The 228,398-nt window shown below is 40.5% G+C and overlaps 8 protein-coding genes across 18 annotated transcripts; 5 read left to right on the top strand and 3 right to left on the bottom strand.

Annotated features, from left to right (window-relative positions):
* The first annotated feature begins 1,341 nt into the window (after nucleotides 1-1,341).
* On the top strand, nucleotides 1,342-23,335 carry prkar2aa (protein kinase, cAMP-dependent, regulatory, type II, alpha A). The gene is made up of 11 exons (XM_058084783.1): nucleotides 1,342-1,890; nucleotides 3,798-4,099; nucleotides 17,346-17,381; nucleotides 18,535-18,671; nucleotides 19,132-19,238; nucleotides 19,659-19,800; nucleotides 20,065-20,166; nucleotides 20,249-20,323; nucleotides 20,605-20,670; nucleotides 20,998-21,136; nucleotides 22,147-23,335. Exons 2-11 carry the CDS (start codon nucleotides 3,853-3,855, stop codon nucleotides 22,269-22,271), a joined length of 1,176 nt encoding a protein of 391 aa, XP_057940766.1. The 5' UTR covers nucleotides 1,342-1,890; nucleotides 3,798-3,852; the 3' UTR covers nucleotides 22,272-23,335.
* A 1,612-nt stretch (nucleotides 23,336-24,947) lies between these two features.
* On the bottom strand, nucleotides 24,948-55,398 carry lamb2 (laminin, beta 2 (laminin S)). 2 transcript variants are annotated; one of them, XM_058084771.1, is made up of 36 exons: nucleotides 55,155-55,398; nucleotides 54,971-55,022; nucleotides 45,809-45,978; nucleotides 44,803-44,938; nucleotides 43,958-44,031; nucleotides 43,698-43,886; nucleotides 42,967-43,030; nucleotides 41,694-41,896; nucleotides 41,487-41,607; nucleotides 40,489-40,677; nucleotides 40,223-40,402; nucleotides 39,669-39,781; nucleotides 38,137-38,216; nucleotides 37,776-37,911; nucleotides 37,546-37,704; nucleotides 37,343-37,470; nucleotides 36,869-37,001; nucleotides 36,599-36,791; nucleotides 36,370-36,513; nucleotides 35,554-35,785; nucleotides 34,828-35,003; nucleotides 34,663-34,698; nucleotides 33,756-33,980; nucleotides 33,475-33,692; nucleotides 32,070-32,166; nucleotides 31,771-31,952; nucleotides 31,504-31,694; nucleotides 31,240-31,424; nucleotides 30,931-31,172; nucleotides 29,122-29,325; nucleotides 28,907-29,051; nucleotides 28,590-28,797; nucleotides 28,375-28,516; nucleotides 26,495-26,671; nucleotides 26,256-26,415; nucleotides 24,948-26,182 (listed from the first exon to the last, which is right to left on the bottom strand). In XM_058084771.1, the coding sequence occupies exons 2-36, from the start codon at nucleotides 54,999-55,001 to the stop codon at nucleotides 26,046-26,048; spliced, it is 5,400 nt and encodes a 1,799-aa protein (XP_057940754.1). In that variant the 5' UTR covers nucleotides 55,002-55,022; nucleotides 55,155-55,398; the 3' UTR covers nucleotides 24,948-26,045. The 2 variants fall into 2 exon arrangements, with proteins under 2 accessions (XP_057940754.1, XP_057940755.1); XM_058084772.1 differs by lacking the exon at nucleotides 34,663-34,698 and having other exon boundaries at nucleotides 55,155-55,397.
* Nucleotides 55,399-56,355: 957 nt separating this feature from the next.
* LOC131137179 (N-alpha-acetyltransferase 80) lies at nucleotides 56,356-58,458 on the bottom strand. Its single transcript, XM_058084818.1, has 2 exons — nucleotides 58,160-58,458; nucleotides 56,356-57,739 (listed from the first exon to the last, which is right to left on the bottom strand). Coding segments are annotated over exons 1-2 (828 nt in total). The 5' UTR covers nucleotides 58,162-58,458; the 3' UTR covers nucleotides 56,356-56,913.
* A 237-nt stretch (nucleotides 58,459-58,695) lies between these two features.
* usp19 (ubiquitin specific peptidase 19) lies at nucleotides 58,696-73,967 on the top strand. Of its 8 annotated transcripts, none has more exons than XM_058084810.1 (27): nucleotides 58,696-58,765; nucleotides 58,840-59,050; nucleotides 60,617-61,003; nucleotides 62,378-62,506; nucleotides 62,583-62,719; nucleotides 62,810-63,367; nucleotides 63,626-63,995; nucleotides 64,067-64,223; nucleotides 64,298-64,369; nucleotides 64,497-64,612; nucleotides 64,771-65,009; nucleotides 65,085-65,277; nucleotides 65,391-65,524; nucleotides 65,605-65,763; nucleotides 65,825-65,935; nucleotides 66,015-66,125; nucleotides 66,204-66,305; nucleotides 66,455-66,595; nucleotides 66,679-66,797; nucleotides 66,885-67,028; nucleotides 67,250-67,632; nucleotides 67,714-67,824; nucleotides 67,899-68,115; nucleotides 68,224-68,376; nucleotides 68,681-68,847; nucleotides 68,921-69,096; nucleotides 70,530-72,873. In XM_058084810.1, the coding sequence occupies exons 3-27, from the start codon at nucleotides 60,790-60,792 to the stop codon at nucleotides 70,803-70,805; spliced, it is 4,689 nt and encodes a 1,562-aa protein (XP_057940793.1). In that variant the 5' UTR covers nucleotides 58,696-58,765; nucleotides 58,840-59,050; nucleotides 60,617-60,789; the 3' UTR covers nucleotides 70,806-72,873. The 8 variants fall into 8 exon arrangements, with proteins under 8 accessions (XP_057940793.1, XP_057940795.1, XP_057940794.1 ...); XM_058084812.1 differs by having other exon boundaries at nucleotides 58,699-59,050; nucleotides 63,626-63,662; nucleotides 63,759-63,995; nucleotides 70,530-72,874; XM_058084811.1 differs by having other exon boundaries at nucleotides 58,699-59,050; nucleotides 64,777-65,009; nucleotides 70,530-72,874.
* Nucleotides 73,968-74,366: 399 nt separating this feature from the next.
* Nucleotides 74,367-83,165, top strand: si:dkey-32e6.3 (uncharacterized). The gene is made up of 6 exons (XM_058084409.1): nucleotides 74,367-75,014; nucleotides 76,326-76,498; nucleotides 77,129-77,347; nucleotides 79,507-79,667; nucleotides 79,748-79,880; nucleotides 81,435-83,165. Exons 1-6 carry the CDS (start codon nucleotides 74,759-74,761, stop codon nucleotides 81,609-81,611), a joined length of 1,119 nt encoding a protein of 372 aa, XP_057940392.1. The 5' UTR covers nucleotides 74,367-74,758; the 3' UTR covers nucleotides 81,612-83,165.
* An 844-nt stretch (nucleotides 83,166-84,009) lies between these two features.
* On the top strand, nucleotides 84,010-149,461 carry LOC131137131 (kelch domain-containing protein 8B-like). Its single transcript, XM_058084711.1, has 7 exons — nucleotides 84,010-84,313; nucleotides 100,061-100,378; nucleotides 101,167-101,600; nucleotides 130,144-130,308; nucleotides 131,992-132,216; nucleotides 142,486-142,587; nucleotides 145,484-149,461. Exons 3-7 carry the CDS (start codon nucleotides 101,210-101,212, stop codon nucleotides 145,678-145,680), a joined length of 1,080 nt encoding a protein of 359 aa, XP_057940694.1. The 5' UTR covers nucleotides 84,010-84,313; nucleotides 100,061-100,378; nucleotides 101,167-101,209; the 3' UTR covers nucleotides 145,681-149,461.
* A 6,393-nt stretch (nucleotides 149,462-155,854) lies between these two features.
* si:dkey-8e10.3 (serine/threonine-protein kinase SBK1) lies at nucleotides 155,855-161,552 on the bottom strand. Of its 3 annotated transcripts, none has more exons than XM_058084343.1 (4): nucleotides 158,899-161,552; nucleotides 157,656-157,829; nucleotides 157,387-157,589; nucleotides 155,855-156,637 (listed from the first exon to the last, which is right to left on the bottom strand). In XM_058084343.1, the coding sequence occupies exons 2-4, from the start codon at nucleotides 157,816-157,818 to the stop codon at nucleotides 156,026-156,028; spliced, it is 978 nt and encodes a 325-aa protein (XP_057940326.1). In that variant the 5' UTR covers nucleotides 157,819-157,829; nucleotides 158,899-161,552; the 3' UTR covers nucleotides 155,855-156,025. The 3 variants fall into 3 exon arrangements, with proteins under 3 accessions (XP_057940326.1, XP_057940328.1, XP_057940325.1); XM_058084345.1 differs by having other exon boundaries at nucleotides 158,917-161,552; XM_058084342.1 differs by having other exon boundaries at nucleotides 157,656-161,552.
* Nucleotides 161,553-206,006: 44,454 nt separating this feature from the next.
* LOC131136964 (putative nuclease HARBI1) lies at nucleotides 206,007-207,636 on the top strand. Its single transcript, XM_058084346.1, has 4 exons — nucleotides 206,007-206,482; nucleotides 206,586-206,698; nucleotides 207,239-207,261; nucleotides 207,311-207,636. Coding segments are annotated over exons 1-4 (576 nt in total). The 5' UTR covers nucleotides 206,007-206,043; the 3' UTR covers nucleotides 207,312-207,636.
* The last annotated feature ends 20,762 nt before the right edge of the window (nucleotides 207,637-228,398 follow it).

Genomic DNA, 228,398 nt, shown 5'->3' with positions numbered 1-228,398 from the left:
AAGGAACAGGAAACAGCTCGCTTTTCAATTTAAAGGTTTTAATTACATTCGCTAAACATCCATTTAAGACACTGGGGGGCATATTAGTGCGGTATGATGTATGAAAAGGCATTACTTTGTCATTATGTTCATAGTTTGACAATGCAGTTGTTTTAAATAAAAGTCAATACTGTCTTCACAAGACATATATTCAAACATCTTGAGCTGTTTGAATAAAAAGATCAACACAAAAAACCTGTTATAAGAATTACATCCGGGCCTGTGTGTGTGTGCGTGAGCGCGCGCGCGTGTGGCCATGGCAACAGCTTTCTCTCATTGAGTGCTGTAGAATGGGAGGATGCAACACTGACCGTGTTGGTTCTTATATAAAAGAGAGAAGCATTCACAGACTCATCAGGCACCAATAGATGCTACGGTGTCTGTCTGTCTTGTCTGTAGCTAGCTAGCTAGCGCTGCATTACATATAATTGAATTAGCAGTGCAGTTAATACATGTTGAATTGTAATAAACAAAATAGGTTCAGTTTTTTGCATAGAATAAAATTAAAACATTCATGATTTCTCTATAATGACAAATAGGTTGAGATATTAAACAAAAACAATTAAATTAAATTGAATCATCATATTAGGTAACTTAAGTCAAATGTATTTATCACTGCCAATAAATAAATAAAATGGAAGAATATTTAGCAAAAGTTACAGAAGTTTAATTTTAAGTACGGTTCTACAATGATTTGTGTGCCAGTTATTTTTAAAGAACATTTTTTAATTTTTTTTGCATGACATTCCCATTCAAATTGACAGCCATTTTTCTGCGGGTGGGTCTTTTGCTCTCTGCTCCGCCTTTTGTTATATACTTGTCATGTGATTGGCCCAACTGTGTGTCAGTCAATGTAGTAACGCTTCCTAGACCACGCCTACCATGCGCCCTGATGGTCTTTGTAAGTAGTGGTGTGCGATACCGCTAGATTTGGTATCGATTTGATACCAACTAAGTCAGGAAGTATCGCCCACACTTTTTAAAAAATTAATGTGGCATCATAAATCTGAATCAATCAATACATTTGTATGACTTTGCCTTTATTGTCATTAATCGGTTAAAATTCAGGAAATAATTTGGCCAGAGTTTACAAGTCTATGTAATGCAATAGGACAATAATTACTTTGTCAGAAACAGCAAAAAACACAAAATCACTTGAGAACATTTAACTTCTTTGTGGGGTTTTTTTTCTGAAAACAAAACCTACAAAACGATCCCTCGTTTTACTTTGGTATTGACCAAAATTGATACCAACGTTGATCCATATAATCGATATTTGGATCTATCCGCCCACTACTACTGGGATGGTTCATTCGTGCATTGACAAGCTGTGGAGAGTATCTTCTCTTAGGGAAGCATCTTCCCATTAGAAGCGACACTTTATTTTCGCTCTAAAGCGATTGGTTTTGTGGGTTTTTTTGTTTTATTCTGAAAGCTCACCACTTTGTGTCGGGTTCAATACATGTAGTAACTAACAGGCTGTTAGCAAATTAGCCTGATAGCTTGTTGGCTAGCCAGCGCTCTCCCAAGTCCCACCCTCCAACAGAGTGCGTGGTCGTCGTGCGCTCGTGCGAAACTGCCGCCGACAAGCAGTACTTTTCTTTCTTTTTCCCTTTCTCCTTCCCCTCAACTCTATCAGCATCGTCGCACATTTGCTGTAAAGCTAAACTAATACGTTAGCAAAGGTGACGCTAGCGACATTGTGGGCGCTACGTGGGGAGACGTGTCTTCTGACAGGAGGGATACGTTCGTTTTTCGCCCCCTCTGACTGAAAGCTTGGGCTTGGAGAAGGAAGACGACGCGGTGAAGGAGGGGACTGGCTACTTTATAGCCAGTGAGCTTGATTTGCACGTAAGTTTTCTTGCAGTAGCCCCTTTTTTAACCACTAATGTTTGCTTAAACTTCTATGACCGGCGCTCGAGTGTTAAGCTAACGGTAAACCCTTGAAGGACTAGTTAGCATAGAGCTAATGCCTTGATGGATGGAACCACCACACAAACAATACACCCGCTTTCTCACTAAATCACCTCCATGATTTCTCCATCACTATAACAAACTTTAGATAACTCTTGCCTTTTTTCTGAAAGATACCGTCGCCTTAAACGAATTGTCACGAGTATTAGCCTCTTTGCTAGCCAACCAGCCACCCTTCCAAATGGAAAGCTCAGGTGTCAACTGACGGTCCGGGGGCCTAATGCGGCCGGTGAATAACTTCAAATCGACCGTCTTGCATTTTGGGGAATGTAAATCTTTGTGATAGACAATTCGATTCGAATCTGAATACACATACAATTGCTTCTGTCGCCAAACTGGTACATGTCTCCACAGTCGATTAATCTAAAGATTTATGGCTGGTTCTAATCAATACAGGATGCTGCCACCGGTAGCAGCCAAATCGTTTGCTCGTCAAACCAAATATCCGGTTGCATTAGTTTGGTTTGTCATTCACAATCTTAGTTTTTACATATAGCATGGTGCTCCTGTCACATGCAGGTCCATCTCTTATGAATATTGTGCAGAAATTGATAGATTTCAGAGTTTAATTGAGACAAATTAAAGGCTCAGACAGTTTTGGCAGTTCATTTGCTGATTAGAGCATGGGCCAGCAGTTTACAATATTGAACTATTTGACAAATGTGTAAAATTGTGTTAAGTTCATTAAATGTAACCTATAAACATTAAAAAATATATATATATATTTGAAATATTTCACTTATAGAATATATGTTTCACTTTAAATTGAACTTCTAATTCATTGAGTTGCACCTGTTGAAGGACTTTGACTAGTGTTTTTGTAGAAGGTCCTTAAAAAACCCAATGTACTCTCATTGGGATGGTTGTGTCTTACAGCACACCTGTGTTCCAGTCCTCAGGTAAAAATGCTGACCAGAAACGTGCATCTTGTTGAGTCTTTGCAGCAAAATTGACCGCTAGGTATCCACCATTCCATCTGTTCTGTCTGTGAGTGACTCTTGAGATGAGCAGCTGGCAGAATATACTTTTTTGTGTTAGCTGCTACAATAACAATATTGCTGAAGCTTGGTTAATAAAGTCATTTATGTGAATGGAATACTGCTGTTTTTTTTGTTAGGGCTTGAGTGTCAAAATAGGTACAGTTGCATTTAAAATGATCGTAGTTTAACATGAGTAACAGGTTTTTTGGTGAGGAAATTTTGGGTGGAAATAATATTACTACATTGCAAATAAATTACCCGTTGAAAAACCAACACAGCCAACATTCATAATTTGCATGCTCCTGAATCTTTGTCATTGACTAACTGATTGAAAGGGGTGTGTTCAAAATAATAGCGTGGAGTTCAATTAATGAGGTCGCTCATTCTGTGAAAAAAGATAGACCAGTGTAATACACAACAAAGATGCAGAACACAGTGCGTGTTCATAAAAAAAAAAAATGCAAAATTGCACTGGCAATATTTGCGAAACCGAAAAATAACCACTGACCCTAGTTATCTGATGTACCACCCCTGTCCTTCAATAGCAAACGTATATCTAGCCAATGCAGCTTTGAGAACCCTGATCCCTCGCTCAAGTTCTAGATAAAGCGGCCGCTCCATCAATGTCATGGCATTGCACTCGCCATCTTGCATTCTTAACTGTTCAGTTGCTGATTACTCCTGTCGTTAACTGACACTTACAGTATACATCCTGTCATCATCCACTCAAGAGTCCATAAGCCCAGGGTGGCCTCAGCATTGCAAACCATGTAACTTATCACCTCTGTCCTTTTCCTCCTGCAGATTGACAACAAGCTCTGCCACTGAGCCACACACACACACACACGTACACACAACCATGAGTATTGAGATACCGGTGGGATTGACAGAACTGCTGCAAGGGTACACTGTGGAGGTGCTGCGGCAACGGCCGTCGGATCTGGTGGACTTCGCCATACAATACTTCACCCGCTTGCGGGACACTAGGAGTCAAGATGGCGCCAGTGAAGGCGGCAAGACTGGGAAGGGGGTGATGTTTGACGGGGAGCCGATGCAGACAGAGTCCAACGGAGATGAAGATGAAGATGATGACTCTGACTTTGAGCGTAAGTTTTTGATTTGTTTCTGCCGTCATTTTTCTATTTAATTATAAATAAAATTTGTCCTATTCTATTTGCATTAATATAATTTTTATTCAAATAGTAGTCCAGTCATGGGCGTTTATTTACTCTGCAGAAGCGACCAGATGTCTATTTAAAGAAAGACACACAAAAGATTGGAAGCCTTCATTACATGAGGCATGGATGTTGAGTGGCGTGGGAACATTATCTCAGCCATGGGAATGATGTAAACTTCGGGACACATCAGTAGTATAACTTTTTAATCAGTTGGTATTTCGGCCTTTCAACACTAGACACACTCATCAAAGGCGGCCAACTACAGTGTGATGAAGCCTATGCCTGTGTCCCATTCCCAATCATGAGTTGGGGTACATGCATTTCATTAATGGACATTTTATTCACTAACCCAAAAAGCACGCACTCTCTGCTGCAAAATAAGCTGAAATGGTAATAAAACTGGATTCTAAAAAAATAAAATTGGGGAAAAATGATAGGGCCCTAGTTTCTATCACATATCGTTTCTGTCCTTCATTACTAAGTCAAAGCTACACACGCTGCATTACCTCTTTACTTCTGTGAGTGTTTTGCAGACTTGCAGAAGATGCAAGCCGTGTTGCAAGGCAGCATGACCTACATCACATCAGTGCACCGTATAGCCAGAGGATGTTTTGTCAATGGGGCTCCTGCACTGTGTTTTCTCAATGGGTTGATACTCTGTAATGGGCTGTGAAGTTTTTGTTTTTTGTTTTTTTGGTTAAGCGTTGAATTTCCAAGTGCTGCAAAGTGCGAATATAAAATGCAGTAACTGAATTGATGATTCCAAATTGGTTTAAAGGAGACCTATTTTGCTTTTCCCACTTTTCTGACCTATACATAGTGTTAGTTGTATTGTAGTGTTAAACTATGCTACATTTAGCTTTTTGGGCGAAAAATGCTCGTTTCCAGAGGGCGTTGCAAAACTGTTCCTTTGTACTGTCACAGATGAGCGGAAGTCCTTCTAAGCACTCGGGAGTGTGACCAACCACAGCGGAGTAGGCCTTCCAGGAGGCCGGCCGTGGTTGGAATACATTAAAACAGACCTTTTTTGCCGGAAGCACGAAATCCAAAGAAATACAGCTGAATAGGTAATTCTGAAAGAACCACAACGCTTTCTGTGCTGGTTATGTAGCTGCTCTATAGGAGTCCACAATTCAATATGAAGGGCTGAAAAATGAACATAATCCCCTTTAAATGTATTTTAGTTTTTTTGATGACTCAGTTGTAATTTAGAATTTGAGTCTGTTTGCTTAATATGTGAGGACATGCATTATGCCCCTTATGTAAGCGAATATTGGTCATCTCTAGATTTGTACAAAAAGGTTCGGGGATGGGTAAAAGCGGGATTACACTTTTCCTCTCTGCTCACACAAGTTGGATTTGGTTGCTGTCAGACAGCTGTGAGTGCCTCACGTGTGTGTGTGTGTCATTGTTGGTGGATGTGCAGCATGTGCCAACAGACCTGTTACTATTTCCCACCATTCCCAGTCCAACCAAGTCTACCGCATACTCATTAGAATCATTTTCTACATTTGAGGCTTTTCCAATCCAATGTATCAATACTCGGGTACACAGAGCTTGAAAGTGTTGTGCTTTTGCACGAATGCTGTTGGGTCACACGTACAGTATGACATTCATGGCATGACTTATTCAGCCACACAGCCCCAGGGCACATTTCAGAGGCCAGGGTAACAACACAGGCCTGTACAGTGAAACACTTCATGTGCTCTTTCCTGCTGCTGTTATAGCCTGTAGATAAAACGCAACACATGCTCGTTCAGTAATGTGCTGCACCAAATTAACTTTAAAATTAGCTCTAAAGTCACAACTACTAGTCCCCCAAAATAGGTTAAATTGAAAGGTCAATGTAAAGCAATGATTTAATGGATTTGCACCTATGCACCCAGCCTCGAGGGCTGCACTATATGAAAGATCTGCTGTGATGTTTTAGTCCTCAATTAGTTTCTTTGCTATGCTAAAAGGACTGTGCTTATTTATATAAAGACATGTATTGTATGGACCCCCCTGCATGTGTGCTGTGGATTAATATGCTACTTGCATGTTAGCGTGTTCCAAGCCTCAGGTTAAGGGTATGACCTCTTTCTGTCTACTCCCCTGACTTGTCATCTCATGCATTTCCTCCTATGTAGATACCATACTTGGTCTTGTCACACAGACTCAATCACCACCTGCGTCTTGTTTTAATGTTGCACTAATACAGTGTTTCACTATATGCACGTGTGCCAAGGGTTGAATGCCAGAGTGGAAGAGTGTTAGTTTGCCCTTAAGTCCATCTGTTTTCTACCGCTTATCTTGTTCGTCTTAGCTAACGAAAGGCAGACAGGCGTGCATGAAAATTCAGAACGACTTGAAGTTTTGCCACTGGTTGTCATTAATGATTATTATATTATTTATTTATATTATTTATTATTTCCAATTTTTGAGCTGTTTCCTCCACCACCAACCCTTGCCCCGCATACTTTAGCTTTCTGGAAAAAAGATGGCCAGGACAACATAGTTGAGTAGCCCTGCACTTCACTTTCAGTGACACTATCACAATGGATGTAGCCATCAAATGTACATTATACAGTGTGTCTATAGACCACTCCTATTTAGTACAGTTGTCATGGATGAGATAGCCTTATTCAGTATCCTGTGGGAGCTCCATGTGTAATTAGAAATGAGAGCCAAATACCTATCTCTGCAGAGTGGACATTGTTAGGTCCTTTTATCAGCGTGTGCAACAGGTGACCTCATTAGCAGGCAGCATTTGTGTATCATATGCTTTTCAGCCGCCAGGCATGTCTTACACAGTATTGTCTCCCTTCAGGGACTTGTCAGCCTGTCTTAACTGACACCGCTAAGTGGAAGAGCCCTCAGAAAGCTCATACTACTCAGTCTGGCTGCCTGAGCTTATGCACACCTCAGTGACTGTACCTGTCTGCCTGTCACCATTTGTCTTTGGGATTTTCTTGGCAATGTAGGCATTGCCTGGAAATACGTTTTAAATGCAAGTCTCATATTGCTTATTGCAGCTCCCTGTCTAGAAAGAAGTCATTGACTACAGCAGTGTTTATCATTGTTTTGGTGTGGTGCTTTGTGATATGACATAAGTTGGACTTTTCCCTTCTATTGTTTTTACTCATTTTAATGTCAGAACACCATTTTTCTTAAACTATGTGTCTTTCCTGGTGTGCTACATCTTTTGTTTGGTGGAAGAAAATCAGAAAAATCCACTTTCAATTTCAGACAACCCGGTTTACTTGCATTTACAGATTACATAGTTTGACCTTTAGCACTTCCTCATTCTCTTTCCCACTCAGTTATCTTCAGTGGCACGGTAGACACATGAGGAAGCGGCTGGTTTAGCTTTTTTGGTACTTTTTTTTTTTTTTGGTACATCCTCCCTTGTTTGGAATTCACACGGCCCCTTGCTCCCAACACATGTACACAAACACTCGATTGTGACATTTGAAAATTACCTTTCACCTCAGTTGACATTGACAGCGTCTTTGTTTTTCTCACTGTATATCAGTTCAAGTCATCTGCTTTGGAAGGTCAAATAATGTGATGCAGGAATATAATTCAAATAACTTGCTATAACTAGTTTGTATGGACTTCTGTGGAGCAAAAAAAGACCCCTTTTCTTTAGTTTGATGCCGTGGAATTGAATTTGAAGAAATTATGTCTGCATTGAAGTGCTCTGTTTTTGCATGCAGAATATACCAAGTAGGGTGGGGAGGTATTTTATTTTATGTCCCGGGATAGATTAGGATAGACACCTAGCCTTTTATGGCAGCGCTAATAAACACATAACAGGCTTGTGAAGGTCTGCTCCCACGGTGAATACTTTGCTGTTCGTGACCACTTGTATTCGCTTGTACCTAACAGGTACCACCAAACCCATTCGTGGCGGCTCCAAGTCATTAGTGGCAAGCCACCACAAATACATGAATGTCTGGGAAACACTGATCTTTAATTGGCAATAATTTCCTAACCAGCCAGCTCGACTTAATAGCGAGCTGGTTATATTATATTCATTAAGTCTAATTTTCAAATGTTCTATTTTTTTAGTTTTTTTTGCCAACTGACATTAAACAAATCATCTTATTGTGTGAAAGATGTGATATTTTTCCCATCTTCCCACCTGTGCTTCGTTCTCTTAACTGTTTGCTCTTCCTGATTCATTTACAATCACGCTCTCGCCGTGTCTGCTTTAGTCTGCATGTGTTGACCTGGATATACAAGACCAATCTCATTAGATGAGTTGGCTTACAGAGAGAAGGGGTTGTTAGAGGGTTTAGCACAACTGTCTTTGCCATGCTAAGAAAGAGACGTAACATCGGGGTTGGAGGTAGGAGACTGCAGGGACAAGGACGAACATGAATGGGAGGAAGCTACTCAATGAAATTATATATATTTGTTCAAAAATAAACAATACTATAAAACGTTCTTTACAAAGAAAGCCGAACACAACGTGGTGAAAATATACTCACCGAGCCCAAGTCGCGCACACACACACACACACAACTACATGAGCATGCAAACTATACTTATCCCTGCTAGCTTCCATTCAGCCAACGTTCGCCTGCGTTTATCGCCATTTCAACCTGTGTTTATAACGATTTTGTGCCACGATTGAGCTGTCAGTTGAGTACATACTTCCACACAGAATATTCCCTCACAATAGCATTTGATTCATCTTATGTCTGCCGTAGCTTGTTAACGTTTATGGTTTATAATTTTCTTATCGTTGGAAGAATCTATTCCGGTAAAAAAGCTGCAAAAGTACATATTTTTTTCTTTGAGGGAGACTCTACCATTGTCTACCATCCTTTATATACAGTGAAGAAAATAAGTATTTGAACACCCTGCTATTTTGCTATTTCTCCCACTTAGAAATCATGGAGGGGTCTGAAATTTTCATCGTAGGTGCATGTCCACTGTGAGAGAGATAAACTAAAAAGAAAAATCCAGAAATCACAATGCATGATTTTTTTAACAATTTATTTGTGTGATACAGCTGCTAATAAGTATTTGAACACCTGAGAAAATGAATGTTAATATTTGGTACAGTAGCCTTTGTTTGCTATTACAGAGGTCAAACGTTTCCTGTAGTTTTTCACCAGGTTTGCACACACTGCAGGAGGGATCTTGGCCCACTCCTCCACACAGATCTTCTCTAGATCAGTCAGGTTTCTGGGCTGTCGCTGAGAAACACGGAGTTTGAGCTCCCTCCAAAGATTTTCGATTGGGTTCAGGTCTGGAGACTGGCTGGGCCATGCTAGAACCTTGATATGCTTCTTACGGAGCCACTCCTTGGTTTTCCTGGCTGTGTGCTTCGGGTCGTTGTCGTGTTGGAAGACCCAGCCACGACCCATCTTCAATGCTCTGACAGAGGGAAGGAGGTTGTTCCCCAAAATCTCACAATACACGGCCCCAGTCATCCTCTCTTTAATGCAGTGCACTCGTCCTGTCCCATGTGCAGAAAAACACCCCCAAAGCATGATGCTACCACCCCCATGCTTCACAGTAGGGATGGTGTTCTTCGGATTGTACTCTTCATTCTTCTTCCTCCAAACACGCTTATTGGAATTATGACCAAAAAGTTCTATTTTGGTCTCATCTGACCATAAAACTTTCTCCCATGACTCCTCTGTATCATCCAAATGGTCATATGCAAACTTAAGACGGGCCTTGACATGTGCTGGTTTAAGCAGGGGAACCTTTCGTGCCATGCATGATTTCACATCATGACGTCTTAGTGTATTACCTACAGTAACCTTGGAAACGGTGGTCCCAGCTCTTTTCAGGTCATTGACCAAGTCCTGTCGTGTAGTTCTGGGCTGATTCCTCACCTTTCTTAGAATCATTGAGACCCCACGAGGTGATATCTTGCATGGGGCTCCACTCCGATTGAGATTGACCGTCATGTTTAGCTTCTTCCATTTTCTAATGATAGCTCCAACAGTGGACCTTTTTTCACCAAGCTGCTTGGTAATTGCTCCGTAGCCCTTTCCAGCCTTGTGGAGGTGTACAATTTTGTCTCTGGTGTCTTTGGACAGCTCTTTGGTCTTCGCCATGTTACAAGTTAAAGTCTTACTGATTGTATGGGGTGGACAGGTGTCTTTATGCAGCTAACGACCTCAAACAGGTGCATCTGATTCAGGATGATACATGGAGTGCAGGTGGACTTCTAATGGGCAGACTAACAGGTCTTTCAGGGTCAGAATTCTAGATGATACACAGGTGTTCAAATACTTATTTGCAGCTGTATCACACAAATAAATTGTTAAAAAATCATGCATTGTGATTTCTGGATTTTTCTTTTTAGTTTATCTCTCTCACAGTGGACATGCACCTACGATGAAAATTTCAGACCCCTCCATGATTTCTAAGTGGGAGAAATAGCAAAATAGCAGGGTGTTCAAATACTTATTTTCTTCACTGTAAGTCTCATTTGCACATTGTGAACGAATGTGCTATGACTCCCGTACATTTCCCATGCTGGGCGCTACAGTTTTCAGAGCACATGATGATAAGCGGTGTAGAAATGGATGGATGGATTTATTTACTGGTAACAAACTGGCGAACTTTTCTAATGGGATGTCAGCTTCTGCCGTGGCCCCCAGGCTGCACTTTGGACACCCATGGTCTCAATAATTCACCTCTCCTTATTTAGAGTTAATTTGAGACCTGTAGATTGTGTGTTTGGCACAGTCCTCGTAACTGGTAGAGCCACAGTTGCCATAGAAACTACTGGCCTCGTGCAGCTCAGAGCCAGTCACTCCCCGTATATGACAGCGATAGGCAGCGGTCTTGTTTTGTATTGAGTCAGGAGGTCATGGCTACTCCCCCTCTTAAAATAAATAAATCATTAAGAATGAAAGGAAAACCACACTTTTTTATTTTTCCCATCACCCTTATGTAACAATTAACACGTGTTTTCTCCTTCCTGCGAGTTATAAAAATATTTTAAAAAACTGCTAAAAAGATACAGCCCATTACAGCACATAATAGGATACATTTATGCCACTTAAAAGACCGCTATTAAAATATTAAAACACCTCTAAAGACCTCCAAGTTGTTATGTCCATGCTGTGACCAAAGGCCTGCAACGATTATTCTATTATTATTATGAAGTATCCATGAGTTTTTCAATGTAATAAAGTATGCAGCCAGAGAGAAAGCAATTTCATTTAATGACTCAACTGTAAACATCAACATCAGTATGAGGTTGAGGAGGTTTGGACTTCTTTTGTGACTGTAAATGGTCATGTAATTGGAGACCAGCCTCGCCTTGTTTATGTTTCATCCCGGTGGTTTGGTGAGAGCTTGTTGCAATTTCCTACCCACTGACGGTTCACTCATGTTTTTCCTGCAGTCACACATGACTTCTATTGGTCAGGTCTTGTGCTGTGCTGATATATGTGTAGTGGTTTCCTCTTGAAGAACAATACATTTGTTTTTATTGCCTGGTAATGACAGAACTTTTTTTATGTCATGCTAAATACTGATCAGTGTACGGGTGGATTATCATTTTACCTATGAATTCACTGAGGTCTTTGTTTGAGCGAGTGTGTCGTAGATTTTGACTTTGCAGATTATTTTGGAGTCCTCCAATTGATATAGTATATTTTATAAATGGGAACGGTTATCATATACTATTTTCTAGTGATGCTAGAAAAATAACTATGCTATACCTGGTGTTGGTGTGTCAAAATTGCCCCCTTTCTTTCCATTACCTGCCCCCACAAAGTTGTAAATCAGCGCTTCCCATTTATTTTCTGTCATCCACCCTCCAGGGGACAGACATTTTTCCACCCCCTCGTTGATTTGAAATAATACTGAGAACCTTATTATTGCTCATTTTAAAAGGCTTAAAAAGACAAATCTTTATTATTAGTAGTATCAACATTTCAGTCTTATGGTTTTTGCTCTTTTTCTATTTTTGCTAATATGTGAGGGCCTGTTGGCCCTATGAACAAGTCATATATGCACAGGAAAATTATGTTCTACATGCCGACCAACCGCAGCCTTTATGGCCCACACTCTACAAGAAATGATGGTACACTGGTGCCTCAACACAGGAGCATTGTTCGGGTTTCATAGGCTCCAGCAAAATGAAACAAAATGTGTTCCTGGAGAGTAGCTAACGGTACAACTAGAAATGCGGTCTCGTTGTATCATGATACATCCCCAAAATATTGTGATATATGCTAAGGTCCATATCGCCCCAACCCTACTTGGCTGTTTCACAGAGAGCACAGTAAAGTGGGAATATTGCACCAACTGTCATACAGAGATCTCGCAAAAGCACCACATCAGAGCTATTGGAGTAAATTTAGCATATACGGTATTTATTTGTGCCTTTTATACAACAAGTGAGGATATTTTGTGCATTTTCACACATCAACATTCCAACCTACAATCAGGCTGAGAACATCTTATGTGACATATAAAATACTTACATTTATATTTATTATAGTGGAAGAAGTGACTGTTACAGTTTCTGCCTGAGTATGAATATTGCATTCTATTCCTTGCTATTCCTTGTGCCTTACATACAGTACAATGACACAGGAAAAAAGGGAGCCCAACCAATGATATCAGATCTAAAATACTCATTGTGTTTGCTTAGGTCAAAGGTCACATCTAGTTGTGTCCATTTCCTGAGTGCGGTGATGGTTGTGGTGAGACGATGGGAAAGCAAATGAATGTGATATGTGAATCAGTGGAAAAAAGAATCAGAGAGGGCAGAAGAACCAATGTGTAGATGGGAAAGTAAAGTGAAGAAGAGTAAACAGGAGGGAATGTCTCCCACTATTATTCATCCCTGGAACCCTCAGTTCCATAGTGGCAACCATATAAATCTTGTTTAAGACGCCTGTGCTATACCATTACATCCCTTCACTGCTTTGTATAATTCCCAGAAAAAAGAGCTTGGGACCAGAATGAGTGCGTCCTAAAGGCCCTAAGAAAGTGTTATGTGGTGTCATGTTATGGTGTGACGTCACATTAGTCTGTTTTGTGTTGTTTTTTTTTCTCATGTGGTTTGTGAACAGCTGATGCAGAGCTTGGCAACAGTCTTTCAAAGTAACTCCTCTGTACTGCGTATTTAGCTTTAGGCCACCCTGCCATATTCTCTCCAGTCTGTTTTATGATTTTAACTGTTAAAAATGTCTGCAACCTCTGTCCTATTGCCTCCCACACCACCATGCAGTATTTCCTGACAGTCGGCTCGTTCTTATTTGGCTGTCTCATATGATACAAACAGCTGCCCAAAAGAGTTGCTTATTGTGCTGCAGAAATTGTCTCAATGATGTAAAAGAAAAATTATTAACGTGTTGTGTCCATTAGGCAGGCTTGAATTTGCTGGGGTTATAAATGACACACAGCCTGTACAGTATACTAGCTGAACTAGCTCTTATTTGTTTCTCCTGTAGATTATTATGTCAGGGTTTCCGCTACATATAATTTTTTTCAGTATTTTTTTCTATTTCTTCAAAAAGAAACCAAAAAAAGAGTTACAGTGCATATTCATGAACACTTGCGTGTAAATATTCCAGAATTAGCCCCAAAGCTATTAAGGTCAAATAAAAACATACAACAGTAAAATGAAGCATCATAATAAAATGAATGGTCACAGATCTGGCTCCTCTGAAGCCTGATGGTGGCGTCTTTAGGAATTGCAAACAAATGTGGCTAATATGGCGCAACATAAACACAGAAGCAGAGCTTGGGGGAGGGCAGACCCTACAGCCACACTCATAAGGAAACCCACTCCTCTGTGACATCACAAAGAAACAGTTTTGCAACACCCTCCGAATCCGAGTGTTTTGAGCCATTCCACATTTCTTTCAGGGCTCACTTCCAAATTTGCAAACCTCATTATCTGAAACTTTGGCGTGGTTTAACATGAGAATACAACATTTTAACTGCATTTATAGGTCGGAAAAGTGGAAAAAGCATAATAGGTCCTCTTTAAATCAATTATTATTCCCATACCGAGTCACCACTAATGTTTGTTTTGATTCTCCAAGGGTGGGAAAAAACGTTGAGGCTTTTAGTATCTGAAAGATGTCTAATTGCATTCACAAGCAAAACAGATCTTCATGCATAGGGGAGAAATATGAAGAGGGGGTATGGGTTGTAATGAGAGTACAGAGACGAGATGATTGTTTGCCATTAAACTAGCTCCATATAAAGTGTATTACAAGTTAAGCCTGGTATGAGTGTTCTTACACTGTTCTCCCTTGTTCCCATTATTCACACATTCTTTGCCCCCCCCCCCCCCCCCCCCCCCCCCATCCAAGTTTACATTACCATGCTGTGCAACTCTTTATCCCCTCTCTTTTCTGCCGGCTTACTACAGTTCATGTCTACCATTTTACTGCTTACTGCTCTCATGTCCATTTGCCATATTTACAGAGACTCCCCACACGCAGACACACATCCTTACTCTTTATCATTTTTCCCCTCCCTCCTTTCCTTTCCATCCAACAGTTTCGTTATGGCACTGTGTGGGTGTAGATGGAGGGAAGGGTAGCGATAGCGAAAGCCTGTGAGAGGGTTGTTGGTGGTGGTGGTGTTGGGGGGGGGGGGCTGCCACTTGTTACCAGCTAGATAGAGGAGAAGGGAGGTGAGTGTGGTTGTGGAAGGGACAGGGTAGAGGGGGTGTATAGGGTGGTGTTGTTATGGCAATGAGAACCTCTTTGTGTTAGGTTGCCAGGGCAACTTCAGGCTTACACTTAATACAGTCACCAGCACCACCCAAACACACGACTAAGGGGAGAGCACACACTTCACGATTTGGACAAACAGACTCCTGCACCGACACGACTGATAACACACTCAAGCACGTGATCATGCATATTTTCTGGATGCTATCTGCGTGAGATAGCACACGATGTCAGTTCAACACAAGGCCTGGACATAGTGGTGTGTCAGGTGACTTATCTGGAAGGCGCACTAATTCCTACTTTCATCTGTCCGTGTATCGTTCCTGATTGCTTTCACTGGAATCTTTGAGAATGCTAATGGTACGGTCTCACTGACATGCTACAATACTAAGTGTGTATTCACACTAGGCCATCATACCATACTTGGGCCCACTTCACACCTAGTCCGGCACATTTGGCTGACGTTAGTGCTCTGATCCGTGCTCAAGTTTGCCTTCCGATTGAAAGAGGTGAGCCAAGGAAGGGCGCAATCACACACTCGCACATGCAACACAGTCAAGTCATATGACTGGAATGTCATTGCTGCTTGCCGGTTACTACATATAACTGCCACTTTTTTAAGTATAATTAAATAGACTTGAAATAAACCAAGTCAGGAAAACATCAATAATAAAGATTTATAAAAGTCATAAAAGACTATCATGAATGCTCAGTGTGTACGAACACTAGAATAATGAGACAGAATTTAAAAAAAATCCACCGAGGTTAGTGTTGAAGTAGTTTGTAGTAATTCACTCAGTTTTCCACTTGTAAGGTAAAAAATGATGCCACCATGGCTATATGACATTCTAATTATGGTGAATCTTGTTACTGTCATACATGTTGAGTGATAAGTGTGAACATTGTGAAGAATTGTCGAGGGGAGCGTGTGTCTACACAGGAGACGGGAACGTAACGTGTATGTGAGATTATCTATCAGTCCCTCAGCTTCACAGTCCAGATCTAATGGGTTCTGACAGGCTGGTAATAAGGTGGCAGGACACTCTTAATATGTGTCTGTGTGTTGTGTGTAGTAATACCCCACACTGGCTTGCAACAGTCTCAGCCTTATCAACTAGGTGTTCGTTTACCTTGGATGTGTGTAAATTACCAGCCCTACACATACATAAACAAGCCAATTTAAACACGCAAAAAGAGAGCACTGAAATATACTGTAAATGCAAGACAAATCTGTACATATCTACATGTAAGCTTGCTACACACACTCACTAGACTAGCCTCTTTATTATTCCTGATGCATATTCATTTCCAACAGTGTCCGCTCCAGGCATCTGTGTGCTATCAAGAGTGCATCAATTAAAGGGGACCTATTATGCTCATTTTCGTCTCTTTGTATTGATTGTGGACTCATGGAGCAGCTACACACGATAATGCACAGAAAGCTGTCTACATCTTCCAGAATCTGCACCTATTCCAGCTGTGTTTTCTTGGCTTTCCAAAATGGTCTGTTTTAATTTATTCCACCCACGGCCCGCCTCCGGGCATGCCATTCCTCTGTGATTGGTAACACTCTCAAGTGCTCCCGAAGACTTCCAGACTACTGCCGAACCCCACTTTCTAATTGTGTTGATATATGAGTTGATAATGAATGAACAAACCCTTTGGTGAGCTACTTGTAAAGTGGCTAGGAGCTACTGGCAGCTCATGAGCTACTGGCTGGAGACCCCTGACTAACCGTGTATGAACTCAAAGAGCGGTAATGTAGGCACCACCTCTGCTGTGAAGCTCAGAGTACACTGGGTCCACCTCACCTGCCCGAGGAGGAGCACTCATTGTACGACACACTTTGTCAGAGGCCCTGCTGGTGCTGTGGAGCTCAGAAGCCAGGCGTGAGGGCACCGTGTCTGAATCTGAAACTCCAACCACTTCTGCTCGCCTCTTTTTGTCAAGTTAGCTGTTCTTCAAACCTGAAGAAATATTTCCTGAAGTTCCTGTTACCTTGCTCCATGGTAACACTGAAATCAGAGCAGCAAAAAAGTGCAGAAGAGCAGGTGGAGGGCAAATCTGCAGCTTGTACCTGGGCACATCCATATATTGTAAGAAAGTTCGGAGCTTTGTGACAAATATTTTTTGATAACTGATTCCAGAGTGGCAAAACAACAGCTGGTCGTTTTATTGTAGACAGCCGACATACCCACAGCCGAGTGGGCGTGCCTGGAGGCGGGCCGTGGGTGGAATACATCGAAACAGACCGCTTTCGCTGGAAGCACGAAATCCAAAAAAACACAGCTGAATTGGTGAACTAGAAAGCTTTCTTTGCTGGTTATTGTGTGTAGCTGCTCTATAGGAGTCCACAACTCAACACAAACAGCCGAAAAATTATCATAATAGGCCCGCTTTAAAAAGAGACCGCCAAGAGCAACACAAATGTTACAAATCAATTGCATTGTTCTTTCATTGTGTACACTCAATAATGCTAATTTCGCCTCTCTTTCTTGTTTGTCTCTTTGCAGCCCCACCGCCAAGCCGATTCAACAGAAGAGTGTCAGGTGAGAGTCGTGTGCTTGTGTTTGTGTGCGCGTGCATTTGCTACTGTGCGTTTGACGTCAAGGCCTTTAAGTGCAATCGCGCACTGACGACTGTATTGCACACGTCATTGCGTAAGAGGCTCCATTGTGGCGTGAGAGCGCCATTGTGTTAACCATGCATGTCAAACACAATAGCTGATACTTCACTGACTATCTCCATCACCCGTTACTGTTGTGATGCAATACGTCTCCATGGGTAGGACTAAGTCTGTATGAACAGCATTAATAAGTGCCAGTACATTGAGTTCAGGGTTTTATGTGTCTTTGCTCTCTATTTCAGTCTGTGTCGGTTGCTGCGTGTTTTCTTGCATTTTATTTAACCTGTCTGGTGTTTACATATGAGTAATTGACTGTTGTCAGCCTTCATGGAGAGCTGCACTTTAATTATGCTGTCATCTGATGTTTATCTTTATGGCTGGCTCACGATCACTGTTGACCCTGCTGTCTATTCGTCAGCATTATAGAGGCTCATTGTGTGTGGTTTTAATTAGACTATTAAACCTTCTGTTGACCACACTTGATAGACACAACGGAAAGTCAAACGTGCTAGAAGGGATGTCACAAGTAAAAATAACTAAAAAAATTCCCACAGAAATTTTGTTGGGCATGCCACCTGTGCCGTGAACCTCGGGGCCGGTGTCTGCTGTGCCACGCCCCCAAGCAATGTCATGTGTTGATTGTAGACATGAGCAAAAAGCTAACATGCTAACTGGTAGAATGCTAGCACCCAGCAAGATGGCACTGTATGGCGAAAGTGCCAAGGCTTTGCGATAATGTTGTGCCGTGTGATCCGAATGCTAATATACTAACAATTAGCATGGTAGCACTTAGCAAGACAACACTAAGCAGCCTGACTTAGAGGTTTGTTTAACATAAACGAACAATATTGTTGGTCATGCTGTGTAGTTTAAAAAAAAAAACAAAAACTAAGCAATACCCTGTAATTTTGTAGCATTATTTTTAATGCTTTGACTATTCAATTCCACATTTTTTTGTTTGTATTGGTATTGGATCAGCAACACGAGGCCTAGATCCTGTTATCTTTTCTCTTGGAGCAAATGATATTGTGTATTCCAGTGACACCTCATCGAATGTTTTTATTTCCTGCCCTCAGTGTGTGCGGAGGCGTTCAACCCAGATGAGGATGACGAGGACACAGAGCCGAGAGTAGTTCATCCAAAAACAGATGAACAGCGCTGTAGACTGCAGGAGGCCTGTCGGGACATCCTTCTCTTCAAAACACTGGATCAGGTAAAATAATGCAAAGGACGCTGAGAAACTGATAGCCCTTCTTAGCCTATGAACACGGGCTCTCATTGTGTGCTCCATCATCGATGCCAGAGTGAATCCTTTGGGATTTGACTATGTGTGGGATTTTCCACAAATCCCAGAAAAGCCACTGCCCTTGATTTATTCACCAATGAGATTTCCTTTTCCCAATTTGAACCGCAGTGGCATCACAATGATACATTTCTGACATGTTGAACTTGCACCCAAGGGGCAGCACGGTTCTCTTGAGATGAGATATTCTTATGAAACATCAAGTGGTTTATATCTGTTCCCTTACACACTTCCCTCTCTGGGATCAGCTAGTTTTAGCTCGCCTACTTTCAGGAACCTTCCTTTCATGATGCCATTTTCAGCTTCTTCTTCAACTCCACCGTTGCTGCTTGTTCTTTGACATTCTACCTTCTTCCGTGCCCCGATCCAGGAGCAGTTCTCCGAGGTGCTGGACGCAATGTTTGAATTATTGGTGCAGCCCCAAGAGCATGTGATCGACCAGGGAGACGATGGGGACAACTTCTATGTCATTGAGCGGTAAAGTGCATGTTTTTCCATTAATATCCTTAGTAGGGATGCCCTGTTACCATTGTTACTTTTGATACGATACTGATATTGTATTGTCCGATACCGAAATCAATCCGATCAGATACAGGCGCAAATCAGAGCAGGGGAAACCTTCCTAAAATAGAAATAAAATGTTCAAAAAAGGACTCGGTAGTGAGTAGCTGCACCTACAAAAAAATGTGTTAGTTGAGATATTTCAAGCCTGAGCCATTCAGTTATATTTAGAAGTTCTGGTATCCAATTCAATGATTATGCTAATGTACCGTGGTCTTGTTAGCTCTCAGGCCAAATAAGGTTAATAGTGTTCACTTGAGCTTTTGGCCTAATTAGATGAATGACAATTCCTTTTTAATGTGCATGAATTGATTTGATGATTCGTTCACTCTGCAGAGGCATCTATGACATCGTGGTGTCGGGGACGTGCGTGGGTCAATATGATAATAAGGGCAGCTTCGGCGAACTGGCACTCATGTACAACACACCTCGTGCCGCTACTATCATCGCCACCCAGGAGGGGGCTCTGTGGGGGCTGGTAAGAACATCTTAATACACAAGCATCCTATCTAAACACCCATTGGAGTCTTAGGATTATGTTGTCAGCACATTAGCTGCTGTTAGTGCTATTAGCATCAAAACAGAATTCTGACTGAAATGCCTGAAATGAAGAATGAACTCCCAATTCTCCATGAATGGAGGTCCTGCTCTGCTCGACTGCTCCCTCCAGTGGCCAAACAACGGAAGATACTTTCATAATCCACTTCTGGAAATGTAAGTTTTTTTTTGTCTTTGTTTTTAGGATCGTGCCACATTCCGTAGACTCATTGTGAAGAACAATGCAAAGAAGAGGAGGATGTACGAGTCATTCATTGAGTCTGTGCCCTTGCTCAAATCCCTGGAGGTTTGTTGAATGTTTGCAAGAGACGGGACCAAAAAATTGCCACATCTCTTTATTTGTCCACTCGCACTTAATTTCTGTGCAGGCAACAGAGAGGATGAAGATAGTGGATGTATTAGGAGCAAAGCAGTTCTCAGATGGGGAACGCATCATCACACAGGTAAGCCTTTCAATAAACACTAAGCAACTGACCCCACTATAGCATAAAGATGACAGCCACGTGGTGCTTGGTAAATTATGTACTTTAGCGTATGAAGTATTATTTTATTCTGTATTTCAAAACTCAGACATTTTGAATTGTCACATCTGTTGGAAAACTGTAATGAAATATTTCCAGAAATGTGACGGGTGTACTCACTTTTGTGACATACTGTACCACATACAACATCGCTGCAGTATTACCGATATTGCAGTACATGAATGCTGTTTTTTTCCTGACAGGGAGACAGTGCTGACTGCTTCTACATCGTTGAATCCGGGGAGGTGAAGATCATGATGAAGAGTAAAGTAAGTGAATGATGCTCTTATGATGATCCTCTATGTAACATACATAGCATTTTTTTTGTATCAACATGTGTCAATTCAATGCATTTGTGCATACTTGAGTGCATGAAGATACAATGTGGATTTGAGCACTTTAGCTCATTATTAGCATGTAGTTTTGACAACCCACACTCCCCATTAAAAGGTTTTGCCTAGCAACAGAGTTAATCACGGCAGTCGGCTCAGCTTCCTAGTGGCTGTTTCGCTGTGTGTGTGGGGGGGGGGGGGGGGGGGTGGAAATGATGCGCTCACTGGCTGCTAACCTTTCATCCTCTCCTGAACACCCTGCAGACGAAGGCAGACCATGCAGACAATGCAGAGGTGGAGATAGCACGCTGTAGCAGGGGTCAGTACTTCGGGGAGCTGGCCTTGGTCACTAACAAGCCCCGGGCCGCTTCAGCCTACGCGGTGGGGAATGTGAAATGTTTGGGTAAGATCAAATACACTCCTCCTCCTGACTTTTTGTTTGTCCGTGGGGGGGGGGGGTCCCCTTCAAGTGTTTCTGTTAATGGACTCGTTTCTTTCTGCATACTATATCTATTATCTATATAGTGGGCCAAAAGTAGGGTTAGTTACTTTTTCTGTTTCAGTTTAACAATCACGTTTGGGACTAGATTAGATTAGATTAGATTCAACTTTGTTATTGCTCATGTCACTGGTACAGGGCAACAAAATGCAGTTAGCATTTAACCAGAAGTGCAATTTTGTAAGTATCTTAGTAGTAAGTAAATGTAGAAAAAATAGACAGATCTATGTAAAAAAAAAAACTATAACAGGCTATGACTATAATACATGTTCACATTTCAGGTCAATTCCGATTTCTTTGCTCATATTCGACCTGACCTCTGTGTGAACAAAGACAATTACCGTTATTATGGTTATTATTACCATTTTGTGTATGAGTTGCACCAAACAGTCTGTTTTGAGGGAAATAAACATTGAGGTTCAACACATTAAATCTTATCAGTCACGTGAAATCATCATCGCTGCGTCGCCTAGGGCTTGTTCCTATCGCTGCGGCGTATGAAAAGTGCAAAAAAGTTTACCAGAATCGACCCGAAGGATAAAGCGGCTCTGATTTCATCGTGAAAAATAGTGACGATACTAGCATACTAGTAGTCTTTGGCTGCACAGTTGGTCCTTAAAAGCAGTATAGCGCTGTTGGTAGATGTATTATCTTTGACTCGTAACATTTTGGGCCTTGGTCAAGATTTTGACTTGGCACAAACAGTCAATCAAATTACAGTCCTTGGCAAAAGGCAGCACAATATGGCCCCCAGTGTCCTATGAATGAAAGACAAACAAACAGAAAGTTACCAAAAATAAATGGCCAACATGAGCTCTTGTGTATGTGCTTGTAGTGTTACGGTACCATGTGATGTGTCCAAGCAACATGAGTCGATGATACCCCGCTGACACGTGACGTAACCTATCTTACAGTAATAGACGTGCAAGCGTTTGAGCGCCTCCTGGGCTCCTGTAAAGAGATCATGAAGAGGAACATCGCCCACTATGAAGAGCAGCTGGTGGCCCTGTTCGGCTCGAGCATGGACTTGAGAGACTGAGCCTCCAACTCCACCCTCTGTGCCTTCAATTACACACACACACACACACACATACAGGGGCAACTCATCATAAGCTTTACCCAGATCGTCCAAACATTATGAGAAATTGTTTGTTCCACATTTAATTATTTTCTTATGCATACACACACAGACATGCACACACACACTGTTAGCTTTAGGCCGTAAACCTTATTTTTCCATGCCATCATGAAGCTTTCAGTAAGAACCGCATTGACCTGTATACAATTAGGCACACACACACACCGATAATGGTGTTTTATAGACACATGGTCATGCTTGGTAAGACAGTCTTCACATTCACATGAGCGCTTCATAGCTCATATGTTGCCTCAGCCAAGGACACTTCCTCACACACACACACACACATACACACAGTGGGTACACAACATGAACACAAACTGCATTTGCAAAAAGTCATTCTTGTAAAATGGAGCTGACAAACAAACAAACAAAAAACTCTTGAGGAAAATGCAAAAAAAACAAAAAAAGTTTAACAAAGACAAAAGTTTTAGAAACATTTTATGAAGATACACAACAGAAGCTTTGATAAAATATTATTTAAATAAGAAAAAAAAAGTGTCTCCTCCTGGGGGAGGCCCGAGGTGAGGACACTCGATTTCTTCCTCGACTGTTGTTGAGTTGAGTTAGTGCTGGTGATTATTGCCGTACCACAGAAGAAGCAGCAGTCAAAACATCATCCTTCATTTCCCGGGACTTTGTTATGCTGTTGTTGTACACTTCATTGTATTGAAATAATTATTAATGTACTGCTATCATATATTCATTTATTATTTCATTCTATTTTATTTTGACCAAATTGATAATTTCACCTTCCACCTCCCAACACGAAATGTAAAAACAGAAACAGTTAATAAACAAAAAAAATATTAGTGCTTATTTCTGATTGATTAACCAACAATGATTTGTCCTGGATTAAAAAAACAAAACAAAAAAACTAAAAAAAAAAAGTAACAAAAAATAAAGCAAACACTTTGTTAAAACATGACTCGTTGATATCTTTGAATAAAGTGATTGTTAGTTGTTCTTAGTTGTGTGTTCATATATGAAGAGGAAAAAAACTAACATTGCATGGTTTGATATAGATACTATTACTATTTTTTATTTTTATAATATATAATATGTATTAATTATATTAGATATTAACACGTACACTGATGATAACATGTAATAGTTGTAGTATCTTAGCCTTAGCCTTATTTTGGTCATTTAAAACACTACCAATACTTCTGCATTTATGCTAAGTAATACGACACATCGCTAACAGTCATTGACAGATGCAAGAATGGATACCTAGCTCTCCGTTTCGCTACAAGGACTCTGCAAGATGCACGTTTGCCGTCATAATTATTTACCTAAGGACTGGAACACAAGTCATGTGCTGGAAGACACAGCCATGCCAGTAAGAGTAGAAATTGTTTCTATGCTGCTGTTGCGCCGCAAAAAAATAAGTTTTGGTATTGTTTTAAATGAAAACATGGCAACATATTGAAACTATTACTTACATGTTATCATCAGTGTGATCTTTATGAATTGGTATGAATGTGAGTGTGAATGTTTGTCTATATGTCCCCTTCAGGGAAGCCGAAGAGCTGGAAGTTGGAGTACCACTTTAGTGTATTATGAATGACTGAAGTAAATCCCAAACCATAGTGCAAGTAGACAATTTATAAGCCCTATTTTCTTGGTTCCACCAAGGATTTTACATTTTATTCGCAACTGAAAAAAAATATTTACAAAAAGCACTGGCAAAGTATGCAGCTATGTTTAGATGAATAGTATTTCTCCTTTACAATAAACTCGAGCTGACTCCTAAAGCATAGACTATGCACTTTGCTTATGGTTGTTTTAAATTCAAATATAATTGCATTCAAAAAGTGTTTTTTCTAATTTATGTTTGTTAGACTTAACCGGATATGAGATTTACGTCTGTGTTACGTACATTGTGTAACTTTTTTACGATAGAAACATCCTCACGCTAACAAATAGCCACTAAAAAACGCCCCCCAATAAAGTACGGTTATTTACTTTGTGTTCATAAATAAAAAAAAACATTACCACAGCACGTGACGTCGAAGTAGCGAACGTTTCCTTAAGGAAGTGACGTAGTCCTCGCGCATGCGTGGCATCGTTTAAGCTTCCGGACTAAACAGGTTGAAATGGAGATAAACACCGTGGAAAGTTGGCGGAACGTTGGAACATGAATGGGACCTAGCGCGTTAGCTTAGTTCAGCATGCTAGTGTGGTTGCGTGGTTGAAATGTTTATATCTTAGGGGAGGGCGGGTGAAGCTTTATGAAGTTTTCATTCAAATTGTACCGGAGCTTTGATGCATCAGTGAAAAGCAACATTGACGACATCTTGTGGAACAATGAAGTCAAAGCAATCTATGTCACATTGTACAGATTCGGAGCTTTGAAAAGCAACATTGGCGACATCTTGTGGAAGAGTCAAAGTAGTGCAACACAGGCCGCCATTACAATATGCAAACTCGCCAAAGTTCCCTTTACAAGCCAACGTAGTTCAATTGATTGGTGATATTATATACACAAATTAGCCAGTTTGTTATTGATAAAGATATGTTCTGAAGCACCAAAAAACGGGAGTCTGAGACGGAGTGTTGAATGCGGGAGCAAACTTTTATTTTCTTCATCAACATGAACTTAAGCTCAAGGAGAATTACAATCAATGATGATGATTAAATTATATGTCCTTTTAAATTGTCATTATACGATATATTATATGATATATGCTAAGGTCCATATCGGCCAACCCAACAAAATAAGGCACTGTAATATAATAAGCAGTACAGTATTGTATGGGCACTTTTATTTTCTTTGTCATTTTGTAAAAACAAAAGGTCACACAGACAAGGAAAAAATATACAAATTCTGCGAATATAAAGTAATAGTATAAGAATATTTGTTTTTTTTAGAAAAACATTATTTAAATAACTTTTATTAGTATTTAGTATTTTCATTAAAAACAAATATTGTAAAATTATATAATTTATATTAATAGTAATTCATCCTATTACAGCCATCCCTCATTTATCGTGGTTAATTGGTTCCAGAACTTTTAACATTATTAGAGCCCTGAAGACATGAAATAACACCTCTACAATCACTTTTTCACACTGTTATTATTCTTTGTTTACATCGATATTGCTCATGTTACGGGATCGCTGCTCCTAGCATAGCCTCTCCTTTCAAATGGAGTGAGGAAGAAGGACAAAGTAGCCAAAAATACTTAACTTCTCCTCTCATTATGTGTGGAAGTGGTATTTCATGAAGCGTAATTTTTTTTTTTAACAAAAACCGCAATGTAGTGAGGGACGACTATTTATTTCTTTTCAATGCGGCCATAACATTCCTTCATATTGTAAAACTCCAGCTAGGTGAAAATGTTTGGTTATTCTTAGCTTCTTTGGCATAGCTTTGTTAGGAAATTGAAAAAATGAACCTGGTCTCTTTTGTTTCCTTTAAATACGTAAAATAAAATAAAAAAAAACTATTATTATAGTGTAACAGTGGTTTCTTTGCACGAATATATTTGGACATGTTGACGTCTGTAAATTAAATTATACATATATTTTTGATAGTACAGTACACACATTTACAATTCCACTGATAAGCAATACAACTTGCATACATTCACCTTTTATCAGTATGTTCCTCTTATGAAATGTTCTTCATGCAGTACAGTAGTAGTGCAGTAGTAGTACTTCACTGTACTACTACTGGCATGTGTTGTAGATCTGGATCTGTTTGTTAATGTCATTGAGGATGGCTTTCATCTTGTCTTCCAAGCCATCCAGCTGACGTGCTTTCCCTTCCAGCCTTCTCTGGTTCTCCTCATAGTTCTTTTCCAGCTCTGTGGAAACAAAACACGCCATGTCAATTACCACACTAGTTGGATATTAGCGTTTAAAGTCAAGTAGCAGTACCTGCTAGTCTCTTTAGCTTATTCTGGGCGTCCTGCAGGAGCTGTTTTGCTTCATCCCGAAGCATCTCTGCTTTAGTCTTTGCATCTTGTACAGCTTTGGCCTTGGTGCTGACTCGCTGCTTCACCTCATGATACTTATCTGTCAGCTGCCCGTCTAGAATCTGGACATCCAATGATGATTTGAGTCAATATGGAGGCAAGGTCAATACATGACCTTGACTTGTAAACAAACAATATGACCTGCTTGGCTTCGTTTGCTTTGTCTCTGGCCATGGTGGCCGTCTCTTCGGCCCGGGCTGCTGCCATGCTGTTGTTGGCACGCTTGGTCTTCAGCACACTGATCTCTCGGCCCAACGTGCCCAGACGCACCATGGCCTCGCTAAGTTCCCTCTCACCGTTCGATGTCTCTGATTCAATCTGAGGAAATTACATGAACTTTAGTGGAGTGAAAAATGCTAATTATGTAAAGTGTGTTGCAGTTTATGAGCAGGGCATGGGACGGTGGAAGCTCCAAAACTACTAGAGTGAGCTTAAAGATGCTAATAGGAGAGCTATACAAGGTTACCGCCTCACAAGAAGTACAATTTTGGGAGTTCAAAACTTCATTATTAGTATAGTGGGCATATAATAGATACAAATGTATTTTATTTAGTGTTTTGGGGGCATGCCACCTCTTTGCTAACAATATCAATGACAACTAGAAAAGCACTTGCAGAGCTCCGCCAAGCACCAAAACTAGCATGCTAACATTAGCATGCTAACACCTTACATGGGAAGGTTAAATATCCAGTAGTTTGAGATTTTTTGTGCTGTGGCTAATAGCATAAATGTCCTGACTTTGTTGAGTGAGGTGAATCGGTTGAGAAATGTGGAAGTAGTGGTCGGTATGGAAAATTTTGAATTTGGAGAAAATTTTCAATTCCCGAACATTTCATTCGTGAACACACCCACATACATACATATAATTATTTATTTAATTAATTCATTCATTTTCTACCTCACGAGGGTCGCGGGGGTGCTGGAGCCTATCCCAGCTGTCCTCGGGCGAGAGGCGGGGCTTAATTAAGTTTATTAATTTATTAAAATTATTTAAATAATTTATAATTAATAAAAATTCCCAAATATTTAATCCAAATCCATGAACACACCCACATACATACATATACAGGGTCAGGCAAAATTATCAGACAAATTTGTAGGTTAAATAAAAGGCAAATAAAGTAAAGAAACAAAGTGTGGAAGTAGTGGTAGGTATGGACAATTTTGAATTTTGGGGAAAATTATTTAATTAATTTATTTAATTAAAATTATTTAAATAATTTTAAATTCCCGAACATTTAATCCAAATCAGTGAACACATCCACATACATACATATACAGGGTTAGGCAAAATGATTTGTAGGTTAAATAAAAGGCAAATAAAGTAAAACCTAAAAGTGTTTTTGTTTTCGAAAAGTACATATAATGCAATTTATTTTCCCTATAATGCCATTTTGCTTTGTTTCCTTATAATTCTAAAATTTAGAATGTGTTTAGAAAAATGTATCAAATTATTAAATTAATTATATTATTTATTAAAATTATTTCATGAATAATTTTAAAGTCCCAAACATTTCATTCAAATTCGTGATCACACCCCCATACATACATATGCAGGGTCAGGCAAAATGACACATTTGTAGGTTAAATAAAAGGCAAATAAAGTAAAACAAAAAAGTGTTTTTGTTTTCGAAAAGTACATATAATGCCATTTTTTTCATATAATGCAATTTTGCTTTGTTTCCTTATAATGCCATTGTTTTGCGTTTCTTTGTCAGTTTCTGCCATGAATTGGACTGGTGAGAATTGTGCTTTTATTGTGAAAAGGTTTATCAAAACGAATCACAACCAGCGTTCCGTTTGCACTTCAATCTTGGTAGACATGATCCCATAATGATCTCAAAACACCATCTTTTTCAAAGCTACTTAATCTGCATTAAAACCAAAATTTTAGTTTCTTTACTTTATTTGCGTTTTATTTAACCTACAACTATTTCATATCATTTTGCCTGACGCTGTATATATAGTATGTATAAAGTATACACTATAAGTACAAGGTTCGGGCGCTTGTATTTCGTCACCTGTGCCAAGCGAGTCTCTGTGTCATCGATGTCAACTCTGGCTCTGGCGATTGCCTTTTCTGCAGATGTCTGAGCAGTCTTGGCATCCACCAAGGCCTGCTTCACCGTCTCTGCTGTGGTCTTCACGCCTTCAGCATGATGCCTTCACGACACACATACAGTATGGGAGAGAGTTATCCAACAGTCTCCTAATCCTCCCAGAATGATTATAATACCTCGCCCTCTTGGCATCCAGCAGCAGTTTTTCCGCCTTGCGCACATCATCTTGCGTCTGCGCCAAGATGGCGTCCACATTGGAGAGGCTTTGAACGCGTTCCTTGATCTCGTCTGCCAGCTGTCTGATTTGGAGCGGAGAAGCTGGGATGGACAGCTCCAACACGCGGTTTGCCACCGCCTCGATGTGGTCAGGGTCCGCCCCATCCTCTGAAACAAAAAAAACAAAACGTGTGATTAACATCACGTTCTGTTGTACCGCTTGAGGCTACGTAGGATTAAATAAGCTCTGCTTCATTCTACTCCCGTTCGGACTCACGCATGAGGAAGTCCCTGATCTGCTTGATGAGGTCTCTTAAGTCGTTGTTGGAGCGTTCTACTTTGTTTTTAGTGACTTTCGCTTTGTCCAGAGCTGCTTGAGCTTTACCCTTGGCCTCCTCCGCTTTGGTCTTTGCCTCCGCCACCTGAGCGAGGTACCGCAATGAAATCGCTGTAAATATATAATACCAGAGGAGCTATAGATGGCGTCCGTACCTTGATGAAGAGCCCCTCCACTTCTCCCATGGCTTTGTTCAGCTGCTTATCGGCATGTTTGGCTCTCTCCAGGGCGTTATCGGCCGCCGCTACAGCGCCGTTACAGTTCAGGCCGCCGCAGTGACGCTTTCCCTCATCGTCACGGCAACCTATGCCACCGCAGGGGCTCTCTTCACAGGGAGCGTCACCGGTAGCACCGCACACCTTTTTGTGGGACAGATACAGTCGTATGACAAAGTTTGGTAATCTAGTTATTTTCCTTTTATAAATTACTGGTTGTTTGGATCAGCAATCATTCGTTCATTTTCTACCGCTTTTCCTTACGAAGGTCGCAGGGGGTGCTGGAGCCTATCCCAGCTGTCTTCGGGCGAGAGGTGGGGTACACCCTGGACTGGTCGCCAGCCAATCACAGGGCACATATAGACATGTTTGGATCAGCCATTCCAGTTAAATATATCATACAGCCAATCACCAGAAAGGGTATTTATGGTGGACGATTGCAAGTTGAAACATGGTAGCCTCAAAAGATTGTTCAACATCATGGTCTAGGGCAGTGTTTCCCAACGTGTGGTCCGCGGTCCCCTGGTGGGCCGTGGTGGTACTGCCGGTGGGCCATGAGAGGTCATTAAAAATATGATTCATTCATTCATTCATTCATTCATTTTCTACCGCTTATCCTCACAAGGTTCACGGGGGTGCTGGAGCCTGTCCCAAATATTATTTTTTAAATTATTTTTTATTGTAAAATATTTAAAAAATAATTTTAAAAATAATATTTGGGATAGGCTCCAAATATTATTTTAAAAATATAATTAAAAATATTATTTTTAAAATTATTTTTTATTGTAAAATATCTAAAAAATAATTAAAAAAATAATATTTGGGATAGGCTCCAGCACCCTCGCGACCCTTGTGAGGATAAGCGGTAGAAAATGAATGAATCAATGAATGTAAAATATTTATTGCACGATTTAAAAAATATATATATTTATAGGCCTAAGTAATAACCTATTGAGTGTTATTGACCTGTCATAATATTTTAGAAACCTTATACAGTTTATGATTGGAACGTAGCTCTCTGGTCATCATGTCAGTCTTGAATGCAGTTATGAAAAGTATGAGAATTAATTAGATTGAAAGTTTGGGCTTCCTTTATCCCCCTGCTTTCATTTCAATCCTGAATCTTAATAATAATAATAATATTAATAATAATTCCACCCTCGGCCATCTCTGTGTGGAGTTTGCATGTTCTCCCGGTGCATGCGTGGGTTTTCTCCGGGTACTCCGGTTTCCTCCCACATTCCAAAAACATGCTAGGTTAATTGGCGACTCCAAATTGTCCATAGGTATGAATGTGAGTGTGAGTGGTTGTTTGTCTATATGTGCCCTGTGATTGGCTGGCTGGTGAGCAGTCCAGGGTGTACCCTGCCTCCAGCACCCCCGCGACCCTTGTGAGGATAAGCGGTAGAAAATGAATGAATGAATAATAATAATAATAATAATAATTTAAGTGTTCCGAGAATGCAGCATTTCGTCTATGTACTGTTTATAGGACAATCTAGGGCAAGGATACAAAAAGCTAGCTTAGAGATTTCCGCTGCAGGTTCCACTCTGAGGAACATAGTGAGGAAATGGAAGATCACAGGAACAGTTGTAGTTACATCATATTTTTGTAATTATCATAATATTATCATAGATAAATCATACCTATAACCAAGGAAATATTAATCTATGATAACAATAATCTATATTATAACAATAATTATTATTAATGATGTGGTATGCATTATGTTCTATACAAAATCTGACCTTCTCGTTGATCTTCTGCATGTCCAGACCGTTCACTTTGGTCTTGAGCTCGCTCAGCGAACGCTTGTTGCCACCATTTTTGCGATTAAAGTCATCCTTCTTGGAAGCAATGATGCGCTCAGCGCGACGGCGGGTGTCCGCCGAGAGGCTGACTGTGCTGGGCCTGGTCACCGTCGACTCGTTGGCGCGCCGCTCCGCATGCCGAGACGTGTTGTAAGACGTACGAATGCTGTCATACGCACCTTTGGACGAAAGGGAGGAGATCAATGGATATTTAGGGTGAAAGCAAATAAAAGAAGGACGACTCACCAAGGAAATTAGAGTTCTTGAGAATATCCAGCTGGTGATGCAGCTGCTCTGAAGTCAGGTTCAATTCTTTGGCTTCTCGCTCTAATGAACTCAGATCCTTGCTTGCTTCCGAGTTGCTGTCCTGGACGGCGGTCAGATCTCCTTCCAGACGGTTCAGTGTGTCAGTGGTGTCGCCCACCTGAGTTCTGTGGAGATCTTATTCGGTTTTTAATCTGTTCTGTAACTTATTAATGCTGAATACTACAAGTAATAAGTAGTATGTACCTGAGCTCTTCAATAAGCTCCATCAGAGTAGTAATGGCAGCAGCAGTTGCATTCCGTGAGTTGACGATTCCTTGAGCTTGGGCCAGTTTCTCCTCCAGATCCCTGAAAGCTTTTTCATAGACTCCAGTCAGCCCGGTGGTTTGAATCTCATGGGCGCGCTCGGCCAGAGATCTTGTTCGCACCGCCAAGTCCTGGTGGAGAAGAAACCGAGATTAGGAACTGAGGATCAGACCTCGATATGTCCTCATAGTAGATTAGATCCTGCACCTGGACGATGCGATCCCAGTCCCCAAAGCACTGATGGCAGGGCTGGCAGTTGGGGAAGATGCCGGAGAACCCTCGGGCACACTGGTCACAGCGGACCCCTGACACCCCCTGCTGGCAGACGCAGTGACCTGTCACGCGGTTGCACTGAGACGTCTCGATGCCTCGCCAGTCGCAGTCACAAGCTGGAATGAGGAGGAAGGAAGTCAACATGGAGGTAATCTATACTTATTCTAAACAGTAATAATATGAGAAATGTATCGAATCTCGGGTCTGTTGCTGTGTTTGCCCGTGTTGCTGACCTCTGCACTGTGTCCTGGGGTCTCCCCAGTAGTTCTCTTGACAGTCCGTGCACGTCTTCCCACCGAATCCATCACGGCATTGACACTTGCCACTAAACTGCATCAACACATGTAGAAAAGTTTTAATGTCATCTAAAGGAAAAAGGTACCCTTGTTTATGATGTACATTAATACAAAAACAGTGGAAGTTCAACGTCCCTAAGATTGCGCAATATGTAATGCCGCAAAAATGTTACTTTTAAAGTGTGCATAGAACTTTTTTCGGTTGTTTGTCCCAGTTTAGGTAGTGACAAATAGCTTTTATCAGACCTTTTACTTCTCATACACTTGTGACCTATCGGCATCAAGCATTCATTCATTCATTTTCTACTGCTTATCCTCACAAGGGTCGCGGGGGATGCTGGAGCCTATCCCAGCTATCTTCAGGCGAAAGGCAGAGTATACTCTGGACTGGTGGCCAGCCAGCCAATCACAGGGCACATATAGACAAACAACCATTCACACTCACATTCATACCTATGGACAATTTGGTGTCGCCAATTAACCTAGCATGTTTTTGGAATGTGGGATGGCCGAGGCTGGAATTGAACTCGGGTCTCCGCCGTGCATCAAGCAAATATGGCAAAAATATGACACTCCTCTCAATACTTTGCAGTATGCACCTTGCACTTTTTCGTTTCATAACGTAAACGGTGCATATTTTTATTCAAGACAGCGGGAACGATCGTGCATCAGTCACTGACTGAAAAAATTCAACACAATCCCTCATTGCGTATAATAACGTTCATTTGGAGCTCTTAATACATACAAATATATATCATAATTTATCTTTCTATTCACCCGAGTTCAATTCCACCCTCGGTTAATTGCCGACTCCAAATTGTCCATAGGTATGAATGTGAGTGTGAATGGTTGTTTGTCTATATGTGCCCTGTGATTGGCTGGCCACCAGTCCAGGGTGTACCCCGCCTCTTGCCCGAAGACAGCTGGAATAGGCTCCAGCACCCCCCGCGACCCTCGTGAGGATAAGCAGTAGAAAATTAAATACAGTAAAAGTGGCGATTAACCATGATTAATTAGTTAAAAATCTGTGATTAATCAGATTTTAATCAGAATTTTTTTGATCATTTGCCAGCCCTAATTAATACTCATTTTACACTTGAGTGCCACTTCGGAAAATTCATATAACACTTTCCTCCACAAAAAAAAGCTTTTTGATGGTGACAGTTTGACCTTGGAACAGATAATTTTATCAATTTCCAATGGTGCATATAAAATCCAGAGTCTGACCTTAGTGGTTCTACTGTACAAATATACAATAAATACTGTAAGACAAACAGGAAGTTATGTATGCATTTGAGAGTCCAATCAAATCATGCTAACAATCAGGGTTTGGTTATGCTACCTCGTTACACAACGATGTGAGTGAGTTGTGGGGGTCACAGCCACATTGATCACAGCCTTTGCCGCTAGCCAGGTTCCAGTGTCCAGGGGCGCAGTGGTCACATGTCAGCCCAATTACGTTTGGGAGACACTGGCATTGGCCTGTGGATCGCTGGCACACACAGTCTTCCCGATCCATACACTGGCTCCGGTCCGTGCCAAGGAAATTACAGATGCATTCTAAAGGGATGGGAACACCAGCATGTCAACATTGTACTTTTACCAAGTCAAGAAGGTACTCACTTCTGCAGTTGCGCCTGGAAGCGTCTCCAAAATAGCCGCTTCTACAGATGCCGCAATCGGGTCCTTCTGTGTTGTAAAGGCACTTCCTGCAGTCTCCGGTGCGCCTGTCGCACGAGTCCGCATCTGACATGTCTATGTTGTTGTTGCACTGGCACGGCTGACAGCGCCCACCGGGCTGGGAGGGGTTGCCATAGTGACCGGGGGCACATTCCTCACACCGGGCACCTGAAGTGAGAGATCGGTCAGTATTCCACGACTACCTTTATTGTTAAAACCAAAATGTTGACTGTATATAGTACCTAAAAAAACATAGGAAACAACCTTAAAAATATTTTTTTTTTATAGTTTCCTAAAAAGTTTTACTTCACTTCCAATCTAATATCTCCCCCCACTCCAAGAGTTGCAACACAATTGCATGCCACACAGTGCTGCGTTTTGTGTGTGTGTGTGTGCAACCAGTGCCAAATACTTGACATATTTGAGTCTGGTAGAAAAGGAGTACAGGAGGAAATTAGAGAAGGTGGGGAAAGATGACAGACCTTGTGTTTGGACCAAGTTGGACCAAGGACAAGGAACTAGGTCGATTCTTCAATGGAAAACGGACAGGTTCAAATGTGAGTGTAGAGAACTACAATATATCCCACTGGACATCATGTGGATTTTTTTTTTCTTAAAACTTTCCAATACAAAAATGTCTCTCCCTTGTGGTAGAGTTTTATTTACCATCCAACCATCTCAGTGGGGTACAATAGCATGAATATGTTGTGCTGAGGTTCAGAATGTGGTCTGGAGATCCTTAAAGGGACAGTCCATGATACTACGTAGTGCTTAACACGGCCAATCATAGATGAGAGAAGCTGACTTTGCCATGCATGATATAAACTGGTGATAGTGGTGATCCACTTACGCTTACAAATGGTCAACCTGGAGCGTTTAACAATCCCTGTACCGATAATATAAGGGAGGGAACGATGACAGGTTACCACCAGCTTAGTGAAGTTTAGTTACAATCCTGTATTCCCACGTCACAAAACTGCCCACATTGTCAGAAATCATCATAAAAAAAGTTTACCTGTGTATCCCTGCTTACAGTTGCAGACAATTTGCCGGTTGCGGTTGTCTTGGTAACAAGAAGCAGCAAAATGGCGCCCGCTGGTGGGGCTGTCCGGACAGGGGCACGGGCGACACGAGCTACTGCCACCAGGTGCTACTCCCAGAATTGGGTTACCATAGTAACCGTTAGCACACCTACGGACACAACAAAATCGATATAAGAAGACTCAACTTTCCAACATTCCATTAACAGCTCTTGGAATCAAAACGCTTCATTCATTCATTCATTTTCTACCGCTTTTTCCTCACGAGGGTTGCAGGAGGTGCTGGAGCCTATCCCAGCTGTCTTTGGGCAAGAGGCGGTGTACACCCTGGACTGGTGGCCAGCCAATCACAGGGCACATATAGACAAACAACCATTCACACTCACATTCATACCTATGGACAATTTGGAGTCGCCAATTAACCTAGCATGTTTTTGGAATGTGGGAGGAAACCGGAGTACCCGGAGAAAACCCACGCATGCACGGGGAGAACATGCAAACTCCACACAGAGATGGCCGAGGGTGGAATTGAACCCTGGTCTCCTAGCTGTGAGGTCTAACCACACGACCGCCGTGCCGCCCTTCAAAACGCTTCAACAACAAAAAAAATGAAATTTCCTGTGACCTCCAATCCGGATCACGGTAGCTCCCGGTTAATCGATTCGCATACTGTATATTCCCGATTTCCAGTAAGAGATCACCTGTCACATTTGTCTCCTCCAGTGTTGTCCCTGCAGTTAACGCAAGCGCCGCTCCTCTGGTCGCACTCATCAGCGTGGCCGTTGCACTGGCAAGGTCGGCAGTTAGGGAAGCCCCAGTGACCCGCTTGGCATCTGTCACACTGTTGCCCAAACGCTCCGGGGCGACACTGGCACTGTCCCGTGTACGTGTCACACAGTCTGGTCACCGAACCTTCCAGGCTGCAACCACAGGCTGCATAACGGGAGGAGGAGGCGGGCTTAATGGTAATGGTAATGGTTTAATTTCATTTGAACATGCATCAGATTACAATTGAATGCATCACATAATCAGTTCACAGTTCCACATGTCCAAAAGGAGTAGGAAGAAGCAAAGCTTATTAAATCCTACCCCTCCATCTGGTACTTTTACAATCAGTAACTGTTACATGTGTTCACTTCCTGCTTTCCTAATATAATAAAAAATATTTTATACATTTTTATAATTTTTATTTTATTTCATTTTTTATTTTTTGTCACGTTCCGAAGTACGAGGTGATATGACCATCCAATGACATAATGGGTACCATAGTAAGTGTCAATATAGTGATATATATAGCACATCATGACTGGTTCAAGACTCTTCATCCTTGTATTTAGCAAACATCAACTGCTTGCATTGTTTCTTGAATTGGCTCATCGTTGTGCATTGTTTGACTTCCTTACTCAATCCATTCCATAGTTTGATTCCACATACTGAAATGCTATGGCTTTTTAACGTAGTCTTAGCAAATGAGTGAGTATAGGATGCATGATGGAGAAATGTTTGCTTTGACTCACCAATGCAGCCTGAGGGTCCAAAACCGTACGTCCCAAAGGCACACTGCTCGCAGCGTAAACCGATGACATTGGGTCTGCAGCGACACTGACCTCCGCGGACATCGCACACAGAGCTAATGGATCCCTGTGGGTGGCAGTTACAGGCTGTAGGGAAGAAAAGCGGTGACATCAGCTAACTAGACAACAGTGCAATATACAAAATAAGTCAAATAAGCGATTTTTCACTTACGCAAAGCTCCGTCGTTAATAACAGCCGACATGCTAGTGATCAACTTAGCGCAGGTGTCGCTCATGGAGGGGCGAGTCACACTCTTGGCCCCCTCGTGACAGCGATACCGCTCGTACATCTGCTTTCTTGTGTTAGATGCCAGATCCCCGGCGTTGAACATCTCCAAAGAGGAATGGCGAGGCATCAAGGCAATCTGGAGAGCCAAGAGAAGCGTAATTAGCACAAAGGACTGACTGGAAGGAAAGGGAGGGGGGGTGGAATTGTCCTCACAGAGTCCACCAGGAGGACAGCGTTGGCCGCTCCGTTAAGGACATTGTTGGCGTCCTGATAACGTCTGAAGTCAAAACGGATGGTATAGGTCACGCCTCTCTCCAGACAGACAGTCTGAGAAGGGACCACGAATCTGGAGGACAAAAATAGGACAACAACTAATTCCCTGATATTTCTGATCTGATTTTTTGTCACAGTTATACCATTCATAGATACATTATTACTACTATAATCATAGCTGTTATGCACCGTAATCTCCAGCGCGGGGACCTCAGTATTATTCTCATTTTTCATCCCTTTCTGTGTTTAATAAATGCGTTTTTTTTTGTTTTTTTTTTAAAACCTGATGCGGCCCAGCCTTGCCCAGACCCTAGCTCCAGTGGCCCCCAAGTAAATTGAGTTTGAGACCCGTGGCGTAAGGCTTCAGCTAGTTTGTCGGCTAGTCCAGCTGCACAGTGGCCCATGTTCACAAACCTTGCTCCAGCCGGCAGGGACACAACAAGTTTGTCGTCATCGGGAATAGTGTTCCCACAAGGGCTGCTGGTGGGGATTGGTCCCGGTCGAATTACGGTTATCCGTACCTCTTCCCAGTCTCTTGGCATCTGGAATGTGGATGAATGTGAAAAGAGGGCATGGTTGGCATTTGGAACTTTCTACAAGGAGTGAAGCATGCATACCTGTGATTCATAGCGGATGAGTAGGTCGTATTCCATGGAATAAGCAATGTTATTAATGAGGAAATCCAAAGTGCCTCCTTCTGGTACTCGAGCAAACCCAGAAGCTGTCCATGTAGCTGGGCGGCCTGCCTGATGCTCCCTGGTCTCCAGTGTGCAGCCCTGATGCGTACATCAAATCTAAATACTGTATCTTCTGTCATAAATATCGTTATATTTGTCGGAAAACTCACCTGACCCATTTTGGCCAACTCAGCTTCATATAAAAAGTGGTCAAGAGCCATGAAAAAATACCCAGACTCCACCTGTGTGCATTGGCGTCCTGTCATGTGACTACGGCAGCGACACTGGCCACTCTCCATGAAGCATCTATGGTGAACACAACGTTTTACATGACGTTTTTACATTGACTTTCCAAAACCACTGTTCACTTATTTTCCAACAATCACTCTACCAATAATGTCACTTTAGATTAGAAACATCTGGAGATTACGAAACAAAAAATGCCAAAATGTTCCACCAGACAATTTTATTACGCATTCCAATACCCATCCATTCATTTTCATTTTCTTCCAATGTATAAACATCACTCACTGATTATCCAAAGCTGCTCCGATGTCACATTCACAGCCTCTGCAGCCATTCAGGTCCAGGCTCAGACCCCAGTGTTCTGGCTAGGATGGATAGACAGATAAATAAACAGATGGTAATGGTTATGGTTTAATTTCATTTGAACATGCATCAGATTACAATTGAATGCATCACATAATCAGTTACAGTTCCACATGTCCAAAAGGAGTAGGAAGAAGCAAAGCTTATTAAATCCTACCCCTCCATCTGGTACTTTTACAATCAGTAACTGTTACATTTGTTCACTTCCTGCTTTCCATAATACAGTTTAAGGTTTTTTTTATTTTATTTTATTTTTTAATAATATTCCTCGTACCGAAGTACAAGTTGATATGACCATCCAATGACATAATGGGTACCATAGTAAGTGTCAATATAGTGATATATATAGCACACCATGACTGGTTCAAGACTCTTCATCCTTGTATTTAGCAAACATCAACTGCTTGTATTGTTTCTTGAATTGGCTCATCGTTGTGCATTGTTTGAGTTCCTTACTCAATCCATTCCATAGTTTGATTCCACATACTGAAATGCTATGGCTTTTTAACGTAGTCCTAGCATATAAGTGTTTCAAATGTAGTTCTTCCCTGAGATCATATTTCTCCTCTCTTGTAGAGAAGTATTGGATGACATTTTTAGGGAATTGGTTATTTTTAGCCTTATGTATTATTTTAGCTGTTTGAAGATGAACTATATCAGCAAGTTGAAGTATTTGTGATTTTAGAAATAAGGAGTTAGTATGTTCTGTGTAGGCGGCATTATGAATTATCCTTACTGACCTTTCTTGCAGTACATTTAGCGAGTGAAGATTGCTTTTATAGTTACTACCCCATATTTCCACACAATAAGTAAGATATGGTAGAACCAGAGAGTCTATTTGTATTTGCTGGCGCGTGTCCTTTCTGCAAACAGCATGATTTTAGTTTTACTTAGGTTCAAGTAAAATCTATTATCATCAAACCATCTTTTTAGTGTGACCATTTCTTCTCTGACCTTTCTAATGATTTCATCTGTACTCCCTCCAGAACACATAGAAAACAGATAAAAAAGAAGAGAAAGCATGAGCACCATGACGACATGAAGCCTCATCTCTTAATAAAAGACGAAAACATGAGTCACACCACTGAAGTCAACCCTGTAATCTGAAAAGCTAACATTGACAGCATTGTGGTCTATCATCACTGTCTGCTTCCTGTTATTTGACACCGTCATGGTGCATGATGCAGTAACAACACTTTATTGTGTGTGTGCAACTACTTTAACTTTTGCACAAGATTTCATACATTCTACTTTTCCGACTCGGGTCGGGGCCTGCCCATTTTTAGACCGGCAGTAACCCACACCAAGCAGAAAAGCTTCAAATCCCTGCACTAAATTTAGACCCAGGCAGAAGCTCACATTCCTGCCTGGACTATTCCTGGTTAAGTGGGACGAGACGGACAGCGAGACAATCAGGACTGTGTGTTGTCCGTCAGTAAGGATGAGATTCTCACCAGACATTGGTCACAGCTGCGTCCGGTAACAAGACGCTTGCAGAAGCAGTCTCCACTGACGGGGTCGCACTGGGTGTTGCCTGACACCGTTCCTCTGTGGTCACAGTGGCAAGCTGGGGGAGGGAAAAATAAGGCAATTATTTCACAAAATGAATGAAAGATGTAACCACCAATAAAAAAACAAATATGCTCATATTCCCATTTTAAAAAACCCAAATATTACCCCTGGGTTACTCTTTTTCTATCCAGAATATTCAAAAGTAATTGTGGGTCTTTGACAGGCAGGGCTCTAATTTTGGCAGGCGTGGCGCCAATGGAGTGTGGCCGGCACACTTTGCAATTTTCCTGAGCAGCGCAGTTTGGCGCACCCATGCCTCTATCACTCCCACCAAGTGGCAAAGAAGGAGAAGAGAAGGCATAACAACCAGATGACCATTGATCTCATGGTTACGTTCATGGTAATTCCAGTTGTTAAATGAAGTCAAATATAAACCACAGAACATGTACTGTAAATCAGTGCTGCATTTGTGTGTGTTATTTATGTATATACTCACGTTGGCAGCCCTGAGGGTTGTCGGCACTCAGGCCAAAATATCCTGTCTTACATTTGTCACAGCGTTGGCCCTCAACGTTGGCCTTGCAGCGACACTGACCGGCCACCATGCCCAGTGACGGCTCTGTGTGGCTATCGCACATGCCTCCATTCTCCGAACCGTCTGGGTCACAATCACAAGCTGCGGGATACACAACCAATGCATTTAATAAAACACAGAAGAGGGTTTTAGACATATGTACAGTACATAGTACTGTATACACTCACATATGCAGACTCGAGGGTCACGGATGTCTTTGAAGGGGTCTTTGTAGTGAAATGGTTTACATGTTTCACAGTTTCTTCCCATTGTGTTGTGTTGACAGTCATCGCACACTCCTCCGCTGATGCTGCCAGTGGCCAAATACACCGCCATGTCAAAATGGCACACTGAAGAGTGGCTATTGCAGTTACACTCTATGGAGAAAAAAAAGACATAAAAGGCAACTGCTTGTATTGTTTTTTGAAATTTCTCAATTTAGCGCAATGTTTACCGTATTTTTTTTTTTTTCAGTTTGTAGCAACTTTTTCCCCCACTTTTTAATGTTTCAGCATTTGTTTTGAGCTATTTGCTGGAGCCTATCCCAGCTGTCTTCGGGCGAGAGGCGGGGTACACCCTGGACTGGTGGCCAGCCAATCACAGGGCACATATAGACAAACAACCATTCACACTCACATTCATACCTATGGACAATTTGGAGTCGCCAATTAACCTAGCATGTTTTTGGAATGTGGGAGGCACAGGGAGAACAGCAAACTCCACACAGAGATTGCCTAGGGTGGGATTGAACCCAGGTCTCCGAGCTGTGAGGTCTGCGCGCTAACCACTCGTCCGCCGTGCAGCCCTGGGTGTTTTCAATAGCTAGCAAATATGACTAAACACACACACAAAATAGTCGAAAATAATACAAATAATATGAATTTGTAGCGGCACGGCGTTCGAGTGGTTAACGTACAGACCTCACAGCGAGGAGACCAGGGTTCAATTCCACCCTCGGCCATCTCTGGGTGGAGTTTGCATGTTCTCCCCGTGCATGTGTGGGTTTTCTCCGGGTACTCCGGTTTCCTCCCACATTCCAAAAACATGCTAGGTTAATTGGCGACTCCAAATTGTCCATAGGTATGAATGTGAGTGTGAATGGTTGTTTGTTTATGAATGAATGAATGAATGAATTTGTTCAGTACAAATAAACAATGTAACAGTTCCGTATGTTGAGTACACTGACTTTTGCAAGCATTGGTGTTGCGTCCCTCAGCAGGTCTCCACGGCATCTCATTGTAGAAGTCGTCACAGCGCTCACAGTTTAAACCCTTGGTGTTGTGGTTGCACACACACTTGCCATGAACCTGAAAAACAGATGGATTGACTTAGGTTAAAGCCTACACAATGAATGTATGTACACCTTGAGAAGAAAACATGAATCGTGCCTGACCATGCCTTCTATATCACCCCTGATGCCGTCGATGGGGGCGCACTCGGAGGCGTGGCCGTAGCAGAAGCAGTTTCCACGTACTACCAGCTCATAGATGGCGTAGTAGTACTTCTCTTTGATTTCAGGTCTGGGGTCCAGCAGGTTATCTCCCAGTGTGTGAAGCTTGGTGAAGTTCACCCTTAAATTGGTTATTTTCAACTGGTCTGTTCAAGACAAAAAAACGACCATTATAATAAGGCCCCTATATGGCAGACAATGTAAACACATGAATGCTCAATAACCCCCATTGTGGCCGAGGGGGGGGGGGGGTTCAGGGCCAACAGAGCATGACGGAGCTGAGTGTGTGGCATTGGGACAACAAGTTAATCATCTGCTGAGGCCTTTAAAGTTAAACTAGAGTTCAAATCCCAAATTAGATGGCAAATTGTTTCCACATTGCCAGCAACAAGCCCAGCCCAAGACATTGTTTTACAATATTTCATAAATAAAGTAAACCCTTGAAAGAAAATTGTACCTTGACTAGGGATGTCCGATATTGGCTCTTTTTTTTGCCAAAAACTCTCAATTTCCGATACCGATATCAGCTGATACGCCTAACATGACATATCTCCTGCGGTAGAATGAACACATATGTGTTGTATACAGGATTTTTTTAATATCGTTTTTTATGATCATGAAAAATCAGATCCCGATATGAACCGATATTGCATTTTTATGCTGATATCGGGCTGATAATTATCGGTACCGATATTTATACCTTTTGACTTGAACTCATCACACTTAGAAACTATATGGACAAATTATTGGGATGGACACGGGCCGTCCATAATTGGCAGCAATATTGATCAAAATGTCTTGCTAAGACTAAATAATTTTAGGAATAATTGTTTTTTTTTTTATGTTCCCAGTTATGCAAAATGTCCTGTTTAATGATCATCAAACAGTGATGTATGTCCTTAGGTATGAGTATGAGTATGTATGAGTATGTATGTAGTGCGAAACATAAGAGTAGAAAAAGTAACATTTTAAGCGGGGACTAAAGGGTCAGGGGTCACTTGTTGCCACTTATTTGCCAAGGAGACAGATGCAGCTCATGTGCAGGATATGAGTGTTAAGTTAACAACACATCTTTGTGGGAGTCAAACAGCTGCTTTTACCATCTGTGCACAGAGGATGGTGTGTGTGTGTGTGTGTCTTATTGATGTGTACTAATAATGTGACATTATGTTTCATAGCTGGATAGACGGACAGACAGATGAAGCCGATGACCTACTCTGGATGTTTGGACTATATGGATCTTCAATCCTGATAGCTGGATCCAACACTCTGTAGATGACCTAGACATGCAGAAACCAAATATATAAGGTTTGGATCAATAATCACCTTAACCCTTAGATGCACGAGTGACTGGACCCCACATAAGTGGGTCAAAAATGACCCATACTAGAATCAATGTGTTTTTAAGCCAATTTTGCCATTTTGGTTAGGAATAATAACTTGCATAGTATTTAGTATTATATTTAGGACCACACAAGAATGATTTCATGTTCGAAACATCTTAATTTTTCACTTTTTTCCAACTTTGAAAAAGAAAATGACCCCGTACAACAATAGAAAATGTGAGGATCCATTGTGTGTTACATAAAGGTAAGTTAAAAATGTGAATGGCGTGATATCAAAAACATGTTTTTTGAGGAATACCTGGAATATGAAATGATAACAATTTTTCATTACAAAGATATTTCAAGAAAACAACCTGACCGGGTCAATTTTTGACCCACTTATGGAAGGTTGGGGTAGTAACACAAAAACAAAAAATTCTTAAAATGTACAAAAGATAAGTTAAAAATGTGAACGGCATGATATCAAAAACATGTTTTTTGAGGAATACCTGGAATATGAAATGATAAAAAAAATGCAATTACGTACATATTTCGAGAAAACAACCTGACCCGGTCATTTTTGAACCACTTATGCATCTAAGGGTTAATGTAACGTACTGACCTCTCCCTCTGTGGACGGCTCAATGTCGGAGTAACGCGTCTCACAGATGACATCGTTGATGCTATGCAAAGGACCCTGTGGTACGTCGGGAAAGTTGGCGGCGCAGTCGTGGGAAAAGTAGCGGTAGATCTGCCAGGTCCGCCCAAAGTCGGCAGACCGCTCGATCAACATGGCTGCTGGACGGAACGTCTGAAAAAAAACAATTATTCGAGCAATTTGTTGGCGTGGTTCAATACAATTTTAAATAGTTTTGAAGCTACCTTGAAGGTCATGATGAGGTGAGTGAAATGAAACTCCGCCTCCAGGTCCAGCTGGAGATACACGTTTGACTTTCCTGTAACACAGTGGGTAGCGGGACGGCTGTTACAAAACACGCTGCCGTTGACCGTTGCTAAAATGCTAAAAACAACAATGCTACGTGAGTTGTTATAAAACACGCTGCCGTTGACCGTTGCTAAAATGCTAAAAACAACAATGCTACGTGAGTTGTTACAAAACACGCTGCCGTTGACCGTTGCTAAAATGCTAAAAACAACAATGCTACGTGAGTTGTTACAAAACACGCTGCCGTTGACCGTTGCAAAAATGCTAAAAACAACAATGCTACGTGAGTTGTTACAAAACACGCTGCCGTTGACCGTTGCTAAAATGCTAAAAACAACAATGCTACGTGAGTTGTTACAAAACACGCTGCCGTTGACCGTTGCTAAAATGCTAAAAACAACAATGCTACGTGAGTTGTTACAAAACACGCTGCCGTTGACCGTTGCAAAAATGCTAAAAACAACAATGCTACGTGAGTTGTTACAAAACACGCTGCCGTTGACCGTTGCTAAAATGCTAAAAACAACAATGCTACGTGAGTTGTTACAAAACACGCTGCCGTTGACCGTTGCTAAAATGCTAAAAACAACAATGCTACGTGAATTGGTATTCTCCTTATTATTAGCCTACATGCTAACACAGTCAGTGACCTTTCCACTCAATACATTTCAAAGTCGGACACAACTGTGACTAAAAATAACCACAATTGCTCTTCTCTACTTTCTTCCAGTGCGTGCCAGTGATGAAGACAACACAATGATGTTCTTCATGTCCGTCTTACCATTCTCCGACTGCCACCACGACTTCTTGCGGTGAGGTTTGAAGGTGGTGATCACGTTCTCCATGCGGTGATTGATGGTGTTGTAGACAGGGTCGTAAGGCCGCCGTGAATCACAGTCGAAACACTTCTTTTCGTCCTGTTTAGCAAGACGACATGTTAAGGTCTTCTGGGGTCAATGAGGAGGCAAGAAAAACAAAATGTGGCAAACAGGACACTGGTCCTAATTCAGTAATTTGTCTAGTAAGAAAGTTCTTCCAGGTAGTAGTAATTATTGTAATACATTATATGTATATACTATACATTATAGTATATAGACAAGCTAATATTAGCATGCTAGCAATGCAAACATGCTAACATTAGCATACAAACACATACCATAAACACTTATGGTATGTGTTTGTATGCTAGTGTTAGCATATAGTCGACATATACAGTATGTCTCACTTTGAAAATGTCTAAAAATGCTACTATGCTAATATTAGCAATCATTTAAAATGCCTTTTTAAATTTGTAGTACTTCATTTTGACATTTTTGACAGTTTCTTAAATGGGACCTATTATGGTAATTTTCAGTCCTTTGTATTAAGTCCTGGACTAGCAGCTACACACAATAACGCGCACAGAAAACTTTCTAGATGTTCCAGAATCTGCACCTATTCCAGCTATATTTCCTTGGATTTCCAAAATGGTCTCTTTTAATTTATTTCACCCCACGCCCACTCCACTGTGATTGGTCCCTGGGTACAGCTTGTACCCGGGCACGCCCAATAAGGAAGTCACCAGCTGGATGAAGCCGGTTGACTTCTCAGAAGGCTCACTGTGACATCACAGTGGCCACCACAAACTTCTTTCAGAGCTCCCCTCCGATTGTACAAACCTCATTATCTGAAACTTTGGCATACTTTAACACAATAATACAACATTCTAACAACATTTGTAGGTCAAAAAGTATAACAAGCATAATAATAATAATAATAACTGTGCATCAGAATGCTCTTGACCTGACCTGCAAGTGACTGACGATGCAGTAGGGCTCCTTCCTCCTCATCCCACATGTGGACGAGGCCTTCAGGTTCTTCTCTCGTCCGACCAGAAGGTCCCCCGTTGCTGGGTAACAGCTGCCATGGGCACAGCCGTGGCTGTGGTCAGGTTCCTGGCTGGTGGCCACAGCCAAGACTGGAGGTGGAAGGGAGACAGGAAGTGAATCAGAGTGAACAGGAAGCAGCGGTGCAAAACCTGATTAGCTGATAACAACCAATATACCTCTATAGTAAACACCCTTTCCAGTTAAGGAAGAGAAAAGAAACACTAAACATTCTGAGAAAGTTAAAAAACATCAATAAAATATTGTGGCAAAAAGAAAAGGTCTTGACAAAAAATGGATTGTCTTGTATTAGTGTCAATACGGTAATAATACGGTATTATATTCCTTTAGTTATGGAAAAGCAAGCTGTTGCGATGTGTTTCCTCGTCGAGAATCACAGTAACATTTTTGCGTCTAGAGTGAACACGTAATGTCGACAGGATTAGAAACACCTGCTGTGGACTTGACAGAAGCACCCGTGGGTCTGCACTTTCCTCACAGCACATTTCCTCATAAAAACATCATGCAGACATACTTGACACAGCTGGACTGTGTCGCGCCTGCTGCCGGTTGTCATGAACGTTTTATTTTAGAAGTTTTATTTTACTGCAACACATAGAATTAAACTGTAAAAAGAACCTAAATGTTTGCCACATCAAATATCAATGATTGAAGGTTTTTTTCGGAATAGAACAACATAAAACCTACAATGCAAACCCATAAAGTCCAACACAATACGCGCCGTGATTATGGTTCACGTCCCAATTCTTCTAATTTCATATAAATTTTCCCACAGGAAGTAATGTAAAGTCAATTACATGAATTGAACTGTACAGGAAAGGGTTAAATTTCAAAATAAAACGCTTGTATCACGTTTTGACATAGAGCGATCATATTTTGAGCTGCATGTGACTTAACATTTGATCCAATTTAAGTACATTTGATGAAGTGTAGAATTACTGCAGCTTATTGGACATTGTACCGCCATAGATGTTGGAACTTTGATAAAAAAAAAAAAAAACGCCTGGAACACCAAGGTACATTGGATTGCAAGGTGTACAGTGCGCGTAGAGCACTTAATATGTCCTTTCGAGAAGACAAAGGTTGTCACGTTTTCGCATTAATGATCTCGTCACACGAAAAAGAGTAAACCAGCACACGACTGTGACTTTGTGGCCAACATGCTAACCACTTGTCCACCGTCTCAATAGTTTTTTTCCACATATTGGACTTTCAGTGTTGCTCCATGTCAGATTTCACTATGTTTTGGAAATAGATGAATGATGTCACGTTTTTTTTTTTTTTTATAGAACAAGCCAGCCGTCACCGAAAATCAGAACCGAAATCATCTCTGGTGTGTATTTAAAAGTAGCCCGCAGATAAGTGCTGCATGCAGTGTGAAAAGGTTGTGCAAAGTGTACGTGTGATGGCCTGATTGACAGATGTGATCTAAGGAGATCCTCTCATACAGACACAGCGGCTCCTCTCTTTCTCAGCTGTCATCAAACATTCCTCCTTGCCTTCACGCCATTTATGGTGGCAGAGAGTACCTAATCCAAAATACTTTCATTATTAATGTTCACACAGTGGCACTGAGTTCGGATTAACCTTACTAAACTTGATTAAACTCCACAACTCCATCAATCCAGTAAAGGCCTTAAATATATTTTTAATTAATTTTAATTTAGCAAATTAATTTATAGGGTTTATTTTGCTTCATATTGTTGCTTAATTCCTTTATAATTGTTTAACTTAATACATTTTAGTCCACTTTCCTGCCTGAACAGAAAAAAAAATCATTAAAATTAACCATGTAACATTAGGAAGGTCTTTCCATAATTACAGACAGGAGTGTTTTGAGATAAAAGTGACAAGATACACTATACACAACATCTGCTTCATTCCCCAGTCTCCCTCCTCACACACACACACACACACACACACTCTTGAATGGATATCAGTAGATAGCAGAACAGATGTCAAGTCACTTCCTTACAAGAGCCTTGTCTGCTCAGTTCCAACGCACTAGTATCACCGTGTAATGCACCATCTGCGTCTATACCTTTAAAACCAGCGCACTGACCAGCCAGTGTCACTTTACAAATGTCAGCTTTAAATAGATTTGAAATCTCACTACCAGGCAACAGGAAGGATTGGTGTCAGAAAGGCTTTTCTACTTTTTATTATTACTTCCATCAAGTATCTCATATTTCCATTGCCGTCAGTTTTTGGTTTATTTACCTACTACACTCTATCACAGTTTTGTGGCATTTTTAATTAAGCTAATGTTACTTTTTTAAATTTAATTTAGCTTTTTTTCTAAAATAACTAAAATACAATTATAAGGCATTCCAAAGATGCATTCAAAGATATCGATGTAGTATTTGACACTCGACACTAGGTGTCAGTAATGTTAATGTTACTTTTTTTTTAATTTAATTTAGCTTTTTTTCCCCCAAAAGAACTAAAATACAAATATAAGGCATTCCAAAGATGCATTCAAAGATGCTAATGTAGTATTTGACACTCGACACTAGGGGTCAGTAATGTCACTGTAATGTTTGTAAAAACACACAGGTATAACTGTGAAAATACTACATTTTGAAATAAGTAATCCTGGCTGCACGGTGCCGGGTGGTTAGCATGTTGGCTACACAATCAGGAGATCAGGAAGATCTGGGTTTGAATCTCCGTTTGGGCATCCCTGTGTGTTCTCCCCATGTGTGCGCAGGTTTTCTCCGTGTACTCCGGTTTCCTCCCACATTCCAAAAACGTGTGTCCATGGGTTGAAGGAGAGAGGATGTGGCGTCAACATGACACATTCCACTATTACCAGCCAAGCAAAAGACAAGGAAGCAATCAGTCAGCCCAACTAATGAAGGTAAATAAAGTGACTATTTATCTCTTGAATATAAAGCCCTCGCCATCAAGTAGCTACTTTTCAAGCCAAGCATGGAAGAGTCAACATCCCCCTGCTGTTCCCTAATTAACGTACATGCCTCTTTGCTCAGATGGACAACCGCCCATGTGAGCAAAACAAACAACCAGCCATGCTCTCCTCCCACCTCATTGTCTTCATTATACTACCGGTTTCTCTTCCATTTCTGGCCCGTTTTTCACCATTTTCATTTCTGTCGTCCTCCTCACTTATAAAAATTATCATCTATTGTACTGAACAACACAGACATGCATCATTTTTTTAAAGCTTTTCAACAATCTTGCAGATGCAGGAACCTGTTGCTAGGCAGAATTCATAGGGCTCAGTCATAATCATCCCAATAGTAAATTGTAATACAACAAACCAAGATATTAACAGGAAGTAATAGAAATACACACACTAAGGATCCAAAAACTCCAAAAACAGCACTACAAGATTACATCATCATATTCTAAACAACAAAAATGTGTACAAATGTATAAGACAAACTTAGGACTGTAAACACAACAGGATCATTGCGTCCCGAAGACCACAATCTGGCACCAAATGGACACCATTTTGTTGTTTTGTCATTTCTTTAATTCAATCAAATTTCTCACCTTCTCTATGTGCCACTTGCAATTTTTTTTGGTCTCCATTGAGTTCATCTGGGTTGCAGTATTAAGGTGAGCAACACTATTGAATTTAAGAAAAAACTCATGTCAAAACAGGAAGGTGGTCGTGGTTGATGCTGCAATAATTGAGTTTGGGGACAGTCACACTTATCCCTTTAATTCGTCATTTATGTACATTTATTACAATTGTAATACTAGATAAATGTATTTTATGTATTTTAGCATGTTTTTGGAATGTGGGAGGAAACTGGAGTACCCGGAGAAAACCCACGCATGCACGGGGAGAACATGCAAACTCCACACAGAGGTGGCCGAGGGTCGAATTGAACTCAGGTCTCCTAGCTGTTAGGTCTGCGTGCTAACCACTCGCTCACCGTGCAGCCCTGATCATTAATTTAACAAGATAAAATGTATGTATGTAGTTTTTTTTTAAGTAAAATATTACAGAAATTACAGAAATGTCAAAAAGTGTTGGTACTGAAGCAAAAAACTGCAAAAAAAAAAACATTGTGGTCAACTGTGGCTGTAAGCAACCTCTTGATGTCTCTTTTGAAACAGCCTGCTAAAGCACTTTTTCCTCCAGGTGACTATTCCTGGTTAATGTCACTGACCCAGAATGGGGAGACAAAATTGTTCGCTAATGTTTTGCCGTAGGAGAAGTGGTAAAATGCACAGCAAGGTGCCAGCAATGGCACACTGGTTCTCAGAAATTAGTGAGTCATTTTACATTACCGGTTTAGTCAGAGTTACTAATCACTAGTATGTATTTTAGGTCCAAAGTGAGCAGGATAAACAGTCAAGATGTTTAGTTTATCAGAGCTCTACTCCGCTCTGTCCACCTGTTGCATGATCCCATGTTTCCTCTCAGACGTCTCCACCGTGACACAGGAATGCGGCTCTCATTCAGCTGTCTATCTCGTGCCTCGTCTTGTTAATGTAACACAGCATGTAACTGGGCAGACTCACTGACATGCTCTGTTAGACAGATGGACGCCGTCAAACTCACTAACAGCTGAGAGGAGCCAGAGTCCATGTCAGACCGGAACTTCATGTCTGATAAATGACATTCAAAACCAGCTTTTGATTAGGGTGGAACTTCTATTATGGAGCAGGACACTGCGCAGCAATGTTGTAATGACGCTAACGAGCAGACTGCTCAGCCAGCCTTAATAGCCCAGATTAATTCATTGTAAACAACAGTACGGCAAGTGTAGTTAATTGTAGTTAAATGTATCAAATGTTCCACTTGAACTGATTTATAATCACAACCTTGCTGTGCATTTTACCGCTTCTCTTTTGGCAAAACATTAGCCAACAATTTTGTCTCCCATTCTGGGTCAGTGACATTAATCAGGAATAGTCACCTGGAGGAAAAAGTGGTTTAGCAGGCTGTTTAAAAGGTATTTCAAACTAGACATCAAGAGGTTGCCTACAGCCACATTTGACACCAATGTTTGTTTGTTTTTTGCAGTTATTTGCTTTTGTAACAGGACACATTTCTGTAATGTTTCACTTAAAAAAAAATACATAAATACATTTTATCTTGTTAAATTACTGATCAGCGCTGCACAACGGTCGAGTGGTTAGCACGCAGACCTCACAGCTAGAACCAAGTTCAATTCCACCGTCGGCCATCTCTGTGTGGGGTTTGCATGTTTTCCCCATGCATGCGTGGGTTTTCTCCGGGTACTCCGGTTTCCTCCCACATTCCAAAAACATGCTAGGTTAATTGGCGACTCCAAATTGTCCATAGGTATGAATGTGAGTGTGAATGGTTGTTTGTCTATATGTGCCCTGTGATTGGCTGGCCAATCAGTCTGGGATAGAATCCAGCATCCCCCGCGACCCTCGTGAGGATAGGCGGTAGAAAATGAATTAATTCATTAATTAATGATCAACTGTCCAAGCAATCTTAAATATTGTTCCCCTCCAGTCCTGAGGGAGGCAGTAATGAGTATTACAAACAGTTTGCCACCTACAGTATCAATTTCCCTGAGGACAAGCTGACCACTGTCTTGAAATGTGACATTATGACTGTTATCATGCTAACAATAACCTTTGCGTGGCAATCAATGGAAATGAAGCATGCTACTTCAAGTACACACTACACTCCACTGTAGAATAAATGACACAAAGGCTTTTGGGAATTCTCATGTCAACATCATTCAAATATAGATGACCTTACACACAACTGACAGCTGGCCAGTGTTTATAAGCCAAGACTTTATTAGACCTAGTGTGTGTGAGTGTGTGTGTGTGTGTGTGTGTGTGTGTGATTTCATTCCCATGTCAGTATCACACTGTAATTGCTGCCACTCTGTGATTAGATAATTGCAAGTCTCCAGGTGTTTAAAGGCAGCCTGTCATTAGCTTTGACCTCTGGCTGACAGCAGTAAAAAAAGTCGGAAAACAAAATGTCAGCGACAGAGAGCTGGAAAGAGTTTTTCAATGAGATCAGATCCATTTTTCATCCCCCCCCCCCCCCACACACACACACACTTTAAACTCCTTCTTTTCAGCCACAAAAGCTCCTGCTAACAAAATCCCAACTCACCGTCCCTTTTCATACAAACCAACCTGTTCTGTTCCCTCCCTCTTGCACCCCCCATGCCTAAAGCATCCCCCCCTCCACTTATTCTTTATCCCACAGCCTTTCTTGCCTCTCTCTCTCTCTCTCTGCCCATAGACACTGCTTTAGTGGGCTTTGCTGCACCATTGTTCTGCTAGCTACACATTTCCGGAGGCTGCCGCTTTACAAAGGGCCTCTGGGACACACTCACCTGATAACACCCCTTGCTAAATGCCAACCTTCACCTGCACACACACACACACAAACCTGCAGGAAATATGAATTAGCGAGGATTTGCTTTGCCTCAAATAGACTTGGATCTGCACATCCCAGAGAAAAGAGAAGTGAAAATAAAAAGAGCCGCATTGTGCCACTAACACACACACACACACAATCAGACCGACACACACCAATGAACCATCTCTGACCCCCAGGGTTTGGGAATGACCTGTGACCTTTTAGCTTGTCCTCTAGACGCATCTGAAGTCTGAAAGTGCATCTAATAGCAGTGTGGGAGGTTTAGACTTTTCATCTCAGTCTTACTCTAGAGCAGGGGTGCTCACACTTTTTCAGCATGCGAGCTACTTTTAAAATGACCGAGTCAAAATGATCTACCCACTACAAAAATGCAAAACATCTATTTATTTTCAAATGTATTGAGGATTATTTGTACGTACTGCTGATAGCCAGCCTCAAGCACACTTCCAAATGTTTATCAGTCATGGATAATATCCGTATCATAATATCCGTATAATATTCCATATCCGTATGGAAGTGATATGTTTTTTGCCTTTTTACTTGGTCCAGCTCCTTCACTCATTTTAGTGACCATAAACTTTAGCGAGGGCTTAAAATCTCGCAATTCGCCGACTAGCTTAGCACTTTGCATCGTTGTTTACGCATGGGCGGTGACCTAAAGGTCAAAATTCAGTTGTCATCTGACTGGTTGTCCTGTATGTCAATCAAGTAACGGGGATGGATGATAGGCTGACAGGCTGACATCGTAAGTTCTGCTGCACTTAGAGACGTTGTTTGATTTGATTGGTCGCCCGAAGGGCAACATTCAGTTGTCATCTGAATGTCTGCCCTGTATATCAATCAAGTGACGGCATTGATGCTGGGATGATATTTTTTTAATGTCACGCCGCGATCGACCAGCGATCGACCAGTACCACCTCCGCGATCGACCGGTAGCTCGCGATCGACTTAATGAGCACCCCTGCTCTAGAGCAAGGGTGGGCAAACTACGGCCCGGGGGCCACTTGCGGCCCACCAAGTGTTTGAATCCGGCCCACCAGTTGCTTTCTAAGTATTTCAACTTTTATCATACAAACTGGCAACATGACTTGCAAGTCTTATTTAGTAAAAAAAAAAAAAAAATTTTTCTCAGCCTTACTCTAGAGCAGCGGTGGGCAAACTACGGCCCGGGGGCCACATGCGGCCCACCAAGCGTTTGAATCCGGCCCACCAGTTGCTTTCTCAGTATTTAAACTTTTAACATACAAACTGGCAACATGACTTGCAAGTCTTATTTAGTAAAAAAAAATGTTCAACGAAAATTATAAGCATCAAAATAGTGTGTGTGTGTTAAATATATGTTGGCCCCCCGGGACAATTTTGTTAACTCAATGCGGCCCACGAGTCAAAATATTTGCCCACCACTGCTCTAGAGCATCACAGCAGCGGTAGGCATACATTTTCTGTTATTTCCAAAACTATTCTAAAAAGTACTAATAAAGCTAATAATGACCAGAATGCTTTATAAAAATTCAGCAGGGAACCCATCCGGTCCTGGTACTTTCTTATTGGGCATCTGCTGTAGAGCATCATGAAGATCCGTTAAACAAATGGGTAAGTCTATGTTTGTTACCTCTTCTTCTTTTAGTTTGAGGTGTACATAATTTTTATAATAGTCCCTAAAGACAGAATTAATTCCTCCAGGAGTTTTAAACTGCTTTGAAATTAATTGTAATTTTTTTTACTGACTGCAGTAGAATTTTTGTGGAAAATCCTACTAAATATCTGCACATTTATTTGATTACTGTCTATATTTAAATGAGACGACTAACTACTAAAACTACTTATTGTAATACAGTTTATGTATATTACCACAGTTTATATTACCAGCATACACACACACACACACAAACAGCAGCATTGTAGGTAATGCGTACAGTGAGTGTCTCTATTTGTGGACCCAGCTGAGCTCTTTTTAGAGGCCCATAAACAGAAGGTAACGCCACCCACAGAGAGCGAGGGGCGACCCTCAGACCTGCAGGCTACCAAAGGCCCTAAAAAAGAAACATGGGCCATCTTATCTTCATCTTTGCAAGGTCAATGAAGCGTAAATGTTGCTGGATATCCTTAAGGAGCAATATGACTCTAAAATAACCTTGAACTCTTTTGATTCTAATTTGTTGACTTTTGGGGAGTCACAGCAGCTTGAAAAAAGTAAAGATTTTTTTTTTCGACTTTCAAAACTGCGAAGTTAACTTCAGATACAATTACAATTTCAAATTTTAATGTGATTCCTTAAAGTAGCCAACCACAGGCAAAAAAATGATGTATATTTACAGGCATAGCTTCATGTTATTAATTCTTTTTCGCTGTGTTTGTTTAATTATGGGCCCGCCAGTGTTAGCCTGTTTGATGTGTTCTAAACCTAGTTTTGATAAGTATTTGGCATCACTGTACTGTTGAATAAACATATTAATTCATGCTGCCAGGATAAACCACCTGCTGCAGTCAATGAAGTCGATGTGTTAAAAATTCCAAAATACATTCAACACTGTTGGCTTGTTTTTGTACAGACAACGTAAAGAGACTTGCCTCAAAGCAAAGTCAGTGACCTGGAGACAATCATTAATGCCTCCACTGAATGGACGACTTCTAAGCATTTCTTAAGGACCAGTAAATATGGATGAACTTCAAAAGGGTGTGCGTACACACTACAGTGAACTCACCGCACAGCAACACGAAGAATGACGCTTGCATCCTTGTAGCGGCACACAAAACCTGTTAGAAAGTTAGAAAACTTACTAATCCACGTTTAGCACCAAAAATTATTATACATTAATGATTACAATTCAAACTTAGCTTCTTGTGCTCTTTTAATGCGCAACTAGTGTTCAAAGTGGCGGCACTCACCGCTTGGTTCCCCTCCTCAGATGGTAGCTCCCGTATCCGAGCTTGCTGCTCCTTGTCGGGATCCACTTGCCGAGTTGCGGGCGGACACAACAACAGGAACCGGGTAGTGTATTTCCAAGCAAGTCTAAGCCGAGTGTACGTAACCCGGACCGGGCTTCTACGAGAACGAGGGAGGGAGGAGACACGGGCAGTTCTGCTGTGGGGGAGTTCATGTGTCGAGCCCCCCTTCGAGCAAAGACTGGCTCTAATGTTTTAGCATGGGAACCATATGAAGTAACATCATCAACACGTGACACTTTTCCACTTTACCATAAAAAACTCAACACATTTCAGGAGCATAAACTGTACAGTCGGGGTTCGATTGTATTTATTCATGTGAGTCCATTTGCATTTTAACCAGAACTACAGTGGATTAAAAGTACCGCAACCTTAGTGAGGAAGTGGTCCAGAAGATGGATGGATTAATAGTAAATAGCAATTCTTAACCACTTGTGAATTTAAGTAAAACTATTTTTAAATGTATCACAAACATCTTTAGAACATCTTCAAGGGAAAATGTAAGTTACTTAAAATATCTTAAACTCAAAAACACATTCTAGGGCCTCCCTTGAAGTCCTCTGGACACACTACTCATGGGGCCTTATTGTTGATCTTACATAAATAATCTAGCACATAACTTTTTTATGCAACTTTTCCATTGAGGGCTGTGTACAGAAAATTGAAGGACTGCAGAGGGCACTTTTATATTTGTTTATATTCTTATTATTAAAGCACACAGTCCTATAGGGTAAAAAATATAGGGTAAAAACAAGTTGCTGACCCCACTGATTTAGGAATAAGTCACAAAAGCATCAATTTTGTTGTTGCGGTTTTATTGCCATATTAAATATTGTGAAAAGATGCATGTTATATTGGAATAACATACTTTTATTGCATGTTTGAATTAAAAATTGGCACAAATATTTCCAACCCAAAAAAAGGCTGGAAAAGCACATGGTTACAGCTCACATAGCCTTTGGTAATATTCTGCATTATACGCTAATAGTGTATTGTGTTTTTATCCACTTATTGCATTGCTGTGTGTAGTTCTATTGACACCACAATTGTGTTTCTTCTTATTAAAGTGCACAAAAATCAATCCTACAAAGTAAAAACAAGCCGCTAACGCCACTGATTTAGGAATAAGTGACAAAAGCATCAATTTTGTTGTTGCGGTTTTATTGCCATACTAAATATTGTGAAACGATACATGTTATGCTGGAACAACATACTTTTATTGCATGTTTGAATTATATTTTTTAAAAATTGGCACAAATATGTCCAACAACAAAAAGGCTGAAAAGCACATGGTTACAGCTCACATAGCCTTTGGTAATATTCTGCGTTATACGTTGGTAGTGTATTGTGTTTTTATCCACTTATTGCATTGCTGTATGTGTAGTTCTTTTGACACCACAATTGTGTGCGACGCCATCGCTAATATAGTGTGTCCCCCACAGGAACACTACAATTGAGTGCCATCTAGTAGCTCAAACGTGACATGATACAATGGCGACTCAAAGGATAATTAATAGCAAAATTTGTTATCGTGACAGGCCAAGTATAAACTTCAACCACACTCTGAAGCCAGGCACATAATGTTATGGATAGTAAGTGTACACAGTACAAGATGAATGTAGTTTGTTTAAAAAAAATACACTTTTGTATTATTTCTTTTCTTCTTTTTTAAAAACAATTTCCTTTCCCCCAGAGGTGTCATTCATAGGTCTTTGTGCATCCAGAAGATGGACACTCCCTTGGCGTCTCTGTAAGGCGTTTCTGTGAGAGACTGAACCACAGGTGATATGCCTAATGGAGGAGGGTTGAAGGAGAGTGGAGGTGGTGGAGGAGGTATAGCAGATGTAAGAGGTGGTGGAGGAGGAGGACACGGAATCATCCCTTTTTCGACTTCAGTATCCCTTTGTTTCTGCAGAGTAGGCCCTCCATTTGGTACACTGGAGAACCTGAGAAGCATCTCCATGGGAATGAATGACGCCATGGCACCCGCACTCTGCACCGGCGTGGACAACTTGTACCCCAGGTGGGTGTAGAAGTGCTGCTTATCATGGGTAGTCAAGCACAAGCGTTTGAACCCTCGGCTTTTGGCATAGCGCTCAGTGTCCTCCATCAGAGTTCGTCCGTAGCCTTTCCCTCTCTCCTCCTTGGACACCACCACCGACTCCACAAACAGGCTCCCACTATGACCTACGACCCTTGAGAGGCGGGCGTGTCCAAGCAGCCTCTCCACCTGTCCAGGAACCTGCAGGAGCAACACTAGGTGGATGGGGAAATCCGGACAGGATTTTTGCAGGGAGTGAACACGGGCGGACTGGCTCCTCTGCCACTCGGCATTGACCAGGTCTGCACAAGGAATCAGCAGATCTGGACGCAGGTGGATGGGAGTAACGCAGATCTTCTCTGCTGGTTTAGAGTCTGTTTGTGTCTTTGCTATATGCTCATCTTGGACCAGTGAGGTTTCAGAGACTGTCTGCAAAAGTAGGTTCACGTTGAGGCCATCTCCAGTCACCAGCAATCCAGACTTGGGCCTGCAGTGATCAGAGTCCATTTAATGTGACAAAATTACTTTCATAAACCAGATATTCAAAGGAAAACACATGCATTCTGACTTTAAAGTGCATACTTGTAATATAAGTGGAGCAATAATAATGCACAGCATCCTGCAATATACCGTGACAAGATGCATGGCGCCACCTGGCGGTCTAGAACTGCATTACAACTGAAGAGTGCTGCGGATTTGAGGGGAAATAATACGTTTAAAGGACAAAATGTTTAATCTTGGAACTATGTATCAATAATAACTCACTAAACCAGCGGTTACGCTTTAATGGTACATGTTCACATGCCGTAGAGCCGTTGAGTAAAAGTACCTGCTACATTACCATGCTAACTTTGAGTAAGCAGCTTAATATAACAAATGTACGTTTGTTAGCAACGAAATTACATACATTGTTCTGTCTCCCACTCGTTAGCCGGTAGCTTTCTCACCCTCCTCTTGACAGCTGATCTACAGTTGATTTTACTTGATCATATAGTTTTAACTGTACAACTGGTCTAGGATCGGCCGATCCATCACCTGGCACTGCCACTCATTGTCATTGGCTAAACTGAAGCTCTTCCAGGCACCGTGATTCGCGTCTGCCACCACGCGTATAGGAGTAGTATTGCACCTATATGTTGCTAACTGGGACACTACTACTATTGTACAGTGTTTTTCTATTATGAAGTTTGTTCTATTTTGCAAATATTACATTAAAATATATATTTACATCAGCCTTCACTTTTATGTAATTTGTATGTATCTACGGTACAAATGCACGCAACAAGACACGAGCAGCAAAGACTTTTAAGCGTAACCGTTGGCGGGAAAGAAAGATACGTGTATTAACTTAACGTCACGGCTAAAGTTGAAAGGGTTTATAGAGATCGTCTTTGTTTCGTCCAAATGTAAAACACAAAGCGGAAGTGATGCAGGTCACATGACCGCTCCATCGCGGAAGTAGCCCGTCGTTTTGTGGCTCGTCCCCGGCAGCAGGATGTTGCCCTAAACAAAAGTGAGACATATATTCCGCAGAGGCTGACTTTGAAACAGATGCGCTAAACTGCTTTCACTTGTCTCTTTACATAGAAACACACACACACATATATTAGAAATTACTGCTCTGTCGAAATGGGACCGGGATAAAAGAGAGAACATTCCAGAAGCACCGTGGACTGCGGGGTTTCGAGTGCGGCCTGCTGTCGCCAAGAAGCTCAAATAGCCGGCCGGAGGACGCACAACAAGTCACCGGCCATTGTGGACAAAGAAAACATTGGAGCTTTTCTACATTTCTCATCCCGTAAGTACAATATTTATATTTCAACATGACATTAGCCTCTTGTCCTTGGCGTTAGCTTTTTGCTGTTGCTCAAGATGGTTGGTTAGCTTTAGCTTAGCGTAGGCTAATGATAATAATAATGCGTTCGCAGTGATTAATTGCTCTGCTATGTTGACTAATTCAGATATTTGCAATATAGTTATATTGCTACGTAAAATCCAATGCGACCAAACTACACATATAATTTAATGCGGCGAATGTTGTAAGGACGGTACGGTTATCTCCCCGGTTACAACCGTTCAAATAAATTACTGTTTGTATTTATTATGTCATTCTACGCTACAGCAAAGATAATAACACAAGCACGCATTTTGGCCTTAAACTAATTGTTTTTCTAACTTGCTAACAACAACCTAGGCGACAACATTTGGAATATTCTTGGCAAGTGAAATGAACACCGCCCATGCATTTAGACACATTATCTAACATTATCTAGCAATTGTTAAGATTTTGTTTACTGCTTCCGCATGTTCCCCATGCACCTTGGTTGGCGTCATCAAACCGAGTTGTACTCTAACCGATTCAAGGAATAAACCGTTTTACAATGACAGTTTCACATACAGAAGTCACATAAATACAGTTAAATGAGTTTAAATTTAACGTCACTTCTGCAAAATATATAATTGACAAAGACTACTGTGAGACAGCGAGATCCATATGGACACCACCTTCATTTTTGCATTATGAGTTTTTTCTTGAATTGAATAGTGTTTCTTACCTTCTTTATCAAAATGCCAGCATTTGCAACGTTCTGTAGTTTAATAAGGACCTATTATGCAGCTGTGATCAATAAGAAAAGCAGAGATTTGTGTAACTCTAGTCAACTGCTCATGATGTCATTATGCGCAACAAAGCTGGGGGACGATGGCTTCTGGATTCCATGCTAACGCTCTGGTAACAGGGATGTTTTGTGATTTTCTATGAAAACTGAAAAATACGCTATATCGGGTGTTCACTAACCAAGGTTTGAGTGTATATTTAGTTTTTGTTTAGTCAAGGACGGTTGCTTTAAATATATATAAAACGTTCATACTGTTTCACCTCTGGATTGGGATTACGGAGTAATTTGTGATCGCTTCAACATAAAATTGTTTGTTATTGTTTTTCTATTATTTTGTTCACTTGTATACAATAAACAATGTTAATTCCAACGTGATCATCTGTCTGGACATTATTAGAGCGCATAATTGCTTGGATTCCCCGCAACAGAAGTTATTTGATGGTCTTTTGGTAGAATACTCGATTACCAAAATATCCGATAGCTGCAGCCATAACTGTATTAGGTCCGCTTTAAAAAACAAACAAAAAACGAATTTTTAAGGTGTGGCGGCTTTTGTTTTGTCGTGGCAGTGCGCCCGATCAATTACATGTAGAGGAAGCCTTGTATCACATTACAACAGTATTGATATATGATACTGCGGTATTGGACTAGCTAAAATATAGCCACATTGGTATTATTGAGACACAGAGACAGTGCACACTTGCTGGTCATTGCATTATTGTGTATCTCTTTACCCTGTGTCTTAGGTTCCCTGTCTCCCCATCATCATTCCTGATTCTGTTCTGGGAGATTTCAGACCAGTATCATCGCCAAGATAGCTGGGCCAGGCAGGAAGCGGCACACCTCAGATCCAGACCCCAGCAGCGGCAGCGGTAGTGATTCCAGCGACGGACGGCCTCTTAGTGCCAAGTGTCTGAAAATGTCCTCCAGCGGTGGTGGTTCTGGGACGGTGGGCCGACGTGGTGGGGCTCAACAGCAGCATAGGGGAGGCGGTGGCCATGGAGCAGAGCTGTCCTCCTCCAGTACCAGTAAAAAGAAGCAGAAGGACAGAGCTAACCAGGAGTCCAGAGAGGCAAAGAGAGCTGCTGCTGCTGCTGCAGGAGTGGATGGAATTCTTGCAGAGGTCAAAAAAGGTAAGGAGTGCAAATTATCTTAAAAAAATAAAAAGCGCACAGCTTAAAGTTGCAACGTGTCCCACAGGCTTAGCAGCTGTCTAACTTCCTTATATATATTTGTGGTAGAGCTTGTTCTAAATAATTTCGACTTCAAAACTTCGCTGGGCATGGTGAATCCATCATTTGTAGCAGGTTTTTAAAGCTGTTTTTTCTGTTTTTTTTCAATGTGATAAGGTTGCTTTTCCTTTCACGAGGAACGCAACAGGAGCGCGGCAGACATCATACACGTTCCTCATATTGGAGTCTGTCTCGAGTGTTGTGATGAAAATGATTTTGTAATACCCTGGATTCAAAATTCCTGCCAGTTACTGCTTATTCCTTGCTGGCTTCTTCCACTGCAGGCGCGCTAGCCTGTTAGCTTCAACCGAGCCTGCGGGCTACTGCTCCGCCCCTCCTCCCTCTTCCCTCCCTCAGCTCAAGATACAGCTCAAATCCAATCTATATCGATATCAACAATATGGTTGATTTTGATGTCGTGCTTCAAACAAATATACTGGCGCATGCTTAGAAAGTTTGCTCCGTTGTGTGCACTGGGATTTAAGACTGTACAGCAAGAGAGCTAATGTGACACTATGAATTACAACCAGCTAGAAAGGATTGAGTGTTGTTCCTGACATTTAGAGGGGGGTGAGAGAGGGCTGAGTGAAACTAGAGGCTCCACAGTTGTGTTGCAGACTAAATACGTACAGCAGCACGCTTAAGTTCTCAAAGTTGAGGCGCTGCATATCGGGGGGAATATTTCACTTGGAATGACTTCCATTGCTTTGGACTCGCTGTGAAAAATGGTATTTTTGTTTGTTGTTTATCTCCATGCTAATTTTTCTGTGCACAACTTGAGCATGTGAGTGCAGTGGCATGGCCTGAATGAGAGCGAGCAGGTGCACCGCATTCGCTGCCTGCCTTGGAGCGTAGTTTATTTATTTTAGTTTATTTGTATTCAGTCGGGCAACTTTATGGGCAAGGAATGTATGCATTGAGCTTAATATAATTGTTGTTTCACTTGTAAATCATAATTGCAATACTGCCATGATTTTCACGCTTTCAGTGTTCAATCTGAATCATAATTGTAAGATGGATCCTATTCCTATAACATAATTCCTGTCAATAAGGTTTATTGTGTGTCTTGAAGCAATGGACCCATGGATTTCGCTATACGTCAGCACCAGCAGAGGGCATAAGTAATTTGGAACCGGCTAGTTAGCCGCCTAAAAGAGCTGCAAATCAAATGAAAACAAGAAATGGTAGCATGTAATGCCACTGTTAAACAGCGAGATAGTTCAATGTGACGCTACTTTAAACTGGAAATATTTGTTGTTAATATTCTTGTTGCAGATGTATTTGTGGACTGGAAACAAAACGCCAGTGAAGTGATCATCAGGCTACGTTGCGGCGAAAGTGTGCAGAGGATTGAGGATGTCAACACAACCTTCACTGATACTCACTGCCATGTGCACTTCCCAGGTAAAGCCGTCTTCTAAGTCACACAAACAACAACTAGAGTAGGAATGGAACGTTAGTCAAAGTGATTTATTTTCAGATGAGCGTCAGTGGTCCTGCTACTTACAAGAGGAAATAGAAGCCTCTTGTAGTAGAGTCCAGTACAAGGAGAAGGGAGGTTTCCTGTTGCTCATCCTGCACAAAAAGATTCCTTTTCACACTTGGCCTTCACTAAAAGTAAGCCGACTAAATATTTGACTAAGATTGACAGCCCTTCATAAGGGGGAAACTTCATGATACAATCTTTTATCTTCATCCTGTTTATAGTCCAACAAGAAGGAGAAAGAGGTTGCACCCATCGAGACCAAAAATATCACTGGGGCAGAGACGAGTCCTATTGCTTTGGCGTCAACAGAGCATCTCAAGACCACCTCACCGTCTCAACCTCAGGCTTCCTTCTCCCCTGTACACAGTGCATCACGCTCCAAAGCTCAACGCGCCGTCAAACGGCACCTGAAAAACAAACAGCCGTGTGACAAAACCTCCATGGACTTTGCAGAGGCACCGACAACAGGATCATCTGGAGATGGCACATGTTCTTCACATAAAATCGCCTCTGTTAAGAAAGGCAGCCAGCAGTCTCGAGAACCCAGTGCTAAGCGTGCCACTGCACATCCTCCTCAGATCAGCAAGGAGGACAAGTCTACTACTGAAAGGGACACGCACTCAGCCCAGACCAGAACCTCACATGCACACCCGCCTGCTATGGAGCAGTCACAAACAACACACAGAGGTGGAGACAACAGTGAGGATAGATTAAGTAGCGAGCAAGAGCATAAACAGGGATGTGATGTTGCTGCTGCCAGCCATTCCAACAAGACTCAGGTGGGTAAAGACGCCTGTTGAAGCATCACACCTGGAAACGTATTTGTAATATTGCTTTGGAGCAAAGGTTCTTTACATTGGCGGAAATTAGATCAACAATGACTCTTTATTGGTTAAATTTTGAACTTAACGGCCTGTGTATGCGTATTTTGAAACCATGCAGATGTGCGTTTTTGCAAATATATGTATTCATATGGACATTGCCTAAGGTATGCAAGCTGTAGTTGACTATTGCACCCAATGTGTTTTTCTATTTAGGTGACAGGGAAACAACAAGACTCACCAATCACAGGGGGTAAGTTCAGAACTGGGGATAGTGAAAAGCAGCCAACAGCACCTCCTGTAAGCACAAGTGACTCCCTCAAAACTTTGGCCTCAAACAACCCCGCAGACTCTCCAGAAAGGAGAATGGACACAAGTGTCTCTGAGCCACAGACAATGTCTGTAGAGGAAGAATCACTGCAGGATACTCAAACCCACCAGCAGCTGGATTTAAGTGGAACAGAGTCAGGACCATCCAAACGAGAGCCATCCGAAGCAGGTCTGACCCAGATGCAAGGCAGTTGTGATGGAGAGGAGAAGCGCGACCAGTCCAAAGAGGAGCCACCACTCTTAAAGCCACAGGAAGGTAAGTCTTGGCAATGTCTCTATAACCCTCCTGAAAATGAGTGTGATGATATAAATATTAACTCGCCACAGCGCCAGAGCCGTTGGTAAACGTGAAATTTGTAAAGAACGACTCATACGAGAAAGGCACAGACTTGATGGTGGTTAACGTGTACATGAAAGGCATCTGCAGGAGCACAGCTAGGGTCATTTTCAGGGAGCAGGACTTCACTCTCATATTCCAGACAAGGTACTGCATTGAAACTTTCAAAGAAAATCATAACGCAGCCAGCGACAAAGCTTCTTTTGTCTTCCTTTTTCTAGCGATGCTAATTTTCTTCGGCTTCATCCAGACTACGCACCAAACACAGTCTTCAAGTGGCAGGTCAAACTCAGGTAAATGTGTAATTTGCACAAAACCCCCTGATAATGAAAGCATGTTTTATTTGCTGGAGGTAAGAGACTGTTTGATGCTTCTGCTTGTCAATGTGACCTGTCTTTGTGTGTCCTGTGCTTGCTGTAGGAACCTGATACAGCCTGAGCTGTGCAGCTACTCCTTTACTGCGTCCCGAGTGGACATCACTTTAAAGAAGAGACACAGCCAACGCTGGGAAGGTCTAGAGGCCCCTGCCACACAAGGTCTGCTGCCAGGCTTCTACTTGTAGAAATGATTTTTTTTTTTTTTACAAAAGTGACATGAACAGCAATCTCACATTGCGGCTTTATGTGGTTTACATGTAAAAAAAAAAAATATCCTCTCCTCCTCTAACCACAAGGTCCATTGTCCTCTGTTTAAGGTGCAGTGGGTGGCGCCAAGGTGGCTGTGCCCTCGAGCCCCACCTGCATGGAAAAGAGCCAACCAGGCAGCAGCCAGCACAACCTACCAACCAAGGAGGAGCCTCCCAGGGTTGGTGAGGAGAAACCGAAAGCCCCCAAAGCGCCACCCAGAGTAGAGGAGAGTGGTCTGGAAACTGTGGCTCCTCGTACTGTCTCTGAGCATGTCGCCATCACCAAGCCAGAGCCTACTGTAACGGCGGTGAGTCGGCAAATGTACAAACTCACGCTGTGACTAAACTCTATTTTAATTTTCTGGTTTATTTTTGTAAATCAGCCTAAGCCGACTTGCATGGTGCAGCCTATGACCCATGCACCTCCCGCTAGCAATGAGCACCATGAGGAAGAGGAGGAAAAGAAGGTGTGCTTACCCGGGTTCACAGGATTGGTCAACCTCGGAAACACTTGCTTCATGAACAGCGTCATCCAATCTCTGTCCAACACCAGAGAGCTCAGAGATTATTTTCACGGTACTTTGATGACACTTGTTTTAACTGAAGTGGATGCATTCGTCAATATTTACAGTAATCTCATCACGTTTAGTCCAAAAGAAAGTGTTTTATTCCGTTTGGTCTCCATGTAGATCGAGGATTTGAGGCAGAAATCAACTGCAGTAATCCACTTGGAACAGGAGGCAGGCTAGCCATTGGCTTTGCTGTGTTGCTTCGGGCACTGTGGAAAGGCACGCACCATGCCTTCCAACCCTCAAAGCTGAAGGTACCATATCATCAGTAGTAAATTCACAAGTGACAAATCATCATTGTTGTCATCCTCTGCTTTGGCCATGCCCAACATAGGCAATTGTGGCCAGTAAAGCCAGTCAGTTCACTGGCTATGCCCAGCATGACGCCCAGGAGTTCATGGCCTTTTTGCTTGATGGCCTCCACGAGGACTTGAACCGCATTCAGAATAAACCGTACACTGAGACGGTGGACTCTGATGGTCGCTTAGATGAGGTAATGATTTAGGAATCGTCCAAAGTTGTGGCCTTTTTGCTCCAACTTGTGTTCCTTGCAGGTGGTGGCGGAGGAGGCCTGGCAGAGGCACAAGATGAGAAATGACTCGTTCATCGTAGACCTCTTCCAAGGCCAATTCAAATCCAAGCTTGTTTGCCCCACATGTTCCAAGGTAAGGTCATAGTACATTTTACGTTCATACTTCAAAGAAAGCAATCACTATTCAGTAATTGTTTTTTCTCATTCTTTAGGTGTCTATAACCTTTGACCCCTTCCTATACCTGCCAGTCCCGTTGCCACAGAAACAAAAAGTGCTCTCCGTTTTCTACTTTGCCAAGGAGCCGCATAAGAAACCCATTAAGGTGAGAATAAAAAATAACTATGCCAAACTATTCCAGCAAAGGACCTTTTCTTGAATAAATTTCGTGTGACTGTGTCAGTTCTTGGTGAGTGTGAGCAAGGAGAACTCCAGCACTGCAGAAGTCCTTGAATCCATCTCCAGGAGTGTTAGAGTCAAGCCTGAGAACCTCCGACTGGCAGAGGTTAGAACTTTTGCATCAGAGGTGTACACCATTGAATTGACCTACATTTGGTTGGTTTTTAGCATCTTTTAGTGCTTTCATATTACAACTTTAACACTGTGTGATAAGTTTGTAGTGGGATTGGACTAAGCTTGTTTTCTTTGACTCAGGTGGCAAAAAACAGCTTCCAGCGCATGTTTCTGCCCTCCCATTCACTAGACACTGTGTCGTCCTCGGACATGTTGTTCTGCTTCGAGGTGCTTTCCAAAGATATGGCCAAGGAGAGAGTGTTTTTGCTTCGAGTGCAGCAGGTAACAAAAACACATTTTGATTAAAAGAGGATTTTCTGTGTCAAAAGGTAAAAGGATCTTTGTTTGCCCCACCCTCAACACAGAGACTCCAAGTCCCAAATATCCCCATTTCAAAGTGTGCCTCCTGCCTTAAGCCCCCGGTGTCTGACGAAGATAAGCTGAAGCGATGCACTCGCTGCTATCGCGCGGGCTACTGCAATCAGTGAGTTGTATGCCACATCACGCCATAAATGTCCTCTGAGAGTTCCATTCTCTAATCCCATTATCCTATCCTATCCTATCATCCCAGACAGTGTCAGAGGACCCATTGGCCCAATCACAAAGGTGTGTGTCGACCCAACACTGAAAATGTGGGTCTACCTTTCCTGGTTAGCGTACCAGAATCCCGACTGTCCTACAGCCGCCTCACTCAACTATTGCATGGTTACTCCAGGTACAAAAAAGCTGCAATTTCCCAATACTGAATAATAGAGTAATAATAATAACAATAATAATATTGGAAAATTGGAATTTAATTTGCAAGAGAAACTGTAGATGTCTGATGGGGTATATTAGTCATCTAAAATTGTGCTTTACAATTTGCTTCTTATTTAGCAGTTAAGGGTTGCGGCCTAATTTTACTGACTCTACTATTATGCCATTCACCTCGGACAGGTTTTCCGTCAATGTATTCCAGCCTCCTTTCCAGTCTGGAAGGACATCCCCCGAGCCATCTCCTATTCTCCCGATGCCACCGACAGGCTCTCTAGGTTCAGGAGATGAAGCCATGGGTGGTGGTGGTAGTAGTACTACGGTAGAAGCAAGTGACTGTGGACCCGAGTGTGGCACTCCATTGCTGGACTCCCCGACGGAGCACACCCGGACCTCACCCCTCACCTCTGGGGACACGGCTTCCCTCGCTTCCTCCAAGACGTCTCTCTCAACAACACAGACGTCAGACTCTGGATTCTCTGAGTCCATCTCCTCTACTTCCTGCTGCTCTCTGGACACCCATGTTGAAAAAGAAACCTCTTGTGAGAAGGCAGTGCGGCCCGAAGGTAATGGATGCTGTTGTTTTTGTTGAAAAAAATCTGTATTTATTTTCATTTTTCTTTCTTTTTGTTGTTTCCTTTTTCTAGCTGCAGTAACAGGGTTTCAGCAAACAAATGAGACGTCTTCAGGGCATGCCGGTCAGTTCTACATCGCTCTGCTGGATTCAAAGAACAAGGAACAAAGGCTGGATGAAAAAGGTAGGAATTTAACTTTGAATAATCTGGATTATGTCTGTTATTTATTTTCTTCCCATTCCCAATCATCTCTGCAGAAGATATGCTGGTCGACCTTCCGGAAGATGCAACGCTGGAGCTGGTGTGGAAGAATAATGAGCGGCTGAAGGAGTACGTCCTGGTGAGCTCCAAGGACCTGGAGTACGAGGAGGATCCAGGATCTCTGAGCGAGACGGCCCGAGCGGGACATTTCACCCTGGAGCAGTGCCTCAACCTCTTCACCAGACCAGAGGTGCTGGCTCCAGAGGAGGCATGGTAGGGCTCTTCATATTCTAATTACCTCATTGAGGTGTGTAACATTACAGCAGGCACAGCAAGTTCTTATGCTCACTACATCTAAATACTTTTTTTCCTCACCCAAAGGTACTGTCCCAAGTGCCAGCAGCATCGTGAGGCCTCCAAGCAGCTGCTGCTGTGGCGTCTTCCCAACATCTTGATCATTCAGCTCAAACGCTTCAGCTTTAGGAACTTCATCTGGAGGGACAAGATCAATGACATGGTGGACTTTCCTGTCAGGTGAATAATTGATTAAGTCATTGATCGCTCGCCATTTTCAATCCATAAGTGATATGACGGCAGAGAAAATAACACAGAGCGTTTTGAGAGGTCAGATTTTTTTCTATTAGGCATTTTGCATTTGATGCAAGTGCATTATGCTTTTGAACACATGTTAACTTAACTGACCCCAGCAAATAGCTGGAACTACTTTCACAGAAATCCGACCAGAACTCAGCTCAGGACTACAGACGTCTTTGGCACTTACTATTTTGCGTGCATTCCTTGTAGCAGCTTTGATTCAGTTCCTCATTTTGTCTTGTAGGAATCTAGATCTCACTAAGTTCTGCATTGGCCAAAAGGATGAAATGCAGCAACCACCTATCTATGACTTGTACGCGGTCATCAACCACTACGGGGGGATGATTGGTGGCCACTACACTGCATATGCTCGACTGCCAAGTGACAAAAACAGCCAGCGCAGTGATGTTGGTGAGTTCATCTGACGTAGCACTTCACTTGTGTTCCTCTGTTTGTTTCCAACCTACCACTTGTCCTCAAACAGGCTGGCGTCTGTTTGACGACAGCACCGTCACGATGGTGGAAGAGAGCCAGGTGGTGACTCGCTACGCTTATGTCCTTTTCTACCGACGACGGAATTCACCCGTGGAGAGGCCGCTGCGCTTCCTCAGACCGGTCGGAGCAGAGTCCCCCTCTTCCATGGGAGCTACTGCCAGTCAGGTGAGGGCGGCAAATTAAGCTAAAGTCTGTGGATGATGGGCAAAATGACCCCACCCAAAAAGTGTGTTTTTTTTTCTTTAAGTTGGCTCCGTTTATGTCAACAACAACAGTGTTCTTCTTGTTATTAAAAAGTGTTTGCTTAAAGGGGAAGTAGGTGGAACTACTCTCCTCAGCACCAAAATCTGACCCTACCTTGGCTAAGGACAGGAAGTGGGGAGTGAGTCGCTGTTGACGGACTTCACTGCTTATGGGGGTGTCATACAGCTTCATGTCAGAAAATCCGAACTATCCCTTTCAAGGTGTAATTTCCATGAATAACGGGTCAGTTTCTGTCCACATGTATTGTAAACAATTGTAAACCACAATAGCAACATAAGAATTGGTTTAGCATTAAACCATCTGAACTTCCTGTTCAGTGTTTAGCAAGCTTCAAAACAAAAGTAGCAGCATTAATTTGTGCTCTATCATAGCAACTAACAAAATACACCCAATTAATTTTGTCACATTTTCGCATGCACGGAAGCTTGATTGTCATTGTGGTCAAAATATATGACAAAATAACCTTCTCATCTCCATTATTAGTTAATATAATAATGATACAATAGTAATTCAAGTGAAAAATATTACCATTGGACATGGAGTAGGTGTAGGATTAAATAAGCTTTCCTTCTGCCTACTCCTTTTTGGATTTAAGGAATTGTGCTGGTGTATGTTCTTTAATGTAACTAGTTAACAAATGAAACCACGATCAGAGGTTCCAAAATACTATCACACACTCTCATATTTCTGGTGAAATTCACAAGTAAATGTTCACGCAATGGCTACTTTAGGCCTTGATTTTGCTTTTGTTGGCAACCACATCAGTCAGCCAGTTGAAAGGGCGTCAAGAGTTGTACTGTGTCCTGTGAATACATATTGAATATGCGTTAGCTAGTGCTATGTTTTGTGTAAAGTTTCTGGGTGTCTGCTGTTTACTGGATAGAACCTTACTTCAGCCATCTCTTACGCTGAACGAGGTCGATTCTCATGGGAAATTCAGCTCATTATTCTTTAATTTTTCTCTATTGGCCCTCAGTGGAAAAAGTTTGGTTTCTGTGCCCCGTGATTGACTTCCTGAACAACAACCTTGTACAAAAGAATCAAGAAATTGCATTTCAGTTCATACAAGTTGGCCTTTGTGAAAATCTGAACCACAGGTTTCATTACCTCTGTGTTCCACTTGTTTGCTTTTATTCTTTGTTTTAAACAAGAAAGGTAATTGTGCAGTATTGTGCAGTCATATTTTCGACTCGTTCAAATTAACAGTTGATTATTGAGCATGACTTTTCACAGCCAATCAAGTCATTTTCTTCAAGTGCATCAAGTCATAATGACAGTATTTGTTAGACCACTCCTTTCTCCCAGAAGCTGACACCAGTTTCCGGCAATCGCAGGCTTCTCTAATATGGCGGGAACTGGAGGAAGAAGAGGAAGAGTTGCTTGATGAAAGTCCACATGGAGTATTCCGCTCTGGTCTGCGGCGGCAACAACAACAACAAATGCACAGGACAGGAGATGAAGATGAAGACAGAGGAGCGGAAGGGCGCCACGGTCATTGCAGTCCTGATGACGACCGCGTGCGTTATTTTGTCATGGGCACTCTGGCCGCCGTGTTTGCCCTCTTGGTGAATTTGCTGTATCCTCTTCTTTACAAAGCGAAATGGGCCTGAGCTGCAACAGTCATTGGGTTGGTGGCTCTGCTGCTTATTAGCTCAAACAAGGAAGTCAAAACTAAACTCTGTATTCCATCTAAACTCTCCAAGAGGATAGGATACGACAGTTTAACAAGAACCCAGGACCTGAACTTGACATCAGCTCATCTCTTCCTGTTTTTTGTTTTTTTGTTGACTAGCTAAAATTCTTGTTTTAACCACGAGGTACAGGATGCAGCTAAAAGGTTCATGACTTCTCTACTGCATCACTCCAACAGAATTCATAGAAATTACATCCTGGATTGATGGTTGAGTTTTGAGGCATCACAGTACTGTACTCTTCAGAGTGGCTCCCAGTGCTTCCCAAAAATAATGGGGCGGGCGAGACAGGGAGTACTTTCAGTGTTGACCTGCCAACATGTACACATTTTATGTACTCAAAATGCAGTTTGACTCTTGAATACCGTTGTATGCTTCACAGCTCTCCCATTTTTCTGGTTATAATCTTAAATTCACAGAAATAAATATAAATTTCTCAATAGGATCTCAAATTGGGGGGCGTGAAAACATTTCTGTGCCCTGGAGGGGCAGACATTAACTGAGAATCACTGGTCTCCCCCCAGTAGGGTGGTTTTCAAATCAACCCTTTATAGTATACTCGGGGAGAACATGTGATTTGATTGTTCGTGAATCAGCACATGAATATTAAGTTTTAATATGTGTTCTTGGCGACATGTCCTGTTATGCAATTTTTGCAGGTTTTATTAGACTTAATCAGAAAGTCTTATGTTAACTTCTATATATTGGACTTAGTCAAAGTGTGACTGGTGTATGTATATTGAATGTAGGTCAGCAGAAACATAAGAAATTAGGGATTTTAGTATAAAATGTACGTTATAGGGCAGGTTTTGCTCAAAGCAAGCCATTTTATTCATTGAGTCGGCACACATTTTTGGCATATTGATGTAATAAATGCAGGTCTGTATTTGTTATTGTTGGTTTATGTACAGTATGTATACTGTATGTACATCATATATATTAAGTCTGATGAATCAAATGTGTAATGCGAGTCTGCTTTAAAGTTGAGATGTGTTTAAAGGGGATCTACTCTGCTCATTTTTGGCACTTTGTATTGAGTTTTGGGTTCCTATATATAAGCTTTCTAGATCTTCCAGTTTCTGTACCTCTTTCTGCAATGTTTCCATGGACTCCCATGGACGCTCTGTTTAATTTACTGCACACCGTCCGCATTTACTGAGCGCAGGGAATCTGCAACCCCTCGCATTGATGTCAGTAGAACTCGTTGTTAGAAACTCTGTATAACCGAGCGTGCAGAGCCATTCAAAACTTATTATGCAGGGCTCACTTCCAAATGTGCAAACCTCATTATCTTATGCTTTTGGCATTGTTTAACACAATAATACAAGATTGTAACATTTATAGGTCCCCTTTAATGTTCACAAGTGACTTACTGGAAATGCTTTATGTAAAGTGTGGCATAGTCAGCGTCCCTGCAGAGTATAATACAGTTTCCACATTTTGAAAACCACTGTTTTATGGTGTTTGACAAATCTTTTTTTTTTTGCCTTTGTCAAATTTGTTTCTGTTTTTAAAGCACTGTTTGTTTTTTTATTACTTTTTATTTGTATTTTGATGGTGGAAGCCACCGGAGTATGTGTATTACACAGATATTCAATTTAATTATGGCTGGTTATGTTGTCTTTGGTGGAACATTGAAGTTACTTGGCACTCTTAAATGTCTAGTTGGGATTTATTTTTTTTATAATTTAAACAACAATTGTGATTGTGTAGATAATGCTGGTCTCAGGGATTTCCAAATGAAGTCTAATCTGATTTGCCTTTAAATGTACACATATAGAATTACATAGTCTACATATGCAAAACCATATACTGATGGATGAGCACATGCATTGTGTTATACTCCTACATTGAAATATTTCTTCTAATATATGTAAAATGTTGTACTTTTCAGAATAAAATGTCAAAATTAGTCATTAAATGCATTTGTATGAAGTAATTTTACATCCTCAACATGTAAGGTGATTATTATAACCAACTTGATTTTTGTCGATGCTGGTTTGTTTTGCAGGCATCGAGCCAGTCGCTATTCGAAACTGACTTGGACTCTGAAGGACCGCCCACGTTGAACGCGGAGGTGACTTCCGGTGTCTTTGCGCACTCTGGAGATTGTGAAGCGCCATCCTACAGCAACATGGAGGATGTGGACTAATCCGTAACACAAATGACGCAAACAGACCACACATTGATTTGGGCCACGGAATGACTGTAGTGATTTGGATTGGAGTGCCGTCTGCTTCATACTAACGTGGACTAAAGTGTCGGGACATCTGGCCAGAGGAACACCTCTAGATTTTCCCACAATATTCTACACCAAGCCATTGCACCCTAAAACAGTTTGTCCATTTAATGTAATTGATTGGCTGACAAATACACACATACCAAATTGTGTTTATAAAATCCATACATCTACAGAAGCTGTTTTTGGGAGAGAAAAAGTAATAATTGAGGGGGTGTGTCTACAGGCTTTTACTCATCAGTACAGCTTGGAGTTTGTTCATCAAATCAAAATTGCTGACCCAGCCTCCTTGATCTTTGAAGAAATTTTAAGTTGAAAGCTTGTTGTACAGTAATGTGGTAAATCCTGTGTTGTAAGTTTGCCCCCCTCCCCACTCCCCCAAACAGTTATCCCCTGGTTAAGTTGTGTTACAATTGTAGCTAAAAAAAAAAAAACAAGTCAGATGGGTGCTGAGCTATTTTTTGTAATTGAGGGCGCATTTTCTTTTTATATTTTGTTGCTTTATTATCTTAACTTTGATTTTGGTTAACTTTAGATATCCTGTGGATGCAATTGTGAAAGGATTCAGTGTAAGCTGAAATGTGCATGTTTGCATGTTCTTACATGTTGTAAAACCCAGTCCTTGTTAAAAACAAAAACTCCGCTGACATATTTGCTAGGTTTCATTCTTTGTTTTCTCCCCGAGTTGTCTGTTCTTGCCCCTCCTTCCCTTTGTAATGGGACTGCAGATGAAATAAAGCAGGGTTCTTTTTGAATTCTGCTGTGGATACATGTAAATGATTAATATAAATAAAACATAATTTGGACATTTAATTACATTGTGTGATGTTGCTGGTTAATTTATTATTGGCCGTATATCAAAAAGGATTAAAGGTAGTTACAGTTATATTACAGAGAATCCTGATAAGTTTGAAAAATAATTTGTTTTATCCATGATTTTAGATATTGGGACAGTACCAGTCTGGTGAAATTCTATCAGTTTAAGGTGTATTTTTGTATATAAAATAAATTTAAATAATTGTACTTGAAAAACAACTGTATGTGTTTTTATATATTCATCTTTATGTTTTTAATTGCTTTATTTACACACAAACTTATTTAATGCCATGGCCAGTTCGAAGTGGACGGCCTTGCTTCACCTCAGGGTGGCGCTCAAGACGCTGTGTGGTATTAGCTCGTAGAAGAAGAAAAAGGTAAAGCGCCTCCAAACCAAAGACCATACAGCAAAACCGACTCGGCATCCGGGTTTGGCCGCCATGATAGAGAGCCGAATCCAGAAAAATATATTGAAAACATGCACTCGGCACACTGCTCAGCTATTAATTTCTCAAATAGTCGGTCCAAAAGAGAAGATTTGTCATTTTTCAGGTTACACGGAAACAAAGACAGGTATTTATAACACTGGTTGTTGTAAAGAAACAGAATATTTTGCTACGTCTTTTGCTTTCTATCATGGCGAACTTCCAGCTCCATGCCATACTTCAACCTGTTCGGTTCATTTCCGTGAGAGTCACTCATCCTGTTGTTAACTCTAGAGTCTTTGCTCAAACTAGGAAGTGAACCAGACGGCTTCAGGTAGCAGGTAATAAAGTTATTAAGTGTTATTTTATACTCGTAATCTTCGGGTGTACTCATGACTGACATCGACGGAAATAACAGCCATCAAGGCGAAGACAACGACGAGACAAATTGCCGGATTGTCCCCGGGATAGATAACGACCACGACGTTCCACCGGCTTATCTTGCCAGTCATGGACGTAGTAAAAAGATAGTCTTACATGTGGACTTGAACAACACCATTCTGGTGTCAGACGCCGTGACTTGCCAAGGGACGATTGCTGCCCTGGACTATTTCATGACGACTGTCACTTGGGGGAAAATGAACAAAGGTAAGAACATTTTTGTCTTCAGTGCCTCATTAAAAACGCGACATTTTCGGGATGTGCTGAGTCAGGTGTATATAATATATGTATTGTAAATACACAAAACTGTTTAAAGACGACAGATTTTTACAGAAAACCGCTCCATAATCAATGTATAGAGAAGTTATAAGAAATTGAAAATTATTTACAGTATATATGTTCCTGTGGAATGAAAACTATGCCAAATGGAAGTGGACATGGGGCTCCAACTGCAGCGTTATTGTCTCCGCTGTGCTAATTTTACAAATGCAACAGTTGGTAATGTAGTACATGCAGTGCCGTATTATAAAGTTAACTTCTGAATGGCAGCATTGATGGCAATCCAGGGGTGTAGATGTAATACAAGTAATTATACAATTTTGACAGACAAATGTCGTTTTTTTTGCTGAAAGTTCCCAATTTCCCCTTTTCAGTTTTTAATTCCCCTTTAGTTTATTATGGAATTTAAATGACATATGAAGTGTTACTCGACAGTTGACTGGTTCAACATCCATAGAAAATGGGCCACGTGACAATAACTAGAGGATATTGTACTCCAACCCTATAAATGCTATATCATTCATTCATTCATTCATTCATTTTCTACCGCTTATCCTCACGAGGGTCGCTGGGGGTGCTGGAGCCTATCCCAGCTGTCTTCAGGCGAGAGACGGGGTACACTCTGGACTGGTCGCCAGCCAATCACAGGGCACATATAGACAAACAACCATTCACACTCACATTCATACCTATGGACAATTTGGAGTCGCCAATTAACCTAGCATGTTTTTGGAATGTTGAATGAGGAAACCGGAGTACCCGGAGAAAACCCATGCACGAACAAGCGTAGAATCGAACCCATATGCCAATACTGTGCTTTTTCATTGAACTTGGCCCATACCGATCGGTGGCCAAAAAAGGTACTTTTTGTTCCTTTTGGATCAAAATATGTGTGTTTTCATTCATTTATTCATTTTCTACCGCTTATTCTCACGAGGATTGCGGAGGGTGCTGGAGCCTATCCCAGCTGTCTTCGGGCGAGAGGCGGGGTACACCTTGGACCGGTGGCTAGCCAATCACATGGCACATATAGACAAACAACCATTCACACTCACATTCATACCTATGGACAATTTGGAGTCGCCAATTAACCAAGCATGTTTTTGGAATGTTGAATGAGGAAACCGGAGTACCCGGAGAAAACCCACATATGCACGGGGAGAACATGCAAAATCCACACAGAGATGGCCGAGGGTGGATATCATATCATAAACAAACAAAATATCTCTGCATTTGCAGGAAAATGGGAATGGCTGAGTGACTCTCCTTCCCTGCTCCCACCATGTGATGGCGCTGTCAGCTACTACTCTCAGTTTGGATCTACTCACGGCTTCACCTCTGCAGCAGGCCGACGCTTTCATGGGATTCTGCAGGAGCATCTCAACCTGCTCCGCTGGCCTGAGGGCGTGAAGGTGAGCAACGTTGCAGACGGAACACAGTTAACATTCAAGTAAAAAGTAAAAACAAGTAAAAACTTTAATTAAATGACATAGTAACTGATGGTGGTGTTTTTAGGAATTGTAAACAAATATAGCTTTCTCTTACGAGCCATTGCTTGCAAGTAAACAGAGGAGCAGAGCTTGGGGAGGGCAGAGAGCTTTTCTAGCTGACAGTCATGCCCATATAAGGAAGTCCGTCCATCTGTGACATCACAAAGGAGCAGTTTTACCACACCTTCTGAAACGTTTTGTAATAACGTTTTGAGCCATCACAAACTTTTTTCGGGGCTCACTTCCAAATGCGCAAACCTAATTATCTGAAATTTTGGCATCATTTAACATGATAATACAACATTTTAACTGCATTTATAGGTGCGCACCTTATTTAACAACAGAACATGATTGACTGTTATTGACTTCTGGGTGTTCTTTAACAAGGTAGTGAAGCGGCATTCACGTCACATTGTTTCTTGTTTTTACACAAGTAAGTTTAACCACAAGTAAGAATGCAAATGATGGGAAAATAGACTACAAAAGCTTTTGTTGCTCTTCCATTGTATGTTTTATACACCAGATGACTGTATACTGACTGACTCCCCGCAGGGAGACCGAGAGCTGACGATAAAGGCTGAGGATGGACGACTTTACCACTGGATCGTCCCTTCCTTTTTCCAACTGCTCAAAGACCTGACCCAGCAAGGGACCCAGTTCGCCGTCCACTTCCGTACATTCGGAAGCGACCTACCTCGTGTGCTGAGTGCTGTATCCAAAGCTCTAACTCAAGGGGCTCATCCTCTCTTTCCTGATCTCCCTGAACTGAAGGTGAGAAAGTGGCGTTCAATCACAGCATTGCCTCGTGATGATTTAAACTGTCACTCATAATTTGCAAACCAAATTCAACAACATGGGTTAGAAAATAAATCAGTTCCCTGAAGCTCCAATAGAAGGCTGCTATTGCTGGGAAATTAGAAATATGAAATTTGGACATATTTTGGATTTACAAAGGATTCTGAGTTGGAAAGAATTCAAGACAATCAACCTATAAAATGCAGGAAACTGGAGCAAAAACTTCCAATATGATGACCCATTTCCACGAACCAACATCCACTACTTTTCACCGAGTGCAAGGTAAGTAAACTTGCATTTGAATGCATGCTTTGTCTGTCAGAGGTTGCTATTGTTTAGCAATAAAGGAAGCTTAAGTTCTGTGCTTGCGAGCATTTTCCTTTTAAAAAAAAAAAAAACAGGCCTTTATATTATTGAGTGCTGTCAGTGACAGGAAGTAGTGTGTGCACATGACATGTATGTTTCTGCACACGACATACTACACCAGAGCAGAATGTGTTATTGTTTCTGTGGGTTTTCTGCTGTGTACGACCGCTGCTACTTCATTATCGCTTTGTGATTTAATTCGGTTTTTGATTTAATAATAATTTAATTGCATCGAGTGAAACGGAAAGGCTGACATAGATCCAAGAATAAAAAGTTTGTGTTAACAACAAACCCTAGTGGATACACTGCAACATGTTTTGTAGTAGTTTAGTATTATTAGTGTGTGTGAATGGCAAATTATGTTGAAGAATAATACTAATGATAATAACTATGCTTCCCCTTATTTATAGAGCAGGCGTGCTGCAGGCAACTCCAACACTAAAGCTGCTAAAGCTAAATCATAATCTGCCATGAAAATATATTGTGTGTGTTGTGTATTTGTGTGTGTGTGTTTTTTTAATAGACTTCAGTGACTTTGTACATGCATCAGATTACAGTTGAGTGCATCCCATAATCAATTCACAGTTCCACATGTCCAAAAGGAGTAGGAAGAAGCAAAGCTTATTAAATCCTACCTCTCCATCTGGTACTTTTACAATCAGTAATTGTTACATTTGTTCACTTCCTGCTTTCCTAATATAGTTTTTTTTTTTCTTTTTTCGTCACGTACCAAAGTACAAGGTGATATGACCATCCAATGACATAATGGGTACCATAGTAAGTGTCAATATAGTGATATATATAGCACATCATGACTGGTTCAAGACTCTTCATCCTTGTATTTAGCAAACATCAACTGCTTGTATTGTTTCTTGAATTGGCTCATCGTTGTGCATTGTTTGACTTCCTTACTCAATCCATTCCATAGTTTGATTCCACATACTGAAATGCTATGGCTTTTTAATGTAGTCCTAGCATGTAAGTGTTTCAAATTTAGTTCTTCCCTTGTAGAGAAGTATTGGATGACATTTTTAGGTAATTGGTTATTTTTAGCCTCATGCATTATTTTAGCTGTTTGAAGATGAACTATATCAGCAAGTTTAAGTATTTGTGATTTTAGAAATAAGGAGTTAGTATGTTCTCTGTAGGCGGCATTATGAATTATCCTTACTGACCTTTTTTGCAGTACATTTAGCGAGTGAAGATTGCTTTTATAGTTATTAGCCCATATTTCCACAAAATAAGTAAGATATGGTAGAACCAGAGAGCAATAAAGAGTGTGGAGTGATTTCTGATTGAGAACAAATTTTTCTTTGTTCAATATTGAAATATTTCTGGCCACCTTATGTTGTATATTTGTAATATGAGTTTTTGTGTTTTTGCTGGTGCGTGTCCTTTCTGCTGTTACCAAACAGCATGATTTTAGTTTTACTTAGGTTCAAGGACAATCTATTATCATAAATATTGTGATAAAGATATTGATTGTGATACATGGAGCACATAACAACACATGATATGTCAACAAAGTCCGTGTATAAACAAAACATGGAATGTGGGCTAATACTTGATAATTTGGTTGTATATTCCCATATGATTGATTTGAACAGTGCTCCTTGTCCATTGATATTTGCTATAATAAAAAAACACATAGTTCTGTCTACAGTTGAGTGAGCCCAGCCCCTATCTGAGCAAATAGAGTATGTGATGTACAGTCTATACTGCAATATTATTGCATACAAACTTACTTCTCTGTGACTCTTCTTTCTCAGTTAAGTGTGAACAAGACTCCGGGCAAAATCCGCTGTAGCGCCAAAGGCGTCCTTCTGACCAGGGGCGAAGAACGTCTGTCAAGTCGTGATGGCGAGAGAGGCCTATACGAGTACCTCAGCACCACAAGCGGGTTAGGAGGCTTCCGAGACGACTATGAATGGTACCCAGCACGCCCGGTGTGTACAATGACGGCTTCCTCCATGCATCCTTTTTTACAATTTCCATAATGTTTCCATCCAGGTGGCTGACAAATAAGTATTCCATCCGTGGTGGGAAGCCTTTGTGGGTCGACCCCTTTGACGACAACGTTCAGCACATCTTCATAGATGACAACATCCGACAAAATGATGAGGATACAGTAGTGCATCCAAAGGTAAGCACTCTTTTTTTAGCCTAACTTGAACCCACATATAATAAGCAGAATGTCGTTTTTTTTTTTACCTCATTAATTATTCATGTAGGAAAATGTCAAGTCCCATTGATGGCAACAGCATGTAACTTCAGACTCAGCTAAACAGCAAATTGCTGACTTGCCGCTTTTGGGTTAGCTCACCCCCTTGTGTAAACATTTAGATGAAAGCCGAATATGTGCAATTATGTTTTAGTCGTTAAGAGCGCTGAATGATGCTGCTGAGTCTCGGTGTGTGCCTCACAGTGAAACTAATGAGCAGAATCATAACAAAAACAAACATACACCATAATCTCCATTACATTTTGCAGGCTAAGGGAGAATCGTATAATATTTAGTTGGATATTAGATAAAAGTGATGCTGATGCTTGACTTCTTTTTTTCCATTTTTGTTGATGACATTTAATTACTCAGTAAATGCATGCAGGAAATGTAACGACACAATTAAATTTTAGGCTTTAAATATGTGAGCCCGCTTATCTTTCATCTTCTCTTCTCATCCAATACTACTTCTAACACAACTTGCTGAGGATTCTCCTTGTTTTTGAATAAGAATTCCACAAAAGGCCAAAGAAAAAGCAATGCAAACGTCAGGAACTGCTGAGCTCTTGTGAGACATGCTGAAGATAAATTGTTATGGCCATAGTCTGAACTGGACCAGGTATTGATCGGTAATTTGTGGTGTTTTAGAGCAGGGGTCTCAAACTCAATTTACTTGGGGGCCACTGGAGCTAAGGTCTGGGTCTAGTTTTCAAAAAAAAAAAAAAACGGAAAAATAATAATAAACTTTGCTTTGGTTCCGATTTTCTACAAGAAAAGCTCTGATAAAACATTCCACTTTTTATTTTTCTTCACAAAATAAGATGAAAAATAACTAAACAAATCAAGAATAAAGAAAATCAATCAGTAATAAATAAATAAATATAGTAATAATAATAAAACGGCAAATAATAAAAACTTAAGAAACGACATATAGTTGGTGGGTAGACAAATTATTTTTTTTCTGATTAAAATTAACAAAGCATTATTAGAGCCCCGTAGACATGACAAAACACGACTATAGTCACATTTATACTCTTTTCATATAACATATTGCGCAACTGCAAGGTCTTGAGACACATGCTAACTCGCAAACCAGAGAGCTAGCGACCTAAACGGTAGCCTTCAAGTTATTTCCTTTAAACTTAAATATCCAAAAAATTACCACTTCCACACGGATAGGAAGGATAACTATTAACAGTTATTTAACCTTTAACATGAACATTAATCAAACGTAATATTTTTTTCTGGGTACATGATACCATACAGCATCCATATCAAAATTGCGTGGGCCGCACTAACATTAAACTTTCATATCAAGGCGGGGGCCTCAAACTAGTGTCCTGCGGGCCACATTTGGCCCGCGGGCCACGTGTTTGAGACCCCTGTTTTAGAACATCCTTGTGAATTTCCATGATATTTTAATCCGCATCTGCAAAGTGTCTCACAAAAGGTGTTGTGTGTGTGTGTGTTGTCCAGATTTTCTTGGAGCCAGGCTCTGCCAACACTCGCACAGCCTGCATCTCTGAGCTTTACGATATCGCCCTCATCCAGACTAACCTCCTCAAAGCCATTTCTGAGCCAGACTACTTCACCCGGCGTGTCCGCATCTGCCAGGAGAACTATGCAAAAAATGTCCAGCAGGGGTCTAGCTAGGGCACAGCTCAATGCCCCCCGTCCCTTTACCTCCGACCTGATCCTAATGAATGCCACATGAACTCAGGGGAATTAGAAATATGGATTGTTGTAATGGTACACTAGAGAAGGTGAGTTTCTTCCTTCCATAATGAATTGATGATTAGATGGCATCTTAAAGAACTAAATACATTTGAAAAGGGTTCTGGCACTGTATTTATTAGATGAACTAATTATAATGCAGACTATGACAAACATCAGTTAAATATATCATGCAATCAACCCATTAGCCAACAGAATAGGGCTTTTCAAAACATGGCAGAGTGAGCCCCCCGTCATACATTTGCCTCACCACTGCCATGGAAACATATTTTAAAAGACAACGTTTTGAATAATTAGTCACCAAATGAACCAAGACTGCCCGAGACACTGAATAATGCAGCCATGCAAGCAATAATTGCTCGACTCTTTGCGGTGGTAGCTCAGTAATTGGGGTCAAAAGACGCCTTCAAATGTTGACATTATTTGTCCAACCCGTAGCTTTCTTGTGGGGTCACTTGAACACGTCGTACTGTATGGTCTGCATACAATATTAGGAACAGATTCACAGACTCGGGTATTTAGATTGTCATATGCTCAATGTTGAAGGAACTGAGACTAAGCAAGCATGTGGGATGCATCCGAATGCTTTTATTCCACTTTTTATGATTGACCCCAATCACACTCGTATTTAGATACAGTGGGATTACACTAGTGGTGGTTGGAATAATTATCCCTAGACGCCAAATACTATAAGATGACATGGTCAATATCGTCTTATATTTGTTTCAGTACAGTAGTTATCCAATGTAGGACAAGAAAAACAAATCCGTTTTTGGTGCTGATTCAGTCAAAAGTGGGGATGCAGGCTTATTATTTTTTTTCCAAACATTGATTTTCTGTTTTTTGTTTTTGTTTGTTTGTATTGTTGAATTTTGTATTTTGACAATATGCAGGATATTGTATCTGTGAAGGCGTACAATGTGATGTGGATCAAAATTAGAATTGTTGAATGAAAAAAAAAAAGAAATCTAAACATCCCGAAACCCGTACGACAAGATATGTGTTCATATGTTAGACCAATTAAGTAATATGTGCTAAAATCTGAAATATTTTAAAAATAACCTAAATAATCTGCCAACAGAACTTGACATTTTGACATTACTTTTGCTTATTTTTAGCACATGTTACTTAAGTTAAACAAATAGATGTAATATTGTAACTGTTTTTGCCGCAGAGTCTGTACTGTACTGAAGCCCATTGTATTTAATTCTGTTTTTCTCAGGTACATTTTGAAGACAATGCAAATATTTTTAAAACACTGGGTTTTTGTATTTTTGTTCATTATTATTATTATTATGTATCTTATTTTATTATTCTTATTTTATTTGTGTGCTTTTTTTATTATTAACATTTTTATTAATAATGCCATGAGTTTGTTCTTTGTTGCTTGAAAGGTTTGTGCCCCCCCCCCCCCCCCCCCCATGATGTACTATAGAGAAGTTTGCATACCAAAGGTCAATTCCAGTACACATGGCTTATTTAATGATATTGTATGCTTCTTTTTTTTCCTCATGAAAACATATATGAATTGGTGTTAAATAAACATGAACAACATATTATCGCATGTGTGTGATGTCATGTGGGGGTTCATTTGTGGGTTTTTGGTTTTCATGAAGAACATACTGAATTTCATCTGCTTTGCATTTAATATTTATATTCTGTATATGTGATTTGTCCAGACATTCTAAGACAAATAGGAAGTGGAAAGGATCACAAGGAAAGCTTTAATAGCCAACATGAGGTATTTTCCATGATATTCCTAGCAGTATTCCTGTTTAATGAGTGATGGATGAGATAGATACCTCATGATGCTGTTGAGCATAATAGGATCAACATGCATGTTAGTGTAAATGATTAATTTAATAATAATTATTATTATTACAAACATTATTATGACCATGTTTTTTCAACCAATCAAATTTAATAATAAAAATAAGTAAACAATAACATTATTAATAATAATAATTATTATTACTATAATATTTTAATAATAATTAAAATAACAAAATAATAATAATAATATTTAATTATTATTTTAATTATTATTAAATTTGATTGGTTGAAAAAACATGGCTCCCATCAAGCAACATATCTTTCCAGAGAAGGGCAGAACTCAGCAGCTAATGGTCCATAAATCATAGACCATTTGTGTAATGCACAAGGGGCGCTTCAAACTACAGTGCTTCATTTGTCCACACGAGGGCAGCAAAGTCCCGCCTGCATAGTAAGCTACTTGTGGCGACAGAATCTCTCCTTTCAGGTGCATTCCTTGCTGCTATTGGATGCTAAAAATGACAACTTTTGTGTCTTTCCACCACATGTGATGACAAATATTAAAAGATATGCGTGTAATGTGTTTGCTTGTGTCTTAATTTGCCACTTACCCACGGTGGCAGGCACACTCGACGCTTGCGTCAGTTGTGCGCACTGACGCGCAGGAGAGGGAGATAGAGCTAGAGGAGCTGGATGTTGTTGAAGAAGATAGTAACTGTTGGATGATGCCGCTTCACGGGAATCGGAATACGGAACGCTGTTCTCTCCAGAACATGACGTGACTATCACAGTACCTGTGGACTACGTCGTTTTGGAGCGCAACAACACCTTTGGATGGTCTCTGAAAGGTACACACTTTTCTCACTCAACTTTACACCTCTTTTGTTAGCTAGCACATTAATAAGGAACATGTTCTCTGACCTGGACTTGGAGTTAAGAGCTGGTTTGAGCACATGGTCACTGAAGGATACATAAATGTTTTCATTTATCTTCAAGTTGAAGCCAGTAAAACTGTTGTTTTGCATTGATTCTATCATCTCCAGTATAAAATACTGCCCTGTTACAAATATAAGAATTATTGAGGCATACATTTAGCAGTATTGTTGGCTTAACGGCTTGTTTTATAAAAAAAAAAAAGTACACATAATATTGTGTGGGCTTTATAAACAATGGAACCTACCAAAAGAAAGATTAGACACCCAAACTGTTTTTTGATTCTTTAGTAATCAGCAGTAGAACATCGGTTAATTTCAGGAAAATATCAGCTAAGTCGATAATAATCAACTTTGACTTTGACACAGATATTTTTTCTTTTGTGACAACTCAAATATCTACACAACTACACCAGAATATTGTTGTTTTACATGAAAACAACAAAGTATTTACAAATATAACACCATGAACTAATGACAATTTTCACATTTGAAACTGAACTATATGCGTGTATATGTGTGTGCTAAAATTGCCATGCACGTTTTTACCGTCCGCATGATCTTATCAGGAGCGGCACAGCAGTCGAGTGGTTAGCGCGCAGACCTCACAGCTAGGAGATCAAGGTTCAATTCCACCCTCGGCCATCTCTGTGTGCAGTTTGCATGTTCTCTCCGTGCATGTGTGGGTTTTCTCCGGGTACTCCGGTTTCCTGCCACATTCCAAAAACATGCTAGGTTAATTGGCAACTCCAAATTGTCCATAGGTATGAATGTGAGTGTGAATGGTTGTTTGTCTATATGTGCCCTGTGATTGGCTGGCGACCAGTCCAGGGTGTACCCCACCTCTTGCCCGAAGACAGCTGGGATAGCTCCAGCACCCCCCGTGAGGAAAAGCGGTAAAAACTGAATGAATGATTATCAAACACACTTCTGCCACCTTGTGGCCGTTTTTCATGGCTTAAAATTGACTCTGCAGTGAAATGCTTTAGTGGGGGGTTGGGTCATCACCCATTTTTGCCTCTGGTGTAAAAATTGGACTGTCAGGTGTATAAAAACAAAGAGCTGCGTCTTTGGTACTGAATGACTTAAAGGTGTATGTTATGTTTATCATTTTAAATATCTTTGGGTGTTGGTGTTTTTCCATCCAAGGTACATATTTGGTGGTTTTGGGGTCTCGTAATAAATGGCCCTGTTGTACATGAGAGCGTGTAGATTTGTTTGCTTGTCATTTTGCCATAATGAACCAAAAGGCTGATCTTTGGCATTTGATTAGGGCACTTTCTGCTTCTGTAAATGGCTTAATCTGATGTATGGCTATGACAATGAAAATATATATGTAAGATTATCCTTTTTTATGCAATGTTTGTCATTCCACACACAACAAATACAAAAAGTATCACAACACTTATTCGTCTTTTACGGTTAAGTGTAATCGTAGCATCATTCAGTGTCCATGATAATGCATTTTTTGTTATTTTGGATAAAATAAAATAAAAAATCTTTAGTTTAATGGATTAAGGATTTATTTTCTCGTGGAGCTTACGCTGGGATTAATGCCAAAGGTTGCAGGGCAAATCATTGCAGCTGCTTTTTCACGGACACATGGCCGCCATCTGCTCCTCTTTGCAGCATCTGGATCACCAGCCAGTAGAAAGATTCTGAAGGAACATGAGATCCACCTTTTCCTGACCCACTGTGATATATTTCCAACATATGTGCTCATTAGCAGAATGAGCATCACACAGCTGACATCTGTGACACTGTCTTGTGGGTTTTTGTTTTTTTTTTTCCGGGCAGCACTTTCTGTGGTGTGTTGATGGTCCTCATTGTGTCAGTAAAAATGTCACCTTCAGTCAAGTCTACAAGAAGGCTGGCTCGCCTCTCGGAAGGACATCGACTGTCTGGCGGTACTGATTTATGACGGAATGAGATGATTTTTGTGGCGTCTTGCAAGATGTTTAAAGGATTAACTCCTGGAGAAAAATACCAGGGATAATAAAAAGGAAATAAAAATTATTGTCCCTCAGGAATCTGTACTGACTCTTCGGTCAGCAATAGCTCATAAGTCAAAATCAGTAATAACAAAGCCTTGTTGTTGTTCGTCTATAGTTCAAACACTATGTTATGTTCTATAGCTGTTATTTTGTCATCAAAATCTTTTTTCCTATGTTGTTTGTTGTTGGGCTGCACGGTGGTCAAGTGGTTAGCGCGCAGACCTCACAGCCAGGAAACCGGGCTTCAATCCCACTCTCGGCCATCTCTGTGTGGAGTTTGCATGTTCTCCTGTGTGCATGTGTGGGTTTTCTCCGGGTACTCCGGTTTCCTCCCACATTCCAAAAACATGCTAGGTTAATTGGTGACTCCAAATTGTCCATAGGTATGAATGTGAGTGTGGATGGTTGTTTGTCTATATGTGCCCTATGATTGGCTGGCCACTAGTCTCTCGCCCAAAGACAGCTGGGATAGGCTCCAGCACCCCCTGTGACCCTCATGAGGATAAGCGGTAGAAAATGAATGAATGAATGTTTGTTATTGTTTTGTAGAAGTTTCGCTAAAACCAGCCTATGTTCTACTGTTGGTTTATAAAGACCCAAAAAGGCTAAAAACAAACTTTTTTTTATTTTCAATGTCTATGTAGTTCTAGAACTCAATATTCTGTGGTTCTTGAACAAAAAAAGCCCCCAAAATTCTGGCAGCATGGATCTCTCTTCTCTGAAAATGACTGTCAGTCAATGAGTTAATATGCAGACTTGTTTCATTCATTCATTCATTCATTCATTTTCTACCGCTTTTTCCTCACAAGGGTGCTGGAGCCTATCCCAGCTGTCTTCGGGCGAGAGGTGGGGTACACCCTGGACTGGTGGCCAGCCAATCACAGGGCACATATAGACAAACAACCATTCACACTCACATTCATACCTATGGACAATTTGGAGTCGCCAATTAACCTAGCATGTTTTTGGAATGTGGGAGGAAACCGGAGTACCCGGAGAAAACGGGGAGAACATGCAAACATGCAAACTCCACACAGAGATGGCCGAGGGTGGAATTGAACCCTGGAACCCCAGCCTCCAATATCGGTCTCAGCCCCCAAAACCCACATGGGTCTGGCTGTAGTCTTGATGTTGCTTCATCACTTATATCACACATGTTGCAATGTAAAAAAAAAATGAAACCTTTGCCATTTGCAGTATAGCATGGTATCTTAAAATGCGATTATGTGTGTGTTTTCAGGGTCATCCCACCCACACACACACACACACACACACACACACACACACACACACACACACACACAGAGAGTACACAAGCCGACACTACACTACAGACACAAGCTGTGTGAATGTCTATGGTGGAATGGAGCCAATTTTGTCATCAGAGGATTAAGTGGGATGCTTACAGTGGACAGTTTGGAGCTGTTTGTTCCAAGCTGCCAGCGCTGACTTTTACACTTGTATGAAAGATGTCTGAACAAGAGAGAGAGCTCTGCAACACAGAGACAATATATGACAATATACGTATATATAATATATGCACAGGAGATCATGTTGAGTTTTTGCACAAGAAAGCTTCTGTGCATGGTATCCTATGACTGGGATGATTGGCTGTGATATATTAATCAGTATTATAATAATTTCTCATCTTGGTATTTAATTTTGGTGAATAATTATATTCACGTTTACATACACTTGCTGGAGTATTGCAATTTTAAGTTTCATTTTACTGAATGATTATTCCCATTGGTTGAACAGTGAGCATCAAATTAGAAATAAATGCATGTTTTTTTTTTATTTTACAGTACGTATATGTTAATATTAATATTCCAGAATTCAGTATTTAACCTCAGAAAATTAAGTTGTTTTTTTTAATTTAAAAAATACTACCAAGTATTATAGAAGCAATTTTAAGTTCCATTTTACTGAATGATTATTCCCATTGGTATTTTTTGGTATGGTTTTTTTTTTGTTTTTGTTTTGTTTTTTTGTTTTTGTTGTTTTTTATAGAATTGTCTTTTTTAATATTGAATTGTACCTTTGTCGGGCGGCACGGCGGTCCAGTGGTTAGCGCGCAGACCTCACAGCTCGGAGACCAGGGTTCAATTCCACTCTCGGCCATCTCTGTGTGGAGTTTGCATGTTTTCCCCGTGCATGCGTGGGTTTTCTCCGGGTACTGCGGTTTCCTCCCACATTCCAAAAACATGCTAGGTTAATTAATTAGCGACTACAAATTGTCCATAGGTATGAATGTGAGTGTGAATGGTTGTTTGTCTATATGTGCCCTGTGATTGGCTGGCCACCAGTCCAGGGTGTACCCCGCCTCTCGCATGAAGACAGCTGGGATAGGCTCCAGCACCCCCCCCCCGCAACCCTCATGAGGAAAAGAACTACTTAAGCTAATATATGAAAAAAATAATGCAAAATTATGACAATTTGAAATGATTGAAAAATACACTTCCATTGAACCCACATCTGTTTTAGAAGACAGATGATGTAATTGACTGCATAATAGTTGATTCCCTGCAAAGTGTTTGCAGAAAGTGTGTTGGCATTCAGCCCTGTCTCTCTATGCAGTGACTCAATCGTCTGCGGCTTCTCTTGCCCTGCAGTAGCTCCAACTCTGCTGTTATGTAGCTTTGCCCCTTTTGAGCCAACGACAATATGGCAAGAATGCATTATATATTTATTGAGTCAATGTAGCCAGAAAACATGTTAATACGAGCTAGCTAGCAATGCACATCATTGGGATATCGATAGAATTTAAATAAAATGCTTGTCCCTTGAGTTTGTTTTAACTCCGCTAACTGGCTCGAATATTTAGCTGCATAGATCAACCACTTCAGCGTTGTTTTATCAGAATATATCGTAATATCATAAAAACTGTTTGTAGCACACTCATTCCGATTTCCGCACCTAGTAAAAACAATACTTTCAGAATTTTGCTATGCTAAAAATAGGAAGTAAGATGCACACAAAGAAATTACTTCAAAAACAACACAAGGAATTATGTAAAGAATTAATTTAACAGTGAAATAATTATCTGGTATTATTTATAAAACCCTCATTAGACTGAAAATATAACACCATCTGTTGAATTGGGTGTCCCTAATTGTATTCTCTTTTGTAATAATACAATAAATACAGTGTATTGTAGATACTAATTGATTTTATTCCATAAAAAAAAAAACAAACAGTGGTCCCAGAGGGTCAGATGACCAGTCAGCTGAGACGTCCTGCTGCCCGGTTGCCAGGCAACCATGGCATGCTGAGGCTGCAGTGATAAAGAGTAGTGTTGACCAAATGTAGCAGACTGGTGAGTCCCCACATGGCCTTTTTGTGGCCCTTGATGCAGTTTCACAGCAGTTAAGACCAGACGGTGAGATGCACCGTGACTGACAGGGTCTCAGTCAGGGGCAGTAGAAGAAAAAACATGTTTACACTCTGAAAGAAGTGGAAAAAATCAAAGATTAGATTAGGACTACAAGGTTCAAGTGACACAATTCCTGTTTTTTTTTCTTTCTCATGTGTCCCAATTCGGAAAGAAGACAATAAATCAGAACTTGCTATTAAAACCTGCCATGTTGTTGTCTGCTGTACATGAACTGTATATATGTGTGATGTATTGTGTGTATATATATATATATATATATATATATATAATGACCTAAAAACCGACATATGTGATTGTTGGTTTAGGTAGTTAGCAGGACTACACAAAAGCTGTTTCACTAATTTGTGAAGTATATGGACATACATTGCGGAGATGACAAATAGATGACCTCATTAAACCGCCTCTCATGTGTGTAAACAAACGACAGTTGTCACCAGGAGCAGATAAGCATGACCCTTCCGTGACCCTTTCATCCATCTTTTACTACATATGCCGCCTAGCCTCAGTAGTAGCAAATGTAATAGCTGACACTGGGGCCGCATGCTCAAATAAAAAAAAAAAAGAAAAAAATCTGTGTATGTATGACACTTTGATGGTAAAACTAAAAAATGTTTTTTAATATTTTAAAAATACCTTGTAACTTGACTTATTGACACTTGCACAGTGTCAAAAAAAACAGCATAAAATGGCGGTGTTTGAGTTTGGTGATATTTTTGACAAAAAACGTAAAAGGTTAGAAAGTCGTTTTTTTTTGTTTTTTTTTCCAACTTGCTTCTAATGCCTTTTTCTGGTAAAAAAACAAACAAACAAAAAAAACAGCGGCAACCTTACACACACTCAACAGGGGCCCCAGGAGCATCCGAAAATGGCATAAAATGCCAGTTTTTGAGGGCGGTAATTTTTGACAAAAAATGTAAGGGGTTAGTATGTCGTTTGTTTGTTTTTTTCAACTTGCTTCTAATGCAATTTTCTGGTCAAAAACACAGAGGAAACGTTACACACACTCAACAGGGGCCACAGAAGCATCCAAAAATGGCATAAAATGCAAGATTTTGAGGGCGGGGATTTTTGACAAAAAACGTAAGGGGTTAGTATGTTTTTTATTTTTTGTTTGTTTTTTTCAACTTACTTCTAATACCTTTTTCTGGTCAAAAAAACAGCAGCAACCTTACACACACTCAACAGGGGCCCCAGAAGCATCCAAAAATGGCATAAAATGCCAGTTTTTGAGGGCGGTAATTTTTGACAAAAAACGTAAGGGGTTAGTATGTCGTTTTTGTTTTGTTTTTTTCAACTTGCTTCTAATGCACTTTTCTGGTCAAAAAACAGCGGAAACCTTACACACCGTCAACAGGGGCCCCAGAAGCATCCAAAAATGGCATAAAATGCAAGATTTTGAAGGCGGTCGTTTTTGACAAAAAATGTAAGGGGTTAGTATGTCATTTTTTTTGTTTGTTTTTTTTCAACTTCCTTCTAACGCACTTTTCTGGTAAAAAAAAAAAAAAGCAGAAACCTTACACACACTCAACAGGGGCCCCAGAAGCATCCAAAAATGGCATAAAATGCAAGATTTTGAAGGCGGTCGTTTTTGACAAAAAACGTAAGGGGTTAGTATGTCATTTTTTTTGTTTGATTTTTTTCAACTTGCTTCTAATGCACTTTTCTGGTCAAAAAAACAGCGGAAACCTTACACACCCTCAACAGGGGCCCCAGAAGCATCCAAAAATGGCATAAAATGCCAGAGTTTGAGGGCGGTGATTTTTGATAAAAAACGTAAGGTGTTAGTATGTCGTTTTTTTTTTTTTTTTGTATTTTTCAACTTGCTTCTAACGCACTTTTCTGTTAAAAAAAAAAAACAGCAGAAACCTTACACACACTCAACATGGACCCCAGAAGCATCCAAAAATGGCATAAAATGCCAGAGTTTGAGGGCGGTGATTTTTGATAAAAAAAAACGTAAGGGGTTAGTATGTCGTTATTTTTTTTTTTTCAACTTGCTTCTCATGCAATTTTCTGGTCAAAAAACAGAGGAAACGTTACACACACTCAACAGGGGCCCCAGAAGCATCCAAAAATGGCATAAAATGCAAGATTTTGAGGGGGGGATTTTTGACAAAAAACGTAAGGGGTTAGTATGTCATTTTTTTTGTTTGGTTTTTTTCAACTTCCTTCTAACGCACTTTTCTGGTAAAAAAAAAAAAAAGCAGAAACCTTACACACACTCAACAGGGGCCCCAGAAGCATCCAAAAATGGCATGAAATGCCAGAGTTTGAGGGCGGTGATTTTTGACAAAAAACGTAAGGGGTTAGTATGTCTTTTTTTTTTTTTTAATTTCAACTTGATTCTAATGCACTTTTCTGTTCAAAAAACAGTGAATACCTTACACACACTCAACAGGGGCCCCAGAAGCATCCAAAATTGGCATAAAATGCAAGATTTTGAAGGCGGTCGTTTTTGACAAAAAACGTAAGGGGTTAGTATGTCATTTTTTTTGTTTGGTTTTTTTCAACTTGCTTCTAATGCACTTTTCTGGTCAAAAAAAACAGCGGAAACCTTACACACCCTCAACGGGGGCCCCAGAAGCATCCAAAAATGGCATAAAAAGCAAGATTTTGGGGGCGGGGATTTTTGACAAAAAACGTAAGGGGTTAGTATGTCGTTTTTTTTTGTTTGTTTTTTTCAACTTGCTTCTAATGCACTTTTCTGGTCAAAAAAACAGCGGAAACCTTACACACCCTCAACAGGGGCCCAAGAAGCATCCAAAAATGGCATAAAATGCCAGAGTTTAAGGGCGGTGATTTTTGATAAAAAACGTAAGGGGTTAGTATGTATTTTTTTTTTTAATTTCAACTTGATTCTAATGCACTTTTCTGTTCAAAAAACAGTGAATACCTTACACACACTCAACAGGGGCCCCAGAAGCATCCAAAAATGGCATAAAATGCAAGATTTTGAAGGCAATGATTTTTGACAAAAAACGTAAGGGGTTAGTATGTCTTTTTTTTGTTAGTTTTTTTCAACTTGATTCTAATGCACTTTTCTGGTCAAAAAAACAGCAGCAACCTTACACACACTCAACAGGGGCTCCAGAAGCATCCAAAAATGGCATAAAATGCAAGATTTTGAGGGCGGGGATTTTTGACAAAAAACGTAAGGGGTTAGTTTGTCGTTTTTGTTTTGTTTTTTTCAACCTACTTTTAATGCACTTTTCTGGTCAAAAAACAGTGGAAACCTCACACACACTCAACAGGGGCCCCAGAAGCATCCAAAAATGGCATAAAATGCAAGATTTTGAGGGGGGGATTTTTGACAAAAAACATAAGGAGTTAGTATGTCGTTTTTTTTTGTTTGTTTTTTTCAACTTGCTTCTAATGCACTTTTCTGGTCAAAAAACAGCAAAAACCTTACACACACTCAACAGGGGCCCCAGAAGCTTCCAAAAATGGCATAAAATGCAAGATTTTGAAGGCGGTCGTTTTTGACAAAAAATGTAAGGGGCTAGTATGTCATTTTTTTTGTTTGGTTTTTTTCAACTTGCTTCTAATGCACTTTTCTGGTCAAAAAAACAGTGAAAACCTCACACACCTTCAACAGGGGCCCCAGAAGCATTCAAAAATGGCCTAAAATGCAAGATTTTGAGGGTGGGGATTTTTGACAAAAAACGTAAGGGGTTAGTATGTTGTTTTTGTTTTGTTTTTTTCAACTTGCTTCTAACGCACTTTTCTGGTAAAAAAAAAAAAAACAGCGGAAACCTTACACACACTCAACATGGACCCCAGAAGCATCCAAAAATTGCATCAAATGCAAGATTTTGAAGGCAATGATTTTTGACAAAAAACGTTAGGGGTTAGAATGCCTTTTTTTTGTTTGTTTTTTTCAACTTACTTCTGATGCACTTTTCTGGTCAAAAAAACAGTGTAAACCTCAAACACTCTCAACAGGGGCCCCAGAAGCATCCAAAAATTGCATAAAATGCAAGATTTTGAAGGCAATGATTTTTGACAAAAAACGTAAGGGGTTCGTATGTCTTTTTTTGTTAGTTTTTTTCAACTTGCTTCTAATGCAATTTTCTGGTCAAAAAAACAGCAGCAACCTTACACACACTCAACAGGGGCTCTAGAAGCATCCAAAAATGGCATAAAATGCAAGATTTTGAAGGCGGTCGTTTTTGACAAAAAACGTAAGGGGTTAGTATGTCATTTTTTTTGTTTGGTTTTTTTCAACTTGCTTCTAATGCACTTTTCTGGTCAAAAAAAAAAAACGCGGAAACCTTCCTCACCCTCAACAGGGGCCCCAGAGGCATCCAAAAATGGCATAAAATGCAAGATTTTGAGGACGATGATTTTTGGCAAAAAACGTAAGGGGTTAGTTTGTCGTTTTTGTTTTGTTTTTTTCAACCTGCTTCTAATGCACTTTTCTGGTCAAAAAAACAGTGGAAACCTCACACACACTCAACAGGGGCCCCAGAAGCATCCAAAAATGGCATAAAATGCAAGATTTTGAGGGGGGGATTTTTGACAAAAAACGTAAGGGGTTAGTATGTCATTTTTTTTTTGTTTGTTTTTTTCAACTTGCTTCTAATGCACTTTTCTGGTCAAAAAACAGCAAAAACCTTACACACACTCAACAGGGGCCCCAGAAGCTTCCAAAAATGGCATAAAATGCAAGATTTTGAAGGCGGTCGTTTTTGACAAAAAATGTAAGGGGCTAGTATGTCATTTTTTTGTTTGTTTTTTTTTCAACTTGCTTCTAATGCACTTTTCTGGTCAAAAAAAAAACAGTGAAAACCTCACACACCTTCAACAGGGGCCCCAGAAGCATCCAAAAATGGCATAAAATGCAAGATTTTGAGGGTGGGGATTTTTGACAAAAAACGTAAGGGGTTAGTATGTTGTTTTTGTTTTGTTTTTTTCAACTTGCTTCTAACGCACTTTTCTGGTAAAAAAAAAAACAGCGGAAACCTTACACACACTCAACATGGACCCCAGAAGCATCCAAAAATTGCATCAAATGCAAGATTTTGAAGGCAATGATTTTTGACAAAAAACGTTAGGGGTTAGTATGTCTTTTTTTTGTTTGTTTTTTTCAACTTACTTCTAATGCCTTTTTCTGGTAAAAAAAAAAAAAAAAACAGCGGCAACCTTACACACACTCAACAGGGGCCCCAGAAGCATCCGAAAATGGCATAAAATGCAAGATTTTGAAGGCGGTCGTTTTTGACAAAAAACGTAAGGGGCTATTGTGTCATTTTTTTGTTTGTTTTTTTTCAACTTGCTTCTAATGCACTTTTCTGGTCAAAAAAACAGTGAAAACCTCACACACCTTCAACAGGGGCCCCAGAAGCATCCAAAAATAGCATAAAATGCAAGATTTTGAGGGTGGGGATTTTTGACAAAAAACGTAAGGGGTTAGTATGTCGTTTTTGTTTTGTTTTTTTCAATTTGCTTCTAACGCACTTTTCTGGTCAAAAAAAACAGCGGAAACCTTACACACACTCAACATGGACCCCAGAAGCATCCAAAAATTGCATAAAATGCAAGATTTTGAAGGCAATGAGTTTTTTGACAAAAAACGTAAGGAGTTAGTATGTCTTTTTTTTGTTAGTTTTTTTCAACTTGCTTCTAATGCCTTTTTCTGGTAAAAAAAACAAAAAAAAAACAGCGGCAACCTTACACACACTCAACAGGGGCCCCAGGAGCATCCAAAAATGGCATAAAATGCCAGTTTTTGAGGGCGGTAATTTTTGACAAAAAAACGTAAGGGGTTAGTATGTCGTTTTTTTTTTTTTTTTAATCAACTTGCTTCTAATACAATTTTCTGGTCAAAAAACAGCGGAAACCTTACACACACTCAACCGGGGCCCCAGAAGCGTCCAAAAATGCCACTGTTTGAGCCCGCAGATTTTTTGTTGAGTTTGAGGGCGGTGATTTTTGACAAAATTCGTAAGGGGTTAGTTAGTATGTGTGTTTAAAAAAAAAATAAAATTCAACCTCCTTCTCCTGCACTTTTCTGGTCAAAAAAACAGGGGAAACCTCACACACACTCAACAGGGGCCTGAGAAGCACCCAAAAAACGGCATAAAATGCCACTGTTGTTGACACTTAATGGTAAAATCGCCCCCACTTTTTATCTTTTAAAAATATAGCCACCTTGTAATAGTATGACTCATATATTGACACTTGTATAGCAGGATGCACAGTGGAACCCACCTTTCTTTCCTCTGCGATGTGTTTCGGCGATTGTTGTCTTGATGCACTCGGGAGTGTGACCATCGGTAGCATACATTAAAACAAAATTAAGATTTTGAAAATATAGCAACCTTGTAATAGTATGAGTTGTGTGTATATTGACAGTTTTATGGTAAAACAAAAAAAATGTGTTTAAATAACTTGAAAATATAGCAACATTGTAATAATATAACTTATATATTGATGTTGGTTATATTAAACAAAAGTCAATTAAAGTAATTAAAGTATGTCTTGGTAAAAAAAAAAAGTGTCACATTTACGACATATTGTTACTGAATATTTGACTATTTCCACTCCAGAGTACCCGATACTGAACAAAATCAGATCAGCAAAACAGTAACAGTCTGCTGCAGTCTGGATTCTATGCAAACATTGTCATAGAGTCACCTCCATCCACCCACATGCAGAACAACAGATATCAGACTCCTTAGGAGCACTAATAAGATTTTTTTTTTTACTCAAAATGCTGTGAAGCCGAAACATAATAATCCCTTCATATAAGGGACAGTGAGTCAAGCTTCACTGATGATTTGAATTTGATATCAAGCAATTTATTTTCCATCCAGATAAGACTAGAAGGGGGGAAGTAGCACTGTGCTTTACTTGTGTTATATAATCCAGCATGTCTGAATGTCATCACACTGGTAGGCTCTGGGAGATTTGTGTCCCGTAATGAAAGAGATTTGGTGCCAAGCATCTTCATACTATCTGCTATTAAATGTGTCCACATGATCCTAGAAGATATTTTTGGACAGAGAATGAAACTCTGGAGTCACATTCTACATTGCTCCAAGCGTAAACACCATGACAGGAGGAGAGAGAGACAGAGGGCAGACTTCAGCCGTCTGCTTTCCGACTGAACCTTTTCCAACTTTCTGCCACAGGTTGAGTGTGACCATGGTAACCAGTCAAATAGAACATGGAAAATGACGCAGAAGCTCACAAAATATACATGACAAGTAACAAAATACAGTGAAATACATAATTTCACATTGCAAACCGTTTAGTCAACAGCTGGCTGATTCATGTCAACATAAGCGGTTGTTGACATTCTCTAATTTCGTAGACCTACGGCACGGCAGTAGGGTTTGCAATTTTTGTGAGCGGCAAAGTCCGGCGCAGCTCGGCGCACCCACGCATCCTTCCCTTCCAGCGCAAATGGCAAAGAGGGAAAAGAGTGTATTATTACCAGTGTGTAATCAGGCCCGGTTGGCATCATACTTTCAGCTACCATTAGGTTGAGTTCTCATTATGCGTGACGGTTCGGACGGTTACATTAAATAGCGGTTGCTGTCATTGTTTTTTACACTGAAATGTGTGCGACACTCTGAAAAATCTGTCTGTGAGGTTTAGGTGACGTGTCTGCACGGTGCGCCACTTTACCACTGCGCAGACTGCGCTTTGGCTGCGCATAGGCTGCGCATAGGCTGCGCTTCGGCTGCGCTTCGCCTGCGCCATGAATAGGCCAGTTCGGAGCTGGCGAGCTTCTAGGGCACTTTGGTGCACTGTTTTGTCACAAAATTGTGACTGCGCCAAGCTGAAAATGTGGAACCTCCCCTGGTGCACTGCCACGGCCATCGCGGTGCAGCCCACTCTACCAAATTACCAAAGTGGTTGCTCACAGTAGTGCAATGGACAGAATTACCACTTCGTGGGCTGCGCCACACTGCGCCATCTTGCACTGCGCCACAAATTAAAAGTGTACAGTCAATCCATGTGATCAGCATTGGACGATGTCACTCATGGATGATCGGTATAACACCGCGATTGAGGTATCCCTACTTTTTGCATGAAATTCTTGACCAAGGAGGAAGAAACCAACTACAGTGTTATGCAATTCACCTATGTATTATGCATGATGAACTGCATCAAATTTTCAGTCCCGTCTTAACAGAATAAGTCAGTGTTGCTTTTTAGGTGGACAAATTGCATGGAAAACAGCATTCATGATGAAACAAAGCAGGTTATTTAAAAGTAAAAAAAAAAATCCATGATTTACCTGAATTGCTCTATCTAGCTCACAGCAGTTGACACTTTCTGTTTGGAGAGACTCCCCAGCGTTTGTGCAGTTGTGAGAAGTGAAGTATAAACATTTCTGACCTTTGTGTTACACAACATGTCTCAAGTGTGTGTGGCACACTTCCTGTTTCTAGATCTGCTGCCATGACTCAGCCGACAAGGATGTCTCTTTACGTATCAATGTCATGGGGACTTATTATGCAGTTTGTAAATTACATGAATTGTTTTGGGTGTCCAATTGTCCATAGGTATGAATGTGAGTGTGAATGGTTGTTTGTCTATATGTGACCTGTGATTGGCTGGCGACCGGTCCAGGGTGTACCCCGCCTCTCGCCCTCGACCCTTGTGAGGAAAAGCAGTAGAAAATGAATGAATGAATGATTTGGGTATATCACTGATAGTGTAGTGGCTCATTGTTGGAAAATAAGTGATACAGGCATATGTTGTGTTTTTGTGCTGCTAACTGGTTTTTCATGCTAGTAGCTGGTCTCCAGACTCAACTCAACCGAAAAATCCTTCTATGCACTCGGGAGTGTGACCAACTACACCGGAGTTAAATTCAACTGTTTTTGCAGGAAGCACAAAATCAAAAGAAATACAGTTGAATAGGTGTAGATTCTGGCAGAACTCGAAAGCTTTCTGTGCTGGTTATTGTGTGTCGCTGCTCTATAGGAGTCAACAACTGATCACTGTCGGCACAATGAGGTGGCTTTTGAAAAAAAAAAAAAAACTCTCAGAGCCACTCCTAACTTCTTTCACGACTCACTTTCACGACTTACAACATTTATAGGTCAGTGGAAAAAACACAATAGGTCCCCTTTAATATGCAGGTCAGTTATGTACATTTCCCATTCCCTAGAAACACCAAAAACCTATATTACAACAATATTCATGAATGAACGATTGTGCTATCCCGCCATCTCTGCCCTCCGATTCTCCCTTTTTATTTCATGAGTACAACCCCACTTTTTTTTGCACATGAAAGCAATCTTTGTGAATAAGAGCAAACACCCTGGAAAAGGCGCTGTAAGCACACATTGATACACCAAAAGAAGCTTAGAGGTTTTAGGAAAGAGGTTGAGCTATTTTGAGGCGCTCACAAACTTTTCCAAGACTAAATATAACAGCAGGGATGAAAGCTTCCAGCCGAATAAGATGCACTACAGGAAGCCCAAAAGAAAAGAAATGATTTTTTGACATCTTGAGAGTTCCCAGCGTGGCGCTACGAGATGTAGATTATTGTGCTATTTCTGATGGCCTCCCTCTCATTCTATGTACAGTATATTTTTAATACATATTAATACAGTGATGATATGGACGAGTGGTTAGCACCCAGACCTCACAGCTTGGAGACCAGTGTTCAATTCCACCCTCGGCCATCTCTGTGTGGAGTTTGAATGTTCTACCCGCGCATGTGTGGGTTTTTTCCGGGTACTCCGGTTTCCTCCCACATTCCAAAAACATGCTAGGTTAATTAGCGACTCCAAATTGTCCATAGGTATGAATGTGAGTGTGAATGGTTGTTTGTCTATATGTGCCCTGTGATTGGCTGCCAGTCCGGTCCCCGCCTCTCGCCTGAAGTCAGCTGGGATAGGCTCCAGCATAATGAGAATAAGCGGTATAGAGAATGGATGGATGGGTATTTCCAATGGGTAATCATATTCAATGCAGCTCTGTACTGAATGTGCAATAGTGATAACATTCTAACAATGGTTCATGTGTTGCCATAGTAACCACCGCCACAGGGGGTGAGGGGGTGGAGTCTGGTGGTTTATAGTGTCTCGAGGCCATTTGCATGAATCAATTTGAGATTCATTTGCATCCAGTAAAAAAAATAAATAAATAAAAAAAAAAAAAAAAAAAAAAAAATATATATATATATATATATATATGCTCACCATTCTTTCATGCAGACTTCAGAAGTATTATGGGCTGTTTTGTTTTGCCAAATACTCAGAGACAAGATTTAGTTATCAGTTAATGCCATGTTTTTTTGTGTTCTTTCAGGTTGGGTCTCAGCGAGGGACCTTCTTCAAAGCTCAGCGAGTCACACACTACACGAGTCCTTCAGGATATGGAGATTTCGCCTGATTAAGGCTCGTTTTTGGACACCCAAAGAAGTCTTGTGAAGCTTTTTGGATCATATTGTGATTTTTGTGGGAGTGAAGAGTACATTCGAGTCCCAGTAAGCAGGATCCACTGAATGAGGGAAGGAAGGAAGGAGTGAGGCCAGAGAAGAAGTGATGGGCAGATGACTGAGCTTCTCCAAAACTGCTGAATGCACAAAATATTTGGATAGGAGGAATTGTGACGTCTGCCACAGGAGTGAGTTTCACATTCTAGCTCCCTACCTTTCTCCTCCATATTCTTCCTCGCGTCCTTGCTCATATCAGGCAAAGTTATATTTAGATTGTTGTTTATTGGTTAGTCCATAGGAAAAGGCATCATACTTAGCAGATGGATAAGGTTTGAACATCTTAGTTGGTAATGGTAATGGTTTTATTTCATTTGAACATGCATCAGATTCCAATTGAATGCATCACATAATCAGTTCACAGTTCCACATGTCCAAAAGGAGTAGGAAGAAGCAAAGCTTATTAAATCCTACCCCTCCATCTGGTACTTTTACAATCAGTAACTGTTTCATTTGTTCACTTCCTGCTTTCCTAATATAATTAAAAAATATATTTTATAAATTTTGATGATTTTTATTTTATTTATTTTTTTATTTTTTGTCACGTACGGAAGTATGAGGTGATATGACCATAGAATGACATAATGGGTACCATAGTAAGTGTCAATATAGTGATATATATAGCACATCATGACTGGTTCAAAACTATTTGTGATTATTTTTAGCCTTATGCATTATTGTAGCTGTTTGAAGATGAACTATATCAGCAAGTTTAAGTATTTGTGATTTTAGAAATAAGGAGTTAGTATGTTCCTCTATTAGTTAGTAATATTGTAAGTAATATTACATGGAAATGTTGCTGTTAATAAACTCAATGATGCTAAACTCTTTAGTTTGTTAGCACAGTTATGCTAAAAAGTCACATAAATGTGAATAGATGTATTACCAGTGTCACAATCCCTCCATCTTGCCTCCCCAGCCTGGTGTGTGATGCTGTGTCCCTTCCTCTCACTCCTGGAGACATGCCCGTGCAGGAAATGGCGGTGAGCCCTGTCAAGTCCCTCTACTGGGAGCAGTTTCCCCCCATGTCCCAGCGTAGAGTCTACAGCACCCCCGTCTACCACGAGGGCCTGCTCTACGTGCTGGGCGGCTGCAGTGAGACCGGCACACCCCTGGACAGTGTGGAGGTCCTGGATGTGGAGAGTCAGACTTGGAGCCAGCTGCCACCGCTCCCTACGGCTAGGGCGGGGGCTGCCGCCGTGGTACTGGGGGGGCAGGTTATGGTGATGGGGGGCATGAATCAACAACAGACCCCTTTGGCTTCAGTGGAAATGTATCACCCAGATGAGGGCAAGTGGGAACCAAAAGCCAGCCTGGGGCAGCCCTCCATGGGTGTCACCACCGTGCAGAAAGGTAAGAAAAACACCTTTTATGTGTGTTTTTAAAATGTGCTGTTAAATCTTTCCCTTTCATGGCAAACACTAACAGAAGACCAAAAGTCATTGCTTGGTTACCAACACTAATTAGACGTTTATTTTGCACCATGCAGCATTGAGAAGCCTCTCTGTGTGTTTCCCCTGAGTCAACTCCGCTTGCTTGTAATTAAAACCGAGTGGTGCCGAGATCAATGTCCACTCACAAAAGTTGAGAGGATGGTGCTCCTCTCAAGTAGTCCCGAGATTCTTATTATGAATACAGTCCATATGTTGCATGCAGTAAATTCCATAAGTACATTGTCAAAGTGCCACAGTAGATCACTTTACATAGTGGACATTCTGTTCATTCCTGAGGCATCTGCACACTGTCTCGGTTTGTGTGTGTGTGTGTGTATGTGTGTGTGTATACGTGTTAGCTCCTTGGAAGTTGTGAGCATGACATTTGAGTGGGAGGAAGGAGACTAGAGGATAAACTGTTTATGTGGCATCGTAGGAGCAATGACATCCCCCAAAACAATATAGTAACGACTGTATATTTCTGTACGTGCATGAGTGGATTTAGTACCTGAAAATGTTGTCGCTTTGTTTGTAAATTATATTTTGAGAATGTTAAAATTTAGTCAAACCTTGGTTACCATCATTAATCTGTTAATCCAGACGTCACGACTCAACTGAAACGTACTGTAAACTGATTAATTGTTCTCAGTCACCAGTTTGAAGGTATAGCATGGTACGATAAAGTCATGATATGATAGACTCCATCATACCATCCTACGATACGTCCTAAGTGGACGTGCGTTAGTATCAAGACATTCATTCATTTTCTACTGCTTATCCTAACAACGGTCACGAGGAGTGCTGGAGCCTATCCCAGCTGTCTTCCGGCGAGAGGCGGTGTACACCCTGGACTGGTCACCAGCCAATCACAGGGCACATATAGACAAACAACCATTCACACTCACATTCATACCTATGGACAATTTGGAGTCGCCCAATTAACCTAGCATGTTTTTGGAATATGGGAGGAAACCGGAGTACCCGGTGAAAACCCACGCATGCACAGGAAGAACATGCAAACTCCACACAGAGATGGCCGAGGGTGGGATTGAACTAGGGTCTCCGCCGTGCAGCCCGCGGCATCAAGCAAATATGGCTAAAATATGACACCCCTCTCAATACTTTGTAGTATGTACCTTGCAATCTTTTGTTTCATAACGTATATGGTGCATATTTTTATTGAAGACAGCGGGAACGATCGTGCATCAGTCACTGACTGAAAAAATTGAATTGAGTACCCGGAGAAAACCCACACATGCACGGGGAAAACAAGCAAACTCCACACAGAGATGGACGAGGGTGGAAATGAACTAGGGTCTCCGCCGTGCAGCCCCCAGCATCAAGCAAATATGGCTAAAATATGACACCCCTCTCAATACTTTGCAGTATGTACCTTGCAATCTTTCGTTTCATAACGTACACTGACAACGAGTCACTGACTGAAAAAATTGAATTGAGTACCCGGAGAAAACCCACGCATGCATGGGGAGAACATGCAAACTCCACACAGAGATGGCCGAGGATGGAATTGAACTCAGGTCTCCAAGCTGTGAGGCCTGCGCGCTAACCACTTTGCACCGTGCGGCCTGCATCAAGATGTAAGAAATCGATAATATCTATTTTTGATAAAGACAGCTGGGATAGGCTCCAGCCTTCCTGCGACCCTCGTGAGGATAAGCGATATAGAAAATGGATGGATGGATCGATTTATTTATCTCTATTTAACAGAATGAACAAAAAAATGGAGAGCTCGGAACTGAGCTCCTTTTGAAAAACCCAAATATGCTCATATTCAGTTTTTTCACTAACCCGGATATTACCTTTCTTTTTCTAACCAAAATATCGGGTCATATCGACATTGAAAGGAACATAATGTGTTCTCTACATGTTCTATTCGAATGGAATCCTGCATCTTTGGCAGGAACTACTTGTGTCCGGGGGCTCTGGTGGATGAGACGGAATAGTGTCAAGTACTGGTGTCAGTACCGGCATCACACAAAGGTGTTCATTATCCACTGTGCCGGTACTGAAGAAGAAGAAGCACAAATGCCATGCATAGTCATGATGATGCATATAAACCAGAATATTGAACTTCAACTGAATGTTGACTGCATTTAAATGCGGTGACTGAAAGTACTCATGCACCCCCCCCCCCCCACTTCTCCCCCAGGGGAGCCCGCCCTCACTATTTGAGAACAGAACCAAACATGACGAATCTGAATGCAACCTCAGGGTTGTGTGATTGTTGCATTTTTGGATTCGGTGTGTTTAAGTTCAAATCCACAAGGTGGAATTTGAATGCTCTGAGGCTTTCGTGTTGTTGACACGTTTGGGTGTTTTGCCGTAGCTCTCTGTGCAGTGACTACCAGTGCATTACAATGAGGTTGTGCTGCAGATCCCTGCAGTAAAAACACCCCCTCAAATGATTATGATTACTAGCTGAGTTGAACGGCAGAAGTAGAGGCCCTTAGAGTGTCGACACAAATCAGCGAAAACACAAAACTACAGTAAATGTATGCTGTCAACAAAAAGTGCATACAAATAAGTAAATAAGTGCATTTCAGTATGTGAAATCAAACTATGGAATGGATTGAGTAAGGAAGTCAAACAATGCACAACGATGAGCCAATTCAAGAAACAATACAAGCAGTTGATGTTTGCTAAATACAAGGATGAAGAGTCTTGAACTAGTCATGATGTGCTATATATATCACTATTTTGACACTTACTATGGTACACATTATGTCATTGGATGGTCATATAACCTCGTACTTCGGTACGTGACAAAAAAAAAATAAAAAAAAAAATAAAACTAAAAAAAAGCAAAATTAATCAAGTAAAAAAAACCTTAAAACTATATTAGGAAAGCAGGAAGTGAACAAATGTAACAGTTACTGATTGTAAAAGTACCAGATGGAGGGGTAGGATTTAATAAGCTTTGCTTCTTCCTACTCCTTTTGGACATGTGGAACTGTGAACTGATTATGTAATGCATTCAATTGGAATCTGATGCATGTTCAAATGAAATAAAACCATTACAAAATTTGAGAATTTTGTGGTATTAGTGGAGTCAGTGGAGTACTCTTGCTAGTTTTAATGCTAAACTTACATAAATGTACAGTATGCACAAACAAGTTCCAATACCGCTGCTGTTTTCTTTACCTTGTGAAATAGCGTGCTGAATAGCATCCTGTCTGCTCATTGGTCGGTTCATGAAAGTATGCACAATACTCATGCGATCAACAGATTATTTGTGTTTTGTTTTCATATTTATTGTTATTTTTCTGTTATCTAATGGGGACAACAGATGGAAACTAGCAATTGCGCCAAGTACCAATATTCATCATTCCTCCCTGACAAACTTAACACAATTTTTGCCGTCTCAATAACTGAAAGTAAATCTTTATAGAGTGGTGAGGTGAATAATGTTGCCGCTGACACTTTTAATCGCTGTTGATGTCATGTTTACATGATTTGTGCTGACGATCTAAAACATGACACCCACACTTTATTGTAGCGCCTGCGGTGGTTTCAGCCTCCTACTAGTCGTGCCAAGGGATTGTTTGCATGTGACACTCCACTTCAATCATCATCAAACATTTGAACGTTATATAGTTGTATAGTTGGGCAGTACTGTATTATATTTACATCTATATTATCTGCTTACCGCAGTGAATTATCTTTCGTTTGAAATCCTACTAAATTCTCCCCAGTCCAGACTGTGTAAATATACGTATTTAACCTTTAGGCCAGTTTCAGTGGTGTTTTAGAATTAATTGCACTTGCTCAGTGTCTCATGGGCATTATAGCTCATTTGCAAACAATGTATGCATTGCTGCATAATAAGTGTGCAGTATATTATGCAGTATATTGCTTGTACTGCGGTTAAGTAATAGTATGCTGATTTGTTGCAGCTAAATTGTTCGGTGGCTTTTCTTAATGAAGGATCAGGAATGTATTTCATTAGGGGGTCCAACATTTTCACAACATACAGTACTATACAGTATATAGTATAGGAGTATCTGTGTGGAGTGGACTGGTCGCCAGCCAATCACACGGCACGTATAGACAAACCTTTCATGGGGAGAACAAGCATGCAAACTCCACACAATGTCAATCATTTTGTTTGTTCGCTCCTCGACTTACTTTGCGTGCCCCCCCGTTGTGTTCCTCCCTTGCTTTTGCATTTCAAACTTATCACGTAATCAAGCAAGCGTTGCCGTTGCTTGGCAACAGGTGTGTGTTTTTAGATGAATCAGAGCGGGCAAAGACAGATTTGTCACAATGTGCCAAGCACACTCACAATGACAGTTCATGTGTGTAGTCGTACTTCAGTCCGTATTTGCATAATTTTGTAGCTGGCTCAGCTGAGGTGCCGTGAGACATGAAATGTGGTGAGAAATGACTGCACACGCCCACTGTGCCAACACAATGTACACTTGGGGAGAAGACACTTCCTAATTGCTACTCGAACAAATCAAATTCTTCTTTTTTTGTCAGCAGTCACATGACTCTTGTCTTGTCTTTTGTCCCTGCAGTTTAAGATGTACTGTATGTCTCCACATGGAAGAAAATAAGATATTTTAATCTTCCTCTTGTGTTAGCTTTCTGGTATCATCTCTATGTTAATGGGTTGGTTTTGACCCATGTATTAAATTAGCTATAAAATACACTAAAAACAATAATACTTTTGGTGTGGGCATTTTTTGTCACTATACCCCTCAATTTTTATTTCCAAAAATGGTAAAATTAACCTCAAAAGAATCATATTAATAAATTGAATTCTTTTGTGATTTGGCTATTACTGAGAACTATAGATACAGCTATAGATATCTCTTAAAGAGTCTTGAACCAGTCATGATGTGCTATATATATCACTATATTGACACTTACTATGGTACCCATTATGTCATTGGATGGTGATATCACCTCGTACGAGGTGCATTATTAAAAAAAACCAAAAAAACCCCCCCAAAAAACATTAAACTGTATTATGGAAAGCAGGAAGTGAACAAATGTAAAAGTACCAGTTACTGATTGTAAAAGTACCAGATTTTACAGATTTAATATAAAAACATTTCCTATTCCACATCTAAAATTGGTACGTGACAAAAATAAAATTAAAATATATTAAATATATAATTAAAATAATAAATAATATTATTAAAATAAAATAATAATATAAGAAGTATATATATATATATATATATATATATATATATATAAATAATATAAAAAATGAATGAATGAATGAATTCTAATAAATAATAAAATATTAAAATAAAATAAAATAAATAACTTAAACTATCTTAGGAAAGCAGGAAGTGAACAAATAGTTACTGATTGTAAAAGTACCAGATGGAGGGGTAGGATTTAATAAGCTTTGCTTCTTCCTACTTCTTTTGGACATGTGGAACTGTGAACTGATTATGTGATTATGTGTACTTATGATTTCAGTTGTGGCTCAAATTATTGCTTTATAATCATATTATTATAACCGGGTCGAAACCGACCCTAACACAACAGTGGTCATAATTTCAACCAGACCATTCTAAAATGTAGTAAAAATTATTTTTTTGGTTTTATTTTGTTGAAATCGAGTTTCCTGACAAAATCAAAAAGCCTTGATGCAATAAACAAATGTTATGTGATTCTTTTTATGCATTAAAATGTAAAACGGGTCGGTACCGACCCTAACAAAAGAGGAGGGTTAATTAATAGGGCACCCCATGGCGTGTACTTTCACATAACTATGTATTTGTATTTTTAGTATTTTGGTTTTATTTTGGTTTAAGTTATTTGTGCAGACCTGCATTGACTGGCTACAACATTAGGTACATTTGATGCAGCACAAGGGCGGCATCAAGCATTCTGCATTTATGGCCGGGATAAAATATCACTCCCATCTCAATATGTTGCTGTATGCACCTTGAGTCTTGTTTCATAACTCGTTTCATCTTCCACCTGCGCGCCAGTGACATCGTTGAGCCACGCTTCCTGTTTCGTTTTTTAAAATAAAGCAGTTCATCAACTGCTCGGTGTCAAGAGAAGCGTCGGGGGTCATTCGAGCCTGCGACGGAGCGGAGAACACCTCAAATGAGCAAACACTGTCACCTCTACCGCTACATCTTTGCCTCCAGGCTGTTGGGGGTGAATCACAACATCCCTCGCTATGGCGTGCCCAAGGCTGCAAGCCCAAAAAAAAGAAAACTCCAAATGTAATTTAGAGCTAATTTCCATGAAATTGCAGGATGACGTGCACTAACACACGCTGCATTATTGTTCAATATGTTCATAATTAAACAACCTTGTTATTCAATCTCTGTATCAAACACAAGAGAGGAACATCACCAAGGCCGCCTGCTGTGAGGAGTTTGGCAGGATGGGATGTTATCTGTGGAAATCTGTTTTACACTAGGAGAGAAGCATCGAAACAAAACATTGTGTAACATCCCGTGTATTTGGGCGCTTATTTATTATGTATGCTGTCTTTATATTTTATTCGCTGCACATTAGCTGTGCAGGAGAATACAATAAATTACATTCAAGGTTTTATATCCAAACCATAAACTCTACTGTTGAAGGGATGGAAATTGGCACATTCATTCATCCATTTTCTACCGCTTTTCCTCACAAGGGTCACGGAAGGTGCTGGAGCCTATCCCAGCTGTCTTCGGGTGGTCGCCAGCCAATCACAGGGCACATATAGACAAACAACCATTCACACTCACATTCATACCTATGGACAATTTGGAGTCGCCAATTAACCTAGCATGTTTTTGGAATGTGGGAGGAAACCGGAGTACCCGGAGAAAACCCACGCATGCACGGGGAGAACATGCAAACTCCACACAGAGATGGCCGAGGGTGGTCTCCTAGCTGTGAGGTCTGCGCGCTAACCACTCGACAAAGGTACAATTCAATATTAAAAAGGAAAATTCTATAATACGTGGTAGTATATTTTAAGTAAAAAAAAACAACGTAATTTTCTGGGGTTAAATACCGAATTCTGGATGGTCGAGGGTGGAATTGAACCCTGGTCTCCTAGCTGTGAGGTCTGCGCGCTAACCACTCAACCACCGTGCCGCCTGACAAAGGTACAATTCAATATTAAAAAGGAAAATTCTATAATACTTGGTACTATTTTTTAAAGTAAAAAAAACATCATAATTCATTCATTCATTCATTTTCTACCGCTTTTCCTCACGTAATTTTTTAAAAAAGTTTAAAAAATTAAAAAAAAAAACCAACATAATTTTTCAAATAAAAAAAAACAACCTAATTTTCTGGGGTTAAATACCGAATTCTGGAATTCTGGATGGCCGATGGTGGTATTGAAACCTGGTCTCTTAGCTGTGAGGTCTGCGCGCTAACCACTCGACCACCGTGCCACCCGACAAATTCAATATTAAAAGGGAAAATTTTTTTAAGTAAAAAAAACAATGTAATTTTTTAAGTAAAAAAAACAACATAATTTTCTGGGGTTAAAGATTGAATTCTGGAATTCTGGATGGCTGAGGGTGGTATTAAACCCTGGTCTCGTAGCTGTGAGGCCTGCGCGCTAACCACTCGACCACAATAAATTGGCACATATACTGTGGAATTAGGAATTTATTGCATCCATCAGAAGCATCATTATCAGAAGGGAAGAGAAGCTACCAGGAAGCCAAGTTTCTACTTGCACTTGAACCCAACATTGTTCACCCTTTATGACCACCATACTTGAACTTCTTCACCATTTCCGCCATCTCATATTTCCTTGCATTAAATCTAGCTTTGCACCTACTTTCATCTCTGCTTGGGTATAATTTAATCTCTGTGTTTTCCCTCCGGTGGTGAAATCTTTTTATCCCCCCCAGGGGAATGATGGTAATGTCAGCATGACCCATTGCGGGAAGTCACTCTGTACAAGCTTTGGTAGTGGATCATTTTTAAATGCATTTCTTTTTTTTTAAACATGATGGAATAGAATAGAAGAGTTATCAGGTCATGTCCTCTATTGATGGGGTTCATCGTTCCAATGGTATCTGCTTGCTAGCCAGCTAACTATACTGATAAATTGTAAGGCAAATACAGCATCAGTATGCATTAAGGGTACATTTACACTAGGGACGAGCCGGATGCTTGTTATAAATGGGTACATGTTGCAGATAATGCATTTAGGATGATTAGTTACGGGTGCAGAGTTTGGCACAGAAATAAAAGAGGCACGAGGACGCACCCCTGTGGCAACCTAGTGGAAGATCAGTCTTTCTGCTGTCGTGGAAAATTTCTGTAAGAAATAAACTGCTCAACGACAGATTGAGGCGTGCATAAAAATAGCTGTTATAGCCTAACTTTGAGGTACTGATTTCATATTCTTGTGTGCTGATACGTACCTTCTAGGTACTTCTAAACAACAAAGACACAAAACTACAGTAAATGTATGCTGTCATCAAAAGTGCATATGAATTTTAGAATTTTGTGGTATTGGTGGAGTACTTTTGCTAGTTTTAATGCTAAACTTACATAAATGTACCGTATGCACGATGCTCATGCGTTCAACAGATTATTTGTGTATTGTTTTTATATTGTTTATTGTTATTTCTCTGTTATCTGATGGGGACAACAGATGGAAACTAGCAATTGCGCCACGTACCAATATCCATCATCCATCACTTAACTTAACACAATTTAACACAATCACAACAAAGACGCATCAACAAGGCAAATTTGTCTGGAGATTTCACAGACAAATTTTGACAAATCTTACCTTCATTATTTTGACTGTAAAATTGGAGATCAGGAAAATCCTGGTCCCCACACATCTGTCCTAAATGCATGGTTTAACGCAAGAACCAGCCTTTTTTATTCCCACTCCCATTTCGTCAATGTCACATTCTCATTCCCACAACAAGCAGACAAAAAAAAAAACACTGTCAGTGACAGATGCACAATCGTGCCCGCTGTGCTGTTAAAAAAAATTGTGTATTTTATGAAACAAATTTAAGATTGCAAGGTGTATACTGCCACGTATTGAATCTGACAAGTCATTATCTTCTGAAGACAATGTTTCTGTTTATTCAGGAGTGGCAATGAACCCCACTGGATCACACAGAAAGACCTGAATGATCTTGCCTGTGATTTGCATTTATCTAAACAACAGTCAGAGCTCCTGGCATCCCGGCATTAAGTGGTGGAACCTGACTAAGGCCGATGATGTAAGGATCACCAGTTTCAGGACACGGAACAAAGAGTTTGTTGTTACTCAACATGGAGAACAGGTTGTGCACTACTGCACAAATGTCTCTGGCTTCTTGACCTTAATTGGTTTCTCACAGAATCCCTCAGTCTGGCATCTTTTCATAGACTCTTCCAAGCGGAGTCTCAAGGCTGTGCTTCTGCATAATGGGAATAAACACCCCGGCATTCCCATTGTCCACTCAGTCTATCTGAAGGAGCTCCTTTTAGAATCTGTTAAGTATGACCAGTACCAGTAGGCTTTCTTTGGTGACTCCGAGGTTATTGGTGTCATTATGGGTAGAAGGACTGTGGATGTAGGAGTACTTTCTCGCCTGGTGAACACCTCTTCATATCAAGCATTTTTTATATCAAAAATTTTGTGAAGGACATGGACAAAAATGGAGCTGTCTTCCAACACTTATGCACTCTGCTTTCAGCTCTGAGTTCTGCTAAACTCAAGGAGGGCATCTTGGTTGAATCTCAGATCCGAAAGGTCATGAAGGATATGAATATGTGGAGCTTCTCACCTCAAAGGAACTGAGATCATGCAGAGCCTTTAAGTCAGTCTGTGATGGCTTCCTTGGTAACACACGGGTACCAGAGTGTATTGAGGAGTTGTTGCAATCTTTTGTCACTTTCTCCATTCCCACAACAAGCAGACAAAAAAAAAACCACTGTCAGTGACTGATGCACAATCGTGCCTGCTCTCCTGTTAAAAACATTGTGTATTTTATGAAACAAATTTAAGATTGCAAGGTGTATACTGCCGCATATTGAGAGGGGAGTAAAATTTAATTCCAGTCATAAATGCAGAATGGCCAGTCAATGCAGGTTTGCACAGCGCTATTTTCAGCACCCGTTTTTTTACTCCAATTTTTTTAGTCCCCCTCCTATTTCTTCAATGTCACTTTCTCATTCCCACAACAAGCAGACAAAAAAAAAAACACTGTCAGTGACTGATGCACAACCGTGGCCGCTGTGCTGTTAAAAACATTGTGTATTTTATGAAACTAATTTAAGATTGCAAGGTGTATACTGTCACGTATTGAGAGGGGAGTAATATTTTATGCCAGTCATAAATGCAGAATGGCCAGTCAATGCAGGTTTGCACAGCACTGTTTTCAGCTCCCGTTAATGCAATAAATTGCTTAGTCCAATTTTTTTAGTCCCACTCCCATTTCTTCAATGTCACTTTTTCATTCCCACAACAGACAAAAAAAACACTGTCAGTGACTGATGCACAATCGTGCCAGCTGTCCTGTTAAAAACATTGTACATTTTATGAAACAAATTTAAGATTGCAAGGTGTATACTGTCACGTATTGAGAGGGGAGTAATATTTTATGCCAGTCATAAATGCAGGTCTGCACAGCGCTGTTTTCAGCACCCATTTTTTTAATCCAATTTTTTTAGTCCCACTCCCATTTCTTCAACGTCACTTTCTCATTCCCACAACAAGCAGACAAAAAAAACACTGTCAGTGACTGATGCACAATTGTGCCAGCTGTCCTGTTAAAAACACTTTCTTTTATTAAACAAATTTAAGAAGGTGTATACTGCCATGTATTGATTGAGCAATAAATTGCTTACTCCAATTGTTTTTTTGGTCCCACTCCCATTAATTATTTTGCATTTTGAAGCTCTACTTAGAACCTCATTAAGACCCAACAGTGCAAAAAGTAAATTCTTGCAATTTTTCAACTGCTCTTAAAATTTTGATCAGAACTGTATAATACATTTCGGAAATGTCATAAATAAACATCCTCTCTCCAGTTATTTATCATTACACAGCTGTCACACAGACACCGTCCCACCTCTGTTACGACTCTCATGCTACCTCAGTGGCATTTATACAAGAGAAAGCAGGGGGGAAAAAAGTGGGATAAGTGCCAGCTTTTACAGGAATTGTCAAAGGCGCTTATGACAACAGCCGTTGTAGGAGTTTGGCAGCAGTTTGAAAATCCACTTCACCGGAGCACCATGTTCTTCAAAGAGTTTCATTTCTTACAAAGAACTCCTGTTTGAATGGGATTTGTGCTTCTTTGACTGTTTTGTTTATTCAAAGATTTTTTGAGAAATTTGTAGAACTTATCATTCTGCTTCCGAGTAAAGATGGCAGTGCTTTTTTTTCTAGATGTGTAATTATGCGTGGCATCATGTCTTATTCATTTGCACTATGCATGTACCACAGCTGCACTTATTTATAGCATTGGTTGTAGCATAGAGATGATGTCTTAGCTATCTTTCAAGAATTTTTTGCAAAGCAATGTGATTCATAAAAACACACAAATGCACATTATTGGACTCATGTGGTCTAACAGCGAATCAAATATAATATATCCCAGTTTATATGAGTCAAGACTGGGGGTGCTCCGGCCGATATCAGTGAAAAAGGACGGTATCGATATCGGACGATACTTCCTTTAACCCTTACTTCCTTTAAATGACCCATACTAGAATGAATGCGTTTTTATGCCAATTTTGCCATTTTGGTTAGGAATAATCACTTGTATGATATTTAATATTATATTTAAGACCACACAAGAATGATTTCATGTTAGAAACATCTTAATTTTTCACTTTTTTCCATCTTTGAAAAAGAAAATGACCCCGTACAACAATAGAAAATGTGAGGATCCATTGTGTGTTGCATAAAGGTAAGTTAAAATGTGAGCGGCATGATATCAAAAACATGTTTTTTGAGGAATACCTGGAATATGAAATGGCAAAATTTTTTCATTACGAAGATATTTCAAGAAAGCAACCTGGCCGGGTCATTTTTGACCCACTTATGGAAGGTTGGGGTAGTAACACAAAAACAGAAAATTCCTAAAATTTATAAAAGATAAGTTAAAAATGTGAATGGCATGATATCAAAAACATGTTTTTTGAGGAATACCTGGAATGTGAAATGATAAAATTTTTTCAATTTTTTCATTTTCATTTTTTCAAAACAACCTGACCGGGTCATTTTTGACCCACTTATGCATTTAAGGGTTAAAATGGTGATCCCCTCCAGCGCTCAGCATTCAGATTAAGCATGTCTGCCGTGTGTGGGACTTCCTGTGTTCGTGAGAGTGATGTAAGTTTTGCACACTACAAAAGGTGAGTTTGTAAAAGCAGCTCTCAAACGGAAAAAAACATATAAAGACCATATAGATTTTGTACGTGTGTGTGTTTTGGGCTTCACCCTTAGAATGAATAATGGAAGAGGCCCGGTGGAATGATTAAATGCTCTCTCTTCCCACCACTTTCTCATGCTGCAGCAAGGCCATGCGATGCATGCCGGTGAAAACACTAGATACTGCACATTGGGTTATCTTCTTATACTGGTTTTTGACTGATATTTTATGTATAATCCATGAAGTGCTCAGGTTATATTAGCACAATTCCTTCCACAGCTTCTGAACAATAGATGCACCCTGGTGTTATGTTAGCAGCATATTGAAAAGCTCATAGATGCACAGTCAGGATCTTATTAAATGGCAGTTTATATGCTAAGCTGTCTTTGACTGTTTGTCCCAATGGAGGCTTTGTCCCAATCATATTATGTATCTATGGGTCATAATTTTAAACCATATGTTTTCACAAAGCTTACATTGTAATCATCCCATTTTTTTTAAATGTGAGTCCACCCACATTTCAGTAAGCATTTTTACAACAATTTCCATATAGTAAAGCAACATGGGATCCAATTAAATGCATTAATTAAATGCAGAAGTCAAAGAGTCTTTAAATATGAATGAATTGCTCTGAAAAACACAAGTTATATAGGAGGCGATTGGAATAGGGCTGCATGTATTAAATATCATGAATATGCCTGGTATTCCTTCATTCTCCCGTCACAAATTGTTGGCTTTGGCTTGTTCGTACTGGCTCCAGAAACTGACATTTAGCATTTGGGAAGCTGTTGTAATGAGCTAAAAGCTTATGGTACTTTTTGTAGCCGGAAAGCTGCAACTCCCTTTAGTGAGTCAATAAAAGCTGCTTTCATTTGCAACCAAGTTATTACCATATACTTGTTTTTCGGTTTGTTTTTGTCATTTTTGTTGGCTTTTCTGCCAGTAACCTTAAAGATACTTGAGCGATGAAGTGTTTCAATGAGTTCCATCACTGAGACAATGATTTTAATTGTTCAGAAAGGCTTAACAAGTTGCACTGAGAATGTACAGTTTATACAGTTAGCACGATTTTACATCTCTGCACTGTCAAGGTCTCACAAGTTATTGTTATTCTTCGTTTTTGTGTCCAAAAATTAGCATTTTTGCCACAGAAAACACATCACATTCACCCTAAATTGTTAATAATTTATGAATATGTGATAATACATGTTATATACATGTTTATGTCTGTATGCGGCTGCACTGCGGTCGAATGGAGCTAGGAGACCCGAGTTCAATCCCACCCTCGGCCATTTCTGTACTCAATAAAAAATTTTCAGTCAGTGACTGATGCACGATCGTTCCCGCTTGTCTTGAATAAAAATATGCACCGTGTACGTTATGAAACGAAAGATTGCAAGGTACATACTGCAAAGTATTGAGAGGGGTGTCATATTTTAGACATATTTGCTTGATGTCGGGGGCTGCACGACGGAGACCAGGGTTCAATTCCACCCTCGGCCATCTCTGTGTGGAGTTTGCATGTTCTCCCCGTGCATGGGTACTCCGGTTTCCTCCCACATTCCAAAAACATGCTAGGTTAATTGGCGACTCCAAATTGTCCATAGGTATGAATGTGAGTGTGAATGGTTGTTTGTCTATATGTGCCCTGTGATTGGCTGGCCACCAGTCCAGGGTGTACCCTGCTTCTCGCCCGAAAACAGCTGGGATAGGCCACAATGAGGATAAGCAGTAGAAAATGAATGAATGATTGACATGACTGATATATATATGAATGACATTTCACATTGTGTTTGGTGGTCATTGAATGCACCATATATACATTTATCAGCCTCACAGCTGTCATATAGATGACAGGACACAGCGATATTAAAATATTGCCCTTAGCCTTCATAACAATACCTATAAAGTAATGTCTTACCACAGTTTGTCACTACACTAATTGTATTGGAAGGTATGAATACATACAAAGATGTCTGGTGGGATACATATTGGTCACCTACGATGATGCATTTCTTTCGTTTAGGCACCCTTCACAATTGATCACAATGTCATATAAATCTGATCATTGCCATGTCTTTCTGATGCTTTTATCCCCATCAACCTTTCTGTTGCCTTCACGGATGTCATATTTGATCTCACGGCTCACTGCTTTACCTTTTGGCTGCTCAGGTTTTTTATATAGTTATTGAACCCACAGTGGTCCTCTGCTTGACCGCTTAAAAAAACCCAAGACACATTTAAAGTAGGTGAAAGTGTGCTGTCTCTCCGCTAACCGCCTCCCACTTGTTTGATCAAGCTCGGTTGTACCATCACCTTGTAGCATTACGCATTATGCATTTCTAATTCCGTTAAAAATAATCTCACCTCATTTGAGATTAGCTTATGAAGATAAACGGCTGCGATGGCTGCCTGGCGAGAGGATGTCTGCTCCCACAAAGTGCACACACGCTCAATGCCGGGGGAGGCGAATTAAACACATGCACGCACAGCAAAGCAGGAAAGGACATACGGTACACACAGAAAACACGCAATTTAATACATGGAAAAACTACAATGTTGACTGCTGGATGCATGCTGAGGAGAAAGGTCATATTCAGCAATTGGCATATACATTAAATGTACATCCAGAGTTCAGCATCATAGATTTTGGTAATGGTAATGGTATTATTTCATTTGAACATGCATCAGATTACAATTGACTGCATCACATAATCAGTTCACAGTTCCACATGTCCAAAAGGAGTAGGAAGAAGCAAAGCTTATTAAATCCTACCCCTCCATCTGGTACTTTTACAATCAGTAACTATTTGTTCACTTCCTGCTTTCCTAAGATAGTTAAAGGTTTTTTTTATTTTTATTTTTTTAAAATATTTTATTATTTATTATAATTCATTCATTCATTTTTATATTATTTATATGAGTATATTTTATATTTATTATATTATAATTTTATTTTAATAATATTACTTGTTATTTTAATTATATATTTAATATATTTTAATTTTATTTTTGTCACGTACCAATTTTAGATGTGGAATAGGAAATGTTTTTATATTAAATCTGTAAAACCAGTGACAAGACTTTGAAAAATATTGTATTGACCCAAATATTGTGTCAGGCGCCTATTTTAATTGGAAAACACAGCAGAGATAGTGGACAAGCGCAAAAAAGTTGGCAATTATATATGGTTTATGGTGTGTGTGTGTGTGTGTGGAGACGGCAACAAGCACCACTGTCTGTATGAATCTATTCTTCTTTTCCCTCCTACTCATCCTTCCATCTTATCTGAGCTTTATTACAAAGTCCTATTCCGCTCCTGTTTTATGTGCATTAATGAGCCATCCCTGTTTGCCGGGGCACAGCTAGAAAGACAGCGTGGCATCTGGAAACATTGGAAACATGTTCCCTCAAGACTATTGCTATTCATATACCAAAATATGGTAGTCACTACCGCAGCAGGGAAGTCAGCAGAGCGTGCAAAAATATAAAACCATATCTCATACTCCAAGGGAAAGTTACAATCTAATGACTGTATTTTGGCCGGTGGAAGCCACTTTGCTGTATAATTACTCTATCACCTGTTAACCATGCATGCATAACTCAATGGAGACCTCAGAGTGTCATTGCATGTGTAATTCACAGATTTGCATTCATTATAAATGGGAGTGCTATAATAAGGAGGTAATGTAGGGCAGCATATAGATGGAATCCCGCTTCCACATCTTTACCTTGTCTGGTTGGCACACCAGCACATCGAGTAAAGGAAGACATCCACAGATCCTTTTAGAACAGCTGTGAGGGTTAACATGAGGGTTCTTCAACCAATCAACTGAGTGCCTTTCATTGCCTTTAAATGTGCACCAGTTAGCACATACACATGTAATCTCTTCCTAACAGTCCAACACTGCGCTGGGTGCGCTTCACCTGCGCCAAAAAGAGACCAAGTCGGAGCTAGAGAACTCTCAGCGCAAAAGGTGTGCTGTTTTGTTACAAAATTGTCACTGAGCCAAGCTGAAAATGTGGACAGCTCCCATGGTGCGCCGACACGCCCATCTCAGCACAGTCCAGTCTACCAAATTGGCCTGCGCACAGTGGTGCGCTGGACTAAATTACCATTGCGTTGGCTGCACCACGACATTAGAGCCCAGTATGTGACATTGTATTGTGATAACTCCGCCCACTACATTATGCAAATGATCCGCCCAGCAAGTATTTGGAGTCACAGTCAACAACTCCAACATGGCACCACTGTGTAACCATGACAATGGAAAACAAATGCGCTGAGGCCATGTCCATATGAATACGGATATTTTCGCACATCTGGTTCCAAAAACATTTCTATCCACATGCCACCATTTGGAACCAATTTCTATCCACACCAATACACATACACAGGCTGTCATGCGCAGTCCTGGATCGTTAAGGCAATTTTAACCAATCAGAGTCCGTTGACGGATCAAAACAACAAAACTGAAAATGGGTGAAACATTCATTCATCATTTTCTACCACTTATCCTCACAAGGGTCGCGGGTGTGCTGGAGCCTATCCCAGCTGTCTTGGGGTACTTCGGGAAGAAGCAAAGCTTATTAAATCCTACCCCTCCATTTGGTACTTTTACAATCAGTAACTGTTACATTTGTTCACTTCCTGCTTTCCTAATATAGTTTAAGGTTTTTTTTTGTTTAGTTTTTTTGTTTTTTTTAATAATGTACCTCGTAAGTTTAAAAAAAATTTAAATGTAAAAAAAAAAATATATATATATATTTTTATAATTTTTTTTTAATATAAACATTTTTTACATTTTTTATTTGTTCACTTCCTGCTTTCCTAATATAGTTTAAGTTTTTTTTTTTTTAATGTTATTTTTGTCACGTACCAAAGTACAAGGTGATATGACAATACAGTGACATAATGGGTACCATAGTAACTGTCAATATACTGATATGTATAGCACATCATGCTAAAATGTAGCAGATGTTATCACTACAATGCTGTGCAGTCTAGTTCATCAAAAACCTCCACATGCGTGTGGATGAAAAGCCAAAACTTATGGAAAAATATGCTGTATTTTTGTGGACAGGGCCTGAGAACCTACTCTAAACCAGCCACAATAAAAAAATGGAGGTCATTTGTAGTGATGTGGCTCAGGTGTGCCACCTTGACAACAGTCCTGGTTACTTTCACTTTAAAAAGGATTTATATGGATAGTGCTGGTGGTGTGCTTGATGGCAGCTGAGCTCTGCGACGGCTTGATTCATTATTGATTGCTTCCTATTCTTGGAGCGACTGTTGCAACAATGTTTGAACTAAACGTGCGCCCGGTGCTAAGGTGTAGGTATGGCATCTGTCAGTAGGAACCTGACTGAAGAACGGATGGAGGGAGACGTTAACTCTAATTGGACTCTGATATGAGCTTGCACACTTTTATGACTCTTTGTCCTTTTTTTGCTGTTTTTACCCATGGTGGTTATTTTCGGTGAGGCGGTTTGTGGCGTTTCCCTTTTATTGCCACTAGTGTTTCAGATTTTGTGACATACTTATTTTATACACATAACAAAAGAACCAAGATGTGTTTTGAACTATTTACTCTGAGCGATCAATGCCAGCAGCTATGTGTAAAAATCAGATTTATGCCCTGGGCCACAAAAAGAAGACTTTTGTGAATTTTTTTTTTTTTTACATATTCCTTCTCAAGGTGTCCCGCTTCCCCGGGCAGCTTGTGACACGTGTTGTCTATGTGATGTTTACGTGCATATGAATGATTATGTATTTTGGAAGATATTTTTTTTTCAATTTCCAGACAGGCAAGTTTTCCAACTAGGGTCCTTCCAACTCAACAAGCCGCCGATGCCTCGCTTGCTCATCATCCCAACTCCACACGTAGACAAAGGAAAGAGTAATACCTTCCTACAAGCTCCTCTCCCTTGAATGATACATGCTTGTATTTACCATACGGCAAATCATTTGATATTAGACACTCTCATCTCTTACGGAACAAACATCGGCAAGTGTGTTCATAAACATTCCAAATGAAGTACTTAGTTGTGACAATGAATCCTCTCTTGGCTGTAATAAGCCGGATGGTTAGAGAAGATGTTGAATTATGGAAACTCGGGATGGGAGATTGCTGTCACTCATTCAGTCAGACAGACAACGACAGTTCCTCCTGCACTAAAAGTGATACACGGTTTCTGCATGAGCCTGAATCCGATCTGTGGCCGATCAATGGGAGCACCCCAATTATAATGTCGACTATATTGGGTAATATGGTAATGGTAATGGTTTAATTTCATTTGAACATGCATCAGATTCCAATTGAATGCATCACATAATCAGTTCACAGTTCCACATGTCCAAAAGGAGTAGGAGGAAGCAAAGCTTATTAAATCCTACCCCTCCATCTGGTACTTTTACAATCAGTAACTGTTACATTTGTTCACTTCCTGCTTTCCTAATATAGTTTAAGTTTTTTTTGTGTGTGTTTTTTTTAATATTTTTAAATAATGTACCTTGTAAGTTTTAATTTTTTTTTAAATGTTTAAAAAAATGTTTTTATTAAATTTTTTTAATTTTTTTTTTTTACATTTTTTTTAGACATTTTAAAAATAAATTTTGTCACGTACCAAAGTATGAGGTGATATGACCATACAGTGACATAATGGGTACCACAGTAACTGTCAATATAGTACAGTATATAGTATATATAGTATAATACGAGTGTAAAGGTGAATATAGGTGTGTTATTTCATCTCTGGAGGGCTCTTAAACTGCATTTAGAAAAAGTTTTTTATACTCAAACTACTAAAATATTCATTTTATAAATGAGGAATCCCACTTTGTGGAAATTCACTTATCACGGTCATATCTGGAACCAATTAACTGTGAGCCAATCAATTCATAACATCATGTTGTCTTCAATAATATCTTATTTTGGTGACTGTAACATAAATATAAATATGTCAATATGAATGAAACAGTAAGAATTAATAGCCTTTTTTGCAAACTTCTGATTTGGGAGTTCTGTGTTGAATCCGCGGAAGAGAAATGAGATGTGCACCAAGTTGGCTGTCAAACTATTTCTCATTTTAATAAGGCGAAGAATGTCTGGACCTTGAGTCGCTCTTCTTTCCACCGTTCAGGGGCTCAATTCCGTTTGGCTTAGCTGATACCAGCGGTTACGCTGACCTCACGTTTCGGAGGTTTCAAGGTTAAATCTCTGCAATTTCTCACAAAAATAATCTCATTATGCGAAAGGTTCTGGATTTGGTCAAACACTTGAATATAATAATCTGACTCTCCAAAGCCTCATGTTAACCTCTACTCTCTCAGGTCTTTTCACACGCCCTTTTTTTCCCCCAATCCATTTTGTGGTACATTTTGCCCACAAGGATGTAATTTGCCAGTAAATTTCCTTAAAAAATGCATTGCATGGCTGAATAGCTCTGTGGCACTGCAGCGAGTTTGGAGTACAAGCAGTGTGTCACGCTAATTGCTCTTCATTTGAATAAGATAAAGGTCTTCTCTGATTTATGTAAAGTGGGAACAAAAAAAAATACTTATAACTCCGAGCCCTCAAATTGAGGTGAAATATGATTATTAAAGGTTTAAATGCAATCACGATACATTTTATTACTCGTTTGAACACAGGATGTTGGATTTTGAAGCAATTTTTCCAATAGAAAATACTGTATATGAAAATAATATTCATTCATTGATTCATTTTCTACTGCTTATCCTCATGAGGGTTGCTATGGGGTGCTGGAGCCTATCCCAGCTGTCTTCGAGCGAGAGGCGGCGCCAGCCAATCACAGGGCACATATAGACAAACAACCATTCACACTCACATTCATACCTATGGACAATTTGGAGTCGCCAATTAACCTAGCATGTTTTTGGAATGTGGGAGGAAACCGGAGAACATGGAAACTCCACACAGAGATGGCCGAGGTTGGGATTGAACTCGGGTCTCCAAGCTGTGAGGTCTCCGCGCTAACCACTCGACTACCGTGCAGCCCTGGTCACAAACATCTGCCATGAAAACACCATGCAATGCTAATGTTGACTCATTGGTGAATACAAAGAGAAATAATAACGGGTATGCTGGAGCCTATCCCAGCCAGCCAATCACAGGGAACATATAGACAAACAACCATTCACACTCACATTCATACCTATGGACAATTTGGAGTCGCCAATTAACCTAGCATGTTTTTGGAATGTGGGAGGAAACCGGAGTACCCGGAAAAAACCCACGCATGCACGAGGAGAACATGCAAACTCCACACAGAGGGTGGGATTGAACTCGGGTCTCCTAGCTGTGAGGTCTCCGCGCTAACCACTCGTCCACCGCGCAGCCCGAAAATAATATATAGACCCAAATATAAGACAACCAAGCAATTAAGGGAATTAGAGTAACAGCAACAGGGACAATGAAAACAAACGACTTTTAGATATGCGTGGTTGCATCATTGTGTTGAAGTGTTGGATTTCTTTCTCCGTCCAATTCATTGTGGCACTGCCCTGTCATCACATGCAACACATCTCAAACGCAGCTGTCAGGTCTGCACAACAGAACACCTCAGAGGAATTTCACAATGTGTCTATGTGTGAGGACGTGTGAAATGTAAAGCTGTCGCTTCAAGTTCATGTCTTGTACGATGTCACAAGGAGGACAGGCCTCCTGCGCAAACATCACAGCTGTAGTCTCTGCATATCATCATCATCACATTTGTCAAACCGGTTATTGTCAGCCAATTGGACCGCGCTTTGATTACACAGGGCTCAGTCACATTGCATATGCTAGCAATCAGTGAAACAGCAGCTTTATTGAGCGGCGGAATAATAATATCAGCATCAATTTTGTCTCTCTTCTGTTCAAAATTAGTCAGGTGTCAAATTGGCGTTGACGTGAAAATTAATTTAACATTACTCATATGACTTGCATAATTAAAAACCTTTAAATAGGATTATTGGTACCATTGAGAAGGAGGAAACGACAAATAAAACAAATAGAAAAAAAATGTCAATAGGCCAACGTTTTATTATACACTCCCGATTTATGATACGATCAGTCATGCTCAATACTATATATTTTTTATGTTGATAAATTATCTGAGCCCCTATATTTTCCAAACCACAGAGCAAGCTGCTTCCTGCTGCCTGCTCCCAGAAGTAATAAGCGGGAAAAGTTTTTGTCAAGTTCAGGCCCACAGTGACAGGAAAGGAAAGGTCAGGTTAAAAACAATGCTCATATTTCTTAGCAGTGGACAAGGAAAATGTTGGTTTATAGGAAGTAATCAAATTGAAAACTATAATAAAAGAGATTATTTGTGTGATGCAAGCTTTACACAGACCACATAAATGGTCTTAATAAAATAATTTAGAATAATGATAGATGGTACTGAAATATTATTGTGAAACCTAACAAATTAACAAAATAACAATATAATTAATCCACATTTATATAATAATTAGGGCTGTCAATCAAGTTAAATATTTGATCATGATTAATCATGTTTTGGTCACAGTTAACTCAGAATTAATCACATTTAATCTCAGATAGAAATACGTTTTTATGTATAATAAGTAGGGGAAATCTTTTTGTGGTAAACGATTGGATGTGCAATTACAATAATAATTACATCTAATTTTATGTAAAAGGATATCAATTTTGGACCGATGGGCCATTATTTAAAACAATACCGTCAACAAGCATTTTTTGTATGTTCCGCAAATACAAAATGTGAGCAAGTGAGACCTCTCACACTGACAAACAGCTCAAAATAAGATTTGTTTGTTTATGATATGGTTGCACGTCAGTCGAGTGGTTCGATTCCACCCTCGGCCATCTCTGTGTGGAGTTTGCATGTTCTCCCCGTGCATGCGTGGGTTTTCTCCGGGTACTCCGGTTTCCTCCCACATTCCAAAAACATGCTAGGTTAATTAATTAGCGACTCCAAATTGTCCATAGGTATGAATGTGAGTGTGAATGGTTGTTTGTCTATATGTGCCCTGTGATTGGCTGGCGACCAGTCTAGGGTGTACCCCGCCTTACGCCCGAAGACAGCTGGGATAGGCTCCAGCACCCCCGCGACCCTCGTCAGGAAAAGCGGTAGAAAATGAATGAATGAATGAACAATATAATAAGTATACAAATACGTAGATATAAAAATAATAAAAAATGAATGAATGAATGAATTATAATAAATAATAAAATATTAAAATAAAATTTAAAAAAGAAACTTAAACTATCTTGGGAAACCAGGAAGTGAACAAATAGTTACTGATTGTAAAAGTACCAGATGGAGGAGTAGGGTTTAATATGCTTTGCTTCTTCCTACTCCTTTTGGACATGTGGAACTGTGAACTGATTATGGGATGCACTCAATTGGAATCTGATGTATGTTCAAATGAAATTGTGCCCTGTGATTGGCTGGCGACCAGTCCAGAGTGTACTTGCCTCTTGCCTGAAGACAGCTGGGATAGGCTCCAGCACCCCCACGACCCTTGTGAGGATAAGCGGTACAAAATGAATGAATGAATGACTGTTTATGATACTGGTTTTAAATTCTAAATGTTAGTTTTTCTATCACTGATGTGAAACAGATCCATCAGATATTTGACATTATTTCAAAGTAACTAGCTACTAAAAGTTTTATTATACAGCAAAGTGACATTTATGATGTGACTGACACATGCGATCGACCCACACTAACTTTGCCATCGACCAGTAGATCTCGATCGACATAATGGTCACTCCGGGAGTACAGAGAGACAGATGATGGATCGAGAGGTTTAATGGCTGGGTGGGTGATGGGGGTCTTAGTTTCACAACTTTTAGCAGTTCTTTTTTGTCTGCACTCTGTCTCTCTCTTGTTGGAATTCTATTCTATTCTATCGAGAAATGCTGGAGATGACCCTTTATCAACCAAACAAACAACAAATCCACAATCATTCCTGTGCAATCTGCAGACAAATGGTCTTTGGTTGTGTTCATCAACCAGGTGATGATAGAAAGCTGTTATCTCATTGCTGCCTCAGGTGGTCTTTTTATTTGTATCCTCTTTCTTCCATATTCTCTTTTGTTGAGCCACTAAGTCCTCCCCGCCCCATTCTCACTTCTCACGGCATGCAGAGGATTTGAAAGGACTATTGATTGAGTGAAGAGGAAAATAATGGTTGCGTTATACACACTATACACTAATCCGGCAAACAGGGCAACAATAGAAAGATAAAAAAAAACTCAGGAAGTGATAAATGAGAAGAAACAACACCTTCATAAATCCTGCTGGAGATTAAAACTGTTAGGTCCACCGCCCCTGACCATCCCACTGAAGCACCGCAGGGAGTATTTATTGATCATGTATTGACACATTGTCACAGGGATGAGTGCATTGGCCTTTAATTCTCACTGTGGGATTTCACCTTTGATTTGTCTAAAACAGACTTTCTTACGCAATACCATACAAATGTCTGAAAACAGTCAGTATCTGGCGGGACTACTATTGCCTCAAATATCGTAAACGTCAATGCTGAGCATCCCAAACATGATCAGTGGGTGACATGTCCAAATGGGTTGTCATCTTAAAATAAACCACGCCCACTTCCGGTTCATAAATTGCCCACTTTGAGTACAGATACTGATACAGATAGCAGCTCATCCTAGTTCCTACTATCCAGCATGCAGAATAAAAAGTACGTATGGTAAATAGTCTGGTCAACTACTGTAGAAATCCTCCCCCCGAGGACTCTAAGTGGGTTTCGAATAGAGGATAAGGGAATCTTAAAGAACCAAATCATAGAATAGGAACCAGATTGTTTATTCCTGATAACAATACCCTGTATGCCTACAAGTAAGCGGGTCTTATTACAGCGCAGCTGCAAAAAAGCACCCTTCCTTTCTTTGCCCGGACGTTTTTATACACTCAAGATTGTATAAGAGGCTGTAGAGTCCTGGACCAATCAGCTTTTGCCACTGCCCTTACTTGAACTGCTTCTTTCATGGTGTTTCTGCTTTCATTTGTTCGCAGGGGCATCAAGGCATCTAGAACATTTTGCTTTTTTTTTGTTGCAAAGCAAACTGTCATATGCGTACCCGATGTTTCCACCTTAACTGTCAGTTGTCACTTTAGTCTTTTTTTGTGTGGGTGCATGTAGAGGATCTTACTTGTGTCTGTATTTGTGAGACTATGTGTTTGTTTTAGCTTTTACCTTTAGCTAGCAAAATTGAGCAAATACCTTCACTACCCGACTAAAACTAGCATTAACTGTTAAGTTCTTCCTGGATCCACTCGATGCTTTGCTGTCTTTTACTTCATTTAGTCAAGTGGGCAACATGTGACACAAGTATATATAAAGTTAATTTTAAAAGAAGGTTGTTTTTTTTTGTCTTTTAGATATGGTTGACTGAAGATGAAATGGCAAAATAAAAGGGAAGACAAAAAAGGTTGAGTAAAGGACAAATGGAACAGTCAATTAAGCAAATAGTGTCCATCAAAGTGGAGTTATAAATAGCCAACAAAGGGGGCGGGGGGGCGATGGTATAGGATGGAGACAAGAGAGAAGGGATGCTAGTGATGAAAAAGATGCTGTGGGATCAAAGCCTCTTTTGAGTCTCCTAAACCAAGGCTTTGGAAGAGAAGCAAAAACATGACAAAAAAAAGAAACGAAAAAGACGCTTCACATTTTTCACTTTGCTGTGACTCACATCGGGCTGCCTCTCGGTGATAACGGATTTGGTCGGCAAGCACCAAGTGCCGTCAAACAGCCGCAGTGTAATAAGTCTGCAGGTTACGCCACGGTTGCTATGGTGACTCCCCGGGTGACAAGCAGAGAACAGAGCCCCACTTTCCTTAATTAGAGGAGATTGCGCATGATTACACCAAGACTGGGCCAAATCATGGGCATAGTCAGTTTCCAGGTATCATTGTGGGCGCACACATGGAGACGTTTTTCGATTTTAAGACAAAATAAAACAAAATGAATATTTTCTTTTAATATGAAACATATAGAAAATTAACTTCTCGCTTCCTTGTGAGCAAATGAAAACAGACTACAAGTTGTGTGCATGCATGGAAGTTGGGACAGTTGGAAAAGCAGCAGTGTAGTGTATCACTAGCCACGTTTACATGAGGAGTTTTTCTCTTCTGAATGACCTTTCCGAAAACAATGGTATACATGGAAAGGAATATTCCAATCTCTTGTCTACATGCGCCGCTATAATCAACCAGAATAGTCAATGGGGCATACGTAGTAAAACGTAAACATCAACATCACGTGATACCGACTTCCTCGAGTTTTTCTTTCACTTGTTGGAATAACTCCGTATTGCCAGTTTTTCCTTCGTCCAGTCTTGAAATTTAGTTTGAATCAAAAACAAACTTTCCACAGCAGTCCAGTGCCGATTGCTCGCCTCCATTTTTAAAACTGAAGAACGTCTCGAGCTGCGTGTTACGTCATATCTGAAAGAACGCACCCGGGATAAATTTAAACAGGAAAAGATCATATTCAATCTTGCTAATATTTTATAATTAAACTGGGGACATGTTTTATATAGATATATATTTTCTTTTTTAATAAAACTGGACTTGTGAATGGCGTATAGAAGGGTTTAGATTCTGTTCCACAGATGGCGGTAATGCACACGAAAGCTGCTTGCCAACCGCCAATAAACAACAGAAGAAAAACACCACGAAGAAGAACGCACCCTGACAACTTTCCGTTTGAGCGGGTACAAGATACCTCAATCGGATTGGGGAAAGGAATATTCCACCCGTGTGAATACGATTATATATTCATTCGGAATGGCACTTTTCTTTCAGAATGAGGTGTATACTGTAGAAATCCTCCCCCTGAGGACTCCAAGTGGGTTTCGAATAGAGAAGAATTTAAGAACCTTAAAGAAACAAATTATAGAATGAGAACCAGATTGTTTATTCCTGACAACAATCCCTAATACAGACGTCCGGGCTTCTCTGCAGCCCCTGTATTCCTACAAGTAAGCAGGTCTTATTACAGCACAGCTGTAAAAAAAGCACCCTTCCTTTCCCTGCCCGGCCTTTTATACACTCGAGGCTGGAGTCCTGGACCAATCAGCTTTCGTCACTGCCCTTGCTTGAACTGCTTTCATGGTCATGCGTGTAAAAGTGTCTATGTGTTTGCATTTATCTTTAGCTAGCAAAATTGAGCAAATACCTTCAAGACAAAGGTTACATTATTTCCGTTTGAGCAAATAAACCGAATGCAATTGGAATATTTGGGTCCATGTATACGTGGCTATTGGTGACTTACCTCCGCTACTCGGAACCTGGTAGTACTGTTTACTCATGTAACGAGTGACCAAAACAACAAAGTTTGAAAGCAGTTTAACAGCTGCTATTTATGGAAGGCTTATCACATCGTTCCACCTTAAGTGTGTCCCTTTGCAATTATGTTATGCTCTGCTTGTTCTACTCCCAGGTGAGATGAACAACAAAAACCCGCTAAAAGGTTTTCAGGGAAAGCCTCCCCCGCAACACCAGTTCCGTCTCAGCATAAAAGACGTTCTGATCGTGAGATGATTTTGTGTACAGCAATCTTGACTGGGATGCTCACACTCAGTCTGAGTGACAGATTTATTAGTGCTGAATATTCTTCACAGTTTGAGCAACAGTTCTCCGGCTGTGTCATCTGCCTGCGTGACATCTCACTCTCGCTTTGTGACTCACTTTGTCACATTTGGACAGTCACAACTCTTAATGGACCGCTAATCCGGAACTTGGCTAGCTGCTTCCTTCCTTTCCTTCCTTCTCTCCTTCGATGTTCTGCCCCGCCACTTCTTCAACAGGCTTACTAGTTTTGCTTATGCAGCATTTTAGCTGGCTCCCTACGTTTTAACTTCAGACAGGGACTGACACTGCAGTGCTGGGGTGTATTTCAGAATTTTACTGTCAAACCACCACTACTGGGATTTGAAATTGCATCTTAATAGTAATATATATACACGCACACACACAGTATAGGGGCTGCACATTTAGGCTAAGTCAGGGGTCGGCAACCTTTCCTATCAAAAGAGCTATTTTACCTCCTCATAAACAATTCATAAACAATATCTTATAAATTTTCAAAAGTTTATACCTTATGCCTGAAGAAATGTGCAGCGACTTGCTCACATCCAGAGCGAATTGCGAGGCTCCCATGATTTTGATTGACTGACAGATTTAGAGGGAATTTTGGGGTGTCAAAGTAGTTCAGAGGAGAAAAAGCAGAGTTGATCGATTACTCTTGCTAGTCTTCGAGTGAGAGGCGGGGTACACCCTGGACTGGTCGCCAGCCAATCACAGGGCACATATAGACAAACAACCATTCACACTCACATTCATACCTATGGACAATTTGGAGTGGCCAATTAACCTAGCATGTTTTTGGAATGTGGGAGGAAACCGGAGTACCCGGAGAAAACCCACGCATGCAAACATGCAAGAACATGCAAACGCCACAGAGAGATGGCCGAGGGTGGAACTGAACTCAGGTCTCCTAGCTGTGAGGTCTGCGCACTAACCACTCGACCACCATACAGCCCGATATAGAAGATAAACTCTTTTTACATTTGTTGACAAACATGTTTACCCAACAAGTTTGGGTGTTAAATACTTGAGCATTGTGAAGGGAGCCACAACAAAAAAGCTGAAGACCCACATACAGCTCTGGAGCCGTGGGTTGCAGACCCCTGGGCTGTTATTAGTTATTAGCCTAAGTTATCAGTTATTTTCTGTCAAACGCCTCTATCATCTGACTCATGGAATTCCACCTGATTGGACACACTCGGGATGCACTCCAAGCAGTCACCTCTCTGAAAACACAAAAAAACGAACAGACACACAAACAACTCTAACAATATCGGTTGTTGTTTTCATTTTGTGAGATAATGCATGTTTATTTTTTGAAATGGTGACACAATGTTTTGGGGGTTTAACCCGCCCTTTATTGTTTCAACTGCACTATCACACATTCGTTATTTTTTTTTGCTGTGAACAAACAGTAAGTTTTATAAAGACACCCTGTTGAATTGTGCCAAAATAAATGTGATGTACTTCAAAGTACATAACCTTCATTATATTTGTGTGTTGTCCCTGCAGATGGCAAGGTGTACGCACTGGGAGGTATGGGAGCAGACATCACGCCACAGGCCATGGTGAGAGTTTATGAGGCAGAAAAGGACCAGTGGCAACCGCTCACCTCCATGCCCACGCCGCGTTATGGAGCCACGCCCTTTGTAAAAGGAAATAAAATCTATATCATGGGTAGGATGTTTTCCCCCTACATATATATATATATATATTTAAATATAATGTCTCACTGTGGTGAAAAGCTTTGAGGCTGGCGATGTGATCATCCGTCAGGCAGTTAAAAGCACAATGGAACAGTTCGGTGTTGTATAGTTCAGTGCAGCAAATGCGGCACGGAGGCATTGCTTGTGTCAGCACTCGTGCTTTGAGTGGTCTGCTGCCAACTGAGCAGGGCCTGCTAGATGGAGAGCAGTAACACTTGATGATGTTAACTGATGGTAGTTGAAAAGATGCGTCAGAAATATTCCAGGTGAGTATAGAGAGATACCGAAGTGGGTGTCACACTACACTCTTTAAGGTAGTAGGAGGCAGAAATCCTAATAGGTGCTGCTGCATGTTTCCATAACTTACTTATTGTGTGGAAATATGGGGTAATAACTATAAAAGCAATCTTCACTCGTTAAATGTACTGCAAAAAAGGTCAGTAAGGATAATTCATAATACCGCCTACAGAGAACATACTAACTCCTTATTTCTAAAATCACAAATACTTCAACTTGCTGATATAGTTCATCTTCAAACAGCTAAAATAATGCATAAGGCTAAAAATAACCAATTCCCTAAAAATGTCATCCAATACTTCTCTACAAGGGAGGAGAAATATGATCTCAGGGAAGACCTACATTTGAAACACTTATATGCTAGGACTACGTTAAAAAGCCATAGCATTTCAGTATGTGGAATCAAACTATGGAATGGATTGAATAAGAAAGTCAAACAATGCACAACGATGAGCCAATTCAAGAAACAATACAAGCAGTTGATGTTTGCTAAATACAAGGATGAAGAGTCTTGAACCAGTCATGATGTGCTATATATATCACTATATTGACACTTACTATGGTACCCATTATGTCATTGGATGGTCATCACCTCGTACTTTGGTACATGACAAAAAAAATAATAATAATAATAATTGAAAAAAAAAACTTAAACTGTATATTAGGAAAGCAGGAAGTGAACAAATGTAACAGTTACTGCTTGTAAAAGTACCAGATGGATGGGTAGGATTTAATAAGCTTTGCTTCTTCCTACTCCTTTTGCACATGTGGAACTGTGAACTGATTATGTGATGCACTCAATTGTAATCTGATGCATGTTCAAAAAAAAAAACATTACCATAATCTGAAGCTTTTAGGCTGTGACATATTTGACTGTAAACCTTCCCACTCACTCACAGCTTTGTCTCACGTCCTTCCTTCCCACCTTTTATGTCCAATCCAAATGAATGATGGTTCCTAGTGGTGGTGTCACGTCATAGTAAATGCCCAGCAGGCTTTAGGCTAAGATTAATACAAGTAAGGAAATGAAAAATTGCCAAGACAAGTTAAAAAAAAACACCCGTGCCATGTGGAATAAAACATGAAATTTTTCATCTGAATTATTGATGGACATTTGAGTTGAGTGATCATACATGAGATCACTAATTTCCTAAATTAAATGTTCCCCTGTTGTGAAGTCCTTGCAACATCACATTATTGAACCGCACCAACAAACTCCACATGATTGACAGGAGTCTGTGCAGCAGCATGTCGAGTGTCCATCCTACTGGGATTGTTGAATCATTGGATTCAATTATTCATGCAATACATTCCAGCCTTGACGTAAACTGAATATTCATCCCATCCTTACTCCCAGGCGGTCGTCAAGGAAAGATGCCGGTGACGGCACTTGAGGCGTTCGACCTGGAGATGAAGAGCTGGACACGCTACCCCTGTATCCCGAGCCGGAGGGCTTTTTCATGCTGTGCTACAAATGAGCGGAGCCTCTTTAGCCTGGGGGGGCTCCAGCAGCCGGGGCCGCACAACTTCTACTCCAGACCTCACTTTGTCAGCACCATGGAGGAGTATGATCTGGATCAAGGTAAGGGATCAGCTTTTCAGAAGGGTGTCCCAGTAAAGCACCGTTTATCTGCAGCTGCCATACTGTTCCATTTATGTGTCAACCCACAAGAGCAGTCAAATATTGTTCAGTCATGATGGATAGGTTATGTTGTTTCTTCATTCCTCATCATGGGGGCATGGAAGCCTGTTTCCGCCACTGAAAAAAAAATTATCCCAATGGTAAGTCAAAATAATGAGATAAAAAGTCGAAATTATGAGATAGAAAGTCGAAATTATAAGATAAAAAGTTGAAATTTGGAGATAAGAAAGTCGAAATTATGAGATAGAAAGTTATAATAATGAGATAAAAAGTCGAAATAATGAGATTTGCCAAGTGACGTAGACGACTGTGAAAAAGACGGCACCTGCGGAACATGTGCAGTTGGTATCTCATAATTTCGACTTTCTTATCTCAAAATTTCGACTTTTTATCTCGTAATTTTGACTTGCTATCTTGTAATTTTGACTTTCCATCTCATAATTTTGACTTTCTATCTCATAATTTTGACTTTTTATCTCATCATTTAGAATTTCTTATCTTGTAATTTCAATTTTCCATTGGGATAATGTCTTTTTCAGTGGCGGGCCAAATTAATCCAATCTATCTAATAGATCTATCTAATCTATCGATCTCGTAATTTTGACTTTCTATCTTGTAATTTTGACTTTCCATCTCATAATTTTGACTTTTTATCTTGTCATTTTGAATTTCTTATCTTGTAATTTCGATTTACCATTGGGATTTTTTTTTTCAGTGGCGGGCCAAATTAATCCAATCTATCTAATAAATCTATCTAATCTATTTCATAATTTTGACTTTCTATCTTGTAATTTTGACTTTCCATCTCATTATTTTGACTTTTTATCTCGTAATTTCAAATTTCTTATCTTGTCATTTCGATTTACCATTGAGATAATTTTTTTCTTCAGTGGCGGGCCAAATTAATCCAATCTATCCAATAGCTCTATCTAATCTATCTATCTTGTAATTTTGACTTTCCATCTCATAATTTCGAATTTCTTATCTTGTCATTTTGATTTACCATTGGGATAATTTTTTTCTTCAGTGGCGGGCCAAGTTAATCCAATCTATTTTTGTGCAAACCCACTGTCGTTAAGTCCCAATGATATGCTGGTACAAACTATGCTTAAATTGGGGGATTATTCTTGGACTGAAATGTTTTAAAAATTTGTATTCATCAAGATTAATCAACTAAATTAGACATTTTTTCTCCTTGTGTCTTTGGGGGATATTCAGACAGATGGTGTTGAATAAATTACAAAATTACGAAATAAAATGTCGAAATTTTGAGATAAGAAAGTCGAAATTATGTGATAAAAAGTCATAATAATGAGATAAAAAGTCGAAATAATGACGGATTTTGACTTGGTATCTCATAATTTCGACTTTTTATCTCGTAATTTCGGATTTCTTATTTTGATTTATCATATGGGGGAGCTTTAGAATTACTACAGATTTGCACCAACAGGCCAAATTAATCCAATCTATTTTAATGCAAACACACGATAGTTAAGTCCCAATGACATGCTGGTACAAACTATGCTTAAATTGAGGGATTATTCTTGGACTGAAATGTTTTTTAAAATTTGTATTCATCAAGATTAATCAACTAAATTAGACATTTTTTTCTCCGTGTGTGTTTGGGGGATATTCAGACAGATGGTGTTCAATAAGTGAGCTGATGATACGAGGGTTATGTGTTCCCTCACATGTGAAAAGAGCCTCCAGCATTTATGTGCAGAATAAATCCCTATTCACGGCGATACTGGCATTCCTTCACGCTTTCCTCTGCCTGTTGATCATGTTAGTACATTGATCATTTTTGCTCTTGTCCGGTTTAATGTGCACAGCTTCGAAGGATAATAGCCTTGCACAGACTGGTGCTCTCCCACCCACTTTTTTTAATCGTATTTTTGATACTTGAAAGCTGTAAACACAACATTGTACTTTGGAATGCAGCATTGTTACACTTCATATGAGAGGAATACAATACCACATCATGAATCATTTTCAGGGGATAAGAAATGTATAAAGCTGTACACTGACTACTCAAAAATTGTGAAACCTGAGAAAACTGTGTGCTGTTTGGTCTGGATAATCCGCCTCGTGGACCGGCGGTTTTGCAGTACCTTTTGCACTACATTTTGTGATGTAATATTCAAAGAAACTAATGACCAAGTCCTTTCTTGGTAAACAATTTCAGCAGGCTAGTAAGTTACCAAATGTTACCAATATGATGAACTAGTGACCTTATAACAAGGCAGGAGGGACAATACTTCCATTACTCAGCATGGCACACCATCAGCAGCTAAACGAGAAGAGCTGCAATTGAGCAGTGGAGAGAAAAGGTCAGAGACACAAAAAGGATGCCGTATTTGGTGGATGTTAGTCCTCATTCACCATTAACTTAATGACGGCGGATACTATATTGTATATCATCCAAAAAAAGTACCAGTATATCAAAAATTATGGTATATTTCTGTGAAAATGTGCTGTTCCACTTGAAGAACATGCAGTAGAGTAGTAGGTTTTCAGGTTAATCCAGTGAGTATTACTTGAGGTTTAAGCCACATTATCCAGTGTGAAAAACAATTTGATGATGATTATACTCTTTAATGGAGGTTGGAGCCATCCTTTCATTTGTTGTTACTGAGCACATTCATTAAATGCGTTTTTTTTTTGTTTGTTTTTTTACAATGTTGTAATCAAGGTGATTTGCATTTAAATGTTTTTTTCCCCTACGTTGGCTTTTGGTGCTGGTTAAAAGCAGAGCAGCCTGCAGAGTGGACCGATGCTGCACAGACTCATGGGAAAATTTGGAAAAAATAAGGGACATTGAAGATGGGGGCTTTTAGAGGTTGTGTGAAAATGGCTTTTGTAAAGTGTGTAAAGGCTGTATTTGTGGACGTGGCGGGGACCACATTTTGCGCCGTAATTGGCTGCATGTGGCAATGACTTTCAGCATGCCCTTTCCCCTTTGTGGCGCTAGTTTTGTGTTCATGTTGTGTAAAAATGTGCTTACTTGTGCAAATGTATGCTGAGGTTTTTTTTAGTCCCACACTGTACTCCTCTATAGGAGCTTTGTTTGGAATTCATATTTTTTTCCCTTCCCCTATCCTCCTGTCCAATCGTCCTGTCATGTCTACCCCTTGTCTGACTATAGCATTTCGTATATGTACACTACCGCTCAAAGGTTTGGGATCACTTGCAAATGTCTTTGTTTTCCAAAGAAATACACATTTTCATGCATTTCACAAACATTTTTATCCATTTTGCAAACAATTGGTAATGGTAATGGTTTTATTTCATTTGAACATGCATCAGATTACAATTGAATGCATCACATAATCAGTTCACAGTTCCACATGTCCAAAAGGAGTAGGAAGAAGCAAAGCTTATTAAATCCTACCCCTCCATCTGGTACTTTTACAATCAGTAACTGTTACATTTGTTCACTTCCTGCTTTCCATAATACAGTTTAAGGTTTTTTGGTTTTTTTTTTTTAAATTAAAATGAATCAGATGATTTTCAAAGAAGGATGTACATTTTTGCATAGAGGCCTACTATCAACAACTGTCAGTCCTCTGCTTCAATCTCCTGGTATGGCTGCTAATCCAAGTTCATCATTTTATAATGATGATTAGAAAAGCCATCTAAAAATCTAAATAAAACTAAAATCTCTTACCATGCTGTTAACTACTCCCTTCAGAGAGCAGCACAAACTGGGTCTAACAAGGACAGAAAAACGCTGCACAACTGTGCAAGAAGACAAATATCTGAGAGTGTGTAGTTTAAGACAAAGACGCCTCACAGGTCGTCACCTGGCAGCTGCACTAAATAGTAGCCGTCAAACACCAGTGTCAGTATCAACAGTTAAGCGGCGACTTCAGGATGCTGGACTTCATGGCAGGAGTGCCAAGAAAAAAACATATCTCAGACTGGCCAAAAAATTCCCAAATGATCCCAAACTTTTGAGCGGTAGTGTATATATGGACTAATAGAGGCCTATCTCTCTCTCTATTATTATGTTGTTTTTTTTTGTTGTAATTTTGAGTCATGGTACAGAGGAGTACTAGACTACTAGAGTAGATACAGCCTCCATACTACTTGGTTGTTTTTTGCCTTTTTTGTAACTAAGCACTGTTTGTAATCATTACGCATCGACACTCATGTCCACTGTCCTGCACACACATCATGAGGACACACACACACATGCCGAGAAGCTGATGGGCTCTGGCCCTTGTGAGCTGTGTGTTACTGACAGTAATTGAGCTACATTGAGGTCCGTCCATGTTCTCATGGATCTCATGGATGCGTCTTAGTTTATGTCCAGAGGAGAAGACAGATATGGACACAACATGGTGACAGGAGAAAAATGACCTTAAGAAGGCAGGACTGAGACAATAGGCTTCATTTTGCATTGTGTGACTTTTAGACGAAGGCATGTTATCAATTTCGCCACAGCCAGCTGATATTATCCTGTGATTAGCGGCTATATCACATTTGTTTCTGCTGATTGCATCTTCTGTCTGCAGAGTCATTACAGTGTGCAAATCGGTTAGAGGAGAGACTGCAGAGGTACAAAATGTATAAGGCACTCCCTTTTTTTACTTGCTCGAGGTTGTCACATTTAGGCAAGGCAAGGGTGGTTTATTTATGCACATGGCAATTCATAGTGATTTGCAAAAAAATCCCAAATCATTCCATAAAACAAAGCAACCCCGCCCTCCCTAAAAAAATATATATATTTTATTTACTGGTTCTACCATATCTTACTTATTGTGTGGAAATATGGGGTAATAACTATAAAAGCAATCTTCACTTGCTAAATGTACTGCAAAAAAGGTCAGTAAGGATAATTCATAATGCCCCCTACATACTAACTCCTTATTTCTAAAATCACAAATAAACTTATAAACTTAAACTTGCTGATATAGTTGATCTTCAAATAGCTAAAATAATGCATAAGGCTAAAAATAACCAATTACCTAAAAATGTCATCCAATACTTCTCTACAAGAGAGGAGAAATATGATCTCAGGGAAGAACTACATTTGAAACACTTATATGCTAGGACTACGTTAAAAAGCCATAGCATTTCAGTATGTGGAATCAAAGTATGGAATGGATTGAGTAAGGAAGTCAAACAATGCACAACGATGAGCCAATTCAAGAAACAATACAAGCAGTTGATGTTTGCTAAATACAAGGATGAAGAGTCTTGAACCAGTCATGATGTGCTATATATATCACTATATTGACACTTACTATGGTACCCACTATGTCATTGGATGGTCATATCACCTCCTACTTTGGTATGTGACAAAATATTAAATAAAAGTAAAATAAAGTAAAAAAAAAAACAGCTTAAGTTGTATTAGGAAAGCAGGAAGTGAACAAATGTAACAGTTACTGATTGTAAAAGTACCAGATGGAGGGGTAGGATTTAATAAGCTTTGCTTCTTCCTACTCCTTTTGGACATGTGGAACTGTGAACTGATTATGTGATGCATTCAATTGTAATCTGATGCATGTTCAAATGAAATAAAACCATTTCCATTACCAAAATATGCACAGAAGAATACAAGTGTTTTCATTGCCAAGGTTGAGGATTGTCGCACATCTTCTGGAAGACTGGTCCAGATTTTGGCAACATAAAACAGAAACGCAGCCTCACCATGTTTCGGTCTAGCAGAACTAAAAGTGAGACTTGGCCTGCATCACCTTGAGCTGAGCTTGCCTCACAGACTCAGACTGCAGATGATCGATTCCACTGTTTGAAATGATGTGGAAAATATGAAAATGCCAACTTGTTGTTGTGTACACAGGCAATATGAGAACGATGACTCCACCGACCCACCGCCGCCTTGTCGCTGTCACGGGACCAGAAGTGAGCCAACATAATATATGAATATTTGGCCAGGCATGAGTCACCTCAGTTGACATTCTCCTGATATTTTGTTGTCTCCATAATGCCTTGCAGAAGTAATTCCAATTTTCATAAGCGGAAGACAACTGACGAATGCACGAAACGAATGAACGAAAAACTGGCAATACGGAGTTATTCCAACAAGTGAAAGAAAAACTCAGAGAAGTCGGTATCACGTGATGTTGATGTTTTTGTTTTACTGCCTATGCCTCATTGACTATTCTGGTTGATTATAGCGGCCCATGTAGACAAGAGATTGGAATATTCCTCTCCATGTATACCATTGTTTTCGGAAAAGTCATTCGGAAAGAAGAAAAACTCCTCATGTAAACATGTCTAATTGATGCGTTCCCATTGGGATGTATCTATATAAAATACGGCACAGTATGAAGAAATGAGCTTTGAAGTCGGTCAAACAGGTGAAATATTCATACAAGAGTGTAAATAATAGCAGCTTCTTCCTCATCTCTTGCTCTGATGTTGATGTGAGAGAGGAAGCGGTGAGTCATTCTTTATTTGGCTCCGCAGCAGACTTAAGTGACAAAAACACAGACCTGTGACAAATGAATCCCGACTTGAAATTCTATGGGAAAAAGTGACCTCGTAGACTGAGAGATGCACTAAGCGATTAGTCAGCATTCAGAGCGTTTTGTCATGATGTCTGGAAGGAATGGAAACGTGTGTGTTTCACTTTTTTATGAATCAGGAATCAGCAAACGGGGCTAATAATCCAGGCCATAATTAGCTTGGGTTGCAGAAGAAGTCCACCAAGAGCTGAACTCAACTACATGTCACTAGACATGACAAAACACGACTATAGTCACATTTATAGTCTTTTTATTTACAACATATTGCGCAACTGCAGGGTCTTGAGACACATGCTAACTCGCAAACTAGAGAGCTAGCGACCTAAACGCTAGCCTTCAAGTTATTTCCTTTAAACTTAAATAGCCCAAAACTTACCACTTCCACACGGATAGGGAGGATAACTATTAACAGTTATTTAACCTTTAACATGAACATTAATCAAACGTAATATTTTTTTCTGGGTACATGATACCATACAGCATCCATATCAAACTTGCGCGGGCCGCAGTAACATTAAACTTTCATATCAAGGCGGGGGCCTCAAACTAGTGTCCTGCGGGCCACTTTTGGCCGGCGGGCCGCGTGTTTGAGACCCCTGCTCTAAGACAAAGCAAACATTACACATGAGAAAATGTTTGAGTATGAATTGGAGATCAGAAGGGACTGGAGTGAGGTTCCCCCTGGCTGGTAAATTTAACATGTCAACATATTTCCATACAATCAATTTGGGTACAGATAGTGCTGTTTCTTTTGGTTCATATAATGATGTTGGAAGGCTGCTGTTTTTGTTGATGGAATTGAAGATTAGCTCTGAGCCTCAGGAACTTATGAAGAAGAAAGTAATTGAAAAAAAGTGGTGTTTCTAGTTGCCACTTGTATTTGTCAGGATAAAGTGAGATTGGTCCATTTTGAACTAGAAAATATTGGAGAACGGATTAAATATTGTGAACATAATACAACACAAACTGAAGAAAGAGTAATGAGGTTTGAATGAGAAAGTTAGCCTGTCAAAATATGTGCGTCAGCTTAATTTTGGTACCTTCGGAGCTGGTGTTTTCAGTCACTATGTTGATATTGGCAAGCTGCTGTTACTACTGAATGTACGGATGTAAGTATTAGCTCTGAGCCTCAGGCATCATATAAAGACGAAAGCCATTGCTAGAAATAAGTGCTGAATTTAGTGGAGGTGATATGCTTATGACAGTGCAACTGATTAATGGCCACTTGTACTTATCGACCTTGCCTGTGTGTGTTGACAAAGTGTAAGCCAAAATAAAGCCATTAGGGTGTGTTTAATCTGCTGTTCCTGAAAGGCCTACCGGAGTTGCAGTAATGGCTTCAAATAGGATTAGCTGATAAAGGATCATCTTTCACGACATGCACACATCGCTCAGGTGTCGTTCTCCCAATCCTCCAAGGCTACTTGGAATACACTCTCAATCCTCTCAAGACATGCATATTAGTGCATTGATTACGCTGTGATCGATAGCGCGTGAGCTATTAATCACACCCGCATTGCAGCAGTTGTCTCCAGCTGTGCACAATAGAGAATGTCTATAGAAGTCTGCCTGTCTGATGGCATCAATTGTATCATCAGAAATACAGTCAGTGAAAGAAAGTATGACAAAATTGGAGAACAATTTAATTTGCACTGAATTACAATTTAAAAAATTGTACTTTATTTTTTCCTTCTTAATATTTTTTTTAAAAATGTAATATGCTGGAAATGTATTTATTTATTGTATTTTCTTGTAAATTTGAAGTGTCACTTTCTTCTTTTAAAAGTGTAACATGTTTTGTATGTATTTTAGTTATTTCTTAGATTAATTTCTTAATTTTTGTAATTTTTCTTGTAATATTATAACTTTATTTTTTGAAACAAATAAACAAATTTATTCAAATAATTTTTCAAATTAAATTGCAACAATACCGGGTGTTCCGATTGATCAACCACAGATCGTTATCAGACGATATTTGGAATATGGTGCTTAATGTGTATCTTTTTGACAAACTCTGTTTGTCTTTATGCTTTCTATTTCGATACTGTGGGTTTTTTTTTCCTGAGTGTGTCTTATTGACCCTGGTGATGTCTGCAGAGTGCTGTGACAAAAACAGGAGACGGGAGAGGATTGATTCACAGCTTTAAATAAACGTGCTATCCTCCAACAGCTGAGTCCAACAGACACATTTCTGCCCCCACACATTACAAAGACTGGGAATGTGTAGGGAAAAATATGAATATATATGTGATTCTCTGCTGATTTTGTAAGTTTACCCCCTTACAAAGAAATGACTAAAATAGAGAGTGTCAGAATGGAAAGAAAATCCACAAAAAAATAACATTAATTTAAACAGATACATTAATATGTATTTGATTGAGGGAATGTCAGGAATGGATGTTGCGTGGAAGTCGAGAACAGTACTTCTGGATTGACAGTCCAGGATGGTGGCCACCCTTTGTAAGAAGGGTGACTGTAGGGTGTGTTCTAACTGTCTCTCTAAAGGGAGATCACAATCCTCATCCTCCTGGTGTTCAGCTGTGGCGTTTTTGTGTCCTCGTTGAACCCCGTTGCTCCTGCTGTTGTGTTTACTCCTTGTTGTCGTTCTCTGTTGACATTTGTTCCATGGTGGGCATCAAAATTTTGATTTTGGAGTGTATATTTAAACTGTTTTTAGTAGATCCCCACTATTTGTGGGGGTTACAATGTAAGACAACACGCAAATGGCAAAAAAATAAGATGAATAATTTTAACATTCAATTTAGATTTTTGACTGTTTGAATGTGAATTGGTGGGCTGCAAATGCTGAATTCCGAATGTGTAAATGTTTATTCCTGGACTTGTAAATATTATAAAACATCATGATGCTGTGGTGCTTGATGAGGCTTTATTCTTCATTATACGTATAGGTATTGTTGGCGCTTACATTTTTATTCCTGGCGCCTCTTAACTTTCCTTATTAGCTACGGCTGAATAGCTGATCTTTTGCAGCCAGCAAATATAGAGAACTGCACCTCGACTTATCGAGAAAACTTTCCCTGCTATTGCCTTTCTCGCAATTACCTTGACTAGTGATGCAGAGCAAATTATATGAGTGCAGAAATGTAAACAGCTTTTTGCACGCACAGATGTTGAATGGAAAAAAAAATGTTGTTCTTGTTGATGAAATATTTGATTTGTTGTAGCAGTAATGGTGTTTTACTGCAGGGAGTTAGCGCGGGGGACCATTTCATAACCTGCAAATCAAGTCTTGATTCTAACAAACTCAATTCTGTTAGGTGGGATAACAGCCTACCTGCACACCAGATGCTTTATTTCACAAATTCATCCCAGAAAGTGCCAATAAAATCGTGAAGAAAAAACATTGGATTGGGTTTGGATGAACCTTTGTTTTGTGTTCCATACATCACTGTGGTGATTGGCTCTATTAGGAGTAAAAGAAAACAACTCTGAAAGAAGAAATTGAAGTAGAATTACTCCCCCATTCAAAAAACATGCTAGGTTAATTGACGACTCCAAATTGTCCGTAGGTATGAATGTGAGTGTGAATGGTTGTTTGTCTATATGTGCCCTGTGATTGGCAAAATAGAAAATTACTGAATTAATTTTTGGGCTAGTGAAACATGTGTTTGTTGTTAATTTAATTAATTTAAGTTAACTTTTTTGTGGTAAAATCTACTGTTTCTTTTGTCCTGTTTGTCACCTGTGGCAGGTATATGGATGAAGCCAAGTCGAATGTCAAGGATGCGGGAGAAGAGGGCTGACTTTGTAGCAGGATGTCTAGGAGGACGGGTCATTGTGGCTGGCGGTCTAGGTCAGTACTGTTTTTCTCATTCAGTTCTCATTTTGATCTTTGCCGCCAACCCACTATCACCATGATCTTTCTACAAATAAAGTACTGAGAATGCAAGTGGCAGCCAAGGGATCGGTATCGGCCAATATCAGTGAAAAGGTACCACATGCAGACATTATGCAGCACTTTTAGTGCAGGAGGAACTTTTGTTGTGTGCGGGGCTGCGTCGAACTCCTGTTGATTTGTGTCGAGTGAGCGTTTGATGTCATAATGATATTGTATCTCCTATCCGCGCACAGAAGACGGAGTCTGATGTGCATCTGCACATCAGAAGGCAGCGGATACCTGCTTTTCATTCACATTTTCAATTAATAACATACTAGAAATACATGCACATGCACACACTAAACACACACTCTGAATGGAAATTAATTTTCTATTTGCTTTTAATTTTCTCCTTCACTGGGCTACATTTCTTCAAGGAATTCCCGTGTGAGCAATCGTTACAGTTAATCAGAGGTCAGATTTTTTGTTTTTTTCCCGCCCTCCGCAATGACATGCTTATTAAGCAGATATCGACTCTTTGTTTTGTAACTGTAAGCAACATTGCTCATGCAAACTGGTACAAGCCCAATTTGAATGTTATTTCATCCTCTGTGACTCTCGGGAGACACACATACACACAGACACACACACACACATGCTATTAACTTCATCTGTATTAAATGTGACATGATGTTTTGTGAAGCAAATCAAATATTTATTTGCTGGCAAAATGAAGTCATTTTTGATTTTGAGAGAAAAAGTATATATTTTATCGTCAACATTTTTTTTTTTAGAAAAGACCAATTTTTATTGTACAGTTCTAAATAATAGATAATAAAATAATGAGTTTATATTCTTTTATGGACTAAAATTACTGGAAGTAAATTATTAACGGTATAATTTTACAGAAAAATGATCTGTATAGGGTGGGAATATTATTTTGAATAAACTAAAATAAATCTAATATTATGAAAATAAAGACAAATTATTATGATTCATTAATAGATAATAGATAAAAAGTAATTTCCAAAAATTAAGTCATTTACAAATGTTATTAAAATGGTTTGTATTCCTATAATGGAGTGAAAGTCATACTATTACAAAATCATATCGAGCCAATATTATGAGAAAAAAAAGTCCTGTTGTTGCTATTTATAAATGTAACACTTGGGATGAATCTGTGTTTTGGAGGAAAAAAAAGATAAAGGAAGATTGTTTGAGATAAGAGGCCTTGAAGAGGATTGAGCGAAAGAAAAAAGCGTGGGGGGCGCGACTCACATAAGAGACGATATGAGAAACAGATGAGCGAGAACCCTCGAAAGAAAAAGAACAGCAATGCCAAGTATAAAGAATAGAAGAAAAATGCAGGGCGTATGCAGAGTGAAAGGAAAGCAACAAAGGAAAGATTAAGCAGCATAGTGAATGAACGTGACATATGTGGGCCGACATCAAAGTCATGACAGCAAGCCTTTTGAGCCGCAGGAAGGAGTGTGTGATGTGTGTGTTTTTTTGTACAAATAATAAATAATAAAAGCATCACTATCATTTAACCATGTGATGCCAGTCTCCATGGAAACAACCTGATGCTAGCGAGATGTGCAACACCAGCCGCCGCTGCACAATAAGTCATTTGGTAACATTTCATCTTTAAATAGGCCCTCTGGTTCTTGACTTTAATTGAAGTGAATACCTTGTAGAGTCAGTCTGGCGGGTAGGTAAATGTGCCATTGAAGTAATGAACATTTAATGAATATTGCGCTACAGTACATTTGCATTTAAATGTCTTTTCTTCCTGCAACGTTGCGTTAAAGAAAAGTGAGTCAGCGTTCATATTGAGCTATTCCTCACTTAAATTGCCTTATTTTCCATTGAATTTGGAGCCTTTGTGGGATGACTTGTTGACAATAAACTAAACTTTTCAAGACCACTTTGGAAAAGAAAACTAAATGTTTGATATTTATTTCGGGTATTTTGTGGAGTGTGTAGAAATGACAACAATACCTAATACATGCGTCTGGGCTTATCCTCAGTCCCTGTATTCCTACAAGTAAGCGGGTCTTATTACAGCGCGGCTTCAAAAAAGCACCCTTCCTTTCCCTGCCCGGTCTTTTATACACTCAAGATTGTATAAGAGGCTGGAGTCCTGGACCAATCAGTTTTTGCCACTGCCCTTGCTTGAACATGGTGTTCCTGCTTTTGTTTGTTCGCTGGCGCATCAAGGCATCTTTTCCTTTGCAGGGGCATCAAGACGTCTGGAACATTCTGCTTTTCCTTTGTTGCAAAGCAAGCTGTCAAATGCGTACCCGATGTTTCCACCTTAACTGTCAGTTGTCACGTCCCCTTTTTTGTGTGGGTGCGTGTATAAGTATCTTTTGTCTGTATTTGTGAGACTATGTGTCCTCCCCCCTGAGGACTCTAAGTGGGTTTCGAATAAAGGATAAGGGAATCTTAAAGAACCAAATCATGCAATGAGAACCAGATTATTTATTCCTGACAACAATACGTCCAGGCTTATCTGCAGTCCCTGTATTCCTACAAGTAAGCAGGTCTTATTACAGCGCAGCTGCAAAAAAGCACCCTTCCGTTCCCTGCCCGGCTTTTTATACACTCAAGATTGTATAAGAGGCTGGAGTCCTGGACCAATCAGCTTTCGCCACTGCCCTTGCTTGAACCGCTTCTTTCATGGTGTTTCTGCTTTCGTTTGTTCGCTGGGGCATCAAGGCATCTTTTCCTTTGTTTCCTAAGTATCTTTTTGTCTGTATTTGTGAGACTATGTGTTTGTTTTAGGTTTTATCTTTAGCTAGCAAAATTGTGCAAATACCTTCAAGTGTAATCATATAAGCAGCGGTATGTTCCTATCTCTGCCTTGCAGGTAACGAGCCCTCACCCTTGGGCTCCGTGGAGAGCTACAACCCAGTAAGGCGACGTTGGGAATACGCGGTGCCCATGCCCACCCCGCGCTGCTCGTCTGCGCTCCTGCAGACCCCCGGCATGCTCTTCATCATTGGCGGAGTGTCGCAGGGGCCAAGCAACGCCGTGGAAGCACTCTGCTTACAAGAAACAGTGTGACAATAACGCAACAGTTGATGATTTATTCTTGGAAAGAAGCCACATCACACAGCGTGGACGTAGAAGGTGTTACCCACATGATGGTACACACGTTTTGTTAAAGACACCAAAAAAGGCATCTTTAGTAGATATTTGCTGACGGAGCTACACGGACAAATGCAAACACAGCCTGAATTGTTGGGATTGACGGCGAGACAGTTTGTCTTCTCTGCAGAAGATGCACAAAAACAAGCAAAAAAAAAATAGACACACATAACGGTGTACTAAGAAATCACATGCCTTTGAACTGTTGAGCATTTTTTCAGAATAAAAGCAGGGTACTTTTGTGGATATTCTAAAAGGAACATAGGGCCATATATGAGTCACGCTCTCTGCTGCTGCTGCTGTGGCATTTTTTTCTGTAACACTGTTTTTTCTTAAGGTGGTTGAAGGCTCTAGTTTCTGTTTGGAGGTTAGCATCGCCGAGGAACACAGTGTCAACGTCAGAGGATGTCGGCAGCCTGGATGAGCAGCGCCCTTGGGCAAGGCAAAATTTGTTATGTTTCGCTGCAAAATGGCTCCTTTAATAGTAAAGGTTGTCGACCCCTTGTAACGGCCTTTGTTAGGATTCTGATGGACAAAAGAATGAAAATAAAGTTCTTTTTCCTCCACTTCTGCACCCCTCGTCAATGCCAATCACGTTGTGTGGCAAAGAGAGGAAGTGCTACCAGAGCTGGGGATGCAACTACGGAAGTAGAAGTGAAAGGATAAAATAAGCACACATACAAAGAAAGCAATGAAAATAGAGTAAACAAGATAAGAAAAATAAATAACTCATTGAGATAAAATTCACACAATAACTAAATAATAATAAATTCACACATTTAGAAAATAAAAAATTAAGTGCATTTTTAACTCCGTTACACCCTGACTTAAACAGGAACCGCATTTTGAAGAAAATTGCAATTGCAAATATACAATACATCATGCCACTGTGCATGTCTCAATATAATAAAGTAGAAACATGTGATCAAAAGTTATATGAAATATTGCAGTGGTATATCAATACAACTACAGTAAACCTCGGATATATCGGATTCAATTGTTCCCACTGGTTTTGTCCGATATAAGCGAAATCCGTTATATGCGTATACCGGAAAATGTCCGTTTTACGCATATATCGGATTTATCGGTATATGCGTAAATCGGATTTTATCCGATTAATGGAAATGCATTGGAACGGGACTGGAGATTAGGCGAAACCCATTATAAAAAATCCGATATATGCAATGATTTTTTTATTGGAAATGCATTACAGAAAAATTGGTTCTTTTTTATCTGTCCGTTGTGAGCGAATTTCCGAGTCCGATATATCCGAGGTTTACTGTACTATTTTTAGTTTCTAAAAAAAAACACCACTGCTGAAATCACAGTTAGACAACATGCTATATAACGTTACTGTGTTATGGTATAAGCAGCCATCTTTACACAGATGACAATCAAATGTTGTTTTTTTAGCATTTTTTTATTGATTTTTAAGCTGCAGCATTATAATACAACACATTCAACCATCACCGCGGACAAGTTGTACTTCCCCCCCCTCCTTGGTTTAATGAACGCCAAGAACACAGTGAATTTATTACCTCAACTTGACACGTTTTGAAATAGAAATCATGTCAAGGTGATGCAACCTGGGCAACCTTCTGAAGCGTGAAATTACTTTGAACAAGACACTTGTTGGCATTGTTCCTTATTTATGGACAGGCAATCCCACCATTTTGATCCGTTGCATCACTCCATCTTTGTCTTTTTCCCGATCCAATATGTAGTACATAGTAAATTCTCCTTGCCTCTCTCACGCACCCCCCCTGGCACTTCACCGGGCCCGCTCCACTTTTTGAGAAACACTGCCTTAGTGAGCGTGTTGCAGCTCAGATAGAATGCCAATTGGTTCTTTGTGGTCGTACATAATGTTTATTATTAGACCAGCCATCTGGTGGTTGTGCAGTGTCCCCCCTCTGCTTAAAAGAATCCCTCAAAAGAGTTGTATTGAGTAGTACTGATCCTTTCCTTTTGTGTGTGTGTGTGTTGTTTTTAAAAGCCACAGTGGGTCCATGTTCCATCCATGTGGGGTTACTCCTACCATTGATGTACAACTGTGATTTTCATAGCTAGCGGAGAATAAAGGAGAGCTTGAGGATGATTCATGTGTAGCAAGTTGATAGAAGCCAATTACATGCTGGGGCGTTTAGGCCGACCACGGGAGGATGATGTTGCACACAGGGCTGCATCAATGTCAACGTGCATGTAAATATAGACAGAAGTCAGAAGTCAGAATGAAACACTAACCCACTCTCATGACAGGAACTTCAGTATACATTTTGTGTTTGTGACATATTTGAATGTTTGAAGCGGGTTCAACCTGGGACGAGTATGCACATATTTGATATTCGTGAAAATTGGTATACATGGTGGGAGGAAACCAGAGTACCTGGATAAAGCCCAAGCACACACTGCCACCTATGGTACTGGAGTGGAATTGTTACAAGGACATTTGCTATTGTATTATATTACAATAATACAATAGGGATACTACCTAGCACACACACACACACACCTAACCACTCTTATTTGTGAAGACATCAAGTGGAATTGAGTAAGGTGATGCATTGCAGCATTTTGGGGAGGGGGGTGCCAAAGTGTTGTTTTTTTTTTTTTTTGCATAGGGCCCAGCATTTCTGGCCCCTGCAATGCAGCAAATGGTTCCCCAGCATATCAGCATATATCATTACCTACACCAAACAGTCAGCTCTCAACTAAAAAGGACAGACGGAGAATGTTGATGCATATGTGATGTATCAGCGTTTTTGCCTGTGCTGTGTTATTCTTTCATTTATTTCTTGCACATTTATATGTTTGTGTCGGAAAAAGTTCAGTGCAGGTAGCATCGATATGTTCCTCTAACATTTTTGGTCAAAAAAAAGACCATGATTTGATAGATGAGGATGTTTTTTTTGTGTGTGTGTGTGTTATTTTGTGTTGTGGATTCAGGTTGTGAGGTGACACGTTTAGTGTGATGTTGTTCAGATCTGGTTCCTAAGTGCTTAATTTATAAGGGGGGTGTAACGGTACGTGATAATCTCTGTTTCAGGGTATCTCGGTTTGAAGGTTTGACAGTTTGGTTCGTTTTGTAACAATAACACTTGGAAAAGTGCAGCATTAATAATTCTATCTTGTAGCCGCGCCACACTACATTGATTTTATCCACTTTAATGACGGAAGAGGATTTTCAAGCTCAAGTCACTATTACTTGTTGACAACGTAGATACATGACGATATCGAGAGGCAGTTACATGTCCTGTGCATCAATTTTAATATGACAAAATCAAGCATACATGTACCGATACACCCCATGTTATTTTCATGTTTGGACACATTTTGGGAAATAAGAACAAAGAGTCATCCTATTGTGATTTATTTCTCGTGCTGTACTGTGCTTTCTACAGTGATGAACATGACGGCTTATTGCTTCATGCACAACAGTGAAGTGTTGCTTTGTGTGTGTGTGTGTGTGTGTGTATGGAGTTTTCCAAAAATGACATAAGTGAGATCATTCTACTATTGTTTATGTTGTGTTACAATGCTTTCCTGCCAATGTACTGTGTATTATAATGATATTTGGTCATTGTTGGTACACTGAATATTTTGTCATACTGAAAAAGTACCTTCACTTTTAAGAGCTATTTATAAATGCACAAACCCCCACTAAGCATCACCGCCAAAAATATCTCCAATATCTCATTTTTTATTAATTCAAAACTTTAAAATGTTGCTTTTCATCATATTTTGGTCAAATATTGAAACATGAGAATTCAAACCCACTTTTTTGAGGTCCAAAGCAAACAATGTGTGTTGAATATGACAAGTACAAGGTGTCAAAAGTCATAAAAAATCCCCAAAATAATTTCTCTTTATGATAATAATGCTCATCATATGATGTGTCGGTGCTTGCTGTAATAACAGGTGAATGTGAAACTACATTGTGTTGAACACAACATGTCAAGGCTATGTATTTAAAGACAGCAGTCGACTTATCACTGCAGTGTAGAAAATTATACGCTTCGTCAGTTTGTCACTCAGGTTGATGATGATTATGATTATGATGATGATGATGTGTATAGGCAGCCAGTGGCAGGCTTTGGTTGTCACAGCAGTGCAGTAGTTCAGTGCCTATGCTAAATGTGAGGCAGTGCCTCCAGTCTGACTCTTGTTCTATAATAATAATTAAAAAAATTGACTCGCTGTTTAAAGCTTTGTTTTATTTCTTTCCCGTCTGTGTTACCTGTGAAAACATTTTGAGCTCAGTTATTTTTTTTTATGCATGATGGCACACAATTGTCACCAAAACAATCTACATGCAAATGCTGCAAAGTGAGTCTCCACAAAATGCATAGAAACATACATATTATGTTGAAGGTCATCTAGGATAATAGTTTTAGGACATTTTTCCTGATTTTATGTTACATCGCAGTCAACGTAGGGGAATATTCATCTCTTATACAGTATGTATCAAGCACTTGTTGCTAGGCAGCAAATGTGCATAATAGCGTCAAGTTCACTATGTTGGTTCACGGGTAAATGCCTGAAGAAGGAGAGGCAGAAAGAGTCACAGAATGTCTTTTGCATAACTGTAAAGTGGTTTGGGAGTTACAGTATGATTTAAAAAAAATTATGTTCAATTTTAGCTTAAAAAATGTGCTTTTTGCTCATTACAGTCAATTGTTATCTGCTTAAAATTTTATGAATTTTGAGTTGTGGACTCCTACAGAGCAGCGAGACACAATAACCAGCGCAGTAAGCTTTCTAGATCTTCTGCACCTATTCCAGCAGTGTTTCCTTGGATTTCCTGTTTCTCGTCAAAACGGTCTGTTTTAATTTATTCCACCCATTCTCTGATTGGTCACACTCTCGATGGCTCTTGAGAACTTCAGGACAGCTGCCGAACCCCACTTTTTTTATTTTGTCAGTATAGGATTTGATAATAAATGTGGTGAAAATGCAGTCATTACAAGGGGTACCACTGATTGGGGTGGGAAAAGGCTATTAGCAACTCCAGACATCAGTGAGCTTGTAATTTGCATGCATGCACGAAACACTAACTCTCCTCCATCTATGCACACTACAAAGACTCTGAAACTGGAGCGTTCAGAGCCATCCCAAACTTCTTATAGGGCCAACTTCCAAATGTGCAGACCTCATTACCAGAAACTTTGGCATTGTTTAACACGAGAATATAACATTCTAACTACGTTTATAGGTCAGAAAAATGGAAAAAGCACAATAGGTCCCCTTTAATTTATAATGAGACCGTATGCTGCCATTAGAAACTAGTTTTGTTTTCTGTTTTCTTCTTCCAGTTCAGTCAAACTAGGAAGCCAAAACAGAAAGTAACCATGTACTTGACACAGCACCAAAAATAGATACATGTTTATGAAAGACAAACCTAAAAAAAATCCACCCTTGGAAAATATCTGAAAATAGTGACTTTATCTCCATCACACCTTAAAGGATTAATTATTTCCCATATTACATGAATCATTTCAAAAAGGTTCTAATTAATGTTCATAATGATGTTTCCATTACTCTTGTATTAAATGTCATTCAGTTAGATTTTGCTGCCATCTGGTGGTCAGAACCTTTGCTACATGCTCAAATGTGAGTTTACAACTGCATTGACTGACTTACTTTAATCAGTTTTGATTTGTGCTTATTTTATGCGCCATTTAGGGGAAGAGGTGAACGTTAAAAGTGAATTTCAATATTTATACATTATATAAACAACATGGTCAGGGGGTTACCATAAAAAAAGTCATTTCTCGAGTGTAATGCTGTTGCCAGTGAGGATTTATTGACTGACAGGATGTGATGTCATCGCTGAAAAGAGCTTGGCGGTATTGATTTCAGGTACACGGGTATTGATTTCAGCCTTAAATCAAAGTTCCCAACTGTCTGCTGGGAAAACTGGATCATGACTGGGAATGTTTTTTTTCCTATACACATTTTTACCATTTAAAATGGCTTGTGACAAGGATAATATAATTTTCTTTGAATCCCCTATTTAAAGTTGAGGCTGAATACTTCCAACAAGACAATGACCCTCATGCTAGCTGATGCTAGCTCCCTCATGCTAACTGTTTTTCTCTCCTTAGAACGCACAGAAAAAGGGTACAAGAAGCGAAAGTTTGCTAGTATGTACAACTCTCTGCCTCCAAGCGTTGGACTTTCTTCTGCAGCAGTTGTAGCGCTGATAAAAAGGAAGCAATGTGCCATTTAAATAGACCCGCCTGATTAGAGCAGCTGCGCACTGTGGCTGCCCGTGATATGTTTAGGGGAGTGCTGGTCATCAGACTTTTGGCTTTCAACTATAGCCGGAGTCACCAAAATCACCCCATTCCAGATGCTAGCTCCCTCATGCTAACTGTTTTTCTCTCTTTAGGACGCACAGAAAAAGGTACAAGAATGAAAAGTTTGCTAGTATGGACAAATTAATTTAAATTAAATTAAATTAAAAACCAACAGAACCCTGTCCTCTTCCTCAACCCATTAAAAATACCACTGTGGTATTTATATTACTTTCGCTCGTAGTAGCACCTAATAACAACCTTTTAGAGAAATGTCATGGTGAAGTGAGGATAAATAACACCAGTCACTGCAACTGTAACTATTCACACTCAGTGTGCCAAGAAACGCACCGCAGCAATGCTCTTGATGGTGTTGTCAATCATAAACAACTTGAAGAAAGTGGGGAGTAACCACGTCGCTCTGGGAGGATTAGTGTCTGTTTACTGTGCTGGTAAGTATATATACAACATGTCTGACATAGTGTTAGAAGAAGCACAGCGTACGCTTGAACTCCTGTTACAAAGAGCCTAAGGAAATAGTAATCATGTGAAACTTTTATTGCTGGCTAGTTTGTGAAATGGCTGAGGTGTTGAGTATCAAACTGCATGTTATGTACATACATACATGTACATACACAAAAGAGATGACCGATAACCCAGAGCCTTGCATGCATTTCCAAGAGACGTAACCTCCTGGACCCTGTCCAGGCATCTATCCACCCAATGGGACTCATTTGTGAGCAATGATATGTAAACAAACTATTGTGTGTGATGCATTTCTGCTGCATAAAAGTATAGGATTAAGTCTGCTATGTGGCCAAAATAGATGAAAGCATGGTAAACATGGAGATGGAATTTCTTAATTGCTACATTATTACCCGACCACTCGAGGGACTATATGACTCGTTCGAGTCTATAGCTACAAGAGGGGTCCCAGTTGTGGAGATTTTCCACAACAGACGGCAAGTGTGATATTATTGTTATTATTAATAGTGCTCCCATGTGACCACCAGCAGGCATGGATACTGTAGCTTGCCTACAACTGGGGGAGTATCTGTGTTTGTGTGTAACCGTGTGGAAAGTAATATTTCACGGACTGAGTCAATGAGCAAGGCCATGGCAATGTAATGAAATCACATCTTAGTTTTCACCTGCTTATTTTCCTGTCATTGCAACAAACATGTAGTACTTTTTTCAACTTTTTCCCTTGTAATATTCTTAGTTTATGCCCATAATGTCTTTTTAAAATTGTCATTTTTGTATAGGGTTGCGGGTATGCTGGAGCCTATCCCAACTGACCTCGGGCGAGAGGCAGGGTACACCCGGGGTTACATTTTTTAGCAAAAAATTTGGTTAACTAAAAACACCGTGGACATTAACTGAGGTACCACTGTACTTTATTTTAGTCATTATGATGGTATTTTCACAATAATGAGCTGCAGAGTGGTTAGCGCACAGGCCGCACAGGTAGGAGACTCGAGTTCGATTCCATCCTCAGCCATCTCTGTGTGGAGTTTGCATGTTTACCCCGTGCATGCGTGGGTTTTCTCCGGGTACTCCGGTTTCCTCCCACATTCCAAAAACATGCTAGGTTAATTGGCGACTCCAAATTGTCCATAGGTATGAATGTGAGTGTGAATGGTTGTTTGTCTATATGTGCCCTGTGATTGGCTGGCCACCGGTCCAGGGTGTACCCCGCCTCTTGCCCGAAGACAGCAGGGATAGGCTCCAGCACCCCCGCGACCCACGTGAGGATAAGCGGTAGAAAATGAATGAATTAATTTTACTTTACGGGCTGCACAGCGATCAAGTGGTTAGCACGCAGGCCACACGGGTAGAAGACCCAAGTTCAATTCCACCCTTGGCCATCTCTGTGTGGAGTTTTCCCTGTGCATGTGTGGATTTTTCCGTGTACTCCGGTTTCCGGTATCAATGTTAGTGTGAATTTGTTTATATGTCCCCTATGATTGGCTGGCCACCATCCCCGCGACCCTCGTGAGGATAAGCGGTAGAAAATGAATGAATATTACTTTACTTGTCTGAATCCGACTTTATACAAAACCAGTATTCACAGTTGTTGAGTCAACTGGGACACACGCATGCTTTGCAGTTGGGTTTACATTGGCTTCATCTGTGTTTGTTTGACAAGTCAGGAATATGCAGTCGGCTCAAGGGGTGAGCTGAAAGATGACCGTGCGACTGTAGAACAGCTGAAGCAGAATGCCAAGAGATTATTCAATAGAAAGCAGCTATGGAAAGTAAAGAAGATGAGAAGGGGATGAAAACAGAGAGCTGAAACTCGGTTAATGTTCTATAGACCCAAAAAGTCATGTGATGAAAGTCACCCACTGTCCTGTTTTGACTTACAGCCAGCGATTGAGTTAAATTAAAACAAAAGCTAGGAAATGGTTAGCACTTAAAAAGAGCAAAGCTACTATTACGTCCTATAGTGGGTGTGGCTGCTTTGTGTGTTTTTCTTTTTTGCCTTCTCTGCAGGGTGGTGACACACCTGAAAAGTGCACCTATCTTTTTTGAGTTGCGTCAAATCCTGACATACTATGTCAGACACACGTGAGAATTGCCACACTAGCCACGTTTACATGGACCCAAAATTCCAGTTCCATTCGGGTTATTTGCTCAAACGGAAAGAATGTAACCTTTGTATACACCTCATTCCGAAAGAAAATTGCCAATCCGAATGTATATATAATCGGATTCACAGGGGTGGAATATTCCTTTCCCCAATCCGATTGAGATACCTTGTACCCGTTCAATCGGAAAGTTGTCAGGGTGCGTTCTTTCAGCGCATGCTCAGCTGCGACATAACACGCAGACGTCTCTCAGGTTTTAAAAATGGCAGCAAGCAGTCATCACTGGACTACAGCGGAAAGTTTGTTTTTGATACAAACTTTAAAAGAACTGAACATTCAAGTTGCTGCTTTAAAAAAAAGCGTAGCAACTGTCCCAACAACCGTGGTAATCACACTCTCGTCCGCCATCTTCGATGAATCATGTGATGTTGTTTACATTTTACTGCGTATGCCCCCTTGACTATTTTGTTTGATTATAGCGGTGCATGTTGACAGGAGATTGGAATATTCCTTTCCATGTATACAATATATATAAGAGGACAATCTCCTCATGTAAACGTGGCTGCAGATTCAAATAGAAACGATTTGAAAGCTATGCCCGTCTGTCGTGACACGTCTGGTGTGAATTGAGGGTTAACGTCAGATCTTCACGCAGGGAGTCTGAACAATCGTCATTAAAGGGGACCTATTACCAGCTACACATGATCTTCCAGAATCTGCACCTATTCAGTTGTATTTCTTTGGATTTTGTGGTTTCAGCGTCTGTTTTAATGTATTTTTAATATATGTACTTTATGCTCTGCTGTTTGCTGATGCAAAACAAATTGAAAAGCTTTGATTCTGTCCTGACCAGTTAAAGTTTTAGCACATTGCCACACAGAATTCAGGCTAAGATTGATGCAGGACAGTGACCTTGGCGGTCACATAAAGCCGATGCAGGCACATCTCAACCACTGATTGTAGTGTTGGTGCCAGGCTGTTGTTAAGTAAACAGAATACAGTTCAAGAAAGTTTGCATGCTGCAGGGCTTTGCTTTGATAATTTATTACATGAGTGATACATTTCTGGCCCAGCCAATGCATGACTCAGCTTGAAAGTAAATCTGAATATGAAACGATGCAAAGTTGAAAACTGCTTGTAGTACTGAACACAGTGCTTTTGAGAAAAGTACAGTCAACAAGGCTGACACATTATTGTTATATTTATTGCAATATTTGCATGAATCACCAACTTCACACAGTTCATTAAAAACAACGAAAATACATATAGCAACTTCTACAGCTTTAACTCTGAGTAAGGATACAATTTAGAGGGTTGAACAGATACAGATCAGATAGTGGTCTACTCGCTCATCATCTTCTTTTAGGTCCAAAATTATTCTTTCTCTTCTGTCTGAAGCTGCTCCATCCCATGTTCCGTTTTAAGCCAGGCCTTCTCCATATATTCTCTCACCTCCCCAACAGTAGACCTCTTTTCTGCGTCCAGAGCCAAGAGTTTTCCAAATAACTCCATGGCTTCTGGAGTGAACCTTTTCCACAGAGGTGGAATGTCATCCTCTGCGTTGGCACTGTCTCCCAAATTGGACCAGTCAACAAACTCCTTATAGAAGTCATCTGAGTCCAAGCAACGGTCCCATGGGAAGTATCCCGTGAGGATGCAGAATATAACCACCCCAAAAGCCCATGTGTCCAGACTTGGTTCCACACTCAGCGGAGGAGCGGTGACTTCTTTCTGGCCCTCCAGTAAAGCAACGGTGCAAAGCTCAGGGGCCATGTAAGGAAGGGTCCCTGTAATGTAGCTGATCAGAGTGCCCTTCTTCTGGGCCAGGCCAAAGTCTGCCAGCTTGACCTGGCTGCAGTGATGATCCAGCAGAAGGATGTTCTCAGGTTTGACGTCTCGGTGGACAAGGCCCCGGCTATGGATGAACTCCAAAGCGCTGGCAATCTGGAGGACACAACGTTTAACGGAGGACTCAGGGATGCCCACCTTAAATGGAAAAAACATGGATAGGACATGTTAAAGTTAATAACTACACAGAAATATGACACACATGCCTAAATTTATGTGCAAACTAGGGATGAGCGAGTACACCACTATCTCTATTTGTATCTGTATCTGTACTTGGAATGGGCGGGATAGAAACCGAAGTTGGGTAAATGTGTGGGGTAGAAACTGGAAGTCTTAATCTGCACATTATTTTAAGTGTGAAATTAACATGGTTGCTTTATTTATTGTTTATTAACCAGTTATGTACGTACTGTGTATGTGTGTAAGTGGTTTGTCCGGCTTAGTTTTTGTTTAATTTTTAGAATCAACTCTTCTACAATTTCAGTTACGATGTATACAAAAAACGAAAAAAAGCTTTTTCAGCAAATGAATAGCACGTACATCTTTTTTTGCAATGATCTAGTTTTTGTATCGATCTGATAATAAAAGCACCACAAGCGACTGCTTGCCTGCATGCAGCCAAAGTTCCTCCTCCGCTAAAAGTGCGACTTTGCGTCTTCATGCTCCCAAATCTGCACTAAGGCTGTACTCACATCAAGTATGGATCCCCAAATTTTGCACCAATTTTTGCAATTAGACAGCACGCACTTGGAAGTACAAAGTACAAGTACAAAGTATACAAAAACAATGAGGATTTCCCTTACGGATATGGATAATTGAGTTGTACTCTTTTGATACTTTTTTTTGTGAAAAATTCATTATCCTTAGCGGATAACAACCAACTTCACCTTAGGCTGAATGACAGCAAACAGGTCCCGCCCAATGACGAGCTCCTGGGCAAAGCAGTAGTGTTCATTTGACTGGAAGGCGATGCCAAAGAGGCCCACAATGCAGGGGTGGCACGACAGATGCAAGGAGATACAGTACTCTCGCAGGAAACCCTGTAGCTTTGTTGAAGTCTTGGGCATTACTTTCAAGGCCATTGGAGTCCCTGGGTAGCATCCATACAAAATAAAAACCCTCGATTGACTGGAATCAAGTCAAAGCAAAGTTCTACCTCTGAAGCGATGTGTGACCAGCAGCACTTTGCCATACTTTCCTCGGCCGATCTCCTTGATGACGTTGAAGTGTTCTTGGATCTCCAGTTTACCGAGGCTCTGGGCCGTCAGCTCAATCAGCTCATCAATCAGGCTGCTGTCAGCCAGGCCTAAATCAATCATTGCTAGCTCAGCTTACAAAAAAGAAAACAAAAACAATTTAAACATTTGAACATTACAGGAGAACTGCATTTTTTGTAGCCAACAATTCATCAGAAAAAGTAAAAAAAAATTCTAAAAAAAAATACGTATCTAATTTAAGCACATTACTTCATGCAAAATTTTGTTGTTGAACATCTCAGAATTCAACAGGAAATGCGGGCCCGAAGCATTGGAATGGAAAACAGTGACAAAGAACATTGTGACTTATAAATGTTTTTACGACTTACAACATATAATTGTATAATATCTGTTTACATTGACATGCTAACATGTCATTAAAACAAAACTGTTATTAAAACATTTATTGTACTGTGCAGTATCCTACCCCTCCATCTGGTACTTTAACAATCAGTAACTGTTACATTTGTTCACTTCCTGCTTTCCTAATATAGTTTAAGGTTTTTAAAAAAAAAATTATTTTATTTTTTGTCCCGTACCGAAGTACGAGGTGATATGACTATACAATGACATAATGGGTACCATAGTAAGTGTCAATATAGTGATATATATAGCACATCATGACTGGTTCAACACTCTTCATCCTTGTATTTAGCAAACATCAACTGCTTGTATTGTTTCTTGAATTGGCTCATCGTTGTGCATTGTTTGACTTCCTTACTCAATCCATTCCATAGTTTGTTTCCACATACTGAAATGCTATGGCTTTTTAACGTAGTCCTAGCATATAAGTGTTTCAAATGTAGTTCTTCCCTGAGATCATATTTCTTCTCTTTTAGGTAATTGGTTATTTTTAGCCTTATGCATTATTTTAGCTGTTTGAAGATGAACTATATCAGCAAGTTTAAGTATTTGCGATTTTAGAAATAAGGAGTTAGTATGTTCTCTGTAGGCATTATCAATTATCCTTACTGACCTTTTTTGCAGTACATTTAATGGATAATTATACAGGTATTTATATATGTCATGGAGAAATTCAACGAGAAAACAACAGCAAAGCACTAAAAATACCTTACTTATTATTCGCTGCTTTTACCTGCAAGATATAAATTCTAAACTGCAAAGTCAAACCATGTGTCTTACCTGAGAGAGATCACAAACCTTGTGGCAGAAAGAGTATATGGAAGCCAACAGTGCCTGTGCTGTATGTTCTTCACATCCACTCCTGCTGCTTGGATGAACATGCCGGTGGACCTGAGAGCTTTCCCCCTGCCCAGCACATAGCTCAACTCTCAGTAGCTACAATGAGAACATCTGACACTTTGACAACTGATTACAAACTGTCTCTCCAAAGGGCACTTGTGCTTACTCTCATACCAACACACACATACATGCACGCTGTTGGAACATAGTTATATTTTGTTGTGAATGCACCCAGTGAAGGCTTTAGTAGCTAGTACATGGTGATGTGCTATTATGCAGGGACAAATACTGCATTTAAATTAATGTGTGCAGTTCCATGCATGATACCGCATAGAATTAGCATTGCAAATCAATATGCGGTGATGTTCATGTATAGAGTTTTTTTTGCGATATGGACCAAAAACTCATATCCCGATATATTTAGGGTGAAACGTCCTCACTTCTGTGATGTCACTTGACAATAATAATAATAATAATAATACAAAACGTATGAGAAATAATAAGATGGGCTGCATTGCTTTGCCTCAATAAAGACTACTATGGCAGGAATCAAATACAACTTTATTTATAAAGCGTTTTTCATACATGAAAAAAAATATTAAAAAGACGGTTTGGCAAAAATAGATTATCTTGAAGATTATTTTAAGTCTGAAATTCACATAGATTGATCAGAAGTTGCTATATTTCTTATTCTTTAATCATTTTTAACGAGATGTGAGAAGTTGGTGATTCATGCAAACACGGCAAAAAGGGAAATGATCAATAATTAATAGTCAGCGTTGTTGAGTATATTTTTCTCAAAAGCGCCGCCTTCAGTACGACAAGCAGTTTTCCAACTGACTTTATATCAGCAGCCAAAGCAAAAAACACTGTCAGCAACTGTCTTGTTAAATGCACCGTGTACATTATGAAGTTTAAGACATACCGAGAGGGGTGTAATATTGTCGCACGCTGATTCCAGTCAAGCATGCAGGATGCTTGATGCCGCTCTTGTGCTACTGTGTAAGTGTACCTAATGTTGTGACCAGTTTTTTTTTAATGTGGGTGCCAGACGTGCTCCAAAGTTTTACTATGAAAATACCAGTATTCATTGTTAGAGAGGAAAAACATGTTATTATATACCCCCAAAAATCTCCATAATAGACGACCTTCATAGCTAGCATAGCTTAACTAACTCCCCTTCAAACTCGCACATCACTGCATGTCATTCTCATGAATCATCAGAGTTTAAATGCAGGCCTTCTCAATAACACTAAGAACATGTTGATTTAAGACATTACACTTGGAAAGGTAGAAAAGGATCCCTCTACAGCACAGTGGGAATGTTGCCCTGATGACCCCCGAGTCGGACGACATGCATGCCCTCATGCGGTGGTTACGCTCACACAAACAAATCCCCCTGCGGCGTACTGCTTACAGCTTTGGTTGCAGCTTAATGGAGTGTTCTTGGCTACACTTTGTGTGTGTGTGTGTGTCACATTTTGTGTAAAGTCATTCACCACCGCGACCCTTGGGATCTATTCTCGGTCTATGGGCGTCAACACGTATGGCACAAAGAAAGAGATACGTTACTAGGATCCCGGAGGGGGAATCATCAGATGTCACTCAACAACGCTAACTCTGAGCTTGGTTTGCAAACGTCAGTTATTTTTTTACTTTATGAGCATGATGGACAGATGCATAGACATCATACTGATTTCGGAAAGTTGGGAAACATTTTTCTTCACTAAGGATCAGAGATACTGTACTGTACATACCACCTTGTTCAAAAGTGTCCTGCATCACATGTGTCTGTACGATGTTTTGACTAGTTTGCACACACTCGATTTCATTGGAACGTGTGAGTGAATGAGAGTGGTTTGTACAAAGGTGAAATCCTTCTCATACCACAAAGTAAAATCAGGACACATTCCAAGGCACTTAGCATAAGCACCTGCTGTAGAAGTAAAAGGTCCATTTAGCACCACTGATGCGTCTCAGAATAGGACTTGGATGGAAGCAACCAAGTCTAGCCTACATAACGTTGTACCATACAATTGACATTTACTCACTAGCAAATTTACATTAAAAAAATCAACAAAAACGGGAAAAATAGAACCAAAAGCAGACATAAGGAACACATCTTTAGCTTCCTCTACTGGTATAACATTTTGGACCACTTTTGGGACAAATCTGTCACAATTCACAACAGTTTTGTTTTGTTTCACTTTGTAAGCCTTAGTTCCTGCTTTCATGCTCTTATTTTGTATTATTTCCTGTATTGGTCTGTTCTGTTTTCCGTCACTCTTTCTTTTTCTCCTATGCGCACCTATTTGTAATTGTTAATTGTAGTATTTAATTCAGCCGGGTGCGTCTTCCTTGGTTGGTGCATTGACCATTTTATGTGCTGCAGGCCAGTGATTCTCTTTATCTACACTCCTATTTTAAATAGAACTAGAAAATTCCCGCTGAAATTTTGATGGGCTTGCCACCTGTGCTGTGAACGGCTACCGTGCCAGCACCTAGCAAGACAACCTCAAGTACTGAAAAGGTTGATGCAGTCACATAGTGTCTCCACATCATGCCATGTGTCCATTTGCCTTTAGACATTAGTAAATTAGCTTGAATGCTAACATGCTAACGGTTACCATGCTAGCACCTAGCAAGACAGCCTCAGGTCCCGAAAAGCTTGGGCAGGCCCAAAGTGTCCCCACATCATGCCATGACTGTATTTGCCTTTAGACATGAGTAAATTAGCTAAAATGCTAGCATGCTAACATTCATCATGCTAGCACCTAGCAAGAGACCCTCAAGTTTAGAAAGTGCCAAGGTCGTCCTATGACATCCCTACATCATGCCATGTGTGTATTTGCCTGTAGACATGAGTAAATTAGCTTAAATGCTAACATGCTAACGGCTACCATGCTAGCACCTAGCAAGAGAACCTCAAGTTTAGAAAGCGCCAAGGTTGTCCTTTAACCTCCCTACATCATGCCATGTGTGTATTTGCCTCTAGACATGAATAAATTAGCTTAAATGCTAAAATGCTAGCAATTAGCATTTAGCCACAGAGAGAGTTGAGAAGTTTATCTAAAAAATGAGCCGTTAATCACGTTGGGGCTTGCTCAGTAATGCAAGCCCCATAGACTGTGGCTCAGTCTATGGGGCTTGCATTACTGAGCAAGCCCATAATAAAAGTTTTTACTTGCATTTGGTCCTCATTTCTGCATCCTGGGGTTGCATCGCAATGCTGACATGCCGCACCGTGACAAAATCCAATCAAAAGTTGTTATGCAACAAAGACAAATAAGCATTAAGTTATACATGTGGTGTGAATGGTTATTTGTCTATATGTGCCCTGTGATTGGCTGGCCACCAGTCCAGGGTGAACCCCGCCTCTTACTCGAAGACAGCTGGGATAGGCTCCAGCATGCTCATGACCCTTTTCAAGAATACCTTTTTTCAAGAAAAAATGACAATATTTTCAAGAAAAAAGTACATTTTCAAAATATATATATATATTTGTACTTATTTTTGAGACAAAAAATGCATTCCTTCAGTGCTCCACTAATGCTTGGAAGGTCATGCTGACACATAACTGTGTTTTCATTTGTAGGCCAAATGAATACAATAAAATCAGGAAGTGATTTTGGGTGGCTTTTACAGAAAAAGGGAAGCAAAAGCAGGCTTGGTGTCAAGGTGTTACCTTTTTCCGACAGTCATCTTCCTTTTTCTCATATTATGAGTACCGGTATAATTCTCCAGAGAAGAGAAGGGTGCTTTACCATGAATTGATGCATTCACACAATACTACGTACACTGTATTGATATTACATATACTTTTTTTAATTTGGGGGTGAAGAGAGAAATAGATAGAAATAGATATTGTTTTAGGTAACTACAAATTATTTTTAGTAGGTTACACAAATCTGCAAAAAGTTCATATTAATCAAAAATTACAAATTAAATAAGCTGAAAACACAGATAATGCAACTGGCAATCAACATTTATAAGTACAACTTTTAAGAGAATTTTAAGTTAACTGTACTTATACCAATTAATTATTTTGAGCATTCGGATTTACAGTGTATATTTACATGTATAATATCATTTAATGAACGGCTATTAATAATTAATATATTTAATATATTGCCTGCATGTATTTTCTTGTACAAGCTTTCAATGCAATAGTAGTTACTATCTTCTATACTGTAGGCTAATAAAGTATACATTGATATTTTTTGGTGGTAGAAAATCCTCACACATTATGAGGTTTAACCAGCAGGGGGCACTCTAACATAAGTGAAACATTTGCCATTTTTACCCCCCTTTTAGGTATGCATAACAATTCCATAAACTAACTTTATTCAAGATAACTGTCAATTTTTCAAAAGCATCAGTGGAAAGAATGGAACAAAAACCAATATCTCTTCCACCCAGAGGAGTTTTGCTATCTGATCATGAGACCACATACTTCCTATTTCTCGTAAACCCAGTGGTGTTTTTTTTTTCTTTCTAGAAACCCCTCAGTCTCACCACAGCCCACATTACTTCTTCTCCACAAAGTGAAATGTCAACGTGTGTGAGTGTTTATGTGCGTTCCACTTAAGGTCACAGCTTTCACACGCAGCACGATCATCATTTGTAACGACGACGACCATAACAATAATAATGTCTCTATTGGTAGTTGACATAATGATTGACTCAATTATCTAATCGAATATAATTTAAAGTTTGACTTAACTAAATGAACATATATGCAGTTTAAACGGGAATGTGTTAGCTTGACATTGTACAGCATCTCATTCCATATGGACAAGATGCTGATAAGAGAGGGAAGGTGGCTCCTTTGGAATCTCCAGAATGGAACCTCTGGAGGGTCTCAGGCTACACCCTCATTTTTTTTAGGAATTTGGCCTCGACCTATAGTGCATTGCTCAAAACCGAACTGATATTCTGGAACCATGATAATACTATTGTAGCTTATGATCACATTTTGACCTTTGACCTTCTTATCAAGATTGAAATCCCAGTTTATTAGAGGCAAATCATTACATGTAATAAACACTTATACTGTAAAATAGCAAGGTCATGTTCCAACATGAAGCAACTTTTTATTATTGATCTCCAATCAGTGATCTACTGCAGTCATGACTTCCCCAAATTATTCCACAACATTATTCATTTATTTTCTACCACTTTTCCTCACGAGGGTCGCGGGGGTGCTGGAGCCTATCCCAACTGTCTTCAGGCAAGAGGCGGGGTACACCCTGGACTGGTGGCCAGCCAATCACAGGGCACATATAGACAAACAACCATTCACACTCACATTCATACCTATGGACAATTTGGAGTCGCCAATTAACCTAGCATGTTTTTGGAATGTGGGAGGAACCAAACATAAACATTCCAAAAAATGTAAATATTATTTATGTCTTAATTGTTTATGCCTTAAATGTATTATTTTCTGTTATGTTTACTATAAATGTGTGTAAAAGTGATTATAGGGGTGTTATTTCATGTCGAGGGGTCTCTAATAATGTTCATTCATTCATTTATTAATTCATTTTCTACCGCTTATCCTCACGAGGGTCGCAGGGGTGCTGGAGCCTATCCCAGCTGTCTTCAGGCAAGAGGCGGGGTACACCCTGGACTGGTGGCCAGCCAATCACAGGGCACATATAGACAAACAACCATTCACACTCACATTCATACCTATGGACAATTTGGAGTCGCCAATTAACCTAGCATGTTTTTGGAATTAGCGCGCAGACCTCACAGCTAGGAGACCAGGGTTCAATTCCACCCTCGGCCATCTCTGTGTGGAGTTTGCATGTTCTCCCCATGGGTTTTCTCCGGGTACTCCGGTTTCCTCCCACATTCCAAAAACATGCTAGGTTAATTAGCGACTCCAAATTGTCCATAGGTATGAATGTGAGTGTGAATGGTTGTTTGTCTATATGTGCCCTGTGATTGGCTGGCGACCAGTCCAGGGTGTACCCCGCCTCTCGCCCAAAGACAGCTGGGATAGGCTCCAGCACCCCCGCGACCCTCATGAGGAAAAAGCGGTAGAAAATGAATGTTTTTGGAATGTGGGAGGAAACCGGAGTACCCGGAGAAAACCCACGCATGCACGACTCCATGCAAACATGCAAACTCCACACAGAGATGGCCAAGGGTGGAATTGAACCCTGGTCTTCTAGCTGTGAGGTCTGCGCACTAACCACTCACGCCATGCCGCCCCAGCTGACATTAATGACGTTCAATTAATTTTGTAAGCAACATCATAAACATTACATAAGGTTGATTTAACACAGTGACATACTTGGACTCAACTGTGTGTCTCACAATAAAAAAGAAACACTAAACATCCACATTCACACCCAGAAGCCAAGTAGTAAGTGCATAAATATTACATTTAGGGCCACTTTTTCACATTCGCTAGAAGAAATGCCAAAAACTGTCAAACTGGGTTGCTCCCCTCATGCCGGGTTGCCTTGGCAACACACAAGTATGACTCCCAGCCAAATTCTGCAGTGAGGATGGAGTCCCACAGCATGAAAACCTAGCTAAACATACAGGCCCTCATTCTTTCAGCAGACATAAGACATCTGTTTGCGTACTATGTGCTGTATTTTTATAACCACGCTAAATAAGTCCACATATGGACAAATATTCTTGGACAACGAAGAATATGCCCCTGAGGTTTGATGTCTTGTGGGAAGAAAAAAAAAAGTCTTACTCCTGCTGTTATTACCGTCTTCAATGGGAGGAGGGATGGTGGGAGAAGATGAAGAGAGTCCGCAAAACGGAAGATCGAAGTTCTGATGGCAGCCTTTCGGTGTTGCTGAATTTTTTTTAACTAGATCTGGCAACATTTCAACTCCCATTAATGATATAGCGACAAATCTAGCAACTTTTTTGGTGTCATTAGGGAATTTTTTGGTATTTGGGGACTTAACAGTGAAAGCACGTATTTTGATAATGTTATGGTGTTGGTCTTCAAAGTATTATTTCATAGTGCGTTCTCATTTTTATGTCAGGGAGGTCTGTCAGCTGTTAAAGATGAAAGAAATCTTGAAAAGGATTCTCTCCTTTGTGCTCCTAAATTTGATATGCCATCACAATTGAGAGACAAACGTCTGAGTTCCATGAGACACACTCAAACCTAATGACCCCCCCCCCCCCCATCACATGCCTTCAAATTCATGTTGACCCCAATTTCACCATGCCCTTCCAGTTCTCTTTGGGAGTCCCTGCATCAGCTGTAATGGGATGTGACGGATGTTTGAGGGAAGCGCTGTGAGAAAACGCTACTTTGTATGGTCTGGCGTCTGGACTCTCCATGGGAAGGAGAGCCGGGTCCGGCCTCCAAGCCTCCCTTCTCCCTCTGGGGGTCTTTCTCCAGTGGCTCTTCTTCCCATTTACCTTCTCTTGTTTGACAACATTCTTGCCCGGCTTGTCCTCCCTTCTCTTCTCTTCTCGCTTCATACATTATTCCCGACAATTGTCTTTTGTTTCTCAGATCTGACAGGAGTCCGAAGCATGGAATGCTGCTGGCAGCCCCCCCCTTGCATCTCTTCTGAAATTCCCAGGCTGGGTCATTGTGGGTGGGATTGAGCGATCGGAGAGGTCATAACCAGGGAAGTGAACTAGGAAGTTTTTCCAAGGGTTTGACTTTTTGACACATCCAGATTGTGTGGCCAAAGAGCTGTGATGCATTCGAGTGACTTGTACCACCATAAGTACTATACTACTTGTTGGTTGAGCCTAGCCGAGCTGACTTTTGTGCACCAGTCAATCATATGTGTATTGATTATGAGACATGATCAAGTGATGCCATTATTTTTGAATATATTAAAATTTGCAATAGTCTAATGCTAATTCTTGTTGGTTAAATGTGGAATTAAGTAAAGTGAGGGTGCACACACACACACACACACACACACACACACACACACACACACACTCAAACATTAGTGATGACTGGTTTGGTGGCTCCAACAGTCAGCACCGATGAAAAGATCTGTGTGTGGCAGTCGCTGCCATTCCAGGGTCTCGTTTTTTTTTTCCTCCTGAGTCTTTTGTGTCTCTTCCAAGCAGAGCAAGTTCAGTCAGCCACAAAGGGAGTGGCAAGAGGAGGGAAAGTGAGGCTCAACGCTTCTTTCTTTGTTGCACTTCAAAGGCTACTCGGGTGCCAATCATCCTGTTTGGGCCAACAAAAAAAGTCTTGAAAAGTTTTTTCTGACATGCACACATGCTGCGTTGAGAGTCAAGAGGAGAATTTTTAAGGAGATGATGCCAGACTTGGATGCAACAGTGATGTTCAAACATGACTGAATGAGTGTAGTTGATACAAAAGGGCACTTTTTTTTTTACTGACAAACATGGAAGTGTAAAACTTCTAAATTTATATGCTAGGACTACGTTAAAAAGCCATAGCATTTCAGTATGTGGAATCAAACTATGGAATGGATTGAGTAAGGAAGTCAAACAATGCACAACGATGAGCCAATTCAAGAAACAATACAAGCAGTTGATGTTTGCTAAATACAAGGATGAAGAGTCTTGAACCAGTCATGATGTGCTATATATATCACTATATTGACACTTACTATGGTACCCATTATGTCATTGGATGGTCATATCACTTTGTACTTTGGTACGGGACAAAAAATTAAATAAAAGTAAAATAAAGTAAAAAAAAAAAAAACTTAAACTATATTAGGAAAGCAGGAAGTGAGCAAATGTAACAGTTACTGATTGTAAAAGTACCAGATGGAGGGGTAGGATTTAATAAGCTTTGCTTCTTCCTACTCCTTTTGGACATGTGGAACTGTGAACTGATTATGTGATGCATTCAATTGTAATCTGATGCATGTTCAAATGAAATTAAACCATTACCATTGCCACCCAACATTTATATCAAGAAGGTATATCTGAATAATAAATAATACACATAGCAACTTCTGTCAATCAATCCAAATAAATTTCAGACCTACTACACTCAAATTTGCATTATTTTAAAACACAAACATATTTAAAAAAAACTACAGATTTTTGTGCTGGGGGTGTCACAGATCACTAAGGCGACCACATTAATTTGCAACAATGTGTGCATGAAGTGCTTGACCCCAATGAAACCCCCCCACAGTGTTGTTTGGGAAGTAAATCAAACCACCACTGACAGGGTGAGCGGTACAACAATCAGTTGAAGGCTTAGCGAGAGCGAAAGAGCGAAAAATTAGAAGACGAGCTGAGAAGAGGGGAGTGGGGGGGGGGGGGGGGGGTGAATGGAACAAGGCTGACAGGACAGCCTGAAGATCATCCAGAGATAAACTAATGACAGGAGAGATGGAGGAGAGAAAACAAATGATGAGAAGACATCAATGTTAAACCCTTTAAAGTGTGGGAGCAGAAACTGGAAGATTTGGGGGTGGGGGGTGCTTAACCCCAGGGATGACCTCAGTTTTAAGGGTCATTAAAACAAGAAAATGAGCACTAAATGTTAAGTAACAATTATTTTTAGGTGGTAGAAATCTATTGATTTAATGGGGCTGGGGCCCCGGGTTTCTAACCTGATGATTGGGTTTGGGTCACTTTCAATACTGACCAACTAGCCTGCACCCAAGTTTGTGATTCCTTTTGTAGAAATCCTCCCCCTGAGGACTCTAAGTGGGTTTCGAATAGAGGATAAGGGAATCTTAAAGAACCAAATTATAGAACGTCCGGGCTTATCTGCAGTCCCTGTATTCCTACAAGTAAGCGGGTCTTATTACAGCGCAGCTGCAAAAAAAGCACCCTTCCTTTCCCTGCCCGGTCTTTTATACACTCAAGATTGTGTAAGAGGCTGGAGTCCTGGACCAATCAGCTTTCGCCACTGCCCTTACTTGAACCGCTTCTTTCATGGTGTTTCTGCTTTCGTTTGTTTGCAGGGGCATCAAGGCATCTGGAACATTCTGTTTTTCCTTTGTTGCAAAGCAAACTGTCATATGCGTACCCGATGTTTCCACCTTAACTGTCAGTTGTCACGTTAGTCCTTTTTTTTGTGTGGGTGCGTGTATAAGTATCTTTTGTCTGTATTTGTTTTAACTTTTATCTTTAGCTAGCAAAATTGAGCAAATACCTTCACTTACCATAGCCCGTTTCTTCTCAGAGCAGGCAATGATTGTTTTCCCATCCTCATTGTGTCCAATTATTCAAACATCCATTCCTAAAGCAGCAGCCATACCTCCATTTTACAATAAATCCAATTATCTTATCTCTATGGATCTAAGATAACATGCTTTAAATTCAGCAAAAGATTTACGTATTTCTTGTTGCCTGCCTCATTGATCCCCCGCCCCCACCCCATGTATTAATTTATGACTCCATAATTGGGTGGGATTCCTTGAAGCGTTAATGTGTGTGCATGCGAAATGAAAATCTATAGGATTTAAAAGAGGTGCCCGTGTTTGTATTACATGAATGGCATGCTAATGATGGTGGTGGTGGTAGCGGCGCTGCTATCCATCTCATCTGAGTTTGTCCCCAAGTGACCAAGAGGCAAGGGGTTGATTAATTAATGAAATCACTGCTGAGCCATTCCCAAATCACAGAATTTATCGCTCAAATGTTACAAAAATTATTAGCTCTTTATCAAAGTACGTCATCTAATATAGTCAGTGGTGCATTTAAACATTTACACTGCATGTATGTGATCGTATTGGTATCCGCCGATTTCACCCCTGGATTATTGGTATCGGCATGTTAAAATCCTGATCGGAACATCCCTAGCCACGGCTATTTGTACATCATTTGGTCTCTGTGACCTGAAAGAAGTTTGGGATGACTCAAAACGCTCCGTTTCAAGAGGTGTGGCAAAACTGACCCTTTGTGATGTCACAAAGTGGCAGACTACCTTATATGGGCGTGGTTGTCAGCCAGTAAAGCTACTCTGTTTACTAAACAAACTGTTAAATTTGCTGACATAATTTAGATAAAATCTACTTAATCACAATTCCATCATTAGAAAAAATTTGAATTTTGTGGGGGATGGGTGGGGGGTGGAGCTTTCCCTATGCTTATCGATGCATATGTGCATTTCAAAAGCTAGGAAATATGAGTTGCTGTAATTGTGTGCGTAAAGAAAAGAGCACGTGGGTGTGTACTTGTGAAGAGGTGATCATAATGAAGAAAGATGGCAGTCTTTGTACTTATGGTGGAGCCCCAGATGATTGACAGACGAACTCACACACACACACACACACACATGAATACCCCAAAGCATGCACTCTTACACTGTCACCCTTCACCCCATGTTGTAAGGAGCATGGCTGATGCCAAGAGTGATGAAGCTGACCAAGTAACACACACACACACACACCATGCTCACCCCCCGTGGGGCAAACAATCCTCTCTGCCTAGACCACATGGTCCCCAAAGTGTTCACATCAATGCCCCCCCACCCCCCACCCTGTTAGCCCCTCCTTCAAATGTCCTCAATGAACCCACGAGTGTGCGTGCATTGCCCGCCTTCTCGATGACAGCCACAATGTCTGAGGATCACTCAAAGCTTTTGAGGGGGAGGGGGTGTGTCTTTCTTTGTGTGTGTGTGTGTGTGTGTGTGTGAGGATAAATAAAAAAAGAGGAAATAATCACCCACACACAGGGGTAACCCCACTCTATAAAAAGGCCAGGATCTGGTGGTACGGAGAAACCGTCACGACCAGGGACTTCCTCAGCTGCAGAGGATGTAGTGTCTTGCCCCTAAATCACCAAGGGTTTAAGACCCGATGGCTACCCTCATCTGGTTTAGCCCGCCTGTCCAAACGGATTACCGGGGTGTGGCCGCTGTCGCATGCAGACAGATGCTTGGAGCCACAGGTGAGAGCTGGGTGACAGGTGGGGACCAAAGCGAATGAACATGTTCACCCGTTTGAGGTACTACCCCTCCCTGACCACGCCATACATCCCAACAGAAGCAATCATTTCAAGGAACCCTTCAAAGTAATCACAATCTCAGAAATTTGGATTAATATAAATATATTATTATATTAATAATATATTATAATTTATATATTTATATTATATATTATATAATATATTATTATATTATTAAATAGAGATGGATTATTAAATATTAAATATATTATTATATATTATTCATTCATTCATTTTCTACCGCTTATCCTCACTAGGGTTGCGGGGGGTGCTGGAGCCTATCCCAGCTGTCTTCGGGCGAGAGGCAGTGTACACCCTGAACTGGTCACCAGCCAATCAGAGGGCACATATAGACAAACAACCATTCACACTCACATTCATACCTGTGGACAATTTGGAGTCGCCAATTAACCTAGCATGTTTTTGGAATGTGGGAGGAAACCGGAGTACCCGGAGAAAACCCACGCATGCACGGGGACAACATGCAAACTCCACACAGAGATGGCCAAGGGTGGAATTGAACCCTGGTCTCCTAGCTGTGAGGTCTGCGCGCTAATCACTTGACCGCAATGCAGCCCATAAATATAAATATAAAGCGTAAATATAATAAAGAACGTTAATATAAAACAATAAAGAATATGACATTTGGTATTGATAACATTTTGGAATCTATAACGATTGGATTCTGTTATGAATAAATAAGTGTGTGTCTATATCCTTCCACTCCAGACATGTTGGCAGGTTAGCACAAATATTAGGGGACCTATTATGCTTTTTCTACTATTCTGACCTCAAATGTTGTATGGTCATATCACCTCGTACTTCGGTACGGGACAAAAAAATGTAAAAATAAATAAATATATATATATATACGTATAAACCTTAAACTTTATTAGGAAAGCAGGAAGTGAACAAATGTAACAGTTACTGGTTGTAAAAGTACCAGATGGAGGGGTAGGATTTAATAAGCTTTGCTTCTTCCTACTCCCTTCCTCCTTGTGATGCACTCAATTGTAATCTGATGCATGTTCAAATGAAATTAAACCATTACCATTACCAAATGTAGTTAGAATGTTGTATTCTCGTGTTACATGATGCCAACGTTTCAGATAATGAGGTTTTCACCTTTGGAAGTGAGCCCTGAAAGAAATTTGGGATGGAGCAAAACGCTCAGTTTCAAGAGGCGTGGTAAAACTGCCCCTTTGTGATGTCACAGAGAGCCAGACTTCCTTACATGGGCGTGACTGTATGCCATATAAGCTCTCTGCTACTCTGTTTACGAAACAAGCTCAGGCAGAAGTTGTTGTCTTTGGTGATTCCCAGCAAGAGAAAAAATCCAGCATCAAGGTTAGATTTTGGGCAACACATTTCTAATACGCTATTGTGACTTATTTAGAATTGGTGAAAAACAGTGTAGTGTTGGACCTTTAAAGACAAAGGCCTCTTAGAATGTTGGGAGAAACCGCAAAGAATGCACGTTCTTTCACATGTGTACACGTGCAAGTTAACACACACACTGTTCAAAAATAGGCTAAAACGAATGAATGGATCATTTTTCTAATTGACATGATTCATGGTCATCTGACACACACACACCATTATAAACATCTGACGTAAAAATCTCAAACATGATCTAATCCGAGCTGATGTCACCCACGAGGGTCTCGTAGTATGATGCTCATCCTTCCTCCCATTCCTCACACTGCGGGGTGACATTTGTGGCTTTGAACACTTTAATGGCAGGAGGAGGCCGGCTTACCACCAAATCACCACCATGTACATCTTGTGACTGAGCTGCTGACACGTTACAAGTCATGTTACAGGCCAGCATGTGTGCAGCGGCGGGGGAAGTATGTGATCTCTGCACGTTGAAGCCTTTTTAGCAGAGGGGTCAGCCTGACACTGATGTCATACGTGACCGCTGGGCATGAGATAACTTCCAGTGCTCCCTGACTCCACGGTGGCTCCTTCTCCATATAAGGATGGCTCCCTCAATTCATACCACTGCTGGGTTATTATTAGCAATGCTGCACAACAACGTTATACATAAAGATTAGTATAATGTATTTTCATTTCCTTATATTCAAACTATGTCATTTTATTGAATACATCATGATAGGGCCGCACAGTGGATGAGTGGCGATTCTAAATTGTCCATAGGTATGAATGATCTATAGGTTTGTACCCAGCCTCTCGCCTGAAGTCAGCTAGGATAGGCTCCAGCATATCCCTAATGAGAAGTCGCTAAAGTCGTCATTTTATATTTAAAAAAAGATATATTTTTCCACCAAAAAAATTCGTAATTTTTCAGAAATAATGTCTGTTGCAAAATGAAAAAAAATCTAAATTTTTTTTGGCAAAAAAATTGGAAGGTTTCAGAAATATAATTATAACATCACATAAAAAAATATGTTGTTCATGAGAGTATTGTCATTCATTCATTCATTCATTCATTTTCTACCGCTTTTTCCTCACGAGGGTCGCGGGGGTGCTGGAGCCTATCCCAGCTGTCTTCGGGCGAGAGGCGGGGTACACCCTGGACAATTTGGAGTTGCCAATTAACCTAGCATGTTTTTGGAATGTGAGAGGACCCGAACATAAACATAAAAAAAATGTAAATATTATTTATGTCTTAATTGTTTATGCCTTAAATGTATTATTTTCTGTTATGTTTACTATAAATGTGTGTAAAAGTGATTATAGGGGTGTTATTTCATGTCGAGAGGTCTCTATCAATGTTCATTCATTCATTCATTTTCTACCACTTCCTCACAAGGGTGGTCGGGTGCTCACATTCATACCTATGGACAATTTGGAGTCGCTAATTAACCTAGCACGTTTTTGGAATGTGGGAGGAAACCGGAGTACCCGGAGAAAACCCACGCATGCACGGGGAGAACATGCAAACTCCACACAGAGATGGCCAAGGGTGGAATTAAATCCTGGTCTCCTAGCTGTGAGGTCTGCGCACTAACCACTTGACCGCCGTGCAGCTGAGTATTGTCATATTTTGTGAAATTCCAAAATAACACTGTGACAAATATAGCTTACAAATCATGTAACATCATGTAATACATCCATTTTCTATACCGCTGGTCATCATCATGGGTAAGATGGAGCCTATCCCAGCACGTATAGGAAAAAAAACGTTCACACCCACATCCATAAGCAGAGATTCAAAACCTCGATCTCTGACTATGAAGCTAACTTGCAACCACGTCATTCAATATTTATTGTTTATGATAATGAAATGTAAAGCATAGAAACAGCTCATAGGTGCTGGGGAAAAAAGGAAAGGACGCGACCTTGGAGAAGGTATTCTAATAAAAACAAAAAGTGCATTATGCCCAGTTGCGTCAGCATATCTTCCAATGAGATAACTGACCTTCAACATTGTTATTTTATTAAAGCAGCAGACAGCTTCACCCTGTCATTAGCTTCATCCTAAATGGCAGAAATTGGATAAAAAAAAAAAAAGGTCATCATGCCTCCTCCTACTGTACTGTATAACCTTCACATGCACACATCATGTTACTGCAGTGGGGATGCCTCCCTCCTTAAGCTGCCTTTTGATCCACTGGGGGCTCCCTTCAGCCACTTTTAGAAGCTGCAGCATCCACACAGGCGCACTCATACATCAAGTGGCGTTGAAACTCGAGCGACGTGTGCACTCGACAGCTGCACGGCAGTACGGCTCCTTTTACTCTGTGAAAGCATCAGTATGCAGAGCAAAACACGAGACCTCCGCAATTAGCACACAAACACACACACACACACTGAGAATGTGACTTTGGTGGGCAGGAGTTGGGAAAATTAGATTTAGTCACCTGCATACTTTTTTACATTATTGTTATTATTATTATTATTATAAGTTGTCAAAAAGACCAAAATAAGGGGATTCCTATGTGGGTACGTGTGTGTGGGTCATGCTTAATAGGGGAAGCCCAACCCCACTTCCAACATCATTCCCTCCCTTCTCCCTTCTCGCTCTGCCTCTGCAGTAAGCCTCACCCATTTCCCAGCCAATCAGAGCGTGCTGATCCACGGGAGGAGAAAAATTATGGTGGAAGCCATGCTGGGGATAGCGATAGCCTGCAGTGATGGGTGTAGGCGTCCGTACACAAGCATATTTTATACTGGGCTAAACGGGAATGCCTTTTTGTTGCCAGTTCAACAACATAACAAAATGTGGAAACATCCTGGTTAGCTAAAGTACTGAAAATGCGGATAATTAAAAAAAGGAACACAGAAGCTTAGTACCCAAGCTTTTTGAGTCCATGGACCAGATTGAGTAAGAAATATGGGTTGCAGCACTCGTAGTAATTGAAGTTATTACTCTTATGTTGAAAATATAAACTTTGAAGACATTCTCTTTGGAAATCTGGAGATAATCAGTGAATTCCAGACCTCCTCTCCTCACCATGGTCTCCTGGGACCACCAGGAGTTTGAGTCTGTGTGTGTGTGTGTGTGTGTGTAAAGAATGGGCCATGAAGAAGGAGGTCAGCACACTATTAAATCCTTATTATGCCTCTCTGAAGCAAATTAAGAAAATTACTTAAATGACCTACAAGGAGTGATGAGCATGACTATGGGCCAAAAGGACCAAAGGTCAAGGGTCATAGTGTACTGACTTGAACGACTGCTATTTCTGGAATTTCCCTCATCATTCAACCTTTTTTTTAATGCTGTGATGCAAACAGAGCACTGAACAACTTGGCGCTGTGTCTCTTTCCTGTTCTGGTCTTTTCCAGCCACGAGACGTTCAGGTGCATTCGTAATTGTGAGTGTTGGGCGGCAATTGTTTTTCATCTTTATTCATGTACTTCCGATGATAACTGGTGTACCCCTACCACTTTGGGAACCCAGTACATGTTGGTAATGGTAATGGTTTTATTTCATTTCAACATGCATCAGATTACAATTGAATGCATCACATAATCAATTCACAGTTCCACCAAAGACAACAAATTCTGCCTGAGCTTGTTTTGTAAACAGAGTAGCAGAGAGCTTATCTGGCATACAGCCACGCCCATATAAGGAAGTCTGGCCCTCTGTGACATCACAAAGGCGCAGTTTTACCACACTTCTTGAAACCGAGTGTTTTGACCCGTCCCAAACTTCTTTCAGGGCTCACTTCCAAAGGCGTAAAACTCATTATCTGAAACTTTGGCATCATGTAACACGAGAATACAACATTCAAGCTACATTTTGTAATGGTTTAATTTCATTTGAACATGCATCAGATTACAATTGAATGCATCACATAATCAGTTCACAGTTCCACATGTCCAAAAGGAGTAGGAAGAAGCAAAGCTTATTAAATCCTACCCCTCCATCTGGTACTGTTACATTTGTTCACTTCCTGCTTCCTAATATAGTTTAAGTTTTTTTTTGTCACATACCAAAGTACAAGGTGATATGACCATCCAATGACATAATGGGTACCATAGTAAGTGTCAATATGGTGATATATATAGCACATCATGACTGGTTCAAGACTCTTGTTTGTGGAGATGATGCTTATTTCTTATTTAAAAAAATAATAATAATAATTACACACTCAACTGATGACTTTGCTGCACGTTTAATGTCAGAGAATGGCGCTCATACAGTATCTAATGTGGTGTTCTATCTCTTGCATTACATAACCGCTACTAGCGATGCATTCATGTGACAGCTTTGGGTTCGTGGAATTGGGTTAGCAGGCCTTGTAGTCCCTGCAGCGCTCTTTCCCCACCCTAATTCCTTTGGCGCTAAATGCTGTAAATGCCTGACAAGTGGTTTGCAGTATAGTGTGGCAGCGTGCTAGAGGCGAGGCGGGGTGGGGTCCTGCCGGTGAACTCGCTGACCTCGACTGATGTGGCTGGCCCACTCTGCAATGATTTATTAATGGTGCCATTATTAGCTGTCATGAATCCAATATTAGGGAGGCATTATCAGTGTGCGTGTTTGGATAGCAGTGTCGTCGTGGTAACAGGGCACTGACTCACTGATCAAACATAATAATAAGAGTTTCTCTTTGATAGTGTTTTCTCTTCTCCAGTGAATCTTCTTACATACACAAGGAGAGCGTTGGATTGGAATGACAAGCTCAGCAGATGATGATGGCGTCCAGGGGGTGGGTGTGGGGGCAGGGTAAGCGGGATTCTGCGTCATTGCTGCCAGCTCAAATCTCCACATCTCCATCTCCTGCCTCCTGGACGTCATGCTCGTTCGGGCGTCTTTGTGGATGATTCACACGCTCTGTGCCCGCCATCACGACTTGCTGACAGTGGGAATGAATAGAAGGAAAGGATGCTGCAGGGGAGGGGCTAGTTCGTGTATCAGTGACCTACTCTCTGACGTCACGAATTGTGTTCCTCGTGCGTAAGTCTAACACACACATGTTCCTATTGCCGTCGCCATCTTTTCTGCCATAGTTTTTACTTCTAAAATGTTGATTTTTCGGGGTCAAGAATTTATTTAGGGGGGAGTTGTTCCCCACCATCCCATCATGACGTTTCAGATGTGATGGGACAATTAATACAAAAACACACATTCTTGTTTTACACTGAAATGTACGCAACACTCGGCCTATGAGGTTTAGTTGACCTGTCCACACTGTGCGCCTGTCAACCAATTCACCATTAGGAAGGCTGCGCTTCACCTGCGCTTCACCTGCGCTTCACCTGCGCTTCCCCTGCACTTCACCTGCGCTTCACCTGTGCTTCACCCGTGCTTCACCTGCACTTCACCTGTGCTTCACCTGCGCTTCACCTGCACTTCACATGCGCTTCACCTGCGCTTCACCTGCGCCCTGAATAGACCAGATCGGAGCTGGTGAGCTTTCTTCGCACCTTTGGCGCACTGTTTTGTCACGAAATTGTCACTGCACCCAGCTGAAAATGTGGACACCTCCCCTGGTGCGCCGCCACATCCATCTCGGCGCAGTCCAGTCCACAAAATTGGCTGCGCACAATGGTGCGCTAAACCAAGACAGGCGCCTACCTACAGTATTTTTTATTGTATTGCTTAATTGTGTTTTTTTTCTATCTCTGACTGGTGCTTTGGGGAAGGAAGGGATGAGTGGATGTTTGCAAGTCAAATAAGGAGTCACTGGAGACAGTGACATCTATCACTTCCAAGGAAACGAGTGAATAACAGACAAAACTGGGATGAGATGCCACTGGCAAGAATCGATCGCCATTGAGGGCTAGTGTTTCAATTCTTTACATAATTACACAAACGGAACCTTGTGCGATCAATTCTTTACAAAGAATAAATTAGGCTCTACATAGTATATAGTAGTCACAACAATTGCATTCTTGGCTGGTATATCAACACTAATTAATTCACCATGGACTTACTCGTGCTGCAAACACAAAAACATCTTGGAAAATTTTAATAATTTCTTGTGTTGGGTCCAAACAGCAGATTTCATCAGACTTGATTAATCCCTATAGAGGTGGGGTACTGTTGTGATTTTCAAAACACTAATAATTATTGATGTGCTTCATGGTCATTAAAAAAAGCACTGCTGCAACATGCAATGGTTTAAGGCTTGTTTACATTTGCATGCATTTGTCCATGCAGTGGTATGCAATTTTTATCACAACCCATAAGGAATCAAAAGTCCCGAGGACTTCAGGACAGCTGCCGAACCCCACTTTCTAATTTTGTCGGTATAGTGGATAAATGATGGGGTGGAAATGTGGTCAAATTACACGCTTTTTTTTTTTTGCAAGACTAGCCATGTTGCTGGTATATCAACACAAATTGATTAATTTGTGTTTGATTGATTAATTCCTATAGAGGTGGGGTACTGTTGTGATTTTCAAAACACTAATAATTATTGATGTGCTTCATGGTCATTATAAAAAGCACTATTGCAACATGAAATGGGTTAAGGCTTGTTTACACTTGCACAAATCTGTCCATGCATTGCTATGCAATTTGGCGTGGGAGCACAACCCATAAGGAGTCAAAATTCACCTAACTGTACATCAGATCCTATTACGTTACTGTAAGAAAACAAGAGTTAAAATCAGTTAAAAAGGCATCTTTCATCACTCTACAGTTATTATAACTTATAACTTACTCTGCAGTTACATTATAAAGGTACAGCTGCATTAATGTACCCTGGCAAGCCATCTGTTACGCCCCCACCCTCAACCTGCACACATACTATAGGAGTATGTGTACACACAAACGTAATGAGCTGAGGGCTATTAAAAATCAATTTTAACAGCATCTTCCTCCTCCTCTTCTTTATGTTTTAGTCATACACATTGAACCGTGTTGCTGGAACTGCAGGATGGATTATGAATTATGAAGACACACTAACGCAGATGTGTGTGCAAAATTTGAAATAGGTTTGCGTTTGTGTACGTTTTTTTACACTACATGTATGTGATCGGTATTGGTATCGGAAGGTTTTTACTCCGGGGTTATTGGTATCGGAACATCGCTTTTAGGATAGTTAATCAAAAAAGTAAACCAATGCATCACCTTTAGACGCTATTCTGTAGGTGGGGTAGCATCTTAGATTACCCTGTTTGAAAGAATGATTGATCAAAAAGAGATTACGATTGTGTTTTATTTGAAGCCATTGTTGTTTATGAAGTACATGTGTGACATGTGTGATGGACAGCAAAAGGATTAGTGCTGGCTGGATGCTGGTGAAGGAAGGCGGGGTGGATAATGCTTACAGGGCCTCGCCTATGCCTATCACCCTCATACTATCCCTTGTGTCTCGAAAACCAATCCCCACTTCAGTGGATTTAAAGGCCCCTACACGCTTGTGGTTCCTAATAATATAAACTCAGCACGTCCTCCAAGATTCCTCATGTTGGAGATTATTGCTATGATCAGATAACAATAACACTATTTTTTATCATGGTCTGAAATATGTTCTGCTGCCTTCAACCATCAATGTCTGCGGACACACATTGAACAATACTCCCTTTTCCTTTGTTGAAAAAAATTCAATTTAGCAGTCCACGGGAATATTGATCCACATGTCCTTTTTGCTTTCTTACCTGGCAGAGTGATATGATATGTAGCAATAGCACATCCCCGAGGGGGATCTTCTGGATTTCAGATGTGGGCCTATGGAAATAATAATAAGAAAAAATACACATGTTTTCTAATCAGCATTTATAACATTTTTAACATATTAAAATGACCCTGATATTTCTCCATAGAGCCAGGGTGGGCAAACTACAGACCGGGGGCAAAATCACACTCTTAAGGTTTCCCGAGGACTTCAGAACAGCTGCCGAATCCCACTTTCTAATTTTGTTGGTATAGTTGATAAATAATGAGGTGGAAATGTGGTAAAATTACATGCTTTTTTTGCAGGACTAGCCATGTTGCTGGTATATCAACACTATCAACCCTATAGAGGTGGGGTACTGTTGTGATTTTCAAAACACAAATAATTACTGATCATGGTCATTAAAAAAAAGTACTACTGCAACATGCAATGGTTTATGCAATGCATTTGTCCTTGCAGTGGTAAGCAATTTGGCGTGGGGGCATTTTGATCACATCCCATTAGGAGTCAAAAGTCCCGAGGACTTCAGGACAGCTGCCGAACCCCACTTTCTAATTTTATCAGTGTAGCTGATAAATAATGGGGTGGACATGTGGTAAAATTACACTTTTTTTTTTTTGCAGGACTAGCCATGTTGCTGGTATATCAACACTAATTAATTCACCATGGACTTACTTGTGCTGCAAACACAGAAAACATCTTGGAAAATCTTTCCAATCTAATTTCTTGTGTTGGGTCTAAACAGCAGATTTCATCAATTTCATTGATTAATCCCTATAGAGGTGGGGTACTGTCGTGATTTTCAAAACACTAATAATTATTGATGTCCTTCATGGACATTTAAAAAAAGCACTATTGCAACATGCAATGGGTTAAGGTTTGTTTACACTTGCATTTGATCACAACCCATAAGGAGTCAAAAGTCCCGAGGACTTCAGGACAGCTGCCGAACCCCACTTTCTAATTTTATCGGTGTAGTTGATAAATAATGGGGTGGAAATGTGGTAAAATTATACGCTTTTTTTGCAGGACTAGCCATGTTTAAAAAAACTCAGGTGGACCGACTAATTGTGGTGGGAAAAAGCTATTAACAAAACCAGACGTCGGTGAGCAAAATAGCGTGATCCCAGTAGCGCTTACTACTACTTTTTTTAAACTGTCTAAATTCCGACATCAAGGATGCAGACGCTGACATGTTGCTCGGATGCTTTGTTGCATTCTGTATAAAAAGTACTTGTAGCTAAATACTACATGTACTGTTTGTATGAAATAGGCTATAGCTTCCCCATTAATTCTAATTCATGTACAAATGTTGTATTTTAAAGTGATCAAAGCCTGCAGTGTCTTTGCAATATTTCTGTAATATTTAACATCCGGGGACTTCCTGTCGTCTCCCTTAGTGGGCACTACTCTCAGATCAAATGCCAGCATGTGTCTTTTTGGCTTTGCATTAGTGTGTATTGATTTTAGAGGAAGCATTAGTCCTCTGCTTATTAATAGCCTGAGGAGGGAGGTCTAATGGGAGCTCTACTTCCTCTGGTTTATTCATAGCAGGATCATTACTACCATAATTGACCCCCTTCCTGCTCGTCTGTTGCAGGACAGTGAATCTCACTCTATGTGTGTATGCATGTGTGTGTTTTCTTTGCAAAGTGCCTTCAGCTCTCTCAACCACACAGCGAAACATCAGAGTAACATTACATCCACAATGTATTTCACAAAGCTTGATATTATGGCTTATGTTCACACTGCAGGGTACGATGCCCGATTATTGTTTGCTTGCTTCCTCGTAGTTATGCTCGTTTCCAGTATTGTGTTCCACTGTGCAACGAAAACCCCTCCTCCTTTTTCCACGAGACCCTGGAGGCGACAAATTATTCATAAACCGTTTCCTGTCTTTATAGATTTGCTTTCAAAGAGCTTTTCTATGTCCATCAGTCAAGCTGCATTAATATGAAATGTATGAAAAGATTCAAAAGATGCGGAATACAAACCCACCACCCTTACTGTCAAACATGGATGTGGAAACTATTCTGTTATCTATCTATCTATCTATCTATCTATCTATCTATCTATCTATCTATCTATCTATCTATCTATCTATCTATCTATCTATCTATCTATCTATCTATCTATCTATCTGTCCATCTATCCATCCATCTATCCATCCATTCATTCATCCATCATCCACCCACCCATCCATCCATCCATCATCCACCCATCCATCCATCCATCCATCATTTCTATCTATCGATCCATCCAGTCATCCATCATCCACCCATCCATTCATCCATCATCCACCCACCCATCCATCCATCACCCACCCATCCATCCATCCATCGTTTCTATCTATCTATCTATCTATCTATCTATCTATCTATCTATCTATCTATCTATCTATCTATCTATCTATCTATCTATCTATCTATCTATCTATCCATCTATCCATCTATCCATCCATCTATCCATCATTCATCCATCATCCATCATCCACCCATCCGTCCATCCATCCATCATCCACCCACCCACCCATCCATGCATCCATCCATCCATCCATCCATCATCCACCCACCTATCCATCCATCCATCATCCACCCAATGCATCCATCATCCACCCATCCATCCATTCATCCATCATCCACCCACCCATCCATCTTTTCTATCTATCTATATTTTATATCTATTTTTCTATCTATCTATCTTTTCTATCTATCTTTTCTATTGATCTATCTATCTATCCATCTATCCATCTATCCATCTATCCATCTATCCATCTATCCATCTATCCATCTATCCATCTATCCATCTATCCATCCATCCATCCATCTATCCATCCATCTATCCATCATTCATCCATCATCCATCATCCACCCATCCGTCCATCCATCCATCATCCACCCACCCATCCATGCATCCATCCATCCATCCATCCATCATCCACCCATCCATCCATTCATCCATCATCCACCCACCCATCCATCTTTTCTATCTATCTATATTTTATATCTATTTTTCTATCTATCTATCTTTTCTATCTATCTTTTCTATTGATCTATCTATCTATCTATCTATCTATCTATCTATCTTTTCTATCGATCCATCTATCCATCTATCCATCCATCCATCCATCCATCATCCATCCATCTCCTTATGGTGCTCTTCCACATTGTGATGCTGATACACACAAACACAAACAAACATGTGTACACATCCGTGTGCTCAAATAAACAGGTGAGGATACACTCACACGTGCACGCAGATGTTCATTGTCAAACCCATGCACACACACACACACACACACATCAGCATGCCTTCCTTCCGACAAAGTCAACAAGTCCGAGGGGGACTTTTGTCCCTCCAAAAAAATACACTCTTAATTTCCTCTGCTGCTTCCAATGGACAGGATGTTGCTGCCATGGAGTTGCTTCCTGTGGACACAAAGACAATGTCAGCATGAGCGGCCATTAACCTCCAAGTCACATGGTCATGTAACGGACAGTGGCTCTACTTCCACAACATGTTTATCCAACGTGGCTTACAGGACGGATCTTACTGCCGGCATTCTGCTCCACATCCCGTCTTTAAGTTGTGTCAACATGTGCTAAAGTGGGGTTATTGGGGTTATGGTGTTTGCCATCTAACATCTTTTCTCTTTCTTACTCGTTGCATTTGTGTATTTGTAGTTTTTATCTCCTCCGGACACACCTGGAAGGGAGGAGGCGGAGCCAAAATGTGCAGCGAGTGCCAAGATTGTGTTGAATTGGATGTTGTTGTTGTTTTTACTACGTTTGAAGGGAAGGAGGGTAGAGAGAAACACAGCAAGGAGTGGAGCTATTTTTAACTCACTCATGCAGGCCTAATAGGGCACATCTATATTTAGTGAAGCCTGTGTGTGCATGTGTGTGAGAAGCCATGCGGATTGCCTCATGAAATCACACACAACTACTAAATGACCACACTGGATCTTGTTTCCTTTTCCTTTTAGGTAGCCTTTTACGAGATGCATTGATTATATTTCTTTTTTAGGTATTTTCTTGCAGACGTGTTTTTATTTTTGATTATTACAGTTGCAGCTGCACGGCGACCGAGTGGTTAGCACGTAGGCCACACAGCTAGGAGACCCGAGTTCGATTCCACCCTCAGCCATGGAGTTTGCATGTTCTCCCCGTACATGCGTGGGAATGCAGGTGACCGAGCGGTTAGCGCGTAGGCCTCACAGCTAGGAGACCTGAGTTCAATTCCACCCTTGGCCATCTCTGTGTGGAGTTTTCCCCGGGTACTGCGACTTCCTCTCACATTCCAAAAAACATGCTAGGTTAATTGGCGACTCCAAATTGTCCATAGGTATGAATGTGAGTGTGAATGGTTGTTTGTCTATATGTGCCCTATGATTGGCTGGCCACCAGTCCAGGGTGTACCCCGCCTCTCGCCTGAAGACAGCTGGGATAGGCTCCAGCACCCCTGCGACCCTCGTGAGGATAAGCGATAGAAAATGAATTAATAAATGAATGAATGAACATTATTAGAGACCTCTCGACATGAAATAACACCCCTATAATCACTTTTACACACATTTATAGTAAACACAACAGAAAAATAATACATTTAAGGCATAAACAATTAAGACATAAATAACATTTAAATTTTTTTGAATATTTATATTCGGTTCCTCCCACATTCCAAAAACATGCTAGGTTAATTGGCGACTCCAAATTGTCCATAGGTATGAATGTGAGTGTGAATGGTTGTTTGTCTATATGTGCCCTGTGATTGGCCGGCCACCAGTCCAGGGTGTACCCCGCCTCTCGCCTGAAGACAGCTGGGATAGGCTCCAGCACCCCTGCGACCCTCATGCGGATAAGCGGTAGAAAATGAATGAATGAATGAACATTATTAGAGACCCCTCGACCTGGAATAACACCCCTATAATCACTTTTACACACATTTATAGTAAACATAACAGAAAAAATACATTTAAGGCATAAACAATTAAGACATAAATAATATTTACATTTTTGGAATGTTTATATTCAGTTCCTCCCACATTCCAAAAACAAGCTAGGTTAATTGGCGACTCCAAATTGTCCATTGGTATGAATGTGAGTGTGAATGGTTGTTTGTCTATATGTGCCCTGTGATTGGCTGGCGACCAGTCCAGGGTGTACCCCGCCTCTCGCCTGAAGACAGCTGGGATAGGCTCCAGCACCCCTGTGACCCTCATGCGGATAAGCGGTAGAAAATGAATGAACGAATAAATATTACAGTTGCTACCCATGATGATGGGAAAAGAACATGTCTGACAGGGTAGTAATGCGTCTATTTGAGATAATGATAATACCGCCACTGGTACCAGTCGTCAATATGACAGGCTAACACGCCAACATTAGCATCCTGCTGTGTTTCAACTGAAACGACTGAAAGTCATCGTTTTACGACTGCTGACTAAACCAATTCTTGACAACTGTATCTCCTCCTCGCTTCAACATATTTCCGCAGGAAGTCATGTTATTGTGTTCTGTGCGGGGCTCCTCGGCTCCTCGTAACATCTCACTGAATTCAGATCATTCCATTGTAGAGCAGCAGCGGCAACAGCAGCACATTGCCACTGGAAGCCCACACTCTGCTCTTCTTTCTGTATTGTGCTGTGCGGGATGTGATAGGGCGCTTTCCAACCGAGTGGCCAAAGAGATAAGCCTTGCTTGTGCACACGTGCACACTCGTGTGTGAACATACATACGGATAGAAAAGGGACAGAGGACTGCATCTGCGCTAGGTAGATAAGACTACTACTGAGGGGAAAAAAAGCCACTGACACACACTTTTCTCTTTGCCATCTCTTGCTTTCTTTTCCACTTTCAAGCGCACGCCATCCCCGGTCATACCCTGCCAACACTCCCATTGATATTTCCACCTGCATCAATTTCTGTCACTCAACTCTCCCATCAGTTATTTTCTCCAGAAAGGAGAACAAACACAACATTGGCAATTGCAGCAGTTCTGTTAATTTGGATATAAATGATGAATTTGAACTACTCATCTGTGTCTAAGGGCCCTCCTTTATAAGAAGCTCCATCATTCAGAAGCCAGGCTGTACATTTGTTTGTTTGGCAAGTATTTACCACACACACACACACACACACACACACACACACACACACTGGTATGAGTACCCTCCCCAAACATGGCACAAAGTCAAACCCGCCCACTGGTAATTGGCCTTCAAGAGTCCCTGAAGCATACATGCAATGCAAGCAGTGTGCAAACGCATGGTGTTTCATTTCTATGCACACTGCAATTTCGTTTTACGGAGAACTTGGATACCGTTTTTTTCTAGTGAACGTGCAAAACTGAGGGGTAAGGAGTGAGTCGAAGGGGTACAATCAGGTTTTGCATCTCCATGTGCAATATTAAGGGCTCTAAATGCAATATACTAAGTTATATGTGAAGTATTTCCATAATGCCTCATATTAACTCTCTAACAAGATCTCAGTGTATAGACTGGTTATATATCTCATCTCGTTTCATATTATCTACATACTGTATTGTATATAACTGGGAAAAACTGTTGATTTTTGTTAATACTTGGGTTGTTTATTTTTCTATATTGTGTATTTTGTACTGCTTAACTGACTCTGTACTCTTGCTGCTGTGCAATACAAATTTCCCCACTGAGGGACGAATAAAGGCATATCTTATCTTATCTTATCTTATCTAATTTTTTTCCCCATTCATTTCAACTAGCTGGTGTCTGTGTGAGTAACACAGACGATAAAACGGTTATTGCTCATTCTCAAAAGCCCCTTCAAGATGGAGTTATTTTAATAAACCCGAACATTTGCATAGGCAAATAGCCTCGGAACAAAAAGCATGTTTATGTGTCAAAGATGTTGCTCTCATTCCATGACCCCCCCTCCACCCACCACCCCCACCCCTTCAGCCATCGCAGTGAATCACATGCAACACAACTGGCACACACCAGGGAATTCTCGCTCTGTGTGTGTGTGTGCATTCATTTGAACATACACAATTTTAATTTGCGTCAGCATGTATGTGTGAATATGAAACCCCCACCCCACCCCCCTCCTGACTGCTCATTTCCCGTAACGTCGCTGCTTGTGGTCTCTGTTGGCTAGGAAAGCAGGTAAAAAAAAAACATGAAAAAATGAATGTGAGCAAGGAGAACCACCAACACCTACATTATTTTCATAAACTACACTTTTTCCTCATATATGGGATATATGGTCATACATATGTCAGATGGCGGATCATCAACAAATTCACAATATGGTTCTAAAAGAGTGTTTTCTTTCCCAAATTGCCGGTCTAAAGACTTTATTACGCACATGAGCTTCTTGACCTATTTACTAACCACAGTTACGCGGTTATAAATGTGTGCCGGGCCGATCTTTTGATGACTCATTTTATCTTCATAACCGTTCTAAGCATCTTTGGCCTGATAAAAAAAAATAATAAATGAAAAGAATTAGAGCATAAAAACAACTTAATGTCAACCCAGAATGAGACGTTATACATTATTGTCAGTAGAGTGGAACCCATTCGAGTTGGACTGGTTGACTCGCGTCGACATAAGCGGTTGACAACAGAACCGAAATTAGATTATCAGGTTCTAATGTATATGTGATCCTATGTGACAAGACCATTCATTAATTTTCTACTGCTTATTCTTATCAGGGTCGCGGGGGTGCTGGAGCCTATCCCAGCTGTCTTCGGGCGAGAGGCGGGGTACACCCTGGACTGGTGGCCAGCCAGCCAATCACAGGGCACATATAGTCAAACAACTATTCACACTAACATTCATACCTATGGACAATTTGGAGTCGCTAATTAATTAACCTAGCATGTTTTTGGAATGTGGGAGGAAACCGGAGTACCCGGAGAAAACCCACCCATGCACGGGGAGAACATGCAAACTCCACAGTTTGCATGTTCTCCCGAGGGTGGAATTGGATCCTGGTCTCCTAGCTGTGAGGTCTGTGCGTTAACCACTCGACCGCCGTGCAGCTGAGTATTGACATATTTTGTGAAATTCCATGGACAATTTGGAGTTGCCAATTAACCTAGCGTGGAATGTGGGAGGAAACCCACGCATGCACGGGGAGAACATACAAACTCCACACAGAGATGGCCAAGGGTGGTATTGAACTCAGCTCTCCTAGCTGTGAGGTCTGCGCGCTAACCACTCATCCACCGTGCAGCCCAAGACCAAGACTTGTCATCTTATATTCAATGATTGTAGAGAATTATACAGTGGAACCTCGGTTTTTGTAGAATGAAGTTTACAACAAAAAATATTGTGTTTATATATTTAGTTGTTATAAATATCATAGTTTCATTTGATTTACATAATTTCTCATGAAAAAAAATGTGGTTATATGATCGGAAAATGTGTGGGTGAAAGGTGACAAAACACAGACCGAAAGAGAGAAGGAATAACCAGCAAGGAGAGGGAGGGGGAAGGGTTGCTGCGTAGACCAGCTGCTGCTAAGTTGTAATTGCCTCAATTAGCGGATACTGCTGCCATGGCAACGGTGTTTGAGTGGTTGCCATGGCATGCATGCAGCAGCGTCTTTCCCCCCCAATGGGGATTCATACGTGTGGGGGAGCGCATGCTGATGATGGTGATGATAGTGATACGAGCTGAAGGGTGGAAGAAAGAGAAAAGGGTGGAGGAAGATCAGAAGAAGATGAAGTGTTGATGAATGTAAAATACCCGTGGAAGAACCACGGTCTTCAGGAACACAGGTTAGTGGTGCTTCACAATGTCTGCAGCAGGTGGGAACAAGCTGTCAAAGATCTTGCTTGAGTGATGGAAGTCGGACATGACAGGATCTCTCATTAGCAACTCAACTCCAGAAGTCCATGTGTCGTAATCAGACTCGGTTTGAAGTCTGGGCGATCTTCTAGAGAAGGTTCTAAGACTCTGTTGTTGAGAGATTCATTGCACTCTTCTCATTCTTGACGGTGTGTTTGATGACGTTGATGGCTGGTAGAGAGGGTGTTGAGGTGGGTTGGGCTGTAGGATCTGGCTGGACCCTTGGTGGAGGATCAGTGTGCCGGCTTGAAGTAGCAGGGTTCACACACAACTTTCCAAAAGTTCAACTTGTGTCTCATCGGTATTTTCCCAAAGGTCTTGGGGATCTTCAAGATTTTTTTCTGATGTTGTTGTGGGGTCTTTTGTGACCTCTTGTATGAGTCGTCCCTGCACTCCTAGGGTTTTGGTTGGCTGTCCACTCCTGATCAATATAACAGTTAATTCTAGGTAGGGCTGCACGGTGGACGAGCGGTTAGCGCACAGGCCTCACAGCTAGGAGACCCGAGTTTGATTCCACCCTTGGCCATCTCTGTGTGGAATTCTCCGGCTCCCTCCCACATTCCAAAAACATGCTAGGTTAATTGGCGACTCCAAATTGTCCATAGGTATGAATGTGAGTGTGAATGGTTGTTTGTCTATATGTGCCCTGTGATTGGCTGGCACTGCCTCTCGCCCGAAGACAGCTGGGATAGGCTCCAGCACCCCTGCAACCCTCATGAGGATAAGAGGTAGAAAATGAATGAATAATTCTGAGTTGATTAGGTTGGAAAATGGTGAAGAAGTACGAATATGGGAAGGACAATATGTACAAGGTGAAGTAAGTCGGAAATAAAGAAGCCATGGAAAGTGATGTGTGAGGCGGATGCAGGCGTACAATATATCCTGTATATAGGTGCTAATGGATAATGCAGCACAGCCTCATTGTTACAGAGCGTCTTTCTCTTTTCTACTTTGTGAAAGGCTGGCAATGAATGAAGAATGGAACTCAACTACATCGTCTATTAGATGGCCGCTATCTGTATAAATACAGTAATTGTTTTTATACATATATTACTCAATCTATGGAGTCCCTTTATTGTTGGACAGAGAATGGCTTTTGATACCTGGAACATAATCAAGGAGGCACACAGCATTGTAGATTGACAGGTGTCAGAGGGATGGAAAATATGCAGTTTTGCGTGCAGCCATGTTTTTAAATTGAATACTTCCTGTCAAAGACACAAGATTCCTTTTGAATGGAACATGCACAGAACACAAACAATATTCCTTTGGATGGGGATACCCAATAGGCGTATACATGACGGGTCGTATAAAACGGATTATGAGCATATTCGTGTTTTTCAAAAGGGTTATTGGGGTTTATGTGATGCTAATATTGCGGTTATGATCAGGTTATTTGACCGCATGTAAACATAGCCACTGAGCGAACTGGGAGTGGGGGGACAGGTTTGGAGGGTGTGAGTCTGTGTATCTTGAGGGGTCACTGGTGTGTCTCCTCTCCCCTGATGTGATTGGCCAATATGTGAATCTACGAGCCAGCAGCCTGAGGAGCAATGTGTCGCCCTGTCTGATCTGGTGGAAGATAGATGATGACGGCCTGGCAGCAGCTGGAGTGTGAGTTTTCATCTGGAGCGTGTGTGTGTGTGTGTGTGTGTGTGATTACGGTAGATTGTTCCCCATTCATGCATGTCATATATGTATCTGTGTGTGTGTGTTCTCAGAGTCAGCAGTATACACTCCTGATCAAAATCTTAAGACCAATAAAAAATTGAAAGAATTGACATTTTACGCCGTTGGGACTTAAAGGTTCTAAATAGAGGAGCTTCAAAATGTAAGAAGATGAAATGGGAGTCGATCTCCATGATGCCAAAGATTGATATCTGGCAGTCTTAAGGTCAGCCATAACAAACTGAAAGTCTGATTTAATTCACACATTTGCATTCCCACCATCACTGCTGTGCATAATGTGTGCAAGTGGCTTGGACGGCACCCCCCCCCCCCCCTCCCAACCCCCACCCTGAGCATCTTAATGTACTATATAAGCCTGCAAACGTTGATTATGTATTTGTGTTAATGTTAAATGAAAAACATCAGAGCATGAATTGTCTTTGTATTCTATAATTATCATCACCGCCCTGACCATTTCACGCTAACTAACCATCTCTACTGAGATGCACCCACCCCCCACCCCCACCCATCCCCCCAACACATACATGTTCACATCGTTCTCATATACTCTCCACCCCAGTTCCACTCCCACACAGAAGACACCTTCTTCATTGGCTCATTGGCCCTTCCCCCATTCCAATTCACCATCATCGCTCTCACTCTTCTTTACCTCTCCCACTCATTGCTACATCTCCACCCCCCTACCTCCACCCCCCCACCACCATCACCACCACACCCTCATCTCGTAGCTCCAGCAAGATTTCCACTGCATTGTCCAAGAAGATCAGCGGGTTTAAGCATCATTGCTGAAATGCTGACTGAAAATAAAACCATAAAAAGGCTCTCCTCTCTCATTATGATAATTGGTGGTCATCAACCCAAATAGATGATCTCGGGTTTGTAGAAGCAAAAAGGAAATGTGCTTTTTCTGGGGTTTTTTTTATATATATATACGAAGGAAATTAAAACTGCTGAGGTTTCTTCAAGATCAAAAGTATTGAAATGAGCTCATGTCATCAAACCAAATATATTTCCATACTGCATGCCAACGGCCATGATGGATGAGCACGCTATTTCCCTTCATCTTGACTATTCGGCCATTGTGCCAACTGTGCAATAGTATATATATATATATATATATATATATATATATATATATATATATATAAAATGCTTAGCTAAAAATGGTGATGTAGCAATTTTGTCAGAATAAACAAGTCAAACTACAACTGTAGTAAAATAAATAAACATAATATAATAAAAATAAAAATTTTAAAAAAATTAATAAGTAGTAAAACTAGACAGTTAGGAAACACTCCGGAAAATGCAATCACACTCAAGTTGGTCTGCCAATGCAGGGGTGGTGTGGGGGGGTACACAAACCCATACTGGATAGCACACATCATATAGCGTGCATGGAAGCCTGACGGTGGTCAAGCGTATGAGAAAATAGCAGGTGGCTTCCTCCTACAGGAGCTGACACTGAAAAAAAAAAAAAAAAAACACACGAAAGCTCGATGGCCACCAGGGACAAAATAACTAACCCCCCCCCATCCCTCCCCACACACTTTCACTGCCCTAATCTGTTTTAAATCACCAGCTCTTACCCTCCACCTCTCGCCCACACATATCGCCCATACATATATATATACACTATAAGTTGTACATCAGATGTTCTTCACATGTAGCCAGCAAAAGCCCCCCCACTTTCCCGCCCAGGCAGAGCTCCATCAATCCTATCACAAAGCATGTATCGAAATGTTACAACTGCACGTACATGCCCCACAGGTTACGGCTCCCTGTTACAGACATCTGTATCGGGAACGTGAGCGTCGCCTTTCTTAATTAACAGGTCAAACGACCAGAAGCAGGAGAACGAGATCACAAATGAGCAGCCACCATGTGAGGAAGAGGAGCTGGTGTTTACTGATTTATAACGAGTATCCAGCTCATCCCTACTAAAACGGTTCAATAGTTGTGATGATGACGATCGTGTATTCCCACACAAGCCTCAGGTAGAAATTCTGCATGGCTTTATTCCAAAATATATTTTATGTATGAACTATAGAAACCATGTATGCAACAAGGAATGATCATGTGCCAGGATTGCTCTTTTTGTAGATGAAGAGAATGCGTTGTGCCGACACATGAAGGCAAATAACCCCGCAGTGAGTAAATGAATTTACAGACACGACATGTCAAAGGGATTTGCTTCCCTTGAGGAGCGAGTATCCTTATTTTTTCTACTTTTGGTGCGTGATTCTGGTTGGGGGCTCTAGTGGCCTCAGTGGGAGGTTGTTAAGAGCAGTGATAACTGGAGGGGGAAATACTTTTCCACTGAGAGATTCATCCAAGTCAAAAACACTTGATTATCATCATCATTTATGCATATTTTTTTACCTAATTTGGTACATACCGGGGCTGCACGGTGGTAGAGTGGTTAGCGTGTAGACCTCACAGCTAGGAGACCAGGGTTCAATTCCACCCTTGGATATTGGATACTCTGTGTGGAGTTTGCATGTTTTGTCCGAGTACTCCGGCTTCCTCCCACATTCCAAAAACATGCTAGGTTAATTGGCGACTCCAAATTGTCCATAGGTATGAATGTGAGTGTGAATGGTTGTTTGTCTATATGTGCCCTGTGATTGGCTGGCCACCAGTGCAGGGTGTACCCCGCCTCTTGCCCGAAGACAGCTGGGATAGGCTCCAGCACCCCACCACCTTTGTGAGGATAAGCGTTAGAAAATGAATGAATGAACATTATTAGAGACCTCTCGGCATGACATAACACCCCTATAATCATTTTTGCACACATTTATAGTAAACATAACAGAAACTAATACATTTAAGGCATAAACAATTAAGACATAAATAATATTTAAATTTCTTTGAATGTTTATGTTCGGTTCCTCCCACATTGCAAAAACATGCTAGGTTAATTAGCGACTCCAAATTGTCCATAGGTATGAATGTGAGTGTGAATGGTTGTTTGTCTATATGTGCCCTGTGATTGGCTGGCCACCAGTCCAGGGTGTACCCCGCCTTTCGCCCGAAGACAGCTAGGATAGGCTCCAGCACCCCACCAGCCTTGTGAGGATAAGCAGTAGAAAATGAATGAATGAACATTATTAGAGACCTCTCGACATGAAATAACACCCCTATAATCACTTTTACACACAATAGTAAACATAACAGAAAAATAATACATTTAAGGCATAAACAATTGAGACATAAATAACATTTAAATTTTTTTGAATGTTTATGTTCGGTTACTCCCACATTCCAAAAACATGCTAGGTTAATTGGCGACTCCAAATTGTCCATAGGTATGAATGTGAGTGTGAATGGTTGTTTGTCTATATGTGCCCTGTGATTGGCTGGCCACCAGTCCAGGGTGTACCCCGCCTCTTGCTTGAATACAGCTGGGCTAGGCTCCAACACCCCCGCAACCCTCGTGAGGATAAGCAGTAGAAAATGAATGGTACATACAGTGACATTCTAATGTCAAAGCGTAACGATTCACAGTTGTGAAATGTCCAGGTTGGACTTTTTTTACGACTTGATAGATCAAAGATGGGCCAGCATACACATATAACTGTTACAACATCATTAAAAAGTCAATGTCCAATAAGAGGAACCTCTAATAACGGACAAGTTGCACATCTGTTTTCATCCATAACATATTTCGCCAGCACTTTCATTGGTGCCGTTAAATTGTTGGCAACATATCTGTGGTCTCCAGACCAGTCACAACACATATTTTCCCTTCACTGCTGGTGGTTTTGAAGTCTGTCCGGAAAACCGCGTCTGGCCGTGCGTGTCACATCATCCTGACCTACTCTGCTTCCCTTCTCTCCTGCCCCCCCACTAACTGTTTTCACGCAGGGAATGATTTCATACCGCAACCACGAGACAATACCTCACCCTTCCTCTGAATCACCGGCTGAAAAGGAGGTGGAAAACATCTCCATCTGTTGCTCTGTCCTAACAGGTCCAAAACAAACATGGCAGTGTGTACAGTCATTAAATATGCTGTGGGTCTCCGGCAGGGAAAGACTGGGACGCATCGGTACTGGTGAATCTGGGGAGTCACTGGATAAAGGCTGTTCTGACATAGACTACAATATACCAAACTTGGGAAGAGTTGTGTTTAAATCAACATGACAGGAACCTTGTATGTATCTAGCCTACAGCACATGCCCATATAAGGAAGCCTGGCTTCTTGTGACATCACAGTGAGTCAGTGTTAGAAAAAAAACTCTAAAACCAAGCGTTCAGAGCCATCCCAAACTTTTTCAGGGATCACTTCCAAATGCGTAAATCTCATTATCCGAAACATAGTCATCATTTAACACAAGAATACAACATAACAACATTTATAAACCTACCTTTATAGCTCTACCTAATGATTTAAAATGATGTCTGATACATGCTCGGTGTACTTGACCGAGCTAGTCTCAAAGGTCCTGTCAGTCAAATGTTTCTTCTTTTACCAATTACCCATTCAAACATCAATAATCAATGATTGCTTTTGCGACTTTGACAGATTTCTCTTTCACGTAAAGGAGATAGTGTTATATGGCTGAGACCGCGCTTCTCCGCTCCCGCGTATAAATCAATGGGAACATCTCACATAAAGTTAAAAGCCCATTTATTTCCCCAAAGGGCAGCAAAGGCTCTTCAAACAAGAGGAAATGATTAAGTGGTGCAAGCACGCCTGAAAGGATGGGAGGTGTGGGACAATAAGAGAAAGACAAATGAGGTGCATGAGAAAGTGTGAGTTGACTGGCTACTGGATATTATTCCATAAGGACTAATAACTGAGAGGGCATTTGTGAGTTGCACCTTTGCTATTGGCCTGCACTGAAATAAAGTGGAGCCGTGACCAATTGGGTCGTTAGATCCGATCATTTGGTCTTGTTTCGCAAGGAGATCTGAGTGTGTTGGTGGTCGGTGTTGTTGCCACAGTTGGTGGCATGAAGCTTGCAGGTGGCACTAATAAAACAAGTCTAGGAACCTAAGGAATATCTTAATTAACAGAGATGGCCATTCCAGAATATTGTACTTAGTAGAATTGGAGCTGTGTTTAGGGTCATTGTCTTCTTGGAAGTATCCAGCCCCACCACAACTTTATCACTGATTCTTGAACATTGTTGGTAAGAATCTGCTAGTACTAACTGGAATCCATGCCACCTTCAACTTGAACAAGATTCCCAGTACCTGTACTGGCTACACAGCATACAGCATGATGGAACCACCACCAAATGTTACTGTGGGTAGCAAGTGTTGGTCTTGGAATGCTGTGTTCTTTATCCGCCATGCACACTGCCACTTGTTATGTCCAAATAACTCAATCAGTACCACAGCAACTTATTCCAAAATGAAGCTGGCTTCATCTGCACCCAGATCACGTTGTAGATCCTACGTATTCTACGACTCCGCATATCGTAGATTTTTCTTAGCCTGCCACTCCAGGCCTCACTATGTCCCTCAGAGTGGAACCTTACAGCTGAAATTTCTGAGCTAGCTTTTTGTATCCTTCCCCTAGACCATGATGTTGAACAATCTTTGCTTTGCAATTTTTACTACCATGGTGCTACTCTTCAGAGAAGATGCAACTTGCAATTGGCCACCTTAAATATCCTCTCTCATGACAGCTTCACTAAGATGACTAAAGTTAATATTTAATATGATCCATATAAAAAACGTTTAGATTTGGAATCGTCGGTGTGCATTACATGGCGATCGATGAGCCTGAAAACAAAAACGTGGATTAGTATTGTTTGTATATTGTAAAATGGATTTGTCCTGCAGGTTTAATGCTATTTATATGAGCGCCGAAAGCACGGGCTAGGCGGGGAGAGGAAACATCTGACCCTCATTAGCTTGCTCGTGATAATCCCAGGTAATCCTGTCCCCGTCTGGCACGGACATTTATTGCACTACTATATTTGTGCAGGGGCGGGATTTTTTTTCCTCAGCAGACACTGTTAGGGCCAGATGCTATCGTAAAATAAAATTAATATTGTATCCTATAATGTTACTATTTGATATAGTTATTTTGTATTTTGTTAACAGACTTATATTAGCTTTTCTGCAGCAAGTCATTAAAATCCAGAGTTAATGAAAAAGCATTGACAGTTTTGGGGTTACTAAACGTTTATGTAATGTTTTAACCAGCATCACAGAAAAATTAATAATTAATTCCCTACACTGGCACAGTGAATGCCATTTATACATAAATACATTTATATATAAAAAGTTAATTTTCAAAGCTGAATTGAAATGTGCCACCCTCCACAAATATTAACAACCGTACACCCAACAAACACATTGATGCTAAATCCTAACCTCTTGTCTCTTTCTTTGCAGATGAAAAAGGTAACCAAGCGCACCCACACAGAGGTGCAAGAGGTATAGTTCTCAGGGGAATGGCTGAAAAACCGAGGGCGATGAGCCACTGAGGAAAAAACAAAAGACTCTACATTCATCATGAGTCGCTTTCTCTTCAAATCCTGATTAATTGACGCCGTGTTTCCCTTTAGGTTGCCTAATGTGATTTGTGAGTATAGAATGCAAGGTTAGCGCGTCAGCCTTTTATGTACATTGGAGGTGTGGGGGGGGGGGGGGGGGGGATATAAGTGGTCATATTGATTAGCTGCTCTTTATCACATTGCTGACGTCCCCTTTGGGTTCCATTTTTCTCCTTTGCCGGCATGCACTTAACCAGTTTGTAAAAAGCAGAGCCGGCGATGAGAAATGACATGCCTGCTTCACATTAACACTTCATTAGGGATTACTTGGTTTTATCTCACTATTGAGAGCTTTGACGTTTACACCGGCCCTCTTAATCCATTGAAAGATTAAGTGTAACCTTGCTGTAGAATGGTGAAATACTGTAGGTCTCCAGGATAATAAATAGGTAATGGTGATGCCAGTTGGTCAACATTTGAGGATGCGGTTTGTCCACACTACGTTCCACACTTGTGGTTCGGTACTTGGCACACACTTCGGTACTTGGTATGTTTGTCATAGGATCAATCTATCAGTCTGGAAAAGGTTATAAAGCCATCTGGACTCATACAGGAAGTCACAAAAGACCCCGCGACAACATCCAATGAACTACAAGACTTAGTTTCCTAGATGATATGATGATGAAGATGATAACTACTGAATAAAAAGAACATACAGTTTGCCTCAATTTTATAATAATAATAATAATAATAATGGTGGCACGGCGGTCAAGTGGTTAGCGCGCAGACCTCACAGCTAGGAGACTAGGGTTCAATTCCACCCTCGGCCATCTCTGTGTGGAGTTTGCATGTTCTCCCCGTGCATGCGTGGGTTTTCTCCGGGTACTCCGGTTTCCTCCCACATTCCAAAAACATGCTAGGTTAATTGGCGACTCCAAATTGTCCATAGGTATGAATGTGAGTGTGAATGGTTGTTTGTCTATATGTGCCCTGTGATTGGCTGGCGACCAGTCCAGGGTGTACCCCACCTCTCGCCCGAAGACAGCTGGGATAGGCTCCAGCACCCCCCACGACCCTTGTGAGGAAAAGCGGTAGAAAATGAATGAATTAATAATAATAATAATAATAATACATTTTATTTGTATATCGTTTTTCAAAATACTCAAAGACGCTTTTGCCAGAAAACATCTTGATGTTCCCAAAGTCCTTTAGGAAAATATTCTGTGGTCTGACGTGACAAAAGTTGAACAAAAAAAAAAAAAACATTTCCAACAGTAAAATATGGTGGTGGTAGTGTGGTAGCCTGCGGCTGATTTTGCTGCTTCAGGACCTGGAAGACTCACCATGAATTCTGCTGTGTACCAAAAAATCCTGAACATTTATCCGTGTATTGTTCACATTTTTGCTCAAATGAACTGAACTGTTTGTTTTTAACTGAACAGAATATGACAAGTGTGAACGCACCCTCAAAGCAAGCAATCAACTGAATGAAAGCATCCAGTGTATAGAATTAATCTGCCTAAGGATTTACTATGCACACTAATGAGCCAGTGTGACAGAGTATAATATATACTGTATGTATCAAGGTGGAAATATAAAGCAAATTTACATTTATAATAGCTGTGCTTGACGGGCTCATCATACATGCATGTGGAAGGACATACTAGTATGTATGCATGCGTGTATGTGCAGTAGCCACGTTTATGAACGCATGCTGTGAAATCACAACTGAACGACTCATTTCACATGGGCACACTCCCCAGCCCTACGCCCCATATTTTACCCCCCCCACACACACACACACACTGTATTTTCAGCATCATAATTGCTTTCTTTTTACCGATGAGGAGCACTGTGATTAATGAAATCTCAGCAGTGATGTTTGCTACTATATAACATAACATAAGCACTGATAGAAAGCACACAGCAGGTAGCTGCAGGCTCATCCACTTGCACACTCACATCCTCATTCTACTCCTGCCTTGTTCTCATTATGCTAGCCCGTGTAACAACAATTCCCTTTTGGACAAATAATGATAACAGAATCAGCAATACCAGAGACTTCATCGCAGGGCATTCAAATAACAGATAACTCAACTTTGACATCATACATCCATTCATTTTCTATGCCGCTTATCCTCACTAGAGTCGCGGGTATGCTGGAACCTATCCTAGCTGTCTTTTTCTTGGGGTGAGAGGCAGTGTACACTCTGGACTGGTCGCTAGCCAATCACAGGGCACATATAGACAAACAACCATTCACACTCACATTCATACCTATGGACAATTTGGAGTCGGCAATTTTTTTTTGAATGGAATGTAATTTGACTACCCTGCATGTTCCAATTAATTCTGTGAACACAAAATAAAAATTCTCTAGAATGGTCACAAATCTGTCGTTGATTGAGGCCTACTCCTCTCCAATGGGTGTGCAAAGTTGCTGGATATTGAAAAAAAAAATTGTTTTTTTTTGCTAGTTAATCTTGCCGGTGAGAGTAGTCCAATATCACCTTCAAGCACTTGTTGCGGGTTGCTTCAAACGTCAACCATCAAACGTCAAACTACGCCAACTACACTAAACCTAATTTTTGCATCATTTCGGTGCCACCAAATCAATACTAACTACTATTTAGCATCAAAATGTATTGACATCTAATTAGTTTTTCGTCCTGGTGTCGGCACCAATGCCATTATGGTGCAGACCTTCGCGTTCACAGTCATGGTTGCCTCTAACTTAATTGAATTAGTCCCCCCTGCCCGGCATTATTATGTTCACATTTGTGATGCCTGGACTCAAAGACCTGGACCTCATCAGTTGTTGCAAAATCAATACCAGCCACCATGTTATGTTACTTAACCTGTGACTTTCCAGACCTCTTCTGCCCAGGGCAAAAACCATATTAGATATTGCAATTATTGGTTTGTTGGACTCTTTACGCTCTGTGATTGGCCAGTCAAGTCGGTATGTATTGCGTATGTGTATGCGATGGTCCCAAGCCGTGGTACATTCAAATGCATGCTGAATTTCTATGTTGTCAATTCAATACTGTCATTCCTGATGCCAGTCTGGCTCTGATGCCACAATAGACATGTTGGGCACCATGGCAACACTAATGCCTCATCACTCCTATTATGCTTTTTTTTTTTTTATCATCACAGTAATTTTGTGCGATTCTAGTTATTTTTTTCATCCATCTACTTTTTATACCGCTTATCCTCACTAGGGTCACAAGCGAGAGGTGAAGTTCACCTTGGACTAGTCGCCTGCCATTAACTTCTTACTCACATAAGCATTTCCGGACTGCAGACAATAAAGAATGTGGTCACAGTGTGTTCCAGATGCTTGTTTACAGTGCAGGTGCATGCAGTTACTGCAGAGATGCATGCATGTATGCATGGGTTCCTGTGTGGTTTCACAGAGATTCTCTGAGGTCAGTAATCATGCAACCATCATTGCGCTTGCATTGCAAGTAGTTTAGCACAAACCTCCCCTAATTACTAAAAAGTCATTTGTATCAACACTAAATTATACCTTCATATATACAGTATAAATCACTATATTCATGTTAACGACGGAGGCTTTGTTCATGAAGAGAAATGTCTAAATGATGTAAAAAACAATGACAGTGTTCAGCATTGGTGTGGCTACGAAAGAACACACACGGATGGAGCTTGTGGTCGACGCTTGTGGAAAAAAATTGTGCAGAAGGATCAGGATGAGTACAGGAGAGGAGATGAACAACCTTTTAAAATTAACAAAAGCCGTTTCAGCCTCTACAAAAGGAGTATTAGTGGATGTTAACCTTACTGCTGTAATTGGGAAGGAATTGCCTGTAGAAATTGGCAAACCTCAGGAACCTCTGCAAATGCTTCCTTGATATAGTAGAAGGCCATTTGAGCAGCGTCTGAATTTTTGGCGAGATCAGCTTTAAGCACGCCCTTCTCTCCATGATGTACCCCAGGAATGACACTGAAGTAGAGAGGAACTCGCACTTTTTTGGCTTCTAATGAAGCCGTTGCTGAACCATTGCTATCGGTTGACGGGATGACTGGATGATTCGGATTGGATAGAATTTTAGAAACGACTGCCGCCCATCATGGCTGGATAAATAGAAATTATATAGATAAACGTTATATATTAAAATGTCGAGCTGCACGGCGGTCGAGTGGTTAGCGCACAGACCTCACAGCTAGGAGACCAGGGTTCAATTCCACCCTCGGCCATCTCTGTGTGGAGTTTGCATGTTCTCCCCGTGCATGCGTGGGTTTTCTCCGGGTACTCCGGTTTCCTCCCACATTCCAAAAACATGCTAGGTTAATTAGCGACTCCAAATTGTCCATAGGTATGAATGTGAGTGTGAATGGTTGTTTGTCTATATGTGCCCTGTGATTGGCTGGCCACCAGTCCAGGGTGTACTCTCGCCTGAAGACAGCTGGGATAGGCTCCAGCACCCTAACACAACCCTTGTTAGGATAAGCAGTAGAAAATAAATGAATGAATATTAAAATGTCGTAGTTGTGACACTATATAGTACAATGTGACTTTATCCCAAAAGTACACACATCTGATTATGTTTTCCGACTAGCTGCTCTCAATCAAACACACCTGAAGGTTTCTACATCGGTTCCTCTCAAAACGATGGCAGATCAGTGAGACTAATGCATGTACACTTTGAGGCAACTAGGTTGGAAGTAGGATGACTCAAATAACTGACATGAAAAAAAAAACAAAAACAAAAAAATACTGCTTCCAAATATTGGAACCAAGCAGATGGCGATGGCAGAAGAAGAGAGGAAGAGAGAGAGAGGTGGCTGCTAGACATTGTAGCAGATGGTAACAGAGGAAGACGGAGGAGTCATTCGGGGACAGCAGCAGAATGAGACAAGCGGCAGTGATCAAGAGCGCACTTGCTGTGGGTATACAAAAAAAATAAAAAAGTAAACCACTCAACTGCTTTAGGCTTCTAACTAAGTAGACCACAGAAATGCACGGCAAGGTTCAGTTAAGGTAATGGCAACGGAAGTCCTTTTTAACAAATACGACAACAAACACTGGTGCTGTTGAATCAACAATTAGTAGTAGTTTGCCATAATAACAGCTTGAAATCACACTGCTATCCTGGCACGCTTTTAAAAGGAATAGTGTTTCTGTTATTACCATGGCAATCACCTACTTTATGACCCATTTTCCACTGCATCTCTAAAGTAGGTACTATTTCTAGTACTTGCTCATGGTCACTGTCATGACCCTTATAAATGTCCATAACAAGTTAGAGCTGACTTACTGTGATGCTGCAGTGTTATACTCCACGGTTAACACATATTACAGCTGCCCTCAGTCTCCTCTTGGATTAAGTGACTTAATTATTATTATCCTCATTGGGGTCGTGGGGGTTGTCTGGAGCATCCTCAGAGCTAGAAGGGTCAGTTCAGACCCGAGACCAGCGATGTTTGGTCTAAAGACAATGCCACTGAGGAAAAGACAGGAAGCAGAACTGGAGGTAGCAGAGATGAGGATGCTGAGGTTCTCATTGGGAGTGACCAGGATGGATAGGATCAGGAACAAGTACATCAGAGGGACATTACATGTTAGAGGCCAGACTGAGATGGTTGGGACATGTCCAGAGGAGAGATAGTGAATATATTGGTAGAAGGATGTCTTACATAAGGATTGTGGATGATGGGCAATTTTTTTTTTGTAGTACAGTTTTCTGTGAAACAAATCTTGATCCCCAACCTCGGTGAAGTGGGTCGCATGGGAACCATCGAAGATGACATGTTATGCTTTCTGACTTTTTCATTTACGCATGTTTAGTGTGGTTTGATCAACTCCTCTTTCTCTCCTCTGAACTACTTTGATACCCCAAAATTCCCTCCAAATCTGGCAGTCAATCAAAATCTTGGGAGACTCACAATTCGTTGTGGATGTGCGAATGTTGCTACACTTTCGAAAGCTTCAGATTCATTCATTCATTCGAGGGTCGCGGGGGTGCTGGAACCTATCCCAGCTGTCTTTGGGCGAGAGGCGGGGTACACCCTGGACTGGTGGCCAGCCAATCACAGGGCACATATAGACAAACAACCATTCACACTCACATTCATACCTATGGACAATTTGAACCTAGCATGTTTTTGGAATGTGGGAGGAAACTGGAGTACCCGGAGAAAACCCACGCATGCACGGGGAGAACATGCAAACTCCACACAGAGATAGCCGAGGGCGGAATTGAACCCTGGTCTCCTAGCTGTAAGGTCTGCACGCTAACCACTCGACCACCATGCTTAAGATAATGTTTTTAATGTTTTTGCAGCTCCAATCTCCAAAAATGGCTCTTTTGATAGTAAAGGTTGCCGACCCCTGGCTTAGCCTATAAAATGGTAAACCAAGCCGGGCCTGAAAAGAGAACAAACCTAATGTATTTTTTGTGTAACTGGACTCCAGGATGCAGCTGTGGAAAACTGCCACGTTGTTATTGTGCAACATTGGCAGTACAGTGCAACACAGCTGGCTTTATTATTGTTTGACAAGAGTGATTATTACCCTACAAAATGTGTTTGTCAGTCAAGCATGAAGCAGAAAATCCAGCAAACACTGCTTATGATACTAACATGTGGGGTTGAAGTGTGAAAAAGAAAAAAAAAATAGGGGAAAAATGCAGTCAAAGAGAAAGTGAATCATTTCGGTTCCTCAGGTCAAGTATCACTATGACAGAGAGAGAAAGGGCGGGGAAAAAAACAGAGAAGCTTTGATGGGAAATGAAGCCCCCTTTATCAGAAACAGCTTTCAGCTGCTTAGTGTCATGCTGTGACGCCAAATGACCCCATGAGCAAGTTGCTCCTGCTCCAGCCAAATACAGTCCGTCAACTTAAATCACCTCTCTGACGCCACCATTGAATAGCGAGCTTTCCACAAAACCACAACAAACATGACCAACATGGGGGCTCATTCCAGCTGGGATTCAAAGGGAGTTCTGCTTAAGTCCTGTCTGGAGCGCCATCAGCAGCTGTGCATCACCTCATCGGGAAAAAGGGGAATCAGCGGCCAGAGGTTGACGGGTTGTGTGGGAGAATATCAGCTGTGCTTGTACAGTGGAAAAAAAAAAAGGGATCAGCTGTGTTTAAAGTAAGTGAGGCCAAAGTGAGGGTGCAGCTTTAAGTCAACCTCCAGACATGATCCACTACGTTTTTCTTTGTTTTTACCATGCAGTGTTTATGTGATAGCAGAATTTTTTAATTCACAGCATTTTCCAGTTGCATTTTTGTGGATTATTTCTGTATTTGGACCGTTGGACTGTTTTTTTTTCTCACCGAAATGTAACTTTTTTGTAAATCACAACTTTCTCGGAAAACACAACTTAATTGTCATTAAGAAAATTTAAAAAACATTTTTTAGAATACAATTTTAATATTTTTAGAATATTTTTTTGAAATGACAACCTAATTCTACTTTTTTTCCGTGTTTTTTTGTAATACGTTTTTTCTCTTAAAAGCAGAATTACTATGGAGAATTATTACAAACTATTATATAGAAATTCATCTTCATTCTTGTAATGCCTGTGATTTCTTTTCTAAAAAGACCGACCATGTTACATATTTTTTTACATATAATTTTCATTTTTATTTTTATTATTTTTTATTTTTCATTTTTATTTTATTTTTTTCCATTTCTATTTCTGTCCATTTCTATTTATTTTTCCCATTTCCATTTTTATTTATTTTTCCATTTCCATTTATTTTTCCCATTTCCATTTTTATTTATTTTTCCATTTCCATTTATTTTTATTTTTAAATACTAATTATTATTAAATAGTAATTATTCATTGATTTTTTTATCCATCTTTACTCTTAATCAGCTGTGCTGGTACAGTGGAAAAAAAAGAGATCAGCTGTGTTTAAAGTAAGATTTAAGTCAACCTCCAGACATGATCCACTGCCTTGGGGATGCTGTGTCTTCCTGGAAAGAATGTGACCTGCAGCAACATGCCTCAAAAATGGCCACCACTTAATCAATCTTACTATAATACAGGTGTTCCATTCATACCAAAAAACATCTGAATTTGGTTTCAGAGTCAGTCTTAGCACAGAGGCTGTAAAAAAAAAAAAAAAAATGTTAGGGGGCAACCTGGAGGTTCACTGGTGCTGCCTGGAGAATGTCTCTGAAGGCTGAGGAATGCACTGACATCATAGTTTAAAAAGCTTAAAAAGGTGGGGAGTAGTTCAATGTGAAAGGCTTACTGAATCTCCTCAGTGTCCTCCTTGCACTCAACTGTGGTTTTCCCAGCACCCTGCAGGGTTGATGTAGAGCAGTGGTTTTCGAACTACTTTAAAAAAGGTATGGAATTGTAGCTAAAAAAAAAACAAACTAAAGATCATTTTTCTTTATGGGGAGTCAGGGTTTTCTCGGAAATTGGTCCTGACTTGTACATCATACTGTACATGCAGTTCTGTTGCTTTGCATGTGGGCCAGGCCTGTGGCGTGAAGGTGTCACGGGGAGGGGGGGTACTTTCTAAGAAACTCAGAGGCCCCAAGCCACCAGAACTCATGCAGAAGAGATATTAGAAACAAACAGACGAGAACACCGCTACACACACACACACACACACGCTATATGGACGTCTCATGCTCGGCAGAGACCACAGTGGGTTGGTTTCTTTGGAAGTGGCCATGTGCAAGATAAGACCACAGGGCTTCCACAGAACAAGTGGGAGGCGATAACTGAATGGCAGATAGAAAGCAGAGAGGCGGTGGGGCTGCGCTCTCATGTAAATGAGCGGAGGGAGCTGTCGATGGTTTGACTCAGTTGTGCTCGTCATGTGACCAGGGCCCCGTTTCACATAGCAGGTTTAGTGAAAACTCGGAGTATGTTAACCCTGAAATGAGGGGAACTCTGAGGTTTTCGTTTCAAAAAGGGAGGTAAGTCAAACCAGAGACAGAGGAGTAACTCCAGCCTGTTTCACAGAGAGAGGTAACTTAACCTCGGTGTCAGTTACTATGGCAACAGACTCTGAACATAACCTGGTCGGGACCAGGTTTTCTTCAATGAACCTCGAGTTTCTTTCTGTCTCCGCCCTCTTACGCTACACACAGTGTGATTCATTCATTGTCGCGCGTGTTTAAAGCCAGTTTGGTCGTTTTTCTTCAAGGTGTGCTGTGTGTCGCATTGTTTTTTAAACCATGGCATGTCCGTTTGTAGAAGACCCTGTAGACGAAGAGGCACGACTACTCAGAAGAGAGCTCCGCATTCGTAGGGAAGTTATCCACAGGCCGAGATTGGACACGCTATCATTTCCGGATAATTTTCTTTTCGAACGGTACCGCTTCACTTCACCGACCATCACTTACATCCATAATCTCATCCGTCAAGACATTCAAAACATCACCAACCGTGGACGTCCACTGTCATCCACCCAGATTCTGTGTGTTGCTCTTCGGTTTTTTGCCAACGGAAGTTTTTTATATAATATAGGTGATGCAGAAAACATTAGCAAGGCCACCGTCTGCAGAGCTGTGAGAAAAGTGTCCCTAGCACTAAAAAGACAAATCAACTCCTTCGTTGTGTTCCCGGGACATAAACCCGTGGGGGTCATCAAGGAGGAATTCCACAGAATTGCAGGTGAATGTAGAAATCAGTTAAAATGTATGATTATAAATCATATTCAGTTAATGACATGATGCTGCAACCTCACACTGGGATTTGTCATTTTAATTTCTTGTAGGATTCCCTGGTGTGATAGGGTGCATCGATGGGACGCACATTCCCATCGTTGCTCCTTCAGAAAATGAAGGAGACTATGTGAACAGAAAATCCATTCACAGCATCAATGTGCAGGTAGATTGAATGTCAGACTGCATCAAACTGCAAAAAACTCAAAATCATACCAACAATATTTGTCTTATTTCTCGTCAAAATGTCTAATTTCTGATCAAAACGAATCACACCTAAAAGTAAATTGTTTTTAGACAATGTTCACGTGTTTCAATCACATTTCACTTAAAAAATAATTTGAAAAATCTGTCAGTGGAGCAAGTTTGTTATTTCTACTTATTTCAATTGAAAATGTGCGTGAAACAAGTGAAAATTGCCTGAAAAACAGTTACTTTTTATGTGGTGTCTTAAGTGTAAAGACATTTGATGAGAAATGTAGACCAACCAACATCTGTCATTCTCTGCACTGTCAAGATCATATGTGATGCAGCCAACATAATTACAAATGTGGAGGCCAAGTGGCCCGGTTCAGTGCACGACTCACAGATGTATCGTGAGTCCAATATCAGTAACATATTGGAACATGGTGAGCAGCCTAAAGTTTTGCACAATCACTTGTCTTCCTCCTTTAATGCACTCACATATATCCACTATTCATTACAGGAGGATTTGATGGCTGTCTGCTGGGTGACAGGGGTTACCCCTGTCAGCCAACACTGATGACCCCTTACCCTGACCCTGACCCAGGCCCTCAACAGAACTTCAACCTGGCTCATTGCAGGACGAGAGCCAAGGTGGAGATGACCATAGGCCTGCTGAAAGCCCGTTTCCAGTGCCTGCGTTACCTCAGGGTGACCCCTGAGAGGGCCTGTGATATAATTGTGGCATGTGTTGTTCTCCATAATATTGCCACTGTTAGAGGAGAGCAACACCCTGCCCTACAAATGGAGGAGCATGATGACAACCCCATCCACCCCGCAGAGATGCAGGACGGAAGAACAGTCAGAGACAGCATATGCAATAATCATTTCACCGTTTAAAATCATAATCACCATCACCAACAGCAGTAAAATAAACAAAGACAATTATTTGGTCTTCTTTATTTCCTACAAATAAGAAAAAAAATGTTTTCTTACTTTTTAATTGTTACAATCATCAACACAATTCACCTATGACCATGCACCCACATCTAACTTGTGTTTTAATAATTCAATTTCCAGATCCGTTTTAGTTATCTGGCGGTCCAGCAGCACCATTTCTTTTTCTGTTTTTTGTACTGTTTTTAATAAATGCACTTTGTAGATTTCTTTTAGTGGTAGCTGGGAACACATAAGGATGACATTATACAGTTGCACATGAATTCCACTGAATTAACCTGTGGAATTTACTGAATATCTCACTGTGTCAATCTGTGCTGTGGAGGTTGAGGGACCCTCTTCCTGCTGCCCAGCCATGCTCTGTTAAAATGGATAAGAATCAGTTAATACTTCAGTGTAGGCTAAAAGTCACTATAATCCACAAAAGCATGTAAAGACATGTGAATGGAGAGGAAATCAGTAATATCAAGATTTTACCTCTGTAGGCCTCTCAGGCTCCCTACACCACAGAGAAGGCAGCAGACATTGTGGTCCCATCATCTTCATCATCCTGTTTAGAGTGTTGTGTTTCACTATGCTATACTTTAAATATGGCATCATCTCTGGACTATTGGCTACTTACAGTTAAAGTGGCACATGGATCCACTAGACCAAGTACGCCTTCAGAATCTGTTGAGACAAAAGAAAAACACATGAAAGGGAAATTAACATTGAACTATAGGCCCAAAAGAAGTTTGAGGCCTAGGCCTATTACATCTTATCAAGGCTGGTGGCTCCTGTGTAATCATGTCCGAGGATGAGGTTCCTCCAGGGATCCCCTCTGCGACTGGCCTCCCGACAGTCTGACCCATGGCCAGCTCCTCTGCCTCGGTCAGACGTGGTGGGGGTGGTCCTCCGCCAGTTTTGCGGGCATCTGCCCGCTTTTTGTTGGCTGAGTAGAAGTTAGATGTTGCTTTTCATATGTCTGATTTACTGTATACAGGCGAGGACATTTATGTGTGTGAAAACAATATTATGTTGGAGATAATGCACACTGAAACAGCCGCTGAATGATATTTAGTGGTAAACATGATTAAAAAGAGGCACCCTGACTGTTATGCTGAGGGCTTACCTGTTTGAACAATGTTTTTATATTTCATCTTCAGCTGCTTCCACGTTCTTTTTTCGCCGGTGGGATTACATCTAAGTGACATAAATTGTAGCTGTAACACCATTTTACTTGTTTACATCTGTAGCCTAATATTATTGTGATTGCATAAATGTATATAATAAATTTAAACTTACGCATTGACTCGAGCAGTAATCTTCTCCCACGCCGACTCGCGTTTTTTCGCTGCTGCAGCCATGTTGCTTTTCTTTTTAAAAACGCTTTCAAATTCGCCGTATGACTGCATTAATATATCCACTTCCAGAGGACTGAAATATGACGTTGCCATGGTGAATCGAGGGAACGGGGCTCCATTGATGAGGGCTTTTTAAAGTCGTGGTGCACGCGCTTAACTCAGAGTGAACAAACTCTGTGTTGATTGAACCAATTGAAATCACCTGTTCTGAAACCCGTAACTCAGAGTTTCCTGTCTCAGAGTAGATCAACTCAGAGTTCAGGGTTAGACTCAGAGTTGGTTGAACCTGCTTCGTGAAACGGGGCCCAGGCCAAATACCGCCGTTACTCGATTACTCAATCATTTTGTGTTAGGAAAATCCAACATGGAGCACATACAAACACATTCACGCCTGTTTCTCCTCCCTCTTTGCCACTTTCGCTGGCGGGAGACGTGGGTGCGCCGTGCTGCGCTGCACACAAAAATTGCAACACGCACTGGCCACACCCCGTTGGCGTTTATGTAGGTGCAGCGCTTGGCAGGTACGCCGTGTCTGGTTTACGAAAATATACCACTATGTGTCAATATTATGCAACACAAGTAATTGATTGGCCATTAAATATCTCCTACTTAATCATTAGTCAATGATCAATTGGTTGTGCTAACACTCAGACAAGTCATTGATCAACATGTCCATTATAAGGCACGCTACTAATTGGTTACAGTCATTGTCAATCATAACATGCTACCAATTCATTGATTGGTCAACCACCCAAAATAACATGCAACATCTGGGATTGATGGAGTGTTAGAACAGTCACTGCATTGTCGTTGGTCAGTCTACATGCACGTTTTTTTTTGCCCCAAAGGTGTCTAGGATGTTACAAAAGTGTAAAAAGAAAATATTGGGCAAGGGAAAGAAAGGTTGAGAAATAAAAACACTTAAGCACACTTGATCTCGCACACACAGCAATGTTTCTAGAGGAGCAGCACTGCTTGCTGTCTGCCTTTATGCCACCTCCACCTGATTGGTAATCAGGCACACCTGGGGTGCACCTTCCAGGTGTGTCACCACTCTGCAGATGACGAGGAGGGGCATAAACATGCACAAATTAAACGACACACTATGGCACGTAACATGCAAAATAAGTGATTGACTTAAGTGATTTGTACACAACTAAACTTACCCTGTACCACTGATAATAACGTTATTTCTTTGAAAACCATATTGTTGTAATCACGCAGATGTGCTGTCATTCTCTGTTTTTCGCGCTCAGACTTCTGATACCATCACAGGACGCGTCACCGCTCATTCTTGTGACGTGTCCAGCTTGTCAATTGGTAGATGGCAGCAGTGTAGTAGTCGACGTTATCATGGCTGAACACATGTTTTTGACATGGCTTCCAGAGCCGCCCCTGGTATCGGCATTCATGATAACAAGCGTGACGTTACGTGAATGAGGTCTTCACGCTCACTGCTGACTTGAAAAAAAAATACAACTATCATTAACAAAAAAGAACTCTAATATATGTGAAAATAATATGACATAAGTTGTTTTAAAGTGATGTACTGCAGCTTTTTTTCCCTAAACTGATTAATTTAATAAAATATAACATAATAAAAATAATAAATTAAATTTAAATTTATGTAATTTAAATGTATGTAATTTAAATTTTAATTAAAATTTATGTGCTATATATATCACCATAATGACGGTTACTATGGTACCCATTATGTCATTGTATGGTCTGCGACGCACCTACACCACTCCACCGGGGAGTGGCTAGCGCGGGTTGCAAATTTTGTGAGCAGCACAGTGTGGCGCAGCACGGCGCACCCACATCTCCGTCCCTCCCACTAGCGCAAGTAGCAAAGCGGGAGGAGAGAAGGCGTGAATGCCTGTGAATCTGTATGCGCTGCATGTTCGATTTTCCTAACCAAAAAAAACCCCAAAAAAGTTAAATTATGTTAGAAAGCAGGAAGTGAACAAATGTAACAGTTACTGATTGTAAAAGTACCAGATGGAGGGGTAGGATTTAATAAGCTTTACTTCTTCCTACTCCTTTTGGACATGTGGAATTGTGAACTGATTGTAATTGTAATTATACTCAATTGTAATCTGATGCATGTTCAAATGAAATTAAACCATTACCATTATCATAAAAATATAGGGGGCTGCACATTTTGCGTGAGAGCATTGCCCTTCAATCCTAATCCACCCTAAAAAAAAAAAAAAACCTCCTCATCTGGTGTAGGATACTTCTCAAATTAATTAGGTTTTGTGCGGGATGTCATCCAAAAAAAAGATAATTTAATACGATTATATAATAATCAGCTGCTATGTTTTTAATTGACCTACTGTACTTACCACTAATACATGGCCACTACATTCAGTCACTTTTAAAAAGACACAACACATTTCGATAATGGGATGATCATCAAATTCCAGTTTACGCGGGAAGTACATCTCCACACACAACAGTTGTGTGAATCACAAACAAAACAAACTCAAAGACAAAACACATTCATAGGTGAGCCCAGGTGAGTTTTCCAACGGTGTAACTCACACCCTTTGTTAGGCAGCTCTTTTCACGTAGTTTCAATGGTGCAGTGTGACTTGTAAACAAAAAGAGGTATGTGTGTGTGTGTGTGTGTGTGTGTGTGTGTGTGTGGTGGCTATGAATGAGTCACATTCATTTTCTTTTGCTTCATTATCTTTAAGTGGATGCTTCAGTGTTGTGGAGAGAGGATGTGGGTGTTACTGGTTTAAATAAAAACGTCAATACAAAAAGAAGCACTACTCTATTTTGTCTATTTAAACCATCCATTCACTTTCTGTATTCTCCATCCACTCTATTTAAAGGGAAATTATTCAACACTTATGTATTATATATCTTCAATCAAGGTCAAAAACAAACATGTACATTACATAATAGAAATAGCTGCTGGTGCAATATGAAACCTGACATGAGCGTTACCATGTAAGCACACTCTATTGTTGAACCAGTGGAAACTGGGTTGAAAGAAATCCCCATTGACAACAGCTTTTCCAGTTCCCCTTCCTGCAAATTTAGACTCACTTCCTCCTCCTCCTTTTTCTCCGGAACAGCCAACGACCCACGATTGGAGCTGCCGCTATTGACTGAGGTGTTCCATTTACCTCCCCAAAGTCAACATAACTTCCTCCACGATGTGACGCAAAGAAACCAAAAACTTTTAGAACCCGTGCCAAGGAGGATATGTTTTCATCTTTCCAGGATCTGGAATAATCCCAATGAAAAATGTCGGAATCATTCTGGTTAAAGTCAGACAATTCCAATTGTGTTTTTTACCTTTGACTTCCTTTACATGTGTGACCTTTGAGCTGCGTTCCTTAAACACCCTGACTGTCACGGGGAATAGGTGCAACGAAACATTTCAAAGCAGTTGCAACATACTGTACCACAGAGAATGAATGAATCACGTGTATAGTAGCACCGGGATAAATGACAGCTGACAGTTTGAGCATGTGATGTATTGAAGCATTGCTGGTTAAAGGTGTAGAGACGCCCCAAGTATTTATTCCATTGTGCCGCTCTTAATCGCTAATGTTTTCCAATAGAAAATCATTCAGTGCTAATTAATTTTTTAAAAAGTAATTCTGTTTGTTTTTTCCAGTGATTTTGGAAGTTGAACCTGAAAACATGTTTTTTTTGTTCTTCAGGCTAGCATAGTGAATTGTAGCGTAACTAGCAGTCAACGTTAAAATGCTCAAAACAGAAATGATCTATGATACACCATAATAATCACACAATGAGAAAATACTGCTGCAGTCATTTCAAAGCTGCTAGGTACATTTTTCTTTTCTTTTTTTTATCTTGCAGTGTTTATGTGATAGCAGATTTTTTTAATTCACAGCATTTTCCAGTTGCATGTTTGTGGATTATTTCTGTATTGGGACCGTTGGACTGTTTTTTTTTCTCACCAAAATGTAACTTTTTTGTAAATCACAACTTTCTTGGAAAACACAACTTAATTGTCATTAAAAAAAAAATGATCACTAATTCACATTTTTTAGAATACAATTTAATTTTTTTAAAATATTTTTTTGAAATGACAACTTAATTCTACTGTTTTTTTTGTAATATGTTTTTCTCTTAAAAACAGAATTTTATGGAGAATTATTACAAACAATTATCTACAAATTCTGGAAATACATCTTCATTCTTGTCATGCCTGTGATTTATTTTCCAATAAGACCAACTTTACATATTTTTCTTGTAAAAAAAGTATTATTTTTTATTTTTATTTTTATTTACTTTATTTTATTTTTAAGATTACACATTTGTCCTATATAGTACGTTTCTTGTATTATTATTAATATTATTCGTTGAAACTGTTGTAAGATACTGCCTTTCTCTTTTTCACGTCAAAATAACACTTGTAGCCACACGTCTAGATCACCCTTTGGTGGCATCACATGATGACATTTCCATTTCCAAGCCAGTGCTGGGAAAGCATCACCAAGCTGTACAAGCAACCCGATTCCCAAGTTTAGCTACAGTAAATACGTACATGGCTCTCAGCTCAGCAAGGCACCCCAGCATCCAGTGGCATGGAGGCATTGTGGCGCTAACTGACTGTAATGCTTCATTGTTGCTCCATGATGCTTTCAACAATGGCCGGTGGGCCCTGCAAGGTGACTGTATATGGACAGCTAGAGGAGAGGCGCAGGAATCATGGCGTGTACAGTGTGTGTGTGTGTGTGTGTGTGTGTGGCCTGACCATGCACTGAATACATGCTTCCATGAGAGGAGCTTGTCCTCGTTGATACTGTGGCTACATGCTGGGTGGCCCATTCATGTGCCACCATGCAAGTTGGCCTCCATTGACATGAAGCAAAAGGAGGCCAAAAACGAAGCAATGGCTCCACATAAAACCTCAACAATAGTAGATGTCTTTAATTACTACACCACAGACATGTCACCAAACTTTTTCGGTTCAAGAACCAAACTCATGCAAACCCTAAAGGATATTAAAACATGTTTCCACAAGGACGGGCTATGAAACAAGCATCCAGAACATTGTGTTTGGGAAAGGCTGCAGCCTATTTGAGAGGAACCAAAACCGCATGTCTCAGGAGCTTCGCTCAACACCTGTTTAAGCATCACAAGCAGCATCCAAGTCATTAAACATGGCCTGTTTAAATCACGTTATGTCGTCTCTTGCTGTGGGACCCATGCTTATTAACACATTACCATGTGGGGATCCACCAGTAATAGGCCCAAAAACCTATTTAGCATCCTGACCCCACGGGGTGCATCCACTGTAAATTTCCCTTGAGAGAAAATGCTTCATTTTCCCCAAGAAACTAACCCACTGGTCTAATTGTACTTTTTTGGGACGTTTTATTGATCCCCGTTCTCTGATGATGGAGAGAGGTCAGAGGTCAGTAAAAGATCAGGGCTGAAAATAGAAGGGATTGAGTACATTTTTGCTGCCTTAAGGTGGACCAACCAGATGAAGGGATGGGTGCTGGAAGCATGCCCAAACATGCTTTGGACAGGAAATGGGAATTGGGTGGCTAAAACATGAGACGCTACTCCAATTTAAACACGGATAACCCTTTTGAAAAATATGAACATTGGGTCCATGTATACGCCCATCGAAAGAAATATTGATTTGTGCTCTGCACATGTTCCATTCCAAAGGATTCTTGGGTATTTGACAGGAAGTACTGAATTTGGACAGGAAATGGGAACTGGGTGGCTAAAACATGAGACGCTACTCCAATGTAAACACCGATAACCCTTTTGAAAAATATGAATATTGGATCCATGTATACGGCCATCAAAAATATTAATTTGTGCTCTGCACATGTTCCATTCCAAAGGAAGCTTGGGTATTTGACAGGAAGTACTGAATTTGGAATACTACCAGTCCCGGGTTGTTCATTATATTAATTATATACTGGTGTTGTTTTTGTATACAGGAAGAACAAACAGAAATGACACATATTGCGCATTGGATATTTACCATGTATACAGGAATAATCATGTTTGCTGAGGCATGTAAACGGGTTATTATGACATATTGACCTTAACCGGAATATTGATTGCATGTAAACATTGTGACTTTTGCTTATTCCACTAAAGAAACCTCCAAAATAAAGCCAACAACCCACAGATTACATCAAACCATTAAAACCTATTCATTCTGAATGAATATATCTTGTTCATTTTGACCTTGTGCATCTATATTAAACTGCAGTATCCAGTCATATCTTCTGTCACAGTAATGACTTAATCATGAATAGAGTTATACTGATGTGATTCCAACAAGGTTAAATGTTCAAGCTACTGTGTTACATATTATATTCATCTTGGCACGGTCCGACTGCAGGTTATTTTATCTATGTAATGATACCAGTCACTGGATTAAATTCCACTATGCTAAATGTGATGCAAATATGTGTCGTTAATATATGACAGTATTACTTATCACCTCACTTGTGGAGATTGTTAGTATGCTGAGAACGAATATAACCTATAATTAAAACTCAAATTACGATAAGAAGGGTATACAATAATCGAAATAGGAATGAACGCCACAGATCGCCCCGACGTACATTTTCACTAACTACCATAGATAAAGTTTCCCTCGGTGACATTAATTTATGCTGCATAATATAAGGTTTCCATCCCAGGGTTGTTTTTTTCTTAAAAAACCCCAATAAACTTTACACTTGCAAGATTATATCACTGTACCTCTGCAAAGTAATGTCGATAAAAAAATGCTTAATTATCGACTATTCTATTACTGAACATTACATAACTTATCAGCTAATGTGCTGCAGGGTGCAATGGTGTAACAAGCAGGTGAAACCCGAATATTATCTTTGGCAGCATTACTACAACTACTACAGTCGACCTCAGTGCCCACCATTCTCACTTAAATTAGCGACATGATAGCATGACTAAAATAGGTGAGGTGAAATGCATAGAATGAGGTATAGCTAGGTATCGCTCCGTGATGCATTCGGGTGTGGTTGTGATGTTTTACAGCAGCACACCTGCAGCAAAATGTCTTGTTGAAGGATCTGCAGTTGTCAGCACAGAGGGCATTTGCGTAAGAGAAAGTCGTCCGCCGCAGCAGAGAAGCATAACCATTTTTAACACATGCCGCATGATAATCAGTATTAATGCAGATGTGCAAGTGGAGATGCTGTACACATTTGCTTCTATTTGCCTAGCATGACTAGCATGGCCCAAACGGCGGTGTCAAACGGGATATATTGCGAGTTGGTTCGCTTCTTGTTTTCAAAGTAAAAGCAGTGATTTATCACTATGATTTTTTGTATGAGAAAAGTAAGGGGGTGTTTTATTTTGCGTTGCTAACTTCGGCTAGCTTAAATTTTGCCAAATTTGTCCGAACGAAATTGTAAACGGTTCGTATTTGGACAAATAAATGGCACACTCGGGATCTTAACTGCCACTTTCTTGCCTGATTTTTAAAAAAATATCTCAATAAAGTGATTCATTTAAAGTGTTTAGAGCTAAAGTGAAATAAATTTTCGATTTTGGCTCAGGTAGGAGCGCAATGCATTGTGGGTTATCATGTCTGATGGATTGGGTATGCAGTATGGAGTGTGAATAGTATGTGCATGAAAGTATGTAGTAGTTAGTATGCGGTTTCAAACACAGCCGTTATCTCCTTTCTCTCCTGCAGGAGACTCCTGCCTTGTCCCCCTAGTCTGCACACCTGTTGCCCATCAGCCATTAGGCCTTCATATACAACTCCACTTCCATTGTTCTCCAGTCAAATCGCTTGCCTTGTGATGCCTTGTCCTGCCTGCACATTGCACACTTATTTTTGCTCCTGACCCTTTGTCGCTATGCCTTGTACTCATATTTTTGTTGCCTACTATCTGTAAATCCTTTTAAATATTTTTTATACATTAGCGAGTGTGTGATAGTGGTCATTTATACTTGTTTAAAGTATATTGGAAATGGTACAAAAGTACATTTTGAAGTGAATTAGTGATGTACTTTCCCTGTATCCCTGTATTCTACTTGATATAGATGTAATACTGTATTTTCATTGGCTATCTGGAGGTAAACAAAACTCTTGTGTATAGTCACTGTTGATCCACCAAGCCCTGTGCTCTGGTGCTGACGTCAGGCCAGGGGAATGTCAACAAAGCCGGGACTCCAGGCCGGGCCTCTCCCACGTTTCCCCTCCGCCCCCATCCCTCCCTCCCTCCCCGTCAATGGCCCATGTTTATAATACGTTTCCCAGCACACAAGTGGCAGAGAAGTATGAAAGGAAAGTTACACATCCGTGTGAGTGTGTGTTGTTATTACAACCACAGCAAGAGAGGGCCGCTCCTGCACCAGCAGGCTTTTGTGCAGCTCTGTTTAAACTGTACACATTCTAAAGTACTGTGCCACTGTCAAGCAGTCATCTGTGGGAGAGGAGTAAGTAAACAGCTTTTGCTTTGACGTAGAACTGGAAGTCGAACCCTCCTCGTAAAATAAGGATAGGTTTAAATAATGTTTGTGCAGAAGGCGTGTATGTGACATGACTCGATAACACATGCCATTCAGGTGTACTATTCCATTTTAATCTACATTATTAATATACCTTTGCACTGCATTACAGTGGATCCTTGAACATTCACTATTCAGCATTTACATTCTGGCATATGCAGTTTTTTGGTGAAGTTTTTTTAAGCCAATAATTTATAACAAGGTTGCACGGAAGTCCAGTGGTTAGCGCACAGGCCACACAGCTAGGAGACACGATTTCGATTCCACTCTCGCCCATCTCTGTGTAGTTTGTATGTTCTCCCCGTGCATGCGTGAGTTTTCTCCAGGTACTCCGGTTTCCTCCCACATTCCAAAAACATGCTAGGTTAATTAGCGACTCCAAATTGTCCATAGGTATGAATGTGAGTGTGAATGGTTGTTTGTCTATATGTGCCCTGTGATTGGCTGGTGACCAGTCCAGGGTGTAACCCGCCTCTCGCCCGAAGACAGCTGGGATAGGCTCCAGCACCCCCGCAACCCTCATGAGGATAAGCGGTAGAAAATGAATGAATGAGTGAATGAATGAACGAATGAATGTGGAGTACCCCAGGGGTCAATCCTGGAACCAAAACTGTTCAACTTGTAGATCAATGACAGTGAGATTTATTGACTATCTGGAAAGTTTGGTGAAATCAGGGATTAAAATGGCTCCCCTCACTCCTGACATGGCAAGATAAAATATTCTATCCTCCAAAAAGAAACAGACTACTCACCTGAAGACAGCTGGGATAGGCTCCAGCATCCGGAATTTAAAGTGCTCAAGCAAAAAAACTCAGAACAAAGTAAACAACATAAGCTGGGATAGGCTCCAGCATTACCACCGTGACCCTAATGAGCATACCGTTTGAAGACTACAGGATGTTGATCTGTTTTCACCATATCATTTATTTACAAAAAAACAAACACCGCCATAAAGTGGGTGTTATGTTCAGCCATTTTTTATCACAGAAAGAAAATCAAGTGTGATGACATGGTGGCAGGATGTCATCAGGAAGAAGACAAGAGGAGAAAAGGGAAGAGGGCGTGTGAGGAATTTTTGGCATAGCATTCCTGCCCTTTTTCCTCCAGGGACAACACGGCCAGATGACTCCTCCTGCTTCCTCCTCCAAGGCTATCAAACAGACGCATATAGCAGAGGATAGAGCAAACGTGTGGGGGTTGTGTTGACATGGAGGTGGGGTGAACGCAGGAGAATGCAGCATTGTGTCGCCAGCCATTCAAAGGTTAATCCACTCATCGGGGAACGGAAGCTGCGATTCCAGAAAATTTACCTCTTTGAATCCTGTCAATGAGACTTAATATAATAGTTTAGCCATATTGTATGTTAACTGGAAAAAGCATGCAAACTGAGGCAAAATTGTATGGTTTTCCTTAAATTTGGTTCAGGGTCAGCAGGTTCACAGTTACCGGTGTATGGGAACCCAATCAGAAACCTCAGTCTTTTTGTTTTTTTTGTTTTTTTTTATTGAAACTCTGTTATAATAATCAAGTAGGAGGGAACAGACACAGACACTTCCTGATATGGGGTTTCCCAGGGAAGCAGTCATTTGTGGGTCATGACATCAGCGTGTTTTGATTCAAGCTGAGAAGAAGAGGAAGCTGGTGGGAAAAACCCCAGCGCCATCACAACAACAATACGTCCCTACCGTGGGTGCCAATGCAAATCGGCTGTAAACAGTGTCAAGGGGGCTGTGTGGGGGGGTGGAATAAATGACAAGGGAGGTGTGTTTTTAAATTAGTGAATAGAAACTAGGACCAAAATACAGAAGTAACTTTTTAAAAAATGTTTCCATGAATCATTTGTGAGAATATTTTGCCATCCACATGATTAACTATCCCATTACCAACCAGGGGGAAATGTTCAAAAAACCCGGTGTGCATCCCGGTTGGGTATTCAAAACAAGCCCATTACCAACATTCCTTAACAATGAGCGGCAACAGTGTCACGTGGTTGTTTGCTGGTGTGACGACAGTTTAAAATGTCACCACTGTGGATTTCCCACGAGGATAAAATGTGGATGGAGACCACTGGACAAACCCGTCCCACCCCCTTTCCCAATTTAACCTCCGTGGGAAGGTGACACGAGAAGGCTTCTTCCTGGTTCAGCACATTCCTGGTCCGTCATCCTTGCCAGGCTTTCTAAAAATGACATCCACATCACCTTACTTTTTATATATGACAACATCAATGTAAGATAGTTAACTTTTTGGTTTTAAAGGACTAAAGTTGTGCAATGCTAACGTGGAATTTGCGCCATTCCTGCACAACAATCTGACACCATTCTTTGTTGTGATGCAGTCTCTTGGAGAAGTGTCCATCACTCATGTTCCCCTGATTTAAATCCCATAGAGAACATTTGGGGGTGGATGGCAAGGGAAGTTTATAAAAATTCCAGACAGTTGATGCCCTTCGTGAAGACATCTTCACCATTTGGACCAAGTGTTCCTAATAGCCTCCTAGAAACACTTTTTCGAAGTCATTAACAAGAACGGTGGAGCTACTCATTACTGAGTCCTACTGAGAATATTTTTTCTTCTGGTTTGGAGAGTCTTTTGTAATTTTTTGAGCGATGGTCATACATTTTTGATCAGAAGACAAACAGTGTAGTTCAGTTTAATTGTTGTCTTAAGTCAAGTCAAGTTTATTTATCGCAAAAGAGCCTCAAAGGGATTTAAAAGCTGGCAACAATGGATGATGGATGCCATCCTCTGATCTGAACCCCCATCCGTGCAAGGAAAAACTCAAAACCCATTTGGGGAAAAAAGAAACCTTGAGAAGGGACCGCAGAAGGAGGCGATCCCCCAGAGGATCGATTCCAGAAGATGTGCAACAATGGAAGATTAGATTACTTTAATCAGACAGTAACTGTCTGTCTCTTAACTAGTCGATGTGGTTTGACAGTAGTTATTGTTTTAGGCGAGAACACTCTCTCCCTGGGCCTCTGGTTGATATGAGGTTTAGCAACGCAGAGGCCCTTAGTGTCCTAAACAACAGTATTGACGCTGTTGGGAATAACAGATGTTGGAGGCCGAGCTGGGGGAGCCTTGGTTGATGGAATGGGCTGAGGAGTGAGAGTGGTCTGTTTCTTTTTCGAGGATAGAATCCTTTATCTTGCCATGTCAGGAGTGAGGGGAGCCATTTTAATCCCTGATTTCACCAAACTTTCCAGATAGTCAAGAAATCTCATTGTCATTGATCTACAAGTTGAACAGTTTTGGTTCCAGGATTGACCCCTGGGGTACTCCACATTCATTCATTCATTCTTTTTCTATCGCTTTTCCTCACCAGGGGCCGCGGGGGAGCTGGAGCCTATCCCAGCTGTCTTTGGGCGAGAGGCGGGGTACATCCTGGACTGGTCACCAGCCAATCACAGGGCACATATAGACAAACAACCATTCACACTCACATTCATACCTATGGACAATTTGGAGTTGCCAATTAACCTAGCATGTTTTTTGAATGTGGGAGGAAACCGGAGTACTCGGAGAAAGAACGGGGAGAACATGCAAACTCCACACAGAGATGGCCGAGGGTGGAATTGAACCCTGGTCTCCTAGCTGTGCTGCGCTAACCCCACGACCGCTGTGCCGCCTGGGTACTCCACATGTAATATTTAATTAGCTGCACACTTTCTATGGTCTATAGTAGGGATGAGCCTTGTTATAAATTAGTATCCGTTATGGATAATGTATTTTTGCAAGATACAAGTATTAAACTAGTACATTTTGTCATTTTCCATATTCGTGTTTAAAGAAAAAGCTCATTATGTATTCACTCTTTACTCTCTGTGATTGACCAGTCACACACAGCAACCACCTCTCCCTACACCGACTCTTCAAGCGGCAGCCACAGAAGAGTTTAACAGTGTCTTATTCACGTACACGGTGCAATTGGGAAGTTGAAAACGACTCATTCAGCGTTAATCACAATGCCTCCACTTTATTAGGTGTTCTTCAGCTCGCCTCTATTTTGGTTTACGTATATCCAAAGTCACCAAAATCCACCAAAAGGCTCCTGAATAATTGATTTTGTTGATGTAAAACAACCTACGTTTAAAAGCAAGTCAAACCACTGAATAATGACAAATTACACACTACCCTATTCATAGAATACTACCAAATCCCCTCTGTCAACAGTGTCATTACCAGCAGGAATTGGGGGGGGATCAACCAGGAGGTCTTATTTCCTGTGATCTCAACTCCGCGAAAGAAGAGGTCTGGTTGTGACAGCAATTGCACTATTGTAAACACAGGGAACCTTGAATGCACCATTGTTCCACGCAGATTTCAACCGCCACTAAACAGACAACGACAATACTCATAAACAAAGCATTCAGTGGTCAAAGCCCTAATTGAGACAAGTGGGGATAATTTCCTGGAAGAGTAGTATGAGTGGCGCTGGACAGGTATGCTGCCGACCTTTGACACCGCAGCAGGCCTGTGCTGACATGAAACTTGACCCGTAGTGACCTCTGGGCAGCTCTCCGGGCTCTTTGCAGTGCATGTTTCCCCACTAAGACCGCACTTTGATGTCCCCGAGAGCTGTTTTCCCATGGCATCACTGATTAAGACTCCTCAGGATCAGGAGGAAAAGGGGAGGAAGGGGATGTGAGAGGCTACCTGAGGGGAGGTCAGGCCACACCAGAGGTTAGCCACCATAGTTATTTCTTTTGACTTCATGGCACATCTAAAAATAACTAACCCCACAACCCCTTACCTCATCCCAAGCTCTCCTATAACACACACACATGCAAACTTTCACACTTGGGGATGCCTTCCTTTTTTGGAAGCTGTTAAAACGACTTGGCAGCTAATTCCAAAGCCAGGCGTATAATATTTCAGACGTTTGTGTGTTTATTTGTGTGTGTTTAAGTGCGTCAGCGCCCAGGGAGGTCGGGTTTGCGGCTTCCAATAGCGTTCTGTGGCCCAGTGGGCAGCTGCCGATCATAACTCTCTCTCTCTCTCCCCAGGCATCCCTGGGCGGTGAGATCAGTGCTGGGAAAGGATGAGGAATCACTCAGGGATGTCTTTAACTGACACCACACTGGACCAGAATACTTTGAAGGATTAGTGTGTATACATGCAGTTTGGTCAATCTACAGCAGGGGTCTCAAACTCAATTTACCTGGGGGCCACTGGAGCTAGGGTCTGGGCAAGGCTGGGCCGCATCAGGTTTTCCAAAAAAAAAAAAACGCATTTATTAAAAACAGAAAAATATAGAAACTTTTTCAGTGCTTTGGTTCCGATTTTCTACAATAAAAGCTCTGATAAAACATTCCACTGTTCTCAAATATCTTAATTTTTATTTTTCTGCACAAAATAAGATGAAAAATAAATAAACAAATCAAGAATAAAGAAAATCAATCAATCAGTAATAAATAAATATAATAATAATAAAACGGCAAATAATAAAAACTTAAGAAACCACATATACATAGTTGGTGGGTAGACAAATTATTTTTTTCAGATTAAAATGAACAAAGCATTATTAGAGCCCTGTAGACATGACAAAACACAACTATAGTCACATTTATACTCTTTTTATTTACAACATATTGCGCAACTGCAGGGTCTTGAGACACATGCTAACTCGCAAACTAGAGATCTAGCGACCTAAACCGTAGCCTTCAAGTTATTTCCTTTAAACTTAAATAGACAAAAACTTACCACTTCCACACGGAGAGGGAGGATAACTATTAACAGTTATTTAACCTTTAACATGAACATTAATCAAACGTAATATTTTTTTCTCGGTACATGATACCATACAGCATCCATATCAAACTTGCACGGGCCGCACTAACATTAAACTTTCATATCAAGGTGGGGGCCTCAAACTAGTGTCCTGCGGGCCACATTTGGCCCGCGGGCTGCGTGTTTGAGACCCCTGATCTACAGTGTCTTCCAAAAGTAAATACACCCTTTTTATGACAGCCTATGCAGCATAAAGTCCCTTAGCAAGTTCCAAAACTCAAAAATCTAACAAATTGCTGAGTACTAATCATGACATAAAAGCCCCATAGGCCTCATTGTCTGTCCATCCAATCACTATAAATGACACAGGCAGGCTTTGTTTGTCTGTGAGGAGTGAGGCTGGTCCTCCTGCTGAGCTGTAGGGCAATATCACAACCCTCCCCTAATTATGAGGGTAATCTTTGTCAATCACTGTCAAGGCACATACACACACACAAACTGAAACACCTGGCACTGCCTGGTCCGTTTCTGCAGACTGCGCTCGCCCGTCACATCTCCACAACCATGGAGCTGTCAACATAGATGATTTTTAGCGTGCTCTGAAAGCTGCAGGGGTGTGATCGCTTAATGGTTTATGATTTCCATGCTCTCATAATAGCTTTATTATGACGGGGGTCGCCTATTTCTCTGGTCATTTCTATTTAAATTCCACGAATAGGTTGTTATACATGTCTAGTACGATGTACGGCCGTAAAATGGGGTGGAAATTGTTTATACTGTGTGTCATCAGAGAGAAGTATTTTATTATTATTACTATTATTATTATACCATTAGGATATAGAGCCACTTCTGGAAAGGCATTAAGGGGTGATACAAAATACAAATACGAGACACTACTGTTGACAGGAAGGGGTGGAATAGATTACATTTGGATACAGTGTTTAAGACAGGGGTCTCAAACACGCGGCCCGCGGGCCAAATGTGGCCCGCAGGACACTAGTTTGAGGCCCCCGCCTTGATATGAAAGTTTAATGTTTAAAGTTTGATATGGATGCTGTATGGTATCATGTACCCAGAAAAAATTATTACGTTTGATTAATGTTCATGTTAAAGGTTAAATAACTGTTAATAGTTATCCTCCCTATCCGTGTGGAAGTGGTAAGTTTTTGAGTTTTTTAAGTTTAAAGGAAATAACTTGGAGGCTACCGTTTAGGTCGCTAGATCTCTAGTTTGCAAGTTAGCATGTGTCTAAGTTAGCAGACCCTGCAGTTGCACAATACGTATGTTGTAAATAAAAAGAGTATAAATGTGACTATAGTCGTGTTTTGTCATGTCTAAAGGGCTCTAATAATGCTTTGTTAATTTTAATCTGAAAAAAATAATTTGTCTACCCACCAACTATATGTGATTTCTTAAGTTTTTATGATTTGCTGTTTTATTATTATTATATTTATTTATTACTGATTGATTTTCTTTATTCTTGATTTGTTTATTTATTTTTCATCTTATTTTGTGCAGAAAAATAAAAATTAAGATATTTGAGAACAGTGGAATGTTTTATCAGCGCTTTTATTGTAGAAAATCAGAAAAATATATATTATATTTTTGTATGTATATTTTTCTGTTTTTAATAAATGCGTGTTTTTTTTTTTGGGAAAACCTGATGTGGCCCAGTCTCACCCAGACCCTAGCTCCAGTGGCCCCCAAGTAAATTGAGTTTGAGACCCCTGGCTTAAGACAACTTAGCTCCACGGCACCAGAGATGCTGGTGACAAAGTGTGTGCGACAATGAGTGCCCCTCATCAACCAGGCAAGTCCTCAAGACCTCCTTACTAATTCACCAAAACGCACCCACGCAATAGTCGGTTAGAACAGTTTCCACAACAACAGTCTTTACGTCATTCGAAAAGCCAAGAATTAGATGTACCGTTTTGTGTTTCCACATAACAATACTCTGCTGCAGTCCACATCAACACTGAACATGGAGAAATATTTGACGTTGCAAAACCTCCTCTGTTTCCTTCTATTTATCCAAAAAGAGGAAGTCCTTCAAAGAAATAATTATGTAAGCTAATGTGCTCTTCTTCAACCCCGCAGTTTTAGGTGCACCCACTGTATCACGCCGCCTGTACACGCTTAGCAGTTCCCCACCCTTTTTCATTCTGTGCGATCAGCACAAACAATAAATGGTGAGACAGAGTTTTCACATTTGGAGGCAGTGTCAGAGCAAGGACGCCACCTCTGTGTAAGGGTACGATCTGTTCTCTTCAAAGTAATTATCCAACACCGACTGATGACAGGATTGCATGTCGCAATTAGAAAGCACTAACAGGCTGATTTACTGTTCTGAATTTTGCTGTGTGAAAGAGGTACAATACTGCTAATACTACTTCATATCTTCATCCAGAGATCTGAGTGAGCAACTGGCACCCAAAAGCAAGGAGTGTAGCTAATAATCCCAACCCCCCCACACACGCACACACTCACATGGGGTTAGATGTGCGTCATTTGAGCCCTGCTGACCATGCAGGCAGGCAGGCAGGGCATAGCTGCAGCCCCAGGAGAGACGCACTCGCCGCCAGCATTTCAAAGGCCACTGTCACACCGCTTTGCCTTGGACCTCTCCATTTTCACACACCCATCTCCGATGCTCCTGACTGGGCATGAGCTCAGTGCACGCCTCTCCAGACTTTCCCGGAATTGATAAAACACATGCTTTCACACTTATGCAACATTGGAGATCATGCGTGCATTATCTGTACAATCGCTGAAAAGAATCCAATCACAGAGTATTTGGTCAGCTTTTTTTTACACATATTTCCAATCATTTGATAACCCTCTGGTCTATCTGCACGCATGCCTTGCCTACTGTCGTAACAAGGTATTAAAGGAATGCGCCCCAGGCATCTAAAAGCAAGTAGGAACATTCCAGTGTTCTTGTTGTCATTCCAGTTAACAGGGAGCCCGCCCAACAAACACTTTTTGAACAACTTCTTAAGCTACTGGAGGTTTGTTTGATGGGCTAGTAGAGGGGTCAGCAACCCTTAGCTCCAGAGCCAAATGTGTCTTTTTTGTCTTTGTTGTGGCTCCCTTTGCAATGCTCAAATATTTTTTTAACACCCGAGTGGGGAAAATGCATCTTTGTAATGAGTTTTAAAAAATCCAACTTTGTGTGAGACCATGAATGCATCCTGGATGAGATCTGAGAACACAGGATGCTATTCAGTTCTCTCTCACACAGGTAAACGTGGAGGAAAATAAGTCATACTTTTCCAGAGATATTTGACATTTCTCAAAATTAAATTAGAGATAATTTTAAAAACAGCAGCATGGGAACTTGTTTGCACCAGAGTAAAGAGATCACGTAACTTTACAGTAATTTTCACATACGTTTATGTATGTACACATAAATATACACATACATTTATGTAAGTTTATCTTCAATATCAGCAATCTGAACTACTTTGACATCCCAAAATTCCCTCCAAATTTGACCGCCGCTAGCTAAATGAAACAGGCTGTCAATTCACTGTGCCACACATTTCTTCAGGCCTCAGGTAGTGAGGTTTAACCAAGATGATGATAATAATAATAATAATAATAATAATAATAATAATAATAATAATAATAATAATAATAATAATAATAATAATAATAATAATAATAATAATAATAATAATAATAATAATAATAATAATAATAATAATAATAATAATAATAATAATAATAATAATAATAATAATAATAACAATTTGGCATCCCTTACACATGCACACTCACTGCACTTCTATTTGTTGTATTCTCTCCTATGTTTTGCGGCTCCAGGCTATTTTTCTTTAGTAGGCAAGGGGGTACAATGGCTTTTTTCATAGTAAAGGTTGTCAACCCCTTGGCTAGTAGTACATTTTAGTAGCACCATATTATTTAGTAATTGACTAAAACTTTATATGTATTTTACTAATACATTCATATACAGTAAATTATATTTGTGGAGCCCCATTTGTGGGTTGTGATCTAAATTATTTTGAAGATATCCTTGCATATATGAAATATCATGATCAAATTGTCCATGATTTACAGAGAATTAGTTGCCACGCCCCTGCACAAACGTTTTGCATGATGGTGATGACGGTCTGTGCATGTCAGTCCCTTAAAGGTGTTCACCAAATTTTGTGGAGATCTTCATTGGGGGGTGAATTTTATGTCAATGGGGTAAAACCTTAATAATTAATAATAATAATAATAATTCTCAGTGATGTTTTATATGGACTAATTGAACAATATAACTGAATAGTGCAGAGCAGTGCAGTTCTACACCACAAAGTCACTACACAATGTTAAACGGTCTTAGTTTTTAGCTGTGGTTTGAATTGTGCAGGTGTAACTAATATTGTGGCCTGTGTGTTTGCATGTCATTTCAAAGTACAGACAATAACAATCATGGGGGAAAAAGTGAGCACCAAGATGGGAGAAGCAAGAAAAAAAGAAGAAGGAGAGGTGGAGTATATGGGGGGGGGGGTAAATGGAAAGCTTTTTTATCTCCCGTTTCCCACATCCTGGTCTGCAAACGCGGCCACCCAATTTGAAAGAATGAGTGGAATGCGTCCACCCCCCCCTCTCTCAGTCTGCCCACACCCCTCCCACTGTTTGATGCGCTGGCCAGTTAAGAGGCATTGTCATGCAACTCAACTAAGGGCCATAGTCCTGGACTTCACTTTAGCCAATAAAGCAGTGTGCTTAATGCAGAAACAATGAGGTAAATGGCAGGGGGTTACAATAGCTGGAATGACAGTTGAAGGACTACTAACAGGTCTTCATCGTATGCTATGTGGATCCTTTGCTTTATAATATTATAGCCCAACATATAATACTTACTTAATGCTTATCTATAATTCCATGGTATGAGTATTTATATTATCACACTTTTGTAATGCTAGATAATTCATTCATATTCCACTACTTCATTAATGCCGTTACAGTATATGTGTAGTATACTATGTTAGCATACATGACACAAATGTATCCATGTAGCTATAAACGTTTTAGCCACTGCTTTGTGTGAGTGTTCTATTCATAATAGATAGCATAGTCACTTTTCCCGCGAAAAAGGGGGGAGGAATTTGGCTTTGAATTTTCGTCTCC

This window comes from Doryrhamphus excisus, chromosome 10 (assembly GCF_030265055.1).
Source record: "Doryrhamphus excisus isolate RoL2022-K1 chromosome 10, RoL_Dexc_1.0, whole genome shotgun sequence".
Classification (NCBI taxonomy): domain Eukaryota; kingdom Metazoa; phylum Chordata; class Actinopteri; order Syngnathiformes; family Syngnathidae; genus Doryrhamphus; species Doryrhamphus excisus.
The sequence above is the reverse complement of the archived record's forward strand: the minus strand, read 5'-3'. Positions and strand labels throughout refer to the sequence as shown.

Bases quoted from the DNA above. Each gene is read 5' to 3' on its own strand.
- prkar2aa (XM_058084783.1), top strand. From the start codon at position 3,853: ATGAGTATTGAGATACCGGTGGGATTGACAGAACTGCTGCAAGGGTAC. The intron at 4,100-17,345 runs GTAAGTTTTTGA...GTCTCTTTGCAG, and splicing joins TGATGACTCTGACTTTGAGC to CCCCACCGCCAAGCCGATTC. The intron at 19,239-19,658 runs GTAAAGTGCATG...TTCACTCTGCAG, and splicing joins AACTTCTATGTCATTGAGCG to AGGCATCTATGACATCGTGG.
- lamb2 (XM_058084771.1), bottom strand. From the start codon at position 55,001: ATGCAAGCGTCATTCTTCGTGTTGCTGTGCG. The intron at 37,002-37,342 runs GTTTGTGAACAT...TTTGTCCTCCAG, and splicing joins TCCCTGCCGGCTGGAGCAAG to ATTCGTGGTCCCTTCTCAGA. The intron at 33,693-33,755 runs GTGAGTACCTTC...CCATCCCTTTAG, and splicing joins TTCCAGGCGCAACTGCAGAA to AATGCATCTGTAATTTCCTT.
- usp19 (XM_058084810.1), top strand. From the start codon at position 60,790: ATGTCCTCCAGCGGTGGTGGTTCTGGGACGGTGGGCCGACGTGGTGGG. The intron at 65,010-65,084 runs GTGAGTCGGCAA...TTTGTAAATCAG, and splicing joins CAGAGCCTACTGTAACGGCG to CCTAAGCCGACTTGCATGGT. The intron at 67,825-67,898 runs GTAGGAATTTAA...TCATCTCTGCAG, and splicing joins ACAAAGGCTGGATGAAAAAG to AAGATATGCTGGTCGACCTT.
- si:dkey-32e6.3 (XM_058084409.1), top strand. From the start codon at position 74,759: ATGACTGACATCGACGGAAATAACAGCCATCAAGGCGAAGACAACGAC. The intron at 76,499-77,128 runs GTGAGCAACGTT...GACTCCCCGCAG, and splicing joins GCTGGCCTGAGGGCGTGAAG to GGAGACCGAGAGCTGACGAT. The intron at 79,881-81,434 runs GTAAGCACTCTT...TGTGTTGTCCAG, and splicing joins ATACAGTAGTGCATCCAAAG to ATTTTCTTGGAGCCAGGCTC.
- LOC131137131 (XM_058084711.1), top strand. From the start codon at position 101,210: ATGCCCGTGCAGGAAATGGCGGTGAGCCCTGTCAAGTCCCTCTACTGG. The intron at 101,601-130,143 runs GTAAGAAAAACA...TTGTCCCTGCAG, and splicing joins TGTCACCACCGTGCAGAAAG to ATGGCAAGGTGTACGCACTG. The intron at 132,217-142,485 runs GTAAGGGATCAG...CACCTGTGGCAG, and splicing joins GGAGTATGATCTGGATCAAG to GTATATGGATGAAGCCAAGT.
- si:dkey-8e10.3 (XM_058084342.1), bottom strand. From the start codon at position 157,818: ATGATTGATTTAGGCCTGGCTGACAGCAGCCTGATTGATGAGCTGATT. The intron at 157,590-157,655 runs GTAGAACTTTGC...GATGCTACCCAG, and splicing joins GGTCACACATCGCTTCAGAG to GGACTCCAATGGCCTTGAAA. The intron at 156,638-157,386 runs GTGAAGTTGGTT...TTTCCATTTAAG, and splicing joins TTGCTGTCATTCAGCCTAAG to GTGGGCATCCCTGAGTCCTC.
- LOC131136964 (XM_058084346.1), top strand. From the start codon at position 206,044: ATGGCATGTCCGTTTGTAGAAGACCCTGTAGACGAAGAGGCACGACTA. The intron at 206,483-206,585 runs GTGAATGTAGAA...AATTTCTTGTAG, and splicing joins GGAATTCCACAGAATTGCAG to GATTCCCTGGTGTGATAGGG. The intron at 206,699-207,238 runs GTAGATTGAATG...TATTCATTACAG, and splicing joins TTCACAGCATCAATGTGCAG to GAGGATTTGATGGCTGTCTG.